The following is a 284,419-nucleotide window of genomic DNA, read 5'->3' as shown; positions in this document are numbered from 1 at the left end:
GAGACCAGGGTTTCTCTCTGTTGCCTTGACTGTCCTGAACTTGCTTTGTAAACCAGGCTGGCCTTGAACTCACAGAGATCCGCCTGCCTCTGCCTCCCAAGTGCTGCGATTAAAGGCATGCGCCACCACTGCCCGGCTTTATATCATTTTTAAAAAACCTCTTTTTTTTTTTTAAAAAAAGTCACAAAACTAAACTGTGATGGCAAAAGACATGTCTCAAAAATCGTAGAATCATTTTTTCCCTTTTCTCCTCCCACCATCTGTCTTTTCCCTCTGCTGCTTCTTCAAACAGGGCCTCACTGTACAACCTAGGCTGGCCTCAGCATCCCTGTTGCTGGTTTTACCAATGGCAGGAACAGTGATTTAATTGAAAATGTTTCATTCTTCTTCCATTGTTAGTTGTTGGGTCTTGCATTATCACTTTGTTAGCGTCATTCTTTTGGCATACTAATGAATAGCCCCTGTCACTGGTGCTGTCAGATGCTCTGCTTATGACATAAATTTGCTTCCAACGCAGATTGGCTACTGAGTCTACTCAGATACATACATACATACATACATACATACATGTGTGCATGTGTGCGTGCGTGCATGTGTGTGCACGCGCGTGCGTGCGTGCATGTGTGTGTCACAGCCTACACTACAACAGCCATTACGCCTTGATTGTTAAATGGAGCTATGTGATTACCTTCTTCCCTGGACTCTTCCACTCTTTGCAAGATTTTTAATAAACTATTTATTAGCAGTAATAGCATTTTGTTTAGCTTTATTTTTAAGCAAATATTTCTTTTCATTTGATAGATCTTTACTGTGATGTCCTTAGTCATCCACACCTCTCCTAACTTAATGAAGAAAGCTCAAGCTCTCAAAACTCCCTGTTTGAACACCTACCTTAGGACTATCAAAATTATGTTTTAAACATACAGCAAGTAATTTTAGCCCCAACTTGATAGAATTTAAATGGAAACAGGGTGTTTCTGCATGAAGCAGTAATTCATTAGTCTTTATTTAGGGTAGATTTCACAGGTCTCATAAGGTCTCCACTTAATCGGATATAGCTCTGAATACTTTGAAAGAACAATATATATATATATATTAATATTGGTCCGAATGAAAAGGATAATTCCAAGGGTTTGGGGCTTCTAACCACCCAAGAGACAAAAGAGTAAAGGATGTGATAATATTCCATTACAATGCAGGAAAAACCCACGAATACTGCAATAGACCTCCTTACCTCCTTTTGTTAAGTGCTGCATTTTCATGGAAGCTAATGAAAATAAAGATGAAATCTTTTTAAAATCTAAGTTCACTGTCCAGCCCCCTAGAATTGTAAACACCAACAAATGGAAGAGACATAAACGCTTTCTCTTCTACATCCAGAAGTACTTTGGTAAGAGTGAATGAGAGCTCAGTGGAGAATAATGAAAGGTGAAATAAACAAGAAATAAAAAGCAACCCCGTTGATACTTTGGTTTCTTCCTAAAAGCCATCGTGATGAAAGATCAAATGATTTTTTCCTTTGCTTATATTTTATAATAATCTTCATTCATCCCCTTAATCACCCACACCTCTCCTAAGTTAATGAAAAAAGCTCTAGCTCTCAAAATGCCCTTTCTGAACACCTACTTTGATATCAAATTTATTTTAAAAACACAGAGCTCCTTTATAGGCGTTCCAAAAGGACATTAAGTTAGGAGAGGTGTAGATGATTAAGGAGATGAGTAAAGATTTATGAAATGAAGGTAAGAATTTGCTTAAAAATAAAGCTAAACAAAATGCTATTACTACCAACTTTAAAAGCTCTATTTTCCCTTATGCTAAAAGAATTTTGATCAAAATAAAAAAGATTTTGGTCAATGCTCAATGAAGCAAATGATGCAAGAGGCAGACTGACCAAGCAAATAGAAACAAGTTAACAGATGAGTGTTTAGCTTAACTCTCCCTGTCTGGGGAAAGAAAGAATTGTTAGCATGTTGAAATTCTTGCCAAAGTGGTTGCTGGGTGAAAACAAGCCTGTGTCCTAAGGCTCATTCACCTCTTAAAAAACTAAAGAGAACAGACAAGAAAAGTCCTGGGGACTTGCAGAATGTACTTGGTACTAAGCACCTAGCCTTGCTGGCTCCTCACTAAATTGTACATAATAACATTTATCCATCATACAAGAATCACATATGAGCTAACTACATACTATTAAATGGCATGAGGAAAACAGAAAGTTTTGCTTGATTAAGTATTTTGACTGCTTTTAAGCTAATATAAGCAAAAATTTTGGCCCAGTGACACATTATAAATTCTTTATAATATTATAAATACAGAAACAATAGTGATACTTTAATCCAAGTCAAAGGTTGAGCCAGTAAATTGGTAATAATAGGCCCTTAACAAATATAATGTGACTACCCATCTTCTTTGACCATGTAGATTTTTCCTTTTAGGCCTTAAGCAATAGGAATTAATTTTGTTTTTAAATGTCTTAACATAAAACTTTCCCCCCTTAAACATATTCTAATTACATGGAAGAATGGGTTTCAAATTGGATCCATTAGAACTGGGTTCTAAAGGCAGTTCTTTCAAAATAAATTTTAAGTAATCAATTACAAGAAAATGTGGGCAGGATTAATTTATATCAGACCTCATGCTTACCCCAAAAGAATCTCAGCCCCAGACCCCTGAAATAGTTCTGGATGGTTTAAATTTTTCAATTTTTGTTAAGAGAAGGCTTAAAAACCAATTAACTGAGTTTATTTTTTTTAAACATAGTTTTTTTCTTAATTAATACATTTTCTTCCCTCCTGTAATCAACCCTTCATTAATTTGACTAACATTCATTTAAAAAAAAAAAAAACAAAACTGTTGGTCAGAAGTAGGACAGCAACTGTATGTAGAACAATGGAACAATAGAAGAAGGAGGGGAAAAAACCTGCCCACTGGTAATTAAAGTCAGGTGAGATTCAGACATTAAACAGATAACCATTTCAGCCCATGGGTAAAATTTAGCACTGAGGTAAGTGTCACTGTGGAAAGGATTAAAGAGGTCTTCTGTCTGGAAATGTCACTTCCATAGACAGCTAATGGAAAGGCAACTGTGGGGCAGAGAAGATACAAAGGTCTGGGGGCAATATTTAGCTGAGAAATACTTCCTCATGAAACATCTGTTACAGTAAATACATACTGCCCCAGCTTGGATTTTCTAGGAAGATGCTGCTGAAACAGGATTGCTTCCAAGGGAAGCAGAAGAATACAGTTTATTACACAGGTAGAAGGTGGGTATGTGAGGTGTTGTTGTTGATGGTGGTGTGTGTGTTGGTGTTGGTAGTAGTGGTGTCGGTGTTGGTGGATGTGGTGTTGGTGTTGGTGGTGTTGGTGTGTATGTTGGTGGTGTTGGTGTTGGTGTTCTTGGTAGTGGAGGTGGTGGTGGTGGGTGTGTTGCTGTTGGTGTTGTTGTTGTTGTTGTTGTTGTTGTAGGTGGTGTTGGTGTTGGTGGTGGTGGTGGTATATAATAGCAACACAGGCCCAAAGCAGCCTTTATTGTCTACAGTGAGCATTAGGGGTAGCATTGCTTGCTAGAATTGTCTCCCACTGGACCATAAGGGTGAGACCTTAAGTTCTCTTCCCATCACTTGAAGACATAAACACTTTGGAAGATGTTTCCAGACTAATGGTTGCAGGCATACCCTGAGGCTGAGAAAATAAACCCTTCCTTGAATTGACCAAGTGGCACATCTCTATGCCCACTGCACTATCCAATTTCATAGAAAACTTTTACAAATAGGCACTAAATAAACCAAGCATACAATAGAAGACAGAATTAGGGAATCCACACTTTTTTTTAAAATCACAAATCATCAAAGAATACTAAATATGTTCAAACATTATTGGCAATAAGGAAAATAAAGGTTGGGAAAAAAATCTTTTGCGGTGTAGTTTCATCTTCTGTGGATCCTTGGCAACAGCACATCTGTTCATTGTGGAATCCTGGATGATGGGCTCTTTGGATGTAGCACACTTCTTCACTGAAGAGGCACCTCCCAAAGATGGCTCATTAGAGTTTACTCTAACCAGAGGGAATTTTACACTGCAGGGGGAAAATATAATATGCACTGATAAAGTCAGGTGACTATAAGTCAATTGGAAAGCAAACAAAAAAAAAATCTCTTTATGTGTTAATCATAAAGCATCTCAGATTCTAGCCTTCTATTCTGAGAGGCAGCCATTCTTAGAACACTTACGATGTTTTTGTTCATCTAAAAAGGAACTTATCTGATTATACATATAGTTCATAAATGCAAAGAAATATCTAAAAACATTAAGGAAGCGTAAGTTGGTCACTTGGCATTGCCAGACATGAATGCATCATTTTAGCCCTTTTTTGAGCCTCCAGCGATGATGTCTTCAGTATACATAAGTTTTTATTAAGCCATCCATCAGCTGACCATTTGCAAAGGTTCAGCCAACCCCCATGTGGACAATTTGTATTGTCAGCCCATGACACTCATTAAGAAGTACCTGCCCCATGACCCTGCAGTACCTGAAAAAAAAAAAAAATTAGGTACAAAAGAAAATGAAGGAAGAAGAGAGCATTACAATGCATGCGTGTGTGTGTGTGCGTGTGTGCGTGTGTGTGTGTGTGTGTGTGTGGGAGTGCACACGCGCATATTCACAGTGTGACCTTTCAAGTTCCATGAGAAATCACCAGGACTGCCAATGGTCTTTAGTGATTTTAGAACATTATGGAATCAGCTAGAACAATGGGACAGCAAACACAAACAAAAGCTCTGTCCTAATTCTAGCTAGCATGCTTGTAAAATACGACTGCGATAATATAAGCTTTGTGAAATATTTATTGTATATTTTAGGTTTTCACTTTCTCCTTAAAACTTTTCTCCTAAGCTTTAGTCCAATTGTAAATTACATTAATTTTACATAGCTCGTCACTCCTCAGACTAGATTTAATGTCACTGTGTAGTCGACTTCGTCAGTCGATACAAAAACTTGCTGCCATACGCTTTAACATGAAAGCAGGCTGGTAACTGCTTTAGCCTCCTGTGGTGAAAGCATTTTTTTCTTCTTCTGTAAACAAATAGTTTCTGTAAGTAAAAGAAAACTTCATAATCACTTCCTAGTCCCCATTTCTAAAATTCCAAAGCAATAATGACAGTAAAATCTCACAGAAACGCAATTTTAGGGAGATGAAGAGGGGGTGACTGAGCTAAAGTGTTTTTCTTGTAATTTTTAGAAATCTATCATTGGCCCTTGGCTGTAATTATTCCACTTTTCTAATCACCACCGTTGACTAATCCCTATAAAATTTCAGCTTTCCCTACACTGTAAATGAAGCGTGACTCTCCCTCCTCCCCCAGACACTGGATAACAGAGAGGATAAGTCAGGCTTACTTTGAAACAAATATCACCTAAGCATTTGTGCCTTTGTTGAAAATAGTGACAAAGCTACTTAAGTCGTCTTCATTTTGCTCAAAACAGTTTTGGGTAGTCTTTTTCTGGAAATGTCTTCCAGCCAGGTTATCAGTTACATCAAGATATCTCTACCAGGAGGCAGAAGAGATGGCTCAGCAGCAAGAATACTTGGTTCTCAGTCACAGGGTCAAGGTCAGTTCCCAGCACCCATGTCAGGCCGCTCATAACTGCATGTAGCTCCAGCTCCAGGAAATCCAATGGCCACTCTTGGCTGCCATAGGCATCGCATTCATGTGCACAGCCCATTTACAGACACACACCAAAAAACAAAAATAAAATCTTAAAATATATATATATTCATGGATGACTACAGTTTCAAAATTCAAAGATTTTTTTTAAGCTTCCTGACTCATTTATTCTTTATGTGCTATTATTATGTGCCTTATTTGTTCATGTAACATACACTTCTGTGATGCTTACTAGGAGTTCATATGGACACCACGATATGTCTGAAGTTACCTGTAACACGAAATGGGCCTAATTTTCTGCTGGTAGCTCACACCTTGAACCCCAGCACCTGGGAAGCACTTGCAAGCTAATCTCTGAGGTCTAGGCAAGCCTGGTCTCCAGAGTTCCAGGACAGGCAGGATTACACAGAGAAACCCTGTCTCAAATAAACAAACAGCAGCAAAAACAACAACAAAAAACCTTTAAAGTGTTTTTTTTTAATATTATTTATATTTGTTAATTCTTTGAGGATTTTATACAATATACTTTTTCATATTTACCCTAGTATGTTTCCTAACACCTCCCAAACTCACCTCTATATTCATGAGTCCCCCAAACTTAGTGTTCTTTTTTTAAAAATAACCCATCAACTCCAGTTTGTGAGACCCGTTAATTCTAGGTGTGAGGCTGTCCACTGGGGCACTGTTGACCTATCAGGGGCTATTCCCTTAAGGAAAACTGACTCCTCCCGAAGAGCTATCAATTGTTCATTGCTCCTCAGTTAGGAGTTGGGGGGCACATGAACCCCTTCCTACTCTGTGGTGGAGTGTCATAGGCTTGATCATGCCCAGGAACCACAGCTGCTGTGGGCTCCTGAGTATAGTGGTCTCATCCCAGGAGACACTGCTTTCTTCCTCGACAGCCTCTGGCTCTTACCATCTGTCTGCCATCTCTTCCACAAGGGCCCCTGAGGTCCAGATGTCCCATTCGTGGTTGAACACTCCACTGACACTGTATTTACTCTAAGTAGCCCTGGCTGTCCTAGAACTCACTATGAAGATGAGGCTGGCATTGAACTCTCAGAGATACGCCTGCCTCCAGCTCCTGAGTGCAGGAATCAAAGGTCTGTGCCATTATGTGCATCCAGCAATAGCCTCTGACCACCAAGTTCCTGTGGGCAAGCAAGGACAATGGCAGTAGCCTGTGTTGTTTGGGGAGGGGGTATCTGGGACACCCTTGATCAACAATCCAGAGAGTATCCCACACCTGGCACTGGGATTTTTATTTGGCAGCCTGTGTAAAGCCTTGTTCTTAATGTAAGCTCTAGGCTTGGCGAGGGGGGGGGGAGAGCGAGGCGGGGCTATTTTATTGGGCTCTTATATCACCACCCTTCTCCACCCTAATCTTTCCCTATACTAGGTAGGCGAGAAAGAAAGAGGAGAAATGAGGCCATAGATACTTTTAGAACATTTCCTGCTGATCAAGGGTATCAGGTTCCTTGAAGCAAGTTTGGATATCAATCTATTTTCCTCATCTCTTTGCACAAACCACTGCAGCAACAGCAGCAGCACCAAGAACCAGCAACAGCAAGGGCAGCACCAGGAGGAGCACCAGCCCCCACAAGGCCCTCCTGGGGGCTCTCCCATTTATACCCTCTCCAGAGTCTCCAGAATTCCAAACGTAAATTGTCTGCAGCTGGCAAAAATCTCGCCCCTCCTAGAGCACAAAACAATCACAGTTAGCAGCTGTAGTCAAACGGAAGCAGCCCCATATCCCACACCTGGGACTAATAAAACAAAAACACAGTCACATAAGATAACTGGGTTTTTTTTGTTTTTGTTTTTGTTTTTTGTTTTTTTGTTTTGTTTTGTTTTGTTTTTTGAGACCAAAATTCTCACTGTCGTAAGCAGTGCATGCTCTGTTTTTGTTTGTTTGTTTGTTTGTTTTTGTTTTTTTTAGGTTTCCATTCTGTGAGGACCCTCACCCTCAGCCACAGAGAAATACCACATTGGAGGCTCATGAGACCAAGATCCCTGAGAAGTCCCTATTGCTTCTGTGCTGTTCTCTGTCCAACCTCAGCCATCACCTGACTTCCACAAACCCTGAGCTTGAACCCTGCAGATCAGCCTTTCAACATTCTTGCCAAACCAGGACCCGATGGCTAAGAAAATTCCAAAATGTATTTGTAGATTGTATCCACTTGTAAAATTTTCCTTTTTTTTTTTGTATCTTTGACTTCTTCCACTTTTCTTTGCAGTTCTCTGTGGCTGCATGCTTGGCCGTTCCTCCACTCTGTGTTCAGCAATGTGACATACAAATGTGATGTAGACAAAAGGATACATAAGGGGAGGAGTAAAATGAGCTGGTGCATCTGTGCTTGCTCTCTGTAGCACTCTCGTTTCCACAGGAGGAGTGCGCCTTAGCTATGATCAGTCTACCAATCCAAGGAAGCCATGAGTGACAATGAACTATGTGTAACCCCAACTACAGGTGACAATACTTGGCTAACCTCCACATGCTTAAGAGGTAATGCTATTGTTAGGGATGGGTTTGGAGTGATTTGGTTTTCAGTAATGGTTAACTGATATACTAAACATCTTTTTTTTTTTAAAGGCATATATCCAAGGCATGTACCAGGCACACATGTGATATAGACATATATGCAGGTAAAATGCTCTTTTTAAAAATATTTATTTATTTATTTATTATGTATATAGTGCTCTGCCTGTGTGTACATCTGGGGGTATCAGATCACATTATAGATGGGTGTGAGCCACAATGTGGTTGCTGGGAATTGAACTCAGGACCTCTGGAAGAGCAGTCAGTGCTCTTAACCTCTGAGCCATCTCTCCAGCCCTGGAAAAATGCTCTTAAACATAAACTAAAATAATAAATGTGAAAGAGCCCACTAAATATAAGCAACAAACACCGTGTATTAATATATGGAGGCTGTAATTTATTTCTTGAAAGATCAGGCTTCTTATAGTCATAATTAATTAGTCAGTGAATTCGTACTTTGGAAAGTATGGCTGGATTTGACTAGGGTATAACGCCTACCTTTATTCATTTGGATGGGCTTTGAATCTAGTTCATTTAGTTTCTTTACTTGTAAAAAGGGAATATGAACACTTAGAGAAAATTAAGAAAGGTAGTCCGCAAAGGTAGTAAGATGCTTTTTCTGTCACAAGCAACAGAAATACAAAACAAACTAACATAAGCAAAACCAGAAATTAGTTGAAAACACAATCAAATATAACTGAGGGAAATATTGAAAAAGTGAGCTATGAAGATACTGCTGGTCCTTAAAAATATTTGAAACCCGATCAATAAATAACTCTAGGACTCTTTTCCTCTTGTTCTTTCTCTAGAGTTATCTATACGCCCCTGCCCGTACTTGTTTTTAAGTGTATGTGTTCCTGTGCCTGTGTGTGTACCTGTGTGTGTGCATATGAGTGTGTATACCTATGTGTGTATGTGAGTGTGTGTGCGTGCGTGCGTGTATGTGCATGTGTGTGTGCACGTGTGTGTGTGCGTGCGTGCGTGTGTGTGTGTGTGTGTGTGTGTGTGTGTGTGTGTAGGCTATAGGTTGATTGCTCTCCGCCTTATATTTTGAGACAGGGTCCCTTATTGAACCTGAAGCACATTGGTTCCACTAGACTAGCTGGTGACGCACTCCACTGCTTCATCTGTCTCTCCTCTCCTCTTCTCCCAGAGCTAGCATTACAGATCACTCACAGCCCCTGGCTTCTACACAGGGGCCAAGGATGTGAACTTGTCCTCACGCTCGCAGGGCAAGCAATCTACCAACTGAGCCATTTCCCAAGGCTCTTCTCTCCAACTCTGTTTTAAAAATGGATTTCTCCCAAACCAGCAGTTTTCTTCTCTGGCAACTTCCTCAGTGAGGCAGAACTTAGTTTCTCACTGTTCCCAACGTTGACATGTGTACTTGTTACTGTCATAGTCAGTTTTCAGTGATGGACTGGAGGTGGCTGTTTGTGCTGGGCAGCTTCCCTCGAACCAATCATGTCCAAAGAGAATCCTCTGAAAAGTAGCAGCACGTGGTGGTGGTGCTGGCGCTGCTGGTGGTGCTGCTGCTGGTGGTGGTGCTGGTATTATGGTCAATCTTTTTTTATGTTATAGAGGAGTTTATTAAATGAGCGTGGGGAGAGAAGGAAAGGAGGGGAGGAGTACCCTAAAGAGAGACAAAGACAGAGACAGGAAGAGTAAGAAGAAGAGAGAGAGTAGAGAGAGGGAGAGAAAGAGAGCAGAGATTATGGTCAATCTTATTGGGAAGAGGCACCAAACTGCAAAACGTAAGCATAACGTTATAGTGGCATAATAGATGGCTAGTATATGTGCGTGCTATATAGCACAGTGGCTAATTTGTGGTAAATGTGCAGTGTGTACTAGCACTTATTACAATGATTACTGAGCACATCATCATCTAGCTATGACTAAGTCATAAACCCATGATGGCAGAGCCGTCCACTAGCATAATCTGCTAACATTCCTTTTGAACCCAAGAATTATACAACACACTAACAGATCTTTCTTAGAAGCCAATAAAACTTCGGGACTTTTGGTTTTCTGAGAACTTCTGGTTAAAATCCCCCTTGTAATCTTAAGCCTCCTTATCATGCAATGGATAAAATCAGTGAACAGTGTCTATTGCATGTAAGTAAATAACACCAATATCTCCATGTTTGCATCTCAGAAGGCAAATTATGTATTTGAAATAAATAGGCCAACCATGTAAGATACATCTCATGTACATATAAACTTTAGAAAGAAATTTCCCTTAACTAAAAGAAGTTTTTCTTTTAGTTAACAGTTGTGGGGTAGGGCCAGTGAGATGGCTTAGTGGGTAATATCACTTGCTGACAAATGTGATACCCTGAGTTTGGTCCCTGAAACCCATCTGGAGGAAGGAAAGAGTGAACTCTGGCAAGTTGATCTTTCACCTCCTTGTGAACAGTTGTCCATGAGAAATAGGGAGACATGTTTAAGTTATAAGCTCCTATATGCCCAACCCTCAAAGCAGGGAGTAATTAAAAAGCCTTCAAGCTACCAGACTGGACTCAAGCTCCATTTATCTCTTAGGACAGTAGTGGGTGTTCTAAATCACAAGCACCTTCTATATTGCATCATGTCCTGAGAAAACATTTGTCATTCTGGCTGTCCTTTCAAGGTGAAGAAAGAAAATCTAATTCAGCCGGGCGTGGTGGTGCACCCCTTTAATCCCAGCACTGGGGAGGCAGAGGCAGGTGGATCGCTGTGAATTCGAGGCCAGCCTGGTCTACAAAGTGAGTCCAGGACAGCCAAGGCTACATAGAGAACCCCTGTCTTGAAAAACCAACCAACCAAACAAACAAACAAAAATCTAATTCTCTGGGCAGGACGCTAGTGACCCAAGAGCCAATCTCCTGTCCTTGCATTCTCACTGTGAATTGGATAGGGCTTTCTTCTGAATGTGGGGTTGCCATAGATACAGCTCTGTTTATTTATATCCCCCTAGCAGGTTCCTTTAAGTAGTTAAGACTGTGTGCTATCAATTTCTGTATTTAAAATCATCCCAGTCCTAAAGGACTGGACAGTATGCCAGTCTCAGTCGCTCCCCGGGCATCTCACTCAAACAGCAATGGCCATAATAAAGGCTTGAGTCCAGGACTATGTGAAGCCATGTTCCACCCATCACAGGAGGAAGAAACCTGAGAAAATCTTGAGGCTCACCAAGTGATTGTTTTTAGTTATTAAAAATCTCAGAATCAGGATCAGATGTGGTGGTGCACACCTTTCATCTCAGCACTTTGGAGACAGAGGTAGGGAAACCCTGCCTCAAATTAACAAAATTTAAATTAAAATGGAAGAACCCGGGGGATCAGTCCTAGCCCTGCCTTCCCGCCAGGAAATCTTGCCTTTGCTCTGGGATTTCTACTTATCCTCTGAACACACACATTTTATGCCTTAACTTTACCTGTATTTCTGTCACTTGCAGTGAAGACTTGTTTCCAAGGAAACAAATCATTTCTGTTGATTCAAAGCCCCTTGCCTGTTCAGAAGAGTGAGCCCCAGCCTTTGACACCTGGCTGTGCTGAGTACCAGGAGTCACCCCACACCTGACTGCTCAGGAATGAACCACAACCATCCTTCATTCCAGAGCTGTCTGCTGAGCTCTGGCGTTTTGTTGTCATTTGTTTAGTGTCCTAACAGCACTGGCCCCATCCTTCATTTCCTTTCCTTCTCGAGCCTTTCCAGGGACAAACTGAGCAAGGACAGAGCAACTTTCTGTGTTGAAGTGTCACTTTGTCTATTGTAGGAAGGTGACGGAGATGGGGATACAGTGGCATCTCTGGCCATTGCTGTTCCAGATGCCAATGGATGCCTCCCTCCCCTCATTTTGCTCTTATAATCTGGAAGCTGTGATGTCATCTCCTTTCTTGACTTCTGTACTATTAGCCTGAACTTTAGAAGTGAGAAGAAAGTGCGATGGGCTAAGTGTAGGAATGCACATAAAAATCAGGCCTGTTCATGCTGGCTCTCGCACGGCTGTGCACAGGAATGATTGCAACTATACTCCATGAAGGATTGTCTTACGTTCCCTGACAGGAATCTCTGAGTGCTATACATTTGTAAGCCATTTCCTCTTTTCTGCTGCCATGCAATCTTCACATGCAACTTGCCGTCTTTCCAACACAGCTGGGAGCCAGGATGGAGTTCTATCCAGAGATAGTCACTTATGCACCAGCTCATTAAGCAGTACTTAGAACCAAACAGACCCTTGGTCATAACTTAGCAGTGAATTCATTTAATCTTTTGAGATCACATATATCTTTCCTGCTATAAATATGCCCCAGGAGATGACAGTATAACTTCAGGATAATCACGGACAGCATGGTCCCTTGTGGGCTTCAGATCCATCTCAGATTTGATGGAAATTTCCAGAACCTTTTCCTCAGAAAGTGCATAACACTGCAGAGTTTACAGAGAAGTCTCTGACTCTGTCGGCTTTAGGTACCGAGCTCTGCTAAGGGGTATATTAAGTACGTGAAAAAAAGTTCCCAGCCAATGGGAAATGACCTAAAGGCTAATTTGTGTTCAGTTGTCTCATGAATTCTCCCAAGCCTACTCTCAAGATTCAACTAAATTGTTTCTTAAATCAATTTATTAAAAAAGGAAAGGAGTGCATTATAAAAATATCAATTCTAACTTCTCATATCTTGACCAAGTTTAGAAGATTGCTGTCATATTTCTATTTTTTAAAATTTATTTTATCTACATTGATAGTTTGCCTGAACGTATGTCTGCATGAGGATGTTGAATCCTGGAGTTATATACAGTTGTGAGCTGCCTTGTGGGTGTTGGGAACTGAACCCAGGCCCTCTGAAAGAGCAGTCAGTGCTCTTAACTGCTAAACCATCTCTCTAGCCCCATATTTTTATTTTTACACTAGATGTCTATCAAGACATTTGGCATTAATGACTCTATTATAAGAAAGTTTATCATCTGACTATGAGCATTAATATGGGCTGTCTTGCTTGCTGGTTTTGTTTTTGAAGACAAAGTAAGGTCTCTATAACAAACCATTTTGCAGAAGAAAATCCCTTAGAAATCCACAAGACTGCCGTTCCCCTTCCTCCTCAATTACAGCTAATAGCCTTAATTAGCACTTTCAGATCTCTGTCTAAAGTTACAGTTGATAGCTTTGCTTCCTGATGATTACAAAAACCATACAGAGTTACTGGGATATAAACTCAATGCTAAAAGTTCAGGATATTAACCAGACACTGTAGTTTCACAAATTAAAACAGAACAACTCCTTGAGACAGAGAAATTAATATCACTTTACCAAGACCTCCATAACCCACTCAATCATTTTCATGACAGTTTCTCTCTTCTCAGGTAGAGGAATGGCTTTGCAGCACATTGCTAGATCCAGGACTTGGTAGTCCTAGGGTTCCAGTACCAAGCATGATCACCCTGTTATTGAGCAGAGCTTAAATCCAATTTAAGAACAGTTGGTTTCTGCCAAGGTATGCGTGCCACTATAGCACACTTAGTGCCATGGTGCGATGCTGGTCATTGACGGCATTCATAGGCGTCATAGCTGGATAGGACTGTCGGTCGCTTCCCTTCCTTGGAATATTACATGGCATCTTTTAGTACCATAAAAGCTAGTCCTCCGGGATGAGGCATTCATGTTAGTTCCAGCCCAGGGGGTCCCTGGGCCCTGTGTCTGAACTTGTATCTATTTCTGGGGACAACTGAGTGCAATGCTTTGCAAATTTCTTAGACATCCCTGACCAACAACTAAAAAGAGGCTTCTAGTGCCTGGTGATGAGGTTGTTCTTAGGTGGTCACTGGCTCTTGGAGGGAGTATTGTCAGCCTAGAAGAGAAAATTTTTTTTTAAAGATTTATTTATTTATTATGTATACAGTGTTCTGCCTACATGTACACCTGCAGGCCAGAAGACAGCATTGGATCACATTATAGATGATTGTGAGCCACCATGTGGTTGCTGGGAATTGAACTCAGGACCTCTGGAAGAGCAGCCAGTGCTCCTAACCACTGAGCCATCTCTCCAGCCCACTAGAAGAGAAATTTTTATTTAAACTATTCATGCATATTTATACACAGACTTAATGTATTATAGCTTTAAAAAAGATAAATCGTTAATAGTATAAGTCCTTTTCATATATCCTTAGTGTTACTTACCCTGAAAAGTCTTCTTAAAATATTCTTTGGTCGGGCTGGAGAGATGGCTCAGCGGTTAACAGCACTGACTGCTCTTCCAGAGGTCATGAGTTCAATTCCCAGCAACCACATGGTGGCTCACAACCATCTATGATGTGATCTGATATTCTTCTGGCCTGCAAGTGTACATGCAGGTAGAGCATTGTATACACAATAATAAATAAATAAATAAATCTTTAAAAAAATTTCTTTGGTCTTCAGGTTAAAAAAATAATTGAAGTGCATGAAAGTCATTGTATAAAACTGTACCAGAAAGAGCTAAATTCTATTAGCTTAAATAAATACAGATTATTATTGTACAGACATTTGTCTGTTCAAAATATAAAGTTACAAATGAGAAACTGGTCCCAGATTTGTCAGCCTATACAAAGAACATTGAAAAATTGAATAAATGTAAGAAACAGGTATTTGCCAACATGAAATAACAACAGGAACAAAACTATCAGCTCCCAAAGGAAGAAAAGCAAATGAGTCAAGCTCTGCACATTCTTTCTTTTTTCTTTTGTTGTTATTTTATGTTTTGCTTATTTGTTTGTTTGTTTTCAAGACAGGGTTTCTCTGTGTAGTCTTGGCTGTCCTGAAACTCACTTTGTAGATCAGGCTGGTCTCAAACTCACAGAGATCCACCTGCCTCTGCCTCCTGGATGCTGGTATAAAAGGCTTATGCCTTTAATGTCAGCTTTCTCTGTTTTATGCAAATTTTGGTAGACAGTGTACTAAGCAGGAAAAAGGAAATAGAAAACTATAGAAATTGAAAGTAAAGAAAAAGTTAGAATGTTATTTACAGACAAATTGACTGTAAACAGGAAGTCCTAAAGAAACTCTGTAGTTTTATGTACTTTCTGAGTAAAAGGTTCTGGAATTTTTCATCAAGTCTGAAATGGGTCTGAAGCCTCCAAAGGAGCAGGTTGCTTATTATAAGCCCAATGTTACACTGTTCTCTATTTGGGCTTATTTATAGCACAAGTAAATACATTTAAACATAAAATAAATAAATAAGTAATACTTTAATAAGGTGCCTAAATCAAAACTGGTGTAGAAAATCAATTATATTTCTATATAACAACAAAACATTGTAAATATATATTTAAATTATAATAATGTCCATAGTGGCACATTTAGAGATAAAAATAAAAGAAGAGATTCAATATCTGTTTACTGAATAGCACATAACACTGCAGAGACACATATTTTAAAATAACTTCTTATTGATTCTTTGTGAGTTTCACATCATGCACCCTAGTTCTGTTCACCTCCCCACCCAGTCATATCTGCCTCCATCCTTGCAACCTCCCACCAAAAGAAAACAAAAAAACACAAACAAAACCAAAAATAAACAAAACAAAACAAAGGATAGAAAACATCTTGCCTTGGAAGCTGTAATGTGTCAGAGTGTGTCCCACAGTATACCCCTCTGCCCACACATCTTCACTTGCAAATGTTCATTTCAATGAGTCATTGGTCTGGTTTGAGATCTCTGGCTTCTGTGACACCATCAATATTGGATTCTCATTGGGGTTCTTTCGGGTTATCCTGTTGTTGCCCCATGTCATGGATTTGGATCAGCAGGAATGGCCCTTTCACATGCTCCAACATTTCACAGATGATGTAGATTTTGGGGTGGCCAACTCAAAGGCCTCAATCTGGACCTGACCTGGGTGGTAGTTGAGCTGGTCAGCTGGCAGGCTTTGCCGCATCTGTGACACAGGGCTAACTCTCTAGCACTGCTCTGGCTAGGCCACCCAATGTCACCATCGGCAGGAGGGAAGGCCAGCTTTCCTGCTCAGAGACATATTTTTTCATTTGCCTTTATTTTTTATAATATTTTTTATTTTTTTAAATTTTTTTATTAATTTATTCTTGTTACATCTCAATGTTTATCCCATCCCTTGTATCCTCCCATTCTTCCCTCCCTCCCATTTTCCCATTATTCCCCTCCCCTGTGACTGTTCCTGAGGGGGATTACCTCCCCCTGTATATGCTCATAGGGTATCAAGTCTCTTTTTGGTAACCTGCTGTCCTTCCTCTGAGTGCCACCAGTTCTCCCCCTCCAGGGGACATGGTCAAATATATTTTTTATTTTTACATATACATTAATACTATTATACATATATAAATAAACTATATTCATCAAAAAGAACCACAAAACACTCAGAAATTATATTAATGTTACATTCATAGTGTTTTAGCTATTTGTATTTGGCAGCTTTGAAGAAAACATTTTCCTATCTTGGTGAGTCTAAAATTCTGAATGTAAATCAATATCTATCATATCTCATCCCTATCAACTTATAGCATCTATCTATACCTAAAATCATCTTAACCCCTAAACAACTGAGAGACACATTTTTAAAAGCTGTGAATGAGTAAGAAAACTTACATGTTCGTGGATTAGAAGAGCCAACACTTGGACATCATTAACTCTCCTAAAACTGTTCTATAGATTAGATTAATACAAATCCAATTCCTAAATAACTTTTGGTAGCAATGGACAAGATTATTAGAAATTTATAGAGACATTCAAAGTACTTAAAATAGTTCTGGGAAGAAAACAAAACAAAGTTAGAGAAACTACCTCACTAGGGTCTGAGTCAGTTTGTTGGGGGTGGGGGGGGAAGAGGCTTATAAGACCAACAGATTGGAGTGGAGCATTTAGAAATGGCTCAAATATCCATGCATAGTTGGTTTTCAACAAATGTCCAGGGAAATTCAGTGGGAGGAGGTACAGTCTTTTTTCTTTTAGATGGCACCCAGAGCCAACAGACACACATATGAAAAATAAAACCAAATTGGAAACATGTAAAAAAGCAAAATCCAAACTTGAGAGACAAGGTTGAAGGACAACAAAAATCATAAACCACTAAAGGAAATGATTAACAAATGAATATTTATTAGATAAAAGACAACGCTGCATTCTCAGAGAAGCAAGGCAGGGACTGGAGACTATACGCATTTTACATGGATTTGCCAAAGAACCGAATTTAAACAAGTGATTTTACAAGTTATCAACCAAGAGTGATTACCGTCTCCAGAAATAGTAAGATAATGTCACTAAAACTTGAATAAAATATCAAACTAAGAATATAGTAAGACATGGGGCTGGAGAGATGGCTCAGTGGTTAAGAGCACTGACTGCTCTTCCAGAGGTCCTGAGTTCAATTCCCAGCAACCACATGGTGGCTCACAACCATCTATAATGTGATCTGATGCATACTGTATACATAATGAATAAATCTTAAAAAAAAAAAGAATAGTAAGACAATGTAGCAATAGGATAAATATTGAGGGTACAAAGCAAACCCCTAATGTTCATATTTAAGAATTAATATGATCAGATTAATTAAGAATTAATAAACAGCTATTAAAGATGTTTGATAACAGTAATTTTGAAATTGCATCTATCTATCTTTTTATCTATCTATCTAGCTACAGAGTCTAGTTATATAACCCAGGCTGGCCTTGAACTCACAGAGTTCCTCCAGTCTTTGCCACCCAAGTACTGGGATTAAAAGCATGAGCCGCTATACCCTCCTTGCTAGAATTGTTTTAAATACATTTAGTTATTCAAGTTTACTCTTGATGCAAAAGCATGAGTTTAGGAAGTTCAGTATATGAATGTACTAAGGTTAAAAAAATCACAGATACTTTTAATTATTTTAATTATAGTGATACAAAGAAACACACTTCATAATAAAAGACATTCTATAAACTGCAACCATAGAAACCTAACCCGTCTCACAGCTCAAGGCTGAACACACAGGTCCTAGCACAAAGCCGTAGGGAGTTCACAAACACTTTTCACATGGATACGGCAAGGTCAGTTGTGGTAAGGGAAATGAATGACAAAGTTTAGGGTATAGAAGAGATGACATGATTTACAGAAGTGTTATTTTGAACAGCAACACACAGTTTGATGGATGGTAAGGGAAGCCAAGCTAGAATGTTCATTAAAAATGATAAATACATAATTAAAGCACAAAGTGGCTAGATTATATGGATTCAGTCACACATTATTTCTAACAAAATATTTAGGGATGGTTATTTTTTTCATGGGAAAACTAGATTTAAATTCCTAATAACCAAACCCAACACTTGCTAAGCTATAGAATGTGGACTTACTGAACTGATCAAAAGCAGGAACCAGGAGGCTTTAAAAATATTGTCATTGAGAACACAAACTAACTTCATTTTTCTACACAGTTGTAAAGTTGTCTCTTATTTTAGAAGCCAGGATTAACAATAAATTAAAGTGTGTTTAAAGTTGAGGGTTATTTTTCTTACACAGCGGTAAGCATAGCAAGTTACTCAGTTTTGACTTTGAGAGGTATGCACTTTTCTGAGATACTTCTATAACTCAAGAAATAAAAATGTCATAAAAATACAGTATTTGCTCAAAACGCATTTTGAAGAAATAAAGCATAAGATCTTGGTCAATGTGGTGCATTCACCAAAGTCTAAAACACTAAGTCTTAGTTTTTCCTGATGTTTGGCTCTCTGAGAAAGCTTCCTGCTCACAAGGTCAGGCCTTGAGTATGAAATGCTGTTAATGTTTATCAGTAGTGCTGAACTTTGCCTCCGTGGAAGCTGGGAAGCTTTGCTAATGGGGCTGGGTGTGACACCACAATTCAACAGTCAAGCAGGCCAGGTTTTGGGGGTTTAGTTAGGTCAATAGAACAATCGGTTTCACCATTTCGTATGGCTCCAGAATTAACCAGTGTTCCCAAGTTGCTGGAATTCCAGGTTTTTATACTTTTGTGTATTTGGCCTCTTCTCTCTTATTTAAGTGAATCTCTCTTTCTGCTGGTTATCCTTTCTGGAGTTATTTCAGCAAGTACTTTTAGGGAAAGCTTTATGTTTAAATGAGTACATTTTAAAAAATCCAAACAGACTTACTATAGACAGGTTTCAGTAAATGGTGTGTCTAAGGATGCCTGTGTTACCAGGCAGGGCCAGCCTATACAGCTCTCGCATTTTCTCAGGGTCTTCTTATTTAGTCCATTGCTCTGATTTATTATTATTATTATTATTATTATTATTATTATTATTATTATTATTATTATTATTAATTATTGCTGATATGGAGAGATTTATTATAGAAGCATGGGGAGAGGAAGGAGAGGGGAGTGCCCCAGAGAGACAGAAAAACAGAGATACAGAGAATGGGGAGAGAGAGAGAGAATAAGAGCTATTGCATCATCATCATCAATTATTATTGTGTTTGTTTTTGAGACAGGATCTCTGTCGCCCCAGCTGTCCTGGAACTCACTATGTAGACCAGGCTGGCCTTAAACTCACAGAGATCCACCTGCCTCTGCCTCTGCCTCTCAAGTGCTGGGATTACGGGCATGTTTCACCATGAACAGCTTATTTTATTACTTTTGTGTGTGTGTGTGTTTGTGTATGTGTGTGTATTTGTACACTTAAGTGGAGATGCCTTTGAAGATTATCTTCATTGTTGTCTTCAGAGGGAGAGTAGTGACTGGTGTGCCCATGGCTACCTTAGAGGCCTGTTCTGGTGTGGTGAAATTCTGATTGGAAGTTTTTCTCTATGGTGCACACAGTTATGGCTTCAGTGGCAAATGAATAACAATCTTAAGGTCACTGACACTCATTTAATAAAGAGACACTTTACAAAGGCAGGCACGAGGCCATACCACATGTGTGCCTGGTGCCTATGAAAGTCAGAGAGGGCGTCAGATACTCCAGAACTGGAGTTATAGATAGTTACGAGCTGCTGGGTATCAAACCTGGGTCTTCTGAAAGAACAGCTTGTGCTCTTAACCTTTGAGCCAGCTCTCTAGCCTCTTCACATTACTTTTCTCTTACTTTGTCTTTACAGTAGAAATATAACACTAGGTATATATGTAATGTAAATTATCTTGAGTTATATTTTCTTTCTTTTCTCTTTTCTTTGTTTCTTTCTTTTTTTGTTTTTTGAGACAGGGTTTCTGTTGTAGTCCTGGCTGTCCTTGACTCACTCTGTAAACTAGGCTGTCCTCGAACTCATGGAGATCCACCTGCCTCTGCCTCCTGAGTGCTGGGATTAAAGGTTTGTGCCACTATGCTTGGCAAGTTATATTTTCAAACTAAAAGGAAGGCAAAATTTATTTTAATAATGTAGTTATTTAATGTAGCCAAGCTGTCATTTCAGTGTGACATCTATATATTGTTAATGCTGTTTTTACATTTCTTCATGATTGTTCAAAATATGGATGTTTTACACACATAAAAAATTTCAGTTCAAAATAGTCTCATTTGAGGTGATTAATAGCCACAACCTGCAAGTGGCTTGGGTATTAGAGAGTTCAAAGAATAAATATAGTGATGGAAAATTGCAATGATGGGAAGAAAAATGTATAACACTTTACCAGGTTCTGGGGCAGGTGGCAAATAGAATAATAAGCATCATTCAATTGCAATAATAATAATAATAATTAATTATTATTATTATTATTAAATGAAAAAAACCAAAACATATGAAAGGAATTAACAAAATGGCCAGGATCAGCAACAGGCAGTGGAATTGCTTTGTAACACATGTAGAGTTGTTGACATGAAACATGTGTGTACATGGAGATGGAAGTTCCAGGGACGCACTTCGAAAGACCATCTATCAGAGACAGAAATTCAGGAGAAGGTGCAGTGCATGGTGGCTGAAGGTGTGATTGTTGGGGGGCTACCTGCCTTAGTTTCTAAGTAAGACCCTAGTGAAACCACTTTTGGTTTTGACTTGTAATAAGCATGCCTGTGAGGGATTTTCTTGATTAGGCTAGTTGAGGTATAAGACACACCCACTGTGGATGGCACCATTCCCTGGGCTATGATCCTGAAGTATGTAAAAAGAGATAGCTAAGCATGGACATTCATTACTCTCTGCTTCCTGACCAGATGCAATGTGATGGTCAGCCAGCCACCCTTGGATCCTTCCTTGAATTCCCCATCATGACTGGTACACTTGAACTGCAAGCCAAATTAACCCTTTCTCCCTTAAATTATTTTTGTCAGAGTATTTTATCACAGCAACAGAAAAGTAACTAAGACACTTTGTGAGCAAGATTAGAAAGAAAACAAAGAAGAGACCACCACCACGCCTTCAAGGACACTCCCCAACGATTTAAGCATCTTACCAACCCTCACTCCCTAAAGGTTTTCACTGCCTTCTAATAGGACCAAGCTTGGGGCAGTGGCTTTAAAAGCACAGGGGCATTTGGAGGAGGCATCTGTCTCTTCCTACAGCTTATGGTGTCATCACTGAAGACTGTCAATTTGACATATTCTGAAAGAAAGTCCTTGGGTCAGTTTGATGGCCAGACTCCATAGTTTACCCACATTCCAATGTTTTTGTTTTGGGTTCAGATATTCTTTCTCCAGGCCCACCTATGTGCCAGGACAGCACATGGAATAGTCCATTGACATGCATGGTAGCCTAGTGCTGTCCCTGGGAGACTTACAGACTCTCCTCACTGCCCCTATATTTGGTCTAATTATAGTGCTATGTACTATGTTACCCATTTTACTCTTCCATGAAAAGTCTCAAGTTTTAATTTCCAAAGTATTTTCATTCTCATTTATATAGCTGGGGTAATTATATTTAGCTATCTCATCATAGAACAAAAATCTAACTAAAAGTGACATGTAATCTCTACCATTATGGAAATAATATGCTATAAGTATAATATAAAATAATATAAAAATAGCTTTATATTTAAGCACTATGATCACACAGAGTTGCATTTAAATTCTGACTCCACTCCCATCTTATTTCCACACATCATAATCTATTTAGTTTCTTTCCTACTTAAGTCATTTGGCTTCTCAACTAGAACACAAGTTCCTTGAAGGCATGTTCCCTAACATTTATCACTAGGTTTCCAGACTTGCAAGTTACATTTTTTTTAAAGGAAAGGAAAATCAGAAGGAAGAATTTTTTTTGTGTGTCCAACTAATTTAGGCTATCTGCTAAATCTACCATTAAACAGAACTTTTTGTTTGATACAGAAATGGGAACACTGTTAGTGCTCCCAGAGAGTTGCAAATGCTGACTGGCTCTGTCCTCTTGGACATTTTGAGGTTCATTAGTAATCATCATCAAAGCTGCAAAGCAACATGTGCCACATCTATGCCCATGTCCATGTTACTGTCCATATTAAGGAAGGTCAGAGCAGGAACTGAAGGCAGGAACCTGGAGGCAGAACTGAAACAGAGGCCGTGGAGGAGAGCTGTTTACTGGTTTGCTTTCCATGGATTGCTCACCCTGATTTCTTAGAGAATCCAGGTACCACCCACAGTAAGCTGGACCTTCCCTGTCAATCATCAATGAAGAAAATGCCCCCACAGGCTTTCCTACAGACCAATCTGATGGGGGTATGTTCTCAATCAAGGTTTCCTCTTTTCAGATGACTCTAGCTTGTGTCAAGTTGGTTAAAAAAAAAAAAAACCCAAGAAAACAAAACAAACAAAGAAAAAAAAACAAAACCATGACACCAAATCACAATCTTCAGTATGCTGCAGTTGGTCCCTGCAAATAGATGTTTCTACAGTTGTTTAGCAATGCGCCACATATTGTCAGCTAAACACTCTGCCTGGCTGATGATACAAATCAACTGTTAAGTAGTTTGAAGTTGTTCTGTTAGTTGTAAATATAATCCAATAAGCTGCATAAGTGATAAGAATTACTCACATTCATTGACTATGTTTAAATAAATAAATAAATAAAGTGATATACTTTCTGGTAAGGAAAGTATTACATGGTCACTGAAAATTTTGAGTGACACAGAATGTTAAAAGTAAAACAATTTCACATTCACACCTATGAGATAATCAAATTTTACTTGATTTACTCTTTAGTGAATACTCAACACCCTAGAAAATACATTCTATAGGAGTACATCATGGTTCTTCCTTTAATAATTATTGCACGGGAATCCTTCCTGGTCAGTAATGTACACACATAGGCCATTCTTTAAACAATCTTGTAATACACTCTACACATAGATGCACCGTGCTTTTAATTAGCTCTCTACCCATGGACAATGGACAATGAAGTAGTCTCCAAATTTGTTTTTACTAGAAAAACAAACATGCAATAAATCCTTCTTTATATATCTTTCTATTTTTTTGCAATGATTTCTTCATGGAAAATCTTATGAATAAAATTTCTCTTAAGATGGTCTATTTTTTTTTAGTACACTCATTTGTTTTAATTGTTTCCAAGCAAAATATCTTACTTGAACATTTCCTGTAAGTTGCTCTTTATAACATCTGTCCCTTTTAATTCCAAAGTAATTCTTATAATAGTTCTTATAATTGCAACAATGAACCTACCAATCATAAGTGTTATAGGAAATACAAATTTACTGGTCCTCCATATATCTTCTATGTATTTTCATGGATTCTATTTTAATTTCTAGTTAGTTGTGCTTTTCTCAATAGTTTGCAGAGTCTATACAAGGTCTAGATAGAATTTTACCAACTATAACACAAGTTATTTTATATGTATCTGCCAGAATTTTATTCTTTTATTTTTCATCTGTTATATATTTATTTTCAATTAAATAATTATTTAATTTTCAAGTACTTCAATACTTTCAAGAATGTATTATTTGTCATTTTGGATGTCAGAATAGAGAAATACTTAAAATCTACTAAACCTAACCAAAGAAAATACTTCCAGAAGAAAAAAATGGTACAAATTTCAAAACTGAATTAGTATGTGCTTCTTAGTATTTAGGAAAATACAGCTATTTTGTTCCTACAGACACTGATCTCCTGTGCATTCTGCTGAACAGCATGTGAGTTTATCACTGGAGACACGGATCAGTCAATGGTTCCCACACTGACGACTTCTGGGAATTTAAGAATTGAAAAAGCCTCATGGAAGGCAGATTGGCAGGGTTCTTTTGAAGCAAGAAGTGTTATCATTTCTTCAAGAAACTTATTCATGCCCTCTTTTCTGCTCATAATAGCAAAAACACTTGAGCATTTTGTAACGATCTCAACACTAGGGGGCGCCAACAACAGATGGAAACTGAGCTGTCTCGGGTGGCAGAATTGAGAAAGGTTTTTTTATTTGATTGATATTGTTGTTTCTTTTTTCTTTTTCTTTTTAAGAGGGAAAAACGTGAACGAAACATAATCTGACCTATCTAAAGTTATAACTATTATTTAGATGAATAAATCTTTGTATTATTTTTAGCTAGCATCTTTTCTGACACTCACCTGAGTCCACACAATGGTCTTAGATAACGGTGACATATTTCTCTATATTTGTGCCCTTTTCATATATTTGAACCATTTACTTGTCTGTGCCCTCCTCTGGCTTTAGAAGCGGCTGGATCTATGTGTGCCACCCTGTCTCCATCCGTGCAGTGCCCTGGAAACTAGGCACCTGAGGTATTTGCTGAATGTATGAGAAGAAACTATACCTACTATCAAAGACCCTTACATTATTCTTTGTAAATCTATTCTCTTTTTATAATAAAAACATACAAAAATCACATAGAGCCACACAATGAAGAGATGTTTACAGTGAACAACCAGTTAATAACCTCAATTATAGTTTCTTCTTCTTCTTCTTTCTTCTTCTTCTTCTTCTTCTTCTTCTTCTTCTTCTTCTTCTTCTTCTTCTTTCTTCTTCTTCCTTCTTTCTTCTTCCTTATCTGATAATGAATAACATTTACCTAGTAGGCAGGCCGAGATTTTACAGTAGTACTGTTTTGAGTGGCTTTCAAACTGTGGGTCAAACAGATTACAACATATTTTATAGTTGGTAATCTATTTTATACACTCAAGGTCTTCATGACATTTACTAATTTTAACTCATTAAATAGTGTTTTCTCTGCTACAAGCAATGCTTCCTTTATGTGTATTCATTTGGTTGTTCTCCTATAATAACAGGATATCTTAATCCATTTTCTATTGCTCTATCAAGATAAAGGAAACTTTGTAAGAAAAGAAGCTAGTCTAGGTTAGGGTCGCAATGTGAAAGCCCAGCATCACGTGGCCCCTGACTACTTGTTTGGCTGCATCTTAATGTTGAAGGTGACATCACAGTAGGAGTGCATGTGGAATGGAGATATCACATCCAGGTATCCAGAGAAGGACAGAGGGGACTTCCTCTGTAGAGCACTATCCTACTCTGGGTGCCCCACACCAATCCCTACCAAGCACAGCAACCCAGTGGCTCCTCTTAGCTCCTCTGTCCCTTTTGATAAGGTCTATTACCTTTTGATAAGGTCACACTGGGAGCCAAGATGTCAACAGAGGAACACATTAGGACAACATACTCAGGCCATAGTGTAGGGCTAAGCAAAAGGGTGACAGCTGGTTAGGGTATTGGCAAGCTTCCTTCCCTGCCTAGCACGGAACTTGCTTTGTAGACCAGCTGGTCTCAAACTTGAGCAATCCTCTGGTTTCTATCTCAAACTCCAAGATCAAACCCAAACCTGTTCCACATTTTCTTTAACCAGCCATCTAGGCTGGTTACATTTTTGTTGGCGTTATTTTTAGTTTAGTAGTTTTGGTTTGGTTTATTTGACATTGTGACTATTGCAGCAATAAACATAGAAAGAGAAGTCTCTCTCATATAACTGACTTAGGGGTTGGGGTACCTATCCAAGGAATAGTATAGCTAGCCTATGCATTAATTGTAGTTCTAGGTTTCGAAGACCTTCCTCACTGACTTTTATAGTGGCTTTGGAGTTCATATTCCAGTCAGCAGTGACTAATGGTTCCTCCACACCCCTCCCCATACCCTTCCTAGCATTGGCTCATTATTTTCTTTAGTTATAATCTCAAAGCAGTTTTAGTTTGCTTTTTCCTTAGGGCTGAGGATTTCTAACACTTTTCCAAATACTTACTGGCCATGTGTGGGTCTTCTTTTGGGAATTCGTGATTCAATTCATTTGCTCATTCACTGACTGGATGATTTGGGGTGGAGTTTAATTTTTGTGTGTGTATGTATACGCAGGTGTAGATGAATACGTACATAATCCTCTCTAATGTACATGGGGCAGTTTCCCCCATTCTGTAGGCAGTTTTCACTTTGGTGATTATTTCCTTTGCTTTACAGAATATTTTAAGTTTCTGTAAAGCCTATTTATCAACTCTAGGGATTATTTCTGTGCTATTGGAATCCTTTTTCAGAAAGACCTTGTCTGTACCTATATATTGAAGTGTTTTACCTGCTTTTCCTTCTAGAGATTTCAACGTTTCATGTCTTATTTTAAGGTCTTTGATTCATTTTGAATTGATTTTTGTGCATCGTGAGAGAAATGAATCAAGTTTCATTCTTTACCACATGGACATCTGGCCATTTCACAATATCGAAAGACATCATGGGAGGTCTTTCTGTCTTGTATGGCCTCCTTCAATTTCCTCAGTGTTTTAATGTTTTCATTGTGAAGATCTTTTATCTCTTTTGCTAGTCTTATTCCTTGTGAGTTTTGTTATTTTTTTGAAGCTATTGAAAATTGAAAATTAAAAAAAATTCTTTCTTTAAAGCTACTTCACTACTGGTACATAGAAAGGCTATTGACTTTTGCAAGTTGCACGAGGCTGTGCATTTTTTTATCTGTCTACATATGTATTTATATGCATGTATGTGGAGGTGTGCATGCATGGTGGGTATGGATAAGTGTGTGAGGTATAGGGGTGTGCATGCGTTGGGGTGTGGACTTGTATATGTGATGTGTACAGGTGTGCATGTGTAGGGGTGTCATGTGTATGCGTATGAAGGCAAGAATGTGTGTATGTATGTGTGATGTGCATGTGTGTAGAGGCATGCATGCATGTGGGTATGAAGGGCTGCATGTATATGGTTATTGTGCAATTAATATGCTGATTTCTGTACCCCCCCCTACCATCTGGTTGCATCCTTGTTCTAAGCATCTCCTGTCTCAATGTTGTATAAATACTGCTTCCCAATTGTCCCCTGGTAGGCCAATAAAGCACAGCTAGTCACTGCGCAGGGGAGAGAACAGGGGTGAATCTCCTGCCAGCCATAGGAGGAGGAGGTAAAGGATTTTAACTATGGGAGAGGTGGAAGTGACATTAGGAAGGGAGCTGGAACAGAGAAAGCTACAAAGTGCAAGTATCTCTGGGATGTCCACTGGGAGGAAGACAAATTAGCTTAGAGGGCTAAGAATATAGTAATAACTGCTCAATTCTTGTGCTGTGAAGCTTGTTAAAATAGCATAGTAGAGCCTCAATTATTTGTGTGTAACTGGGTTAAGAGAGAAACTGAAAAACAGACACAGGATTATAAAAATATCTTTAACAGATGTGTGTGATGTGTGGTGGTGTGCGTGTGTGGGGTGTGGATTGGTGTGTGTGATGTGTAGCCACGGCTGAAGCACTCTTGTGCATGCATATGTAGGTGTGCGTATGATTATGAGGGCACACATTTATGTGTGTGTGTGTGGTATGCACGTGCATGGTGGAAGGCGGGAGTGATAGGAGGACATTTTCTACCCAAGGTGAAGCAGATCTTTTTAAAAAGTTAGGAGGGAGAAGTGTCCAGTTTGTAATTACAAAGATCAATAAGGCTTTAAAGAGACAGAACTCATCTACAGCAGCAAAGCAAGCCCAGGATCTCGTGACTGTGAGTTGACAGAAAGACAGATGTTTATGAAAAAGCTTTTTCTAACTGTTGCCACTCGCAGAGAAGTAGGAAGTGAGGCTTCTGTCTGAGGGGATGGGAGGAAGGTGCCAAGGGTCCGAGGAAAGAGGTTCAGAATGCTATACAGGAGGCTGGACTGAAATGTACCACCTGACTCCTTGCCAGTACTTTGGGGCTATTTGAAGTTCAAGGTCACAAATCCAAGATGGGAACATTGTTTTTGTTTGTTTGTTTGTTTTTTAACCCATATTCAGCCACAGCATGCAAAGGCAGAGAATTGAGCACATAGATTAAACCAGAGCTGCTGGGTTTGTCCAGAGAATGTCACCAAGGCAAACAGAGGTAGCAGCGTCAACGGCATAGCCCAGTTGTAACATCTAACAGTGGGGCTGGTGAGGCCAGGCCAAGCACGAGGCTCTCCTGGGCATGCAGAATGGTAAAAAGGCATGAGAGTCAGTGGTGTGACCCTAGTGGAGCTGAAGCAAGTGTTGGATTCGAGTTACAAGAGAGAGTTAGACCAGAAAAACCTGCAGACAGATTCAGTTTATCTTACATAGGACATTCTCTGTGACAAATCTCAGTGGCGAGCCCTAGAGTTCTGGAGTTTCACCAAGCATCTCATTTCCTCCTGTTTCCTGAGTCTTGCCTCTCAGACCTGGCCTCCAATGTTATTTTCCAGAACTGGCACAAATTCTAAGCCTAAATCAGCACGAAAGCTGCTAAAGCTTCAATTTCTCAAAAATGTGTTTTAAAAACTCGAATTTAGGATGCAAACATTACGCATTTCAGTCTGTCAATATGTTAGTGTGTTTTTAAAATTAATAACTATTTCAGTACTACTGAAAAAAAATTAACAACAATTTATTGAATTTCAGCAAATATTTAGAGAATATTCAAATTTTCAGATATCTCATATATGTTATAATTTTCATTTGGAGTTGTACGTGTGTCTGTGTGTATATGTACATACTCTTGAACTTGTTCTTGTGTGTGTACAAGAATACACACACACACACACACACACACACACACACACACACACACACACACCTGGTGAGAGCTTTTCCCACTAAGGTTTCTCCCACGCCTGCCTGGCTCTCCTGGACCAGGTGTAATACCATTATCCCCGCCACATCAGTTCCCACAGCTCCTGAATCGCGTTGAGTCCTAATGAGTGTCCCAGTGCCCTCCAACTATGTTTTCTTGTTCTAAATAAATCAAGTTCTTATCATCCTGACTGCTGCTATATAGTGTTATATGTTTCTCTGTCATCTATATTTGATTTAGTATTATTTTAAGATGTTTTGCATGTAAAAATATTTGCAACTGAAATCTGCTAGGAGAGGGGGAAAATCAGTTTTCTCTGATGGAATGACACTGGGTGCATCAACCACACTCCAGGGCAAGCCACATGCTCAGGAGTAGCTGGACACACAAACTGTACTCTATTGGGGTTCTGTGTGCTTCTTTTCATTTGATAGGTTTTGCCTGTTGTGGCTATTTGTGATGGGGTGGTTATTCTGTTTGGTTGGTTTCTACAGAGAGAAAGAACATGAAGTGGCGTGGGTAATATGAGCATTAAAATAGTTGTTTTTCAACTAAGAAGATATAATTTTGTTTACCTTTTGTGCCATTATCAGTCATTGATACTCTGTTCTTAAGTCTATTATAAAAGTTTTATAATTTTTATTGCATTTTATTTATTTATTTGTGTGTGGGCACACATGCCATGGTGCAAGGGTGGAGGTCAGAGGACAACCTGGTGGAGTCGGTTCTGTCTGCCATGTGGGTCCCAAGGACTGAATTCAGGTGGTCATGCTTGGCAGCAGTCACCTTTACCCACTGAGCTGTCTTGCCTGCCCTTAATATGCTCTTTGAATCAACAAGTTTGATGCACAGAAAGACATGTATAGAGAGCCGTTGCCTTATCATACTTCACCCAGGAATCCATCTCTTCTCTTATCCATAACCAAAGCAAACTTGCTGCTGTGAATTCTGATTTTAGTCCCTGGCATTCTTGCAGGTTAGACACAAAAATGCCCGAGCTATTATGTACTGTATCTTTGAGGTTCGGCCTAAAGAACTCCTGATGACATAATGTATCACGGATTTATTAATAATTGACTGTGTTAGGCAATTTATAGAACTCTCAGATCTATGCAAAATTAACAATACATGTACAGAAGAGCTGGGCAATGCTTGCTGTGGACACACAAAGACCCATGTCTCATCATCTGGAGCCCTTATAAGAAAACTAGGCACACTGACGCACACACACACACACACACACACTGGCACACTCACACTCTGGCAACCCACACATTGGCACACCCAGTTACACACTGGCACACTCACACACTGGCACACTCACACTCTGGCACACTCACAAACTGGCACACTCACAGTCTGGCAACCCACACATTGGCACACCCAGTTACACACTGGCACACTTATTATTGGCACACTCACATACTGGCAACAGTGACACTCTGGCACACCCACACATTGGCACACCCAGTCACACACTGGCACACTTACATACTGGCACACTCACATACTGGCACACACATAATCCCACATAATTACTGAAGCAGGAGAGACGGGAGAAGCCTGGGGTTCACAAGGCAGGCAGTTCAGTTGAATCAGTGAGGTGCAGATCTAATGAGAGATCATGTCTCAAAAAATAAGGTGAGGTCAGTTGAGAAAGGGACCTAACATCAGCCTCTGGCCTTCACACACACATGCTTACACATGTGCACATGTACCTGCACATAGATGTGCACACATAGGAAAACACACACCAACGAAATTCACAGAGAACTAAAAGCAAAACAAAATGAAAGCCTGTAGCATCCATGGAAAAAAGGACCACTGTGTTCTGATTAAAGCCTGAAATGGAACATTTTCAGTGGGGTGAGTTTATGAGCACATATTATGGCACACTGAGGGTGACCCATCTTATTTAAAAAAAAAAATGTTTAAGCGATTCCTAAACAGAAGACAACATGAAAAGAAGAAAAAGGAGGGTGGAAGAGATGGCTCAGCAGCTAAAAGTGCTTCCTGCTCTCTCAGAGGAAATGAATTAAGTTCCTAGCACCCTCTTTGGGACACACTTCCTGAAACTCCAGCTCCCAGGGATCCAGTGTCTTTTCTGACCCCTAAGGGTACCTGCACACATATGACACACACACTCATGTAGACACACACACACACACACACACACACACACACTGAAAATCATTTAATAGGTAACGCATATTCTACATTAGAGGAAATAGGAGAGGATATTGGCTTCCTCATAGTATGCATATATTGGAACCAAGAAACTGGTGATTGAATGTTTAATTAGAAATACGGCAACACAGCATGAAGACTAACAAAAAGCTGAAAGTAGGAAGATTATGGGAGAGAAAACGAGATAAGTATGAAGCCTAAAGTAAGAAAGATAGCAAGGTGAAAAATGATCCAACCTCCCGAGAAGCCGCTTTGTAATATTTATAAAGCAATTAAAATATTAATATCCTTTGACCCAGTTATTTTACATCTCAGAAGATAACCCAAGGGGGAAACGCTGAAATCTGACCATGCTTGACTCACTCAGTATGATGTGGTTTAAAAAAAAAAAAAAAAAAAAACCCGGAAACAGCTGCCTCAATGTATAATCTTGAAAACGATAAAAACAGCAGCTTATAGGATGAAAGCAGCTATTTAAAGGTTTTTGTAAAATATATGAAGGCATGAGGACCTAGCTATGCTGTAAGGCTAGTTATCCACATAACCAGAGAAAGATGTGTGTGATCTGGGATCAGCGGATGCTTCTGATGATATGCGATGGTGGGGAAAATACAAAGCTAAAATTAAGAATCTGTTTCTGAGAAAACATTACTCAGATTTTACCGAGTAAACTACGCTCTGAGGACAAAGCTGAGGGTGACTGCAAAGGTGGCAGATGACACTAGGGAAATGCCCCGTTAGCTAGCTTTTCTCAAACACCCTCATTAGGACCATAGGGATCAAAGGTGTTTTGTTTTAAACCTGCCTATGCGTTTTGTGTAATGAGGCAAACTCCAATAAGGTTTTACAAGACAAAACAATTTCAAGAGAATTCTACTGCAGAGCCATTAGCAGTTTGGATTAGAAACCTTACAAATGGCACAAAATACGTACAGAGAAATATAACACCTCATGATATAAAAATGTGTCCCATAACAGGAACAGGCAGAGAATTCTCTAAAATGTCACCTGTTTCTGGTGAACTTAGAGTGGTATTGCCCTCCCCGTCCATTTTCCTTACACATTTCTGTAGGGTGAATTTGTTTCCCCTGTGAACCTGGAGATCATTCTGTTAAATGAGATAAGCCAGACACAGAAAAGCAAATTTTATACGATATCACAGATGTGCTCTTAAAACAGATAGAAATTAAAGGTAAATGGTGGTTACCCGAGGTCAGGAGAAACAGAGGGAAAGCCAGGTGTGCTGGCACAAACCTTTAATTCCAGCATGTCAGGTGCAGAGGCAGGAGGATCTCTGTGAGCTGAGGCCAGCCTTGTCTACATAGTGAGTTCCAGGACAGCCAGTGCTATGTAGAGAGACCAGAGAGACCCTGTCTCAAAAAGCAAAACAAAAACAGAAGCCAAACAAACCAACCAAGATACACACAGAAGAAGAAGAAGAAGAAGGAGGAGGAGGAGGAGGAGGAGGAGGAGGAGGAGGAGGAGGAGGAGGAGGAGGAGGAGGAGGAGGATATCTGATATGCCAGGGGCAAGAAGTTCCACTGTGCTGCTGTTCAGTGGGATGACCATGGGTACCATGGTGAAGCCATTTTCAATGTTTGCTCTTAATGTGCAATGTTTTGTACATGTATATCCTTTATTTGAACATATTTTCTCTCACACCCTGCCACTCTTCCTTTCCTAGCCCCTCCCTCCTTTGGTTAGCCTCCTTTATGATAGGTGAGCTTGTAGGTATTGGAAGAGAGAGCTACACACAGCCTGATTTAAACATTATACACAGATGTGCTATTAAAACTGATGGAAATTAAAGGTAAGTGGCGGTTACCGGGAAGGCCATTATACATGCCCTCAGTACATAGCACTCCATCCATGTGCACACTTTTTCTACACGTATGAATAAATTGATATTTATTTTAAGTTTTAAATTTTCCACAAATGGTAATTACAATGATGAATAAATTGATGAATAAAATAAAGATGTCAGGAAAATAAGAAATGAAATCAAAACCTACACTGTTATGTGTTAGACACACATTTTCCCTTCTAGCTACGGTGAGGTCTTGCTCTCCTTTACTGCGGCTTCTCAGCTCTACAATCTGATGTAAACATTCCTGATCCTACAACGTCTCTTCAATCTCCAGAAGTATGACTATTGAGAATTACTCTTCAACAACAACAACAACAACAACAAAAAGAGAGATTCTGTTGTCCTCTAATTATAGCCTACCAGTTCTGAGCCCAGCTTCCTTCTTAACCTCACAGAAACAGAGCAAACAGCCATTTTCAGGGAGGCACAACTATGGCTCTATTGTCCTAGAGTGCATAATTATAGCAGGAAAGCCATCGTCATTTTCTTTTTTGTAAAATGGCTATTCATGACCTTTGCCTGGATTCTGTTATCGAGCTATTCATATCTTTCTCATCTTTCCACCAAGGCAACGCCAAAAGTCCACCTTTCCATAGTTATGATGAACTTCCTCCATGTACTGCTTGTCTGCAATTTTGTTTTCCTATCTTTGCATCTTTTGTTTGTATTTTTCATTGTGACTATAATGCATATTGCTCGTAGTAAACTCAACAGCAGTGCAGATGTTCATAAAGCACAAAGAGTAGGCTAATCTGGTTTTAAAAGACAGGTAAATTGATTTTTAAGTCACTCCGAAACATAGAAACAAAACACCTCACTATTTTACTATACACATGTGTGTTCTAAAAAGTTGACCTCACAGAAGTTCAGAGTAGAGCGATGTCTGTCAGAAGCTGACAGTGCAGGCAGGAAGGAGGGAGGGGAAAGGTTGGATATGGGTGTGAGCTACAGTTAGATAGAAGCAAGCAGCTCTGGTGTGCTATTGCCCGGTAGGCCGAGCACAGCCCGCAATTATGCACTGCACTCTGAAAGAAAGTACTGCGAGCTGAAAGAAAGACTGAACATCTTTGCTGTGAAGAAATAATGAGTGATTGAGGAGATGGGCAGATTAAAGCCAATTTGAACATCTCCAATTCATCCATCTATCCATCTATCTATCTATCTATCTATCTATCCATCTACACATAAACATATACATACATATATACATACATTTATGTGTATATACACATGTGCATATATAAACATAAATATTAATCTAAGTACATAAATATATAATAAGGTCATATATTAACAAAATCCCAAGATATATATTTGTCTGTATATATATGTCTGTGATATATATATATATATATATATATATATGTATATATAAACATGTATTATGGGGCTTTCTTAATATGTATGGCCTTTATGTTTCTTTATGTCACCTAAGAATACATTTACTTTAAAATTGCAGTATAATCCATTAAATAAGTGAAACTGGAATGCAGATTATGACCATTTCTGCTTTCCCTCAAAATTTCAAGTATTTTTCACTCTCAAGTGTAAGTAAACGTTTTCTTTAAAGTAACACACATTGCAGATTTAAAATGTTCACTTTTGGATGAACTTGAAGAGATTCCTGTGATGGTTAATTTAGATGAATTATTACAGGCTTAAAGATTACTTCTGAACTGCAGCTTAGCCGCTAGGCACAGGTAAGCACTAATCAATAAAGAGACGCTCGCCCTGCCAATCACACTGTTTTGGGGTGGAGTCTTCAGTCTTTCTTTGTTAGTATCACTGCCAAGATCTTCTGAGTCTTGGTGTTGGGTTTAGGCATTTAACAATTCTTCTTTTCCTTCACTGTCAGAAATATGTACTCAGTTGCATAAGTCAGTGACTTAATTGTCTTTGAAAAGGCACAGTAAACATACTCTATTTACTCAATGTTTAGCTACAGATGGCTTCACAAAGTGAAGAAGATGCCATAATTATGAAGACCTAATGAAGCCAATACAGCAAGGAAGAAAAAGTATTTAGTAATGATGACACATGCATGTCGCATAACAAATTGAAAGCGTACTAAAGCTTAAATTGTGACTCTACTATCTAGGGATTATGTTGTTTGGCAGCTTTTTAAAATCCATAACTATAAAGATTTTTAAAAATTTAAATTATGTGTTCTCTGCCCCCCCCATGTGTATGTCTGTGTTGCGCGTGCGCACAGAGGACAGAAGAGATCATCTGATCCCCTGGAGCTAGAGTTCTAGAAACTTGTGAACTACCCTACTGGGTCTTGTGGACTGAAGTCCGCAGCTCAGCACGAGGCACATGACATACGTGTGGAGGTCAGTGAATAAGGCTATGAAGATGGTTCTCTCCTTCCCCCATTACAGGATTCAGAGGTTCAAACCCAAGTCAGCAGGCTTGCATGACAAGTGCCTTTACCCACTGACACATCTTGCCAGCCCTTATAGGAGGTGGTTCTCAACCTTCCTAATGCGGCGACCCTTTAATACAGTTTCTCATTTTGTGGTGACCCACCAACCAAAAATTATTTCATTGCTACTTTATAATTGTAATTTAGTTACTTTTATAAGCCATAATGTAAACATCTGTTGTTTCCTGATGGTCTTAGGTGACCCCTATGGAAAGGTCATTTGACCACCCCACCCTCTCCCACAAAGGGGTTACGGCTCACAAGGTGAGAACCACTGCCTTATGCTTTTTTTCCCCCCTGGGGGTGGAGAATGTTGCATAAAAAGATTTGGGGAAATAAGCACTAAACTGAGAGTCCCTGCATTCTATAAGGACTTCCAAACTTCGGATAATAGAAAAAATTGAAATGAAAATTTAAAAAGCAAACTTAAAGCCATTATTAAAACTATGTTAAAAGGACTCAAAACACAGAAAAGAGGCACGATGCATCATAGTTTGGTTTCTGTTGCTGTGATAAATAGCATGACCAGGGGCTGGAGAGATGGCTCAGAGGTTAAGAGCACTGACTGCTCTTCCAGAGGTCCTGAGTTCAATTCCCAGCAACCACATGGTGGCTCACAACCATCTATAATGAGATCTGATGCCCTCTTCTGGCCTGCAGGTGCCCGTGTGTACCACTGTATAAATAGCACGACCAAAAACACCTTGGGAAAGAAAGAGGTTACCTTAACTTACAGGTTACAAAAAGTGCATCACTGAAGAAATCCATGGCAGGAACTCAAGGCAGAACCGCGGTGGCAGAAAGTGAAGCCGAGACCACAGAAGAGGAGCCGGCTAACTAGCTGGCTTAGCTACCTTTGTTACTTTTAGCCCTCCTGCCTAGGGATGGCACCGCCCACAGTGGGCTGAGCTCTCCTACATAAATTAGCAATTAAGTAAATACCCACAGACCTGAGCACAGGCACATCCAATGCAGGCAATTCTTAATCGAAGGTCCCTCTTCCAGAGTATGTTAAGGTGGCAGAATCAGCCACCATACTATGTTGATTAAAAGACCAACATACTCAAAAGGGTAAAATTATTATTATTTTTTTTTTAGAAATAAAAATCATCACTGAAAGTTTAAGGGATAGACCTAATAGCAAATTAAACTAGCCCAAAGACGAATTTGTGATCTGGAAGCCAGGGTGGTAGAAATTAGCGGTGGGACCACTCAACTAGAAATTGAGATGAGATATTGGAGTTAGAAAAGGAGAAAATAGAGGATGAAGCACGTTCTAAAAAAATAACACTGGAGAGCTTTGCGCAATGGATGAAAGATGTGGCTCTTCAAACACAGGAAGCACACGTTGTAAACAGGATGGAGTCAAAGTCTATTTCTACCCAGGTGCTTCAAACTGAACTCCATCTGGGAGGAGGATGGCATGTGATTCCACAGGTGTCCACAGGAGTCAGGTACCACAAGGCGGGGTTTTTTGTTTGTTTATTTTTTCAAGACAGGGTTTTTCTGTGTTAGCCTTGCCTGTTCTGGGCTTGCTTTATAGACCAGGCTTGCCTCAAGGCTGAGATTTTAATTAGGGGTTTGATCCTGCCCCTTCTTGGGGTGTAATTTGAGATTTGAGACAGGGTCTCCGTGTCGCCCTGACTTTCCTGGAACTCTCTTTGTAAATATGGCTGGCCTTGAACTCACAGAGCTCCATCTGCCCCTGCCTCTTAAATGCTGGAATTAAAAGCATGCATCACTGTACCCTTCTTGATTTACGTTTTTGATATACTATCTGGGATACAAATTTTGATACAAATCTGGGAGAAATGAATTGAAAAGAAACTTTTTTCCTTTATTAGTAATTATCTCGGGCGTTATATTACAGCAATGTAAAGATGCCTACTATATTGTCTAACATAAACGTGAGAACTCCATATGAAATGGGTAAAATTAGATATGAAAGTAAATTTTTTTTTCATAAACATCCAATAAATGGTTTGGTTGCTATTTAGAAACACTGAAAATGTGAATCAAAAATATAAACCATAGCATAAGGTAGTAGACAAATATAATATAATATTATTAAAGTCATTTACAGAACGTTTTATAGAGCAAATGGCATTTTTAGGAAGCCTTCCGCTTCTCTTGGACATAGGCCAGAGGGATCCAGAAGAAGAACATTTAGCATGGGCACCACAAATCACCTTGGACAGCTCCTGAGCAAGTCTGGGCCCTTTAAATAATGACGTGAAAGCGATGGTGTCCCCTTCATCAGCTCTGTTGCATTTTTGTGGGAATTAATGCTTGTCAGTGGAGGAAGCACCCGATCTGCAGGCGAGGCTCTCAGCTGTCTGCCTCCCGATGCATGAAGGACAGCTAGCGACGAGAGGGGACATTAGAGTGGTAAATTGCATATTTTCAATGCACACTGTTCAGGAGCAATGCTGGAACCCTTGTGTGAGGCTTAATTTATGGAAAATGATGAAAAGCCAAGCATTGTTATGGTCTGGACCTAATTTGCTTTTGACAGATTATACATTCTTCTTTGAAAAACAATGTGCACAGTGCCGGTCAGGTCACAACACTTACCACATGTCACCAAGGTCAGCATAAATCCTGATTATTCTGCCATTGGCATCTGCTGAAGAGAGACTGTTTATTCCATCCCTGGGAGAGGGCACAACCATTAACAGAATGCACCAGGCGGTGGGTAAGTGTTTTAACGGACTGGCGCCAGCTCTCTTCGCCTTGGCATACCTTCTGAGTGAATTGCTTAGATGGCAGATATCACCTCCCCCTACCTCTCTACTTTTCTCTTTTGGCTTCTCAAGTTAGGGTTTCTCTGTGTACTGCCCTTGAATTCAGAGATCCGCCTGCCTCTGCCTCCCCAAGTGCCGGGATTAGGTGTGTGTGCTACCACTGCCTGGCAAATCATCTATAGACGCTAAGATCCAAATGAGCTTCAGGAAAAGTGATACTTCAAGTGTGTCGCTACTTTGTGGGTTCTTTCTTCTACCCTTTCTCACCCGCTTCCTCTTTTCTTTCAAACCCCTAACACTAGATATGAGAGAAAGAAAGGAGAGGAAGGAAAGAGATCTCTGAATAAAGTCAGGGTAGAAAAGGGGCCATCATTATTGTTAGACTACTTCCTGTTCCTTGGGGCAAAATTGACCTTTGTTGTCAAGATAGCTAATTTCTTCTTCTTGTTTCTTTGTCATGCATAACTACTTAACAAACACAACAAACAGTGACCAACAGCGACCCACAGAGGCCCACAGAGACCAACAATCAACCAACAACTCACTCTAGCACGCATATACCCTTTGAAAAGCTCTTAGAATTCCAAGGGTCACAGAAATCACAGAAACTATCTGCAGCTGGCCAAACCACTACTAGACCATGAGGTAAATCATCGTCAGCTGTGGCAAAGCAGCGCCGTATCCCCACACCTTGGATTAAAACAACACTGTATTCTTATAATATTCCTGTGTGTTTAGAGAAACCAAAATTCCATAATTCACACTACACGGAGTTCTCAGCTCACAGGGAATAAGAGAAGAGTTCATGCTGGAACCGGAACATAACGAGTGACTGCAGCCCAGGAGCACACAGATTTAGATTGCCCTAACTCCATGTTTTCCAATGTGGAAGCGATTTCACAGAGTTTCATAGTAACAGAACAAAGAGAGTTATAAGTCAAGGTATTTCTAAAACACACTGGTGGAAACCGTAAGTAGCTGGTTACGGCAAAGTGGCAGGATCTCAACTGTAGGCCTAAGATGCTGCTGTCTCATGGTTCTCTTAGCGCTTTGCTTGGTGGAGAATAGAGTTCCACAGGTTGTTAACTGTTGTCAGGATTCTGGGCCTGGGTAGTAGCAGCATGTTAGGTCTGACACATAGGCAGGCAAGGGATGTCTATTTCCAGGCTAAAGACCGCCCAGAATAAATTGTGGTAGGGCTCTGAAACGTAACGTAACAAACTCGGCCATCACTGAAGTTTAGCCCTCAGCTTCTTTTCAGGATGTCTAGTTCACACTTTGCAGACCACGTTGCTACCCCTTTCTCTCTGCCCTTGAATAGCCACACACCTCATCTCTTCTCATAGATTCACCCACAGCCTCGTGTCTCCCAAACTTACATAATGAGTGTTTCTCTCGTTTTGCCTCCAAGGAGTTGGTTATTACAAAGGCACCTAATGGTCCCATTTGAGTCCATCTTCTTTTCTTAGTTGCTGCCTCAAGCTGCTGCCCTAACATCTGCTCAAGGCTTGGCTCAGCACAGCCCTGGGAGCAGTCTGCTCATGGCTTGTGTCTGTATAAACTCCTCTTTGAAGTTGGACGTAGCCTCAGTACCAGAACTCTGAGCTGTTTCTCTTCTCTTGCCTTCTACAGACTCACCTGACCACTCTTATTATTTCCAGCTTCGAAATCTCATTGTATTTTCTCTTTTCTTATTTTATTTATTGTTATGATTATTGAAGGTTTTTTGTTTGCTTGTTTGTTTGTTTGTATGAGACAGCATTTCTCTGTGTAAGAGCCCTGGCTGTCCTGGAACTCACTCTGTAAACCAGGCTGGCCTCAAACTCAGAGATCTGCCCACCTCTTCCTCCCAAGTGCTGGGATTAAAGGGCTACACCACCACAACCTGGCTCTCTCCTCTTATTTTAAAAACAAGCAAACAAGCAATATTTTCGTTTCTTTTAAGTTTTTATTGGTAAAATTCTATAAGCCTACTCCAAATGCTGTGCATATTTTGTTAATGCATTATTTTAGCCAATTAGTACATGGATAAAATTTAGCACATTTAAAGTTTAGCACCTATCTCTGCTTACTCTGAGTGTCTGTCTCTCTCTCTCTCTCTCTCTCTCTCTCTCTCTCTCTCTCTCTCTCTCTCCCCCCTCCCCCCCTTGTTTTTTTTTTGAGACAGAGTTTCACTGTGGAGCCTGGCTGTCCTGAAACTCACTCTGTAGACCAGGCTGGCCTCGAACTCAGAGATCTGCCCACCTCTTCCTCCCAAGTGCTGGAATTAAAGGCATGCACCACTACCACCAGGCAAGTTTTAATCCACATTCATATTACCATGAGGAAAGGAACAAGAAAGTGGCTGCACAAAGAATGCCTCCAAAGGGAGCTAGTTCAAGATCTGAACAAATGATGTCACATCTGGAAGCCATAAGTTAAATGAGAAACTGTTCTCTGGGCCCACAGTGTACTGCAGTGAGGGGAGGAGAATCATTTAAGCATCAAGGGATGCATTTCCATCCTTGACTGGCACCTAATCCCTGGGTAACCCTCACCGTCACTTACACTTTCTGAACTTCAGTTCCTAAAATGCCAACAGTTGTAGCTGAAAATCTAGTCCTCCAGCTGTTTGGTGATGTCAGGCATTATTTTCTTCCTCAATCAACCATTAAGATGTTACAGAAAGGCATCTGTATCACTGCTCATAAGGAAAACGTTCTTTGGTGGGAAGCGCACAGCTTTTAGAGCTTGGCTTCTCTGGGCTCAGAGCTCATGAACTCCTGTACTAGATGATGTAGAGTGAAGTGCCCCTTTCAACTTGCCTCTGGGACTGCCCTATTCTCGAACTATGTCAGTGTCAGCCAGATACAGGGACTCATCACACTTCTAGTCCCCGCACTCAGGAAGGCTGAGGCTAAGTCGAGTCTGGGTTACAGAGTTAGATCTGTCTGAAAAACAAACACTACCCCCTGAAAACACCCTCAAAGCAATAAAAGAATATGCAAATATATGCATGTCATAGCACACACAGTTAACGCTCAATAAATCATGACCAATCCCAATGCGAGATCCTGCTATTTGATTCGTTGACTTAAAGAAGGGGTAGTAGTAATAGGGTGACTTGAAGAGTTTAGTGCTATAAAGAATGTAAAGAGGCAGGGGAGATGACTTAGTAGATAAGAGCACTTACAACACTAGCATGAGTGCCCGAGTTCAGTTCCCAAAACATCTGGGTATGGCCATATGCACAGCTGTTACCCTAGTGCTGGGAGAGTGGAGACAGGGAATTCCTGAGGCTTGATGGCTACTGAATCAGACACAGTGCGAGTGAGAGATCCTGACTCAAGGGGACTAGGTGGAGTGATAGAACAGGACCCCTGGTATCCCTCCTGTGGCCTCCATACATGTCAGGGACCCCTCAAGCCTCACAGCTGACAGAGAACAGTCCATATGAGGTGAAAAATGAAATGCAGGCCAGCACTGCAGCATCAGCAGGCACTGGGTCGAAAGTTCCAGAGCTTGACTTCAGGGTTTATTTTTCTTACACATTTAAACACAGTAAAACTTTGAGAAAAGGTTTCCACATGACAGCTATCACAACAAAGCTTTATGCGTAGCCACATAGAAACTCCCCAGCAAAGCAGCAACACACCCCTGACCTTTACAATAAGAATGAGTCCTATTGGCTGATAAACAGATTAGGGAGGAGGGACTTGCAATAAGCATAAAGACAGATTCTATTGATGGAGGTTGCAAAGTACATGGTTCATAAGGATGGGTTCTCTTTGTAGAGGAATTTTTAATCCAGCAATATGGCTGCTCTGGAAAGGGATCATATCCACAAACCTTCTAGATCTGTGTGATCCAGCTAGAATGACATATCTTTAATCCCTCTCGCTGGAATACAGGCATGCCCTCAGTACATACTTTTCATCCTAAACAATGAAGGTACAATTAATTTGTATAAGGAAGCAGCCAAGTTTGAAAGTACCATCTGACTGAGGGGCAGACAAAGCAATGAATCAGAAACAGATTTGACAGAATGAGTCAGAGACAGGATATGCCCAATTCTCACAAGAACAGACAGGAAAGAGAGGTGACTTAAGAGAGCAGCAAAGAGAGAGGGATATGTTAAAGGATTATTAATATTTACTGTTAAGTTATTATTTTAGTGAAATCAGTGGTTACTCCTTAACTAGCTTTATGCCCAAATAACCACACAGAGGCCAGGATCTATTTAACTAGCCCATAGCACAATGCTGTGCAATATTTACTCCATCCTAACCCTCCATGCCAATATAGTTTCCTTCCATTCAGATTTCCCACATTATGCTTGCTTTTAAATCATCTACTAGGCCTGGTTCATTTCTCTTGATGTTTCTCAGTCTCTCCTCCTGGTTCCATCCTCTCCTTTCTCTTTCTCCCCCCCTCCCCTTCACCGCATCAGGATGTCCCACCCTATTCTCTGTTATTGCTCAGCATTGGCTAGTTTGGTTTTGTTGACAACACAGAAAACAAATGGTGACACATTTCCACAAACTTGAAACTGGAGAATAAACATCACAATTCAATGTGCAGATTGATCCAGAGAGTGGGGTGGAGAAGTCAGAACTTGAATGAACAAGGGTAAACTGTTCACAGAACATCATGCCAACATGTAGAGTTGAAACAGTTCAGTCAGTTTCAGCAGTTGAGCTGAACAGTCATTTGGGAGTGAGTACAGTGGAGTACAGTTTATCGCGTTCAGGGGCAGTTTTCCAAGCAGAGCACCCCAGTGAAAAGCTGAGAGAATCAGCCAGCTTGGGGAGGGGTTTGAGCCATGACAGATATTTTTGATCACCAGCTTGTTAGACAACATTTATTCCAACTTTCCGGGTGACCAGATTCAGTCATTTTTATTCCTTTGAAGAAAATATGCCCACATGTTTAACAATTCTGGTTCCTCCAATGCTTTCTTTAAGTTCTCTCTCTCTCTCTCTCTCTCTCTCTCTCTCTCTCTCTCTCTCTCTCTCTCTCTCTCTCTCTCTCTCACACACACACACACACACACACACACACAGGCATATACCCCATTTGTATACCATATTCATACATGGCACATACATTCACTCACAAGACTATATACACAGAAAAGAACTTAGTAACTGCAAAGTTATATAAAAACATCAAATATAGAAATGTTGGAATTAAAGAGTAAATTTCCCACATCTTTTCTGTGGTTTCACTGGTTCATATTTGCTCCATGGTAGTTTGACATTTGTGGCAGGGGTGGAGAGTAGGTGAGATAGGTCTCAGTATGCAGTCTTAGCTGACTTGGAATGGGCTATGTAGACCAGGTTGGTCTTAGGTTCATAGAAATCTGCCTGCCTCTTCCTCCCAAGTGTTGGAATTGAAGGTGTGCACCATCAGACTCATCAATTTATAATAGTTTGTGATAAATTATGTATATGAAGTTATAGGTACATGAATATAATTGATTTCTATAAAAAGTAGGTCATGAAGCATACACCATTAGATAAATACATTCGATAGAACAGAACTAGGAATACTTTTGGTGTAACAAGACAATAGTATTTTGGCTAGGGAAAAAAGAATAAGTGCCACCAAAATGAAAGGATGTCTCAAAGCCACTATGCTTGTTTGTTTTGTTTTGTTTTCATAGAATCCTTGGATTTTAGTTTTTCTAAGCACTAATCATACTATTTTAAAAGACATAACTGCACCTTCAATATTAAAGGCTGTTATTCAAATTCACTGTCGGGGGGAAGTAAAATTACATATGCATTATCTCATTTGCATGAAGGTTTATGAATGTGTGGGTCACAAATGAATAAGAATATAAGTCCTCTGGATGTTGCTGGGCCCCTTTCTTGCAAAGCCACTTTCAGCAGCATAACAAGGTTTGCAGGCACAGAGGATAGTTGGGAAAAAGGATGCAAGATTTTTCAGTGTTGTTCCTCTAAGTGCAAACTGACCTAGTTACGGTTGCCATGGAGATGGTAATTTCAAATTTAATAGTATTCTCTAAAGGAGTAGCAACACCGCTGCACGAAACACTGAGATCAATCTGAAACTCAGCTTTGAAAGGTGAAGAAACTGAGTCAAGGGGCTTTGTGTTTTCATCCTGCACCGACAGGGATGATGGGAGAGTCATAGGGAAATCTCAGAAGTAATGAAGTCTACGTCGATGTGTCTTTCAAAGTCAGTCAAGCTGTTAAAAAAGAAAGAAAGAAATGAAAAAAAAAAAAAGCTTCTTGGAGTAAGTGACTTACAGGAGTCTTTGCTGCACTTATTAAAAGTACCCCGTTTCCCCCTGTTATCCCTAACTATGGCTTTTCACCTGCCAGCTAAACAGGTACACACATCTACTAGGCATCACTCTACTGAGTCCCCACAGCAAGCAGTTTTCAGCACTAAAGAAAGATGAAAAAGAAGATGCCTGTGAAGTAGAAGAATGCTTGCTTGCTTTCTCTTGAGTTCCTGGGTCATTTGATGACCATGTTTTATGGGTCTGCAGCATCTAATCTTGCATATAAAGGTGGTGCTGCGATTTGCACAGTTAATATTCCACTGTAATATTAAGATGTTCTTCTATAATAAATATTTCTGAATTATTCATACTTGCAATAAAAAGAAGTTGGCTATTTACAGCAAGAATAAAAGTACCTATGTTTCTATCTCATATCTAGAAGCCAGATAGTATCAATGAGGTATAGAGTTCAGAATGAAGATTGGAGAAAGTGGAGTGAGGGCAAATGACAGCAACAAAAATCTCTTAAATGCTCCCTGGAAATGAGACTAGTTCATCTCCTGTTTTATTTGCTTTGGCCTAAGTCGCTGTTGTGTGGAGCAACTCTTATTAGCAAATGAATTCTGCAAGACCATCTATAACAGGAAATTGAATCCAGTGATCTGTCTGAGACCCTAGCAATTACTAACTAGTTTTCAGAAATTCCAGGGGCATATTTTTTTCTTGCTGGTTTGGCTCAAAGACCATCCCCTGCACTTGCAAAGATGTGCCCTCCCCCCCCCCCCCCCCCCCCCCCGATCCATGATAAATCTCCCCCACCCTTTTCAAGCCAACCTTGAAAATCTTGGAATGGATGATTCATTACAGCTGAGACAAAGGCCCAAGTCTGCTCATATGTCATTGCTAAGATTACTTCAGTCAGGAGGATGAAAACATTAGTTTTCCCTCCTTCCTGTTCTCAGCACCATCCATTGCACTGACAGGGTCATTATGCTGCCCCCTGGTCAGAGCATAAACTGGAGGATATGAAAACACATCCACAAGACAGCAGGGCCGCAGTGAACAATTGATACTTGAATAGGGAGCTCTCGAGCTGGCTTCATACCTCCTTACAGATGCATTAATGACCTCATCTTTGAAGCAATAATATCCTCCATATTTTTTGCTTTTCAGATCTATAACCTCCCTTTCTGGGAAAGAAAGTATTGATGTGAAGAGGATGCAGTGAAGATGCTGTCTGTAATGGCTAGGCCGTGCATGGTCTTAAGCTGTAAGACCTGATTCCCAACCTTATATTGTTAGGCAGGAGTCGGGCGAGGCCAAATCACCGTGACAACTCCAACACAGGCTGGACTGACAGGATATAAAGAATGGCATCCTCTGTGAAGGAAGTGGCTAATGAGTGACTTCAGAGAAAGGAGGAAGTGATCGTTTTCAGATGTCAGGAGGGAACCACCATACACCAAGGCCTCTTGAAGCTGGTTTTGAAGGCTCTATAGGACTTCATCAGAAGGTGGAAGGCCATTCTATGTCTAAGAAGTGGCACGAACAAAATCAATGACCAAAGTGAATAGAATTCGGGCCACATCTGGGTCTGTAGCTGATTGTGTTTCTCAAAGACAGTCAGAGAAACTTCTCGACTAGGTAGGGTTTGCATTTGAAGTCTTGATGTAAGTGACGCTAGGTGACTTTCAAAGAAAGGTCACTTCCTTTGGGATCCCTGAGCCTCTGGAGAAGCATCTTGGCCCCTCAAAATTCTGTGCCAGAAAGAAGTCTAAATGAGGTTCCACTGCAAGGTCAAAGGGAGGGACCAACAAGAAAAGAAAGCTAGCTATCTGGTCAACCCAAGCCTTCTTCAGCTCCAGCCTACGTTTGCCACCAAGCACAGGGGAAGTGTAAGTTAGACCTGTTTAGCTGAGTGAGCCTTCCCCAAGCTCCCGGGCCCTCAAACTGTGAACCCTAATACACTGATAATCATTATTTCAAGCAGCCAAGGTTTAGGGAGTGGCTTATTATTCGGCAATCAATAATTAGCCAGGAAATTAAACTGGAGGATCATTCCTAGACTGTAAAGAATTAGCCCTGGATGTTTGGCATGGAGAATAGGAAGGGACGCTGTTGAACAGTCATACAATCAGTAGTTTGCTGGGCGCTTTTTATGTGGCTGAATGCCAAAGGCCACAGCCTTCCCTGTAAGGTGGAGATGACTTTGAGTCTCTAACTCCATTCCTTATCGGCACCGTGATCATTTTTCAGATTTTCCAAATCTCTTCCCATGTCTTGAGAAACACGAAGGACCGGTTGTCGAGCCTGACGATCTGCGTGTGATACCACAGACTCACATGGCAGAAGAAGAGAATGCCATTTAGAAGTTTAAAAAGCAAAACATATTATTTTGGTTTCCTATTTTACATATGGTACATGATCAATAATAGGAAATTACTGAGCACTGTTTTCAGCCCATCCCCTTAGCCTTTTGCCAGGACTACCTGAGCTCACTTTTCCCCCCAGCAGTGTCATTGTCACAGTTTTTAATTCTTTTTTTCTTTTTCTTTCTTGAGACAGTGTTGTGTATCCCTGGTTACCCTCAAATGGCTTTAAATTCCTAATTCTTCTGGATCCATCTCCCAAGGGCTGAGGTCAAAGGTTTGAGTCATCACACCAGCTTCAACTGTTAAAAATCCTATGCTTTTGGCTTCCACACCTGCCACTTTATTCGATTCAATTTGAAAATCTTACAGATGCTCAAAACTATGTGAAATGAAAGGAATTGGGTGATTTCCATTTCATTTTGTCATTGGAGAACTAAGTACTCTCTTGAGTCTGGAGAAAATTTGCTTCTGAGCTGTTTCAAAGTGACATTTTATTGCTTTTCTCTCACCTTAAATGGCTCTGTCTTCTATTTGTTTTAAACCTACCTCTAGACTATTAAGATATTAAGGATGCAATTTTGATCTTTCTCTTCTGGATATATTTTCTTCCTAACTGATTGCCTCATTCCACGCCTTTTAGTAATATGTACATTCTAATGACTCACAATTTTTAAAATCTAAATGTTACCCCCAAACTTGTCAATCCATAGCTTGTCTGTCACAGCCATTATTTCTTCATGCATCTGAGCCTGTGACTGCTCTAAACAAAACCCTTTTAAAAATATATATATATTATTAATTTATTCATATTACAGCTCAATTGTTAGCCCATCCCTTGTATCCTCCCATTCCTCCCTCCCTCCCATTTTTCCCTTACTCCCCTCCCCTACGAATGTGACTGAGGGGTTCCTCCTCCCCCTGTATATGCTCATAGGGTATCAAGTCTCTTCTTGGTAGCCTGCTATCTTTCCTCTGAGTGCCACCAGGCCTCCCCATCCAGGGAATATGGTCAAATATGGGGCACCAGAGTTTGTGTGAAAGTCAGACCCCTCTCTCCACTCAGCTGTGGAGAATGTCCTGTTCATTGGCTAGATGTGTGTAGGGGTTCGAAGTTTACTGCACATATTGTCCTTGGCTGGTGCCATAGTTTGAGCGGGACCCCTGGGCCCAGATCTGCCCATCATAATGTCTAAACAGAACTCTTGGTACACCACCAAACTTCCTTTGTTCCTCTCTCTTGTTATATTCCATATAGAACTAATATCCACCAAATTATTTGGTCTTCATATGTGAATTCATTCTTCCCTCTGTTTCCCCATTCATCTCAAAGCCACTGGAAATTTGGTAATTTTAGCTTTCATAATGTACTTGATTTCCCCAGCCATTCTTTTTTTATAGTTCACTACCCCAGCCCAAGACTTTTTGCCTTGCTTTCTGTAATATGTTTTCCCCTTTGGCCAAATTAATTCATAACAACATTCAAGAAATTTTATTTCCATTTTGGAGTTAGGATGTGTCTCTCTAATTGTACCCCGAGTTAGAACCCTGAGTCCGCATGATGCTTGACCTAAAAAGACCTGTACCATTTGGCCGACACTCTCCACTCATGTATAGTTTAGGTCATGCTACAGTGATAAGAACTCTTTTAAAGGCTCTTCAGGGTATGGTAGTGTATATCAGTAATTTCAGCACTGGGAAACTGAGGCAGGAGAATCACAAGTTCAAGGTCTTTGTGGGCTAGATAGTGAGTTGCAGGACAATCTGAGGTAAATAGTGAGGGCCCATCTCAAAGCAACAGCACAAGCCCAAAATTTTAGCAGCTTAAGGCAACAAAAATGATTTCATGCTCACATATATGACATTATGAGATAGCCAGGGCTTCCCCCATGAGTTATCTGTATTCTCGGACTAACACTGAAGGAGAAACCATTGTCCCAGAAATGACAGAAAGAAACCCGTAGCAAGCTAGAATGCTTTAGCCACTGACCCAGGTGTCACACAAAGAATTAGATTTTTTTTTTTTTAAACCAAAGTGACTTACATTCAAAGGGGACAGGGTGGGGTAGTACTCCATGTGCCTCAGTGAACAACCAAAGCTGTTTGGTGCATAGCACCAATGGCTAACTCAGTATTCTATATTTCAAATGAAGGAACTGAGACCCAGAGCAGCTATGAGGACAGTGAACTTTGAAGCCATGATGGAGAGAGAGTCTTGGGTCTATTGCCTAATACTGCTTCTAATAGCGAGCCAGAATTTATTTTGTACTGAATGAAAAACAATTAGACATCTGGTTATCATCCTCTTATCTAAATAATACAAACTCCTTGTGTTGGAATTCCTTCTCTGGGTAGATGGATCAGAGGTCCTGTTCTTGCCTGGTTGATGATCGATGCAATAAGATTCCTGCTCAAAATTTCTCCGACCTGGCCATTTTCATTTCTGGAAAAACTAAATTATGTTTTAGGCTGAAGATTCTAAATACACCAGTGAATATCCAAGGAGATGAGCAAGAGGAATACGGTTTGCTTGTATACTGTGTGCTAAATACATTTGAAATGTGCTCACAAGAATCTCAACAACGACTTGGAGAAAATAAGTGTTTATTTTACCGAAATAGCAAAAGTCTAAGGCGAGTGTAAGAATTTATCAGTCTCTTTGGCTGTCGGATACAGGGTAGCTGTGATTGTTTCACACATTACTGCAGGATTGAGTCAGGAGGAAGACAGTTGGAGGCAGCTGCGCATGCTCCTTTTGTTGGGCCAAGGAAAAGCTTCCTCGAAATCAATCCCTTGCCTTTCATTCTGGATTAGCCCTGAGATGTCAGGCTCTGGGACCAGAGCGAGACAGCAACTTTTTCTTAAAAAATAAAATAAAATAAAATAAAATAAAATAAAGGAAAACATTACCATTAATTGGCCAAGCCTGGTGCTAGCTTGAATAAAATGATGGTTCTGGTCCCAAGAATGGCAACTGGAAGAGAGTGTGAAAATAAAAACTGGGTGAAACGCTGACAATGTCTGCCTCAGTCATCGATGGAACAAACTATGGTTAGGTTTCTGCCACTGTGACAAAATTCTGAGAAAAGGTGACTCACGGGAGGAAGCGTCCCTTTTGTCTTGTCCCTCAAAGGTTTTAGCCCACGTGGGCTGCCCCCAGTACTTCTGGGTCTGTGGGAGGCAGAGGATCCTGGGAAAAGGCTGCGGTGGAGAGGAAGTCCAGAGTCAAGTAGACAGAGAAGAGTGAGAGGAAAAAGGTGATCTTAACAAAGCATGTGTGCCTCGGTGGGGGCTACTGCCCAGCTGTGCCCAGATCCTACCTCCCACTAGCCGAAGGCAATGCCATTGTGTTATGACATCAAGAAGTGGATCCATGGGTTGAGTCAGACTCCTCAAGATCCAATCACTCTCCAAATGTCATCATGTGGCAGCTGATTTCCCCCAAACCCAAATATGTGGTCTGGAGACGATCTAAGACTTAAACCACAGCAGTAGTTTTGATTATTTTTAAGTTTGCATAGGAAATACTTCATGGCTCAGTGGGTAAAAATGCCTGCTGTCGAGCCTGACTTCTTCCCCTGGTCTCATCCAAGGAGAGACCAGAGTCCTCCAAATTGTCTTCTGACCTCCACTTGTGAGCTAACACACACACACACAATTAGTGAGATATAACTTTAAAAAGTTTAAATAAACCATCATGAATAAATGAAACATATTTGCCACAGAATCAATAGTAGCCACGGTAATATAACACAAATTATATATACATATACATATATGTATATAAATAGTCCAACATTAAAAGTAAAAAACAATAAGAACTAGAATACAAATGCAAATATGTTTGTTTTAGAAATGCAAATCTGAGGGCTGGTGAGAGGGTTCAGTGGTTAAGAGCACTAGCTGTTTTTCTCAGCAACCAAAGTTGCTGAGTTCAATTTCCAGCAACCAACTGGTGTCTCACAAGCACGTGTAGTGGGATCTGATGCCCTCTTCTGGCCTGCAGGCATTCCTGCAGACAAAGCCCTCATATACATCGAATAAACAAATAAAATAAAAATTAAAAAAAGAAAGAAACATTGACAAAGTAAGGAACTGTTTGAACATAGCACAGACTCACATTTGTATGTGTGTATGAATGTATCCACTTGAAAAATTTAGGTTAATGCAAAAAAAAAATCATGTCTAGATGTAATGATGACTGAGGAGAAGTTCACATAGAATATACTTCTAAGCCATCTGGATAGCCTTAAAACATTCCCAGGAACCTCAGCCCCTGACTGTGTCATGGGCCACATCTCACCATCAAGTGTCGTATTTCTTTGTGATTTCAAATGCTTCTGCCATTTCTAACTCACACATTTCAGTCTTCCTGAGGTGCACGGCCATAACCACATGCCAGAACCTTTTTCAAGATTGAGGGCTACATTTACTGTAGCATTTGCACATTTTCTACATGTTTAACCTGGGTGCCCCAGTACCCCACCCCTGTAATCCCAGGATTCAATAGAGGCAGGAAGATCACAAATGAAATGCTACTTTTAGGCTACATAGTGAATTCCAGGGAAGCCTATATAAAAAAGCAAAGACCTTATATCAGAAACAAAAAAACCAAAGCAATGCCAGGCAAGCAGATCTCCATGAGTTCAAGGCCAGTGTCCTCTGCATAGTGAGTGCCAGGCCTTCCAAGCCTATGCAATGAGACTGACTAAACAAACCAACCCCTAAGCAGTGTGGGATGAGGAGGGGACTCAAGGGGTAAAGCTTGCTGCTCAAGCCGGAATCAGACTTTGGGTCCCCAGTATCATGCAAATGTCCGGAAGGTGTGGCTGGCTAGCAAGACGTGTTTCCCTGAGAGGCTCGCCTCAGTGAATAGGCTAGAATGATTCCGGAAACAGACAACCTTGTTCTCCAAGCACGTGTACATGCACACACACGGGCATGCCATACGAATGCAAATATGCACGCACATTGCACACACATTGAAACTAAAGCATTAAAGCAAGCACATAAAAACATCTATCATGTGTAAAAATACATAAAATGTTTTACCTGTTTTAATTCGCTTTCTGGTCTCTCTCTCTCTCTCTCTCTCTCTCTCTCTCTCTCTCTCTCTCTCATGCACCACTGACAGGAATTCTAAGTGTTTGATGTCTAAATCTCCTATTTCCCAAAAGTCTTATAATTTTAATTGCACAAATTTTTAGTTATAACATTATACTGAAGGGTATACCTCTGATAGTCACTAAGTGAACATGTATGCTTTACATATATGCATATATATACATATGTATATATGCTAAAACAAGTGGGATATTTTAATAAATAACAAACCTCATTTTACATCTTTAAAAGTTGCTTTAAAAGTATTTATTCAATATACACAGGAGAGTTATAAAAAAATACAACAAAACTCTCAGTTATCTCAAATGAAGGCCATTCAGTATGCCAAGCTATATATAGACATCTCTATAGTGAGTGAAAATTCATCATTTACCTCTTAAGGTAATTATGCAAATTACAGCCAGCCTCCACATCCTGAGCTAGGAAAATGGTTTTTGTCTTTCTTCTCGTTTATAATCTTGTCCAGGTGGAGTTGAACAAGATTCATAACGGGCAGGTGGAAGCTGGCGGTCTGCTTATAGTAGAGGAAACTTTTATTTTTTCTCCTTAGGGTCTCTTTCCCTTAACAAAGGTGTGCGCAAAACACGCAGCCCGGTCCCAGAGCTTCTGAGAGCTCTCCCCCAGGAGAGCTCAGTAAATACAAGGAAAAACAACTTCAAACAATGAGAGGCCGGTCTCTTGCTGTTCTCACTCTCAGACCTTGCTTCTGCCCTCTGTGCCTTCTTCAGGCATCCTCGTTTTTCAAACCTGCCTTCTAGGCTCACTTTCCCAAAGTAAACTGTCCTTCCCTCGAGTTCCGTTTGTGAAGCCACACCAGGAAGAACTTAAAGGAATTAACCTTGCTTGAATCATGGGAGGCCATGGCTGGGACCAGGAAAGGGTGGATCCCAGCCAAAGGAATCATGTGGAGAGTAAGCCACAGAGAAGTGTCTGGGTTCTGGGGACACCCATTTTATTTTCCTCCAAGGTCAATCTTTACTTCTTAGGTTTAGCCAGTCAGATTGTAGCAAGTAATCGCCAAATGCCAGCACTTAAAATTAGATGCAACGCTTTGACGGCACCCACTTCAAATAAAAACAACCCTGCCTTCATTGTTGTGCAAATGTAAATTGTCATAGCTGCACACTGCCTTCAGAGCCACAGGTGGAAGACCAGAGGAAAGCCGCCCAGGGCTCCCAGCCGCCCTGGTCACAACCCTGCTCTCTGAGTGCACCTGCGCACGCCCACGGGGCACGCATTCAAGCCACAGGCTGTGGGTTCGGCTAATGTGTCCTTTCCTTCCCTCGGCTCCGCCTCACCTTGCTCACTTTCCCTTTCCCCACCCCCCATCCCTTGGCCCCACACAATGAGATTTTTGTTTGCTTCAGTAGCATGTGACAACAGTCGCTGCTGCTTTGCCTAACGCAGTGCTGCAGGTCTCTCAGGTAACAGGTGGCAACTTCCCCTGTTGGATTGTAGGTGTATTAAAAAAAAAATTACCTCATAGGGGTGGAGCTCTGGGACTCCAGGTAGCAGTCCGCAGTCAGGTAACCCTGCCGTGAAGCTGGGTAGGTAGTTAGAAGACGGGAGTTAAATGCCAAGGTTCACCCTGAGGCCTTTGAGCAACCAGACGTTGCCTGCAAAGCTCAGATGGAGGCCAAGGAAACCTTTGGGAAGGAGAACATGGCAAGCAAGAGAAAGAACCTGCCCTTCTTGAGACCCAGGCTATATATGCTGGAGAGGAGGAAGACGGATACCGTGGTGGACAGCTGTGTGTCTGGGGACCACTCTGGCACCTTGAGGAGGAGTCAGTCTGACAGAACCGAATACAACCAGAAACTACAAGGTAACTTAAGGAGAAAGCGCTTGCCCGAGGTGGCTTCATTCCAGCTCCGCATTGGCTGGCTCCCACTCGCGGAGGAGACACTTGAGGCAGAGGGGGAAATCAAATCCAACTTCCCCTTCTTAAAAAACCAAGCAAACGACACTGGAAGGGACTCAAGGTAGAGAGAAAAGTTTTTACGAAGTTGTACGAATCGATGGTTAAAGAGCTGCCTCTGAATTTTTCTTAATACCATTCAATTTTCTCTGGTGACAGTAATTTTTCCCCCTTTACCTTCCTTGTTCCTCCTCCTTCCTTTACCCAACTTAAACAAACAAACAAACAAACAAAACAAAAAACGGGGAAGGACTGGTACAAATGTGATTTAAAACCTACAAAAGGCAGTTTATCCCAATAGGTGGCTCTGAGAAGTTACACCATGAGACCTGGCTAGGAGACCATACTAAACTGTGGTTGGGTTACACGGGGGTGTGAAATTATAATCATGTCTGGGAAAAAAAATAAGTAACGCGGCAGTCAATGGGGCGCTCTGAAAGAGTTCCTGAAAATCACTTAATGATCGTGCCCTTGGAGTGGACTGAATAGCGTCCGAATGGGGCCGAGCAGCTCCACACACTTATGCCCAGTGACTATTGAGGAAATAACCACTTACTTGGTGATGGTGGTAAGGTAATTTGGCACAGTTATTATAACACACCTTCCATTTCTGGCCCTGGGTTTCCATCTCCCCCTGCCTTCTCTTCCCCCTAAGGGTCGTTTGCTCCAGCGAGGCTTCACTGTAGTGTGATAGCGGGCAAGGTTTGATCGTCCCAGCCGCACCTGTCATGTGAACATCCATCCAGATCCTGTCAGTCCTGTTCCGTGCACAATGCCTCCGTGAACTCCCCTCATCCCACGGCGACTTGTCCTTTTAGACTTTAAAACTGCAGTGGCATGAAAAGACCACTTATAACCAGAGCACTTTCCTCAGAAACGAGCTTAAAAGTGGTTATGCAAATGATTCAACTTAAATGCGTTTAGATTAAATGTTTTGAAACTATAACTAGGGCGTGATAGTTTCTAAAAACCCTTCAAGGTTCGGCATTAAGTGGCAGTGGCAGTCTTTATCCTTAAAGAAGTTACTTCTAATGAGGAAGGCACAGTATTTGATCTTTGAATTTAACTGCCTTCGAGGCAAAGTGAGAAAAAATGCAAATTTTAGTCATACTCACTGGGTTTCCAATTTTGATTTAAAAAAAAAATTTACTGTGTACAAGACTTTGGAGAAAATAACTTAAAATTTCTGAGACCCAATTTTCCTACTTTTGAGTGGGAGACTAATGATATTTACCATATAGTGGTTAATTAAATTAGATAAATGACACAAACTTCTACTACCTTGGCTGACAGATATTATATGCTTAATAAATAATAATAGCAGCTATTTTCAATTTTAACAATAATGGGTACCATACTAACTGATAGCCTAAGCTGGATATTCATCCAAATTTGTATCTTATATTTTTCTTTTTCTTTTTCTTTTTTTTGTATCTTATATTTTTCAACTTCGTTTTGTTCCTTGATAAAGATACGACACACACAGGAATTCAGAAGTCGGCCACATTATTTCCAAAAATGTTTCTCCCCTCAGTTTCATATTTTTCACCAGCAAAATAAATTAGATGTAATGTTGAAACTTACGAGTTTTGCCACAAAACAAGGTGGTCAGTTCTTGGTTACTTTGCAAACGCTCTCGGGCAGCCTGCTCATTTCATTTGTAAGTTTTCTCTTCTGCCAGATGTTGTCTTTGAAAATAGAAGGGAGACTCAGAGCTCACCTGTGTTCCTAAAAGTACTTGAAAAACATGACCAGAGAGAGTGTGTGTAGACAGTCACATTGGAGTTATGACTTAGCTGGACTTCGGAGAAGAATCATTTAGATGTTAACCCAGAAAAAACAAAACAAAACAAACAAACAAACAAACAAAAAAACGCACTCTGAATTCTAATGGCCAAGGGAGCCTTTAGGATGAGTTTACAACAGATGCTTTGGCAGCGATGGGAGGTGTTTCTCCCGACAATGTTCAAGGCAGTCAGCTCTGTGGGTTTGCTGTCTGGTGTGTTCAGTGCCTGTAATGGACTCTGGTCAGATGACTCTGACATCTCTTTCTTATTGAAATGTCAAAGGTCTCACCTCCGTCTTTGTTGGAATTGGTAGCCTCCAGGAGGCATTAAAAAATGATTACCTTGATAACAATTGAGATGTAATCTGAATAAATTACTTAAAAAAAAAAATGACCTAGACTGGCTGGAGCTCCAGAAAAGAAAAGCATTTTGAGGCCAGAATGCTTTCAAAGGCTGGAATTTCCAGTACTGCTTCCGTTCTTGGCTCCCTCAGTCAGTTGGGTTTAGTAGTGTGTGTGTAGGCCAGCTCTTTGGTTCTGAAAACCAGATCTTTCTTCAGTGTCTGTAAGCTTATCTTTTAATTCACACTAGACAGTCATCTACCTGTTGGTGTTTTTATTCTTTGATTCATATATATATATATATATATATATATATATATATATATATATATATATATATATAACATTTTAGTAGAGTGAATTTTAAATTGCAATAATAATTAAAAAAATATGAGCCTTATGGGGTCAGCACACTAGAAAACATTTCTGAAGGTAATATTCTAATGACCGTAGGGGAGGCTGACTTCCCACCAGCAGTTACTCCTGATAAACTCTCCACTGTGCGGTGGTAGTTGGCTACTAACCTAGCAATTGGTAGCTTTACTCCTGCAGCGGATTATTCAGTGAATTGACAGTGACTGTATATGTTACATGCCATGTCTTAAGGGTTAATGCTGAGCAAAATCAGCTCATGTGCCCGAAGTCACAAGTCATTACAAAACAGACCCATTTCACTCCACAAAGCCTTATGGTCTTCTTGGGAACAGTAAAATGTGGCTTGATGGAAGTAGGGGCTGGCTCAAGGGTTCCAAACAGTCACTGTGTCATTAAGACCTGATAAACAGGAGACAGGAAGAAAACACAGATGGGAGACGGGTATTTTAGCTCCTTCACTGCGTTCCATCTGAAATATATTTTCTTCCTTATTGCTGGTAATTGACTCTCATTCTCCCTTTAATCTCTCACCCCACCCATACTTCATGAAAAAGACTTCTTTGTGAATTGTTCCATGTCTGCATATGGGGTCAGGGCCGGCACACTGTAAACAGGCACTTGGTAACCCATGCTTTGAATGATCCGGCCTACATAGGAAAAGGATGGGGACAGACACCAATGACTGAAATAAAGCTTCTGTGTGGGTGTGCCTTCATGGGGGGGGGGGCGAGGGAGAGGTTCACACATTCAGCAATAAATATGATTGCTCATTAAAACAAAACAAGAAATATGAATGTACAGTAGGGCACACATCGTGACTGCATGTTAGTGGGGGCCTAACTCATTCCTCACTCTGCCTGCTAGAGTACGGAGACCACACTTCGGTTCAGTCTTCTCCCGTTCCTTACAATCACAACACCACACCAGCCTTCAAGTCAGCTCAGCACCTTACTGCCATTCTACGAGGCCCTTAGAGATAAAGCAAACAGGGAAAACTTAAAGGCTGGGTTGTAAGAATGTAGGGTCTCGTATATGATTACATGTGTAACCCCATTTCAATTACGCATGACTTGGTTATACACATACACGCATACATATATATGTCTGCATATGCAGCTATCTACTTATAGAATACAAAGGTGTCCTTCTTATTCTTATAGAGTACAAAGATGTTTCTTCTCTTCTCTTTCTTTTTTTTTTTTTTTTTCCTTTGCTTTTTTGTCTTTTGGGTTTTTTGTTTGTTTGTTTTTTTGTTTTTGTTTTTTTCAACACAGGGTTTCTCTGTGTAGCCTTGGCTGTCCTGGACTCACTTTGTAGACCAGGCTGGCCTCAACTCACAGCAATACACCTGCCTCTGTCTCCCTGAGTGCTGGGATCAAAGGCGAGTGCTACCACACTCAGCTTACTTGAGATATTTATGTTGCCGCGTTTTAATGAAAATGTTAGTGACTTAGATTCAGGGGTCTTGTCTGAAACCATAATGACGGAGGTTACTGATGCAGTTCCCACCTCTCAGACCACACATTTTTACACACACACACACACACACACACACACACACACACACACACACACAATTTTACACAGCAATACCGCAAGGCCTATGGGAAGTAATTAGATTCTGGACAAGAACCCTTGTGGATGGAATGTATGGCTTTGGAAGACACTCAAGAGCTTGCTTCTCATTGTGCTGCCATTGGTAGAGATGCCTGTGAGGCAGGAAGTAGGTTCTCATCCTTGACCTTGGCTTTCCCAGATGGTGGGATGGTGAGGAACAAAAGCTTGTTATGCATGCTACACAGTAATTTCATACATTTTATAGACGCTAGAGCTGACCAACAGGGGGTCAGCTTGTCTTCATCCTCTGGTTAGTTTCTTAGTTGGTAAATATTTTTGCTAATGAAATACCCGCTAAGAATGGGAGTAAGTAAACAAAATGCCAGTATCACTAATAACAGGAGTCAAAACTAATTTTAGCAGGTCGATGGCATCTTATTCCCCATCTTTTATTACATTTTGTTTCTTTTGCAGAAGAGACAGTTTTCTCACCACTGAGAAAGAACTGGTTAGGTTGTTTTATAAATCCTAAAGTGTTGGTACGCTGGTGTTAAAAACAAATTGCCCTTAGGTACACATTTCAAACAGAATGACAGATTGCAAAATACAAGGACACATGACTCAACTGAAAAGTTGGACTTGGAAAAATCTTGAGCCCATGTAGTGTATCACGTTTTTAAGAATATAGATAACATATGAGCGAATGGGAGTTGTTCACACTGGGAGACTGAATGTTTGTTTGGCTCAGGCCTAATGAAGGACGCGATAAGGGTGAAGGTTCGACTTGCCATGCGTTTCTAACCTGGAGCCTTTCCTGTTCCTTTCTGGTCCTTTTTCCTGCCTCCTAACACCTTTTGCTGAAGAGAAAAGTACAGAACCGGTAACCCGACACCTGCAGAAAATAGGTGTGGAATTGTTTGAAGGGCAAACTTTAAAAACCCTCTAAGCGCTTCTGTAGTTTCTGTCTCAGTCATGCATAACACCAAAGTGGAGCAGAGCACACAGTCTCCCCACCCCACCTCTAGTAAAGAGTAAAGGTGTCTTTCTAAATAGGTGTGTTTTTAGAAAATCTATTCGTATCAAATTGTGAGCCACAGAAATCAGTAACTCCTAAGTAACCACAGTGATATGGGCAGAACCACCCCTTCTGTGTTGACCAGGAGGCTTTTGGGTAACTTTTCTAAAGATAGAAGATATCATTTCTAGTTGTGTGGTTTTTCTTATCCATAAAATGTACAATTTTATCAGTGAGTGAAATGTGTAATTAAATGGGGAGGTCAAATGAAAGAAAGGAAAGAGAGACATTTGGAGCTAGATAGATAGATAGGTAGATAGAGAGATAGATAGATAGATAGATAGAGAGAGAGATAGGTAGATAGAGATAGATAGAGAGATAGATAGATAGGTAGATAGGTAGATAGATACATAGATATAGAGAGAGAGATAGATAGGTAGATAGATAGAGAGATAGAGAGATAGATTATAGAGTCATGAGTCATGTTTCCTAGTTGGCACCATCATATCAACATTAGTAGGCGTTGGTTTCCTGGGGAAAGTGGGATTATCATAATGATGCTGAACTTGGATGGATTCTTGGCTAAAACCAGGCAAGGGTTGGCCTCTGGTGAAGCTTTGGACTGTCCCTGGCTGTGGAGAGGCCTTGGAATCAAGGTCACCATCTGTTGGGCTGCCTTATCCTTCCATGTAGTTTATATTTAGAACCTTGGAATTTTCTACTACATGGTCTTCAGTATTGGCTGTAGGTTTTCTTTAGATCATTCCTATCCATTCTCCTAAGGATGGACTTTGGCTGAGAGGTAACTGGTTATGGAAATGTTTCTTGAATTTATCAAACTGGGATATTTATACCACGCATAGGATTCCCTTTGTACCTGGGAGACTTAATGGTGAAGATTACAAGCCTTGAGGCTAAGCCTTCTAGGTTAGCTGAAACAAAGATGAACATGAATTGAGTTCATCTCTTACTGGTCATTCCCAGCTCTGTTACTATTTTAAGATACACTTGCTTTCCTGACTGACATGCACTCGTTGTCTTTATGGGTAAGGGTGCCCCAGCACTGAGCCAAATTTTGCCTTGACACTCTCAGGGGTCTAAGAAAACCAAGCTTGGACTTGGCTTTCAGATTGTTATGAAGTGAGCTTTGCCAAAAAGGGATACATTACTTTTCACTGAATGGCTGGCCCGTTCTGTTTATAACTTCTAGATATGCCAGAAGTACGTGTATTATTGGACCAGGTAGCTAGAGAAAGGCAGGCATAGCTGTGGGATGCCATCTACCATCATGGACATGGTCCTCCTTCTGTGCTGGGTCCTACAAAGTAAGAAGGGAGTGAAATGGAGGGAAGGCAGAGCCCTTACCCTCCAGGCTTCGTGCCAGCAAGGGACTTCCACACACCACGACATAATTCCAAGTCACTGCAGTTCTAGCTTTGTAGTGAAGCACTGTAGATGATAAAGCTTGGGTTTGCATTAGGTGCTTTCAATATTGAAAGTCAGAACACATCAGTAAGTAATTCAGCCAATATTTTCCTATAACGAGTTACAGCAATTAAGTGTTACTTCCTGCTTTTCATAATGCATAACATCCTTGTGCTACTGTGACAAAGCTTGTCTGGCTAGTTTTTGCTTTGAACACACACTCTTTCTTTCATGTTGTGTCCTTGCCAGTGTTGCTGTCTTAAAAATAATTTTTTTGTTGTTGATGCTCTTCAGGGACTAAAATTGCAAAAGTTAGGCCAGGCAAATCTTATACTAACAGCAGCTTAATGGTCTCCATTTTCTGCCTCATTGAGCACTTTAAGGCTCCTCTTCACTTTCTATGCCTGTTGTCCTTTATTTTCATCTCGATGTAATTGCAACCAACATCTGACAAGCAGAAAGCCCTACTCTAGAGCAAAGGTGGAGAATATAACACAAGCACAATTGAAAAGTGTACAGTTAGCTGGCCATGGTGGCACAGCTTTAATCCCAGAGGCAGGCAAATTTCTGAGTTCACGCCCAGCCTGGTCTATATAACTGTTCTACAACAGCCATGACTACACAGAGAGACCCCATCTCACAAAACAAAGCAAAATAAACGAGGCAAACAGAAACATGGACTGGTAGCTCAGAAATGAGCAGCTCTGCCTAGTTCTGTGTAGTTGTGCAATGTAGTTCTACAGCCTGAACCCTGAGTTGTACACGTCGGTGCAGCAGGAAAGTAGAATGTTGTGATTAAAGGCCTTTGTCCAAAGGTATCTGGAGCAATTTCTGTCTTAATTAGTGAATCAGAAAAGACCAATTTTAGGATAGCTGCACTGAGGCCGTGGCAGAGAATGCCTGTCTGGCCTCCCCTGGGACTTGAGGAAAAGCCTCCCATCTATCTAGTTGCTGGTCTAAGTATCTGAGTGTGAAATTGTTTTCCCCGATGTTAGGTCTCTAATGTCAGTTAAAAAAAAAAAAAAAAAAAAAGCTAGCTGTCACAGATTTCTGCTTCTGTGTTTGTGAGATGGTTGATTGAAGACATGTTTACCTCTCGGAGCTGGCCTGATTTTACTCAGGGAAAGGCAGTGAGTCCCTTGAAGAATTAGAACTAGAACGTGTCTCCTCCCACACAAGTGCAAGCAATTTACTACGCTCAGCACTCAGAAATTTAGAGGTAAATATACACCTGCTTCCTGGCTGAAAATTAGTCCTTTGCTCAAGCTCAAAATTCCTTCTGATCAAATCCCTGGTGGTCCGGACCGTCCTCACTGAGGTCTCTGTCCACCCTCAGCACCCACCCACGGAGGACCCTGCCCAAAGGGGCACAGACAGGAAGTGCCTTTCTTCTGTTCTCTTGGAATCTATGTATGGGGAACGTGACATGAATTGACAAAATACGGATTAACTGGGGGGAAAAGTTACAGATGTCGCTTGAAATCTACTTGTTTTGTGTAACTCAAAGCCCTTTGTGGGGAAAAAAAAATTCCCAAAGAAACAATTGGACCTAGAGTTCTGTACAAAAGCCGGGCTGTGGGCTGGGCCTCCAGAAATAAATTGAGGAAGTAAAGTGGGAAGTAAAATACAGGAGAAGCTAAGGGCGTCTACGTGCTACTTCAAGAAGGCTTGTTCTGCAGATTCATCTGGATGTCACCTGTCCATCTCCAGTGGCGAGGAGCTCCTCTCCTCCTCCTCCAGCCGGGGCCTCTCCTCCTGAGAATTCATGCTTTTTCTCCTCGTGGGAATTTATGCTTTACTTGCAGAGTGAAAAGAAGGAAGGGAGGGAGCCCTTCCTGCATCTGCTGTTCTCACTCATCTTCAGCTCAGAATAATCAATACAGAGAATCGTGTGTGTGTGTGTGTGTGTGTGTAGGTTCTGCTCCTTTCATGGTCTTTCTTTTGTATTGTATTTTCCACTCTTTTCCCCATTTAGATATCATTCCTCTTGAGAGTAGATGCTTAGACCGGTTTCAGCATCTAAGGGATGCCTGAGGTTTGGTGCACAGTCAACCCCATTGTTGCCCATTTAATTATTTTAAAATATCCAATGATTAACTGCAACTGTATTGATTCTTATGGTTGGCATATTTCTGTAATCCCAATTTTTCTAACATTCAATAGTAGTCAACTTTTGACAATTACTTTTTTGTTTGTTTGTTTGTTTGTAGCAACAAGAAGATACTAGATATCAACATAAAATTGAAGAATAAAATAAAATATATTGATACCGTAACATCCATGTCATGCTAAGTCACTATGACATTAGAGGTACACATAAGGTGATACAGAAGCTGTGATGGGAAAAGATTAATTGCACCCCTAAAGTGTAGGTGGTGGTGGGAGAAGAACAAAACAGTGAAATATGACGCTATTTTGAAATTTTAGGGGTGGGGTATTCCAGACTGATTAAATATGTCCCGTGCTTTGAAACAAGGCGACCATACAGTATCGACTTTCTTGTTTGAGGGTTGATAGATGAAAGGTGCCCAGAGACCAGAACACTAGGTTCGTCATGTTGCTTCACAGTCTTTGCAGCTTTGCAAAGAAGTTGATGCCGTCGTGTGCTCACAGATGATGAAACCAAGGTTCAGAGAGGGGAACGTGCCTTCCCAGTGGCCACACAACCACTAAGCGGTGAAGTGGGGTCCTCCAAGGGAGTCCCAAAGTGTGTGTGTGTGTGTGTGTGTGTGTGTACAGACAAACTGCGTTCTTCACTGTTCTTACCTTAGTCTTTAGTAATTGTATCTGTTTTCTGTGTTTTTTTTCCTGAAAGTATTGACCAATCTTGACAATGTTTTAAAAAATAATATTCAAAGCCCTCAGACCCTGTTTTGCAAGGGCACTTACTGCCCTTTTAGCAAACCATAAGCAAGTATTTTCAAGGACAGCATCATATTACGCTTTCAAAAAATGTTTTAGAAATATAAATTAGAATATAAATTAAAAAGGTCTTTCTAGAGTAACTAGACTAGCCTACTCTAAAAATATAATATGATTTATCTGAGCTGGTCTTAACTGCTGATCTACACTCACCCTATGGTACACTGCTGAATAAGGACTCTTGGTGGAAAATTGGGCCAGAATGTCAAGGCACGTTGCTCCTCTCCGCAGATTCCTTGTTGTTTTCCCGTTTCCTATAGCAGTTGATAATAAGATCCAAAGAGGGACAAAAAGACTTCTGGGGTTTTTCAGGACCATCCATGGTGAGAAAGAAAAACAAAGTGAACCTTTTTAGTCTTATACCTTGAAAATATTTATTTTCAGAAATGTTCTAGAACCGCATGGTGTATTACTGGTATGCGTACACTGGGGGCGCACACTTAGAACAGATTTGAATGCAGTTATTATATAGATTACATTTACGTATTGAAGCTTGATGCTGAGTAAAAAGAAGCACACGTTGAATGATGTGTCCTGTCTGGAAGGACCCAAATCCAGAAAATTTATACAGACAGAAAGGAAAAGGCCAGTTTTGAGGAACTTAGGACAGCCGTTGATTAATAGGCAGACCATTTTAGCTTGGGCAGGAAAGAAGTCTCTAAAGGCAGATGTTGTATGGTTGGACGTAAGGCACTGTGAGTACACTCAGCGACGCTGTGCTGTGCACACCTAACAGTAGTCCATAGGGTACTTTGCCACGATGAAAATAAAAGTGTGTGGAGACCTGTGGGTTTCGACATTAAGATGTCTGAGGCCTCCTTTGACCTGACTCTATCTACCCGTTCCCTTCTCTGACCCTCAGGATGTTTAGCTTTGACTGGCAGGCCTCACCAGCCTCCCCTGGCTGCTTGTTTTATATTTCTCTACTCATCTGTTCGAGTCTGTCTTTCCTGAATCTTCACGCTCACATCATATTCATGTGTCACAAGGGTGGTATATTTCTTACGTCGCATTGTGGCCCATCTCTTTTACGTGGCCGGACAAAGCTAGGGACATTTTGATCTTCAGAGCCTGGCAGGGGTTGGCATGAGTTCAGTAACTGAGTTGAACGTTGAGTTAATGAGTCAGTGCATGGTGAATCAACGGTGGTGTGGCCGTTGCACAGTGAAAATCCTACTGGATACAGGACTTCTCCTCTGTGGTTGGTCCAGGTCAGCCGGCTCATGGTCCTTTGCTCAGAAGCTTCAGAGTCACACAGCTCCTAGTGTGGATTATAACTGAGAGGAAGAAATCATTTCTTCTTCTTTTTGTGCTAGGTCACCTTTAAAATTCTGCCCTTATTAGCAAGGAGGAGAACTGTATCTGTAACATGCTGAAGGACAGGAATAGGCATCTCTCAGCTAAAATCACATTTGCAACCAGATACGGATTAAGTATCTAATATCTTAAGTATCTAATATATTAAGTAACTAATATCTTATGAATTGATCAAAGAGTCTAAGTAGAATAAATGTCTCCTTTTCTTTCTTCTTGTATTAAACAAATATTTCCATCCAAAAATAAGAATACCGTATTTGAAAACACCTTCCAAGAGCTATGATTGCTCAAAAATGCCACACATATAAGGCTGTCATTATTTTACAATGACATTACTCTTTAAAAAAAAATTATTGCAAATTTTCAGATTACACCCCAATGGTTATCCCCTGGTTTGTATCTTTCTGTTCCTACTCTTCCTCCTTCCCTCTTCTGCCCTCTTCCCCTCCGCTAGACTTCTGACAGAAGGGGACCTCCTCCTCCACTGTATGACCACAGCCTAGCCAGGGCTCATTTGGATAGCCTGCTTCCCCTTCCTCCATGAACTCTGGTATCCCCGATTTGATCGCTTCCCCTTGGCGTTACTCTTTTTAAAATATTAAAAACTTGTGTTGGGGATTTCTCTTGCCTACCAAATGCAAGGCCCTAGATTCAGCCCTCAGCTCAGAAAAGATAAAAACATTACTTTCAAAATTTAATATTTCTAAATTTGTAAGTTCACAATATGCTTTAGACTTTTGATTTTTAATATTTCTTCATAGACATGTTAAGTAAGGATGTAAATCTGGATTTCTTTTGATGAAGGAATACTTGGGGGAAAATCAGTATTCTCTGAGAAAAGGAATGTTTTATCACCATACAGTAACAAGGATACTTTTTCCACATTTTATTTTTTATGGCCTGGGTATTGAACCTAGGTACACCAGGCAAATGCTCTACTTTGAGCTTATCCACAGTCCAGATTTGCTTCCTAGTGTGCAGAATATAACTTGCACATCACTATATAAGCTTTCATTAGCATTTGATTAGTAAACGTTTCTGAATGAGGAAAGACTAATAACAAAAGCCCAGTCCTACACAGCTTTTCCTGTATGCTCTAATATGTTTAAATTGAAAACAATAAACACTTTTTAAAAGATACACAAACTATAGTTTGACTTTTCTGTATTTTTATATTGTAGTCAAACCTTCATGACATCTGAGAACCTCATCCAAGTCATGTTAGAGAATATGATTATGATATGTACACAGTTATGTACATGTGTAATGTATACTTATGGACTGATGTTTGGATCACTGTAGATTGTGCCGAGAATCCACAGCCTACAATAAGTGATTAAATGGAACTTTTAAAAAAAGAGTTCACTTCAATTAGTTGAGAGAAAATCAAATTCTGTTTTTTATTTGTCTAAAATCTATTAAAATGATAATTAAATTGATAATGAAAGACTTAGGATCTAGCTCAGTGATAAAATGTTTGTTTCACATATGTCTAGCCCTGGGTTCAATCCCAAGTACAACACAAGGAGAGAGAGAGAGAGAGAGAGAGAGAGAGAGAGAGAGAGAGAGAGAGAGAGAGAGAGAGAGAGAGAGAATGAAAAGGAAAAATGACATACCTCTATGTCTAAGGCTTTGACAATTAAAAAAAAAAAAAAAAAGAGAGGGGGGGCTATTGAAATGCTGTCTTCTTGGCATGACATAGTCATTGCAATTATAAAAACACAGCCACTGTAGTTGCCTACACTGGGCCTGTACAGGACAGGGCTTGCCATCAGCTGAACATGGACTGGGAAGACACTTATAGATCCTGCCTCTCCAACCTGAACTTTTAGCTACCAGTGGAACCTTGGGGCGGGGCAGTCATTGTCTTCAGTTGGGTACCACAGATGAACCCAGCAGGCTTCAGTGGGCAGTTCCAAATCCATTGTAAGACAGACAGTCCTGGTTAAACTCAGCGGTTCCTAAAACAAACCAAAGGGACATGAATGCAAAAATAGGCCTTATGTGGAAGTGAGAGTAAACAGAAGTGGAAGGAGACAGGAGAGGAAGCGGGGAGCGGGGGTGGGGGGGAACCAAAATACATTGTAAATACGTATGAAGTTGTCTAAAATTAATTTAACAAAGGTTATAACTTTAAAAAAAGAAATAAGCAATGATCTTTAGCTTATTTTCTCACACTTAATGCAAAGAATTTTACAGTGAATTATAGGTAACAAGCATTATAATGAAGAAGGAGGAAAGTGAGGGAGGGAAGGAAAAGAAAAAGAGGGAAAGATGAGAGAGACAGAGAGAGAGAGAAAGAGACACACACACACAGAGACAGAGAGAGAGAGAGACACACACACACACAAAGAGAGAGAGAGAGAGAGAGAGAGAGAGAGAGAGAGAGAGAGAGAGAGAGAGAGAGAGAGAGAGAGAGAAAGAGAAAGGCTGGTATCAGTCTCTATGACCTTTACTGAAACCTTGATTTGCTTCTCTGGAAGTTTCTACTCAAACCCTGCCTCCAAGAGGCCCTTCCATGACCTCTCTGCAGTGGCAGCTGTGACCAACATCTGTTTACTTTCCTTCACAGTGCTCCTCTGTGCTGTGTTTCTCTCCAGCAATTGTCCTACTGTTTCTCTTTCATAACTAAAAGGTGTTTCAGAAGACCAACGTTTGCCCTTTGTGCTTCGCTGCTGTGCTGCTACAAAATCCCAACAAAGTTCTCAGAAAAGCCACTGCTAACATTTTGGGCTGGATCATTCTCAGTTGCAGGGTGGGGTGAGGTCCCATGCACCGTGGGACAGCAGCACTGTCCTCTCTCCCTATGCATTAGCTGCTAGAAGTTCTCCTTCACACCTCTTAGTTATGACAAGCAAAGCAGACACTGAATGTTCCCAAATACTTCCTGAGAGGAGATGTAAAACTGTCAGGTTAAGAACCACTCACACACTCACACTGACACAATGAATGCTCAATAAATATTTGTTAAATACATGAATGTGTAGATTAAAAATCAGTGTCCCATCCAGCCAAAACTATGTACTCTCAACAATAAGATATTTTAGAGCAGGAAAACTGAATACAGACAAGATTTGCCAACCTGAACTCCCACTCTATTCAGGTCTTAAAGCTTCCCGTTTCATTTATCTGTCAGCATTAAGGACTTCTCATAAAGACATTTCTGGAGCCGGGCGTGGTGGCACACGCCTTTAATCCCAGCACTCGGGAGGCAGAGGCAGGCGGATCGCTGTGAGTTCTAGGCCAGCCTGGTCTACAAAGTGAGTCCAGGATGGCCAAGGCTATACCCAGAGAAACCCTGTCTCGAAAAACCAAAAAAAAAAAAAAAAAAAAAAAAAAAAAGACATTTCTGGAACGTGCCCACCCATTTAGCTCCTAATTGTCCAGGCTGTGCTATGCATCTCACCGTTAGAGCCTCTCAATTCAAACCAATGTTACTTCAGTATTTTTCAAGCCTGGTAAATGTGGCTGATGCCTGTTAGAAGCCCACAGTGCTAACTTCTGCAGCAATTGGCAGCCAGAGCGAATAAATCAGAGGCCTTGTGGGTGAAGATAAAGTCTTTCCCTGCCCCAATCCTCGAGCTTTCAAACTTGGAGCAGTGGAGGTTCAGTTCCTCCATATTTTCACTGGATACCTCTCTGGCTTTTCTCCAAAACCTGCCTGACATGTAATCTTTCTCAACCTGTTTCACAGAAGGCTCACTCCATTCATCTTTCTGTGGGTCAGATTTCCATTAGCTGATAAAAAGATTTTGCCATGTGAAACTCACGTCCACAGGGTTCAATGCAATCCTAAGCATTTTGGTTTGTGGGGGCCTGGCAAGCATGGGGGAAAGGTATAAAAATAGAACCTGTGTTAAAGATTTCTAATCATATCTGGGGAGGTGGCAAGGATCTAATAGGAATAAAGCTGATTCTGGTGGGGACGGGAGAAAGTGATGGTGTGACCTCAGTTATATGGAAAGAGAATTGGGTTGGTGCTGGAGGGTTTGGGAGAAGGTAATGGTGTGACCTCAGTTTCTGCCTCTGTTGCTTTCATAAAAAATTTATTTTTGTTTTATGTGCATATGTGAATGTCTGCATATACATGTACCATGTATGTGTCCGATGTCCAAGGTGGCCAGACAAAGCACTGGAGTCTCTGGAATGGGAGTTGCAGGTGGCTCTCAGGCACCTGGTGTGTTTGCTGGGAACCAAACCCTGGCCCTGTGCTGGAGCAGCAAACGCTCTTAACCGCTGGGCCCTCTCTCAAGCCCGGCCTTACATTTTCTAGAAATTAGTTTTCTCTAAATAAAGCACAAACTAGGTACAGCTGTCATCTTATCTCCTCATCCTTTATCTCTTTTCCTTATTTGGTTTTATGGTCATGCTACCTAGCCAACCAACCCAGAAATCTGAGCTTTGGCTTTGCCTTTTCTTTACCCTGCATTGATTAACAGCCCATGCCAATTTCTTTCGGAGTTCCTCCTGGTTCATCCAGTTCTTCACTAAGCAGATTGTCTTTCTTCTCTCCTTTGGCAGCTGCACAGCTAGCCTCTGCTGCCTAGCCTTAGTGCTTGCTTGTCACCTCCCCTCTCAACTATGCTCCTACACAGACCATAGTGGCCTGGCTAAGAGAGCCTACTCACACCACTGCTTTCCCCAATGATCTCCTATTGCTATGGTTTGGATATGAAGTGTCTATCAAAAAGACTAAAAGGCTTGCTCTCCAGCTGGTTGAGCCAGTCACTAAGAGGTTTCTGGATCCTGGGGGCTCTGGCTTTACTGGGGAATTCACCCACTAATTGAGTCACAATCTGATACCTAATCTGGTAACAGGAGGTGAGGTGCACCCGATTGCTGGTATGTGGGCCACAGAGTGTGTGCCTCTAAAGAGTATCTTGTCCTTGGCACTTTCTAGTCCTTCTCTCTGCTTCCTGGCTGCCCTGAGGTGAGCATCCGTGCCCTTCTAGGCTCTTCTGCTGTTGCACTCAGCCTCCCTGAAAACCCAGAAACAAGCGTCTGCTAATGAAAAGCCGGGATAGGACCATAGCCATAGTAAGTCTTTCTTCTTTAGGTTGTATAGTTTGTCAGAGAAACCAAATTCTAGCTAGCTAGCACTCTCTGTTCGTAAAAGGTCAAGATTCCTTAAGGGTGACTTTAAGGTATGTCCCATGACAGTCCCTGTAAACTTAGTCCCTTCTCATGCCCCTCACATTTATACTTCTCTCACATGAAGCTGTTTTCCCATCTAGATTTGCAGTCAAGCCCTGTATATGATAATGCTGCAGCTAATGGCATTTCCTCTCCTTGCCACCTCTGAAGAGCCTAGCCTCTGGGCTGCACTAGGCTTTTTTTTGACCAGGCCACAGTGTGTGGTAATTATAATCTGTATGCTGTTCCCCCTGGCCTCCAATATTGGCTGATATTTTTAAATTTCAAAGTGGTTGGTTTGCAGGATCATTCTAGAATCATTTTCTTCCTAATCCTTTTTATTTGTCTCATCCAAATTCTAATATAGCAGTAACGGCTTGGCAACTTGACTTTATAAAGTTGTCTCAAAGCATTCAATCAGTTTTTATAGAAACACACATGTTCTATCACTCTCGTATTTTGCCAATTTATGTGTGTTTAGTTAAGTTGATGTAATTACAATAAAACGCAGCCAACAGTCAGGTTTGCTGATGTACACAAGCAATTTGTGGAAAATGTAGAAATTGATTATTAAGAGAAGTGCCTAGATATCCCTGTATATTTTGGCGAGAAAAGGGAAAATGCTCACTTCTCTGGTGACTTTAATAGCCCATCATTACCCCTAGATTACCCATTTCCTGACAGCAAGGGCTGTTGCGTAGTTTGTTAATACATACAAACAGAACCTACTCAAGTGCAATAGGTAATTTTGAATTGATACTGAGTGAGATGCAAATTTTCTTTAACTCCCCAAACTAAGAAACTTATAAAACTATTAACTTCAATTTCTGATACTTACTGATTTTATTTAATTATGAATGTATTTGTGGTTATGATAAAATTAGACATTAGTTTGGGGATAGGTCCTTTTGGTATATTACCCTTCTGTCCTGCAATCAAGGGAATGTATAAGTTGCCTGATAAATAACTATTGAGAGATATACATGTACTTGCAGTCTCTGGTAGCAGGGGACCAGAGGTGACATGAAGAGCAGGTGTGATCACATGAGGTGTTAAGCAAATCCTTAAGGTCTGAATATAGTTACTAGTTACAATTCTTTTTTATTAAGGGACAAAGAAAAACCTCATTGGCAATCATTCATAAATAATACCAGCAAGAGACCTTGATCTAAATGAATCACCACCTAGAAGTCTAGGCATGATAGTAAATATAACCTCATCAGCGGCAGCTGTGTTCCTCATCATGCTTGTTAAACATTTTTTTGTTGTTGTTGTTGGTGGTGGTGTTTTTTTGGTTTTTGTTTTGTTTTTTGTTTTTGTTTTTTGAGACATAGGACATTCTTAGTGAAGTCTCAGAAACTTCTTAACACCACAATTCGGCCTTGAGATAAATGAGAGATAATTGGGGCTTTAGAAGTCAGTCATTATTACACTACAGCAAATGACACGTCAAGGCAAACTCCCATCTCATCTGAATTCAGTCAGAGTGATGATGTGCATGTTAGGCCTGCTGGTGAACTGGCATTGTAGCAACCCTTGCTAGCTCTGCTTTTTCCAGCTGACAGGGCAATGTCCTGATGGATGACTAATCAGTGCCTTCTGTCCCTGGGACATCTCCCAGGTGCAGGTAGCGGGAAGGGCCACCTAGGCCATTCTGAATCAATGGCAAGTCACTCTTGGTGTTACAAAGAACAAATGGCTCTTAGGCGCTGGCGATATCTCTGTGTCAGACATGAACAGTGTGATTTCCGTGTTTTTTTTTTCTCACCTCCCACAAGTCCCAGGCAGTGCATAATGGCTAAAATGAAGGATTCGAAGCCAGGTGAAATGGCTCAGATTTGAATCCTGGCCCCACTATGTAAAGAAACAAGACTTTGGGCAAATTACTTAAGCTCTGTGTGTTTCCATTCCTTCATGTTAAAAGGGAAGGAGTAAGTGTGTCCCCTCTGTGAGGCAGAGCTGGCACTTAAAGGCAACACCTCATTACTGTTGCTCTTGCTAGTTTTTTCTCATTTCCCTTCTAGAGATGAAACAATTGAGTGACACCTCACGGATCAGTCCGTGTCATATACCAGTGAGTGGCACTGCCAGCACTGGCCTGTGTACATCTGTCCAACAGAGTTCTGTTGCATAGGCACAGTGTGCCGTGACAGCAGCATTGCCAGTTAGGGGTTGGGGTGAGAGAGCTCCAGCTGCACAGCCCAGCACATCTGGATAAACCCCAGTTCTTCTGTGTGATCTGTGAATCACTGGAGAAATTCTACTTATGTTTACATGCTGTTTATTCATCATAAAATTTGCATAATATTCCATCCTTAGGTTGTAAGGGAGTATTAGCGCTAATGAGTATTTACAAAGTTGGTCCTTAACCATGCTTGAAAATGCATGTGTGCATTACAGGCTGGCACAGTATATTATGACAAGTAAATTGGGAATTACAAAGTGTAATGAATTAGTATAATAAAAGTGATTTTAGTTTGTTTTCACAAATGAAATTTGGTGTGTGTGTGTGCACGCGTGTGCGCGCGTGCATGCACGCAATGGAATATTACTAAACCTTAAAAAGTAAAGCTTTTGAGTAAGGCTTTTGGTAAACACTATGGTATAGATGAGCCTTCAGGACATTATGCTCAGTGAAATAAGCCAGACACCAAAGGACAAACTCTGTATAATTTCTTTACAATGAAGTAACCAGAGCAGTCAGATTTGTTTAGACAAAAAGCAGCACGGCAGAGGAGAGAGAGAACGGAGCACTGTGATTTTCACTTTGGGAAGATGGACACGTTCTGCACACATACACACAGTACTAATGATTGCACAATAATGGGATGCACTTAATGCTGCCAAGCTTTTGAGACAGTCGACACAGGGACCTGTATGTTTTTCGTATTTTTCTGCAATGAAAGAGATGGGCGAAAAGAAATGCAACCTATTGGAGCAACCACTGAAAGTGTTAAATTTCTATCACTCTTGGGTCTAACTCACCCTTCCTTAGCAATTTGTTGACATTTTGTGTTGAATTTTGCCCAGAAATCATACTCATCTTTACGTTTTGTAAGAATGAGATGGTGAGCGCCAGCCTTCTTATCCAGGAAGGCTGCCTCTGAGCTGGCAGGTGCGTATTAATCAGTGTGGCCATCATCCTGACAGCACCATCACACATAATGCTGCTGGGACAGAAAGAGAATGTTTTTATTATACACATTACCTTGAAATAACATTTTTTTGCCAGGAAATTTGACACAGCACACACAGTGTACGATAGAAGGAAGTCAAGCTCAAGGCTGTCAGGCAAGGGCATCACACACAAGATGCATCAGAACAGCAAGATGCAAGAACGTAATTAACTATGAAGGTCATTCTTCACCAGGGTGATTTCTGGAACAAAGCTGCCTTCCGCTATATGGCTTACTCTATTTATACCTCACATCTCCACTTTTATAAGCCTCCCTCTCTCTGTGGTGTTTAGAAATCCTATAAGATGTTATTTTTAAGACACAGTCTATTATGTTTAAATTGCTTTACTCCAAACTCAACTCAGAATCATTTTGAATTTTGAAACACAGCTTCTGATATTGAAACCTCTTTCTTCCTCTCCCTTTTCAATTACTATGGTAAATGTAAAATTGTGGGGGAATCTTAATATATCCAGAAAGTCTTGGATGCCTCCATTCTCCTTCTATTTTATGATCTCATTATGTGGTATTTACCTCAATTAAAAATAGTTCTGGCATGGTCTATAAAAATTAACATCATCACCATTTTAAATGCGTGGTTCGATAATATTCAATATATCCATAATGTGCATACCACCACCACCCTCCACTTCCAAAACCATTTTTAGCTTGTGGAAGTGGAACTCTCTTTGGCAGGGTAGTGTGACAAGATGACTGAGGGGTTAAGGGCACTTGCTGCTCTTCAGAGGACCTAACTTTGGTTTCCAGCGCTCATATCCAGGAGTGTGGAACCATGGGTAGCTTCAGCTCCAGGGCACCCATTGTCCTCTTCTGTCCTCCAGAGGCACCCACAGACACACTGACACACACACACACATACACACACACACACACACACACACACACACACACACACACCAAGAATAAATATTTTGAAAAAGTGCAAAGAGAACTCTTCACTGATCCTGGCTACTATTATTCTCTTTTCTCTCACTGTGATTTTCAGTTGGTTGGATTTTTGTGTGTGTGTGTGTGTAACAGTGTCTCACCATACAGCTGAAGGTGCCCCCAAAGTCTTGCCTCTGCTTTCTGGGGTTACAGTTATGATGATGTACCACCACACTGTCTGTCTTTAGGATTTTTGACTGCTTTGGGAACCTCAACTAAGTGACGTCTTATGTAGTCGACCTTTTGTGCCTGGTTTGTTTCTCTTTGCATAGTGATCGCAATAGAAACACGTGTTGCAATGCATGACAGCATTTCCTTCCATTTGAAGGCTCAGCAATGCTCCATTTGGTGTGTTTATTGCAGTCTGCTTACACATCCATCCATTGCTGAGCACTAAGTGAGCAATGCTGTTCTAAACATGTGTACAGAGACCTTTTGCACAGTCTACTTTCCATTCATGTAGAGCCACACTAACAAGTGGGGTTACTGCACTGTATAGTGATCTATTGTGGTACTTTGAGCAAGTATCACACTGTATCTCTGTGTCTGTATCATTGTTTGTGTTCCCACTAGTGCTGTGCAAGAGTTCTGGATTCTCCAGATCATTGCAGGAAGTTCTTGTGTTTTGTCATTATTAGCAACCCAGGATCCTAATGAGTGGTGCCTTATTGTGTTTGATTTGCATTCTTTTTCACAAATTAGTAATGTTGGGTGTCTTTTTCGGCACACATCAGCTGTTTGTATATTTTTGGAGAAATGTCTGTACAAGGCTTTACCCATTTTGAATAAATATTAATTTGTAAAATTTGTCTCATGCCTTATGGGTAACAATTTTAGTGCACTGATGTTCTTTTTGCACAAAATTTAAAACTGTTCATGAACTTCAGCAAATGGAGTTATCTAATTGTTGTGGTGGTTTGAACTTTTGGTGTCATATCCAAGCAATAACTGCCAAATACATCATGAAATTTTTACACTATATTTTCTTCTGAGAGTTTTACAGCTATAGGGTTAGCTCAGAGGACTCAGGACTAAAACTTTATACATAGTTTTAAGTAAAGATTTGATGTAACGTCTGCTTCTTCCAGCACCGTTTACTGAAAAATGGTCCTCTTCCCTTGTCTCTGGTTTTATGTTGAGGTCTTTAATCCACTTGGACTTGAGTTTTGTGCATGGTGACAAATATGGGTCTAATTGCATTTTTTTACATGTAGACAACCAGTTAGACCAACACCATTTGTTGAAGATGCTTTTCCATTGAATAGATTTGGCTTCTTTGTCAAAAATCAAGTGACCATATGTGTATGGATTCATTCTGGGTCTTTGATTCGATTCCACTGATCAATCAGCCTGTTGCTGTGCTAGTACCATGCTGTTTAATTACTGTTGCTTTATAGTACAGCTTGAGATCAGGTATGGAAATTTCTCCGGAGGATCTTTTATTGTACAAGATTGTTTTAGCTATTCTGGGTTTTTTGTTTTTCCATATGAAGTTAAGAATTGAACTTTGAATCTTTAAAAAATTGTGTAGGTATTTTGAAAGGGATTGCATTGAATCTGTAAATAGCTTTTGGTAAGATGGCCATTTTTACTATGTTAATTCTCTCGATCCACACACAAGGGAGATCATTCCATCTTCTCATGTCATCTTCAATCTCTCTCTTCAGAGTTTTGAAATTTTTTTCAAACAAGTCCTTCACTTACTTGGTTAGAGTAACTCCTAGATATTTTATATTGCTTGTGGCTAACGTGAATGGTGTAGTTTTCCTAATTTCTTCCTCTGCATGATTGTCATTTGTATATAGGAAGGCTACTGACTTTTTTGAGTTAATTTGCTGAAGGTGTTTATTAGCTGTAGGAGTTCTCTGGTGGAATTTTGGGGGTCACTTATATACACTATCATATCATCTGCAAATAGAGATAATTTGACTTCCTCCTTTCCCATTTGGATCCCCTTGATCTCCTTTTGCTGCCTTATTGCTCTGGCTAGAACTTTCAGTACTATATTGAAGAGATATGGAGAGATTGGGCAGCCTTTCCTTGTTCTCAATTTTAGAGAAATTTCCTTGAGTATCTCTCCATTTAATTTGATTTTGGCTATTGGTTTACTGGATATAGCCTTTATTATGTTGAAGTTTGTGCCTTGTATCCCTGATGTCACCAAAACTTTACACATAAATGGGTGTTGGATTTTATCAAATGTTCTTTCTGCATCTAAGGAGATGATCATGTGGTTTTTTTAATTTTCAGTTTGTTTACATGGTGGATTATGTTGATGGATTTTCATATAATAAACCATCCCTGCATGCCTGGAATGAAGCCTACCTGGTCATGGTGAATGATATCTTTGATGTGTTCTTGTATTTGTTTTATGAGTATTTTATTGAGTATTTTTGCATCAATGTTCATAAGAGAAATTGGTCTGAAATTCTCTTTCTTTGTTAGGTCTTTGTGACGTTTAGGTATCAATGTGACTATGGCGTTATAAAATGAATTTGGTAATGTTCCATCCATTTCTATCTTTTGGAGTAGCTTGAAGAGTATCAGTATTAGTGCATCCTTGAAGGTCTGGTAGAATTCTGCACTAAAACCACTTGGCCCTGGGATTTTTTTTTTTGGTTGGGAGACTATCAATGATTGCTTCTATTTCTATAGGGGAAATGGGACTATTTAGCTTGTTTATCTGTTCTTCATTCAATTTTGGCGAGTGGAATTGATCAAGAAAATTGTCCATTTCCCTTAGATTTCCTTAGTCTCAGAGCTCTGATGCTCCACTGGTCTTTGGTTCCCAGTAGCGTCTTGGGACCCAGACTGCTCGCCTAGTCCAGGTTAGTGTCTTGGGGCCCAAACAACACACACACTGAGTTCATTTAGTATTTATGGACCCAACCTGAGCATTCAGTCTAGTTTGCATCTCTGGACCCAAACAGGTCTCGGGGCTCAATCCCCACGCTTAGTCTAGTTAGCTGAGTCCAGCCAGGGTCTCGGGCCCAAACTGCACGCAGAACTCAGGGTCCCAGGGCCCAAACCCCACACCAAGTTCAGCTAGGGTCTCTGGACCCAAACCGCGCACCCAGCTCAGCTAGGGACTCTGGAACCAAGCCTTGGGCCAAATTCAGCTAGGGTCTCAGCGCCTGAACTGCACGCTGAGCTCAGCTAGAGTCTCAGGAGCCGAACTGCGCACCGAGTCCAATTTGGGTCTCTGGGCCCAACCCATGCACCGAGCTCAGTCAGGGTCCTGGGGCCCAAACCCCACGCCAAGTTGAGCTAGGGTCTCTGGCCCCAAACCATGAGCTGAGTTCAGCTAGGGTCTCTGGGCCCAAATCGTATGCTGAACTCAGCTAGAGTCTCCAGAGCCGATCCGCACACTGAGTCCAGTATGCAGAGTTGAGCTTGGGTCATGGGGACCAAACCCCGCACTGAGTTCAGGTAGGGTTTCGGGGCCCAAATCTTGCACTGAGTCCCCTCTCCCGCAGGAATTCCCACCAGTCACCACGCCAGTCGCCTCTGCCAGAGGGTTCCCAGCTGTAAACCTCAGCTCCTGCTGCTGCCACTACCACTATGGTCCGAGAGCATCCACGCTTCTCCCATGTGCAGGGGTACACAGGTTTTCTGTATTTTGTCCTTTTGAACTATGGAATATTCCCACTGTAGTGGGGTGGGGAGCTTGGTGTTCCCGGTTAAGAATTTTGTGCAACTCCCTGATTCATTTACTGGAGCTTCTAAACATGGCCCACACTGCTCGCAGCCATCTTGGAGTCCCCTTGCAAGCTGGGATTTTGTCTGGCCTGAGGTTAGATAGGTCTTGTGTATGCTGTCTTAACACTGTGAATTCACATGTGCAACTACCCTGTTAAATCTAGAAAATATTATATTGTAGTCCTCCACTACCTCTGACTCCTACACTCTTTCCTCTTTCTTTTCCATAATGATCCCAGAACATTGGGAAGAGAGGGTGTGATTTAAAAGTCCCACTTAGGGCTGAACAGTCTACAGTCACTGAACTTTGACCAGTTGTTCATCTCTGTGTGAATCACCATTTACTTTGAAAAGAAGTTTCTATGATTGGGGTTGAAATATTTACTAATCTGTGGGTAAAATAATGTTACTACACCCAGGCATAGTGGTGCATGTCTTTAATCCCAACACTTGGGAGGTAGAGACCAGTGGATCTGTGAGTTCCTGGACAATTTGATCTACATAGTGAGTTCCCAGACAGCTAGAGTTCCATAGTGAGATCCTGTCTTGAAAAAACATAATAGTAATAAATAATAATAATAATAATAATAATAATAATAATAATAATAATAAAAAACAATAGTCATTAGGAGTCAGCTTAATTCTATGTCTATTTAGCAGAGCTTATAAGCTTATAACCTGTCTACAGGTTCTTGGCCATGATAACAGTGTCAGTTTATGGGTTTCATCTTACGGAACTAGCATTAAATCGAATCAGAAACTGGTAGGTTATTCCCGTGACTTTCATGCTATTACTGCACTAGTGGGCACATCTTGACAGGCTGGTCATTATTGTAGCTCCCATAGTTAACGGATGGATAAGATTGATGATTGCTCATAGAGATAAGGAAATCAGTAAGGGACCATGGGGGTGTCTTTCAAGGGAGGGAAGATAGAATACAATGACATAGAGGGCAAAGGGGACCTGATGGAATAGGATGCATTAAGTGGGGCAGTGGGGGAGGGTGAAGTTAAGATAGAAGAGGGAATATCAGGAGCTATAACTAAGACTAAAGATCTTTTGAATGTATAATTACCGTTTAAGTGGAGTCACTTTATCATGGAACAGTAGTGCTCCTACTAAACCCCACAGGCCAAGAAATAAAAAGCCTGGTGGCACTCAAAGAAAGAATAAGCAGGTTACCAAGATGAGACTTGGTAGCCTATGACCATATAGTGGGGGAGGAGGTCCCCCTCAGTTATAGACCTAGGGGAGGGGAATAGGGTGAAAGTAGGAGGGAGGGAGGAACAGGGGAATACAAGTGATGGGATAACAATTAAATTGTAATCTGGATAAATTAATTAAATAAAAAAGAAAGAAAATAAATGAATTAATGAATGAAAACAAAACAAAACAAAAAGCCTGGGGCCAGGAATGGGTTGCATCGTTTGGCTCTTTGGTGTTGTTGTCCAGTGAGTTCTCAATGATCCCCAAATGTCTAGACTGTTGCCATTGCTCTTGGTAACCCTTTAGACCTTGATAAGACCATATTGATGATGAAACCACATACTGGAGCGATAGAACTGGAGAAGCATGGAGGCCATCCCTCCTGCCTGGAGTTGATAGTACTGGAAGGTGCCGTGCACATCACCAGAGAAAAGTGATCATGCTATCTCTTAGACTAGTATGTGCATGTCTTTTTGTGTGTAGTATATTAAGTATATGCCCATGTGTGTGTGGTTACCTGTGATGTTCATGTCAAGGCCACAGACTGATGCCATGGAGCTTCTCCATCCCAAAGATGTTTTAGTTTTGAGTCTGGCCTCAAGCACTGAGGTCAATGCCTCTGCCTCCAGAAGGCTGGGGTGAAAGGTGCACCATCAAACTCAGTTCTCCAATTGTTTCATTTAAAACAAAATGTATGTATTTGTTTGGTTTTGTTTATTTATGCATAGGAGTGATGCTTTTGCATGTTTGCGTATGTACCACATGCATGGCTGGTGCCTATCGGAAACTAGAAGAAGGCATTAGAGTTCCTGGTCCTGGAGTTACAGATTGTTGCGAGCCACCATGTGGGGGTGGGAGCTGGGAATTGAATGTGTGTCTAAGAGCAATCACTGCCTCTCTAGCCTCTAGATTGCACTTTGAAATGCATTTCTCTTACTGTTTCTTATTTTATACGGTGCTGCCACTTCAGGGTTTATTTTCATTTAAGTGGAATTCTTATTGTTGGAATCTACCCAGAGAGATTACAAAGGTAGCTACTGTCCAGCTTCTTTTATATTTGAAAAAAAGTGGTCTTATTCCCTAAAATATGAACTTCAGATCAGGTCTTTCCCCCTCAGAATTATTTATCTAAGATGATCCTATGAGCACACCTTTATCATTAGAGTTTCAGCAGTTTCTCCATAATATGTCTCATATGTCACATTCTTGCAAAGGGTTGTGTTACAGATAAAATAAATACTTTAAGATGAGAAAATGTCAATTTATTTATTATTTCCCTAGCTGCGTCTTGCTTTTGAGAGCTCACAACGTAACCTCTGCTGGCCTTGAATTTATAGACATGTGCCTGCCTATGCCTCCAAAGTACTGGGATTAGAGACATGTGTACACCATATTTGGCCTTTCCTTAACCCCCTGTACTGGTTAGTTTTATGTCAACTTGACACAGGTTAGATTCATTAAAGAGAATGGAGTTTCAGTTCCGTAAATGTCTTCATAAGATCAGGCTATAGACAAGCCTGTAAGGCATTTTCTTAGTGATCCATTGGGGAGGGCCCATTCCATTGTGGATGGTATCACCCCTGGCCTGGTTGTCCTTGGTTCTATATGAAAGCAGGCTGAACAAGCCATAGAGCAAGCCAGTCAGCAGCACTCTTTCATGGCCTCTGCATCAGTTCCTACTTCCAGGTTCCTGCCCTGCTTGAGTTCTTGTCCTGATTCCCTTTGATGATGAACTCTGATGTGGACACATAAGCCGAATAAACCCTTTCCTCCCCAACTTGCTTTGGTCGTGGTGTTTCATCACAGTGATGTAACCCTGACTAACAGCCTCTTAGCTCTCCCCTCCTATTCACCTTTTTTCTCCCTTCGGATTCTTTCCTTCCTGATTCCTTTCTCATTTCGATATTCCCTGTGACAGAATTTGCTCTGTGAGAGTTAGCCTCCCAGATTTCCTCTCATGAGGATATTTATTAATAAAGTGAATGTTTATTGGATACTCGAGATTGAGAGAATTCTGCTAAGTACAATTCTAGGACAGTAATTATTTTCTCATAACCTCAGAAGGTGTTTTCCTCTTTACTATCAGTAATTCATGGACCCAATTGTTATTTCTTTGCAGGTCTTTTCTCCTTGAGAACTGTTAAGATTCTCTATTCATTTTTATATTATTGGAGATCAACGTTTTATTCCTAAGTATAGACTATTGATCTTGTTCATAATTCATTTATAGTATCTGGCACTGAGAAATAGTGTCCTTTGGGGAATAATGCTAACGTTCCCTCCCTCCCTGGTCATCAGTTGCCAGTAGCTACTCAGGTAGGGTGAGACTTCATGATCCCCTCACCATTCACACTGGGATTTTTGTCTGGCTTGAATTTGAGCTGGTCTTGGGCACACAGTCACAGCCACTGTGAGGTCATTCGTGCAGCAGCCTCGTCATGTCCTGAAAATAGGGTCTCACTCCAGGTGTCCACTCCCTCTTACAGTCTTTCCATGCTCTCTTCTGTGATGACCCTAGAGTCTCTGGGGGCAAGCACTATGGCATAGATGCCAAGTTTAGTCTGAGCTCTCTACGGTTTCTTACTCTCTGCATGCTGACCAGTGCGGGCCATTGTATAAGTCCTCATTTACTGCAAAAGAACGTTTTCTGATGACAGTTTAGAGATACATTACTCTACTTGTGTGGTGAAGGGAGGCAGGCCCCTTTGCTTCATTTCCCATACATGAGTTTTAAGTCTGTTAATTTTCAGTATGCAATTCTTTAAATATATTCTACATGTTTTGGTGTGTACAAGTAACATATATTTACTTTTAAAATAACATTTTCTTGCCCATAGTTAATTACATTTTATATATTATTAGTGTGTGATATGTATGTGATGTGTGTGTGTGTGTGTGTGTGTGTGTGTGCAAATGTCATGTAGTATATGATGCAAGTATAGGTATGTGCACCAAGGAGAGGATTTAAAGGCCAGAGGATATCTTTGTGGAGTAGGTTCTCTCTTCCCCATCTCCACAGTTTCTGAGGATGAAACTCAAGTCATCAAACCAGCAAGCCAGCCTTTTTACCCACTGAGCCACCTCTCTGACCCATATTTTAATGTTTTTTTTCTACCGTGATTAATACCTAGGAATTTTTCATATTAATTCAAAAGCAAATGAGCCATTAACTTGGGTTAATTTCTACCTTAACTTCACTGTAGTCATGGGTCTTATTTAGTGATTCTTTGAAACTTTATGACCTAGAGTATGGCACATTTTAAGAAAGGTTATGCGAGGCCTTGAAAAGGACCTATAGCTCTCTGAGAACATGTCTTTTTCCTAGCAGTCCTATTGGGTACATTTACTATGTTGTGAATGCTATAGATGACGCCTGGGGTGGGTTGTCAAATCCTGCACACGGCTTTCAGATGCCTTTGCTTTATGTGTTTTGATGTCATGCTGTTCAGTCCGCACGGAGCCTGGAGTTTCCTGTCTTTCTGATGAACAGAACACTTTAACGCTGTGCAGCACCCATTCTCACTTTTACCCTGGTGCCCATTTTGTCCAGTACAAAAATGGCTGCATTGCTGCTCTTCTCCCTGCGCTTCGCTCATCAGTTAGGAAATCAGTTCACTCCTTATCTCCCCATGTGCTTGGGCTCTCCTCTTTGAACATCATGTGGACTTTTAAACATGTGGTTGGTTGCTGGCTACTGATTTCTCAGGATTGGCGTGACTACCTAGCACTTGTTCCTGTCTGCCTGTTTTGTTTTGTTTTTTGTTTTTTCTTTCCTTCAGATTGCTTGTTTCCCCCTCTTCATTCCATTTGATCTCTACGGGTTATGAAATGCCACATATTTGAATGGCTGGCCTCAGCATTTTAATGCATGTGCATAACTTCAGAACATTGAAAATGTACCCATGCCTGTATCTTATATCATGAAGATGTGTGCATTTTTAAAGCCCTTTCAAGGCGCCACAGTGTCCCTCATGCTATTCTGTCCGGCAATCTTGTTATCTCCCTTCCTTCTTGGCCGCTGATTCTCCTCACCTTAAGTGAAGTTTTCCCATTTGGGCCCCAAGCTTTCTGCTAACCGGTTTCTCCACTGAAAAGCGCATTTTACCTGTGTTTCCAGCCCTTCAAGGTCTTGCTCAATATTAGACCTTTTTGGTCTCTTGTTTAAAATCAGTATGTCATTTGGGCTCTTACTAGAAGTCCTCATTGCTTTACTTACCCCATACCACTTACCACCTTTGAGAACCTTAAATAACATATAGCAGTTACGCATGCTCCCCCCCCCCCCCCGGGCCTGCCCCACCGAGAACACCATGAGAAATGAAGTTGTTATCTGATGTTTTAAAATAGCTGTATCTCAGTTCCCCAGGACAGGCTTAGAGCTTAATACTCACCTGTTAAACATTCAGTGAACTCAGATCCAAAACTCACAGAAGAGCAGTCAGAAACCTTTTCAGAGGAAATCTTTTCTCACCTCTCACCCAGAGCCAGGGCTGGGAGAGGATAGTAATATTAATATGCTTCTTTTGAGGTGGTTTTGACAGTTTAATTTCTTTTCTTCTTTCTGAGTGTGCTCTTTTTATTTCCTCAGAAGAAATGAAAGCCATTCCCAAGTCTTTCTAGCTCTTTTTGAATTCTCATCGGCTGGTTCAATTCAACTGTTCTGGCCTAAACTCCTCTTCAAGCTGACTGATTCAAACTGGCTTCTCTTGGCTTCTGACTGAATTCCCTGCCTGGCCTCAAGCTATTTCTGGCAAATATTTTTTCATCTTCTGGCTCCTTCTCATTCTCTGGTTCATTCTGTCTTCACCTGTGTCTAGCTTATTCTCTCTGCAACCTGTCTCTGTAAAACTGTCCTGTTAAGTAGCTCTCTGTTAAAAAAAAAAAAACTCTCCTCTATCTCCCTGTGCTGCTCCTAAGTTGCCCCTCTTTCCTGTCATGTTCCCATGAGAGTTGAGTGCATCCTGTCCCTGACTCATTCTATTAAATCTTTCTCTGATTCACTACTTTGTCTGTCCCTCAATTAGACGTCACATTCAAACATAGCTGCTCCCTTCCATAAACTAACCTTACCTCCATTTTGGGGGATTAAAAGTGAGTACTGATGGCATGTCTATATTTCAGCTGGATCATACTGTAATCCAGAGTGTGTCTGCATTCCAACCAGATCACATAGACGGAGAAGGTGTTTAGATGTGAGCCCTTGCCAGAGCAGCCATGTTGCTGGATTAAAATTCCTCTACATTTGTACCCTCTTTCTGGTCTTGATTTAAAACGTGTACTAGATCTGATTATTTTAATCTAGTTAGACTTTAGTTCACACACACACACACATGCACACACATGCGCACACACGCACACACACACACGTTTGAGAATAGAGATTGGATAGAACCACCATCTCACTGTGAAGCAGCGTGCATATACTTCAAAAGAGGCTTTCCATATAGGCTGCATAGGGCACAAAAGGAGCCCACAGCATGGCTCAGCAGGTGAAAGACTTGTTACACAAGTGTGGTGACCTGAGGTTCATCCCTGAAAGCCATGTAGAGGAAAGAACCAATTTCACAAAGTTGTCTGCTAATCTCCATAAGTGCATCTCCCCTCCCCTTTGCCTCCCTCTGTCCCTCTCTCCCTCCCTCCTTCCCTCCCTCCCTCCCTCCCTCCTTCTTTCTTCCTTCCTCCCCCCTCCTCCCCCTCCCTCCCGCCCTCCCTCTCTTCCTCCTTCCCTCTCTCCTTCTCTCTTACTCCCTCCGTCCCTCACTCTCTTCCTCTCTCCCTCCCTCCCTCTCTCATTTCCCCTTCTCTCTCTCACACACACACTAATTATGAAAATACAGCTTAAAACTCCTTTTTTAAAGAAAATTGTTCTTAAAAATAAAGCTCATTTTAAAAGTGAAAAAGGTAGTTGCAGAATCCGTGTATGAGCCTACTAGTGCTGGAATTGAACTAAGTAAAATATTATAATCATATCCCTGTCTGTGCATGAAAACATTTTAGGAGAGATTATACACTGAACTATACAATAGCTATTAATACAGTAAACACCATATTACAATTACAAAAGAATAGCTAATTACAATAACCATTTACCTGACGTGTGCTGTATATATGTTACACTTTCCAATATAAACATCAATCATTTCATTCTCAAAACTGTTTTATAAGGTTTGCTATCATTATCATTAATTTATAGATGAGAAATTTTACATATAAAATGTTAAAGAGTTTGCTGAAGAGAACAGCTTTAATAAGTGTTAGAGGCAAAGTTTAACATATTCTGGCTCTTAGGTCTAGGTACTTATCTTTGATACTAATTATGATAAATATACATTATTTTACAGTTTGAAAAAAATAACTTCTTACATCAGCCCCCAAATAGCAGGAGCATCAGTAATATTAGCAGCAGGAAATGCATAGCTAATTCTGTGTAGACCCTGGCTATCAGTGAAGAGAACCTTCCGTCTCCCATCCCCCAGTCTCCCTTACTATTGGACATATTTTCATATCCTTTGTATCCATAAAGGACCAGGGCCGTCCTCATGCATGCCCCCGACCCTAGCAGGTTCTCAGGATTCTAAAGCTCATCTCCATCTTGTCCATCTATCTGTCCACACTAGGAACAAGCATTTTTCTCTTTATTGGCTGTCAATTATAAAACAGCGCAATAAGTATTTGCCTTCAGTGGTGAAAAGTTGTATCAGATGTGTCTGGATATAGGATGGACTATATCCCAATAAACCCATCACAAACTGAAGGTATGTAAAAGGAGAATTCAAATAATAAGCATGACGTACCGAACATTACAGCATAACATGTTATTTACATGCATCCCAGACTCCCATGTTGTCTTATATTTGGGCAAAATAACCCAATGAAAGTGTATTGTATGTACACTAAAATGTACGTGACTATCTCCTGCCATGTGCTGAATACTGTACGGAAGTGAAACACCGAACAGAGTATGCTTTTGCTTTCACATGTTAGAAACAGCAGCGATTTAAATGAGAGCCCAGGATGAACACTATACAATAAAGAATCCCATGGCTTTCTTGCCAATGGGGATGCTTGACATCTGCATTTCTTTAAAGATCTCAGATCTCTGTGGCTGCACTGCCTACGGGGAGGCTTAACACTTGTGTTGTTTTAAAGATCCCTGGGAGTGTCCACATAAGCTGTTCACTGAATCCTGTATCCTCTAAAACACTGTGGCAGCTGTAATCCATCCTCGACTATGAATTCTCACAAAATTAACAATTAAATTTGATTTTTAAAAAATAGCTCAAATTCATCATCCAAGAGTAATGTTTGTACATGACAGAAGTGGAGAGCGGCAGAGAGAATCGGACATGTTACTCCTTAACACCCAGAGGTAGATTTTTGGTTATGAGAATTTAAATGTGTTTTTAGTCTCAGCCGCATGTTGGTTTTATGGCTGCTCGCTGACTATGATGGTGGCTGCTGGCTGCACTGTGCCACACATACGTTTCTACGTAAAAAACTTGGTGTAAATCAAATACACACAAAAAAGGTTTAAATGCGAGAAGGAGCTTGTTAAAATAAAACTTGGTGTCCGCGGTGCATTGTGGAGAGGTTGTTAAGTTTAAGAATGCAAACAAACATGAAAATGTTTGGAGACCTAACCATAAAATGATGCAAGCCGAGTCTTTGTTCCTGTAATGAGCCTGAGTCAGAAGAACAAACAAGGATATCTAGAAGGTTGCTCAATTCTGAATTCTGTGAGAAGGGTTTTGCTCCTGAAAAACACTTCTGAAATTGAATATTTTCACCAACATCCTATGTCAACCGAAAGGGCCCCCAGGGTCCACAGTTATGGTCAAGTTGCTAAGTAGCACTAGGGAAGGTTGTTTTTAATTAAAAAAAAAAAATCTGTTGTGGTACATTTTAAAGTGCAGCCCTTGGAACACATAGGGAAGAAGCCGACATGGAATTAAAATTTAAACCTGGAAGGAATCTGGGGACATGTTTGTGTTAGGGGCATCTCTGTGACAGACACAAAGGTCCTTGTTCGGTTCTTAGGCCATGTTTGTTAGGCACATTTGCTTATTTTTCAAGATAACGCATTAAGGAGTTTGACGCCATCTGGACTGGTCTGTCAGCTCTCAGCTATGGCATCATTCCCTGTGCTATATTTCATGCATCCCTGGAGTAAAGCTCCCTACATGTTGTCAGTTTTCCCCCTGCCCTGTTTCCCAGCCCCATCGTTTCCCACGTAGTTGGGTTTTTTCAACATTTTAAAAATTAAACATTTTTATTTTTTACATATACATTTATATTATTACACATGTATATAATAAACTACCTATAGCAAGAAGAACCAAGACACAATCAGGGATCATATAAATGTTACATTCTTAGTGTTTTGGCTATTTGTATTTGACAGCCTTGAAGAAAACGTCTTTCCTATTTTGGTGCAGCTAAAATTCTGAATATAAATCAGTCTCCATAACTTCTTGTCATTACCAATTTAAAACATCTATCTAGACCTAAAAACATCTTAAGCCCTAAACAACTAAGTTTCATTGTAAAACTAAACTATCTGGTCTTCAACTCAACCAGAGACATGAGAAGGGATAAAATTGATTAACTGAGTATGCTGGGAGTGCAGGTTAGTAGCTTTCCAAATGAGAAGATGACAGGGACAGTTTGCTACCTGAGCAGTCACCCAAAACTCTCTATAACACTGGAGCATCATTTTCCCCCTTCTGACCCAATATGACAGACATATTTGTGAGGCAGGAACTATTGAGGACTTGCTTACCCTGTCCTAGCAGAGTTTAGCTGTGGACTCAGCCTGCATCCAAGGTTGCCCTTTTTTAGGCAAAATTCTGTCTGTGGTAGAAACAAAGCCATTTTTCCCAGTGACTTTTTTGTCACATTTGAAGCCATCCTTATAAGGAGGTTCTTTGATGCTCATCATCCTCTTTGAGGTAGGCTGGGTGTTACTAGGAGTTAACCTGTCTCATTGTCAGTGAATCTTTAAAATAATAAAAACATTTTAAATGCCATATTCTGTATGTCTCTGAGGTTTTTGAAGACCTGATCTAACTATTTTACCTTATCTTTCTATAGAATCGTATCTATCTGTTGTTCCTAAGATGTATATTCTTGTGATAAAAATAGACTAGTAATTGATATGACCATGATTTGATGAACTAACAATTACCTTGTATAACATTTATTCTAAACAGCCTGCAATAGCACTTTCAAAGTATTGGAAGTAAACCTTGTATTATAACTGAGTTATATGGGCACAATACCTCATGTTAGAGTAGAAATGTATTTAATGTGTGTGAAAAAATCTTGCATTTGAATTCTATACCACTGTATCTAAAATTAAACTTATTTTGCATCTATATACCAAAATTCTACACCAGTGAATTAAAAATAACCTTGTGAGTGACAGTTGAGGCATTAAGTTGAGGAGTAGACTCACTAATCTGCTTTTTGTTCTATCTTCCCTGTATATTTCTATATTCTCTCTTCTTTCTTTTCAACTCCTATCTCCAAACCTAAGAATGGGAGATAAAGGAAAAGAGAGACACCCCTGAGTACTACCTTATTTTCTCTCTAAATAAGACCAATAATAAGTTATAACTAACTCCCCATTGAAAATATCCCTCTCTAGCCCAAGAAAGCAACCGAAGACCAACCGACCCCTTTAAAGGAAATGAAGCGTCATTCTCTTAAGGTTTCTTCTGGCTGATTTGGCACAAATAATTCCTTTATAGGGGCCCAAATAAGATTGGGGAAATGGTTAAACAAGCTAGGAATAGCATTTGTGGTCCAGTCCTAAATGCGGAGAAATTCCAGGCTGAATTAGAGTGCTGTGTGGGACAGTCTGAAATGCTGGACCAATCAGGATTGGAAGCTTTCTTTGAAGGTATCCTGGGAGCTGTCTTGTTCTGGTGGGGAACAGCAATGGAAGCACTTGGTGCTGGAACATGAAGGATGCAGGATGTCCGTATCCAGCATGCTGAGAGAAGTGACTCCTGTCAGGTCTGATCCAGTGTCTGTGTCCAGTTCTTTTGTTCTGTGTAGATGTTTTAAATGTTGTATCCCTTTATAAATAGTTTTTAAAAACTTAAAGTCTACTCCCCTGTTTTTGTTGTTTCTGTTATTGTGATCAGAATGTTTGTTTAGCATGTAAAACCCCTGGATTTGGTCCCTAGCACTTCAAAAATATGGAAATTGAGCATGGTGCCATATACCTGTAATCCCAGCACATGGGAGGCAGAGGCAGGAGGACCAAATGTTTAAAGTCATCCTCAGCTGCATAGAGACTTCAAGATCAAACTAGCCTCAAAACAAAATTGCAACAGTAAAACCCTTAAAGGTTTCCAATAGCTGTGTGCATGGTCTGCTCACTACTGTATCTCCTCTCACAAAAGGCCCTTCCTCCTTTCAGACCACACATAACTAATAGTAACTGCACTGCATGTAACTTGTCCTTTAGTTTAAGGGCTCTAAAATACAGGATTATTCCACTGTCTGTTAAGAACTGTACTGGTCCACAAGCATACCAGAACTCCCAATAACAGAGATAAAAATAAGAAAAGCTGCAGGACGGTCCCACCCCAACAGTCATTCTCCATCTTCTGAAACAGCTCACGGAGAGATTTTCTTTAACATGGACTGTCCTAAGCTTGTAAAGCCACGTGCATTCACATGTCATTTGTCAAGGTCTGGTCTTCCCTAACGAAAGAAGATTGGTACCAGTTCTAGCACAATTTGATGTTGGAGGTTCGATTATGACATTCTCCACAAATGTTTGGTTATGCACTTTCCCAAATTCCTGGAGTTAGTCATGAGGAAGAGAAGGCTGGTTAAAATGTCTACGCACAATCTTGGGCCAGCCTTTTTATAGCAGACTATTGATTGATTCCTCTCTTGAGTCCTCCTCCACTTCTCGATTAGCTTTGTTTCCAGGGCCACTAAGGTGAATGGCTCTTTATTTCCATGGGTATATATTGTGGTTTGTACATTTTTATTTTTATTTTATATAGAGAGTTTTCAAGAACTTTTTGCAAACTTTGTTTTATTAACATTGAAGATTTTTTATATATCAGTTACAAGAATAGTATTAACCTTAAATGAAGTAAAATTATGTCTTCAAATGCAGAGCGCAATATGAATGTTAGCCTTCAATATTGAAACACACACACACACACACACACACACACACACACACACACACACACACATACATGCAGCCCTGATGTCTATGACTAATTTGACTTCAAGTCCTGGTCTGAACTTCCAGTGGATAGTTAGGTTGCAGCTTCCAGAGTTTTCTATTGATGTGAGCAGTTTTTCCTGGATGATTTTTACTTTCTTACCTTAATATCTCATTCAAACACTTGTCTCATGTGAGACATAGTTTTTTGTATTGTTTTTGTTGTTGTTGTTTTTCGAGACAGGTCTCTATGTTATCTTGGCTATCCTGGGCTCACTTTGTAGATTAGGCTGGCCTCGAACTCACAGCGATCCACCTGCCTCTGCCTCCTGAGTGCTGGGATTAAAGGCGTGCGCCACCATGCCCAACTAAGACATGGCTTTTTATCTCAACCTCTTAGTCCTGTGACTTATATAAGAAAATTTGTCAGGTTGGCTCAGTAATTACGAAATAACTAGATTTACAGAATGTTAGCGATAACCCATGAGAAATCATAGCTGAAATAGATTTAATCCCCCCATTGTCTCACTCCTCATGGAATCTGATTATGACTGAAAAGAGAAAACCCAACAGTATGCCATTCCTTTTCATCCCACTGTCTACTGGGCGATTGTTTTCAGTAATAGGAACAAACAGAATTAATTGCGAGGTGTTTCATGTCCTAATTAAATTTTTCCTTCGTTTCAAAAGCAGACGTATTCACAAGTTCTGAATTGAGTTTTTATGTGTTCTGACTCCAAACGGAAGGTCAGCTTCGTACACTGAGATTGCCGCAACAGGATGCGTCAGAAGCCGTGGCACTTGACTATCATTTCAAGACATTGCAGAAGTAGTTCTCTGGCGTCTTCATCTCGCTAATGATTTTATAGGATCCCTATGTAGTTGGGGAACTAGCGTAGGACTTCCCAGGACCCACTGGGAAGATCCCTAAGCCTTTCGCCTGGTCAACCACTACCCTGCATTGTATGTTTTGAAGGAAAAAGAAAACCTCAGCAAAGCATCTCACCTGAACCTGTTGTTGTTTTAACAGAAAGGATGACTCCACAGGCCGAGTGCTCCTCCGCTGAGACCTCAACCCACGAGGAAGAGCAACAGGTGGGAAGGATGATGGCAAAGCGGGCGAAGATCATCCGGGAGCTGATACAGACAGAGAAGGATTACGTCACGGATCTGGAGCTATGCGTGCAAGAAGTGGTGCAGCCGCTGAGAAGCAAGCAGGTGAACGCATGTTTGAGATAGCTCATTATTCTAATGAAGTTCTTTAGAGCTTGATGGTTTGTTGTTGTTGTTTTTTTAAACACAGTTCCCTTTGCTTCGGTATCACAAGATTATTCACCCTCCTCACCGCAAAGTTCAGTTTCTGTACTAGTCATCTAAATGTCATCCCTGACTATGTTGTAATTGAAATTCTTTTTGCCTGTCCTCTACTCCCTAAAGTTTTAATTTTTGATTGAGTAATAATCACTCCAGAATGTACATAACTCTTATAAACATGTACAAGAATGTAGAATTAGCTGATGCTACTGGTTCATTAACTGATCAACTCTTCACTGTTCTTCAATAACTCCTTCATGTCTTCCTTCTTAACTGTTGGGGCACACACACCACCCACCACCTGTCATAGCTTATTGCCAAAGTATCTAAATGGACACATGACTTTCAGGTCACCATGAAAACAACTGTAGTTAAGTCTGAGGCCAACCATGCTTTGTTAAACCTGACACAATGTGTGTGTGTGTGTGTGTGTGTGTGTAGCGTTGGCTGTCCTGGACTCGATTTTTACACCAGGCTGGCCTTAAACTCACAGAGATCCACCTGCCTTTGCCTCTCGAATGCTGGGATTAAAAGTGTGTGCCACCATGCCCGGCACACTGATCAATCATCTTTTCTCTGTGTAAACTCATCCCACTGCCAGTATAAACAAGGCATTCTATGTAAGTGAAGGTTGGAAGAAGAAAATGGCAAAGCCAGGGAAGCAGCAGCAATATCTAGTTCAGCTCAGTGAACAGTGCACACATGAGTGAGCTTACCTAGCCCCTGGCTGGCAGTTATTCTCTGACAGCCACAGTGGCAAATTTTACCTTAACTTTAGGACTTTCTGTCCCAGGTCTTCACTGACATGAAAGCAGGCCACATTTCCCTTAATGGTATTACCATACGCTGTCGAGAAGGCAAAAGTACCCACAACATTCAGTGTTGAAATATTTAGTGGGAAAACAAGGTCTAGTTATTCTAGCAACAAGGGAAGAGTCTCTATGGTTTTTGGCAGTAAATCAAACTAAATCAAACTGGCTCAAGCTGGCTAACAATGTACTTGTATTTTCTATGTGTGAGGAAAGGAAAAAAGACATTCAAATATAATAAGAGGTATTTTTTGTTTATATTTATCTTCCTTTTTTCCTTCCTTCCTTTCTTCCTTCCTTCCTTTCTTTCTTTTTTTCTTCTTTCTCCTAATAGCTCTGGCTGTCCTGGAACTCTCTTTGTAGAACAGGCTGGCCTCAAACACAATAAAACCTGCCTGCCTCTGCCTGGATTAAATGCGTGGACTGCCATGCCTAGCCTTATCTTTACTTTTCAAAGACTTTAAGGGGGTCTATGCCAGCCCTCAGCTATTCAGTGCCTTCCCTAGAGCAGTGGTTCTCAGCCTGTGGATCATGACCCCTTTGGGGTCAAATGACCCTTTCACAGGAGCTGCCTAAGACCATCTGAAAACACAGATATTTACATTGATTCAAAACAGTAGGAAAATTACAGTTATAAGGTAGCAATAAAGTAACTTTGTGCTTGGTGGTCACCATAACATGAGGAATTGTAGGAAAAGGTTGCAGCATTAGGAAAGTTGAGGACAAAGCAGGTACACTTTTTTTTTTTCAGACTTCAATGGTAGTCTAATTGTGTGCCTTACACTTGAAATAGTGTGTTTCCTGGGAAATGGCAAGAGAAATAATCTGTAATTTCATGTTGCCAGAGCTTGGGAGATAACTCAGATGGTAAAGTGCTTGCCATGAGAACATGAAGACCCTAGTACCCCATAAACTGAGCTCATCTATAACCCCAGCTGTGGTGGGAACAGCAAGAAAAATACTTAGAGGGATAAGTGGCCAGCCACTGCAGCCAATCTGTGGCTTCCAGATTCAAAACTCACGTGGAAAGCAATAGAGAAAGATGCCCAATATTGACCTCTGGTCTTCATACCTGCTCACACAGGTGAATACATATGCACACGCTCATGCCCACGTCTACATAAACATATACATGTGCACATACCACATACACATACATACATACATATGCACACACAAAGTAAAAAAAAAAAGAAAAGTGGTATACACTAAGTTGTCTATATGCCCACATAAACAAATACATGTGCAAACACCATGTACACATACATACATACACACACATACAAAGTAAAAAAAGAAAAGTGGTATAAGTCATCTATCGTCCTGTTGTTCTGAAAGAAGCATGATAAATATAGGTTTCTATTTATATATAAAAATAAGCAGGATAAATAAGCACAAACATGCTCAAATATTTTTTGAAGTTTGGATACACGTTGGAACCCTTTCGCCGTGGAGAATATATTCATAATAGTTTCTATTGTAAACAACAAAATATTGAGTGGGAAAAATAGATCTCTGTAATTTAGGAAGGGATTGTGAGGAAAAACATGTTCATGGTCTCTAAACTCAGGTCCTAATTTACAGTGCTGGGGACACACAGGTTGGCAGTTTGCTGTTTCAGGTCCCCATGGCAGGGACTGGGTCAAGCCATTGTTCTATTTGAATGTAACACACTACATCCATGTCCTGCCATGCCTGTCCCTCAGGGTCCATACTGAGTGGCCCCCAGTCTGTGACAGGGGGATGTGGAGGAGGGTGTCAGATGGGCAGTTGTATTTGGTCCTATGGCTAGGAGCAATGTAGGAAGGGCCTATAGGTCCTGGAACACTCAGCTTCCTGTTTCTGCCCCCAAGTGGTTACATATGGGAAGAGCTCATCAGCTCTGTGAAAACAGTGCAGAACAAATTATCTCTGAAAGGAAAAAAAAAAACAAAACAAAAAACAGGAGGGAAATGCATATGCACCATAGTAATGAAAACACACTTAAATGCAGGATAACGGAAGTTTGTACAGGAAAGGGATGGACATGGCCCAGTTGATTTCCTACGAATTCTAATCTATATTGCTATGTTTTAGCTCAGTGAAAGGCTTTTATTTTCCCTTTGAGAGGGCTGTGGCTTTTAATGGCTCCTTCCTCACCACAGTAAACCGTTTGTGTTCATATGAAGGATAGTAAGCATTTTGATGCTCGTTCTGGAAATCTCCAAGCATTCTACTTCCTGCTGTCTCTTCCAGGCTGGACATCTCCAGTGCCGTCATATCCCCAGAATGCTAGGTTGTGGCTCTGTGTTCGGCTCCTGGCTGTCTTTCTGCATGAATAACAGATGCACCAGCAGAGCTGGTGGACTGCTGGCCTGGCATGCAGTTCCAGTGTTCCTGCTTGGCATCATGCCGGAAATAACTTGCTTTTTTCTGGTCCCTTCTCCACCTCTCTCCCTCATCCAGACACTCAGCCCACTGGTCCTAACAAAAATTCAGAGTTTGGACCATAATGCAGTCTTGCCCCTGTTGTGGAACAAAAGACAAAATTACTGTTATGAGAGTTTGCTGAAATATAGGATTAAAGAACAAGCAGAAATGTTTTATCTAGAAATGATCAAAACAGGTTCAGCTTTTTCAATTAGATGGGAGACACAAAGAAGCAGGCATACAACCAGGCTTCCCAGAGCTGTTCGCTAAGATTTTGTCTTATAATCAATAGAAGAGCTATACATAAGGCAATGTTTGGTCATGAACTTTTGTTTCACAGAAAAAAAAGTTTCCTGTCCAAATTGTCTTCTCCAGTTGTTGTCTCCATGAAAAGAACACTGTGTTTATTTTGTTTAACAAGCAGCCATGGGATATTTTCTTTTTTTCTCTTATCTAATGTCCAATTATAACACACGACACTTCATTTGCAAAAATTTCAAGTTGTGTAGACCAAAAATAGTCCTTTTCAGCTGAACAACCACAACTTTAACCTTAAAGTGAGTTACTGTCCAACGTCCCATTTCTTCCATGGCTCTGAACTAAGTGGAATGATTCAGTTGAGTATTTTAGATGCGTCTTAATTGTACAATCACTGCCCTTCACTCGTAAACCATCCTGTCCCACCTTATGAAAACCCAGTGTTCTGAGCTTTAATTTTGATAGCCAGTGCCATTAAGGAAACCAAGAAAGGGCATATGAGATCCCGTTGTATTATTTCTTACAATTACATGTAAATCAACACGTATTTCTAAGTGAAAAGCTTAATTAAAATCTAATGCTCTTATTTTCTCTGTCCCCTCCCTTTCATTCTAGGTCATCCTTTCAAATGTGTGTATGATTTTATATGAAAAATAATTTTTTTCTATCCTTTACCTTGTTCATCCTCTCAAGTTTTCTGTTTCTTTTTCATTGTGATTTTAGTGACGTTGAAAGAGCCATTTAGCCATACAGAGACATATTAGATAATACAGAAGAAACATTATAGTGTATAATAATCTCTCAATGTGTCTTTCTCCATGTATCCCATGTATCTCTTGGGCTATGATTAGAAATTCCAGAAATCCTTCTGCATTGTGAAAAGGTCCACTCATTTTTTTACCCATCTCTTTCTCCTTCTATTCAGTCTTCTGCCTTGTAAAGTCCAGCCATTCCTGAGGCCAAACTCCTCCATCGCAAAACCCCATCAACTTTAGTCAACACAGAGATCAAAGGCAGGATGGTTACACAAAAACAAAGGAGCCCAGGAGGCATGGGAGCAGAACAAATACAAATCTGGGTATGGAGAAAAAAAATGCCAGCTATCTGTAACTAAGTTATTGAAGCAATGGTTCAAAAGAAATACACGTGAGTTTCTGACTCTGCTTTATATCAGATCTTTGCGCTACTATGCTGACTTAAAATATCATATTCTTGCTGGACATTTCCTTTAAACATTGGTACAGATATTCTTCACTTTTTATGAATACTGACATTTTCATGTTAGTAATATGATATCCCAGTGACAGTTGCTGTGATTTATATGGCTAGGTTAGAGCGTCAGCTTTTTGCCTGTTTGTTTGTTTTTGTTTGTTAAGCAAAGACTTAACTACCTCTCTGTGTGAAATCCAATACTTATCACGTAATCTAGGCCATTACCCTCTGTGGTAAGGCCAGATTCTTGAAGTCCTGTTGTGCAATCCAAACAGTGAGCAAACAAAACCACCAGTGGAAAGCCGGGCGTGGTGGCACACCCCCTTTACTCTAGCACTCAGAATGTAGAGACAGGAAGATCTGGAGTTTAAGGTCCTCCTTGGCTACATGGGCAGACAGTTCACAGTCATCGTGGGTTACCCAAGATGCTGTCAGAAAGAGAGAGGCACACACACAGAGAAGAGGGAGACAGGCAGGGTGACAGAATAAGAGGGAGCCAGAGAAATGACTTACTGGAGAACTTTCTTTCTTTTCTAAAGTTTTGTTTTATTTTTAAAATTGTATTGTATGTTTTATGGTTTTGGGTTGTCTACCTCCATGTATGTTTGTGCGCTACATACATGCCGGATGCTCTTGGAGACCAGAAGAAGGCACCAGATGCCCCTGGGACTGGAGTTACAGATAATTGTGAACCACCACATAGGTTCTGGGAATCAAACCTAGGCTACCTGAAAGAGCAGCTAGTGCTCTTAATTGCTGAGCCATATTTCCATCCCTAAAGCCTTATAAATAGGAGAAATTACTGTTTGTTGATGGACAGGAAAGTTAACTCAATAGGCAAAACCACAAGATAAAACAAGCAAACAAACAAGTCCCACTTGCCATGCGAGTGAGGTCTTGAGTTTGGATTCACAAAGCTGTACACAGTAGGATGCACATGAAATCCCAGCCCCCCTAAGAGAGACAAAATGCAGAGACAGGTGGATGCTGGGAGGTTCAAGGAACAGCTGTCCTGATGTGTACAGTGTGGAACAACTCAAGACCCTGTCTCACACAACATGGAAAGTGAGGATGGACACCAGAAGTTGTCCTCTGACCTCCACACATGCCTGTGCAAGCATGTGCCTGGACACATACACACATACACATACACACACACACATACACACCCCACATGTGTATACACACACATTTAAAATAAAAAACACAAGCAGAAAAGAGTTTTTAAAGAAAGCCATAGTTATAAGATATTAAAATTAAAAATTATACAAAGTATTAGTATTCATATCCAACCTGCCTCTCTCAAGCACTGACATGAAGCCACAGACTTCCCTTCCTTTCCTGTCTCCCCACGAGGGACATTTCAGTGTCGCCATCCTGGAAGACACATACATAGCTTGCTGTCATATTGGATTCAGAATCAGTTGAAGATGAAGTGATATACAGTTTTCTACTGAGCAGAACCTCTCTTTTTGGAGTGGAGTCCCTTCTTTGCTTGTCTGGGCAGCCTCTCAGAAATGAAAGGATCTTTTTTTGATCCCAGTATTGCAAGGATTTTTGCTTTTTGTTTTTGGGGTTTTTTTTTTTTTTTTTTTTTTTTTTTTTTTTTTTTTTTTTTTTTTTTTGTTGTTGTTGTTGTTTGGTTTTTCCAGACAGGGTTTCTCTGTGTAGCTTTGGCTGTCCTGGACTCATTTTGTAGACCAGGCTGGCCTTGAATATTGCAGGGTTTTGACAGAGATGGTTCTCCTACAGTTATATTTATAAATATCTTCTAAGCTCTATTCAGGGTGACTGTGGTTTTCTCTAATTTTTCAAATCTACAGTCCGGTCAGAACCTGCTGGGGCAATGAAGAGATAAATAAACAAAATTCTCAATTCAGGGCAGACATTGTCATTCTCAGAACTGAAAAATCAGAGCTGTGATGTACAGGTTTTTTTTAAAACCCAGGAACATCCCAGTCAGCCAGGAAGATGGTTGATCCTGTACTCATTCCTTCTCTTCTTAGAGCTGAGATGCAGATACAACCATTTCAGTTGCTCGTATTGATGAAGAGTGAGCAATGGCATGCCATGGTTATGCTAATGAGCACACAAACATCCCGAATGGAAAGCTTGTGCACTTGTGGCAGGCCTACTTTGATGTAGATCATTGTAGGCATGTGTATCGGTACAAGAGCCATAAATCTCAAATTCCAAAGAGTAACACTGGGACTAGGAACAAGGAAACTGTAAATGTTCCATTGGGAAGAAGAACAAGGACCTAGGCAAGATGGCACACATCTGTAAGGACCTAGGCAAGATGGCACGCATCTGTAAGGACCTAGGCAAGACGGCACACATCTGTAAGGACCTAGGCAAGATGGCACACATCTGTAAGGACCTAGGCAAGATGGCACACATCTGTAACCCACTGAGTCAGGAGAATGACAAGGTTGAGACTTGCCTAGGCCACAAAATGGGTTTTAGTACAGCACTGGTAAAATAGTGAGATCCTGTCTCAAAATAGAAATAATAAGGGATAAACCTCAATGGTAGAACATTTGCCAGGCATAAATAAAGCCCCAAGGTCAATCTCCAGTAGAAGAGAGAGTGGGGGGACACACACACACACACACAGAGGATCAGAAAGGAAATACATGCTGGAAAAATAAATTTTTATTAATAATGACCTTTAAATCAGTGTTTTAGGCACAGACAGGGTTGATGACTTGATGCATCAGTGAATTGACTAATTTTAGGTCATTGGAGTATATAATATATGAAATTCAGTTTCTAGTATAAAAAAAATCCCTTAGAGCCAGTAGTTAGAGGTGATGGGTTTTTTACAGTTATGAGAATTTGTAAAACAAGAAAATGATTGACAGGAACAGTTGGAGTTCAGAGAAGGGACAGATCCCTTCCAGACTGGGCAGTGTTTCATGGAGAATGTGACACTTTAGCTGAATACACAAACTAGATGGTTAATGTTTGTCAAGATCCTACTGTGCCTAATGTCTGGTATTGCACTCTTCATGGATATCGTGTAAATGTGTGCCATGATCCCTCCCTACGAGAGTGTAGGAGAGGTCAAGAAAATGCCTCCCAAGCACATAGCCGCACAAACAGCAATCGCCAACATATTTCAAGACGACATTAGAAACGATCAGGACAGAAGGCAGCTACTGCTTAGTTATGCTAATTAGTTATGCAGCAAACAATTGCTTTAGACATTAGCAGAGGAAGTTGCTTACTTCCCTGACCTATCTGCTTCACTCGACAGAAACCACAGACTGCTGCTGCCCCCATCTCTGTGACTGCCTCAGAGCCATTCCTTTACAGCTTGACCTGGTCTCTATACACTAGTGTAGTTCAGGGCTCAGAGGGGCTCTTCGTAGTCCACAGCTTTCCATGCAGTACATGATCTGGGCTATGAACCCCAGCTGTGTTACGATGGCTGGCAAACCTCAGCCCTGATGTTGACCTGAAGTCCTGTTCTGTTTATTTGACCTCTTGCTCAACTCACTGTTTGGTGACTACAAGGTATCTCAAAGTCAGCATGTTCAGAACTCATTTCCTGGTTCCCTTGAACATTCCCTTCTCCAGCTACATATGTCCCCTGAAGCTCATGTGTTAGGCAACACAACAGTGTTGGGAGAGGGAATTCTGGTGGGATTAATGCTCTTATGGAAGGGAGATTATTTTTAAAAGTAGTTTATACCTCTATTTCATACATTTTCTTATTCCCTTCCACTTTCTTTTACAGGATGAGACAGAATTGATGTCCTCACCAGTTTTAAGCCCCTTGGTTATGGATCCCCTACACTCCAGACTAAAATACATACATCTCTGTTCTTTAAAAATTACCCATTTTTCCAGTATTCACTTACAGCAGTCCACACTGGCCTTGAAGTCTCTTTCATCTCAGTAAATGGCATCTCCATCTTTCCAGTTTCTCAGGCATACACCCACCGATATCACTGCAAGCCCTTTCATGTGGCACTCCTCGAGTTTGACCGGTCTTTCTTCACCTGCTTGGTTCTGTCCCCCAGTTTCCTGTGCTATGTCAGTGTGTCCAATTCTGAACTTCTGTCCCAGAGCACTTCTGGTGGTCCCTGGGCAGCTTGGCTGCTTAGCTGCAAGACCCGTTAGAGGACTTGCTGTCTAGCTGTGACACGGACTCAGCTCGTAGGATGGCTTCATTAGCCACTGAGACTCTAGTTTTTTCCACATATACAGATCAGCAGTTTTGAGAAACCTGATGACATAATGGCTAGTTTAGCCTCAGAAGGCTTTGCAATCTAGGAGGCAACTGTCTAAGTAAATGCCACAGTGATTAGAGAGTCATCCAAGCACGGTGCTTGCCAGGGCTTCATGCCAACATCCTCTTTTCCACTCACTGTGATTTCAGTTCTCTAAGCATCCCCCTCCCCTGTTTTCCCCTTCTAACTAAGAGGCAGTTCTTTCTGTTCAGAACGTCCCCTGGGGGCTCTAGTTCTCAAGTCTGGATTTTATGCATTTCCTGCTCTGTTCTCCCTCCTACTCTAACTATTTCAGCTGAAACATCACTGGGCTTTAAGAGGTTCCGAGTTAATGATGGAAGGCGCTAGTGTGTGCCAACCCTCACTATGAGTCAGTACATGGGAGTTCTCTAGGGAAGGATATGGGACCAAAGACCTGTTAGATCAAGTTAGATGGCGCCCATTTGAATTGTCATGGTCATGGTTAGAATAAGTCAAACCAGCCCAAATTTGACTCAAGTCAACTCTACATTTATTGCCCAAGTGCTTCAAGAAATAGAAGCTTCGATGTTTCCCTGCATCAGATTCCGGAAGCATCTGAAAAATCACCACCACATTTTTCATAAGCAACATTATTTGCTTTCTTTTGTATTCTACAGGCTCTGTCTGTGCATCATGTGTGTGTACCTGGGACTCTGAAGCGACATGAATTTGATAATAAAACTAGAAGCCTAAAAAAACATCGACATCAGAGTTGTAATATGTAAACATTAAGAAAATCAATATTGATGATTTCGTAAAAACTTGTTTTTTAAGAAAGATTTATTTATGTGTTTATGTCTGCGTATGAAAGTGTATGTGCACATATGTGTGGTGTGTGTGCTCATATGGTGATGCAGAGTCCAGAGAGGGTGTTTAGTGCCCTTCTCTCTCACTCTCTGACTGTTCCTTTCAGTCAGTGTCTTTCCCTGACCTAGGCTTATGTTGTTATTGCTGTTGTTGTTTGTTGTTGCTGAGCTAGGGTAGAAGCCAGAAAGCCCTCTGCTCTCACTGGAACTGGAGTATCAGGCCTCTGGGGGACACTCAGATTAGCATGTGTGTGTTGAGATCTGAATGCCACATCTCATGATTGTACAGCAAGGGCTCCTGTGTGCTGAGCCACCTCTCCAGCCCTCCCAGGACTCATTAGAGACGTTAGGAACCTAAACTCAGTCATTGTGCTTACGAGCTGCATCATAAAGAACTAATATGCAGATGGACAAGCTTGATCCAGGAGATCTACTCACGAGAGGAACAATGGTAACTGGACAAAGAAGACCATGCATGGTGTTGCCACACAATCTCTCCACCGAACAGTGCAAATGAGGTAACTGATGGCAGGAAACAATGTTTATCTGAAGTTCAAAGATTCCTAAAGCTCTAATTGTGTGTGTGTGTGTGTGTGTGTGTGTGTGTGTGTGTGTGTGTGTGTGTGTGTATATATATATATATATATATATATATATATATATATATATATTTCCTTTGAACAGATATATACATGCAGCCATATGCCCCACATGAAGTTCTGAAGAATATACCTAAAATATCAGTGTTTACTGGTTGGTGAATGATGAGTTATTTTATTTTCTCTCTTTTATCTATCCGTCCTTAACTTTTTTCTGCAAGGCCTATGAACCTCTTCTATGTGAATAGTGTATTTCTTCAGGAGCCTGTCCTCACACTCTTTTCGAGCCTTCAGGAAGGTTGCATGACACCTGAGAATGCCTAACTGCTATTCCTCATGACTTCTTTGATTTAAACTGAGTCACCCATCTCAAGTGTTTGTTATTAAACAGAAAAGAATAAACAGACACTTGCCAAGTGTAAACTAAGGAGGAGGCTTGGTTCTGCCAGTAAACTTCCCACATAAATCAGAGAGCAGAACTAAGTGCCACAGTTGCCTTTGTAGCTAGATCTAAGTAGGATATTATCAAATAGTCACTTCATCCAGTATCTTGAAGAATCAAGTTAGGTTTCTTTTCTTTAGCTACTTTTGATATTTGCCTATTTGCTACTCCAAGCCCAGTGTAATTATAAAAGAATATTTACAGGCTTCCACAAAAGGAAATTTTAATTGTAGAAATTCAACTTAATTTAAATGACCAATTTTTTAGTGGAATAACTGTGTGTGCGCACAATACTATATTAGACACAGTGGGACATTAGAATAACTCAGAAAGGCAAATATATTGGGAAATCTCAGTTTTGTCAACAAAAAATCTAATAATTACACCCTCTAACATTTATAATGTATGTAATGAGCTTCAGTATAAATGTAATTTGTATTATAGCACCTACATATAATATCTATGTATCTTTACATGGGCTCCAATATAAACAGAGAGTAATATAACTGAGAGTTACAGACAAAGGAAACAACTAAAGTAATTAAGATAAACCTATAAGATGAGAGCAATCACTACAACTTATCAGACAAAAGATTCAGATACAGAGTACGTAAGGAACTTTAAAGACACAACTAAAAAATATAATTCAGTTAAAATTGGGTAAAGGTTCTTCTCGAAAGAAGAAATCAGTTAGCCAACAATTTTATGGGGAAAAAAAAAAAGCTCAATTTCATCAATGAAAGCAAATGTAAGTAAAAACAAAAACAAAAATTTGATATCACCTCATGCCAAATAGAAGGCTATCATCGAAAAGAAAATAAAAGTCAAGTTGGGGAAAGGGGGAAGCCTCATATACTGTTGGTGGCATTGTGAGTTAGGACAGGCACCATAAGAACAGCAGTGAGTTACTCAAGAAACTAAGCTAGATCTACCACATGATCCGTCATTTTTCTTCTGGGCATATGTTCAGAGAAAATGGTATCAATAGCACTTGCATACCTACATTTGTTGCTGTACTCTATGTGATAGCTTAGATTTATAATCATCCTGGATGCCCATAAATGGACCAATAGTGTATAAGTTAACTTTTCTCATTGCTGCAGCCGAGTCTGTGACAAGGAACAACTTGAGGGAGTATATTCTGGTTTGTAGTCTAAGAAGGGATACAGGACATCACGTCTAAGAAGGCATCATGGCAGGGGTGTGAATCTGTAGTACTGAAGCAGGAAGTGTACAGGAAGTGGTCCCATGCTCTATAGCATCAGATCCCACTTCCTCTAACAAGGCTCCACCTCCTGATCAGTACTAGCAGCTGAGGGCCAAGTGTTCAGGCACATGAGCCACGTGGGCCATTCACGTTTAAGCCACAGCAAGTGGAAATAGGTGGTTTATACATGCCCTCTGTCTCTGTTCAACCGTACAAAAGAATGGTAACCTCTTACTTGCAGGAAAGGCAATAGGATTGAGGATGTAATGTTGAGAGAAATAAGTCAGATACAGAAAGAAAAGTTCTGTCTGTTCTCCCTCTCACACACATGGCTCTCATACGTGGACATTGCATGTAGAACGATGCTTACTAGAAGCTGGAAAGTTGGGAGCAAGCTTCCTTAGACGATTAGATGAATAGATAAGCAGTCAGAACTAAAACATTCAAAATTTTGAGGAACAGCAGTGAGGAGGGAGCTGGGTTCACAGTAATGTAGTATATATTTTGAGTGACCAGAAGAGAGTAACTGAAGTCTCGAAACACAAGGAGTAAGAGATGGCAATGTTGGGGCTGGAGAGATGGCTCAGTGGTTAAGAGTTCTGCCTGCTCTTCCAGAGGTCCTGAGTTCAAATCCCAGCAACCACATGGTGCCTCACAACTATCTATAATGTGATCTGATGTCCTCTTCTGTAGATAATGCACTTGCTTACAATAAATAAATAAATTTAAAAAAAAGAGAGAGATGGCAATGTTATGCCCTGGGATAATTTGTACATATTCATTCCATGTGTTTGAGTATCATATTGTGTCCCAAAGGGTAAGGAAGTATAATCATTACCTGTTAGTCAGAATTTTTAAAAAAATTTTTTTAAATGGAGAGAGGCATTTATTTATTTATTTATTTTTATTAATTAAACACTTTATTTTTACATATACATTTATATTATTATACATATATACAATAAGTTATCTATAGCAAGAAGAACCGTGACACAATCAGGAATTATATAAATGTTACATTCTTAGTGTTTTGGCTATTTGTATTTGACAGCCTTGAAGAAGACATCTTTCCTATCTTGGTGCATCTAAAATTCTAAATGTAAATCAATCTCCATCACATCTTGTCATTATCAATTTAAAACATCTATCTAGACCTAAAAACATCTTAAGCCCTAAACAACTAAGCTTCATTGTAAAATTGAGCTACCTGATCTTCAACCCCATCAGAGACTTGAGAAGAAATAAAAATGATTACCTGAGTATACTGGGAGTGCTGATTAGTAGCTTTCCAAATGAGAAGGTGACAGAGACAGTTTGCTCCCTGAACAGTCACCCAAAACTCTCTATAATGTTGGAGCATCATCTTCCCCTTTCTGGCCCAACATATCTGACAGACACATTTTGTGAGGCAGGAACTATTGAGAACTTGCTTACCCGGGCTTGGTAGAGTTTGGCTGTGGACTCTGCCTGCATCCAAGGTTGCCCTTTCTGAGGTAGAATTCTGTCTGTGATAGAAACAAGGCCATTTTTCTCAGTGGCTTTTTTGCTACATTTGAAGCCATTTCCATGAGGAGGTTCTTTGATGCTTATCATCCTCTTTGAGGTAGGCTGAGTGTTACCAGGAGTTAACCTGTCTCATTGTCAGTGAATCTTTAAAATAATAAAAACATTTTAAATGCCATATTCTGTATGTCTCTGAGGTTTTTGAAGACCTTATCTAACTATTTTACCTTTTCTTTCTATAGAATCGTATCTATCTGTTGTGCCTAAGATGTATATTCTTGTGATAAAAACAGACTAGTAATTGATATGACCATGATTTGATCAACAAACAATTAACTTGCATAACTTATTTATCCTAAACAACCTGCAATAGCACTTTCAAAGTATTGGAAGTAAACCTTGTATTATAATTGAGTTATATGGGCACAATACCTCATGTTAGAGTAGAAATATATATATATATATATATATATATATATATATATATACTGTGTGTGAAGAATAAGCATACGTTTGAATTCTATACCACTGTAAATAAAATTAAACTTATTTTGCATCTACATACAAAATTTTATACCAATGAATTAAAAATGACCTTGTGAGTGACAGTTGAGGCATTAAGTTTTTTCTATCTTCCCTATATATTTCTGTATTCCCTCTTCTTTCTTTTCAACCCCTATCTTCAAACCCACAAATGTAAGATAAAGGAAAAGCGAGACATTGCTGAATCTAACTTTGTTTTTTCTCTAAATAAGACCAATCATAACTTGTAACCAACTCCCATTGAAAATAACCCTCTATAGCTCAAGAAAGCAACCAAAAACCTAACTGAACCCCTTTAAAGGAAGTGGGGCATTGTTCTCTTAAGGTTTCTTCTGGCTGATTTGGGATAATACCTTTGTAGGGGCCCAAATAAAATTGGGGAAATGGTTAAACAAGCTAGGAATAGCATTTGTGGCCCAGTTTTATGTCTGTACTACACTGGCTTGTTTACTAAACTGTTATGGCATATTTAAAAATCATGAAATCTCTAAAACATTGACAAGAGTCTGAAGGTGGCATAGATAGCTGAAAGGACAGATAGTATGGCTGTGATAGAAAATACTGCCTTAACTGTCCATACAGCACAAAGCAATACTTATTAACACTCCAAATATATTTTTCTCAGAAGTAGAAAAAACAATGCTACAATTTTCATGAAACTATAAAATATGAGAGGCAGCTAAAGTACCCTTGAACAAAACATAGCAAATAAGAGTTCTCATCGTACCTGGTTTTAAATCCTAGCAATGATTTGCATGTGATGGGTGTGTTCTATTTAAAATGTATCCCATCGTGAACGTGGCTGCAAAACAATACATTAAATTGTCAGCATGAACATTGACCTTTAATTTCTGTGTTTCCTAGCTCTGAATTGCTATTTATTGATTGGTCTTAGAATAGTGTTTACTTAAACTTTTTTCAAAAGTAAATTTTAATCCATTTAAAGTAGAATTTGATTTTAAGCTCTTAGAACATTGCCTGTTTTGAGTAAATGATTAATAAATATATGTGGATGTTTCCACGAATTTATAACAGTAATCGTAAAACCATCTATTACTTTAAAAAACCGGCTTCGACCAGATGTTTGTTTGTTTCTTGGCACAGCCATGCCTGGATGTGAATTCATTTTATGATTCACAGACTCCCCAAGGGCCCGTGGTGATAGGATTGAAGCCAGGCCAATTGATGTTTTAATCCTTTCTGTCCTTCAGGAAGAAATGGAATTAAAAACTAAGTTTCTGTTGTTCAGAATTTGTTGCACTGAGCTAAGATTATAGATAGAATGTAGTATTAGGTTTTTGCTAATGGATTTATAATCTAAATTAGATATACAGGATAGTGACCTTGGCAAACACAGGTAGAAGTGACAACTTGGTGAAAAGTCAGCAGTTCAGAGACAGTGACGTACTCATGGGTGACATTTGCTGATCTTTACAGAACTGCAGGACCCAAAGGTCAAGGTACTGGATCTCTCTTAATCTCCATGTATAACTTCACACATAGGACCTTGCTTTACTCTGTATGTCTTCAAGGTGGCGCTTACTTCAGAGAGAAGATGGAGGGGTCTTTGAAAGAGGAAAAAAAAAAAATCAAGGCACTTCAAACTGCCAAAATCGAGATTGCACGGCACAATAAAATAATGTGAGCACAGTGTATGAACTGCATCTAAACACTATCTAATAAAGCAGGTAAATGAGGAAATTAAAGTGTCAACCTCACAAAGATATATTTCAAAGAAACAACACCCAGTACATTTTATTTCTACCTGACATAGAAGGCAAATCCTTAAGATAAGTAATGTAATAAGTCAATATGGTTTTGCCTGGTTGATAGTAAATTATTAAGTAACAATTTCATACATGTTAACTAACAAAAGAGCCAACAGCTGTTATGTGCTTCCACACATTTTGGGTAGTATAAATATACTCCACAATACAGAAAACAGAAGCCCCAAAGGTTCCTAGATTTTATGTGAAAGAGCCACACAAATCCCTTCCTCCTAAGTGAATGCTTAATTGGAGCATATTCTTGGATACCCTGGGCTAAAGACCCTAAAAGCCAGTAGTGATTGAAATTGCAAGTAGTAATTAGTGCAGAGATGCAGATAATTTCTGCAAGATGTTTCTCAATGCTAAGAACCAAATGCAGGGGGTTCACATACCCTGATGTTAGCACCTTACCACTGAAGTGCACCCCTACTCCTAATAAGTTCAGAATATATAAAAGTAGATGGGAAAGATGGGTGTTGTGTCTTTAATCCCAACACTCTGGAGGCAGAGTCCAGCAGATCTCTGTGAGTTCAAGGCCATCCTGGTCTACAGAGTGAGTTCCAGGAAATCCAGGGCTATGCATTAGAGAGACTTTGTTTAAAAAACAAAACAAAACAAGTTTCTAATCTTAGATTGAGATCAGCAATTGTATGACTTTGATGACAAGGGAGTCTGGAAGTTATCTTGAGGACAGTGCTGATGACACAGAGTGAGGAATTTTCCAGGGCTAGTTGAAAGAAAGGTATAAAGTATAGCTGTGAAAGAACCAGCACAGTCACAGTGTTTGACAAGGTATAAAATTATTCATTCTTCAAACCTCAGTGAGAGAATGTGCTTGCTTACCAAACTAACACATGTGTACAGTATGGAGAACATACTGACCGAGCTCCAAAAGGAATAGCATGGAGACTAATGCACTGCGTCCTTCCTCTTTGCTCCAATAGACTCTGATGACAAAAATTTCAGTCTTCACCTGGAGAATCCCATCAGCACTCCTCCTTTCCCTCCCCCACTCCCCAATCTGTGTGTGTGTGTGTGTGTGTGTGTGTGTGTGTGTGTGTGTGTGTGTGTGATGTATATTGTGCAGGTGTGAATGGAAGTCAGAGGTAGAAGATGGGAGATGGCTGTCTTCCTTGATGGCTGTGCACCATTTTTTTTTGAGACAAACTTCCTAGTACACTGTTCTAGACATGTTGGTTACGACCCTTTTAAGAGTATAATGGCCCTTTCACAAGGGTCATATAAGGCCATCAGAAAACACAGATATTTATAGTATGATTCATAACAGTAGCAACATTACAATTATGAAGTGACAACAAAAGCAGTTTTATGGTTGGGGGCCACCACAACGTGAGGCACTATATTAAAGGGTTGCAGCATTAGGAAGGCTGAGGACCACTGGCGGAATACAATCTGGAGTTCACGGATCCTATGAAGCTACACACTGGCTGGTTGGTGAGCCCCAGGGATTCTCCTGTCTTTGACACATTGGAGCTGGGATTATAAGCACATAGCATCACACCTTGCTGTGCAAGTGGATTGACGCAAACACAGGTCTTCTTGCTTGCAGAGCAGGTGCCTTGCCTTCTGAGCCATCACCTGTGCCCCAGGTGTAGCTTCTGCCTATGCCCATTGTTACTTACTTACTCATTGGCCATCTTCCTTTACCTGGATGTGGGTGTCTGTCTTGTCTGGTTTTGAAGAGCTCTTTCAACAGCTCTGCTCATCACCATTGAAGCTCCTTCAAGGCAAGCTTACTGATCATCTGGCTACCCATTCATTGCCTCCATCACAATAAATACAGGACAGATGGCACCAAGCCTTGTTCATTGTTTTATATTAGCCTCAGCTGATCCTACATCAATGTAACTGTATCCTGAATAAACACAGCTTGATTGTAAAAGGTGAATTTTTTTTTTTTTAAACTAAGACCAAATCTGAGTGCGTTTCTCACCACACTCAGATAGTTATCACTCTCTCTACCATCTGTCTTCTGTTCCATTTCTGAGGATGTAGAAGGTACTCAGGAAATATTTGATGAAAGAAAAATAAATAATGTTTTATGAGCAATGTAATATGCAAGAATGAGCACACTGGGTTTTGAGAATATGCGTGAAATTATAACGTGTGACAAATTAACTAGTATATTAAGTTCAAAGAAAAAGAGGAAGAAGTGCCCAGCACATTTATTTGCCATCACTTTTAGAACATCTGTTGTTTAAAACAGCTTTGAAATATTTGAAAAAGATATGGTCTGATTTCTGCTGTGAAAGCAGTAAAATATTCTATTTTTAATTTACTGTGTAATGTGCATGTTATGACACATTATTCAGATATCCACGGAGGCCAGAAGATGATGTCAGGTCCCCTGGAACTAGAGTTACAGGAAGTTATGAGCAGTCTGATGTGAGTGCTTGGATTTGAACTCAGGTCTTCTGGAAGCAGCAAGTGTTCTTAACCACTGAGCCACCTCTCCATCCCAACAGTAAAATATTCTAAACTCAGTGGCACATGCCTTCATAGAGGGCAGTTAATACAGATACCATTAGTTCTAAATCTTCCCATTCTTGTTTGTATTGAGAAATACAGCTATATAACCCAAGCCAAATGTTTTTGTTGCTGTTTAAGACAGAGCTATAAACACACCAATGCAATTTCCATGATGAAAATCTATACATTTATGCTCTATACATTCACATTTAGAAATCCTTGATGAGCATGTCCACAGAGTAGTGTGAGGGCGGCGGCATGGGCTGGCAGGGAAAATACTAGCTGTTTAGCCAGAAGAAGCCCGGTGCACATAGTAGTTCACTTCTCATCAGCTGGCTCTCTGTGTTTCTGCTTCTTCAGAATGACAGGCTGGACGTGGACGCTTTGTTTAGCAACATTGAATCCGTGCATCAGATATCAGCCAAGCTACTGTCCTTGTTGGAAGAGGCCACAACAGACGTGGAACCGGCCAGGCAAGTAATCGGTATGTTTATTCTCTCCTTGGGTTCTACAATACAACAGGAAATAGTATTTTAATAACCCCCTGGTACTTTGGTTTTATGTTCTTGACTCACAAAGCTTCCCAAGAGATATATAAATGCTGAATCCATCTTCAGGCTCATTGTAATTACACAAACTCTATGTTTATTTCCAAATGGGTTTACAGCCATTTGCTGAGGTCCCTCAGTTGCACTGAGCACAGACAGAATTTGCTTTCTCTCTCCTTTCCAGATGGTCTTTCGTTTTGTTTTATGACTAGTACTTCCTCAGTCCTTAAAGAATAAAATATTTTGATAGCTATTCTGATTTCAGGAAGAATGGATTTCTTTTTATCTTAAATCTATTAATTGACTGATTTTTTTACATTGTAAATATTTTAAATGAGAAGTGCATGATATCCGGAGAACTAGCACATCTATCTTCCCAATGTTTTCCACTTTGCTTTTAAGTAGCCATGTGTTTGTGTGTGTGTGTTTGACAGGGTTTTTAAAAAATGACTACAGAGAATATCATGTGAAAAATATTCTGCCTAAAGTCTATTCTCTGCATGTCTTGAACACCGCAGATAACTTCTCGAAGGAGGTTTATATATCTACACATAGTGCTGTGTAGTCTAAGAGATTACTTTGCAATTATATATATACACATATATATTACATGTTATAAAAATATTAAAACAACTGAGTATCTATAGGGTAAGGATGAAGGATTGTTTATATATTTCTCTAAACCCACTGTCTCTCCTGCCAGTGACTACTGTGGTTAATCTATGTGAAACATCTCTTTGAGGCACATCCACATGTGTCTGCACACACACACACACACACACACACACACACACACACACACACACACTCACTTTCTGTCTTTAGTGAATCTTTTTTTTTAGTGGAAATTAGCTATAGAAAAGAATAAAAATGTGCTTAATTAGCATCCACTCAGGTCCAAAATTTAGACAGCAAGCTAAGCTTATGGAAAGGTAAATGAAAGGATTCAGTCAGGCTTAAATCTCATCTTTCCTTGTGATTCAACATCACAATAAACTGTGATAGTGTTTTCCTTCTGCGTTTTCACTTTAGTAGAGATCGCCCGCTATTTATCCATCCATTTCATGAAGAGTTATGAATAGCAGCATGCTTAGTGAGGAAGTTGCTGTGTGTCTTTGTTGGACACAGTGGAATGGAAAGATCACCACTGACCTTCCAAAGTTCTCGGTAAAATTGCTCCTTGAAGCAAAGGTGTGTCTGATACAACATCAGAGTGCTTTCATGCTACTACAAACCATCAGTAAGGAATGTTTTGGATAGAGATCAAGGAAGGACTACAGGATATTGTGTAGGTCTAATGGCACTGCTACTATTTTGACAAGCATGGCCCAGGTTGAGCAAAAGATATTCTTCGGAATTTGCTTTCCATTTAGTTTTTAACAGAGAGTAGAAGGCATGTTTAGAAAGTGGTGATTAAGCTGGTGTGAAGGGCCATGTAAAGGACGATGGGGAATACATCTGGGGGGAGGGGTACAGCAAAGGATAGAGGATACTGAAAATAAGATGGAAATTCATGGTGATTCAACCTCTACATCCGTCTCTTTCATGGGAAGCTGTGAGAGGCGGGGCCCTTCACTGAGTAAAGCAGTTGACTACAGTATGCTGGCATGCAGCCCCCTCCTTCCCTTACCCATTGGAAGGCCACATGCAGGGCACTGACTGATATAACAAGGACTCTTGGCCAGAGCAGCTAGAAGTGCCCCTCGGGAGGTGTATTTGATGCTGCAAACCATTCCATCATCATGGGGTGCAGCAGCTAGGTGTGCCATGGCCTATGCTGAGTGGCACACATTATGGCCAACAAGAAGCATGGGGCCACCAGGATGTCATTCAGTGGAGCTGGTGGGATGTGCAGGAATTCCCATCTTAGATGTAAGGGAAACGTGTGTGGACAGAAGAGGCCGGCAGCTTTGCACGGGAGCTTCCACAGGTTCCTGTAGCAGTAGGCAGGCCACTTGTATGCTGTACATCCACCACTCCTGTTCTATTTTGCAATGAACCCTTCAGGAATAAAGGCTTAGTGTATTTATATAACATAAGTACTGGGTTTCTGCTTCTCAAAAAAGTTGATGAGGAAGATATGAAAATCAGAATACTTACCCCACATATAGGAACCTTATGTTGCCATCACTGAGCACAAACCAACCAACCAGGAGACAGAAATCTGCTGAAGAAGCAGCAACATTCTCATGGGAAAACATTAGTCATTGTCTTTACAAGATTGCTCAAAACAGGTGATTGGACACAGACACACATAACTGCTTCGAGTGTGTTTATGAACTGCTCCAAACGGCAAGATTGTTCATGTGCGTCAGATAGTAGTTGGCCAGCATTAATTTCACTCAACTTTATATTCACGGTTCCTGAAATCTATAAAGCATATAAAAGTGATGGCTATTAATGAGGTGACACCACTAATAGAGGCTTTGCAGTGAACTGATGGGTATATCTGTCAGCTAGTGAAGCAAATGGAATACCTGTTCACTCTAATAATGGCTCAATTTTTAAACCAAAATTGCAGAGCCAGAAACTAATTCAGGGAAATTTATTATTCAAAATTGATTGTCTGGTCTTATAGTAAATGTTACTGTCACCAAGACTTAAAACTCAATATCATAGAGGCTTAGTGGTTAAGAGCACATATAGTTCTTACAGATGACTTAAGTTCCACTTCTGTTCAGTGGCTTCAACTTTAGGATCCCAACACACTCTTCTGGCCTCTATGGGCACCTACACTCAAGTGCACGCACACACACACACACACACACACACACATGATTATGATATTGTGAATGCAAATGACAATCTGAACACACATAGGTAAAGCAATGGATCACAGAAAAACAGTATTTTTACTAAAATGGAATCTATAGTGAAGAAACCAATTGTGGTGTGCAGATAATGAAGCTGCTATTTTATTCTCATAAAAACCTCTCAAAATTTATGCAGATTTTTCTATTCATAAAAATCACATGCATGTATGTGGCAGGCACTATTTGAAGATAAAATTTGCTGTTAAACTACCAAACTATCTTATGTATGGAAGTCAACACCTTCTTTGTTGCTGTTCACTTAATCAGACTTTGGAAATGCAAAGGTGCCCACAGTGGCTGTGAGCTGGTTGGTGGAGAGGCCTATGAAATGGCATTGTAGTGTCCAGCCTGAGGAATGGCATTGCAGTGTCACCTATGGAATGGCATTGCAATGTCACCTGTGGAATGGCATTGCAGTGTCACCTAAGGAATGGCATTGCAGTGTCACCTGTGGAATGGCAGGTGTCTTTAGAAGCAAGAAAGGGTTTTTAAAAAAAAGATTTATTTATTTTATTTATTGCATATGAGTGCTTTCTCTGCAGAAAAGGGTATCAGATTACATTATAGATGGTTGTGAGCCACCATGTGGTTGCTGGGAATTGAACTCAGGGCCTCTGGAAGAGCAGGTGGCGCTCTTAACCACTGAGCCATCTCTCCAGCCCAAAAAGGGGTTTTTAATTAATCTAGTCAGCAAACAAAAATTAACTTCAGATTTTTGAGGTTCACAGGTTGCAATTATGGAGCATAGATTGTAACCAAGAAGACACTGGACTTTATCCTTACCAAACAACAAATGAGCTTACAAATTAAACAACACGAGCTCATGTTGCATGAAATATTCCTGAAATTCTGAAATTGAACTTCCATACATTTGGCTTTTAGAAAGACACTTTTGATAAAAAACAATTCTAATTTATTTTATTTTATTTCATTTTTTGAGATTCTGTCTCACTCTCTATCTCAGGCTGCCATCTAAATCATTGTGTTCCCACTGCCTCATCACTTGAGTGGTAGGATCAGAGACAGGAATTTCCATGCTTGGTTTGATGCTCTTCTTTACCAAGATAAAATTATATTTTGTACTAGATTTTATGTCACATTTTGAAAAATATTAAAAACCATGATAAAAATAATTGGTAAGTTTTTCTACTTGTATAAAGAAAGAAAAGAAAAGAAAATAGAGAAAAATTGAAAGTATTTTTGCTCAAATAAATATATCTTTTAATGCTAATATGTATAATTAGAATTTTAATATTTTCCATTTATCTGAATAGTCTGAGCTTGTTGGAGGTATTTACAGATAATTTTCCAACTTAAAATATGGTTCATAAATTTGACAAGTTGATGAGAAGGCTCCCTGGGTGAGCTCACTTGCTGCACAGCACAGGAAAGGAAGAGCGTTGGGAATCTCCAGTTCCCATGTAAAAAGCTAGGCGCAACAAAGCACACTAGTGCTGTGTGCTGAACAGCAGCGACAGGGGCATTGCTGAAGCTGGCTGGTGGCCTGTCTAGCTGAAAAGTAGGCAGTGCCAGATTCAGTGAAAGACTCTATCTCAAAGGAGTAAGGCAGAGAGCAAGAGAGGACATCCTGTGTCCTCCTCCTGACCTCCACACACACATGGACAGGCTCACAACCTGCAGACACACTTGTAAACGTGCATATTTGAGACACACACACATACAAACAAACAAACATACAGACATAAATCTAGTACTGAATTATAAATAATATAACACAGTGAGTAGCAACAAACATATTGACCCCAAATGGGCCCACAGAGACTGAACCACCAACCAAAGAGCATGCGTGGGTTGGGACAAGGCCCTCTGCCCATATGTAACAGTTGTGCATTTTGGTCCTCGTGTGGGACTCTTAACAGCAGGAGCAGGGGCTGTCTCTGAGTCTACCACCTGCCTTTGGATCCCTTTGTCCTAACTGGGCTGCCTTGTCCAGCCAGAATAGGAGAAGTCCTACTGCAGCTTGATATGTCAGTGTGCTTGATATCCATGGGAGACCTCCCCTTTTCGGAGGAGAAAGGGAGGACAAGAGGATTCTGGGAGGGGAGAAGGAGGAACTGGGAGAAGAGGAGGGAGGGAAGCTATGATCAAGATGTAAAGTTAATTAATCAGTTAACTAATTAATCAATTAATTAAAAATCTCTCCAGTAGATGTCAATTTATAAAGACAGAAGTAGAGGAAAAAGAAAAATCCACCAGTAGGCAATCATCATAATAACTGTTTCATATAGAAGCCTCTAATAAATGTAATATATACTGAGTGAAAGTTAGAAAACATAGATTTCAAAGTTTCAATGTTTCTCCACAAGTAATTTCAGACATCAAAAGGAAACATGGTAACTTTATAGTAAGAAACCTGCTTAAACCAACTGATCAAGGTCAAACTGCAGGAAATATCAGCCTCATATCATGCTTATACTTTCAAATTTACTAGTCATGAACCTGTAACTGGAAAGATTACAAAAATATTTCAGAAAATTAAAACAATAAAGGCTATCATCTTAAAAGCGTCTGCTTGAGCTTTGTTTTTCTAGCCTCACGGCTGGTTTCAAGCTGGCCGTGTGACTCTAATGAATGGAGGCAGTGAGGTTTCATAACTGCATGACGAGTTCTTCTCTGTGGTCATAAAGAGAGAAGCCCTAGCAACCCAGCCATTCCTAGAGACACAGAAATGGCCTTGGAAGGCAACTGCCGTTCTCTTCAGCCAGCTGACCAGACACTGTTGACCCAGATGACTGTAGCCATGCAGCTAAGTCTGTCAGCACCACAGGGAGACAAGCCATCCTGCTGAAACCGTGCCCAACCATCAACCCAAGGATGCTGAGTACACTGATGCTTTTAGTCTTTTTAGTTTGGGGATGATGTTTTTGCATAACAATAGTCCACTCATATAGAATCACAGGGGAAAAATATTTCAACTCAAAATGCTGAGGGAAATTTCTTTTCTAATGTGGCGTTGGATTTGGACTTGACTTGTTCAGAAGGGTTGCAATTGCATGCAGAAGACACCCTTGAGGAGAGAAGGGTAAAGGCTCTGTGTCAGGTCTGTGTGGGAAATTCTTGTAAAGTTCTTCAGGATTTCAGTGTGCCTTAGACACAGCGCCATGAAGCCTCCATGATCCCCCGCCATGGCACATACATCAGTGCAGAGTTCAAGGGCAGTCCCATCTCTAAATCTTTTAGCACTTAGATTCCATAAGATAAATTGATTGGATGCGTTGTTTCCAAAATCATGTCACCACAAAATGAAAAGCACAGGTGTCCCATCGCTGTGTCTTCAGACAGCAAGAATAAGAGCGTGTGACTCACAACTATAGTGCCAGATCCACTAGATGCCGCGATAAAATGAGGAGGAGAAATTTACTCAACAAACCTTGGTGTTTGGATGGGGTTCAAGTTTATAAATAGATGCATGTTGCTTACATATATGAGAGCTTTGAGGGAACAGTATGGATTCCAGTGCCAAAATAGAAAGTAGGTTTTAAAATCTCTTCCGATAAGCTAGATCTTAGGGAAGTTATGAAACCTCACTGAAGTGCAGCTTCATATCTGGAAATTGAAGGCTGTGTTATTTGCTTCATATGAGTTTTATGAGGATTCAATAAACTCAGTATTGGAGCAGGCATGATGGCTCAGAGGTTAAGAGCACTGTCTGCTCTTCCAAAGGTCTTGAGTCCATTCCCAGCAACCACATGCTGGCTCACAACCATCTATAATGAGATCTGATGCCTTCTTCTGGCATGCAGGCCTACATGCAGGCAAAACACTGTATACATAATAAACAAATATTTAAGATAATAATAAAATCAAGTGTAAAGAATACACAGTGTTTGTTCTTAATACACATGATGCAACTAATTTGCTATTATTCTAGCCATGTTAAGTGTACACATCTATCTTTTATATAAGAATTAAGTATAATGCAAATTCTTTTTGAAAGTTTTAGTCATGTTTTACAAGCAAATAAGATGTGGATTATGTAGTTTTTCTGTGCCTCATGATACCTATGCATCTCTATAACTCATATACATAATGATACATTTTACTTTAAGAAGAGAGATTTAGCCCACCATGTGCCATGTCTATGGCATAGTGAGTGGTAATTTCAGATGCTGGTTTCCCAAAGACTGCCCTCAATGAACCATGGCTTCCAGCTTTCATACTGCAAAGTAGTCTAGACTCACACTGACCCTGACTCATACAAGCAATGGAAATGACACTATATCATAACTGGGATACACCCCAAAAATGTAGACCAATGTCTGCTTTTCTAATTGTTGAATGGCTATTAAGTTTTAATATTGATTTATTATTTTAATAAATCAGCGGTTACTCCTTAACCAGCATTATACTCAAATGTCCACACAGAGAGACTATGATATATTTAATTTGCCTAGAGCACAATAGTAAGCAATAATTACTCCATCCTAAAACTTCAAGCTAGTATAGTTTCTTCCCATTCAGACTTCCCACACTATACTTGCTTTTAACTCATCTCCTATGTCCGGTGCATTTCTCCTGGTGTTTCCTGGTCCTCTCCATCTGTATCTCTCCTGTCTTTCCTGTTTTTTCTCCTCCCTTCACTAGACTAGGATGTCCCACCCTATTCTCTGTATTGCTCAGCACTGGCTAGTTGGCTTTTATTGGCAATACAGAGAACAAATGGTGGCATATTTACACAAACTCGAGACAGGAGATACTTAGAATGAGCATCACAATGCAATGTCCAATTGAAACCAGATAGTGGGGTAGAGAAATCAGCATTTGAATGAACAAGGGTAGACTGTACACTGTCCATAAGAACATTAGGCCAGTAGTAATGATGTCAATTAAGAAGTTTTTCTACCTTGATGCAAAGATGATGTAGGGAAACTCCGTGGAGAGAGGGAGAGAAATGGGCTAGGCCATCCTAGTATTATTCCAGCAAAGCCAAATGTCCACTTTTTTGTCAAGGGACCAGACTTGTGAATGGGCCATCTTGGCCATCACTGTTCAGTTATGTCTTCTGACAACTGCATCCCTAGAGAACAGGAGTTCAAAGAACCACTCAGCTGAGCCCAGTAAGCACATAAAATGATAACTGAAAATCAGAATGATTATTTTAATCCAATATTTTAATCCAATGTAACAAACCACTTTGGAACAATGGTTGGTTGCATAGCACTAGAGAACCCACCTAGTGATTGTTTTTTGTTTTTTATTTTTTATTTTAATTTTATTAATTTATTCAGATTACAACTCAATTGTTATCCCATCACTTGTATCCTCCTATTCCTCCCTCCCTCCTGCTTTCACCCTATTCCCCTCCCCTAGGTCTATGACTGAGGGGGACCTCCTCCCTCACTGTATGGTCATAGGCTATCAAGTCTCATCTTGGTAGCCTGCTTATTCTTTCTTTGAGTGCCACCAGGCCTCCCCACGAAGGGGAGGTGGTCAAATATGGAGCACCAGAGCTCATGTCAACATCCGTCCCTGCTCTCCACATAACTGTGGAGAATGTCCTGTCCATTGGGAAAATCAGAGTAGGGGTTCAATGTTTACTATTGTATTGTCCTTGGTTAGTGCAATAGTTTGAGCAGAACCCCCTGGGCCCCAATCCACCCATTACGATGTTCTTCTTGTAGGTTTCTAGGACCCTCTGTATCCTTCTATTTCCCCATCTCCTATATTTCTCTTACCTAGAGTCTCAGTAGGATGTCCTCACATCTCCTGGGAAGTGAAGACTTTCATGGGATGTGCCTTTTGGGCTAGTGCCCAATTATAAGTGAGTATATACCATGTGAGTCTTTCTGCTTCTGGGTTAACTCATTCATATCCTTTCTAGTTCCATCTATTTGTCCATAAATTTCAGAATTTCCTTGTTTTTAATAGCTGAGTAGTATTCCATAGTGTAAATGTTCCACAGTTTCTTTATCCATTCTTCAATTGAGGGACATTTAGGCGGTGTCCAGGTTCTGGCTATTATGAATAAGGCTGCTATGAACATGCTTGAGCATATCTCCTTGTTGTGTGCTGGAGCATCTTCTGGGTATATTCCAAGGAGTGGAATAGCTGGATCTTGAGGAAGCCCTATTCCCAGTTTTCTGAGATAGCGCCAGATAGATTTCCAAAGTCCACCTAGTGATTGTTGTTGTCTTAAATATGTTTTCACATTGTGATGCTTTAAAATACTTTAAAGAAAAAAAGTAAAAAAAAAAAAATTTAAAGAAGACTGTCAAGAATATGCTGCAGTCTGCTTTCCATACTCACCTCAATCCCAGTGTGTAGAGAAAAGGACTGGAGGAAGCTTGTGAAAAGGAAACTGCAATTTCTGATATGCTTTTTCCTGAGGGCCAGTCTGTGCTAAGAAGAAGAAGATAGAGTTTCCCATATCTGAGGTTCATAGGTTAGCCACTGTTGTTCTACAGCAGTTCTGCATCCTCTGAAAGCTCTGTCTCTTGTGACATGTCAGAATCTGCCTCGGGGCAGTGAGAGATTCCTTTGTTAGATGAACTGTTGTTGAGAATTCATGCGTGGCTCATCAGAATAAGTTCCCCAAGAGAAAGAGGGAGAGAGAAGGGAAGAGAGGTGGAGAGCAGAGGGGAGGGGAGGTAGAAGAAGGAGGGGAATGCACACACACACGTATGTATAGAAGGCCAGCAACTTACTGGAGTATACACAGCCAGTGTTGAGAGAGACACAGATGAAGAGCTGAAAAATCATAGAAATTTTCTCATACATAAGCAGTGACAGGAAAGCTGTCAGTTCCAGAGAAAATGCTGAAAATATGGGGTTTTCGTGGTCAAGGACTCAAAAGTCCATACCAAAAAATAAGACTTGTGAGGGAGAGGTTGCTAGGCTGGATTATTGGGGTTAGGCCCCCAATCACCTAGATGAGGTCCTCAGGATAGGTTTGGGGGATTCTCAGAGTTATTTCTTGCAGTAATAATAAAACAAAGTTGGCTGAGTAGGAAAAAAAAAAAGACATTGGGTTCTAGTCTCTGGGAAGAGTAAGTTCTAGGATGCTGTGCTAGTGGGCTAAGTGGAGAAACAGCTGAGCTGTGACAGGGGCACTGGAAGGCTGAAGGCGGATTTGAGTAAACGTGAAGAAATCAGACACTGCGTGGGATGTGCACAGAAACACTATCCTTCCGGGATCTGGGCAGCATCAGCATCTATCCATCCTATAGGAAGCTAAAAGCTGATGAGCACAGTGGAGGCCCATCCTGGTGGTGCACAAAGGTCAGGAAATAGCACAGCCTTTGGAGGAGACAGATAACGGCCTTAACTGTGGCTGCGTCGCTGCAGCTCAAGCTGTGGCAAGACCACTTGTATTGGTGATGATTCCATTTGCCTGTTCTGGGTGGGAAACTAAATAGATGGAACTAAATTAGACTCATTTTTCTTCCACAACCACAGTCTCCTATTGCTGTGATCCAGGATCTGTGTAGCTCTTTGCAGCTTTTTCCTACAAACTCTATGGCTCGTAGCTTTAAATTTGAGGCCCCATGGTAGCTGTTCCAATTTCAGGCACTACTTCCTTTAAGAAGTAGAAAAACTACTTCCTTGGTGAAGCCTTTTTGAGCCATTTCCTGTCTGTTCCCACTCCCCATGAATGCTCACCAGTTTGTCCTGCCCAGCTGCTAGACTGCCTCCCGTGGTTGGAAATTCTAGGAACATGCCACCTCAGTTGCAGAAAGGCTCTTTTTTTGAGAGCCTAGCCCTACCACACACATGACAGTTTGCCACAGCTTTGACATGGTGGTGTCACACAAAGGACACCCACCTCCCATCTCCTTGGAACCTGTTTTCCTCAGGGCCCAGTTTCCATCACTGGTCCCAACTCCATACCCATCTATGACTCCTAAAATCATTCACCTGAAAATGTGGTTCCTTCCCCACCAGGACTTCAGAATTACAAACAAAATGGCTACAGTTTTCTGAATGTCTCTTATGCTATTGCTTTTACTGAAATATATTTGAAACCAGAAGCAAATTATCCTGAGCCCCAGGAAATAACCTGAACTCATAGCTCCAGGCAGGAAAACACACTGAAGTATCACTTTATTTTAAGAATTCACGTAAGTTTCCAGCCTGCTCCTCTGAAAACATCATTTTTCTTAAAATACCGTAACAGAACCGATCTCAAGGGATACACCTATTTTAATCTCATGGAAGCACATCTCACTTGCCACCTGTATTTGCTTTGAACTGTACACTCTGTCTGGGTCCCCTGGATGCCCTCAGCAGTACCCAAGAGAGGGAAAGGTAAAGCCGAGGACTGTGGCTTCCTTAAATAGCATCCACTCTTTTGGCTTCCTCTCACTTTCCCTCCTCACTCTCCTGTCTTAGAGAAGAGAGTACATCCAGGAAGGGGGCAGGGAAGACACTTGGTTGGCTAACCTGCCTTTAGTCCATGCAGCTGAGCTCCCACCTGGAGGAGGATATAACCAGGCTATAGGAAGCACACCTTGGATCTTCTGCGTGCCACAGGCAAGGCTCTTTCTGTTGGCAACAACATGTCTGAGCTTTGTCGTCCAGGAAAGTGACACCTAAAAGCTGATAACATCATACCCAGATCTCCAATCTTCTTTCCAGACACAGGCCACATAGATCCTTTCTTTGGGAGCCATCCTAGTCCCTCCTCTGTGTTCCGTATACTCTGTCTTGACAAACAAGCTTTACTTAAAACCACAGAAAACTTTTGAGCCATAACTCAGACCTTTAATTTTTTTTCTCTAAAAATAATAGAATTGAATACAATAAATCAATGATAACAACATTTTTTACATATATGTAAAGATACTTTTACCAAAAATGTATTGAAATATATACTTCATGACAGCTATTTTAATTCAGTTTTTAAAATATAGTCCAAATCTATCAGGGATCTTGCCCCTGTAGAAGACTGCTTCTCTCTGGCTCAGCAACCAATTAATTGCCTGTAGCTCTTCTTCTAGGGCTGGGGTCAGACCTTTAATTTTTAACTGAAGTTCTTGTAAAATGTCATCTAAAGCTTGTTTTTAGAATTGAACTTGTAATGTTTATGGCTATATACAATTCACTTTTTTTTTCTCTTTGAGACAGGGTTTCCTCTGTGTAGCCTTGGTTATCCTGGACTCGCTTTGTAGACCAGATTGGCCTTGAACTCTCAGCAGTCTACCTGCCTCTGCCTGGCAAGTGCTGGGGTTACAAGCATGTGCCACCATGCCCAGCCTCACTTCTTACTTTAAACTTTTCATAGGTAAATTTCACATTTTACACATTTTAAAAACAAAATGTTATGGATCAATATTTCTCCTGAAATATTTCCTTCAAAAAGAAGGAAAGAAATACAGTGTATTGGTTAGAGTTCAGTTCACCTGGGAGAAAGGATAAAACAAAAATAAAACATCTGTGGTGTAAAAAGAGATGCTTATTTCTCTGATACAAATGCCTGGAGTCTATGTTCTCACGTCCAGTCAGTGGCAGCTTTGCTTTGTCTTCAGGTTTTTGCATCACAGAGAAATAAGTGCATTATTTCCCCAAAAGTATTTGGAGCAACAAAACTTTCTATTGCTTTAGGAAAACAATGACCTGCAGCCAGGTGAGGGGAGGTGATGAGGACACAGCAATCCCAAATTTTAATCTCTTCCCTCTTAAGCCATTCAAAGGTTCCACATGCACCCCCCCCCACCACCACCACCACTATCTCCTAGCCTTTATACTCACAGCTCCCTAGAGACTGGACATGTCCCCTCTGTGCTGCCCAGCTCCAATAGTGCACTTTCACATGGCCCAGTGGATGCAAGCTGAACCCTTCTTTCTCACCCTTAGTGGCTTAGATAAGCCATTTGAACGAAATGGTGGTTCTTTGTGTCCACAACACAAGCTATTGTGCTCAGTGCAAAACAGTCTAGTAAAAATCTTTGTTAAAGAAAGATGATCTAAAAAGAAAAAGAACATTGGCTCCGCTTTGAGCCAACATTTTACTACAAAGCCTAGAATAAGCAGCTTCCTTGAAGATCATAGCTTTAGCCGAAGTTTGCATATGGACAGAGGAAATTTAGTGTGATCTAGTATGTATGACCCATCATGTGGGGAGGCATGGGCTTATAAAAGAAAAGAGGTGAGTCAGCAAGAACATGAAAACAGAATCTCACTGGTGAGAGGCAACTGCCATACAGGAACGTACCAGGACACAGACTGTGTTGCAGAAGTTGCTTTTTTTTTTTTTTTTTTTTTTTTTTTTTCTTTTCTTTTCTTTCAATTTATTCAGATTACATCCTGAATGTTATCCCCTCACTCTTATCTTCTGCTTCCCACCCTCCCTCCCTCTTCCACCCTCTTCCCCTCTCCTATACCTCTGATGGTGGGGGTGGGGGTTGGGGGGTAGGGGGGCAGTTCTTCTCCTTCATAGTCTGACCACAGCCTATCAGGTTTCATCTGTATAACCTGCATTTCTGCCCCCTACCCCCACGCCCCCACTGCTGTGTTCCCACAGGACCTCTCCGCCAAGGGACAGTGATCACCAGAGCTCCTGTCTGAGGCAGTCCCCTGCTCCCTGCCACACACACACACATGGAGAATGAGCTGTCCATTGGCCTCATCTGAACAAAGGGTCTAGGTTCTCTGCTTGCAATGTCTTTGGTTGGTGCATCAGTTTGTGCAGGCCCCCCTGAGTCCAGATCCACCAGCCTTGGTAATCTCCTTGGGGAGCTCCTGATAACTCCCCCTTGCCCTGTCCTTCCGTCCCCCATCTCTTCCATACAACTTTGCCCAAGTCCAGCTGCCAGTCCTAGTATCTATCCCAATCCTCGGGGGGTTGAGACTCTCAGAGGACATCCATGTTGGGCTAATATCCACTTATAAGTGAGTATATACCATATGTGTCTTTCTGGGTCTGAGTTACCTCACTCTGCATGATTATCTCTAGTTCCATCCATTTGCCTGCACACTTCAAGATTTTTTTGCTTTTAATAACTAAGTGTATTCCATTGTGTAAATGTACCACAATTTCTTTTATCCATTCTTCAGGTGAGGGGCATCTAGGTTGTTTCTAGATTGTTGCTATTACAAATAAGGCTGCTATGAACATAGATGAGCAAATGTCCTTGTTGTATGGTGGAGCATCATTAGGGCATATGCCCAGGAGTGGTATGGCTGGGTCTTGAGGTATCACTATTCCCAATTTTCTGAGAAAGCACTAGATTGATTTCCAAAGTGGTTGTACAAGTTTGCACTCCCACCAGCAATGGAGGAGTGTTCTCCTTTGTCCACATCCTTGCCAGCATGTGCTGTCACTTGAATTTTTGATCTTATGCATTCTGATAGGTGTAAGATGGAATTTTAAAAGTATGACTAAAAAAATTTAAAACAGTTGGTTCTTGGTTGGGCTTTTGTTTTGTTTTGTTTTGTTTTCCTCTGATGCAGGATAGTTACTTTTGGGGAATGTCACTGAAAAAAAGTCTTTGGTTGTAGAATTTTTAAAAAGAAGATGATAAATTTTGTTTTATAAGATTCTGGCTCCTTTGTGTCAGGCAGCCAGAGTGAAATTACCTTCCCCGGTCTTGGTTCCCTCCTTTCTCCACTCCTAATCACCCTTCCAGAGCACACACATTAGACTGAGCAGTTGTCCTTCACTGTTGCAGAAACGATGCCAAGACTTACGTTACCGTGGAAACAGAATCACTTTTGGCCGCGAGACACCTTGCTTCATCAGCACTATTATGAAGCAGAATGGGCTGGGAGGGAAATCAAATATTCTGCCCACCAGCGTTACAGCTGGCCTCTGGGTGAATAAATGACTTTCAATTAGAGTACTTAAATATATATTTTAGTTTCAATAATTATTATTAGAGCCCCAACAGAATTTTACTCAGAGAGTTAAAAAAAAAAAGGTGGGGTGAGGGGGACTTTTGCTATTAAGGGGAAACGGGGAAATACTGGGACACGTCTGTTAAAGAACATACAAGGGGATGTGCAAGTGATGGTTTACCTACATGTAAAGCAACGATTATCTTTGTTTTCTAACTTTATGATTTGATCATATGATTTGTCAGGTTGTCCTTTCTTCCTCCTCCTCAGCCTTCTCCTCCTCCTTTTCTTCTTCCTCTGCCTCCTCCTCTTTTTTCATCTCTACTCTTTGTCATATGAATATACATATTTGTAGCTTCAGCTTGTGTGAAGATGTGTGGGTTCAGGTGCCACGGAGCCTCTCTCCGAGCCTGCCACTGATCTCACTTCTAGGTCTTAGATCTGTCCCAAACATCCCACTTGCTACCTGGTTGTACTACTTGGAGTCTCTCTTTAAAACCAAGCTCAAATTCACTTGCCTTCCTGTCTTATTTTCCGATGTTAACTGTTTCCTTCTGTGTGTACCTGCTGTCTTAAAGGGCAGATCTTCAGGACTTATTCTAGGAGAAAGATTCACCCAGTTAAATCCCAGAAACAGCAAGAATCCCTCATCCCTTCAGCTTTAAAGATATGCAATTCATTGGGTTAATTCAAGGTGAATTGCAAATCACCCAAATGCCTTCCCCCACCCCTCCACAATCTAGCTACAGGTACAGAAAAATCCCATATAATGAGGAGGAAATGAAAGTCTTTTATTGGCTGAATATGCACTATAGATAAGTAAGATTCTCTAGAAATATCCCAAATAATGTGAAGGAACATAGATGCAAAAAATTAAAACAACAAAATCATTGCCAAAATCAAAATACAAGCCCTGGCTTCTGATTCTGACTTTAACAGTGTTCCCATCTCAGCCAGTGTTCCAGGAGAGTTCTCGTGGGTGAGGACTGAAACTCAGGAACACTATCTGGCCTGGCTTTGTCACCTCCTGGCAGGACTTGAGAAAATTCATCTATTTGCTTCCAATTCAGAATTATTCATCCTAATTCATATGGGTAAATGACCTCTTATCGCTTTATGCATGTAGAGAAAGAAGCAGTTATGAGTATAAGACATCGTTAAAGTGCTCAAAGCAATCCAGTTTCTGTTAGAAGATTGGTTTCCTCCTACATTATATATAGCAGGTCTACTGATCTACATCACTGATGATCAATCCAGCGATTGCAGTCAATTCAGATTTCCAATTAGTACCGATCTCACATTTACAAAGCTTTTGAGAACAGGTCCTGTCTGTCTCACGTTTCCTGTGTGTTGGAGTGAGTGATTAAATCAGACCATCATCTGGCCTCCGTGAGGCCCACTATTTACATCTCTAATTTCACCACAATACCAAAGAGGACTCACTAAATGTCTGGACACAGTGAGTCCAAGCTGTTTCATGACGTTGCTCTCCTAACATAGCCTCACAGTACTAACCAACTGAGCTTGACTAGGGACAGCGAACCATCCTTTCTTGTTATTGTATAGAGGGACATGCTCTCTTTGTCTAAACTCACTTTAAAATCTATTTTTATGTTTATGTCACATGTATGCAAGTGCCCACAAAAGCCAGCAGAGGGGGCTGGATCCTTTTGAGCTGGAGTTAGAGGTAATTCGCAGACACCTGCTGTGGGTGTTGGGAACCAAATTAGGGCCTTCCAGAAGAGCAACAATCGCTCCTAACTATTGAACCATTTCTCCACCCACTCCCCTATTCTGTTTTATCTAAATTCTACTGTTTACCATCCAGAGAATCTTAGGAAATGTTGTTAGTAGACTAAACATCAATAAAACCACATACCTTTTATCTGGTCTTATCTCCCATTGTTTTGCTAAGTCAACAAAATCTTTTCTTCCCCCATTTTGAGCCTTTATTATTCATGCACTCTACCCTGAGTTTTGCATACACTACCTCTCCTAGCTGTAATGCTATGTCCATGAGACTGAATCTCTTCTGGCTGGTAATGTATACACGAGGAAGCAGTCAGAGAATTAAAATCATCGTCTTAAGTCTCAAAGCCCTTCGGTGGCACAGCTTGATGTGAGCATAGGCAGACCACTCTAATGCAGTCGGCTCTTAACTGCGATTCTGCACAGCAGCCTGTTATGCTTAACAGTCATTTGCTTTATACAAGGAAGAAAAGAAGAAAGGGGAGGAAGGGAGGCATTGTGAGAAAGAGGAGAAAAGGAGGGGAAGGAAAGGGGGGGGGGAACTATCCACTACTCTCTGTCTAGCACACTTTCCAAATAATCTGGGCATCAGGTAGGACAGACCTAACTTGCCACACTACTCAACACGGAGTAACAGTGCATGAAGTGTGACTTTGGTCTAATGAGGTCATTTTGTCTCTGTTTTGCATTGCTCAGGAGAGGTATTCTTGCAGATTAAAGGACCACTGGAGGATGTTTACAAAATCTATTGCTATCACCATGATGAAGCGTACAGTGTTCTGGAGTCCTATGAAAAGGAAGAAGAGCTGAAGCGACATTTGAGCCACTGTATCCAGTCCTTAAAGTAAGGTCTTTTCAGACAGGGATTTCCAGCCATTCTGGTTGCTTAGCAGGAGCCGTTTGAAATCGACAGAGATGAAAGGTCACATACAGCCAGCATTTTACAGGGCTTGCTTAGATGGTTGTTTTATTAGTTGATTCCCCCAATCAATTAATAATCACACATATCATCTTCTGTGAATAGGAGACTGTGAGCCTATGTTTGATCTGACGTTTTAGATGAAATTGACATCACATTGCACATATTGCTTTCTAATGCCCGCAGTTTAAAGCTAAATGCACTCTCCTTTTTCTCATTTTCTCAAGTTTTCCTGTGAACTTTCACTCTTAGGGACTGTATCCTGTCAAACAGGCTGGAAACTGTATACCGGGCTGCATTTGGTCAGGGGTTAACAAACTTAAGGGAGCTGAGGCATGCAAGTCAGGATGCCACCACTCAGAAACTCCAGTCCAACTCTGGAGGGTTCCATGTGTGGGTGGAGAGTTTGTAGCATTGTGGCAGCATGGAGGTGCAACGGGGATTCTAAGTGAGGCTGCAGTGGTGGAGACTTTCCAGGCCTTAGAACAGAAAAGGAGTTTTAATTTGCTTCCTATGGCTTCAAAAACAAACAACAAAAATCTTCAATAAAATTTCGACTTTATTGCCCTCTATTGACCAAAACATGCAGATCTTCAACATTTTTTTCCCATACCTTGAGGTGGGAAAATGTGAACGTTTATTGAAGGCCGCTGTTTGGTGTGTCTACATCTAGGTCCCAAATAAATAACAAACAAGCAAACAAATAAATAAATCAAATTTTATACTCTCCAAGGAGACTGACATGCTCAGATAACTGGTGTGTGTACAGTGAGCGGTGCTGGCTAATTGTGACTATTTCCGTGTAGGTCAGTGTTACCATATCAGCTTGAAGAAAAATTAAAGTGTGAAACTGTATTTGCCTAAATAAGTTCATATATGAAGAACAGATCCTCTCTATGGACAGGTAGTTTCATCCTCACGTAAGGATAATGATATCCTGCATACAAAAAACCTTCTCATCTGGGGTACGATGTATGCCTAACCCAATAGATATGTATTTTGAGTAACTTTCCTTCAGCGTCTAGAAATGGTAGGGGAAAAAAAACCCAAAAGATCACATAACACATGACAAACGGGCTCCTTCCATTACATTTGATCTAACCTCAGGGCCCAAGGGACCTGGACAGGAAGCTGTTCAGCTGAGGCCCACAGTCCTACTGACCACCTCTCAGCAGGGCTGTGATGACCATAAGCAATGAGGTTTTGATTCCAAAGAAAAGACCAGAGCCTGCTACAGAAGTCTCTATGCAGCACAGCTCAATACCATTTTCTTTAAAAGCAGTTAAAGATAGAGGTAATTTTGGATTGTCAAATTTACTTTCAGACCTAATAACTTGTTTGGCTTCTTTTTTTTAAGTTTCAAAATTGTTACCGCGCCACGATGTGTCCAATTTTGTGTACTCAAAACCATTTGAACTTTTAAAAATAATTTCACCCGCCAGAAGGTGTTAAGGTGTAGAATGCACAAAATCCAAATGAAACAGTACTGGCAGAGCTATCTCTTAAGGGAAAGAAAAATCAAAATAAAACAGTTTGAGTTAGAGCTATTTTTCCCATAGTCGCCTTCCCATGAAAATAAAGTTAATGGTGAGCTGTGCGGGTCTGCCTGGAGGCTGAGAGCGGCGGCGTTATTGACGTCGCTGTAATGCTGACCTCAGCTGAGATAAAGCTTTAAATTCTGAGAAACAGGTTTCCAAACAGGTTTATAGGCCAAAGAGTCCGGAACACCCTCAGGGCTTGGAACCCCCTGCCAAGTAATCAGTCAGAGCTGTTACTGTCGCCCTGCCTTTTTCTAGTGGCTGAATAAAGGAGCGGCCGCCATTTCTGAGGAGCAGAGCCACAGCCTCCTCCGTTTTGGACAGTAGTAGAGATACTGGAATGAGGTGGTTTGAAGCAAAATACCCACGTGAGAGGCAGCTCCATCCCTCTCAAGCTAAAGTGGATTTTTAAAGCGACTTAGGTTACATTTTAAGCAAAATTTAAATATGTTTATTGAGGGCCTCATAAATATTTATTGAGTACTAGATAATGTTGAAAATAGTTTTTAATATATAATAAGCCCCTCAGGAACATAAACTCCAGTCAGAGATAAAACCGGCTGGAAAGCTTACCCAGTAATGCAAAGTTTATTTACTTAATACACCATACAGTATTGAGGAGGTTCAGTTCAAGACTAACCTCCAACAGGGTGGCAGCGATACTGCCTTGCCCTGTAGTGAGCTTAGGAACCTTGATTATTGTTTGAAGCCCGTTTTCATTCAAAAAAGCAAATTATATTTGTATCCAGAAATTTAGTTTTCAAGAGTTATGGTGGTATTTCTCGGTGCATGAGTTCCACAGTGCCAGATACACCAAGAATGTGTATTAACAGCAAGTCACATTTTCAGAAGGGCAGAGAAAGATGGCTTCGTCATTAAGAATACTGGCTGCTTTTACAGAGGACCTCGGTGTGCATCCCAGCAGCCACACGGTGCCACACAGCCATCTGTACTCCAGCTCCAGGGAATCTGGTGCCCTCTTCTGACTTTTCTTGGGCACCTGACATCCATAGTCACATGGAACATACGCATACACTAGGCAAGACACTTATGCACATAAAATAAACCTTTTTTAAAAAAAATTGAAATTATCTAGCAATTTAGTGTGTACCTGCACCTATAACCTAGAAACTGGACCCTTGCAAGTTCTTTTTATTCAGTAAGGAGTGTTTAGCTGAGCAGCACAAATGATTGCTTAGGATTGCGGGCAATGCTGTATTAAGAGAGTAGAGTCTCTAAGGGTGCAGGAATTGTCAACTGAGGGCCTTGTTACCTCGCCTCTTTGGAGGTATTTATGATTTCTGATCTAGGGGAAGAAGCAAAAAACTAGATAGCTATGTGCAGGTATACTTAGGACAGCCTGTCTGCTGCCTTCTTTTTTAGGTTTTCCAGTTAGAAATGTTACTAAATTCACTCTTACATGTCAGTGGCCTCAACAGGTCTGTCTATTTTGTAATTAAAATAATAACAAAGAGACTTTTCTAAGGGTTTGTGTGTGTGTGTGTGTGTGTGTGTGTGTGGTTGGAGTCTAGCCTCATGTCTTAGTGTTATAAATTAATCTGTACTTATATAACGATATGCTAACAAAGGTCCCATCCTCAGGAGAAGGAAAACCACTTGTTTTCTGGTCATCTAGACATTCTGCTCACGTTGCTCTTACAGCTTTCCCACTTGGAGAAGCAACAAAACGCTCCAGCCGTACAGAGGCTATGGGGCTGCATTCTTACGTATTCACCACCTTGTGTTTTTATTCTAAACCGAGGATGCTGGGTAAAAATCAATACCACTTTTGGAAATTCTTTCAGTACCTTTTGGTATGACACTGTTTAAAAACAGACTATACTCTTTAAGGAATAGCTACATAAAACCTTTAATTCGTGAGTCAAATTATAATTGAGCTCAGCAAGAGAGGGAGGTAATGCCTTTATCCCATAAAAAAGCTAAATGAATACTGCCAAACTTCTCCCAGAATTGTCTGTGGCTGGAGTCACCTGGAAAGCTTCACAATCTGTTATAGAAAAGAATGGTTCCTCTGTAGTAGTGAGACATCTGGGCGAAGTTATAATGCGGTGCTCCTCCTTGCAGGGCGCAGTTCCCTCTATTAGAAAAACGCCAGGGCCCTTGATATAGAGTGGTATGTTACATCAAACACATGCTTAGTTTTTATTACAATTTTAAGTTGTTTTGGCGAAAGAGAAAGAGAAAGAAGATTCCCCTTAAAAAACAAGTGGTTTCTTTCTATTTCAGTGTATTTACTTCCTAAGTACCATTTGTCCAATTGTTTCTTTAAATGAAAAATTGTAGTTTTATTGTTATCATTTCTTACTAATTTTATACTATATGATCTACAAAAAAAAAAAAAAAAAACAACAAAAAAAAACCCAAAAACAAAAACCAAAAAAACAAAAACCCACCACCAACAAACAAACAAAAAACCAAATCCTAGAACAAATGCAATTCTTCACTGGGGAAGATACAAACTAGTGGAGGAATGTAAACATGAAGGAATGTACGGAAGAGTGGTGATTTCTTTCAATAAAAATTTCTTTAACTATCAGTTGATAATTTTCTAAAATTATAACAGGTGCTAATAGACAGTGTAATTTTGTCTTTGGTTGCCATTTGGACGTTTTTTGACTCAGAACCCAGTTACTCCAAGATGTCTAGGAATCCTGTTTACACACACAGGTGTGGGGATTGGGAAAGCAGCCGCTGCATACACGGGCAACTGTCTTCCACATGTATGAAGAACTGGGACTTTTCAAACTTATAAAAACCAGTTCAGCGTAGGTATTTATCATTCCATTTTTATCTTAGTCACAGAATACAAAAACAAGCCAGGCATGGTAGCGTATACCTTTAATTCCAGCTCTCAGGAACCGGAGACAAAAGAATCTCTGTGAGTTCAAGGCCAACCTGGTCTACAAGAGCAAGTTACAGGGCAGACAGGAATACACCGCCACAAACAGATTGTCTATTAATGAAGAATGTAGCATTTTTTTTTAATATTAGAAATATCCACTAGATACCAAAAGATTAAAAGGCACAGGGAGGCCATGGGGCTCATATGATAAACAGAATTTAAGTTATTTTGTAATAGCTAGATGCCACATTTAGGGGAAGACTTACATCTTTTTTATTTCTTAAATTGTGGTGACTAATTTCCATTGTTTTTTATAACTAATTAGTTTGACACATACTTTGAGACCCTAACACACACTTGTTTCTTCTTAGACTGGTACCACAGAACTAAACAAATCATACATAAATCCTTGCCCACGCTGAAGATATAGACAATAAACTAAAGAAGTGTGCTGTATAGTAGGAACCGTTAACAACTCTTATGGAGAGAGGAAAAAAAGCAGAGACTAGGGACAAGCAGGGTGACATGAAGTCTGTTGACCTTTGGAAAGGTTCAGAGAAGGCTTCTCAGGGAAGGGACATCGAGCAAAGCCCTGAAAAGAATTGAGAGTGAGGTTTTTAGAGAACCAAATAGCCAGCTCAAGGTCCTGGAGACTGCGCATGCGCCAGCCTTTACTAGGATGACAGCTGTGATTGCCAAAGTGCCTAACATGTACTAAGAAAAGGGGTAGAGAGAGAGAGAGAGAGTAAAAGGAGACACAGATTGTGTGTTTTTCCATGGAAGGACTTGTTTTACAGAAGCAAAGGGACAGCCACCAAAGCTCTCCAGGCCTTCATGAAGACTATCTTTGATAACTCTGTTTGAATTAATACTATGTGTCAGGCAAGCGTAGGGTACACACTTGTAAACCCATCACTAGGGAGGCTTAGGCTATGGGATTGACAGTTTGCGGTCAACTTTGTTTACATGGGAAGTTCAAGGTCAGCTGAGGATACATGGTGACATTCTTGTAAAGGAATTATCTTCCTAAGACTACAGAGTATAGAGTATTTGATAACATTATTCTACCGGTCAGTTTAAGTGTTAATTTTCAATTTTTATAATTATGCTTCCCTGTCATGATTGCATATGATGACTTTTTCAAAATGTAAACACAAACAAATTTGAATACAATTTAAAATTATTAAATTTATTTACTGAATCACTAGTTTGAATGTTGTATATGGTATCAAGCAAGAGTGGTATGTATACTACAGCATAATTTTAGAACATGTTACTGAGCAAAGACAGTTGATTCAATGAGGGCGTCCATGAAACTCAGTCTCTACTTAATTTAATATAGTAAAATTTGAAAGCATTTGTAATGTTGCATGCTATTCCTATATGTGAATTTTTATTGATTTACTTTCTCCCCTTCTCTTACAGGAATATATATATGCAAGAGTAAGTACTTCCTTTTTAAAAGACTTTTCTTTTCAATTGTTAGTTTTACTAGTTCCTTGAGAATTTCATACAATATGTGTTGATCATATTCACCCCTCCCCCAGATCCTCCTAGCCACTCCCCTTTCCCATCCAACAGTGCGCCTTCCCATTAAGTCCAATTTGTGCTGCACATATACTCGCGGGTGTGTGGCTTTCCACCGTAGCATGCTTGACTTAGCGGAATGCTGACTCTTCCTCTCCAATAGCAATCAACTGCACTATCTCCTTGGCTAGGGGTGAGACTTCATATCTACCTCCCCTCTCCATTCTAAGATTTAGTCTGGCTTGAACTAGCACGGGGCTTCAGTGTGCTGTCACAGTGGCTGTGAGCTCATATGTACAGCTGCCCTGCTGTGTCTGTACCTCTTAGATGTGTTATGCCTCCTTTTCTACAATGATTCTTGAGCCTTTGGAGGAAGAACATGGTATAGATGTCCCATTTAGTGTTGATCATGCCACAGTCTCATTCTCTGAACCTTGACCAGTTGTGGGTATCTGTGTCCATCTCTGTGTTAGTTTGAATTAGATGTTCCCCCCCATATGGCATTTGAATAGTTGGTTCCGGTCAGTGGTTCTGTCTGGAGAGCTTTAGAAGGTGTGACTTGCAGGAGGAAATATGTCCCTGAGGGGTAGGCTTTGAGAGTTAAAAGACTTGAGTTACTTCTAGTTTCATCTCTCTACTTCATACCTGTGATTACTTAAGATGTGTACTCTTCATTTGCTGTTCCGTTTGTCGTGCCTGCCACTTGCTGCCATGCTTCCCAGCCATCGCGGACTCTAATCCCCACTGTGATGGTGATAGACCCTATCCCTTTGGAACCATAAGCCCAAACAAATCCTTCCTTCTATCAGTTGCCTTGGTGTGGTAGTTTAAATAAGAATGGCCCCCATTGGGCTCAAAGATTTGAATGGTTGGTCACCAGGAGGTGTGGACTTGTGGGAGGAAGTGTGTAACTGGCAGTGAGCTTCAAGGTTTCAAAATCCCATGCCAGGCCCAGTGGCTTTCTCTCTTCCTGCTACCTGTAGATCCAGATATAAAACTCTCAACTTCTTCTCCAACGCCAGGTCTGCCCATGTGCTGTCATGCTTCCTGCCATACTGATAATGGACTAAACCTCTGAAACTGTATGCAAGCACCAATTTTTGAATGTCCTCTTTATAAGATTTGCCATGGTCAGTCATGGTGTCTCTTCACAGCAATAGCACTTTGACTAAGACAGAATTTGGTACCAGGAGTTGGGTACTGCTGTGGCAGGCCTGACCATGTGTTTTGTTGGAGGAATGTGGACTTTGGGACTTTGGATTAGGAAAGCAGTTGGATGTTTTAAGTGGGGCTTAATGGGGCATACTAATAGTAACAAAGAAGATAGTAGTGCTGAGAGCAGAATAGAAATGATGGGCTAACGCAGCAGGTTACAGAGGGGAAGAATATCAGTAAGTGGATTAGAGACAATTCTTGTCATATTTTGGCAAAGAATGTGGCTACTTTTGGTCCTTGTCCACAAATCTGCTTGAGGTTCAATTGAAGAGGTTTGGATTAATGGTGGTGGCAGAGGAGACTTCAAGACAGCCTAGTATTGATTGTGCCATGAGGTTATTAGTGGCCACTCTTATGCAATCAACAATGAAAAAGAGCAAGCTGAGCAAAGAAAAATACAAAATGTGCAGTTTGAGGAGACAAGGAGCACCAGGGAGTGTATTGGAGCTAAGTCCAGTGCTCAAAGAGATAAGAAGTTTAAAGAGAAGCCTAATCCTAAGTAGAATAAAGGAAGTGGTGACCTCATGGCAGTACACCATGCAGCTAAGCTTCCAACTTGTGAGAAAGAATTAAAGAAAAGCTTACGGAGTGAAGGAAATGACCAACAACAGAAAAGTGATACAAATGTAATCGAACAAAGGGTCCATGCTCCAGCCTCAGAAAACAACAGAATTTGGCAGCTTCTACCATGTGGTTCTGGCTTTAGAGTCAAGGATACGAGAGAGAGAGAGAGAGAGAGAGAGAGAGAGAGAGAGAGAGAGAGAGAGAGAGAGAGAGAGGGAGAGAGATTGTGGAATCTTACTTTGTGACTAAGAAAAGCTGCTGAGGCCAGGCATGTGTTAGGGTATCCCTGTATAAAAGCCCACAGGGGCTATTACATTAAGCTATGAAGGTGAAGGATGGATTGATTGCCTTGGAGACCAAGATACTGGAGATGCTAGAATCATGGGATACCCACCGAGGAATGCTGCAGACTGGGTGTGGAGCCAGCCCAAGAGAAAGAAGTATGTTTCAGTCAACAAAGTTGAAAGGAGTTGGAAATCTGAAGAATGCTTTGACATCAGATATGGAGATAGAGACCTTGGAGTTTGCCCTGCTGGTTTAAGTCTTGCTTTGGTCCAGTATTTCCTCACTGTGTTCCTTTCTTCCCTTTTGGAATGGTCATGTATTTCCTGTGTCATTGTGTGTTGAAAGCATGTGATGTGCTTTTTTATTTTTATTTTATAGATTACAGTTAAGACATTGCCTTGAGTCTCAGAAGAGACTTTGAACTTTGGGCTTTTAAACACTGTTGAACTGTTATAGACTACGGGGACTTTTTGAAGTTGAACTGAATGCATTTTTGGCAGTGTGATATGGCTACAGACCTATGTGGGGGGTAGGCAGGGAGTGAAATGTGATGGTTTGAGTAACATTGCCCCCCATAAGCTAATATATTTGAATGCTCAGTCACCAGGGAGTGGCCCTATTGGTGAAGTTAAGTGTGTCACTGGAAGTTGGCTTTGCAGTTTCAAAAGCCCAATCTAGATTTCTCTCTTCCTGCTGCCTGTGGATCTGGATGTTAAATTCTCAGCTCCCTTAGCACCATGTCTGCCTGTGTGTCGCCAGGCTTCCCACCATATGTCCCAGCATACCGATAATGGACTAAATCTTTGAAACTGTAAACCATCCCCGCTGAAATGTTTTCCGTTTTAAGAGCTGTCATGTTCTTAGTGTGTCTTCATAGCAATAGAACAGTGACTAAGATGCTTGGTCATGGTATTTTTATTACAGCAATGAAAATTTGACTAGTACAATCACTGTCCACTGCAGATGGAAACTTCTCTGATGAGGGCTGATCTATGGGCATTAATCTATGGGCATAAAGATGTCATTACAGATCAGTTTAATACTATATCCTGTTAGCGGAATAATAGTACCCCTTAGAACCTATGACCTATCTAGCAGGTAATATAATCCAAAGGTAAATAAGCCTACACAAACTCTTACAACTGAAAAAAAAAACCATACAGCACAGCAGCAAGATACAAAGTTAACATACAAAAATCAGTATTCTTCCTATATGTGAATATTGAATGAGGACACACGGAGAAAGAAATCATGGGAAAACACCATTCACAAGAGCCCCACAAAAAGAAAACTCTTGGGATGAGTCAGTCTTACCGAGTAAGTGAGCACCTTATGCAATGAGGCGAGACTGTGAGAAAAGAGACTGAAGAAGAACAGAGAATGGAAACACCCCCCCCCCATGCTTATGGATTAGTTGGATTAATGTTGCAAAAATGACTATGCTACCAAAATCTTATAGATTCAATGCAATCCCAATCAAAATCCCAGCATAATTCTCCAAAGAAAAAATTTAAAAGCCATACATTTTCCATGGAAAGACAAACACTCCTGGACGGCCAAAAACCACCACCACCAACAACAAAAAAATATGGTGGGAAGTGAGACCCCGTCTCAAACCACACTGTGGAGGTATCATCAACTCAGAGTTCAAGTTACACATAGAACTATAGCAAATTTAAACGTTAACTACGTGTAAATATGTGTGTGGTGGTGGGGAGGTGCTGATAGAGGCCAAAAGAGGATGTTGGATCCCCTGGTGCTGGAGTTACAGGGGTTGTACACCCCATGGCCTGAAGACTGGGGACTGCACCTCACCTGGGTCCTCTGCAAGCAGAGGGCCAGTCTCACCCCTGAGCAGCCTCTCCAGGCTTGTACTTCTTTCTAACTTGAAGCTTTATGATTGTACATGTTTATGAAATATAATTTACTGTTTTGATGCAATCTAGGCTACATTTTGATCAAATCAGGCTATCTAGAAGCAACACTTGCACTGGTTGTTGTTTTTTATGAAAATCAAATACAAAAAGCATAGGGAAAGTTACTGAATATTTCTGAACAAATCATAATTTTTAATTTTTGCAATCAAGTGTGTTAGTCATAATAAGTAAGTCTAAGATTACAAATTCATTTATTGCAGGCCACATTGTTAGATGTGATTTCAATATTACTTTATTTCCAATTTTTCAGAGATGATCTTATGTATTACATTGCTACATATGCTTTACCAAACACATGGCAAATCCTAATATAATTTTAATTAACTTTCAGGTACCTTGCAATTCCACTCTCAGAAATTTATATCAAAGAAGAGATCACATTATTGTAACAAATTTAATGTCTAAGAGCTAACATACAGTTTCGGTGCCCAACAGATAGGGCACAAGTCAGTTGTCAGTGTTTCAGGTGCTGAATTAGCATACATATGCATTAGCTAGAGTATTGTGCAGTTGCCAAAACTATGGGTTTGTATTCAGTGAGGATGAACCTCGTATGCATCGACGAGAGGAAGAGATGGAGGCAAAGAGGCAAAGATGGAGTGGGGTAGGGAGAGACAGAGTCACAGAGGCACAGACAGAGAAAGAGAGACAGAGACAGACACAGAGAGACAAGCAGAGAGGCAGATTAAAAAGATGAGCAAACACCTCCTTTAAAAAACTTTCCTGCTTCTGCCGCTAACCTGCAGTAGTGGCCAGCTTGGCTATGCACCCATTAGCCTGCTAAAGGAAAGGAGGCACAGCCATATGGCGCCGAGCATTAAGTTTTCCCCTGGCACCCTTTCCTGGAGTCAGAAGTGGCATGCTGCTCCAGGAAATGGGAAAGGCAATATGTGTGTGGGGTGGTGGTGGGGGGTGCCGGTTGTGCAATCCAGGGGGCTCTCCCTAGCAGCCAAGGGCAGGCTTTTCCAGCAGAGTGCATTTAAGAGCTGTAGAGTTTTAAATGCCGTCCCCAAAATTGTCTTTATTTATATAGCAAGGGAAAATGGTTTATTTTCCTGTAAACTGTTTTAAAAATAGGAAGTCAAAGACATTTATAACTTCTAAAATGTGTGTGTGTTCCTTGAATTGTCACCTTTCACAAACATCAAAGAAGAGTATTAAAGTGGTCAGAGTCACAGGATCACCCACTGAAGAGTTCTCAAGGATGCTGCTGCCCACATGCTCTCATTCTCAGACAAGGGAAATGCCTGGTCTGCTTTCCACTCTCTCCACAAAGGCTGCGCTCTGTTGCCTTCTTTGGTTTGACCTTCCCGTGCGTGCGCCCTATCTGACCAGTTAGTCCCACGTTCTTGCATTTCACAGCTCACTAAGAATGATATGTCACTTTCTCTCGTATCTTTGAAATTATTGAGGAAACACTGCAAAACGATGAGAGAAAAAGTAGGGCACAGCAAGCCTGTGGAGTAGAATACAACCATAGTCTCCTGCCTGCACATCTGCCTGCTGCCTCATCCATTACCACAGCAGCGACATCTTTCCACGTCACTGAATATAAACCCATAGTTTTGACAACTGCACAATACTCTTATCTAATGCATGTGTACTACAATTCAGCATAGGAAATACTGACAACTGATTTGAGCACTGAAACTCTAGGTTAGTTCCTAGACATTAAATTTGTTACAATATTGTGATTGTTTCTTTAATATAAATTTTTGAGGGTGGAAATGCCAGGTCACAGGCCATTTGATAACTGGTCATAAAAGTTTCAAAGAGTTCAGCTAATTTATACTCCCAATGTCCATATGTGAAGAATCATCGGTACATCTACTGTCAGCACTAGAAAAAATTAATATCTGTATTCTTGTGCTATGGCAATGTGGCAGGCCAGCAGTGATTATCTGTGGTTTAACTTGTATTATTTATTATCTCTGCATTTTTCGTGTGTATTTCACCATTTTGACTCATTGCTGGTAAACGATCTTTTTAAATGATTATTCACTTTATTGCAATGCTCATATTTTCCTAATGAATTTATAATTTCTTTTATTAACAAACATATTAACCCCTGTGCAGTTTTTGTAGAATTTTCCAGCTAATTATTTTCATTAGCATAGTATATGGCTGTTTTAAAATTTTTATTTTTTATCGGCACAGTGTTACAAACTAACTTTTAAATTGATATGCTATTTTTTATTATGTTTTTATAGATTGTGTGCCTTGTTTAGTTTTAAGTGCTTTCTTATATGGTTTCTTTCTTTCTTTTCTTTCTTTTTTGCTGGGGACTGAGCCCATTCTGGACATATACTCTCAGTACTGAACTAAACTCCTTCTGGGTTTATCTTTGAAAAGCAAATATATGGAAAGTATTTTATGCGAAGTATGATGAAGGAGTCTAATCTTGCTATTTTATTTCACATGGCTGGTCACACACCACAGTGCCTGATGCCGAGTCACGTGTCTTCCCACTGAGTGCGGACATCTTAGTTGCATGTATCATGCTTGAAGACTCCTTGGTTTTCTGTTGCTCTTCTGTCCATATATGTCCATATGTGTATGCATCTATGAATGTATGTACACACACACATAGGGCTGCACTATATATATGTACTGTATGTGTATGTGTATGTTACATGGCAGTACTGAGTGTTATGTATGCATACCATATATGTGTGTATGTATGTATGCACACACACATATACACATATATACACACATATGTGTATATGGCTGCACCATATGGGTATATATGGCAGTACTGTATGTTATCTATATGTACCATATATGCATATGTGTGTGTGAGTGTGTGTGTATACTCCTGTGGCTGTACTAGCTTTATAATACATTTTAATTAGTTTCTGTTTAGTACATTTCATTTTTCAGAATTCTCCTGTGTACTTGAATGTTTTCTCATGTTTAAGCTTTTTTCCATTGATATTTACTCACAATGTTAAGAGGCGAGTCCTTGTACAAGATGAGGCATGGCAGATAGTAATCCCTTCTCCTACGCCCTTTACGTGCTCTGCTCCCCACTGGAGCATGTCAGGTGTTTTAGGTGATTATCATGGCAGTTTTCATATCTTTAAAATCATAGTGGACATTTTCGAGGTTTTTTTTTTAAGGATATATCAAATTTCTACGGACAAGATTCTTTCTCTGGTTTTCTCTCTCCCTCTCCTTCTCCTTTCTCCCTCTCTCTCTTCCTGTCTTCCCTTTCCATTTCTTCATTGTCCTTACATGGACACACAGTAGCTTACATAAGTGATAATCAGCAGCTGACTTACTATATCGTATCTGATGAAACATAATCTAAATTCTGAAATTATATCTTGCAGTAATTGCTACTAATTATGTTCTTGGAGTCAGCTTTCTTTCCCTCTTCTCTTCATTTTTCAGGTTTTTTTGTTTTTGTTTTTGTCTGAATCACAGCAAACGTACTTCTTATGAAACCAAGTCGTGTTTCAAGACAAATAGACATGGGTCTGCTACACTATTTATATCCCCAGGAGCCTCTCCCGGAGCCCTTGAAAACTGAATTTGGGGTGTTGACATGGGCGCAACCACCCAAATGGCCTCCCCGTGGCTGTACTAGTGATTTTATTGGCCTTCTCTGGTACTTGCTGCCCCCTTTTTGACAATTACCATTGAGTAATTTTCTTTGTTCTTTGAGACTGCATGGGAAGTAGGAATAAGAACTTTTAATACCTTAATATCTTAATTTTATCCTCACACGATTAATATTTTGGCCGGCTCTAGAACTGTGGGTTGACTGTAACTCACTGTCGGCATTTAGACGTAACTCTTAGTGCTTTCTACTTTTCAGTGTTGCCTGAGCATCTGCAGCTGACTTGGGTACCTAGGCGTTTCTCTCATTATCATAAGAGTCTCCTCTGTCCCCAGTGGTTGCCATTTTATGAGTGGCAAAGCATGATAGTTTAGTCTCTCTTTCTGGGCAGTGGGTGTTGTCACCTCCTGGCTTTTCTGCTCTCTCTTCATGATGCCTTCCTCCTCCAGCTGTGTGCTGATGTCTCACTGACTTCTAGATTCCTAATGTGCTCAGTTTTTATTTCTGCTTTTACTCTTTTAATTTCCAACAGTCCTTACTTCTTCAGGTGTCCTCCCCTAATTTTGGTTTTTTAGCACCCCACAAATTAAAGTTTCTGAAATGGCGTTTTCAACTCATTATTTTGATACCCAGCCCCCTCCACTTCCTACTCCCTTAGGCACTTAGAAACTGTTAATGATAAATTTTCTGGAATGATTAAGTATGGCTTTTCCATCGTTCCTGCTTCTCTATACTCTGCTACGTGAGCTATAGTTCAGTCTCCTCCTTTATTCTTCTAAACCTTAATAGTTTTCTATTTATTGAGTTCTCATTTTTTTTATTGCAAATGCTATTTCTTATGTGGCCCTCTACAGTTTTCTTTATTATTGACTTAAAAGTTCCATAAGGAGATTAAAAATTTAAAAGCTTTCTTTACGGTTACTATAAAATAAATATAAAATTAGAATATTTGTGGACATCAAGTAGAAGAAATTAAAAAAAAAAAACCTACAGCCATTCATCAGGTTATATATTTCCTCCTATTCTCCTTCCACTTAAAACATACAGGCAACTTTCATATGGAATATTTTTTTGGTTTTCCACCATAATTTTTACATTGCCCAAATATTATTTTTTCCTACATTTAATCAGAACCATTTTACAGCTGAAAAAAAGTTAACTGTGTCTGTGTAACCTGGTTAATCCCCAATACTAATGTGTAAAGAGATTGGTGTAGCCGCTCTGTCTGGCACTACATACTTGCCAAAAGATTCATGACACAATAGGAAGCTGAAACATATCATGGGTTAATGACTGCTTTCAGTCTCAGCATAACACTATGGAGCATTGTCACACATTCGGTTCCTACTATGAAACAGGCAGGTGACAATTGGCTGATGTGGGGACAGCATACACGGGACTCATCTGCCCTCACCATTATCGAAACGTAATCTCCCTAGGAGGGATTAATTAGAAATGGCAGTGAGCTTCGCGACATCAGGCGCCCGGAGTGCTGTTATCTTACAACGCATCCTGTATCTTCTCTTCCGTAGTGTAGTCTGTCCGAGGCAGATACCAGAATATTATCGATCATCATTTCGACAACTGAAAAAAAAAAAAAAAAAAAAAAAAAAAAAAAGTCTGAAGACAGCAGCACCTGGGAAATCTCTCATTCTGTCAGTCATTTCTCAGATTTGCATTTGCGATACTTTAAAGCAACAACAATCATCTCTAATTATCATTTGAAGCATAAAACAAAGGTGCTAGAAATTGGATGCCGAAACCTGGTAGAAACGGGGTAGTGGTAACACGTGGCCTCAGTTGCGGGCCCAGGTTGGTGTGTGACGGATCTAGATATAGAAGGAAGAGGAGCGGCTCACAGAACAACGTTACCAGTAAAAATGCCTGCGTTGTTTGCTGCCAGCTTGCTGGTTTGTTTCTTCTGATTTTTAAAATGTCCATATATGCATGTACGCAGAGATGACTCTAATAAAGGCTCTATTAACATTTTTCAAAGGTTTGTACTTATTTTGGGTGGTACTTTCATTACTCTTTGAATGATTAAATAAATTAATGTTTGGAGGTCTTTAGAGAACATACTCACTAGACATTCTGACTATAATCACATAGACACTGTTCCTGACTTGTTTCTTGTTTCGTTAAATTATCTCCCCAGGAGTATAAACTACTGTGAAGGAATAATATTTCCACTTTGATATTTTTTTTTTTTAAATGTTGCCTACTACTGACATCCCATCATTAAAATGCTTTTAGTTGGGTTTTCAGTGTAATTGATTGTTTCATCTACGTCACTCAGTTCTTTTTTCTCCTACCCTGATCTCCTTTTCTGTCTCCTGCCCTCTCTCTCTCTGTTACTGCCTCTCCTTGCCTTTATCTTTCTGTTTCTTAACAGATTTCAAGTGCGAGTAAAAGTCTATTAAAGAAACTCTATTTTTTTACAAACCTATAGTATTTATTCTGGTTTTCCTTTCAAAATGTTACCTTTCTGTTTGTTATAACACTTATATCTAGTAAGCTAGTATAATTTATTTCAAGATATAAGTAAATGCCTCTTTTTGTTATTTATTTATCCATTTTAAAATTTAGGAGGAAAATTTTCAAAAGAAAATTAAATATCATGACAGAAAGCTTTAAAACTCATTAATTTCTTGGTCTAAATATGAGCATTAGTAAAATGTAATTACGATGGAGATTTAGTGGTGACAGAGAAATTTGTCATAAATTGGAAAATAAAATGATTACAGACAGTGGTAAGAGAGATAATGAACATAAAACACGGTGATATAATAGAGATCTGTGTGTGTGTGTGTGTGTGTGTTCGTGTGTGTGCATTCATGTGTATGTGCATGCACACATGGCAATTAGTTTCCCTTTTCAAATGAAGAGTTGAATAAAATGGTTTCTAAGATGCCTTCAGACCATTTTATAGTATTAAATATTTTATATTCACTTTATTTTTCAAATCACATAACTATTATATATCCCACTAGTATATTTTTAAGTATAAATAGAATAAAATACAAATATTTAAGTACAAATATTTTTTAAATACAAATACCTGTTGGGATTTTTTTTTTTTTTTTTTTTTTTTTGCCGTTATTTTCTGTCATCATTACTTGTCTGTTGCCTAAGCCAATTTTTGGAAGTCACTGATGGCTGAAGCTCAGGGGCAGTGGTTTAGATAGTGACTTGACTGGGCTGGTGACTCTTTCTCCTGCACAACCCAGGCTAGTGGGAGAGCTCCCACCCTGTCTCCGAAGCACCTGTGGAAGTGCCAGGCGTGAGTGCTGGCTGTCTCTTGCAAGGAGCTGTGAGGAAGTGATGAGGAGGCATCACATGTGTGGCGCCAGGGAAGCAATGGTAGCGAGAATCCGAGGGCTGTTCTATTTGTTACAAATCTTCTGGAGTCGATGGTACGATCCCTGAATGCAGAGCCATTCAGCTTGGTGGAAAACAGAGGACAGTGTTTAGTTTTGACCATGTTTTTTTCAGGTCACCTGTTTGGATTTTTTCAATACTGAGTTTATTTTGCTCACTAGTAGCAACAAAAATAGAGTGAGAATTTTGCTTTTCTTGGGTGTTATGGGAAAACGCATTCTCAAGCAGGTATAAAGCATGGTGGACACACTGCCCTGTAAGCAAAGCATACATGGGAGCTTTGGGATAGGTGGGGATAACTTCTTTGTTTTCTTTTAAGGTTTTGTTTGGTTAGTAGGATCTTTCAGCCTTGCTTTCTTTTGTCATTTCTTAGCTCTTTTCATTTGGAAATTTTTATATAATTCAAAGAAAGAAAAAAAACTGTTTTAGGACCAATCTTATTTTAATCACAAAGTGAAATAAAAAAAAATCAGTCAATGGACATGTGGATATCATTACTGTTGTAGAGGCAAGCCAAACCTGCTGGACATGGGCTCTTTGATGATCAAACCCATTCAGCGTGTGATGAAATACCCACTGCTGCTGTGTGAACTTCGGAACTCAACCCCTCCCTCCCACCCAGACTACCGAGCGCTGGAGGAGGCCTTCACTGCTGTGAAGGACATCAATGTTAATATCAATGAGCTAAAAAGAAGGAAAGACCTAGGTAGGTGGGAACATGTAACTGTTTACCATGATGGGAGTGTTCCGTGTGTGTGTGTGTGTGTGTGAGAGAGAGAGAGAGAGAGAGAGAGAGAGAGAGAGAGAGAGAGAGAGAGAGAGAGAGAGAAGAGGGGGACAGGAGGAGGATGGAAGGAGAGAGGGAGAGGGAGGAATGAGGGAGGAAGAAGAGAGGGAAGGAGGGAATGGGAGGGAGGGAGGGAGGGAGGGCAAGAGGGAGAGACCTGACCACTGTGTTCTCAGTGGTATACTGTGGGCATATCATCCCCCTGCCACTAAGTATCTGTAGAGAAAGGAGTAGATATGGCCCAGGACCTGCAGCCTGGGGAAGCCAGTGCAGAAAGGGGCCAACCCAGGGCCAGGGCCAGGGCCAGGTGATGGGCTCCAGCTGGTACATTTGACCCCTTTGACCCTGACACACAGAATGATGATTGTAGGAGAGGGATGTGTTTAATTGTTTCTACAATTGACAAATGATTCTTAACTATTTCAAGCTAAGCTCTTACAATTAATGTCTAGTTAAGTGTAGGTTTCAATATTGGAGCACTAATTTCATGGACCCCATGTGTCCCTGGGGTAATAGACCTGCGTCCTGTCAGTGGGACTAGTGCTCACAAAGCTCTTTTTTAATTTTTTTTTACTTTGACATATACATTTATATTATTACACATATATACAATAAATTACACACAGCAAGAAGGACCACATTATGCAGGCGTGTGTTTTCAATATGAAATGTCAGCTGAATGTCTGAATAATGACAGGTGGTTAGAAAAAATAGTGCAATGACTTCATTTTCTTTGATTGGTTTTGTTTTCGCAAATAAGTAAAAAGCAATATATTTGTTCTAACAAATTAAAACCATAAAAAAATAGAATAAAATAGTAAGTAATAGAGTAAGAGATACAATAGGCAAAATGAAAAGACTGCATACATAGGATGTCTGCCTAGAATGTATTATTATTATTATTATTTCAGCAATAAGAACATTCTAATAAAAAGTCAATAAAAAAAGAACAACTCACAGAAAGCTTTGCCAGTAATTTGGGGAGTGAAAATTAAAATTCGCAGTGGCATCTTAATCTCTTAAGCCAGAGAATGCATGCCAATAGCCAGTACTATTCAAAAACATTTCTATATTTGATCTCAGACAAAAGGTTGGAAAGTGTTCAAAAGATTTACATAATAATCCAGTAATGGATAATAAACTACATTATGCACTATGATATGATAAGAAGATGAAAAATCAATTACATAAAATACTTGTATTAACTGGTTAAATCACAAAAAGTTTTTTGAAAGGTGTTTTATTTTATTTTTTATATAGCCCCAGGCTATATAGCCCAGGCTGGCCTTGAAAGTCTGATCCTCCTCCTACCTGCTGGGCTTATAGGCTTGGCTGAGTCTTGAGTCTTATATGGTCAGTATATCACCATTGTTACAAAGCTCAAAGATGGCAAACAGTAAGTACATCGCCATGAACTCTTGCATAACCCAATCAGCAGTGCTTATGGTTGCACTCTTACCAGCACTGAATGTATCAAACATTTAGAACAAGGTAAGAGGTGGTGATCAATTTAATGGCAAGTAAAAATGCTAAAACATACTCACCTGGCTCCAAACCATAGACCTTATGAAAAGCCAGCCTAGGCTGATTCCCTATTTCCGAAATCTCTAGATAATATGGGTATTTCTTATTTTCTAGTACAAGCAATTTTTTTTTTCTTGCCTCTGGGGTACTGAGGGTAAAATCCATCCTCTTCCCTAGTCTAGGGATTTCTTTTAACAAGAGAGGTAAGTTAACCTTGACCTTGAATAGCTTTGAGTAGCCATGTCTTTGAAGAACTGAGTTTCTGAAGGTTGGTGGGGGTTTGGGCGGGTACTATCAACACACTAGGCAACAGGGTAATGGGGTAATGGCCCCTGCAGAAGAGGCTTAGAATCCCTATAAATCCTGTCCTCGAGATAAATATTGGCCTCCAAAATTCTAGCATGGTGTGCACCCTGGCTGCACACAATCAGATACATCGCTGCGTTCTTCCTTTTCAGTTCTAAAATATAAGAAGAATGACGAGGATGAATCACTTAAAGACAAACTATCTAAACTAAATATTCATTCAATCAGCAAGAAGTCCAAAAGAGTCACAAATCATCTAAAGATCCTGACCAGAGGAGAGTCACAGGTAACTCTTCTTCTTGGACCACCTGCATGCCCTTTGGAAGCATTAACTCTGCCATTCTTTTGGTGGCAGGGAAGCTTGGCTTTGATCTTTCTGTGAATATATCTAGAACACAAAATTAAGGCAGTGCCCCCCGGGATCTTCATTTTGGGGACCTGGGGGTTTTAGCACTTTCTCAGTGTCCACTGGGAATGCAGGACCTGTGGAGACAAAGCCTCTCCAAAGCCACACACTTCTTTCTCCATCTCACTTTCATTTCTGCTTTCAAGTTGTCCTGTTACCCTGAGATTCTCTTTATTTCATCTAAAAACAAAATAGTGTTTAGACATATAACTCAGTGATGGTTTCGGTGCTCTTACCACCATCTGTCCCCCAAGATTGCCTGGATGAACATTATATTCCTGGGTGACTGTCCTTAGTCAGCTGTCTAATGTAGCTTACACTTTAGTCTCGACCTCTTATAATTAACAGACAGATTCTTCAAAGACTTCTACACTTTTAATCTGCTTAAGGAGAATCAAATGACGTATTTTCAAAGGACAGGTGCTGGCGTTCCACTTAGTTCAAGGGCACAACCTAGAACTCTGTGTTTATACAGACATCCCAAGAGTTGGGAAGTTAATGAGCCTGAAATAAGTGATTAGTGGTACGTGTATTGAGAGTGAAAGATAGAAAGTTCATGGCTTGGGGATGCAATGGGCTTCTCCTTGAAATTAGGGAGGACAGGGCTACGTTGTCATCTTTTTCTTTTCATTTCCCTTGTGACCACGCTGACTTTACCACTTGTGGAGCTCATAGTCAGCACCATCCTTGTATTGACTTCTTTATAACTTTCTAGGGAGTCACTAGGTCCACCACAAAATGAGGCTTAAAAAGGAGGAATGATCTGGGAAGTTTGGAACATTAGTGCTGCATGGTGACTGATCATGAAATGTGATAATTGGGACATTTCGTCTAAAGACAACAGTAATAAAATCAAATTGAAAATGAGCTTAAGGAGACAGTAGCCCCCTGTAGGCATTTATAAATGTAGTGCAGAAATTCTCTGCCATGCTTTGTCATTTTGCTTCTGACTCAAGACAGTTCTGTTGAATAGAGCAGACAGCTTCTAATCTGGGGCAGGCTTTTTGTGGGGGCCATTCTATTCTTTCCCATATTTATCATTAGCTTTTTTTTTTTTAGACTGTGAACTAAAAGTGAATTGTAGCTAAAATAGCCTGAAGGAATATTAATTAGATTTTTCCTCTTAATCTTTATAGAGGATGGCCTGTCAGCAATGAAGCATTTCACTGTTAATCAGAAAATCAGCTGCATAGGCTGGACTGGCGAAGAGATAAATCTCAAATCAATCAATTTTGTACTTGTCAGCAGCTCAGGTGAAATATTAGTAGAGTTAGGGTGTAAAGCTATTACCCAGGAGGAAGATTCTATTCAATCCATCACATACGTATTGAACTCTCGTGTACCAGGCACTGTGTGAGAGATTGAGAATTAGAGATGAACAGGTATGGATTTGGAATCCAGGCTGCTTGGTTTTAATCCCAACCATATATATAAATATAAGTTTCTTTAACTTGCTACTTTAAGGCAAAGACTATATACCTGTCACAAAGAGATTCTCAGGCCAGCCCAGCCCAGCATAGCATAGTATAACATACCAAACAGAACATAGTACAGCAAATGGAATATAGGATATCAGTCAAGCAACTACCTATTCTATCTCTAATAATAATCCTGAGATGTGAGCAGATGGATAAAATCTTCCAGGAACCCAGCTTGCCAAATTCTGTGCAGTGTTTTCCTGAAACATATTGTCTTCAGCTGCTTGAATGAAACTGGGTCAGTATTGTGACTTCATTCAAGTCCCACAGACAGTTTCACAAGGCTAAGACTTAGAACTGAATCACACTTCCTTCACACTCTATTTGCCTAAATCCAGCTGCAGGGGCATGGCTAGCTGCAATGGAGTCTGGGAAATGTGGTCCCTGGCAGGGCAGCCATATCCCCAACTTAACCCAGTGCTGCCAGCTCTGCTAGTGGAAGGGTAGCAGGGGACTGTTAGCATCCCACAGAGCATCTATTCCTTTATCTCTACAGTGGCATTAATCATAGTGCTTGCTCCATAGATCTGTGCAAGAATTCAAATGATAAGGTGAGTGAAAGGCTTTTGCACAGTGTCTGAATATAACTAATGCTTAATAAATGTCAGCTATTGTTATTATTAAGACAAACTTCTTAATCTTAAATACTTAGGATGTATCAGTGGAGAAAATTGCTTAAATAATTAACTAAAGTTATAAGAGCACATAGGAACAAGAAATTAATTTCCTTCAATGTGAAAAATAGTAATGAAAGTGGGATTCACAAAAGGGCTGACTCTTGAGCACAATCCCTAAAAATAAACAGAATCCAAGGCAAGAGGAGGCATGGCACATTCCAGCAAAATAGCATGAAAATCAATTAGTTATAGGGAGGCAGGCTTGGGCAACGTTTCTCACAGTAATCCTGAGCACCTACTCCAAAATCATCTGGGTTCTAGCTAGTTACACAGAATAAAATACCCAGGGGTGGGATCCTTAAAATCTTCATTTACAAAAGCCTGTCCAAGCATGTCAGCATTGCACACAACGTTGGAGCAGAGCCATAAGGCCAAGGGTAATGTGTTATATGTATTTTGCAGAGAATTCTGCTGCCTATTTAATTAAGGCTTTCCTATACGTGTAGAACTAAGGGATTCAAAATAAGTAAAATATTACACACAGACACACACCACAACACACAGGCACATCACGCATCACCCACAAAAACACAGAAGAAGATGTAGGGAAACGTTTTACGGTCCTGTGGCTACTATGGCATCAGGGAGCTGGTACAAAATAAACAGCAAATTAAACTTCACGATATGACTTGTAACACTGCCTGGACATTAGTTTGTGCTATGTGCAGCTCCAGAAAGTTCTAAATGTCAGCATATCACAGAGTATTTTCATACTGAAAAGGATCTTTACATAATGTGCTGGGCCAATGTGGTCATGCCATTTTTGATTTTTTAAAAATTTATTTTGTACCATTTAAAAAATGTTAGATTCACGTGAGTTATGAAACTAAGTAATGCTGTGTGTGTTTTAGGTGAAAGACAATGCTTTTAACAGAGAAGAAAAGCTTTTTAGATCACTAGAAAAGACTGTGAGACTTTGCGTGAAGAGCATTCCATCCTGCCTTCAGCAAATAGAGGTGGGTGAGAGGTAAATGCTTCTGAGAGCTTGTACTAGTCCCCATGGGTGCTGTGAGGAAATGTGACTCCTCATTTGCATGGTGATACTCTGTGTCAAACTTGGAGGGCTGAAAAATTCTGATAAGACAAGCCATCTAAGGGCTTTGTCTTTGACCAGTGTCCTGCCCCAGTTGGCCTCACCACAAACCACCATACTGTTGGGATTTTGCTCAGTTGCATGTCACATGGACCCCCCATCCTGTCTTCTTTATAATAAAGATGGGTTCCTGAGCACTAGATCATATGTGAGGCAGAAACTGTGTTTGCCTGATTTTACCAACACAATTCTTCGAAGTGCCTAAAGTAAGTATAAAATCCAGAATGAAGGAAAATAAATAAATTGAGCTATAAAGCGCATAAACTGCAATAAGCCAATGCTCTCATCTAATTAGACTAGGACACAAAAGCACCCTGCACATTTCTAGCATCTTGGGAGGTTGTCCTGACCCTCTTGAGAATATCTGCTTTTAAAAGCCTTGGGTGGGATGCTGCACAATTACGCTGGGTGGAAAGCTGGCCTAGAGATTCTTGTAATGGCTCTTACAGAGGACACAGTGTCCTTGAAAGCAGCTCAACAGCAGCGATGACATGAAGAAGAGTAAGTTAGCAGTTATATGTAAATCAGGTAGTAAGTGGACTCTTCTTTCCCAGAAGTTTTTCTCTTGGGTATCTGTTTTTGAAGCCAAGTGCTTACACAGTTAGATAGATATCCTACCAGCCGAGCATGACCGTGACCAGGGCACTGCTTTGGAGACAAGGTTCCATATTCCAGAGGGGTGAGCATCTCCATCCATGCTTACTGTCTGACACAGGACCCCTTTTCACAATCAGGTTACCGAACCTGCCTTGTGTGAAACAAGTCCCAAATCCAGTTGAATTGGGGCATGGCAATATGGGCCTGGCACTTCAGACACTGCTCAGCAACTACTGAGTGCCTCTCGGGAACATTCACTGGTATTTTCACTGATTGGATCCACACAAATGTGAGCACTCCCCCCCCCCCACCCCCCGAAAGATAACATCAAATTCACCAAGAAAAGCTGCTGATTAAATCAAAGGGGAATGCTTTTTAAAATAAGGGGTCTGGTAGAATTGAAGCGACTAAGGGAAATTAAAGTGGGCTCCTCTTACTCAAAGAGAACCAGAATCTGTCAGAAAGGATGTGAGGGAAAAGAAGAAAACAGGTTGCTGCAAGTAGCCTGACTGTAGTGTATCCATGGCGTTTTGGTAGTTCATTTTCTATCTCTGAGGGAAATACAGTGTTGTGGTGATGAAGTTCACACAGGGGAACTTAATTGTGCTGATGTTACTGAGGACTTACCCGTTTGATAACTCTGTTTCAGGAAGCCATCCCCTCCACTCTGCAGAGTGTGGCTGAGCTCCGTGAGATTTCATACAAGGAGGGAGAGAAGAACTGCGGTGAACCCCAGAGTCACACCTCAAATCCCTGTCAGGATTTTGTAAGTTACACATATATAGGGACAAATACAGCTTTTTTAAAAAGTATTTTTAATAAGTATGATAAAATAAATAAATTATACAGCAGCTTTTGAAAAACTGCCCTCATGCTCTGGAGTTAGGTGTAAAATATAAACCAAATGCTAATGTCAAAATTAGGCTTTCTGAGACAAGTGTTTTTAAATGATTAACTATGTTTAGAGTGGGTTGGTAAAGGCTGTACTATGACGGAAATTTAATACAATCTCACACTCTGTTTCTGGGATAGTCAGTACCTGATTTAAAAAAAAAACAGCATTCCATTTGAGTCTGTGTATGAGTTATTCAGACTATATTCATTTATAAAGCTGTGATTTTCTTAAAGGTGGTCATGGAAAGGCCTTGAGCCCTTCCTGAAGGAGAACAGACTCTCTGTGTCTGTGAGTTTTTAGCACAATGTGCACCAGACAGCAAAGCCTTCACATGGAAAAAAGACACTCAGCAGTCAGATAGTCTTCTTACCCATGATAGATTCTGGGTTTTGTTTTTGTTTTTTGTTTTTGTAAGTTCTGAGAATTGAACCAAAGAAGGTGTGAATGCCAGGCAAGCACTCTGCCAGTGTGCCATATCCCCAGCCCAAACTATTTGTTTTTAGAGTTCTAAATAATATATGTTAGGAAGCATAAAAAAATTCTTGACTAATAAAATGTTTGGATGATAAACTTTCTTGGGTACTACTAATTTTTGTTTAGTGTCTTGTGTTATTATTTCATAGCAGTATTTAACCTATTGTGCAGAAGGTATAATAGGCCACATTTCTGTGTTGGCTATGTTGGCATTTGGGCCAGATTGTCTTCACCAAGTGATCCTTGTGTTGGATGATTCTAGCAAACCAGCCCACGAGGTTCAAGATCTCAACAATACCCTCACCTCAAATAATCTACAAACAATGAGCTCCCAAATAGTTCCAAACCTTAAGAAGTGACAAAGCCCATATCCTTGGCAAAACTACTCCAAATATACGGCTGGTTTGGGCATTAACATGGAAAGTTAGGATCACATTCTTTTGGTAAACAAGATCTAACCTTGTTATGCAGACAAGGCTGGCCTTAAACTCACAGAGCATAGCTTTCTTTTGTCTCCCAAGTACTGCGATTAAAGATGTGTGCCAAATCCTCACATACGTGCCCAGAAGTTTGTCTCCTGGACAATTGTAAATTCAGTCAAGTTAACAATCAAAATTCACCATTATCATGCATCCAAAATAAAAAAAATTAATGTAATATTTTCAAGGGCCTGCAAGATGCCTTGGTGGATACTTGCTACGAAGCCTGATACCTAAGTTTGATTCCCTAGGATCCACATGATGGGGAAAAAAGAACCATCCCTACAAGTTGTCTTCTGACCTCCACATGCACTCTGTGACAAGAATGCCCTCTAACTGAAACACAAAAATAAATATAAAATTAAAATGTAAGAAGATTAACTATCACATTATCCAGGAGAAAGTGATGGAGACATGTCATTCATGAATGGACAGATGACTGGATAGGTAGATAAGTACATAGACAGATCAATAGACAAACGTTTTTTACACTCGTGGGTTTAATAGGAAAACACAAGTAGGTCTTTGTGGGATTTTTTTCCCAAGGTTGAATTACAGGAGAGGCATTTTAGAAAAGCCATTAAGAGTGTGGTCTTGACATCAGTTTAAATTCACTAAGTTGATAAATATTTGTCAAAGCCATCTGATCACACACTACATAGCTTCTCCCTAGCAAGCAGGCACCACAGTTTGACAGAAAGAAGGAAGAAATTGTCCTGCTTGGAAAAGCAATATTATATCTGCCAAGTTAGAAGGGTCACTAGAAAGTGTGATATAAAAGTAGAATTTTACTGGGTAACACATTGAACGCTTTGAAATTGAAATATTAACTCAAAACTATACCCTAAGGCAGAGAAGTTCTTATCTTGCCACAAATAATACTTTTCTACAAATATTGTATAGGACATAATTTAAAAATACAATCTGTTTATCTGTTCCAATTTCTGTCCCCCTGGCAAATAAAGTTCATATCTATGGGGTACTGGACATACAGTACAATTTTAGCCTAATCTTAAAATTAGTAACCTGTGGATCCAAGGCAAGTCATAAACACAGTGACATCCCAGACACGGTGAATGCATTCTTTGCTTAGTCCAGGGGCTCAATTAATGGTGGGATGATATCTATTGATTATTTCATAAACTGGAGATCAGGTCTAATATGTGTTGGTTATCACTGGTGCCACTAACAGATGGGGTTCCCTCCCTTTTAAATTTCCCATGAGTTCAGCAAAAGTTACCGGGAACAATTTACATTAACTACTACAGGCTGTTGCTCGCGATGTCCTGGAATATCACTGAGGTAACCTAAGATAAAACCACTTCCTGATTACTATAACATGTGTGATGATGTGTAAATCGTGTGATGGGACAGTCATCAGACACAGGATAACAGTGCAGTTCAGAATACAGGGAAAAGATACAAGAAAAGAAAAAATGAAATCCATGATTCTGGAGCACTGGCATGGGGTTGGGCACTAGTGCAGAATTTTTCTTTGATGTTTCAGACCTGAAATAAAAGCCATGTCTGATTCCAAGTAGCAGCCCTCAGTCATTCAGTGTATTTACCTACATTTAATTCTGGCCGTTTCTGCCACAGGGTAAGATATACGTTTAAAGAGTCAATGCTTCCATAGAGAATACAATTCCACCCAACACACACATCTCAGAGATTAAAAAGCAAGGTTGAAACCAATGTGAAGGAATAAAACAGTGTCTATTGTTAGAGTGGTTGTGTCCACTTTCCTGACAGCAAGAGGTGAGGTAGTGAGTTGGCCAATCATAGCTACACACTGATGTTACCCCCGCCGCCCCCCCCCCTGCCTCATCTTCATGTGGTGTGAGGGCTCAGCTTGGCTCTGGGGTTAGAAGGGGCAGGGGTGTCTTGAAGGAAGTACCCACAGCACAGACTCAGCAGCAGTAGATCGGAGTGAGCAGGCTCTCTCTTCTCCCTCATCTTCAAGCTCCATATTGCTGCTTTAAGCCTGAATAAATATGCTTAGGCAGACCCCGCTAAAAGTGAGATCCTCTTCCCAAATGACTGACTGGGTGCTGTCCTGTTCCCTATGAACTTCAGAAGAGAGAGGGTAGGCCTACTGAGAACAGCGCTGGCCACAGAGTGGGCCACCCTTCTCTTGGTAATGGGGCTGTATTGTTTTTCTTTTGCAGGTAGCTCGCTCCCAAAGACTCATCCTGGGCCCCCTGTCAGCCTTGCTGTCCTTATTCCCAGGGCCTCAGAAGCTCATCCAAAAACGCTATGACAAACTACTGGACTATAATAGTTCCCTGCCACGGTCAGCGACTGACGAATCAGACTTGGCCAAAAGGGAGTATGAGGCTCTCAATGCCCAGCTTGTGGAAGAGCTCCAGGCATTCAACCAGGCTGCGAGGAAGATCCTGTTAAACTGCTTGCGTAGTTTCATCACCCTCCTCCGGGACCTGATGCTGGTGGCTCTGCAGGCTTATTCCACAGTCAAGCTGGTGAGCAAAGCGCTACCTGCTGGCTACCCACTTCAGTCATGTGTGTGCATGTGTGTGGCCCTTGTGTGTTGTCGTTTAAGTCTAATGTCAGACGTCCTTATGCATAGAGTTTTAAAGGTGCCTTGTGTTTCTTTAAAATAACTCTAAAACATTTCACCGTGCAGTTTGCAGTAGAACAAGAGAAAGTAGAGTCTTCGGTTTTGAGAAATTACTAAACTGGTAAAGTAAACGCAGCCTGGGGAAGATTATCTTTGATAAAATCATTCCATTCTGCAGTGTGCACACACGCACTGTGTGCTCCCACTGTTGTGTTCTGATACAACTAATGGTCACATGCAGTCATTGTAGGAAGTAAGAGAGCCACTATGCATCCTTCACAGTCCCTCATAGCATCTTGCATGACTATGAGGCTCTTAAAAGAACCCAATGCTGATTATAGAAGACCCTGGCATGGAGATGGCCTTGTCCCAGTACCTACTCATTACATATTACTGGGGGCACATTGCTTTATCCCTGTCTGTCTACATTTCCTCTTGTGAATACAATAAGAAGTGTGTCTCTTGTCTGGAACAGTTCCAAAGTGTAGGTATGCTCACAACTTGCATTGTTGTACTGCAGGTTGCCAGAGAAGTCTGTCATCTTACAAAAGGGAAAGTATGCCAGTATAACAAATGCCCTATCGCTCCTCCAGGTCCCTTCAACTGCTATTCTACTTTCTGTTCCTATTTAATTACTTTAATTCCTTCATATGAGAGAAACCAGAGATGTAATCATGTGACTGGCATACATTACTTAGTATAGTTCTATCCTTTCACCATGTACCATGTGACAAGATTTTTCCTCTAAGTGTTAATAGTATTCCAGTGCGCCCTGAATGTGTAGAACACACTTCGTTTAGTCACTCATCTTGCTCGATGGCTATTCTGATTATTTTTATCTCTAGGCTACTGAGAATGATTTTTTTAATGATGTCAATATGTCCCCCGAGATCCTGACTTCAGTAACTTTGGACAAACACCCAGAAGTGAGATCGCTGGATCTTACAATGATTCTATTCTTAATGTTTAAAAGAATTAAAGTTCTCTTATACTTTTTTTTTCCAGTAGCATTGTGTAGACATGTGATTTAAAGATCCAAGTACGCTTGGCCAAGAGCATAGCTGTCCTTCAATCCTACCTCTTCTTCAACAAGGACTCCTTCTCAGTATTCTTACAGGGTATCCCATGGTGTTAAACTTCATATGCTGAATAGCATCCTTGTGCTATCATTTGACTGATTTTCAACTTTAGGCACAGTACGTTTCATGATGAAAGTGAAATTCCACTTTCTGTCTTTATGCCTGTGCAGCGTGTTTATTCAAACCCTGTCACTCTGAGTAGAGTTATGCCATACAGATACAACTCTTTGGAAGTATGCAGAGTATAAACTACTTGACTCATTCATGAGTCATGATACACATTGAAGTTGAACATTTGAAACAACTAGAAACAAAGTGACTGCTTACAAAAATGCAGGTATGATCATGGAGCTTAAGGGTAGACACTCTGCCTTACAGGTGGCCGAAGAAGAGGGCATGCGCCGGGCAAGTTGGAGGGATGGGGTTAGGGTAGTGACAAGAACACATCTGAGAGGACCTGTGGAGAGGGCAATGTGATTAAAAAAAAAAAAAAAGGTTCAGTCTACCTTGCAGAAAGAAAGTTCATGAAATAGACACCATCATCTCATTCTTCTCTCCTGATTCCATACAGAAGCCAAGGAGCAAACGCTGTCACAAACTAGCGGGGTTTTACAAGGTTTCTAAGCTTTGGTTAATCCATTCCTTACTCCCCCTGCCCCATCTACCTGCCCCTATTCGTGCTTAAACTTTTAGCTTCCACTATTCTCTCCCTCTTGTCCAAATCACACGTGTTCCATGTTTTCTTACTTGGGTTGCAAGAACATAGGTCCAAGTAGCTTCTTCATTATGTTTAAGCCTTTGCGTGGTTTGCTTCTGCCTTGATCCCCAGCTTTCCTCTCCCTACTTTGGTGTCACTTATATTCTGCTGTTCCCCTCCTTCCGTGCAGCCCCCGCCCCCTGCCAACAACTGCTCATTCCTGGTTTCCAGCTTCCATGTGGAGTTCGTGTTAAACATACAAGACAAACACTTGCTCGCTCTTAACCATGCTTGTGCTGCCTCATTCCCTGTCCTGACCGCTGTCTCGCTGTCCCACCTGGGGGCACGGCTAACACCACAGCTTCTCGAACTTTACTCCTGGGTCTTTCTTGCTTCTTTTCTGTTTTATTCTCTGATGTAGTGTTGAACCTTAGAAAAGAATGGTACCCCTATCATTTTGTGGGATTTCAGTAATGTCAGATTGCCCATCTTTACAGAAGCTCTTGAGTTTTTCTCTGTTTTGGAGTTTTGCCCCGGTTTTTCTTTGTGCTCTGTCTTTCATTTTCCCCATAATCACCACAACCTGGCAGAGTCAATACCCATGGTGACTGGTTTCCGGAAAATGCCTTTGTTTCTCCCACAGGTACCATTGCCAATCTTGAGCATCTCTGAGATTCAGCATCGAGTTCTGGAAGAGGTCCAGAACTTGAACTTTGTAAAGGACAACAGTGCCACTTTTATTGAGCGGAAGCTCAGCTTTGAAAAGAAGAAGCCTGCGCAGGTTCTGGTGAGTTTAGCATTGTCCGTGTCAGTGAAGACATCATTTCCTTACCTCGTTGAAACTGTAGCACAGTGATTCCTATTCTGTCCACACCATCCAAATAACGTGTCATTTGCTATTTTGTTAAGCTTTATTGTTTCTACCTTTTATAGTAATAACTCCATAGGAGAGTGATGTTTGTTTCTGTTTTTATTCATGATAGTTCCCTAACACACCAAAGCATGTGCATGATGCACAGTGGATACTCAAATTTGTTGGCTAGGGTTTTTACATTTAAAAAAAAATTTTTTTTACATATACATTTATATTATTACACACATATACAATAAACTACCTATAGCAAGAAGAACCATGACACAGTCAGTAATGATATAAATGTTACATTCTTAGTGTTTTGGCTATTTGTATTTGACAGCCTTGAAGAAAACATCTTTTCTATCTTGATGCATCTAAAATTCTGAATAAATTGTACAGCGTGTAGCCCTCGTTTCTATCCCATTTCATTTCTAGCCTCCGGAGATACAGTAGTTTCCTCACAATCATTTAGTGTCAGAGTTTGGAAAGTATCTCTTTGTAACTCCTGCCTTGTTTGCCCAGAAAAAAAAAGATGCACATAGACAATTTACTGAATTAAAATGACAAAGTCCTTAGTGTGCAAGAGTTAAATACAAAATAGGAAATTATCAGTCAGCAGTCAGGGGTTGTTAGAACCTCTGACTTTTTAAACCTGTTTTAAAAATTACAGCGTTATTTATTTGTTTTTCATGAATGTATCTGTCTTTCTGTGTGTTCACACACAGACATTAGAGAGAGGGCGGGGCTGGGAAGGATAACTTGTGGGAATCAGCTCTCTCCTTGCACTCTGCGGGTTCTGGTGATTGCACTCAGGTCATCAGGCTTTGGGACAGGTGCCTTTATCCTCTGAGCCACCGTGCCAGCCTTTGATCTTCTGCCTTCTTAATCCTGGTTGAATTTTCTTTCTTTTCTACAACACTGCCCTCATGTGCTTACTCGAGATTTTTAAACTGAAAATCTCTTAACAGCCAGAGCCAAGCAGCCACCTTGTAATATATCCAGATTGGTTTATAACTTGTATAGTGAAATAATCCTCTAGAGGAAAATCTTTATGAGCTCAATGAAGATTTCACTGTGCGTCCATCTGAATCAGGACTTCTTACATTTCTCAGCCGGAAGTGCCGCATCAAACTGACATTCACCGCTCCAAACTTGTGTCGACGTATGGAGCAGAGGAACTCTACCGAGCTAAGCGAAAGTGTAACGCTACCCAGGAGCATGACATCAACCTTCTAGAAGGAGAGTTGGTAGCCGTCCTGGAACAGAAGGATCCCCTGGGGAGTACGAGCAGGTGGTTTGTTGACACAGGATGTAAGTTTCTTTTCCCACAGATGGACCACTCTTCAGATTGAGATTTTCCCAGGAGTCTCTGTGTGTTTGGGGAAGGTCCTCACATAAATCTGGCACTTTCTTTCTCTTTCTACTAGTTGTAAAAGGCTACGTGTACTCCTCCTTCCTGAAGCCCTACAACCCAGCGAAGGGGCAGAAGACGCACACCGAGAACAGATTCTGTGATGACGATTTCGAGAACATCAGCCTCTTTGTGTCTTGCCGGCCAGCTGGTGACAGTGGCACCGGCACCCCTGAAGGTAGCATAAGCGACAGCAGCTCATCTCTGAGTGGCACTTGTGGGAAGTTTGAAACAAATGGTGCTGACGTTGATAATTTTCAAGAGGTAGATGAACAGGTAAGACTTTATTTTCTATTTTTTAAAAATATTTTTTATTGAAAAATAAAATCATTCATATTACATCTCAATTGCTATCCCATCTCATGCATCCTCCCATTCTTCCCTCCCTCCCGCTTTCACCCCATCCCCCTTCCCTATGACTACGACTGATGGGGACCTCTTCCCCTTGAATATGATGCTATGGCACTCGGAGGAAGGATAGCAGACTATCAAGAAGAAGACTTTAAACCTTGATGTAAAAGTACTTGGCCAGTCAAGTGAAAGAATCCTTGAGTGCTCACATTGAGCTGGGACACTGACTGGGAAACTGCCAGCTTTGACACTGAAAAGATGGAGGCCAATTAGCTCATACCATCTGTGGACTGTTAAGCAAAGAATTTAATTGTCTAAACCCATTTCCTCCAAAAAAAAAATCTCTATACTCCAGAGTCAGTGTTTTGACTAGAGATGGTGTGCATGCTGAACTCTTGGCACAGAATAGACATCCAAATCATAACAGTCACTACTCCACTGGTAACTACTCAGGGTGGTCATGAGTTTCTTTTTAAACACTCCACCATTGGAGAAAGGCGGCCGGGTTGGTCTCAATAATAGGTAGAAACATCTCTGAATCTTCGAGAACCGTGGTTCTCAACTTGTGAGATTTTTGGTAGTTCTCACAACTCTTTGGTGGTGGAATGATTCTTTCCCAGGGGTTGCCCAAGACCATCAGAAAACACAAATACTTATGTTCTGAGTCATAACAGCAGTAAAATGACAGTCATGAAGTCACAACAAAAATAGTTGTATGGTTGGGGGTGACCACAACTGTACTAAAGGGTCACAGTGTTAGGAAGGTTGAGAATCACTGCTTTAGAAGTAAAGGACTTAAGACACTCAGTCTCTTATTAATGCCATGTGCTAACCACGAAAGCATTGCTACATGCTTGTCATTTCACCAGAGCAAAGATCACTGACATAACCCCTTTACAAATTGGGAAGCTAATTATAATGTAAGGTTCATTTTTGCTACCTCATAAAGTTTCAGTATATTCAACTATTAATCTCCAAGTAGTGACCACCTAATTTTCTGCCCTTTTAACTTAGTAATTTTCATTATCCTAAATTTCTTTTCTGTTGGAATAATACACTTTCTGAAAGTGAAAATGGAATGGTATACATAAATCAAATTAAGTTCCTTATTCCTTTTACCCTTAGTACTGCTCTTCAAAGACATCATTCTGTGTGTCTTGCAGACATTTTATGCATACATAAATATGTACATATATACACAAATAAAACATATCATATGTGTTTGTTACTTTTCAACACTTATACACAACTCTACTTATTAGCTAATTCATTCCTTAAAACAATTCTACAAAGTATCTATACATGTTTATATTTTTGTAGAGGCAGAAAGTCATAATACGGCCCAGTCTTCTGGGTGGTATAATTATAAACATATGCTGTCACACCCATTTTATAGAATAAGTCATACATAAAATTACTAATCCAGTTAAAAATATTTAAAATATTTTGGTTTTGTTTTTAAAAGTGTAAGACACTTCCAGGAGTATTCTTCATCTCTTTTTGTGTGCTTTTATAAATACATTTGTAAGGAAAATTAGTAAATATATTGAGGTGTCACAGAGTATACAGAAAATCTTTACAGAGCCTGCCATACTGCCCTTCATAAATAGCATTATTTAGGTCTTATTTATATGTCACAGAATTCACTTATTTTAAATGTAAAACTCAGTGACTTTTAGTGTATCTACGGAATTCTGCAATCCATTATTAGAGCACTTCTTTTATTCCCAAAGATCCTTTGGATTCATCTTCAGTCCTTGCTTTTTCCCACCTGCTCTGAAAGTCACTAATCTATTTTTCATCTCTGTATTACATCTTTTGGGTATACTTCACATAGATGGGTTATATATGATTATTTGTAGGTGTCGTTTTCTCTCAGCGTGAGTTTAATATTCATCTCTGCTATCACACACACACACACACACACACACACACACACACACACACACACACATCCTTTTTTTAAAACTATATTCCATGATGTAGATACAGCATTTTGTACCTGTTTGCCAGTTACTACATTTGGGCCACGTCTCCTTTGATGCTGTGTGTATAATGTCATTATAGACATTAATGTGAGTCTGTGTGACTTTCACTTCTCTTAAATAGACATCTAGGAATGGATTTGCACCCTGGCACGGTAAATATATGTTTCCGTTGTAAAGGAAATTCAAACCATTTTTTCAAGTGAATTAGATGTTACATGTTTCCTTTAATAAGAGGGGGAAGAAGGGAGAAAATGTTCCCTTTCTCAAAATAAACACTTATTGGAGGTACCTCTCCAAAAATCCTGTACGTTGTCTGTTTCCTCTGAGTTTGGAAACAAGTTAACATGGATAAATGGCCTTGGGTAAATATTAGCATTATTGCTAGTAAATTGGACTGGAAAGAATATCTTGGATCAGTGGTCACATGGGATCTCTGATAAGTTCCCTCAGATTAAAATGGTTTTGTTCACATTGAAGGTCTCCACACGGCAAGCATAGAGTCTGCTCCAGTTCAGTCACTGCACAGAGAAGTGACCCCTGTGGGGACTCCAGTAGGAGAGAGAAAAAAGAAGGGTCAGGAAAGAGCAGCTCCTTCCAGGCTTTAGCCCTGACAACAGAGGCATGTGGGCTGCTGGTGCTCAGACTCCTAATGCAGCTGCTGTTCATCCCTGGAAATAAAGAGAAAGGGTTATAGTTCTATGTTTGCCACAGGCTGTGTTTCCACTCCATCAGCTCTCAGGCAGTGTGTGAATACTTACATTTATGGATGACAGTTTAAGAGAATGATTTAGCATGGAGGTCCAGGTAAGTGACTGAAAATGCTTGTAAATTGTATCTTTGTCAAATCTTATATTTTATTTACCTTAATAGCAATTTTTTTTTGCATAGCTATTTTAACTTTTTAAAATCAGCTGTAGCGTATACAACTTAGCTGGGCATTGCTTGGCACCACTGTTTCTTTGTTTCTTGCTCTGCTCTTTCTCGCAGTGGCAGTACTTTCTGTTATCCTCCAGACTTGCAGAATCATAGGCTAGTGGGAGTTTTAAGCTGCCCTGTTGCCTTGCTGAGGATTCAAGCGAACCCTGACAGGAACAGGTAGATGGGCAGGCCTGGCACCCACCTGATATTCAGGGGCATTGGCGAGGCTTCAGGATCACTGGAACATAGACGGGTGGAGACTGTTTGATGCTGTATCTGCTCTGTGACTTCCATATTTTATCCGAGTCTTTAACACAGACCTGGAGGACCTAAGGGGTCTGTGAATGGCATTGGAGAATGTCTTCATTACTTCTCTATTGCTGTGTGTGATAGGATACCACAACCAAGGAAACTTACGGAAGAAAGAGTTTACTGTAGCTTACAGTTTCAGAAGGCTGGAGTCCATGACCATCCTAACTGGGAATTGCATGAGCTTTTGTGATGTGCCTCCTCCAACAGGGCCACACCTCCTGGTCCTTTCTAAACAGTTCTACTAACTGGAGACCTAGTATCCAAATAGATGAGCCTATAGGGGTCATTTTTATTAACACTATCACAGGGTATTTCTTCAACTATTTTGTAAGTGTACTTTTTTAACATGTACCCTTTTCTATGGAGGTAAAATTGAAACCACATGTTAGACAAGTTTGTTTGTTTGTTTGTTTCAAGCTTGTTATATGGTCTTTGTTTTTACATTTTGTAATTACTTATGATAATGATTCCACATACCAAATATGCCATTTATTTGAAAGTTCACCAATAATTTGACAGGCCAATCCTGTTATTTAAGTAACTCATTAGAATGAGGATTAAAAGAGTATTTGATATGGAAAGATGTTTTGCAATATTCTGAAGGGCAAAATAGTTTGCAAAAGTATATGATTCCATTTTTTCCTGGTTTTTCAAGATAGATCTCTCTGTGTAGCCCTGGCTGTCCTGGACACACTTTGTAGACCAGGCTGTCCTCGAACTCACAGCGATCCGTCTGCCTCTATCTCCCGAGTGCTGGGAATGATTCCATTTTTATTACCATTTCAGGTTATGATGGAGAGTGAACAGGATGGAGACAGGAAAGGAATAAAAGATTTTTATAGCACTTCAGTGGCTGTTTTGTTTACTTTTGAAACTTTTCCATTAAAACTACTTGTTTACATTGGAGATATCTTACCTCCCAACATACCTGTGATCTACTTTTGTTTTTATGCATTATAACCATGTTAGAAGCCCCTCAGCAGCCACCCTGTGGTGTGATTCAGTTCCTTAATCATCCTTTTATGGTAATAACTTCAAAGTCACCCAAATCCTATTTATGAATTCTCTAATGTCAACAAAGGGAGATTGTCTTAGGGAAGTCCACCCACAGCATCTCAGCTGTGCCTTACTCTGTGAGAAGCGCTCTTTCCTTAACCTCATGTTTAAATCTCTAGCACTTTTTAAAAATTAAATCCTGGCTTACTTCATAAAAACCTATTGTTAATAAAATATATAATCATTGAATAAAGAAAATCAAAGTTTCCTTCTATAGGGTGAGAGAAATGAATGAGTATTTTTCATGCAATGTGATGATTTGGGCTTTGAAACTAATATGGTAAATGTTGGTTTTAAAGCTTTTTAGATTGGAAAAGGAAAATTAAAATACATAATAAGTTTTATTGTTCAGAATTGGAAAATTGGGATAAAAATCAATGAAATGAAATTGCACAATGCAGTGCAGTTAAGAAATAAAAATTAAACGCACAAATATATAGAATAAGAGACTGCAGATGTGGCACTGGTGCCTCAGGGAACAGTATGGTGCTTATAGTAATAATCTGGGGGGAGTCACGCTATAGGTGATTTTAAATCAAATGCTGCGGAAAGCTGGGCTGCTATCCAGGTTATCGTATATAAAATGAAATGCAGCTTTACAAAGTGCAAAGGAGAAAACAGTAAAACGTAAAACAAGAAAAAAAGAGTGCCTGATTATGGTTCATATTAATAACATTTTAATTAATGTTTCTGGAAAAAGCATGTGCACATTTAAAGTTAGAAAACTGTAGACTGAGATTTGAAGATGAGAAACCTCTCAGCTCTTAAAATCATGACAAATTGAAAACTTCCAATTTTTCTTCTAACAATAAAGGAAATAAAAAGAATTACAGAAACTATTCTTGTTCAAAGCAGACTTAAACCTACTTTGAGTGTACATGGTACAGCTCTAGTTAGTGTGCTATATGAGAATTAGAAAATGCCAATTGGAAATGAATTTGGACAATGATAATCTAAACGTGTCACATATTAATTCTGAACTTTATGTTTTATGATTTAATGAGAATTTGTATTTGTTTAAAACATTTATTTTAAACCAGGCGTGGTGGCATACAATTTTAATTTCAACACTGCAGCAACAGAAACAAGCAGATCCCTATACATCCTGCTCTACATAGTGAGTTCCAGGCTGGCCAGCCAATGGCTGCATAGTGAGACTTTGTCAAAAGAATCAACAAAATACATATTATGACGATAAATATGCCTAACAGATTTTATTTTCCCTTTGAGGAAATTTGTGCCAAAGTGAAAGACTACACAGGTGTTGAGGAATAGGGCAGTAGGTAACCTATCCTTCTGAAAAATCCATGCCTGTTGTGGGAAAGCATATTTATTATTGATTCAAATTACAAAGATTATGACAGCTGCTGATTCCAGCTCTTATAGATTATTTTGGGACTATAATTTAGCACATCACACTCCTGGATGCTTTTGCAAACCAAATTAACCACACTAATCTTGTGGATCTACTCAATATCATCACTTTCAAAACTGCAGAACAGTAGTGGCCTATAAGAGACTCCAGACCCTTTCTCCAAGAATACAATGTAACCCCTTCTTAAAACAAGAGTTTGACTCCTAAAACCCTAAAAGAATTGGGTCAAACACAGGATTGGGAGCCAGAGGACATAGGTCCTAGCAGCCCTGGGTAATGCTGTGATTTAGAATGTTTCTAAGTGTTAGCTTGAAAGAGTTGTTGAGGATACAGCCATGTGACATAAACTGTCACAGGCTCTATAAAAGGTATTTATTACTGCTGAATTTTCATTAAGAATTTATAGCTCCTCCATTCTGTTCTCTTCTTCTTTTTTTTTTTTTAAAGATTTATTTATTTATTATTATGTATACAGTACTCTGCCTGCATGTACACCTGCAGGCTAGAAGAGGGCACCAGGTCACATTATAGATGGTTGTGAGCCACCATGTGGTTGCTGGGAATTGAACTCAGGACCTCTGGAGCAGCAGTCAGTGCCCTTAACCTCTGAGCCATCTCTCCAGCCCCCTCTGTTCTCTTCTTTACTTTCAAACATTGTTTGAAATTGGTTCTATTTCTATTTCTAATCATCTGGGTTCGTGTATGTTCCATTGTCTCCTGTATGATCTCCAAACCCCTTAGATAAAGTAAACATTTTAACGCTACCGTGTAGCATGGCACACATGACCCAGTGGAGAGGCTTTGTAAGGCATGCCTTGATCCACTCAGTTGCCATTAACAAAGTACCAAATATTAGGTTCCTTACAAACAGTAAAATCCTCACAGTTGTAGAGACTGGAAGTCTGAGATCAAGGCACCATTTTTGGTGTCTGATGAAGTCAACTTTGTAGATTTCATGGATGACACCTTTTTGGGTAGATTTTCACTTAGAAGAGATGAGGGTTTTGTGCTGCTTTTTATAAAAATCAATCCCACTCATGAAGGCTCTGTCTTTAAGACTTAGTTACTTCTTCCTATTTTTTTCCTCATTGTTATCAGCTTAGAATTAAGGGGGAAGCATTCAGACCCTAGAAATATTTTTCCTCTTCTTGAATAATGCCTCAGGCTCCTTGTTAAGGTACAAATAATGGAATCAGAGTTTTGTTGAAGTACGTTGTGGTTTAAGGTTTATATAGCAACAGTCGAGGTCCTGTCTAGTCTCTTTTCCTGCTCTGTGACATCAACTTGTGTCTCATAAAACCATGATCTACTTGCCCTCAATTTCCCACTCCTCTTTATATCTTCTTTTCATGTATCTACCTCTGTGGATGTGACATATTATTCTTGTTTGTCAACTTGTCCCTCATGAAAGACCAAAGACCAGTTCCTTCCTGTGTACCACATCATTTATGTGTAGCTTGTCGTTGTTGTTGGTTCTTTGGTTTTTTTTTTGTTTGTTTGTTTGTTTGTCTTACTGATTTAGCTGACTTGTAAGGCTTCTGATAAAAATGCGTTCTGCAAACTTTGATTAAATGAATGTACAAATGGTTAATTATTTAATTTTTTTAAATAAGGAAACATTTTTTATTACTGGAAGATGAATTAAACACCAGTTTGAGATCATCCACCTTATTTAATAACTATGAAGTATTTTTCTAAGATCACAGAAAATTTTAATTGAAATATATTTTATTTTTTCTTCAAGGCCAGTTAATTTTGTAAAGTTATAAATTTTATTCAATGTGCTTATAAAGGTTTAGCAAATTAAAGAACTTAGAGAGAGCAGTGAAAATTACTTATAATCCTACCAATCAAAGAAATTATTCAAAGCATATATTATTCATCTAATTTTATATGCATGTGTGTGGGTTGGTATGTGTATGTGTGAGTGCAGTTACCTATGAAGCCAGAAGAAGGCACTGGGTACCCTGGTGCAGGAGTTCTAACAGCTGGTTATAACACCTCTGAGTGGGTACTGAAATCGGAATTGTGTCCTTTGCAAAAAGCTTGTTCTCCTAACTATTGAGTCTGTAATTTTACATTTTAAAAAATATTTAATATGAATATTTCATATGTTGTTATTCTCATAAAATACCATTTAAATGTCTAAAAACCTGCTTAATAAGAGTGTTTATATTTGATTTTCTTTAGCCCTCTGCTCATTCCCATATCCCTCCCAGTTTTCACTGTACATATAGAAATATTGTCGTACAGAAATTATCTGTCAGTATTTCTGTCTCTGTGGAAGAGAATCACAAGAGAGTGATTCAAAGAATTAACAATCAAAGCATTTTACAGAAACTGCCACATTGCCTTCAAGCATGGACAATCTAGACTCCTTCCAGTAGACAAAGAATGCCTTTTTTCCATTCTCACCTAGATAATATCCTATCAAATCCACCAGGAAGATGGACTGCGTGACCACTAAAAGGTTGAATTTTGTTAAATTTCTTCCAAGTTTTAGGTTCTGGAACCAATACTATCTATTTTGGTTTTCATCTAGATTTTCTACGCAGTTCACGCTTTCCAAGCACGGAGTGACCATGAACTCAGCCTTCAAGAGTACCAGAGAGTCCACATACTGAGATTCTGTGATCTAAGTGGCAATGAAGAGTGGTGGTTAGCTGAAGCGCAGGGTCAGAAAGGGTACGTGCCAGCTAACTACCTTGGGAAGATGACATATGCTTAAGAAAATAAGCACAGGGCACTCATTTCCTGGCAAGTTGCTTATTGACTACCTCATAAAACTGACACTGGGACTTCAAACCAGAAAGGAAGAACTCCACATCCTGTATGAACTGACAATGCATCACATTTTAAGGACAATCTTGCTTCCTAACAGGAAATTTTTATTGATGTATAAAGAATAATTGTTGACAAAAATTACCACCACTAGGAAAGCAGAGTAAACAGCTTAGGCTCTGGCTACATATTTAAAGGTAGAGATCTTTTGAAAAGATGCACTTTTGTTTGTCATCACCCAAGAGTGGATTGAAGAATAAGGCTTTTCTCTTTATTATAGTGTTTTTACTGTACTCTGCCTTAAACATATTTTTCAAATTTCTTTTTAGCACTTACACCTGTTTATGTACTCACGTAATATATTCTACAGTTTACACATGAGTATACAACAGATTATATATGTAAAAATCACAGAATAAACTAACTGCACATAAACATAATGAACAGTCTTTAATATGGGGCTCCATTTTAAATACGTTTTTAATAAAAAAAGAAAACATAGTCTACTGCTAATATCCAAAACGTACTAAATGGGTACTACATAATAGACATTGCATTAAGTGATTTATATGTAATGATTTAATGCAACATAATGCTCGCAAGTGGTAGAGGTGGGTCAAACACAGGTAGCGTGGCTCCAGGGTCCCTGTAGTCTCCTTGAGTGCAAAATAATGACATAAATAGTGGACCTGGAGGAAATCATTCTCTCAGAGCCACATTTCAATATTTAGCAGCTTTTTAAAATTAAGAGCTTAAGAAGACTTCCGCATGAGCCTGGGAAAGGAAAATGAAGTTTCTAAATTTATTATCTGTACTTTTTATTGTTGTGATTAAGCATGTATAAAAGTATAATTGTTTTAAAGCTGCCATACATGATTGCTGATGAAGCTTTAATGGGGAAACATTTTTTGGGCCACTTGGTGATGTAGAGATGCATGAGGAGTGTGTACTCTACTTCAGAGCCAAGACGGAAATACTTTTCCTGGCCAGTTTGCGCTCAGACAAGGCGCTGGGGATTGCATCAGCTGTAGCACCATGTCAGGGCTTTGTGCTTTCATTGGGGTACTGCTCTGAGAACTGCCCTCCAAACTTTCCGGCATATTCACTCAGGACATGTTATTAGATTAAAATAGATAAAGCGGGACAGACACAGGGAGAAACTGAGCCAGGGAGAGGGTTCAGAAATAGAGGAGGAAAGCTAAAATAGTTGGAGGTATAAAATTCTATAGAGAACGTTTTATGGAGACCAAAATGTCGGTTACATGTTTGCTTGGTCAGCATTACAAAATATGTGTTGTTTATCAGGAATCTGGCAAATTGAAGGGTTTTTAGCACAGTGCAAATCAATGCAGTTCCTGGCCACATAAGGTTTTCAGTCTAATGTGGACAACAGTGGCATTACAGAACTAAATCCCTGGTGACGGCTACTGATAACAACGTGTGTTTAAGACCATGTCACACAAGATGGCTAATTTTTTTTGTACGATTTCAGTGGTTACTCTGATAATTTTGGTAGATTTTAATTGCCAATAAAAACCCTAATGCCATGTTTTAAGATTTTTTACTTTGAAAGATTTGATCTTTTTGATGTACATATATTATATTACATTTATTACTGAGCAATAGCTGTAACAAAATAGTTCTATTTCTTCCAGGGTAGCCAGCTGAATATTAAACCTGCCTCCCAAAGCAGAAGTGAGAAACAGTTTATACTACTACTGAATTCACTAAAGTAACTTTATAATGTTTTTCTGACATTGCATTTGTATAAAATGTTTTGTTTTTTAACTAAGGTAACAAAAGACTTTCTGAAAGGTATTAAAGACTTAAACATTTTTAAATTGCTCTTTGAATTCAATTTTAAAACATAAACTCCGTTTGCCTAAGGTCAAGCAAAAAGAAATTAATAATTGCTACTGAAGGACACTATGAAAAAGTCCGAAGAGGCCTGATTTTTATATGGCTTTGTGTGTCTACACACCTGTATGTAACGCCAAGCTTCAGTGTTTTTCACAAAAATGAAGAATTAAATAAATAGCACAGATGTGCTTTTTGTTTTTCTGGCTGAAAGAAGTGATTAGGTGCAGGAGCAGCTTTGTCTGCTGGTGTGGGCCTCGGAATGATGCTTCCTGTCTGACCTTTGAAAAATCTGCACCAGGAAAATCAATACTTCAGCTAGCTCCCGAGAAAGAACTCTTAATGAAGCCAGAGACTGCGCCTTTCCTATGGTGAGCACAGTGCTAGAAATGAGCTCTGAAAAAGCAGATAATACCTTCATTTTCTACTTCTTCTACTTAAAATCAAGTAAACTGTAATTTTGAAATTAGACATTATTTTATTAGAGCTCAGGAAAATACATTACCAAGATAGTTTATAGAATGTATATATGTAAGCAGCTCAAGGATCAAACCATCAGTTGTATGAGAATAATTACAACTAGGCATGCTAATGCATTTTGTTATATTTCTTTTCAAATTAATATTACACAGAATAGGATCCTCTGATGTGGGCATTTTTTTTTTTTTTTTTTTTTTTTAACCAAAATGAAGAGGAAGCTTTTGTGGCTATTTTTCTTTTTAAAACAAATAAAAACATATGCATCTTATTTACATTTTATTTTGAAATGCACTTGTTAAAATTACTAGTATATATAATAAAGTGTAGAGAGTATAGAATATTAATCTAATAACATAAAATTATTATTCGTGCAGAATCATGAAAAGGCACAAATGTGAACATTCCTTATACTTCAGAAAAATATCTTGACTGTGAAGGATGGGTAGAGGGATAGATGCACATGCTTAGACACAGCAATGAAGCAATGGGTAACAGACTTTAAATGCTGGAACATTCCAAATCATTCCAAAATAGAACTCAGATATTTGAAAATTTTCTTTTTAAATGCCTGATGCTATCTGGGATGAACATAGTTTGGTTGGTTTACAAAACTGAGTGTTTCAACTACTAAGACATGGAATTATTGCCTCTTGGATTTTTGTCTGCCACATTAACCTCACAAAGGTGCGTGAATACAAGGAGAAAAATCTAAAGATGTAAAAGACCCTCTTGCTTCAAGCTGTTGGTAGGAAGTATAGTTTCCTAATATACCCACTGCACTGCTAACTAGAAGCAGTCAAACCTCACAGAATGCAGACCAAGTGAGCTTACATATTTACATCATGATCAGTGAGGTTGGGATTGCAGTTCACTGGCCAGACACCGGACTTCCAATTCTCTAGGATCAGATCCAATTGAAAGATCTTAAAAGTCTAACTTTGTAGTTGCCTTTTCTATACACATGTACCTACATTATTTCAGGGCTACCGGATCTCAAGGTGAGATGCCTTAATGCAGCTACTGTTTTCACAACTATCTACTCTAGTTAGATGCAGGTAGCATTTGTATATTTTGAAAAATTAAACCTTAGGAAAGAATTGGGATGGAATGAAGAATTGGAATTGAGATGTTCTTGGTTGGAAATCCTGGGGATATACTCTTACTAAATTAAATTTGTTTTCTTTTGCTTAAAATTCTAGAGGCATCTGAATGTATTCATCACATTTCTAATTTCTTATGCTTTTTGTACTAATAAAATGTCATTTTGTTAAAAGTGATGTATTTGCTGTGAAACCTGTGGTCATAACATTTATAATTTGTAACTAATAAAGCAACTATCACACCCTGTTTAAAAACTGGACTCATCTAACTTTTAAATCCAGATATGCCCTGATTTACAGTGGATTTACATCCTGACACACTTACCATGGCTTTAAAACATCCTGAACTGCTGAGCATCAATCACTCAGCAAGCCAGTGCTACATGCAGAGTACCAGTTGCTCGCTGGCATGATCATCGGAATTACTGGGAGCTGCAATCTGTTGCCTCTGCCTGGAAACGGGAGTGGTACACAGTGTATGACTAGGTCAGAAAGACAACTTGAAATGCAGATTCTACTAAGCATATATTTCTTTCACAGTACTCCAAAACAAAACAAAACCTAGTGAAAGTATTATAAACCAGGGGCCATTTATATTGGGTATCTTTCATTTTATCTCTTAGGAACTGTTTTAAAAAATAGGAAACTGACACTAGCCCAAGGGGTACGTCCCCATGGAAAACTTTACCTATCAGGAAAGTGGGTCAGAGGGGAAGACATCCTATTGAGACTTTAGGTGTGAGAAGCCTGGGAGAATGAGGAAATAGAAGGATCCAGAGGGTCCTGGAAAACTACAGGCGGGTCTGGGCCCTGGGGTCCTCCTCAAACTATGACACCAGTCAAGGAAAATATAGGCAGTAAACTTCGAACCCCTACCCAGACTAGCTGATGGACAGGACATTCTCCACCGTTAAGTGGAGAAGGAGATCTGACTTTCACACAAACTCTGGTGCCCCATATTTGACCATGCCCCTTGGATGGAGATGCCTGGTGGCACTCAGAGGAAGGATAATAGGTCATCAAGGAGAGACTCGATACCCTATGAGCATATACAGGGGGAGGAGGTCTCCCTCAGTCACAGACATAGGGGAGGGGGATGGGGGGGGGAAGCGGGAGCGAGGGAGGAATGGGAGAATACAAGGGATGGGCTAACAACTGAGATGTAATTTGAAGAAATTAATAATAAAAAAAGGGAAAAAAAAAAAAAAGAAAAAAAAATAGGAAACTGACACAAAAGGGTTAAAGACCAGGGCATTGTATCTTAAGACCAGTTAGTATTCTTTCTGTGCCATTTTTTTTTTTTTTAAATCTTTCTTAAGTCACTAAATCCAATGGTTAACCTCATAAATTATAATATGAAAAAGAGAAAAAGGCTCGTGACCAAAATGGGGTTTGAATAGTCAGTCCTAAAACTTTACAAGAACACGTGCTGTTGTGGTTTGAATGTGCAATGCTCCCATTGGCTCATGTGCTTCATCATTTTGTTGTCATGGTGGTGCTTTATGGAAAGTTATGGGATCCACAGGAGGTGAAGACTTACTGGGGGCAACAGGCTGAGGGGGGCGAGCTTTGAAATTTTGTAGCCTGGCTTTACTTCCTGTTTCTTTTCTGTTTCCTGTCCACTCAGACTGTCTGATCAACTGCCCTCTCCCAAGACTTCACTAACATGATGGATTCTATCCCTTGGAAACTGTAAGCCATTTCCCCTTAAGTCGTTTTTGTCAGAGTATTTTTTGCCACAGCCAAAGTGAAAACTAAGACACTTGCACACTCATACACTGAGCCAACAGAGAGCTACAGATTTCAGTGCTATTCAAGAAAAAAGCAAAGGTCTCTATCCATCACATAACTTGATTGCAATAAATACTTGTTATACATAGCCAAAACATAAACATAATATTGATACCTTTATAACTACTCCTTGATGAGGAAAAATAAAGGCCTAAGAGCTATTTGAGATAAATTCTAATGTCAAATATGTTCTCTTAAAAATACCAAATTGAGTTAGGTCCCTTCTGCTCTCGCTCTCTCTCTCTCGCTCTCTCTCTCTCTTTCTCTCTCTCTCACCACTACTATACAAAGACTCATATTCACTGAAAGATAAATTACTTCCTAAACTCATTACAATTTCTAAGAAGTGGCACAAAAATTAAAACAATTGCTTCTCTCAACTCTAGCACACTTTCTGTGATAAGGTAAAAAAATTTTTTTTACTTTAAATGCTAATGTGTAAACTGAATTAAGCATTATTTCTCTAATGTCTTCAAGATAATGAATTAAAGTAACTGTAATAACTGTACAGTTAATAGAAGTAATACAGTAACTTGATATAAGCTTGTGGCAGGCCGTTTTTTTAAGTCAAAATTGCATTTGAACTATAAACAAACTTTTTGAACTCTTTATAAAGGGGATTTGGAGTTTATACTAAACCATTGTTTATCAACAGAAAGGTGTTTCTCAAAACAAAAACATCTGTAGGCAGATTTATAAGTGTATAAATAGATATTTATTCCATCTCTAAATGATGAGCTCATTTCAATACTGTTTTCTAGTTTATTATGAATCATTTAATGCAACTAATTAACAGAGCAGTTTAAAATCTTCCTATAGAAAAAGACCAAGCTTAAAAGTTTTATCTTTATAAATTCATAAATTTATTTCAGAATGGTATTTTTAAAACCTAGGGATAAAGGAAGACATGTTAAAATTAGACTTCGTATTATACATCAAGAGTGATAAAACAACTCTACTTAGTGGATGAATATACAGAATTACAAGATTCAGTTTCAGGAAAAACTGAGGTATTCCTTGATTGTTAAAAAAGGATGCTGCATTTTGGTATATTTATTGGTCTGATACAGAAAACACTCCATTCTGTATTGGAATATGTAAACTGATGGCTAATTCACTAGCTTGCCAGGCAATGACTTGGGCTGCCTCATGTGGGATGGAGAGACATCTCCCCATAAGACAGAGACCCAAGGGTCAATTCTGGGGCTTTTTATAATACCTCACTCTTGCCAGAATCAATCAGTGGACACATGAGGGGCATACTGATCCCCTAAGAGTCTCTACCTATCACTGGCCAAGGACACTGCCATACTGGGGACCAAACTTCTAAGACATGAAACCTTAGGGCACAAACCACATCCTAACCATATTCAAGTCATATGAACACTGGCTCAACAGAAATCTCAAGAACTCATCATTAGGGAGGAGCTTCTTTTACACAAAGAACTATGTTAAAATGTTACAACATTCTTGAGGCATTGAAAAAGCATGTCTTTTACTATAAGAAGCTGTTTGTAAACTAATTCTCATCTGCTAATCCTCTTGGAAATTGATACTCAGTAATTCTCAGAATGTGCCACCAGGATGAGTCAAAACTCAGCGTTTATTAAATATACACATGTGCACATATCCTTTGTCAGATAGGGAAAGTGGGAAATGTGAGAAAAGCACATTGGAGCAGGATATAAGCATTCATAATCTACTGGAAGATGTAATTCTCTAAGAAACTGGTAAGAGGTGATGGAGAGCTAAAGACATGATGGAGAGGTAAGGGAAATCACTTATCAAAATTAATTTTGATGAGAGAGGAAGTGATTGGAGAGTTGAGAACATCCTTGAAATGAGGATGATGACTGACACTGCACATGCACAGTATTATAAAACACTAGAACACACTATAGTGAGTCATGCCTATCACCCTTAAGGTATTTTATTTCAGGAGGTTTAAATCTTGGGGTATTTTGCCAGTTGAACCACTTAATTAGTTATTATAGTCATTATTTTCACCCACTATAGAAATTAAAAATGCTAAACAGACTGAAATAAATAGATCCAAATTTAGCTAAATATTAGCATTTTAATATAACAAACAGGGAGGTTTGATCAAGATTTTTATTAAGTTACAATGGTACATCTTTTGTTCCAGTAATGATTTTTTAAATCTTTGAGTGATATGATATAAAAACCTATATGGTCCTACTACTTCTTGAGTTTCTTCTGAGCAGCTTTCTTCTTGACCATCTGTAATCGCTTCATAGCGTTGAGCTGCGATTCTTGTGACGTTGGACCTTTAAGTGACGCTGAGGGACTGCTGCTGGCCTCGGGTGTGGTTTTGCTGGGGGTACTGCCACTGGGTCCTGGTGTAGCACTGTTTCCATTCCCACTCAACTGGCTGCTGCCTCCGGGAACTAAACTACTCGGACTGGGAAGACCCACTTTGCTGACGTTATCACAGCTAACTGAGCGACTTAGTCCAGCCTTGCCCAAGGTTAGAGGTGGAAGTGGCTTCAATGGGACAGACGGGTTAGTGTTGTTACCAGAACCTATTTTGGAACCTATTCCACCTTTGGATGATGTTGCCAGACCAGTCAAACCCACAGGTTTCTGGTTAGTTGATGAGGCGGCAGGTTTTCCACTATTGTTTTGTGCTGTTGAACTCAACTTTGTTGTTGATGGACCAGCTGAAGAAGTTTTGGCTGCAAAAGCTGCCCATCCAGTTAGGCCACTGGTTACTGAAGAGGACACGTTGTTACTAGAAGAATTTCCTGAAATAACTGTGGATGGCTAAAAGATTAAAAAGATAAATCTTACATTAGAGCAAAGTATAATCAACACCCGTATAATATATTTGAATATAAGTTTACTTGTGTATAAAGAAGCGACAATGTGGACAATCTGGACAACACAGCAAGATTATGTTCTTATGGAGCTATACATGGGAGCACATGGGAGTTCTGTAGTCACGGAGGATGCTACACAATTTGCAGTCCCTGAACAGCACATTGTTTTAGTGACTCCAGGGAAAATCCATGGCATTCTATTTGGGAGCTCCCTTTAGATTCAGTCACAACCCACAGCAGAGAGTCAGATTTAGCTATTTAAGTAGCTTTTATTAGCCCCCAAAGTATCACCTAGCTCATGGTCCATCCAAATGGAGTTTACTTTTAATGATTAAAACTTTGCATGCAAGATATTCAGGAGAAAATACCTAAGACAAAGATTCAATCAATAGTCATTTACAGTGGACGTGTTAAAGGGAATTTCTCTATATAAAGTTCTAAGGACACTTAAAATAACCAAGTTGCCATAAAATTTTCAACATCTATTACACCACAAAACATACTCAGGTGAGTAAGCTCTGAGGATATGTTAAACAGAGTTCACAAATGCAGTTCACAATGTGTGCCTCCACTGAACTATAGTAGCGGACCCCACTTTCACATAGACTACTCTAACAGCTGTCTCTGGGGCTGCGCTGTGGCATTGTGGTGAGGTGATCTGTAATGCGGTAACATTTCAGCTTCTCTGATCAACTTCCTCCCTGGACTGATGAGACGCTTCAAGTGACACTGTTTTAAGCACACAGGATGATTTTTCTTCACTCTCACATTCTGTGTCCACCTTCATATTGAGAGGACCTCACAAAAGCACTCAAAGGTGAAATCAGATACAGGACTACCCTATATTTAAAATGATAACACATAAAGTATAAAAACGGTAGTAAAATATCTAGAATATCTATTTATATTTTAGAATTGAACTCTTATAAAATAGTTGTCAAACATCTTTAGCTCTTACAGTACTGTCTGTATACAATAAGCACTTTTAACAACGAAAATCACTCAAAGTGAGAGTGCTGTGGGGCCTTTGATAACAGAAGTTAAAATGGTTGTTCTCATATTCTGAAAAACCACACATTTTCAGTAGCACCATATAATTATCTCATGATATCCTGATTAGGAAACCATTTTATAAAACACAAATTCCTGGAACACACTGCTGGTGACAGAAAAAGAAAGCAAAAGGACACAGAGTGGCAAACTTAATTTTCTGTTTTGAAAAGTCCATTTTTTTCCTTTTCCTTTTTATAAAACATGAAACCCTCTACTATATGGTTATATGACCCTTCATCACATTTCACCACAGGACACTTATTTAAAGCAACTAAAAGGATCGATGCACAATAAAGGATCAATAAGGAAGCAAGGTCTCTGTGTTGAACACTTTATTTTAATAACTGCTGTGGCCCTCGCAGCTTCACAGAGTGACAGATCATCTGGAACACAACTGGGACTCACAGATGCACAACAGCACAAACTTGGGAAACCTACTAATGTCTCATATTTCAATGTATAAAGTAAATTTCTGATATAAATGCTCCCTTCCTATCTAACTAATGGTAAGCAGTCCTGAATTGCAACAGCAGTCATTCAAATAATAAAGTTTCTTACCAAAATTTTACCAAGCAGCTACCTTCCGTCAGCTAGACTGAGATTTAATGTAGGTGAAAACAAGTACACTTTACCTTAACTTCTGTTCTCTTGAATGCTAGGAAGGTTGTCTCTTGTTTAACTTTGGTTTCTGGTTTCTTAACTAGTGGATCCTTGACAGCTGGAGCCACAGAAACAACAGTGGGTGCTGGTTTCTGTGGTGGCTTCTGTGTTTTCTGAGCCTATGAAAAATCAGTGGAAAAAATTATATATAAAAATTTTTGATAACATAAATTAAGAATGTATTAAAGAATTATAAACATTGAATGGTAGCAATAGTTCTTTAAAACATATTGTGATGATATTGAAAGTAGGACTATAAAAATAATTATCCATATCCAAACGGTATTATAGATTTTAATAGTTTCTGAACAGTAATCAATTCTGAACACTATCAATCATGCAAATTAGGGTTGGTTAGATACTATTTTAACAGGATAACCCTTCCACTTTCAATAAAGGAAAATCACAAACTGTGGTAAGCTGCTCTTTGTTATTCATGCAGGACTGGTTCCAGAATCTCTGACGGGTACCAGACTCTGTGGGTGTTCACCTTTAACTAGCATAGTACTTGGGCCTAGCATCATCTGCCTGCAATCTTAGCACTCAGGAGGCTGATGCAAGAAGACTAGGAGTTTAGAGGCAGCCTGGGCTATAAAACAAATTCAAGGTCAGCTTGGTTATACGTTAAGACCCTGTCTTAAACACTTATGGTTTGACTAGGCTTGGTGGCACAAGCCTTTAATCCCAGCCCTTGGGAGGTAGAAGCATGTGGATCTTTGGAAGTTCAAGGCCAGCCTGGTCTAAGTTCTAAAACAGCTGGGTACATATAGAGATCTTCTCTCATAAAGCAAGCAAACAAAAGAAACTCTAAGGGTTGGGGGCTCATTGGGTAAAGAAGCGTGTCATGCAAGCATGGTGTCCTAAGTTCAATCATCGAAACCCATGTAAAGGTGGAGGGACAGAACCTTTTCTCTCTCTCTCTCAAACCAAAACTCTCCCAAAAGTTGTCTGTCTCTCCTTCCCACCCACAACCCCACGTCCCTCCCTCCCCTCCCACAAAAACAAACAAAATAGCCCTAAAGGTTAGAGGATATAACTCAAGCCCTAGTGTTCCACCTACAGCACTAGGGAAAAATACTGTATTTATTACAGATAATCTGTTAAAGACCTGAGTGGACAGTTAATCATCTCTAGGTTACTATATGTAAATGCCATATAAACAGTTATATTGAATTGTTTTAGAAATAATAGCAGGAAAACAAGCCTGTACATGCTTTGTACTGGTGCATTCATGTTCCTATCCCATCCACAGGATGGGTGGAAAGCATAGATGCTGTGTTCCTGGAAACTGGGGACAATCATGGTTGCATACAGTTAGCATTATTAAATAGCGCACTTTCTTTTTGTGCTTAACCAAAGACTTACATATTTTCTTCTTGGGGCTCAGGTGTAAGTTTTTAAGTTACTGAGGATGAGTTAAAAACAACTCAGGTAATTTACACGGTTTTAGACACTGAATGAGATGGGAAGAATTATTCATGGATAAATAATAAATCTTTGAGGGTTTTCCTTAGAGAAAGCTTATAAATACAAATTTTCATGTTATCTAGGGAGAATTTTATTTATTTTTTTCTTAAGCATAAGTTTTATTTTGACCAATAACTGACTTTATCTTATGACAAAGCATGTTACTACCTTCTCTTATAAATTTTGGCCATTTTTCAGGTTCTTGGTGTCTAGTGAGCAACCCTGGCTATGTACACAGTATAGAGTAATGATTGAAACAGTATTTAAGTATCAAACAGAACAAGGGCTGGGAACCCTGCTCCTTCCTTCCCCGGCTGTGTACCTAAGGTAAACCACGAATGTCTAGGAGCCGCATTCCTTTCCCATCTGTGGCTGCTGAAGGGGCAGCCTAAGATCTCACTGTGCTAAGTGCTGATAATGACAGTTACTGTAACCTAGCGTAGCAAGGACCTGGCTTTATTCCCCAGCACCTCGATAATAACAAAATAAAGCATAATTAGTGTGCGGGGTATTGTCAGTTTGACACAACCTGCAGTCACCTGGGGAAGAAGGGACTGCAATTGAGAGCTTCCTGCATCAGAACTGCCTGTGGCTGTGGCTGTGAGAGACTGCCTTGATTAATAATTGATGTGGGAGGGCCCTGCCCAGGGTGGACAGCACATCCCTCAGCAGGAGGGCCTGGGCTGGGTAAGAAAGCCAGCTGCACATGAACTGGAAAGGAAGGCAGTAAGCAGCACTGCTTCCTGCATGGTGAAGCAGAAAAAGATGATTTACAAGGCAGACACGTGTGAAGGCAGAGGGACCACGTGCATGCCTTTTATGTGGCATGCGTCTCGTCATACATATGTACTACAACTTTGCTTTGGAAGGAGCTGAAGGCCACTGGGACACACACACAGATAAAGTGAGGTAGCTATTCTGGACGAATAGGCCTAAGCATCATAGAGAGCGGACAGGTGAAGGGAATTAAAGGGACCTCTTACAAGGCTAATGCAATAGACAGATAATAAGCAGGGACCTGTAGAGCAGGGCACGAAGAGTGAAGTGAACAGACGTGAGGGATGTATGGTGTGAACACATTAAGTTTAGCAAAGGAACAGGAACTATGAAAGACAGCAAGCACAGCATGTAGCTGAGGCAACTGTGGGGGAACCTAGAGGAGAAAAGAATTTTAACTTAAGAATATTAAACTTAAAGACCAGTAAGAGCCAGTCAGTTATAAAAGATGACATACAAAGGAGATTAAAATCATGTACTAGACTGATATATGCTAACTTAAAAAAAAAGGGAAGAAAAACTTGGGGAAATAGTATTCAACTTTGATTAACAGAATCATGGTGAAACAATTATTTAAATCTTTTGGAAATTTACGCCTTTGAGAAATTATTTCCTTTGAACTGCAACACTCCCTCCATAGCAGCAGGAAGAGGGCAGGTCATGAGCCTCAGGAGGTACACATGGTCACGTGTTGGGCAGATGTCTAACTCTGAGAGCCCACCCCAGCAAGTACAAAGCAAGCAAATCATTGCTAGGGATGGAGGAGATTCTGATGAGTCAAACTGTGCAAAGAGATGTTTGGACTATGAGCTGCCTTGAAGCTGCGCAGAGAGCACCAGGAGTCGTCAGCCATGACGGGGTGGAGTTTCTGGTGATGTAGCTGCTTTTGCGACATCCCTCCTCCTCACAGTAACCTCACCAATATTCCTGCTGGGAACCCCAATAAAAACTCGTTTGTTCTCCAAATTGGACATTGGTGCAATCATTACTTTGGTCTGTCATGGATGCTCTTTCTCGAGTGAATAGTCATGTGAGTTCAAGCATGTGTGTGCTGTGCTGTGGTGTGTGTGTGTGTGTGTGTTGCATCTACTGAGAAAAAGCCTCTCACATAAAATCTGCTCATCTCAAATAATTTTGTATGTAGTCATGGAAAGCTAATTTCAGTAAGAAACTAAAAATTTAAATACAGAGATTTCTTGTTACAAAGAAAAAACATATACTAATAAACTTTTACTATTTTTAACAGAATATAGATATTCCTTTTTCTATTTTATTGATTAAACATAAAATGGATATCTTGACTTTTACTTTACTTGAGAAATTTACGTCTTAAAAAATATATGGTCAAGCACACAGAAATTCATTTGATACAAAGACATGAAATACTTGTATTGAGACTTCTTAATCTAAGGCACAGCAGGGACACTCAGGGAAGAGGTGACAAACCATTAAAGTAGATAGCCACTTTTTGATGTTTTTAAAATAAAACTTATGAAGTAAAATTTATCTACTTTTTAAATTAATAAATTATAAAGGCAGTTAATGTGAGTACACCAGGGATAGTACATTATGAGAACAAAATAAAAGCCGCTTGATGCCAGTGAAAAGGAAAGACTAAAAACCAGGAGCACAGAAGTGGGGAAGACACAGACAGACAGCCACAGCCTCTGAACATCTGCGGCCTCTGCACATCTGTGAGTTCCATGGTTTCTACTCAGGAATAGATTTTTCTTATGTTTTCCTAGCAGACTTGACAAGGACCGAGGCTTTGTATCTCACCACTTGTGCTTCATGATATTATAAAATGTTTGTAATTACAGTGTCACGCTTGTAGGAAATATTCTGTGTGTCTTCAATGCCATTTCTTTAAGCCAGGGTAGGCTAAAAGGTGAATAGAGGAGAGCATGCATAACATGCTCTGATGTTTGGACATAGCAACATAAATCCATATAAACAGTATATATGCAAACACTTAAAAGTTAGTTTATTTTTCAGTATTATTTTCAGTATGCCAAATGTCCCAATTTTCAATCTGAAATCACATACTGACAAAGGAGCATCAGGCGCTGTCAGAATGTAAAGTGTGACTCTTACCATTCTCTTCATCTGCCTGGTGCATCGGGCACAGTACCACACCAGGCGAGGGTCAGTCACTTCTTTGTCTGTCACTTGGGGTTTATGGCAGTCTTGGTGGTAGAGGTTATGGCACTCTTGACATTCTACTAATTGGTTTCCAGACGCCACCGTCATTTGTCTAAGAAAAACAGTACATGAAACACTGGCTTCTTCAACATATTTACATAGTCTTCAACAATTTACAGTTATTTCCATGTTCTTCTGGTAAAGTTTGCTATGTTAAAGGAAAGAACCCTAGAAAAATAATCATTTAAATCACTAATAAGGAAAATAACAAACACTACTACAAAGCCTACATAAGACCTTCATTTCTGAAAGGTTATGCTTAGTCAGTAATTACAGCACTTCAATTAAGTTTAACTATAGTTTTAGTCACTTATCACTGCAGATGTTTTCTATTTTTAAAAGGCAGTGGGCACTGACTGTCCTAAGGACAGCACTTCCTTAGTATCTGTACTAAATCCCACTGGAAGAGAGCCTCACACTGTTCTGTCTACATCACTAATAAGAGAGGTAAGCTGAGCTTCGAGACTTACACTTGTAACTCCACCACACATGACTGAGAGAAGGGCGTGACTGTGAGTTTCAGTACAGCCTGGGCTACCCAGTGTGTTCCAGGCCAGTCTGGACTAGAGTGAGAGCCTGTCTCATAAAACTTATTAAAGAAAGAGAAAAAGAAAGAAAGGAAGGAAGGAAGGAAGAAAACTGTATGGCTCATAAAGCTTGTATTTCCTTAGTTTCTATATGCTAGAAGTTACATTCTTATTAGAAGAGCCACATAAATTATTTATGAAAAACAAACACCAAACCAAACAACAACAGAGTCTCTTCTAAGTAGTGTTATTGTTTCTGTAACTCTGCATTCTAGCTTGAAAAGCTTACTCAGGGCAGTCTACAGTCGTCTCCACGATTCTTAAAAAAGATGCAATGGTGTTTCGAGAAAGGCCATGTGCCAGTTTATTTTTTTAAGTGCCATCAGCAATTCAGAGAAAAAAAAGAAAAAGCAATAAAGACGGCTTATAAAGAAAGACGGAACTGAAGTTCCTAATGGATTCTTTCTCACTTTAAAAAATGCATAATTACTTTCCCCTCAAACTCAAGAACGCAGACAGTGTTACTACAACACCACAGACTGAAACAATGGTCTGAAAGATATAATATCTGACAGTTTTCAGGGTGGTAAAGTACTATATGTGCTGTTTATAAGATGCCTTCTATTTATTTGTTCTTCATCCCAAATAATAAAAACAAAACCAGAAAATTCTCAAGAAACTGTTTGATTTTGGCAGTTGGGGAGCAGAAATAAACAGAGTAGGTTGTTTGCTCCTTCTAAAAAACCAAATCAGTCTGTGGTAGGGCATAACTTACCTACAGACAACACAGGCCAATCCCATCTCCATGGCAAAATCATCAGCACTAGTCTCTTCAAAGCTGGAGAGGTCGGCCATAGCTAAGTCCTTGCTGGTCTGGACAGTGATGGGAGAGGAGCGCGTCTCTGGTTTCTCCAATTTAGGCTTCTTCGGAATATCAACTCCTTCAGTGACATCTTTCAGCTATAAGAAGAACCGGATGATGAGCGATCATGAAAGAACATGGCATAAATTCTAAATTGCTGAGAGAAAAGAGCAGCAATATATGACAAAGTTCATTCCATAGACATTTTGCACAGACAGGAGAGCTACACACGCTCGCGATCAAGAGAAGAATCTTAGCTGTAGTTTGAGTCAGAGTCATGGGAGGAATAAAGGGGAGAAAGGGGAAGAAATTATGTAACTCACATATAACATTCTCAAAGAATTAAATTTAAAAAGGAAGTTAATTTACAATTAGTATGTTAAAATAAGCTAACAAGATATAGATAGATAAGAGCAGTATCATAGTATTTATGTAGATAGTAAGTGTCTCTATTCACCTTTATTATGCATACTAAACAATTTTGGAAACTCAATGAGTATATTAACTTTTTTCTCTTATTCAGATTTTGGACTAATATGGCTACTGAAAATAACAACAATCAAAAACTTTAGGGCTGGGCTAGGGAGATGGCTCCCTGAATAAGGTGAGGGCCGGGCAAGCACGAAGAACCAGCTTAAAAAAATAAAAATAAATTAAATAAATAAGTAAAAAACCAGAAACAAAACAAAACAAAAACCCTAAGGCCTACACAAAGCAACATAAATTTAAACATAAATACCCACGGAGGCTGTTCAGTGGGTAAGCGCACTGGCTACCTAACTGATGGCCTGAGTTAACCAGGACGCACTTGCTGGAAAGGGAGAACTGACTCCTCCTACTTGTTCTCTGCCTTCCAGACACATCTGCCTCACATTGCTATAAATATATTAATGTAAAAAAGTCTTAAAAACAAAACATTATTGAGAGAAGAAAAGTAGCTAAATGACACATATAACAGTGTAACAGTTGTATCAATATAAAAGCACAAAAAATACAATGTTCATGAATATCTATTATTCAGTAATAGTATGAAAACAATGGGATAATATGCCTCACCCTAGGCCAACGGCTACTGAACATATTTTTAGTGAATTTTTTGTTAGTTGCTAAGCTTTAGTTACCATTTACAAATATTAACTAAAATATCCAGTGAAGAACCCCTTGTAGCTTGGTAACGTGGTTCCAGTTGAGCTGCACCTGGATCCATCACTTTTACGTCTCAACAACCACTGCAGCCACAGGTACGGAGTAAAGTCGGCCTTACTTTCTTTGCCTGGGCTGCAAATGCTTGAGGACAACTATCTCAAGTCAATGGTTAGATACGTTTCTAGATTTTATTCATTTTTTAAAAGTTCATATCTCCAGCTATTAAAATAAATGTACAGAGTGCTCACTCTGTAGCTAGACCCACTGCTACATAAGGAAGTAGGCACAGACACTCTTTCTGCCTCCGGAAGTGGTCTAATCCAAGCTAACCAGGCCTTACTTTATCAGCAGGCCTCTTCTCAGCTTCCTTCTTTATCTTTTCGGTGGTGAGGACTTTGCCATTACTGCTGCCAGAAGGGAGACTAGATGATGTTTTGGGCTCTTGCTTGATAGAAAGAGATTTTGTACTTGAAATTTTGGGTGGTTCCACATCCTAAAGGGTAAAATAAAAAGATTAGAGACCTTCATTTTATTCAAAATAGAAGGGCTGAGACTGTTGCTTAGTGGTAGGGCACTTGCCTAGCATATACAAAGACGGAGGTTCAATTCAATCCCCAGTACTGAAAAAGAAACAAACAAACAAAAAAAGTAATAACCTAAACAACTTTCAGTTAAAACCCAAGACAGCACATTATAGTCGATGTAACACTTTCCTACCATGGCCTCACTAAGAAACACTGACACCCAACCAGCACCTAGTTGATGTTTTGATGATGTGTACGTCCACAAGGCAACCCAGCAGCCACGTATCCACCACCACCTAGATTCTGCTCTATTTCTTTGTAATCACACTGTTGCAGGTTTATACCCTAGACAGCCTTGGGCACTGAACTTAGTTTGTGGACACCTCTTATGCTTCGGATTCTAATTAGACTCAAGCTAGACATACACTCTGTCTCCCCTCTTAGTTGGGCAGCTGTGTCCCACATCTGGGTGATTGCAGTTTCAGAACTAGAACAGGAAAAGACTTCTTGTTGAGAGCCCGTATGTGCTTGGTGGAGACTACTCCAGCTCGCTAACTTCCTACAGTTCTTTGAGATAGCTCTTAGCGTCCTCATTTCACCACAGCTGGGTGAAATAAAGTTATCAGGTACCTCAGTTTCCTTACTGTAAACTACGAAAAATAAGTAATACGAATTTCAAGGTATCATTATTCCAACAAAAATTCATTATACCCACAAGCCACTTAGAAAAGGGCCTAATTAGATACTGTAAAATGTCAAGGTGTGTAATTTGATACCACATAACTACAAGAGGCAAACTGGACTTTCAAAAGGTTTTCCTGACATTAAGACACACTCATGTCACATATGCTGCCATTCACTACCAATAATGGACCTATGTAGCTTTGACATCTACAGCCTTTACCCTTCTATTATCCTGCCCAAATTTAATTCGCTTCAATGAAAAATTCCTGTGTTGTTTATATTTTTATCCTTAAAGCATTAGAGAATAATTAGAAATGAGTTTAGATACCTTTAACAACTTAAAAAATTATTATAAAGAACTAGAAATTAAATTGCAAATAAGTGGCTTTTTATACACCAGCTAGTAAAAACAGCATAACCTCCAGACCTTCCTAATGCTACAACCCTTTAATACAGTTCCTTGTGTCGTGGTGACCCCAACCATAAAATTATTTTCATTGCTACGTCATAACTGTACCTTTGCTACTGTTCTGAGTCATAATGTAAGTATCTGTGTTTTGAGATGGTCTCAGGCCACTCGGTGAAGGGGTCACAAACCACAGGCTGAGAACCACTGTTCTAGACCTAAATGCTATTTACGAGTGACACTTTGAAAGCTTGAGGTAGGAGAACAAAGTTAAAGAGCATAGTTTCTTTGTGACATATAGAGTGGCTACTATGATAGAGGATGTTTCAGGAAGATCTAAACGTCGTCACTGGAACCTCTCAAAACTCTCTCCAAGCTTTGCGCTCAGGTAGGTACCTTTTGAGTTGGACGATAACTTGAGTCAATGCCCCGGGCCAAAGATTCATCAAGCAACGCTTTTAGCTTTTCGGCAGAATCTTTACTCTTTGAGTGTAAGAAGCCTAGGGCTTTCAGAAAAATGGGATCAAGTTCCAAATTCACAGTAGCAGCCATTGCAAACACCTGAAGGAAAACAAAAAAGAGGGAGAAATTTAGACAGTGCATAATTACATATCCTAACTTTAACATATCCGAAGGCTTATGAGAGACAAAGTACCGACTGGCATTATCTGGTTTCCCTCTCCCTTCTGGAACAACAGACGCTACCATCTTCCTATAGATCTACGTGCGGCACGTTTTTGAGACAGGGTCTCCCTACATGCTCAGGAGGGACAGCTTGTAATCCTCCTGCTACCACTGCTCACGGTGAGGCTGGAGGTGTGTGACACCACATCTGACAAGGGCGAAGTTAACACGGACAAGGTCTTCCTCACCGAGCACCTTCCTAGGTATCTCTAACAACATGTCTGTAACTTATGACACACACGACCAGCCTGCTTTTAAGTCAAGTTTACTACACCCCAAAATGTCTTTTTTCCAAGTCTTATTTTTAACCACAAAAATAGAGATTTGGTGTTCACAGGGGTGGGGGAGGTGGGAGGTGGAGGGTGCGGTGTGATGGGCAAGGACAGGCTCAGAGAAAGAAAATCATCCATGGTAAAAGTCACTCCTGTAGCTTTTACAACCATTTCTTGTTTTGTTTCTGTGTACTTTACCTTCTCCTCAGTCCCCTGCTATTTTTAATATCCCAGAAAGCATATTAGTGGTAATCTTATTAAATCACATTTAGAATGAGGAATCTCTTACATTAAGCTATTTCTTAAAAGCAAGGCCTCTGAATGAGGCTCCTTACCTACTGCATGAATCCCTTGGGTCTTATATTGCTTGCTGTCCTAAAGAGCTTAGACAATGGGCCAGACAGCAGAGCCACACATCAAACGGCTGCAAAATTCTCAACAGTCAAGTTTTGTTTTCAGGTAATACCGATGTTATCAAGTGGTTCTACTTCTGGCTGTCATTTTTCCAAATCCCTTCCAGGCAAGGAATTATTAAAATAAAAATGTACTCTTGGTGTCCAATCCTTTGATCAATATAGTAAGGTTTTGAATTCTCTTCTGTCCTTAAGCTTAATGGCATAGTGATGCAACACAGTTACAGTTAAAGATCTCTTACCAATTTCAGTATAATCTCCCATTTTCAAGGGTTTATAATACCATTAAAACTTGCTGTAAGGTGAAAATTGACATATGAAAGCACAGGTTGAAAATAAGATTTCATTTATTTATTCCCATCTCCTTCTACTTTTCTCTTTATTCCCTGCCAAGTTCGACAGGATGCAGAACAAAGAAACAGACGGGCAGGCAGATGGACAGACAGAGAGACAGCCAGACAGGCAGACAGGCAGGCAGGCAGACATGACACAGACACACACACAGACAGCTCTTGATAAGTACCTAAAAAGGTATTATCTATTTGCTAATCAAAAATTATTGCTAATTCTCTGCTCTATTAAAATATCACCTGTCTGAATTATCTAGGTAATGGAGTTTGAAGGCTATTACTACAATGAAAAAGTAACCATACCTTAAATAGTTATATTAGTAAGAATTTAACAAAACGGAAGAGGCTTTATTGCTGTTTTAAATGATATTACATACATCATCCAAAGAATGATAGGTTCAGGAGGATTATTTTAAACTGTTCTTAAGAGGAAAAATAATTTAATATAATTTCCATGACTAAAGAGGTATTTTTTCAAGATTCTACAAGACAAACACAGTCTAATCGTGTAGTTACAGACAAACTAGTTTATTTAATCCGGGACAGTGTTTTACAGGATACTGAGCAAAGAGCTGATGCCTACGCAATCCTTACAATATGACAGAAGCATTACCTTAATTTCTTTTCTGAAAAACGGAAGCAAAGTATTGTTTTTCTGTCATCACAAATGAAATACCTATAGACTAGGTGACCTATGGTGCTTGACTACAGAAACTGTCAACAGCAATATTCTAATAGAATAAAAGACTTGACATGCTTTGCACCCCTGCCATAAATTTCTGGCATCCTTCAAACCCAGTGGTGCACACGGTGGGATGGGGTGTGTGTGTGTGTGTGTGTGTGTGTGTGTGTGTGTGTGTGTGTGTGTGTGTGTGTGTGTGTGTGTGTGTGTGTGTAAGTGTGTGTGTAAGTGTGCCCATTTTTTAAACTCATGGAATAAGAAAAGTTTAGAGACAACTGCTCTAAACTAGCAATTTTCAGGTTCTTTTCGTCTTACACATCATGGGTTCCTTAGAGCACCAATGTCCTTCTGCAATCCACGCCGTGTTCTCATTCAGGCAGCCCTTCTCCCTCCCCCACTCATTAACAATACCTTCCCCTCTGTTTTCTACTTTTACCTCGATCATTTTCTGTCTTTGCTACTCTCACTAATGACCTCTCTTTTATAGCCTCCTACAAGGCAGTGCTCCTTGGACTTGTTCCATCTGAGAGGCATTGCTGCTTTTAGACATTCTGTGACCCCAATTTATTAACTTCTCACCTGTTCTAATTACAGAACACTAACCCCAGGCTCTTCTCTCCCCCTCCCTCTCTCTCTCTCTCTCTCAGTCATTACTTTTACTTTAGCATATATTATGATCTTCTAAAATATGTTATAATTTTATTTAGTTTTTTAACAGGTAGAACTTCATCTTCACCCGTGAAATGTTGTCTGCCACACGTAGGCCCTTTGTCCACAGCCACAACCTACTCCCTTTCAAATTACACCTCCCTTTCTCTTCTCCACTGTCTTAAGAATGTATTTGAGGTACAAAGCCAATCTTTTTTTCTTACTTAACTTCCCCTCCTCCCTTCATTCCCACATCATGTGTTCTCTGAATTTAGAGGTGCTCCAATTGTCCCCTGTGCTCCTGCTTTATTGACACCTTCTACTCCAGCTTCTTTCTCAAACCAAACAAAAGCAGTAGATGGCACACGATAAAAGTCATGTGCAAGTCAATACAGAACAGGAAGACAAATGAAAGGGTATGTTAGTGTTGTTTAAAACAAAGAAATGCAAAACAACGAATAGTTATTACTTTACAACTATCAGCGATGTACTGATGGTAGAGACGGTGCTGCTAAGAGCTATCTGCACAAATGGACTTCACACTGGGACATCCATTACTACACCGTGCGCGTTCCCCACAGCGCTTAGCTTTGTCTTTGTAGTGTGCTATCTTCCTCCAGTTCAGTTTCTACTCTAGTACAAGACTTTCAACGACCCTCTCCCAGTTCTCTAAGCATCCTCATCCCACGGCTCTATGATGTCATCTACTTTGTAGACATGTGTACAGTTGCTATCTTCTCCCATTTACACCCAAACTAAATGTAGCTGAAATCCCATACTCACTTCCAAGTTATTAATCCCATCCTGGCATGCATCAGATTTAGTACTCTTATCATGTTTGGTCAATTCACTTCTGTTTTTTTCTGGAAATAACAACTACATTTTCCCTTTAAAACTGCCATGCACAGTCTTCAAAAATCTCAGAGACCTACAGAATATGGCATTTAAAGAGGTTTTTATTATTCTAAAGATTCTTTGACAACAAGACAAGTTAACTCCTGGCAACACCTCCAAGAAAATAATGAGCATCAAAGAATCTCCTTATGGAGTTGGCTTCAAATGTGGCAAACCATCCACTGAGCAAAATGTCCTCATTTCTGCCACAGATAGAATTCTGCCTAAAACTGGGCAAGCTTGACGCAGGCAGAGTCGACAGCCAAACTCTGCCAAGACAGGGTAAGCAAGTCCTCAATAGTTCCTTCCTCACAAATATGTCTGTTAGATACACTGGATTTGAAGACTGAAGATGATGCTCCAACATTATAGTTTTGGGTGACTGTTCAGGCAGCAAACTGTCTCTGTCATTTTTTTTGTTTGGGAAGCTGCTAACATGCACTCACAGCATACTCAGATAATTAATTTTATTCCTTCTCAAGTCTCTGATAGGGCTGAAGACCAGATAGTTTAGTTTTACAATTAAGCCTAGTTGTTTAGGGGCGAAGGTGTTTTAGGTCTAAATAGATGTTTTTAGGTTGATAGAGATGAGATATGATAGATATGGATTAACATTCAGAATTATAAATTCACCAAGATAGGAAAGATGTTTCATCCTAGGTTGCCAAATACAAATAGGGAAAACACTATGAATGTAACATTTATATAATTCCTAATTGTTTCGCTGTCCTTCTTGCTGTATGTAGTTTATAGTATATATGTGTAATAATATAAATGTATATATAAAAGTAAAAAATAAAATAAAATAAAAAATCTGCCATACACTTATCCTTTCTCCTTTTCCACATGATTAAAGAAATAAGAAGAAATGGCTTTTATGTGATGCCAGTTGGATACAGATCCTATTTCTTCCTGTGCTCTCTGGAACCTTATACTTTGGGTTATTTGATATGTCTTATTCTTCAAGCCTCCTCCCACCCTTGGCATCTCTTACTGACATTTATTCCTTTCTTATTCTGTCTTATAGCAAAACTTTCCTCAATTATCACCTATTTTTGGTATTTTCTCTATTCTTTCTAATTAATGTGGCAATTCATACAATAGGGTCTTCTCACAATTCTATGAAAATACTATTACCATGGTAATTTATTTATACAGAAATCTAACATGTACTATTTTCTCTTCTACTCATTTCTCAGGTCTTTGTAGACTTCACCTACACAGGTTAAAAATGAAATATATAGGGCTATTTTTGGGTGTCTTCTGATTGCACGTTACATTCTCTTTCAGATTTCTTTAGGATCAACAGCACAATTGCATAGGTGCCCCCTGCATATACATTAGAAGTACAAACTCTTGGTTTCCACTGCCCAACTTACAGAAAACCCTAGGTGCAGCCCACCAATCTAGATTTAATTTGCAGTTTGAGAAGAGCTGCCCTGGAGATCTTACTTTTTGCCAGTGATCATAAACTGCTCCTTCAAGCCCATCCCTTTCCAGAAGAGCTAACAAGTTTAACCTGGCTTTCCTCTGAAAGCATCCTATTGAATATGACCCCAGTGGGGCCACCTGTACCCACATTTCTCTTAGCCAGTTTTAAGACTAGCTTTCCTTTTATAACTCACCCTCCATCTCTGCCATTACCACTTTGCTGGAGTTACATTTCTTATTTTATGACCAAGTATAAAACTTCCTTTGCATTGCTATATTTTAACTTTTAGTCCCCCCATTTCTGACCAATCTTTCCCTAGCTCATTTCATTCCTGCTATCCTTACTATTTTTCCAACTATCTGTCTTGGGATCCCCACTTCCTACCAATTTGTTCTTCAGCAATCATATACATTTTATTGTCAACTACCACCCCTAGGCAGATGATTCTATACAGTTTTCTCTAAGTTTCTTAAGCATGACCTGCTTGTTTCTCTTACTTCTGTGTATCTCTGTAAAACAATGGGTAGATTGTTATCTCCTTAACTCACCAAAGTCTAGTGGTCTTGTCTTTTACTCAACACAACGCTACCCACTTGAACAGAAGGCATTAATGAAATTTGACTGTATTTCCCTGCCACCAAAACCAAAACTTAAAAAGCAAAACAATCACCTACTTTATGGGTAGAAACATGCGTAGTGCTCTGATCTGCAGCACTCACTTTCTATTCTTTCATCTGTCTTTAATTCATTAATCTCACTAGGGTATAGCTTCTATGAGAGCAGAGGTTTGTGCCTGTGTGTGTTGGGGGGGGCGGGGGGCAGAGTGCAGTTATTTCCCTAGCAGTTAGAATTTAACCGGCGCTTTTAAATATTTATTGAATGAACTGGATATTTGCTAAAATGTCACTTTGCAAGGATTCTGTGATGTCCTCAAACAAAATTGAGCATCCCTAACTAAATATAATTTTTCTCTTGGATCTCTTTCATCCTGCCTGCTAGTTTCAAACAAAGTTCAAAGTTGATTACTTGCATGAGATAAAGGAAACTGGCTATTTATGGGGGTGCGATACTAGGATTACTATCCCATTACAGCACTGGAAAAAAAAAAAAAATCTCATTCCGGACTCTGCAAGATTTTGTAATCCTTCCCAATAAACTTTTTTTTTTTTCTCCTTCCCATTGGGCACTGTGTCCTCAGGTACGTCTGAAAGCTCAGAACAGGAGATTAAAAAAAAAAAAAAATCCAATTCCAAACCAATCCAAGCGCTAGAGAAACTAGGGGGAGACAGGGGACAAAATGCGAATCCTTTGATGGAATTAAACACTTAGGCGGCCTCTTTAGGGGAAAGTCCTTGACAAGGGAGCCAGAAAAGGAGGTGTAAAAGGGGAGCTATCTTAGATGTCTCCGGAACCCTTTAACAAAGGTCTGAGGCAGTTCCACGGACCGGTCCCCGGGGCCGCGCGTCCTTAAATCCACAGCCGCCCCCGGGGTCCAGTCCTTACAGAAAAGGCGGAGCGCTCGGGCGGAGGCACGCAACTGCCCGCAAAGGAAGAGGCTTAACCCTCCGGTAGGGAGGGGACAACACCCCACGGAGCCCCACTCCGGCCGTCCCTCGCGGGGTCGCGAGCCTCCCCCCCCCCCCCGAGGCGCGCCAGGAAGCGGGGACCCTCGTCACAACTCACCGCTCCGCCCCGCCGCTCAGTCCGTTCCCCGCAGCTCGCTCCGAACCCGTCCCCGCCCTAACCAGCCTCGGCCGAGAGACACAAAGGTTCCCGCAACAGGTCGAGAGACCGGGGCGGGGGGACGTTTCCTAGTGAGACAACAGGAAGTGACGCGAACCCTTATCCGGTCCGCCGGATTATGAATGACGGTGGGCGGGGGACTTTCCAGACACATTGCCTCTAGTTTATTTTATTTTATTATTTTTTTAACCCTCCCACCCAGGTTTTTCACTGGAGGCGAGCGAGTGCTTCTCCTCAGCCCGCAGCTTCCAGAACTAGCCTCGGAATCCCGGCTCGGGCTGGGCGGGAAGTCGCGGCGGCCCGCGTCGCCCGCACGCTCTCGCGCCCTCCCTGCCTGGCCGCGCCCCTGCGACCAGGTAAAGAGGGCGCTGGGGCGGCTCGCCCTGTCACCCCGGGAGGACCGCGCTGCCCCTCAGGGGTCGGCAGGGCTGGGCGTGGGGGCGAAGGTGGGACAGGTCTTTCTTTCCAGCCCTGCGTTCAGCGCAGACTTTTAGCGTCGGTGTAGATGGAGGGCTTCGCGCCGTTCCGCTGAGTGACACGTGGGTCGCTCGGCTGCGGGTCATCCCTTCAGTGTTCTTCCCGTGTAAGGTAGAGCAGCGGGGCAGCCTGGCGTCGTAATTTGTGTGGCCCTTTGCAGTTAGGTGCGGAGAAAAGAGCTCGTAGAACACACTAACTTTCCCCAAAGACATAGCTTTCCGTTGCAGCCGTTTCTGATTGGACGCTGTACTTGGATACTTTTTTTTTGGGGGGGGGGTACAGTTACTCCAACGGATTTGCCACATGTGGGGACATTTGCTTATATTATCATCATTGAAATTTTAAGATAAGCTTGCATGGAAAACTGCTTTGGCTTCAAAAATGGATATTCAAACACATAGGGCCCCAACATGGGTTTTGGAATTACATGATACCCCAATCCCCATCCCCCCCCTCCCCACATGTTCGCCACCATATTCCTTGTCATAAGTTCCGTAAGGTAGGAAAAGATAGACTAACATATCTCAGTCTCTGTTATTGCTAAAGAATGTGGTGGTTGTCAAATTTCTCTTGTGCTGTTCTACAGAAAGGGGGTTTAGAAACACACTCACAGGTAGCAAGAAGTAGTGATGGTATTAAACTCATAAATATGGTCTTGAGAGCCTAGCGTGGTGGCGCAGGCCTTTAATCCCAGGACTCGAGAGGCAAAGGCAGGTGGATCTTTGTAAGTTCGAGGCTAGCCTGGTCTACAGAGTTGAGTCCAGGACAGCCAAGGCTACACAGAGAGACCCTGTCTCAAAAAACCAAAAATACAAAATAAAAATATGGTCTTGAAATGCCACGAGAATAAACTCTTATAATACACCAAGTGATTTGCTGTCATATTTAATGGAGCAAACAGTAAGCTATGGCTTTTTAAAAACTGCATTGTGAGGAGCATACAGTACGCAGAGATGATTGCCCATCTGCTCGTCACTTGGAATCGTGTTTCAGTGGTATCATCGTAAGAGGCCTCAAAAATAAGATTGAGGTTTGAACACTGTTTTGTGATATTAGTAAAAAGAAAACAAAACCCAAAGAACAGTAAACATGGAAGGGACCATGGAGGAGTGGGCTTTAAGGAAGGAGAGGTAGGATACAGCTGTATAAACACGGAAGAGTGGAGAGATGACTATATATTTGCCCACTTCAAACAAAAGTAAAAGCTTTGTGGTTGTGGACCTGTGGAGTTTTGTTTTAAAGCTGTTATACTTTCTAGCTTTTGTCTCAACAACACATGGTTTGAAATAAGCACAAACAATAATCCCATCGGCCTTACTAATAACAACAATATAGCAATCATTAAAACATCTGGGACTAATCGGTTGTCACATCCATAGTATAGTCAGTTAGCTGGCGTATGTTGTTTTTATCCTTAAATGCAAAGTAGCTTCCTGGATTCTTCTGTAATCATTTATTGTGACTCAGGAGTTTAAGCTTTGTATCACTAAATAAGTATTGCTTGCTGAGGTAATTAAGTATTTTTGTTTTTCAGGCTTCCTGATATTTTCGGCATGTTTACATTTCATGCTGTCCATCTGAGTTAACCACGAGGTCAGATTTAGCTACAAGCATTATGGCTCCATAGCAACAGACAATTCTCTGACTCTCCAGAGAGATTATATACTTCTTCTATGACTAAGGTTTCAGTAAGCTTTTCACTTCCAAACATTTCTTATTGAAAAAAACAAAATTACCTGCCCTGGTAAGAAAATAGCTAATTATAATCATGGGCTAATTGCCGCTGAACTGTAATCCTACTTTATATAATATAAACTCTAAAAGCTGTATTTCTTTCTTTGTCTTTTAATTAGAGGTAATTAGCTACTTCATCTATGAAGGAACATTTTTTAAAATTTGTACTGTAATAAAGTACCGTGGGGTTTGTAACCAATGTGCTGCTTTCTTAGATGTCTAAAACATGAGCTAAGTTGTATATTGAAATATTGAACATGGACTGATGGCGAGAATTTAAACAGGTCTAAGCGTAGATTTCAATATTTGAGAGAAATATGTAAAGGTTAATATTTGTTAACTTTTTATTTTGTGGAATATAACCTGCTAATATACTAGCTTAAGAATTTCCCATTTATATTCTAATATTTTGTGGTTCCCTGGTTTTTCAATCTCAATATCAATTTTTTCAATGTTTGTGGAAAACCACTCTTTAGTCCAACATAGTCACACATTTCTTGAGAAGTAATTTTGAAATAAAAAGCACAAGTTGGATTTTTCCTACTAAAGCTTATGCATTTTTTATAGTGTCACTAAGTAAAGAATTTGTAGAGAAACCCTGTCTCGAAACCGCCCCCCCCCCCACACACACAGAGACAAAGAGAGAGAGAGAGAGAGAAGGGGGGGGGGCAGCTAGAGAGAATTTGTGACTACATTATAATGAATAGTAGAGCCTGAGGTGTAACTCAGTGACAGAGTGCTCACCTAGCACAGTGAGGCCAGGGTTTGGTCTGTAGCACTGCCCATAACAAAGTAAAGTAGCTGGGGCTTTCCTATGTTCCATCATGTCCACTACCAAGCTCACAGTGGGCGGGGCTGCTGTCGCTGTCCTCATTGCACAACAAGACTAAGATGAAGAAAAGCATCATAAGCTCCTAAGAATCAGAACCAGTGTGCAAGCCCAGTTACTTTGTTCAAGAGTCTGGGCTCTTACCCATCACTTTATAATTCTTGAGCAAATAAATACTCTGCTTGATAGCATGTATGCAGACTCTAGTAGTTAAGTTCCCAGATTGTGTGCTAGAGAAATCAGGGGAATGGAGTTGGGATAGTGAATAGCTAAACAAGAATTCCCAGGAACAAGGCTCTGGACGCCTTGAAGAACAGGAAGAAGTACAGGTGGGCGGAATGAAAAAGCATATTAAATGAGTCAGAAAATGCAGAGGACATCACATTGGATTCACACGGTTTCTATTCTTAGAGCGCTCCTGGGTAACGTTGTGCAGGAGGCGTGTTTCTAAAGACTGTTGTTACAGAATAGACTTGTGTGCAAAGTGGGGTGAATAAGATGCAGGGCACCTGTAAGAGCTGGTGATGGCCTCCGTTAAAGTGCTGCTGTGCGGTGCTGGGGAGCTAGATTTGGGTTCCATTTCAAAGGAGGAAATAGCAAGATATGTGAGATAATGGAGCTGAGTGGGGCTCCAGCCACTGCGGGACGTGAATGCTGTTGCTGATTGCTCAGTAATGGGGATGGTAAGGAAAAAAGAACACATTTAGAAACATATCCAGTGGAAATGTCAAGGAGCCTGGAGTTCAGGCAAGATGTGCCTGACATAAATGTAGGAGTCAGATAATATTTAAAGCCATTGGACTGCAGAGCACATAGAATGTTGCTGTTGAAATGTGCCTTGTATACTGGTGATGGGCCATGAAGTCAGTCAACAGTCATAATTTAAAAGGGAAAAAGCAGCATAAAACAATCAGGTTTATTCAGTGTAATAGAATAAGTATTCACGACATTATATGAGGCTTTGCTGTTGCATTTTCTGACAGTAGAATTTATATGTATTAGGCCAGTTGGTCTCCCATGGAACTACATCTTAGCCCTGTCTGATTTTGAAATAGGGCCTTCCTAAATATCCCAAGCTAGCTTTGAATTCCCCATATAGTCCAAGCTGGCTCCAAACTTGTGATCCTCCTGTGTAACTAGACTTTGAGCCACGAATCGTTGAGAGATCTGAAGAATACACAGCAAATGGAATCAGGAAGCAGTGACAAAGAATTGTATCCAGTGTTAAAACTGTCAAATAGCTAACCTTGGGAGTGGAGATTTTTATTAAGGATTATGGGCTGGTGTCCTTCATGAAAAGTTTAATAACATAATTTCTGACTATTTTCACTTTGGTAAGATTAAAGCAATAAAACATGCTTTAATTTATACTATACTTATAATATTAATATTTTGTAAAATTTTGGGGTATTGAACCAGATTCTCATTAACAGAGGATGGCCCCAAACTGGCTATGTATTTTAGGATGGCTTTGAACTCCTGATTCTCCTGCCTCCTATTTTATAAGTACAAAATAGAACTATTTATTCCAGAAAAATTTCTGAATGTTTTCTAAGTAGATCCCTTTAGATTCAGTTAATATTTTGTTTGAGTTTTTTGTTTTTTTTCTTTTTCGTTTTATTTTTGAAGCAGGTTCCCTCTGTAGTCTTTTGTGTCCTGGAACTCACTATGTTGACCAGACTGATCTTGAACTCACAGAAATCTACCTGCCTCTACCTCCTGAATGTTGGGATTAAAGCTGTGAGCCACCATGCCTGGATAGGATTTTTTAAAAAATGGAAACAAACAAACGAACAAAACTGACTAATATTTTGCTACATAACATAATTTTTGGTCTCTATCTAATAGAATGTAGTTTATTGTGTAATACTGAGTTGCCAACGATCCTGACTTGAACTTTAAATACAAAACATTTAAATTGCGTTTTAAAAGTATGTTTATTTAATTTGTAAAAATCCCACCCCCTCTTGGATTATGGGATTAAAGGCATGTACCACCAAGCCCAGTAGCTTTCTTTCTTTTCTTTTCTTTTCTTTTTTTTTTTTTAAAGAGCTGATTTCCCTTTTCATATGTGAAATGTTTTGTCAAAGCCAAGATACATTTGATGCAGTCATTTAAGCATATCCTTTAAGATTCTCTAAGTAATGAAACGGAAGCTTCAAAATTTTCTTTTTATCTATTCCTCCTGCATATTTCCAATCTTGCTGGCACAGAAGAATAGGTGCATATTCAACTCCTGAAGTGTTATGCTTTTGTCTGCTTCTTTGTCATTTTCTCTCAGTGACTGCAGTATAGCATCTGCCAGCGTTGAGAAGGAGCAAGCGAAAGGTCTATACTTGACAGGAATCTAATGAGGGGCAATGCAAGCTGTGTCTGGGAGACCTGGAGACCCTGAACTCCTCAGTGTTTGCCTTAAAGTTCATGATGTAACTAGGGAGATGTCAAGGCAGAAAAAAGAGGGGTGGAAAAAGAATTTCTTTTTGCCTATGGTATTTGTAAACTTTCAGCCAAAACTCTGTTTTAACTCCTGAAAACACAGGGTAAGCCCAAACACCAAAGTTTTACAGGCTTATTAAATGTTTCATCTTTATTTAATTAAATTAATGTGTAGTCAGAAGAAATTGCTCAGGGAAAGTAAAATTTTTTTTTAAATCCACAGTTATTAACCAATCTTCTTGATCTCTAAAGTAAAATCACTAATACCTCTATCTTTAAAAATTGCTAAAATCAGATATACTTTTCATTTTTCTCTTGGACAGCTCATTAATTTCTCAGGTTTCACCATGGGCAGGTATTTCTAATTGATTTTGTTGGCATTTAACATTTGTGAGAACTCACAGTGAGTGAAGTTTATAGCTTGTATGCAAAATTTCTTTTTAATTATTCTTTTGTACTTTTCTGTACACACTTTTATTCTCCACCACACCCTCTTCCTATTACATACTTTTAAATGTTTTTAAATAGTGCCATCTAGTGTCAGTTTTAGATTGGTGGTTTGTGAATTAGAATGTGGGTAACTCTGGACCAGGGACTCAAAAGTAAGAAATCCTAGTTGAGAAAAGCCTTAAGGAAATAATTTGACCTCAAGACAGCCTGTGTGTATCTAAAACAACCAGTGTGTGTGCTCATCCATACATTCACTTGACAAATACTTTTTACATACAAATATTTAGTAGACTCTATTTTAAGCATAACAGTTAACAAAATACTCTTCTTACAGAATATTCTAGTAGTTGCTGGAGACAAATAACTTTAAATACATAGTGTATTGTAATGGTCCTAAGTGCTATTGCGTCAAAGCAGAGAAGACAAAGTAAAGGGAGTGTGCGGACTGGGGTTTGGAACGTACAAAGTAGCCAAAGAAGAGCTCAGGAAAATCCTACCTACTAAATCCCTGGAGGCAATGTTCTATCTTCTGGAAACACCTAGTATAAGGGTCTGGAAATTGGAATGTAGATAGAGTTCTAGAGAATTTTAATTCACTTTTGTAGAAGCAGTAAGCAATGAGAAAAATTAGGATGAACTCAAGAGACATAAAATGATTACTTTGAGATCTGTGTAGGGCACTGTAGAAAGCCGCACTGTTACTTCAGGAGGATGGAAAGATGCCACAGGACTTGAGCTGAAAGGCAGAATTCAATTTTAACAGAATCAGTTGCAGGATAGGAGGGACGGGGGAGGGGGAGGCTGTTGATATAATTTAGAAGTGAGAGTGACTCAGAAGCGGTGGAAATTATGTGAAATGGGTTCTGTATTTATACTTCAGATAGACCCAGAGAAGATTGGCTGGGGAATGGGTTATAAAAGAGTACTACTTTTTATTCCAAAGTGCCAAGGTTATTCATCTTAAAATCATCCCTAAAATGTTTAGTCATGCAGAGGGGGGAAAGTTTTCAAAGTCCTTATTCAGTCTTTAAGTAATAATTTTTAGATATAAATTCTTATTATTTTCTTTTTACATCATCTTTTAGCTTCTAAATGGTTACATTTGAAGGCCTGGAATGACATCGATTTTTGTTATAGGTGACCCGATGACAAAAGAAAATGAAAGGCATTAAGAAGAGCCCCACAGAAGAATGCCTTTATCTGGAATACTCTCACCAGACAGAAGGCTGCACCTTTCCTCTGCATACATCTGTAACTTTGTTTTTACTGTCGTACTGTGACTGCAAGGTCTTTAACGTTTGCTTAGTCCTTACCGAAGAAACTACAGACACCTCGCTCCTAAGAGAGACGCTGTCACAGGACATGGAAATACAGGTTATTTCAAAGCAGGAACTCCCACCGATTGTCCAGAATTGCTCTTTGCCTGCGGTGGTAGAACAACCAGACATTTTCTGTAGAGCAGGACTTGCTGTTGTCCTAAGACACATAATCCAGAAATCCTATGAAGCTGAGCCCTCAAGAAAAGAAATTTTGGAACTTCTGGGTTTTAAAAAGACTTGTTTGAAAGCCTGTGCTGAAGTAAGTATAAGATCTATTCTGCTATTTAAAGCAACAAGTCACCACATTTACCCTAAAATGATTTTCACTTGCTGTTGGTAACTGTTGGGTAGTTCAGTCCTTTACATGACATCATTATAGGGTAATACTAAAAAATAAGAATTTAAGATGTATTTCATTGAGTTTAGTTTATGAAGTTGTTTTGAAATAATGTTTTCCCCCTTAGTCATACTGAGGATTTTTCCTCCTGTATTTAGTTATTTAATCACTTTGCAGCCCGATCTCTGCCCCCTCCCTCCCCTCCTCCCAGCCCCAACCCAACACCTCTCAGAGAAGGGGAGGCCCCTAAGGTGTACCAATCCACACTGGCACCTCAAGTAACAGGAAGATAAAGTGCATCCTCTCCCACTGAGCCCAGACAAGGCAGGGGAAAGGGATCCAAGGGCATGCAACAGTCAGAGACAGCCCCTACTCCTATTGATAGGGCGCCCATAGATGACCAAGTTGTATAAGTGCTACCTATGTGAAGGGGTCTAGGCTCAGCCCATGCTCTTCGGTTGGTGGTTCAGTCTCTGTAGCCCAGGTTAGTTGACTTTGTAGGTCTTCTTCTGGTGTCCTTGACCCCTCAGGCTCCTTCTGTCCTTCCTCTCACTTTTCCACAGCACTCCCTGAGCTCATCCCATAGCTGGGCTGTGGTCTTGCATCTGTCTCTATCAGCTGTTGGATGCAGCCTCCATATTGAGGACTTTTAAAAGAAATGTTCATATAGAGATAAGAGCTCAAGTAATAGTGCCTTGTAAGCCCTGAGGAGTTTTAAAGGCTTTGGGGGCATCTTAGTTACTTCTGTTATGTGGAGATTACAGTTTCCAGAGGATTAGAGTCCATGACCATCATGACAGAGAGCAAGGCAGCAGCAGCCTTCGTAAAGCGTTTCTCTCTAGGAGTGACTTCTTTTTCTCTGGGTTCCTATTTATACCCTCTCAGAGTCTGCACAAGGATGTTTTCTAGCTGGCGAAGACTACTCCCCCCACACGGGGCAGTTCTCAGCTGACAAAGATCACTTGCCCTCTCACGAGGCTATCATCAGCTACAGATAAGCTAAAGGCAATTTCACATCCCACTCTTGGGATCATAATAAAAACATGTTTAAACTTCTACTGATGACTTACTCAGTAAGAAGATGCAGGAACACAGAAGCTACATCATGTAAGGTTTTTATTTTTGCAGCATTGTTGTATGTTTTCTGATGTAGCATAGAAGACAAGCCCAAGGATGCTTTAGCTCATCCCTTAAGTTATTTAAACCAGTTTTATTCCAGCTTATTTTCTTCAGGATGTGTTGAGAGAAGAGAATTGCTCACATCTTGTTTGTTTGTAGGTTAGTCAGTGGACCAGGCTATGTGAACTCACCATCCCTTTGGCTGTTGAGAAATTTCTTCAAGAGTCTTCTGACCAGCCCCCAACTATCCCTGAAGAAATACTACAGCTTGAGAGAAAACTCAGCGAGCCTGTCAGAGTACACAACGACGACAAACTCCGCAGACAGAAGCTGAAGCAGCAGAAGGCTGCTGGAGTTGAGCCTCTGTCTGGTAAGGGAAAAGCGAAGAGCAAGGCCAGTGCAGAGCAGGCCCCCAAGGAGTTGGCTGGCTCATCCAAGAGTCTAGAGCTGAAGGTGGCATTCTCAAAGCTCACTGTGCAAGAAGACCCAGCTGCTACCAGCAGGGAGCCTTCCCACATCAGGAAAGCCAAAGCCTCCGACCTTCCACCCCTGGAGCACGTGTTTGCAGAAGGCCTGTACTTCACTTTGACAGACATCGTGCTTTTGCCCTGTGTTCACCACTTTTTGGTAAGGATTTGTCTGCAGTCTGTATGTTACTGTGAGCTTCAGTTTGTTAAGGTGTCTTTATTAGCTCAGTAATTTCCTCATAGTGATGAACAGCTAATTAACATGCTCTATAGTGATCAGTGTAAGGAATGACTAACATTATGGTTAATTTTGAATTACTAAAATGTTAGTGATTGATATTATTGTTAATTTTAAGGTGCTATTATAATTATCTACGTAATATAAATTCTAGTATGAAAACAACAAAAAGCCTAAAAGTTAAAAAAACTTCTCAGCTGTACAATAAAATAATAAAATTAAAATACCAACCGTTATCCTGGGTATTTTCAAGTCAAAATTTCCCCCCTCTTTAAGATTGCATGTTTTTCAATGATGTGGGAAAACTCACATGTAAAGTTTTCTTTCCTAGTAGAGTTTATTTGCCTGTCTGTCTGTCTGTCTGTCTGTCTATCATATATCTTATCCTCTGTGGAAAAAAGAACCAGATGGAATACCAGAAACAAACATGTTAGGCTAGCTTTTATAGCCTTCCAGTTGGTTCTTAGTACCTGTATTTTTCCTAATTTGACCCATATTCCCTTTTCCCTAATAAGGACTCAGAAGCCAGACTTTACTGTGTTTATATATCATCCCTCTGTAGGTGTCTCCAGTGGAAGGTGATAAGACTACTACTGAAAATCTGTAAATTTGGCATTGGTATAATATGCAGAAATTGTTATTTTCTTAAGGAACCTTTTGTTATTTTTGTTGTCAGATGTAGTCAAATGTAGTGAAATGATGTTTAGTTTAATTTATCTCTGACTCTTCCCTTTTATGACTATTACCATCAGTCTGTAGAGTCATCATCTGAGAGACTTGATATTCATAATTTCTAATTTCTCAACAGTTCATAGTGGTACACTCATTATTGTAGACAGTACTAAAGGTGTGTGTGTCAGGAGCTGTTATAAGTATCAGGAATACAGTGCTGAGCAAGGCAGTTAAAATCCCAGACTTCATTGGAGTTAATTTTCTAGTTAGGGGAACGAAGAAATGAACAAGTAAACAAACAAATAATATTTATATACAATAATGGTAAGTGCGACAGAGAAAATAAGAGTATTTGATTTTTAATTCAAGAAAGCAAAAGACAAATTGGATTCACCTGCATGAAGGTGACGCTAGGTCGTCCAGATGGCCCCATTCATCTCTGATGATTTGCATTTCATTTTAGATGAATCTAAATGTTACTTACCTGATTGGGATTAATCACAGCCAACATATTTCTAATTGGCTGGATTTTCCCCATCTCTAATCAGGTAGCATATCAACCTGACTCTTCCTGAGTAAGTCTGATGTTGCAAAGAGCACTGGGTTTAAAGTAGAGCAAAACTGGCTAGAGATGGCTTAGCAGATAAATTCATGTCCCTTGTCCAAGGCAAACAGAGTTCCACCCCTGGCACCCACAGGGGAAAGAAGGAACAGACTTCTGAAAGCCATCATCTAACCTCCACAAACGTGCCTTTGCTGAAACACACACCCAGCACTCAACAATGACCTGTTACTCTGTAGGAGCACATGGTACAGCCCCAAGGTTACAGATGGTCAGTCACGTGAGCTTGTCTCCTGTTATCTTTTCCTCCTGCAAATATATAGCATTGCCAACATCCTAGTCCCAGCCAATGACACACGTCCATCCTCAAAACCCCTCCCACTGTCCAAGGTTTATAAGTCCCTGTTTCACATGAAATAAATAGGATAGCATCATGTACTTCACGAAAGATTGTCTGAGACTTACCATTTATCCTAGGGAAAGAAGGGAAACTGCTGGGACTGCGTCCACTGCAGTGCCCCGCGGTGAGCAGCTGGCTTTTCTCAAAGCAGACATTCTAACTCTTCAGGGCTCTGAGCCTGCCTCCTTTATCGACTGTTCCTGAAGCAGCCACTGACTTGCCCAACTCAGGCTTGGCCCTTGTTGCTTCCTGGCTTGGGTCTCCTCTCTGCCACCTGGCTGGGTTGCTGGCAGCCCAGGTAACACTTATTGCAGAGAATTCTCCTGCACCTCTGGCTAAACCAAACATCTTCTGGTTCTGAGTTCTACCCTTCTTGGGCCCTGAGACAGGTGTTCCTAGGAAAGGTGGAACCTTTGACCCTGTGCTTTACCCTTTTCCGCCAGGAAACCAAAGGTGCTTGAACCATCTGGTGTTGGTGGTGTTGGTGGATATCATACCATCTCTGGCCACCATGTAGGCATTTTATATCAGACTGATAATAGCAACATCTGTTGGAAATGATTTATCTTCTAGCTGTTCTCAAGGATAAAGTGTGTTTCACTCATGGGCAGTTTTGATTTTCTTTCCTCCCTGTCACAGAAGTAGGGGCACCCAGACTAAGAGCTTTGGATGATACTTCGAGGCAAACATGCTTGAGTCCCAAATGTGGTGGTGTGCTCTCAGTGAGCTCAGATAGCACATGACAGTTTACTAACATAGGTGTATATTATGCCCCTTTCACATATATAAAAATAAAATCTAGGAACCATATATGAAAGAGAACATGCAGTATGTGCTTTTCTGAGTCTAATTTATTTCACTTAATGCAATAATTTCCAGATGTGTGTATTTTCCTGTTAGTTTCTTCTTACAGCTAAATAAGATCCATTCTGCATTTATACTATATTATCTTTTGATGGACAGCTATACTGATTCTACTTTCTGGCTTTGTAAGTGTACCAATACATGAATGTGTAAGTCTCCTTATAACAGGACTTAGAGTCATGTAACAGCATGCCCAGGATCGGTGCGGCTGGGTTGTATGGTAGTTCTGTGTTTAAGTTTTTAGGTTTGGGGAGAACTGTCACACAGGACAGGGAGAGAGAGGGAGGTGTTTTACATGGGTGTTGAGGAACTGAACTTGGGACCTCACTTTACCCACTTATCCATCATCTCTCCAGGCCCTGGTGAAGCTTTCCACTGTTTTTGTTTGCTTGTTTTAGGAATTGACCCTTTCAAGAATTTGTCTGGCTCTTGTTCAGAGTCTCAATTTCCTTGCTACCCCTACCAATTTTTTCCCCCAAATTACAACTGCCTTCTTGTCTGGGTCCTAAATTGACTTTTCTTGCCTTGTTCACCTGCTTACTTGAGTTCTCTGCATGGTCATTGGCCCCTTTTAAATGTGGGGTTATGCCATCCTTTCACTTTTCAGTGATCTTGTTATCTTCAGTTTTCATTTGGGAGGTATGCGTTTATGAAAGACTGGTAGTATTTTTCTGTGTTTTAAGCTCAGTTCTCTTAACACCTAATTAATTTCCTGGCAGCTAAGGATTTTGTAAAGAACTATAAATTTTTTGGCTCCTGCAGTGCCTGATAGATAGCATTTTTTTTATATTTTAATCTCACTCAAAATGAATAATACATTTTACAAGGTACTCATAAATGCTCACATTTTCCTCCTTAAATCTCATGAATTATTTATTTTTGGAAATTTCCATTTGATAGATTCAGATTATGATTGACAAGGAAACCTTGGAAAACAAAATTGTATTATGGATAGAATATAGGTGAAGAGGCTACTATAGTTACCTTTTAAAATTCTAAATATGTATAACTATTTATTTTTACTTCAGTGAAATATGCTCCTCATCAAGCACCTCTTTTGTTAAAAAAGGTTATGAAGTATATGCACTTACACTATTTCCTAGTATTATCATATACATTATAATAGGTACTTTAAGGATGATAACTTTACTTAAAAAAAAAAAAAAAAGGAAGTTTAGATAGCTATCAATCAAAATGGAAATGTAACTCTTCCATAGTTCTCCAGTGCGCTGAAAAATTTCCCTCACTACTAAAAGTACAATGAGTGTGGACACTTTATAGGCATAAAATATTATAGCAACGACAAGATGAGTGAGAACTGGAGGCCAGCACAGTGGCTCAGGAGGAAAAAGCTTTTGCCATGAAGTAAAAAGGAATAGGCATGCAAACCTGATGACCTGCATTAAATCTTTAGATTTCAGAATAGAAGGGAAAAACTTGTAAAGGCTGCCCTCTGACCTTCACATAGTTACCATTGATAACAAGCCAATACCTCTACCTAATCACATGTATCATGCAGATACTATACACAAAGAATAATAATAAAAATAAAATTTAAAAATATATGTGGAGGAATTGGAGTCTCCACAGTGGTAAAATGGTATGGCCGCCATAGAGGGTAACTTAGTAGTTTCAGCCTACCAGTTCTATTCATGGTAGCCGATACTTAGAAACATGCCAGTGTCCATCAGCTACTGAATCACCAGATAAGTACAGCAGAGTGGTTCTTCACAGTAACTGTTGCTATTAGTAAGGAAAGTGAGTGCCAAGGAACATTACTATATGAGTGAATGCTGAAGACATGTTGCTACATGAAAAAGACAAAGACTTTTTAGGATTCTATTAAGATGTATGAAAAGCAACATTATAAACTTAGAAAACAGATCACTGGCTACCTGCACTGGTTATGAGCACGGATGTTTACTGCAAATTGTCACAGTGTTATGGTGTCCTAAAACTGAATTGTGGTAGTTGCACAGTTATGAATTTCCTAAAGTTCATTTGAATTATACCTTTGGGATGTGTGAGTTTTATGATATGTGACTCTTCATTACTACTGTCATGAAAATCAAATATATGTTTTAAAACATCCTCTTTTTTTTCCAGGTAATTATCTGCAAGAAATTTTCTGAGAAGCTACAAGAGTTTCCACTGCTAGCCTCTTGGTATCAGAGGATTCAGGAAGTGCCCAAAGTCAAGACAGCAGCTTCTAAGTGTGGGATCCACTTTCTGTATTTACCAGAGCTGCTGAACTCTGCAAGCCAACAGCACCTGAACTCTAATGAAGTAACAGCTGCAGAGGAGCCAAATGATCCTTTGTTTACAGGAGGACCAAGACCAACTATGACCAAGTTAATGGTATTTAGCTTGTTTTATTACAACTAAAAAAAAAAAATCCCTTTGAGCAATCTTTCCCAACTAATAATCCTTTTCTGGTATCATCTATTATGCATTTTACTTACAGCTATTCAGGTCTTTATTTACCAAACAATGTCTCTGCTATTTTTAAAGGACCTAGGTTTGTTCCCAAGTTCCCGCACGGCAGCTCACAGCCATTTGTAACTGCAGTTCCAGGGTGTCTGGGGCCCTCTTGTGCCCCCTCAGGCACCAGACTATGCCTGGGACACACTTACAGGCAGCACCCAATATACATAAGCTAAAATATTTTAACAAAAGCTATAAGACTGGGGTTGTAGCTTAGTATTAAAAGATACCTTAAATTTCTTTCCAAAGTGTGTATAATTAAACAAGGTACAATTTGCTGTAGTATCTCAATACAGTTTTATTTTTCAAAAGACTCTAAGGAAGAAACGAGTTTGGCAATGAGTAATAGAAAGTAAGAGTTAAGGCGATAGAAATGAGACAGGTGATTTCAGAGAGAAATACTGTTTATTTTTCTAGAAACAAATGAGTACTTGATTTCTAGATCTATAGTTATATCTGTATCTGTAGTAAAATGATTGTTCTTTCTTTTGGGAACCAAATTCAGTCTTCATAGTGGAAAGTAATCTCATGAGTAACTGTTATAGTTAAAGGTGAATTATCAGCAATTTTTACTATATTTTACTTCCTTTGATATATTTTGCTTTCTCTTGAGATATATGGAAGTTCTCAGTTTTTTATACTCCGGCCTTACTTGTGGGCTCAAGTGATCCTCCTGCCTCAGACATTGTCACACTGAGACTTATAGATGCATACATCATCCCTGGCTATACATTTGCCTTCAAATAGGCTTCCTAGAGATGATAATATCTGAGCAATGCTCGTCTATGTTGTAGGGTGTGGACCCACATTTTGTGATTGGAAGAATATATAAATCCATGTTTGCCGTGCCACTGTCTATAGATCAAATGGACTTACAGCTTTTGGTTGGTTGTTGGGCTCTTGGTTGGTTTGAGATAGAGCACTTGTAGCCTGGCTGGCCGTCAGCTCCTGCTTCTCTCGCTCTCTCTTCCCAAGTGCTAGATTAAAGCAGCATCTCACCATGTCTGGCTTGAGATGCATAAATCTAACATAGGAAAGAACCCTGGAAAACAATTTCATAACTTAAAAAACAGTTCTTTAAACTTTTAGATTCCATTAGAGACACTACCATCAGATAAACTGATAGGGTGCTCTTCTGGGATGTGGCTTATGTTGGCAGTTCTTAGGTACAGTAAATGTAGCTTGCAGTTTAAATAGGTGGTTTGTATGTACAAAGACAGACAGTTGATGGACAATGGAAGGTCAGGCTTCTAATAGTCTCTAAGAATTTATTTTGATAAGGTTTTGTTTTCAATGACTTCTCTATTACACCATTTATTTTGTGTGTATGGTGTTTTGCCTACATGTATGGTATTAGAGGGGTCAGAAGAAAACCCTGGGTCCTACAGATGGTTGTTAGCCACCGTGTGGCTGCTCAGAGCCAAACCCAGGTCCTCTGCAAACGCCACAAATGCTCTTAACTCCCGAGCCACCTAGTATATTTATGGACTCATTACTTTTAAGTGTTTTCAGTATTTCTTTTTTATTACCACAACTGAAAATATTAGCAATGTACTGGTTTTAAAATAACATTTTGAACAAACATTTTATATGTTATACAACATTTTGTATTTTTTATGTAACTAAATACTTGGGTGCATATGTGATTGCTTTTAATTGCCTTTGTTAGTGTAGAAAAGAGAAATGTGGCTTTTGAAAACAGGTTTTCCTTAATTCACTAACTTGGAAACATCCTTTTCTAGGAAAAAGGCATTGAAGCCATGTTTTCTCCTCACCCTTGCCCTGCCTGGACCCTGGACTGGAGCAGCCTTCCTGCTGCCGTCAGCCCGAAGGAAGGTGAGCTTGCTTTGCTTGTTGGTTCGTCTGGATGCTCACTTCAGAGCTGCCTGCCCATATGTCTTTGGTTGTATTTAATACTTTAGTAATGTAGCTAATATCCACTGATTTTTCATTTTATTTTTAGAATTTCATATCACTCAGATTTAACATTTTCTATGTTGACTTCATTAAATTCTTTCCTCCCTTTTGGTGGCATATTTTAAAACAAATGTTAAGTATTATACTTTAGAATGTAGAAATGGTATCGTAATAACTACAATTCTATTTATCACACTTATAAAAATTAAGAACATTCATTATCATTTAGTTATTTATAATCCTTTCTTCAACCATTTGAAGTCTTGTTTTTAAAAAAATCTCTTTACTGCTTGGTGTTTATTTGAACAACTATATATTTTGTTATCCTAAATTTTACTTGGTTTGTCTTAAATCCTTTCATGGTCACATTTCAGTTTCCTCAATTTATAGTTTTTATGTTGGATTTTATTTCTAGTAGATGATATTCATTGAGTTCTAATTCTGCTATTTACTTCTTCTGATGAGTACACTCCTAACTTCTTTCCTGTGGATTGTAATGGTACAGTGCAGTTTGTGTTACTTTAATCTGTAGTTCTTGACAGTTTGAAGGGAAGGGTACATCTCACAGAAAGAGTTTGTGTTTAATTACTTAAAGCATCTCCAAATGAGAACTTACGGCTTTTATCATTAGCTTTTCAGCTTACAGTTCTTTCTGTCTGTTCCGCGTATCTGAGATCACTGTCTTTTGTTGTTGTTTGGGACTTTTCTATGAGTTTTCTCAGGGTCACAGCTTTCAAAGTGTTTTGCTGTTATGTAGTTGTGGTTGTCCGAGCTCTGCAGAGAGTCAAGAACGAGCTCCTCTTCTCTCTGCTGCTATTCTAGTGCAGGTCTCTACTAGGCAGACGTACCCTCAGGGCAGCCTTGCTGCCAACTCAAGGTTATTCCACCAGTTTTCAACCCTTTAGCCTTTTACAAGACATTATGGATTTTTCTTCCTTTCAGAAATTCTTTTAAACATGTAAAGGGAACTTGGTGATTTTTAAATACCACTTACAGTGCTTTTTTAGGTGGAAGAGTTTTAGCAAAGATCAAAGATTTATTTCTTCAATTACTTTCTTGTTCTTTAGTTATATTTTTGCTGCAAATTAGTTTTAAAAAACACTTTATTAGTTCTCTGAGAATTCCATTCAAGGCATTTGGATCATATTCATCGTCTAACTTTTCCCAGATTCCCTCCCCCATGTCCTGCTCACTCAACATTGTATTTTTTTTTTAAACCCCTCAAAACCAATTTGTGCTTCCCAAATTTTGTCAGTTGTATGGCCTTGTCTGGAGCATGTCTACTTACTGAGGGCACAGACTTAGAGAAAACTCACTGTCCCTTGCTCGGCAGCTAGCAGTCACCACACAGTTAAATACACACATACACATACCTACACCTTGGCTGGGGTGGGGCGCCTTCATGCCCAGCTCTTCTCTCAGTACTGGAAGTTGGTTTTGTTGGGCTTGTCCAAGTCTTGTGCATCCTGTCACAGCTGCTGTGAGTTAGATGTGTAGCTGCCCCTCTGTGTCCAGGAGGAACTGTCTGGTCGCAGTCATGTACTGCACCTGGCTCTTCCATTCTTTCCATCCCTTCTCTGCAATGTTCTTAGTCTTAAGAGGAGGAGTTGAAGAGTTTATGTTCCATGGGGCTGAGCATTCAGCATTCTCATTCTCTGCACCTTGGTCAGTGTGGATCACTATTTAATCATCTAGCTAGAAGAGACGATGTACTTTTTATAAAAGACCAAAAGGGAATAATGGAACAAGAACAGTTAAATTGGGGTGGAGGACGGGGAGAGCAGAGTAGAGGAGAAAAACCTGAGAGGAATAAATAACCTTAAATACCTTTCAAAAAATTGCATGAAAAGCTACTACTGAGAAGCGTCTTAAAATATATTTATATACACATACATAAAAAGTCACAGTAGTCCTATAATGGGGCGACCATGCCCTTACTAGATACCTCAGTGACTGGCTGCAGAGAGATGGCTGACTCAGCTAAGAGCACTTGCTGCTCTTACAGAGGACCTGGGTTCAGAGCCCAGCACACAGGGTAGTTCACAGCTGTGCAAAGGCTCTGATAGCCTCTTCTAATCTCATGGGTATCAGGGACACCTGAGGTGCACATACATACATGCAGACAAACACATAAAATAAATCTGTAAAATTAAAAAGGCCAAAGCCAAGATCGTGTTTTTCCTTGTGGGGTATTGTCCAGTGAGATCCCAGGGGTCCAAACCATTACAACCTATTGCCAGTAGTCCTGCTTACCCTCCCGCACTTGACAGTAAATCCTGCTCCTGAAGACAACACAGAACATGGAGAAATCAAGCAAGTACCAACCTAGAAACCTCATGCCTCATCCCTACTTACATCCCTTTGATTGGATCACCTGGTTTTTATCAATAGTGTGAAAAATAAGAAGATTGAACAGCAAATCACCATGGTTTATTTACATATCAGTCATTAACTGTTACCTAAAAAGTTTTCAGTCTTGGATAAACTGAGGCAAAATTGTCTGACATTTTAGATTTGATGTTTTCTACTATATTCCTTGAACTATATATAAACAATTTGATAGCTACTGTAAGAACCATTTTAGTTTTATGTTTTATTAACAGCAGCTGTGTGTGTTCATTCTCATGCCAGAATCAGTTTTAAGTCTCTCTAGTCTACCACTCTCTACTTTAACCTATTTTTCTCCTTATATCTTGTACTATGTATCACCTTTGGTTTCACATTTAAGTCTACACTATCTCCATGTCCAGTTTTATTTTTCTACCAGTCCAAATACCATATTTTCCATCATTTCCTGCCTATTCAAATTATACTCATCATTTAAGAGTCAGTTCAAATGCTGCTTTGTTTATTAAGCCGTAGTCTCTGGATTCACCTGCCTGGATTCAAGACCTAGTTGGGCAACCACATGCATAGCATGTGGCCAGATGCTCAACTTTGTTGTACTTTGGTTGCCTCAGTTGCGTCTGTAAAGGAATGATGATACAGTCTTTTAGGATTATTTCTGCATTCAGTGAATTAGTAAGTGAAGTATTTGATTAGAAATGTTAGATGTTAGCTAATACAGTAGTTGGAATGAATCAGTCTCCAACATGCTATTGGTTGATTATTTTATTTAATTATTATATGTGTATTGTGTGTAAGTGTGTGTGTGATGTTTGTGTGTCAGTGTGGATACCACAGTGTGTGTGGTCACAGGACAGATATCTCAAGTTGCTTAACTCAGGCTTTCACACAAACACCTGTACTTGCTGAGTTACATTGCTAGTCCCACCATTAGTACTCTGTGTGTGTGTGTGTGTGTGTGTGTGTGTGTGTGTGTGTGTGTGTGTGTATTGCTCTCCACAATTGTTTCTTTATATAGATTTCTCACTGAACCTGGAATTCATCAATCTGTTTAGGATGACTGGCCAGGGATCTCTCTGTTTTCACTTCCTACTGTGCTGGAGTTACAAGTATGTGCCTACATACCTGGCGTTACATGTAAGGTGCTAGAAATCTGAATTTAGTGCCCATGTGTGCTTGGCAAGTACTTCATGGACTGAACTATTTACCCAGCCCCTTCCCTGAGTACTTCCTTATACTGTAATTTTGGGTTTGTATCATGCTTCTTGTCCAATATAGTTGCTCACATGCATGCTTTTTCTTCTCAAACACTGAGTTTTTGTGAATAGGAGTCCTTTGGATAGGCATGCAACAATTTTATTAAACCAAATAAATTTTTATTTATTTATTCATTCATTCATATTACATCTCAATTGTTATCCCATCCCTTCTATACTCCCATTTTCCCCTTACTCCCCTCCCCTATGACTGTGACTGAGGGGGACCTTCTCCCCCTGTATATGCTCATAGGGTATAAAGTCTCTTCTTGGTAGTCTGCTATTGTTCCCCTGAGTACCACTGGGCCTCCCCATCCAGGGGATGTGGTCAAATATGGGGCACCAGAGTTCGTGTGAAAGTCAGTCACCACTCTCCACTCATCTGTGGAGAATGACCTGTCCCTTGCCTAGATCTGGGTAGGGGTTCAAAGTTTACTGCATGAATTGTCCTTGGCTGGTGCCATAGTTTGTGCAGAACCCCTGGGCCCAGATCTGCCCATCATAATGTTCTTCTTGTAGGTTTCTAGGACCTTCTGGATCCACCTTCTATTTTCCCATTCTCCCATACTTCTCTCACCTAGAGTCCCAAAAGGATGTCCTCACGTCTATCCCACTTTCCTGGTAGGTGAAGACTTTCATGGAACATGTCCCTTGGGCTAGTGCCTAGTTATAAGTGAATATATACCATTTGAGTCTTTCTGCTTCTGGGTTAACTCACTCATTATGATCATTTCTAGTTCAATCCATTTGTCCACAAATTTCGGGAATTCCTTGTTTTTAATAGCTGCATAGTATTCCATAGTGTAAATGTACCACAGTTTCTTTATCCATTCTTCTACTAAGGGACACTTAGACTGTTTCCATGTTCTGGTGATTATGAGTAAGGCCGCTATGAACATGGTTGAGCATATGTCCTTGTTGTGTGCTGATGAAACCAAATAAATTTAAATACAGTTTTTTTTCTGTTAATCCCAATTCTCCCTAAACATAGGAGAATGATTGAGATTATTTAGTTTTTTTCTCTAAATTAATTTTATTGATTTATTCATATTACATCTCGATTGTTAGCCCTTCCTCTGTTTCCTCCCATTCTTCCCTCCCTCCCATATCCCCCCTTCTCCCCTCCCCTATGTCTGTGATTGAGGGAGACCTCCTCCCCCTATACATGCTCTTAGAATATCGAGTCTCTTCTTGGTAACTTGCTATCCTTCCTCTGAGTGCCGCCAGGCCTCCCCATCCAGGGGATGTGGTCAGAAAAGGGGCACCAGAGTTCGTGTGAGAGTCAGGAGATTATTTAGTTTTAAAAAGACAGAGCTAAAGATTTGATTGCTTTATTATTCTTATAGCCTAGGAATAAATTTTGAATCATTCCATACCCAAATATGTAACTATCCCAGGAATATTCTGATACACAGCCATACTAAAATTATCAAAATAAGACATTTAACTCGGTGTATATTATTATCTAACCTATAGTCTACTGGAAGTGTCTTTTAAATTTTATATCTCTTTATTCTAAGAATAAATAATTTCTAGATTGTTTTTCATAAGAATATGGTTTCTTGTAGTTAAGGCTTTTTTTTCCATTTTTTCCTTGACTCTCTGAATTTGGATTAATTTGCTGTTTCTTCAGACTTACCAGCTCCCAATGTTGTCACTGTATTTGTTCATTTGCTCAGTCCTATGATATAAAACATACTTTCAGAATCACTTTAACCACATCTGTATGAAGCTTTTACCCAAGTTGATTTCCATATGGTTCATAGTCTATATGAACTTAAGCTGTGTCATCAAGGTTCTCATGAAGATAATTATAATCTTTACAATATAAATTCTGCTTTAAAAAAGGAATGAAGGGCTTAAGTTATTTTCAATCATGTCTACTGCTAATACAAGACTTGATGAAAATTTCAGTAGTCAACTAACAATCACTATAACAGAATGCTAATACAATTACATGCTCACTGTAATAGAGTAATACTATGCAGCTGTCTGTTCTTTAGTACAAACTAGAATAAGTATTGTTTGAGCCTGAGAATGTAAGACCAGATTCACCTGCTGTTCTTTCCTTATGAATTTTCATCCTCTGGGTTCAAAAGCAGGAGTGGATATAGTCTTTTTCTTAAAACTTAGAACAAAGGTATCCTGTACTACGCCTTCCATGAACTCATTGCCTTTGTAGCTTTCTCTAGTCTCCAGTAGTTCCTAGGTGGGTCAGTGTTGTCTTATAAGGAGATACTAATGCAAGGAAACTCTGTCCAGTCATTGGAAGAAGAGACCCAAATGTATTACTTGAAAGATGATAAGGTTGACAAATTGATCCGTTTCATCCCTTCCCTACCCACGTCCTCTCACATCTACTCCCCACCCATTGCAAATGCTAGGCAAGTGCCTTGTGCTTCAAGCTATGACTGGCTCCTCCTTGTGACTGATTTCCATCTCTTCATAGTATGCTAATTATAGATGACTAAAGTTTTTCATTTAAAACTTATTATGAGGACCACTTAAGTAAATACTCAGTACTCCTCCACTTGTTTTCTGTAGTTAGGGTATACAGAAGGACTTGATATATAAACTAGTTAAGATAGGCCTCAATATACCATCCTTGCTGTGGTCTGTGCCTCTACAGACCAACTGGACCACTCACCACCAGGACTCTACTATAGAGCAGCACTGCCATACTGCTTCTTTCATATAACACAGGGATTTGGCTAATCAGGGAGAAAACTGTGGGCAAGCCCGTGGGAAGAGACAGAACTAAAGTGGGATTGGAGGCCTAAGAGGAGTCCCTGTGTAGATGAGTCTTTCCGGTATAGAAATACACAAGGAGCAACACTTTGGCTGTTCTTGTCCGAAAGTTGGGAGTTCCAAAAGTTTATGTTAATAAAAGATTCTAACCACACATGTCAGTGGTGCCCTTCCTCAGAGACTCCCAATCATAAAAACCTGCTCTAAGGCCTGTGTGTAGAGAACACTGGTGCTTCTTAGTGGCTAAAACAGTGCTTCTCACTCTAGGGCATCTCTCTGTTTGGAAGATTGTTTAAAACAGATTGCTACTTCATTGTTCCTTGTGCAGACCATGGGTAGAGCGCTTACCCTGGCTCTCTGAGAAATATATAGCTGCTGCTACTTCTGTTGCCTGTTACTCAGTGTGTGCAGTGATAGCTTATAGGAAATTGAAACAATACAAGACTGCTTCAGTCTTTGCTACCAAAGGTCATGAACTGCATCAAAACTTTCTAAAAATTCTCTTACAACATGGTCCTTTTTCCATTTTGATCATGGGGTAGCCAAATGTAAAAGCAATGCATGCCTCTTGGCATTTGCCAACTTTGCAAACTTACAGTAGAGCAGTTCCACCAGAAAATACAAGTGGGAATAGAAGTCCCCTAATAATGTAATGAAAACAACTTTTTCTGAAATACTAGTGTATTTTTTCTACCTTACCACACTAGATATGACTCAAAATTAGCACACACACACACAGAGTAACATCAGTGTTACAAGGTTAAAAAAATACTCTCCTTGACATTTTTGTTTATAATTTAATATCTTTAAATTATAATGCTGTCATACTTTGAACTTTCTTGTATTTAAAAACTAAAAACACACAAAGAAAATTAGATCAAGGTTGTTTTCTTTTTTTTGCTTTTATTGGGAAAAAGTTCGCTAACATAAATGGATTTTTTTCCTAAGTTATACTTAACTCTGCAGTAAAAATCTCGGCATATTTAACTCAAATCTCTCCAAATTTGTTATTATTTTCTCTTTTGTTTAGAGAAAAGTTCTGAATAAACACCTAACTTTATTTGTCTTATTATCTGAAGTTAAGTGCCTCAAAAATAGTATATATAAACACAAAACTATCATGAAGTCACTTAGACATAAGATTGTAATGAAGAGGTTTTTATTTTTTGACTCAATGCCAGAACCCTAATAAACATTGCTAATTGGAATATAAAATGTTATAGTCACCCCGGAAAATCCTTTGATAATTTCTATTTTTAAAGTTACTTAATTAGTTAATTTTATTTCTGAAGTTTTATGTAATATATTTTGATTCTATTTTTCCATTTGATATCTCATCCCCGATCCGTCCCATCTCCTTATTCATATAACTTCATGTTTTTCCTCTCTCAAAAAGAAAAATCAAAAAAATCAGTAAGAAAAAAATTCCAAGGCAAACTGAAGGAAAATATAAAGCACACAAAACTAAAGTTGATTTGGCCAATTACTCTTGGTCAAAGGCCTGCCCTGGAGTCTGGTTGATTTACGCAGTGTAACTGCTTTGGCGAACACTGATGTTTTTCTCTTGGCATGTAGCAGTTGTACATAGCTTCTGGATAAGGGATGGGACTGCTCGCTTTAACTTCTCTGTGCTGGCATTTTGGCTTGCTTAAATTTGTGCAGACTTTACGTAGTATGCCAAAGTCTCTTTGTTCCCTGAGTTTATATGTCTGTCAGCCCTTTAGTCTGGAGCCATCCGTCATTTCTTTCTACTGCCATCCTTCTACCTCCTGTTCTACATAGATTGCTGAACTTTGGGGTGGGGATGATAAAGACACCCCAATTAGCTCTGAGTGGTCCAAAGTCTCTTACTCTCTGAACATTTTCCAGTGTATGTTTTTTCCTAGGATCCATAATTTACCTAGTTTCAGGGGTTTGGCCACATTAGCAATGCCAGGTATAGGTTCTATCCATGAAATGGACCCTAAATCCAAGCAAAAAGTGGCTGGTGGTTATGCCACTGTTACATCAATATATCTGTCAGGCAGGTCGCTGTTGTAAGTCATAGGGTTTGTAGCTAAGTGAAATTATTTTTCTCTCCAGTATCATTAGGCGTATCTTCCAGCACTGTACTTCCAGGAATCCGAGCCAATACAGTTGAAGCTTCTAGGTTGGGTAACAAACAGCTCAGTGACATAACTAAGTGTTGTCTTGAGCAATAGGGCCTTACTGTCTGATTGTGGTGGCAACCAATAGCTTGGCCATAGCCTGTCATGGGGAGGGCTTATGGGACCCCTTTGATCAGTGACTTAACAAGATGTAACATGGAACAGAGGTTTTACTTGGTGACATAGTTATCTAGTTGGAGCACTTGTCTCTTCCATTATTATATGGTGACTCCATTTAAATATATTTCATATATGTATCTATTTCAGGAAGCTTCTATAGTAGTGTGTTTTCTATATGTCTTTTCAGAAGGCCTTTAGTATGGATTACCAAGTATGGAGTAGGATGTAGAGTCCTGTAGGTATGTGCCCAAGAGAGTTGTAGCTGGATCTTGTGGTAGATCGATTTTTAGCTTTCTGAGGATCATCCACATGGATTTCCATAGTAGATTTACAAGTTTACACTCCCACTGGCAATGAGTAAGTGTTCTCTTTTCCCTTCATTCTTACTAGCATCTGTTGTCATATATTTTGTTAATGTTGGTCATTCTAACTAGGGTAAGATGAAATCTAAAAGTAGTTTTAATTTGAATTCCCATGATTGTTGGGGTACTGAACATTTTAAAAGTGTTTCTAGCCATTCGTCTTTCATCTTTTGAGAACCCTCCATTTAGTTATCTACCTCAGTTTAATTGGGTTATTTATATTCTTGGTGGTTTTTTTTTTTTTTTAAGTTCTTTGTGTATTTTCATTCAGTAGTGAGTTGTTCCATTTCTCCAACACTTTACATAGCTTAAAGTCTTAAAACCCCATAGTATATGGCTAATTTATTTGATTTAACTTTATTTTATTTTAGGTTTGAAACAAGATCTCACTGTGTAGCTCTGGCTGGCTTGGAACTCACAGAGATTCATCTCCCTCTGCCTCGTGAGTGCTGGCATTAAAGGGATGGGCCACCACGCCCTGCTATGGCTCATAGTTGTATGTTTTTCTTTTTGTTTGTAAATTATGAGACTAGATTTTCTTATTTTCCTTTTTAAAGTGTATTACCATGGTGTGTGATCAAAGGGTAAAAGTGTATGTTTTTTCTCCTCTGTAGACAGATGTGATTCTTTCTGTTGTTATGTGTTCTTCTATCCTCTAGGAATAGCCTCCGAGAACCATTTTTATAAATCTTCACAGGTGGAGTCAATGGTGGCTTATTTTTCAGAAGTTTTTAACAGCCAGTGTTTAGAATTGATGACATTAAATGTTCCAAGAGAACTTTTGAAATATTGTATTTGAATAAGAAAATATCTACATGATTATAGAAGTTTATCTAAAGTTTATTTTCATTAAGATAACTGTACAATTAAATGTTGAGTACTACTCAGCAATAAAGGTGATTGCGATTTGCTTCTAGACCTAAGGGTTCCTTTGTTACTGCACTAGGCAGAAGTGAGAGTCTATGTTATGAACTTGTTGATAAGGAACTTCAGATTACAAATTCAAAGATGAATACTGTTAGTAGTATTTTACAGAGATTGTGTTGCATCAAAAAGTTAAAGTAGTATTTACATGAGTGAGGGAATTCTTGTTTCTGAAACACAGCACTAGGCAAGGCTCTGGTCCTTCCTCAGTTACTGCTCAAGTACAGTTGTACAGGGACACTCATCCAGAGACCGTCCTGGGACACCTGAGCATCTTGTCTGACTGTGTCGTAATAGCATGTGCCTTTTCTGAGGGCCAGGGATACACTTGCACTTCAGGAAAATGGCTTTTACTAAAAATGTTTCACTTTTGTTATTAGTTTCCTATCATCATGGATAATTGGGTAACATAGTTAACAGGCTTTGATGTTTTATAATGAAGCAGTTTTTTTTTCTGGAAGTTCATAAATATTTAAATTATTAGGGGATAAAATTTTGTTTCAAGTGGTGTCTAAGTTATTATGTTGGCATAATGAGAAATGGGGAAAACTTTTTGCTCTAAACCAAAGATACTTGTAATAAAGTGTGCATTTGCAGCTGTCAGCATCACTCCCATTGAAAAAAAATTGGCTGCAAAAAATATTGGCAAATGTATATATCAACTGTACAAAATTTTCAGAAAGATCCGAAAGACAACTTTGGGTTCTAATTAACAAAACTAACTCTATTTTAAATATTTCACATAATCTAACTCTTAAATCCCTTTGCATACTTTTCTAAACATTTCACAGTATATAACATAATTTTTAAACTTAAAGCCTCTTGATATGGTTAAATGTTCAAGAATTATTTTGTATACCTAAGTGGTTATAATTATATTTGGAGACGAGACCATTAATAATGACTGTTCTTATTTTTCTGTATATAAAAAGTAGTGAGCTCTTTAATCCACTTGGACTTGAGTTTTGTGCATAGTGATAAATATGGATCTACTTGCATTTTTCTACATGTAGACATCCAGTTAGACCAGCACCATTTGTTGAAGATGCTATCCTTTTTCCATTGTGTACCAACAAAGAACAATGCATGAAGTAAACCTAGACCCCCCATTCAGATCTAGGCAATGGACATTCTCCACAGTTATGTAGAGAGCAGGTGACTACCTCTGACATGAACTCTGGTACCCCTATTGTACCACTTACCCTTGGTAGGGAGGCCTGGTGGCACTCAGAGGAAGGGGAAGCAGGCTATCTGGAGGAGACTGATAGCCTGTGGTCATATGGTGGGGAGGAGGTCCCCGTCTGTCACAGGCCTAGGGGAAGGGAATAGGGTAAAAGAGGGAGGGAGGGGGAACGGGAAGATAAAAGTGAGGGGATAACACTCAGCATGTAATCTGAATAAATTATTTAAAATTTAAAAAGTAATGAGCATTAGGTCTTTCACTTAAATTGACATGCTCTGTACTATTCCAGACCGTTATAAAATCAACCCAACTGCACAATCAACTATTACCTTCTGTGCTTCAAAGCAACTCCTCTCAGTACCCAAACTCCTGCATTTTTTTTTTAAATTTAATTAGGCCAACTTCCGTTGTAGAGAAACCCAAAACAATGAAATTTCACTAAGAGCTATGCAAACACAATGTCTCACAAGCACTGAAGCAATGTGATTATTTAAGATTGATTCCTCAGAGAGAAGAATAGTATCTTTAAGCATAGGGTAAAAGCTGTAGTTACAATTAAAAAAGCTGTATTTAATAGAACAGGACTAATAGTGAGCAGAATAGTATGTGTAGATTTGGATTTTATAGATTTATTTGTAGAGAAATTGTTTTTATGTATAAACCTGTACTCACATTTGTAATTTGGCCATATTCTTTATACATAAATACAATTTTTTATGTTTTCTAAGCAAAAGTAGATATATTACATATGATCACATGGACTGCATTACAGTCCTAATTCCTAGGACACTTATTCATCTTAAAGATCAGTTTTTCTTTAAGACTTTACTCTGGCATATTGCTAAGAAAAAAATGGAAGTATTTTTGTGGCAGTATGCACATTTAACAAACCAGACATTAAAAGTATTTACTGATTGGAAGTTCCATGGGAATATATTCATATTTTTCATGTCTCCCCCCCCCCCCCTCTCTCTCTCTCTCTCTCTCTCTCACACACACACACACACACACACACACACACACACACACACACACACACACCACACACACCACACCTCCTTATGGACAAATAATACCACCATTTAACATTTCACAAAGATCTTCTAGGACCTCCTACAGTGGGCAGAGACCATAGCTTGTCACTCCCAATCCATTTGATGTCAGAGGACAAAGAAGCCTGTCCAGGAGCTCGCAAGATGACCCTTCAAAGCAAAGTGTAGCTTGAATTGCAGGAGCAAATTGAAGACAGCTGGCAGGGGAACTGTGGAAATTTAGAGCCAAGGAAGATGCTAGACATCACCTGCAATGAGAAAGTCAGAGATCATGTGACACACAAAAAGTCACATGTCTGTCAGTCAGCTGAATTAAGACTCAAGGTCTCCACCACTGGACTTCATAACAAGTCATCACTTGCCGTGTTTATGCAGCTCTCCGCCTGTGAACCTCCTGCACTAATAAACTAAAGCTTGCAACTTAGGGAAAGGAGGGCCAATGTGCTAGAGGGCTTTGGGAGAATAATGCCTCTGCTGTCAGCTACTTGAATGTACACAGAATGTCCTCAGTAAGTTAGTTTTAGCCATCACTCCTGTTCTGGACAATTGTTGCTAAGTAACACTCTTCATGAAGTACTAACGGTATGAGGAGGAAGGTTTGGCAAGAGAAATTGGATTAACTCTCCAATTACTGAAGACTTTGCCTGAAAAGCTTGAAAATTGAAATTATTTGATTAAAAGCATGTAAAATGAATATATTAAAAATTTCTTATTTCCAAACATTAGATCTTTGTTGCTAGAATATGGTTAGTTCAAATAATTGACTCTTTCCCAGCGCTGTTTCTCCTATTCTGTGGATACTAGCAGATCATATTATACCAAAAAAAGACCAATTTGATGACTGTACCTGTGCTATGTCTATAGTAAGCACTGGAGATTTTGGAGTATCCTTTGACACTGCTCCCATTCTGGAAATACTAAGTATAATGCTTGCTCTGCAATTGAAGACCATGAGCATAAAGAGTAAATTTGTGCAGTTTTTAAATAAATGGGCTCCTTTCATTCTAGGTCTCTCCTTCCTTCTGTACAGCTTATATTGTTAGCAATAACAAATAAGCCGTTAAACCAAAACAGCTCTGTTTGTGTTGGTTCCGTGTGGGATGGTTGGTTGGTTGGCTGGTTCTTTGGTTTTTAGGATGGAGTCTCACTCTGTAGCCCTGGCTAGCCTGAACTCAGTATGTAGACCAGGCTGGCCTTAAACTTGTAGTGCCCCTGGCTCCTGAGTGCTGGGATTAATAGACCTTTATATACAAGCTTTTGCAGAGTTAGTTGGGTTTTGTTTATGTGTGTGTTTGCCTGTATGTGAATGTGTGTGTTTCTGTTCCAAGGAATAGAAATGATCACTACTACCTGAGCTTTTATGTGTTCTGTGAACACTTTGTTTACTTGTAAAGACTTCATTGCACCCACAAGGATATAGATGTGTCCTCTTGATCTTCTTGAGAGAGAAGCCCTTGTTAGAAGTGAATGCGTGTAGAATTTAAGATTCTCGCAAGGCAATGGTGGCGCACACCTTTAATCACAGCACTCGGGAGGCAGAGACACGTGGACCGTTGTGAGTTCGAGGCCAACCTGGTCTACAAAGTGAGTCCAGGGCAGCCAAAGCTACACAGAGAAACCCTGTCTCAAACAACAACAACAAAAATTCTCAGTTATAAATGCAGCATTTCCTGTTTAAAAACTAATAGTAAAAGCTCTAATTGTAAAAACATATTCTGACTTTACAGAAGGTTTTACCAGAACCTTACATTTTCTTTCATACCTTTTTTATTAAGCATATGTAAGAGCCTGCCATTTAAAGTCATACTATATTAGACAACTTAGTTTCTTTATACAGTTATGTTGTATTTGCTCTTGAAAAAAGTAATTGAATTTTGAAAATACAGTCACATAATAATTTTTAATGGTTCCATAGTGTTCCACGAGTAGATTTAATGTATTTTGCCTAATTACCAGCAATTAAGTATACAGTCACTCTGCACCTCTCAGTACCAAGCACATTACCACAATGAAAGCATCCTATATGTAGCGTTTTGTTTTGTTTTTGGTAATTTTTCAGTAGGCTCAAAAATATGAATATGTTTGCTGTTCATGATACATACTGATTTACTTACCATTTGTTATTGTAAAATAAACCATAACAAATGTGCACAGGCTCTTGCTTCATTCTGCTTTCACTGGCATTAGCTTACAGAATTGGGAAAAAGTGCAAACAGCTTATAAAGACAATTCTCTTTTTAAAAAAGATTTATTTATTTATTATTATGTATATAGTGCTGAAGAGGGCATCAGATCACATTCTAGATGGTTGTGAGCCACCATGTGGTGGCTGGGAATTGAACTCATGACCTCTGGAAGAGCAGTCATTGCTCTTAACCGCTGAGCCATCTCTCCAGCGACAATTTTTTTTTTAAATCATAGCAAGGTTGAGTATGTTCAGGAATTATGTTTTGCTTAATAACTGTGTTGTGTCAATTTAAATGGATTCTTCAACAAATAAATGTACTGATCTTATCTTTATTTACTAAAGACATTTTCTCAGAATGCTGTTGGATATTTTAGTCTAAGTTAACTTATTTTTCTCAAAGTAAATCAATCTATAAACTTTGTATTTTAATTCCACCTATGTAGAGGAAACCATAGAAATAGCAGGTAGATTCTGGTCGTTCTTGGAACTGACAGCCTGAGATAGGTACAGCAGCATGCAGCTTGATCTGCTCATGTCGGCTGGTTTACAGTCAGGACAGAAGTCTAAGATTTGGAGGGATGGGATGCATGCTGCTTCTTGAAAGGTCCTGGATGAGGGCTCAGGGGACACTGAGATAGGTGGTTGCAGGGAAGGGATTTTTTGTTTTTGTTTTTTCAAGATAGGGTTTCTCTGTGTAGCCTTGGCTGTCCTGCACTCGCTTTATGGACTAGACTGGCCTCGAACTCACAGAAATCCGTCTGTCTCTGCCTCTCAAGTGCTGGATTATAGGTGTGTGCCATTGTGCCCACCTAGGGAAGGGATTTATTAGAAGAGTTATAGATGCAATAGATGTGCAAGCCTGATGGGGAGCTTGAAAGAGAAAGGAGAGAGCATGCATGGTAGGGGCTGTGGAGAAAGGAGATCAGAGCACGATGGCCAAAGAAAGGTTCTTATAAACCTTTCTGAGGCTGGGGGCAGTTTGTCGGGTCCCAGCCCGTGGGGAAAAATTGAATCAGGGTTCACCTGAAAGAGGGAGTGGGGATTGAAAGTAGGATACAGAGACGCGAGAAATAACGAATCAAGTCAGGACATTTCTGATCAAGATTCACTTTATTGCTGACTAGCAGGAACATATATAGGGCAAGGTCAATAGGATCTTTTCTTATCTCACTCACCCTAGCCCCCCGGGGAAAGAATGCAATAGCCTAAATCGCTCCCTGTAGAACTTCCTAGTTCTCTGAGTAGTTCCTTGTAAGAACTTCTAGATCCTCTGGGTGGTTCCAAGTTGAGACTTCTCTACTTATTTCAAAGGTAAATAATCCAAGGATGGCCTAGAACACAAGACCTCCTGGTCAGGTAAAGGTCAGCAACTTGAAGGTCACAGCATACAGCGCAAGTACAGGATTTTTGACATGGCAGAATTTGTCATGGGTCCCCACAGCAGTTTCACAGTACAAGCCTGTTCCTTCCATCAGGACCAGTAATTACGGGGTCGCAAGGGGAGCCATACCTGAGGGATGGGACAGGAAAGAAAGAGGCGAGCCCAAGTAGCGTTCCTAGCAAGGTCCGTTTATTGAATCAAAAGCAAAAGCTTATATGGGGTGGAGGCAGGAACTAAGCAGTGGGGGGGGGGGGGGGGGCGAGAATGTCTCCAGATGATACCATCAGGGGAACATCCTGTGGTTTATCTCGGAGCAATTTCTATCTTATCTTAGCTAACTATCTCTCGGGAAGTCCCGAGCTAACCAGCTAAACAACATCTGCAGAGGCTGAAAGGAGGAAGTTAGCTTTTGAACGGGGCATCAGAATCTTTCCATAGACCAGTAGACTCTTTTAGCCTTGAATGACTCCGGTCTGGCTCCGAACACAAGCCTATAGCTAAGCTCTCTGGTTCGCAGGCAGGGCCAGAGGACAGTAGAGAACAGGGAGTGTGGCCATCAATATAGTATAAACTCACTTTCCTGGATAAGAAAAACTGACCTGACACTGGAAGTCTGTTAGCTTGAGAGCCAGACGTTGTCTTAGTGAGGTCTTGGCTGATGTCTGCTGGGGTGGAAGGGCTGCTGTGATATGTCGGCCCGGGCAACAGCCGGAGGCCAACTTTATATTATATCCCCGCCAAGTTTCCTTGGTTTTGTTTTAGTTTTTATTGTGTTTTGTTTTGAGGCAGGGTCTTTCTATGTATCTCTGGATGTTCCTGGAACTCACTGTGTAGACTAGGCTGGCCTTGAACTCATAGAGATCTACTAAGTAGTTTATATGTTCCTATTTAGTGGAGCCATTGAAATGCCAGTGTGTTTTCATCTTACTGTAGGAGCTAAAGAAAATTCTTTTAATTGTTGAAGGAAAATAGCATGCCTGTTTAAAAAGACAGTCCGAGGGCTGGAGAGATGGCTCAGCCGTTCAAGCCAAGGCTCACAACCCAAAAGACAGCCTGAAAGGTGGTATTGGTGATTCAGGTGGACCTCATTGAAAAAGCGATGCTCATGGGCAGATTGGAGGGTACTTGGCCCAGTTGCTCTTACTCCTGCATGGTTTATCTCTAGTAATTGTGTTTACTTTAAATAAAAAAGATTATTCCCTTCAAGTTGCTTTCTCCCCAAAACAGAGTGAGCTATGCAGGGGCTCAGAAGGAAATTCCATGTTTGTTAATCTAATGCCTATTGATAGTGACTAACAGAAACAGTGGCTGCATGTGGGTGGATGGATGGGTGATGTAAGAGTTAACTGGAGTTGTGAAGCAATATTGCATCTGACCACTCTCAGCACTCCTAGGAAGAAAACAGTAAAGATATGAAGGTTATCTGTGAAATGTGATGTTAAAAACGTGCTCAGAGTAGTAGCAACTCACTGTCTGTGGGGACTCAACAAAAATAGTGCAACCTATGTTTTTTTAAAGCAAGAGCCACAAATACAATACATGAAGCACTCAAAACCAATCTTTAAACAATTCTTTGTTGTTTACCAGAATAGTGAGATAGCAGAGCATGTCTGCTATTGCTTGAGTGGGCATAAATAAAACAAACTACATACAACAGGAAGAACCACAAAACAATCAGGAATTATAGTAACGTTACATTCATAGTGACTTGACTATTTGTGTTTGGCAAACTTGAAGTAAACATCTTTCCTATCTTGCTGAGTCTAAAATTCTGAAGGAAAATCATATCTATCTAATCTATCATATCTCAACTCTATAACTTAAACCATCTATCTAGATATAAAATCATCTTAACCCCTAGCCAACTAAGCTTAATTGTAAGACAAAACTATCTGGTCTTCAACCCCATCAGAGATTTGAGAAGGAATACAACTTAATTACCTGAGTGAACCACAAGTGCAGGTTAGCAGCTTCCAAAATGAAAGAAAAAAAAAAAAATGACAAAGACAGTTTGCTGCCTGAACAATCACCCAACACTCTGTAATGTTGGAGCATCATTTTCAGACTTCTAGCCCAATATATCTGACAGACATATTTGTGAGGCAGGAACTATTGAGGACTTGCTTAGCCTGTCTTGGCAGAGTTTGGCTTTCAACTCTGCCCACATCCAAGCTTGTCCATTTTCAGGCAGAATTCTGTCTGTGGCAGAAACAAAGACATTTTTCCCAGTGGCTGGTTTGTCACACTTGAAGCCAACTTCATAAGGGGGTTCTTTGATGCTCATCTTTTTAAATAAGCACTAAAAGGTGTGTGTGTGTGTGTGTGTGTGTGTGTGTGTGTGTGTGTGTGTGTGTGTGTGTGAGAGAGAGAGAGAGAGAGAGAGAGAGAGAGAGAGAGAGAGAGAGAGAGAGAGAGAGAGATACTCTTTTGAGACTGATCTTAAACAGCTTTTGCCAGCTCTGTCCCATTTAAGAATCAACTAACCTGGGCCCATAGGGGCCTGTAGAGACTGAACCACCAACTAGAGAGCAGGCATGGGATAGACCTAGGCCCCATACACATATGTAACAGTGGTGCAGCTCATTCTTCTTGTGGAGACCCTAACAGGAGCAGGAGCTGTCTCTGACTCTGTTGCCTGCCTCTGGATCCCTTTGCTCTAGCTCGGCTGCCTTGTCTTGCCTTAATAGAAGATGCACTTAGCCCTACTGCATCTTCATATGTCAAGGAGGGCTGATATCCATGAGAAGTTTCCCCTTCTCTGAGGAGAAAGGAGAAAGGGGGGAATGAGATGAGAGGGAGGGACTCAGAGGAGACAAAGGAGGGGAAGCTCCAATGGGGGTGTAATATATAGTAAATTAATTAATTAATGAACAACAAGATTATAATCCCCTTGTTTCTTTAGAGATTACAGTGTCAAAAAGGTAGAGGCAGCAGGCGCCAGGAAAGGCCAGAAAGAAGGGGACTTGGTCTGTGTATTGGGAAGTTTCCAAGCAGGTCTAGAGGGTCATGGCTTTGGCCATAGAACATAGTAAGCCCTGGTTTATCACTGGTTATCATTCTCTAGGAGAGGGCTCTGAGTCACTTTACTAAACTTGCTTTGTTTACTGAGCATAGAGCAGTGTCTTCTGGCTTCTCCACTCTATAAACTATTATTTGACTGATATTTCATCTGAAGATTTCTTTTCCTTACTGAGTCCATTGAACACCATTGTGTTTGTAGTATAAAAGTGTGGCTTTTCCATGAAGTTGGCAGGCTTGCTCTGTCATTTGCTTCCTGGAGTAATACAATGTAGGAATATACCCTGGGAAGAAATTTGGTCAGAAGCAGTGAGAGGCTCACTTGTGACTGGGCTGTTGCTTGGTAGCTTGCTTTCGTGCCTTTGTTACCTTATGAAGAATGTGTGAATTGAGCATTCTATTCCTAGGGATGCTCTTTACTTGGACATTGCCAGCTCAAGACCTAGGGTCTGGGCAAGGGTGAGGCTCCCCACCTCAACCCCCAAGGAAGACAATTAATTCCCCAGAAGTCTTGAGTAAGACAGTAATACTTTTTTTCCCCCCTTGTTGTCTGACTGGAAGTGTCTGCATTTTCGTTCCCTGAGGTCAGATTTCAAGTGTTTTCCCAAAGGAATCTGTTATATGGAAAACAGTCAGTCTTCTGCATAATTTCTATCACGTAATAAAGGATTGTCGTTGGAGCTGTCAGCTCTACCGTGGGTACCTGACTGGGGTCGGGGCATATGAGTGACAGATTGTAGCAATAGATTAGCCTGAAATCTTAGTTGAATGTATTCTGAAACTGACTAAGATGTTCCTTGATGCTTTTTCAGGACACTGCAGTTTATTGAGAGATACTCCTGGTTCTGAGTCAGTCAGCATCTAATTTAAAGGTGATACACACTGAAGCAGGAAAAATGAGTCCTGGGTGGGTAGGTCCAAGTGGACATAGCTTTGTACGTGATCTGCTGACATGTCTGCCCTATTACTTCAAAGAAAACAGAAGCAGGTGTTGATATTCTTTCCAAATAATGATTTGGTCATGTTTGGTGGACTCTGTTTATTATAGCATGAAATTGACATTTCCGAGCCTGTTGCCATTTAACAGCAACCGGTTTCTACTGATAAACTTTTTTTTCTTGTACTACCAGGCCCACATACGCTTTTAAAGTATATTCATGGTTTTAAGTTGATTCATACTTTTGTCTAAGTATAGATTCTCCTGTATACTTTTGTTTTTGTGTGTGATAATTTTAGGAGATGATGTATATTTCAATCCTGTAAAAATAGGTAAAATGTGTTAGATTGAAAGATTAGTCAGTCTGTTTGCTTTAAATTTGGATAATAGCAAACCACTCACACAGTGGTTCTTCCTCAGATTATTAGTTTGCAAAGTACACTTATTGTTACAAAAAGGTAAATATACAGGCTGTTTGGTAAGACATATTATAGCCTACTATCTCATTTAATAGGGACATGGGTTTGATATAAAAGAGCATTGTGCAAGAACTATTTTAAATTTTATGTGTTTATTTTATGTGTGTGTTTTTGCCTTCATAGGTGTTTGTGCGCTGTGTGCATGCCTGGTATCTATGGAGGCCAGAGTATTCTCTGGTACTGGGGTTACATATAGTTGTGAGCCTCTGTGGGTGCTAGGAATTGAATACAGGTCATCTGGAGGAACAGTGAGTGCTCCTCTTAACTGCTGTGTCATCTCGCTAGCCCTCGGTAACCATTTCTTGGCAAATGCAAACAAAGAGCTTGAAGTTAATGCATTAGAGCAATCTATTTTTGACAAATATTTTCTGTCTAGTGACAGTCAAATGATTTAGATATGTCCTATTTATGTCCATGTAATATTGGTTAATATTTAAGGCATTTCAGGGAAGATATTTGTTAGGTCAGAACTATTTTTAAATTAACAGCATTCTTTACAAAGATAAATACCTAATACTTAGTCTACAGACCTTATCTTTCATTTTTCTTTATTTTCTCCTGTGGAGAGAAACAAAGCCTGCCATGCAGATGTTGAATCTAATTGTATACTCCATAGTGCTCCTTGCCAACAGATATATAATATCTGTTAATAATAATGGTCCACTTTGCTTAGCCAGAGCACACAAAAGGTGTTTCCCGTGATTTATACGTGTTTCAAAGGATGCTTCAAACAAGATATCCTCCCTCCATTGGTCACCCATGGCTTATTAGCGAAAACAAAACAACAACGACAAAAAACTGCTGTAGATGATCAAGTATGAGACTGGGGAGGTCTGCCGGGAGATTGCTCTCAGTTCTCCAGGTTGGGCAAGAGTCGCCTGCCCTGCTCACTGCACAGGACCTTCCCTTAGGGCTTGTGTTTATGGTGTTCTGGAAGAATTCTTCTTGCCAAGATAACATATGTCACTGTGTCTGGCTAGAAAACTACTAGAATAAAGTGTCTAGGAAATTTTATTGTATCTTGTACCTCAGTTGATAGCAAGATATCTGAGCCACATAAAAATGACTGGGCAGAGAAGGAATGTGAGAAATCTTTGAGTGGGTCATTTTGAGGGAACACACTTTTCACCAAGGATTGTAGAAATCAAAGGAGGAAATGCACTCTCATAACCTTTTCTTTTAAGCTTTAGTTCTGAGGTGATTCCTTCAGTGTGAACATGCTCTCAGTTGCAAATGATTAATTTGCAGAGTCTGAAAGTACAGTTTGGGTGAACCTTAGTTTTCAAGTATGCCTGAACTTAAAACCATGTCCTATGCCTGTGTAGACAGGTTGCCTAAAGTATTTAATCCTTATATTTCTTGAAAAGTGAATCATAAAAAATCACATACTTGTTTCAAGTTAAGATAATATGTACTGTGATTTTCATTCAGTACTTTTGTGTTTTCCTTGAGACACAAAGATTAGGATATAATTGCTAGCATTGGCTCGTATTTTATTTTGTAATTTTTTTCAGTCAAAAAGTGCATTCATGATCTACTAGCATTCTTAGGGAGTATTGTGCTGCAAAGCAGAAGAAGGAAATGTGAGAATTCTTCTAAATGTAGGTTGTCATTTTTTTTAAGATTTATTTATTTATTATTTTGTATACAGGGCTCTGCCTGCGTGTACACCTGCAGGCCAGAGGAGTGCATCCAATCACATTATAGATGGTTGTGAGCCACCATGTGGTTGCTGGGAATTGAACTCATGACCTCTGGAAGAGCAATCAATGCTCTTAACCTCTGAGCCATCTCTCCAGCCCCTAGGTTGTCATTTCTAACCCTGTCTGTTGGCTTCTTAAACTCTGGGATAATACAGACATGGGCCAAACAGCTGTAAATAAAGGAAGCCTTTCCACAGCCGTCCTGGTGCCTCTAAGGTGTGCATGTGGCATCATCTCGCTGTGACTCAGAATCCCCATGGCCTCACGTACTCGGGAGCTGTCCTTGTTTCCAGACGCTTTAGTCACACCAATCGTGTATTTAAAAAAATTCAGACAGTTTCAGGTTTTTTTCATTTCTGTGAAAGGACTACTATGTTTTATGTGTATGTTGTCTATAAAATCTAACTATCCCAATTCGGGCTACTCGCAAGTAATATTTTGCCTGTAATGCCAAAGCTGTGACCCCTAAATAGCAATTGTGCAGGAGCCCAAGTTCGTGCATTTATATGGAGTGCTGTTCACCGTTCTTTCTTTCTGTTGAGATGGGCGGTTTGCTTGAATTCTGACTTTTCTTAACGCTTCTGGAGGCAAATATTTGGATTAATTTATTTGCATAAGATTGGATGACACATTCAATGTGGATAGTACTAGATCATATCTTCAGGAAATTTAAGTTTACTGCTTATCCTTTAGAATAAACAACTGTCCAAAATGGGTATTAAATGTTAGCATTTTTAAAAACAATGTTTTCTTGTTTTGTTTTGCTCTGCTCCTGGTGGTGGTGATGGGCCCCCACCCCCATCTAGACCCTTTCAATTTTTGTTGTTGTTGTTGTTGTTTGGGTTTTTTGTTTGTTTGTTTGTTTTTGGTGAAACACCAAATCTATATTTACATCCACATATAATAACATTATTTTGCTGAAATTTATCATAAATAAAGCATGTCTAGTGTCTAACAACTTAACTATGAACAATTAAAATAAATTGGAACCTTTCTATTTTACAAAAACAGGATTTGTATTTTAATGTGCTTTTAAAAACTACATTTCCTACTATGTTTTTCAGGGAAAATTCAGTTTATTTTACAGCTAGTGGTGACATGCATTCCTTAAAAAAATTTATTATCTTAATGTGATCTCTACTCAAATTTTTGAAAATGTACAAAAATATTCAGATACACAGTTACTTACACTTTTTACTTTGCTTTGATTTCTTATGCTCTGCAGCCCTGCTTCGGTGTCCATATGTACGTGTGTGTGTGTGTGTGTGTGTGTGTGTGTGTGTGTGTGTGTGTGTGTGTGTGTCTTTTCCTTGAAGTGGCTGAAGTGAGTTGTAAGCACCTTCCCCTTACAGTCTTTTTGCAACCACAGTATAGTGCTCAGAAGCAGGCCTTTTCGTACTGGAACAGTACTGTTCTCTCCATAGCCTGTATTCACATGGCATTAGTTAGCCCAATCATGTCTCATTTGTTTTTATTTGATATACATCCTGTTCCAGATCATAGATCATGTTTAGTTTTCATGTTTCTTTTATTTCTTTTCTTTTTTTTTTTTTTTTTTTTTTTTTTTTTTCTTTTGGGGGGTATTTTCTGAAGTTCTTTAAATTTTTTTTATTTATTTTTTACTTTTTTTTCTTTCATTTCTTTAATATGAAAATTAGCTCTCTCTCTCTGTCATTTATAGTCTTGACATTTTTGGAAGAATACAGGGATTATTTAAGGGGTGTGGCCATCACTTTGGGTTTATCTGTTGTTTCCATCAATTTGGATTTCTTTTAAAATGGTGGGGTTTTTTGGTTTTTTTTGGTTTTTTTGCTTTAGCATCTATAATCCTTTCTATATTCAGGCCTTGGTGAGCTAAGGAAAAGATTTACCGTTTCCACTAATTGATGTATTTGTTCTCTATAGTATTAGATTAATTAATACTTATTTCCAATGATTTGTCTGTCACCAATTTTAACGCTGAAATTGTTCAGGATTGGCCAATAAGTGCCCTTTCAAACTGAGTTTTGCATAGTTTTGAAAGGCTGTATCATATTTTGAGGGCTTGCTTAATTTCTTGTGTCATAAAAATTGTCTAACTGGATACATCCTTTATCTCAATCTGTATACAATGTGCAATCACAGCCCTTGGGGTGCTTCTGCTTTTAAGCCATCTCAGTGGACACAGTCTGTGTGTGTGTGTGCGCGCGCATGCGTGCGCTCGCTTCTGTGTGTGCTTGTGTGTGTGTGTGTGTGTGTGTGTGTGTATCCAGGTCAGACACTTCTACTCCAGCAGCAGAGATATCCCAGTCCTCCCAGGTTGCTCTCCTTCCCTATTTTTTCATTTCTTACTCCAATAATTAAAGATATAAAATTTCCATTACAATTAATATATTCAGTCATTTGAAGATTGGTACCATAATTAAATATATGGTACCCATAATGCTTTTTTAAATAAACCTACTCAAATCATCATACTAAAAAGCAAGCAGACCAATATCCCTTGAAGTGTAGGTATAGTTTTTTTTTAAACAAAATAATTACCTAACCAAGCCCAACAAACAGATTTATAAAAGAATTGTCCACCATAACAAAATGAGATTTACTCCAGAAAGGGATGGTTTGTTTAGCGTTAATTAATTAGTAAAGATTGGCAAGAAGGATCAGCAGGTAGACTTTTGGCACCAAGCCGCGGGACCTAAGTTCAACCCCTGTTATCCACATAGTATAGGAGGAAAACAGCGTCTTCCAGGACGTCCCCTCACCTCTACATGCAAGCTGTGCCATGCACTTGCCCATACACACATAACTATAAAATACATATTCTTAAGGGTAAATATAATATGCTGTCAATAGAGCACAAAGCAGTATATTTATGATATAGATTCTTTCCAACTTTCTCAACATTTTAAAAGATAGCCACAAAAACAACCACAGTTACCAGGATGTGGTATAAACTTAATTATGTATATGCACCACATTTTCTTTTTCCATTTGTTGATGGGCATCTAGGCTGATTGTGTTTCCTCAAGGTTGTCAATAGAGAAGTTATGAACACAGATTGCAAGCTTCTCTCTCGTATGTTGTCTTTAGAGTCTTTGGGGTATATTCCCAAGAGTGGCATAGCAAGATCATATGTTCTTCCTGTTTGCAGTTTTGAGGGGATCCTCCATTTCATTCTTCACGTGAAACCCCAGTTTTTGTAATACCATTTGTTAGAGACAGTGTCTTTTTTACAATGTATAATTTTGAAAGCTTTATAAAAATTAGGTAAACGCTGAGCATTTTCTTTTGGGTTGTCTACTCTATTCTACTAAAACATTGACCTACATTTCTAGTTCTATACCAGCACCACCCTAGTGTTTATTAATTTTGAGTTTTTTCTTGGAATGTGTCCTCCATTTTCATTGAATATTATTAATAAAATTACTAATACAAATTATTTAAAAATTCAAATTACATTCTTCACAGACCTAGGGAAAATTCTCAAGTGAAAGCACAAAAGACCCACTTGATCCTAAGCAGAAATAGCAGTGCTGGGGGCATCATAATGCCCAATTTGAAATTATATTACAAAACAGTCATGTTAAAAACAGAATTGGAACTGGAAAGATGGCTCAGTCGGTAAAATACTTACTACACAAGCATGTAGACCTAAGTTCAGATCACCAGTAGCATGAAAAGAGCTGGCACAGGCCCTGCACCTGTAATCACAGAGCTGGGAAGCCAGAGACACAGGAGCCCAGGACTTCCAGCCAGTCCTACCTTTTGCTGTCTTGGACATGTCCTTATTCAGTTTTGACTCATGAATTTTACCCTTTCCTGTGTTTTCACGGTTGTGACTATCTTCCCATCCTCTGTGGACAGGACTGCTCTAGGTGTTTTCTGCAGGGCTGGCTTTGTAGTCGTGAACTGCTTTGATTTATACTCATCTTGAAGTATCTTTATTTATCCATCAATTTTTTAAAGATATCATTGCTGGAAGTATCCTTTTATAGCAGTTCTGATTATATTTAATAAAAAGGGAACCAAACATTTAATACTACTTAGCTCAAATAGGCCAAGTTCTTAAAGCAAATAAATGAGATTTTAGAACACTTGTTAGGCTTTCTGGGCATTCCTGTTAACAACACATACTCATTTATTACAAAGGGATTTTCTCAGATTTTCTTCTTATTGCAGTGTTGCTAGTAAAGTAGACTTGGGGCTGTTATATATCCAGAGGCAAATGTCCAAAACCAGAAACCTTACTTCAAAATATATATACATTATAACTGAATTTTCTTATAAGAGCATGAAATTGGAATCCATGTTATATCTTTCCTGTCAACAAAAAGAGACTCAAAAGCTCATGTAATCCAGTCTTTGTTGAACAAGGGTGGAAGTGCAGGCTTTGCTAAACTTCTGTTGCTGCATATAAACTGACTTTACTTTCTGAGGTTCAGAACCCTGGCTTGCCAGAGGGAGGGAGGCTCTGCCAGTGGTAGAGTCAGTGTGTCCATAGTGCTGTGGTCTCCTCACAGACCTAGACTGCTCCCAGGTCCTGTGTCTGTTGTGAGGACCCTGTTCCTCAAGAGCTGTTGGAATGAGTCTCAGATCCTCTGCGGATGTTTGCTGAGAACCTCAGTGCTATAGGCCTCTCATAGGACAGTTCGCAGCACGGCAGCTAGCTTCTGCAAGCCAGAGGGAAGGTTGTCTCTTTTTAAGGTAAAACTGAGAGGTAGCATAGCATCATCATCTTTACTGTGTCCTTTTCAGTGTAAGTTAGTCACTACATTTGATGCCAAGTCCAGGGGAGGAGATTTTACAAGGTATACATGCAATAGAAAAGATCTGGGGGAGCCATCTTGATGCCCAAAGTCATAGTCTGTTTGTAGCAAAGTAGAAGTCTCTCAATTTCCAATCTACTTTTCTGGTTTCCTCAAATAAGTGAGCTGATGAGATGATGACCTTCTTCTTGAATAGCCTTACAACCTCAGAAATTACTTATAATATTACTGTTGGAGAAAGATGCAGAGAAGGCAGATCGGCATAGTGTTTTAGTTTGCTTTTCTGTTGCAGTGATAAAACACCATGACCAAGGCAACAAATGGTTTTGGTTTTGGTTTGGGGGTGGTTTTGATTTGGTTTTGGCTTACAGTTCCAAGGGGTTAGAACTGATAATGGCATAGTAGGCAGCTGGCAGACAAGATGGCTTAGATACTCAACTACAGGCATGAAGCAGCAGAGAGACTGGCCCCGTAGGCTGATCTATTTGAAGTTTGATTCCCATCTAGGAAGGATTGGGAGGCATGGCCTGTCAGAGGAGGTGGGTCACTGCAGGGTGGGCTTTGGGGTTTCAAAACTCTGTGCCAGTCTCAGTCTCTCTCTTTCTCTTGCTCCCTTTCCCTTTTTCTTCCTTCAAAAGACTGTGCTAGGCTCAGTATCTCTGTCTTTCTTGCTTCCCTTCCCTCACTCTTTTCTGCCTCTTGCTTGTGTATCAGATGTAAACTCACAGCTACTGCTCTGGCACCATGGCCACCTACCACCACCCTATCTACCATGATGTCATAAACAAACCTCGGAAACTGTAAGCAAGTCCTCAATTAAATGCTGTATTTTATAAGTTGGTTATAATGGGTCTTTACAGCAACAGAACAGTTACTCAGACACAAATGTAGTATGTTCTACTATTCAACTGTAAACTGTTGCTTTTGTATTGTGTATGGTATGGTGCAGATGCTGATCAAAGCTACTTCCTGCACAAATATAAACTATCCCTCAATGTCATGGGGATGTGACAATTTAAGTTATTTAAATTCACCTCACTTTTCTATAAAGGAAATTGAAAGCCTACATGTCCAGGGAACGGGCTAGGAAAATAAACAAACCACAGGTACAGGGGACAATCTAGATGTCAGGACCATGCTGTCATATTACAGTCCGTGAAATCATTTACAGGTAGTAATTAAAAGATAACTAAACGCTGTGCAGAAGTAGTAGGGCAGAGTCAAACTGTTCCATGTATCAAGACCTAAGCTATAACACACTACCCTTCCATGACTTGATTTTAGTTCAAAACCATATTGTTAAGCTGTAAGTGTTACATTAAACATGTTTCTCTGCTCTGAAAATGAGTCTGGGTGTCATGACCTATATAATCCCTTATGGTTCTTCTGTAGAATAATGTACAAGAAGTAGTAGTTTGGGGGCTGGAGAGATCGCTCAGAGGTTAAGAGCACCATCTGCTCTTCCAGAGGCCCCGAGTTCAATTCCCAGCAACCACATGGTGGCTCACAACCATCTGTAATGAGATCCAGTGCCTTCTTGTGGCGGGAAGGTGCACGTGCGGGCAGAACACTATATAAATACTAAATAAATCTTAAAAAAAAAAAAAAAAAGTAGTAGTTTTCAGACCTGTGAAAACTTGGTGCTGAAAGGTAAAGCTACCTCCTTAAATAGTGCTAGCTATAGTGGAAGCTGGCGAAGGTGAGACAATCATACAGGAACTCAGTGAGCTTGCTTTTAATGAACATGAAAAGTTCGTGGTGTCCATACCATAACACTTTGCAGTGTGTTACAGTAGTAGACACAAGTCAGCCCTGTTAATTTGTGCATTAACAAAATTAGGATTTGTGAAAATAGGCTTATGGTGAATTTTTTAAAAGCATGAGAGTATAACTTGGTATACTACATTTTGCCATAGTCTAGCCTTTGTAACTATCACCTAATTCCTAGCCCTCCTCTAATCAACCAGTTCCCGGTAAGTGGCGTTGAACATCCCTAACCTAAACAATTTTTAACAGCATGTACTTGCAGATGTCTGCATCTTTAACAAAAAGTCATGTGAGGGTTTCTTATATTCTTTCAGTTTGTTTATAAAACCCTATCTCTGGTCACAGTGGTTTTGGTCAGACTAATAAAAGAATCATTGTTACCTTTGTTGGATGGATACCATGCATTATGATGTTAGAAAAAAGGCCTCATACATTAGGAACACATGCTAAAATATTTACAGATGAGGTATTGTAAGTATTTGGGATTTTCTTTAAGACTAAAACAAAATTCATTCTAACATTTTTATATGAACTCAAATCAACTGTATTACAAATAAGCTTTACTTTGATTCTATATTTAACTTTTTGTTTCATATTTACATTTTCTACCAGCTTACCGTTGTTATCCCATATACAATTAATGGGCTTCCCTTCACAGGGCCAGCTTATGCTTCAACACTCTAGGCACCACAGAGGCTGCTGCAAGGCCTGTCTTATGTCAGCCAAAGTCCAGCCTCTCTGTCCACAGCTGATAGGGGGCATTGCTAGGTTTCTGGATGTTTTTCATCTGCATAAATCATGTGAGGACAGCATGAGCCCACCCTGACGGAGCTATGCTGGGCTCCTTTGAAGCGGGATTAAGCAGGGCGCCCATTAATTATAAGGTTTTAAACTTGACTCCTGGAAATACATAGCTGGGATATTTTTAGTAATGGATTAGGCCCGCTACAAAAGAATTTGAGAGTATATGTTGTATTCCTGTCCAAGTATGTTTGTGAGTTAACTTGGTACAAAATGAGATGACCTGCTTTTCCCTCTGTGTCAGAAAAAAAGTGTTTGTTGATATGGTAGAGATTTTGAGAAATAAGAACAAAAGTGGTATCTCATGAAGTATTTCAATGCCTGTCGATCTGTACAGTAATTTTTTTCTTAACCACATCTTTGAAACACCACATTGTAAATGAGTCCTTGCTGTATGACATTATGGTAGAAACAGTGAGAAGACCAGTTGCTTCCTGGTTAGTGGGGAAAGATGAGACAAATAGAGCTGGGGAGATTTAAGATGGAAAAGCATTCAGTATGATACTGTAACTGGGTGTCCAGTCCACAGAATGTGCACCACAAAGCGTGAACCTTCCTATGAACTGGACTGGGTGGTTAATGCACCTCTGTGGTTTAGAGTGCTATTCACGGGAAAGACTGGGATGAGCATTAAATTAATTAATTGACAAAGCTTTACATATTTTGCTCCATTCTCTGAAGTTAAAATTGTTATAAATCATAAAGTCTGTAAACATACACACGTCTTTATGTGTGCATGCATACACACACACACACAGAGGTGGGGGGAAATGGGGAGAAAGAGAGAGTTTCCCAGATATTTAACAACTCTATAAAACATCAATGTCTAAAAACATACATTTACCATTGAAGTATACTTACATTCAAATTTATGGGGTCTTTACATTTCCAAAATTAGAGTTGGGTTTTTCTGATTTTTTTTCTACTGTGTTCGCCTTTTCTGTGTCTTATTTCTGGTCTCATGCTGTTTTCTTTCATGTATATTGTCGTTATTCATTTGTTTGAATGTTTAAAGTATTTACTTTTCTATCTTGACTGCTTTTCAATGAGTATATTTCTAGTAACGGCTCCAGGCTTTCTGAGACATACTTTGTCTGTATCTCAGACCTATTGCTCTTCTTCCTATTTATTTAACAGTATGTAGCTAGGTATTGATTATTCATCTAAAAGTTACTTATGAACTGTTTTTAATTCTCAGGTGTGTGTGTGTGTGTGTGTGTGTGTGTGTGTGTGTGTGTGTGTGTGTGTGTGTTTGCGCGCGCGCAGGAATACTCACCAATTCAGGTATGTGTAAAGGCCAGAGGTTGACATTGGGTTTTCCTCTTCAGTCATGTTTCTATTTTACATTTTGAGATAATTTCTTTCATTGATTCTGGCGAAAACAAAACAAAACAACAACAACAACAATAAAAACCTAGGATCTTCTTGTCTCTTCCCACTAGCACTAAGGTTACAGGCATAAGCCACTGTGCCCAGCTTTGATAAGGGTTCTGGGTATTTGAATTTATACACAGAAAATCTGTGCCTAGGCAAGGAAATTGATTCTCATAATAAAAGCACCCCACAGGCAGCCACAGTGTTCAGTTGGGCTCTGTGTGGAGAGTGTGTTAGTTCACACTCCTATTCCACCCATGTTCTTTCTTGTGGGTCTGTGAGACTGGCATCATTTCTTTACACGAGTACTGGCTTCTCACAAGCAAACTGCCTTCTTGGCTTCGTGAAGAGGAAAGGTGGAAGATGTATTAAATTACAAAATTTGCTCTGTCTTCATAACATGTAGTTCCTGTCACCTTGTGGTAAGCACTTCTGATATGCACACCATAGTTCTCAGGAAAAACTCCAACAGCAGAAAAGAGCTAGAATACATTATTCTAATTTTCATACTCAACTGGAAACTCCATGATTATGCAGCTCATCTTCAAACAGGAGAACTTTTCTCTGGCTTTCAGTTTCTCTGTATCTATATGATCTGTTGCCATCCCTTTGTAATCTGTTTACAGATCCAGTCATGTGATACAAGTGTCCTTGCAGTGTTCACCCTCCGTTTTTCTTCCTTGCCACTCTTCAGCACAAGCTGCCTGAAGCATTCCTTGGTAGTTGCTTACCCATCTTAGTGTATCAGCATCACTGAACTCAGTTCTATGGCTCAAAGCTAGAGCCATGCTAGATCATCAAAATGTTGTCTCCATACGTCATCTTGGTGAAAGATGGCATGTGCAGTTCATCGCCTGACTTCTCCCACTTCACACTTGACAGTGTGAGTCTTAGCTGCTATCAGCTTCCAGAGTCCAAAGGAGAAGTGCTGATGGCTGCACTGGAGCTGTGATCATCGTGGCCAGAGCCAAGAAGTTTCTCCACACTGCTCTGATGTCATTTTTTAGGACGCAAGCTCTACTTCCTCAGCTTTAGGAAGGTTGATTTGGATCGAGGAGGGACTTGAGAGAAGGGTGTGTGTGCTGCTGGTGAGTGGAGTGGGAGGAGCCTGGATCATCCGTGAGGTTCACAGACCTCAGCGTGCCACGCTCTAGCACCACACGTACTGCCTATGAGTCGCTTGCTGCTCTTGTGTTCCTTCCCACGGTGTCAGCATTTTCTTGACTTTTACTTTTCAGCCTTTTCCTGTTTTCCCCTTGGGGAATGAATAAGTAACTAACTGAAGTGAAGTTCAGAGAGTTTCAGGGGAATTCTAAATAAAGTTTTCTCTAAGTGTGGAGAATAATGTGCTAAGTAGAAAGTGCCTCGGCTTCATTCCTTTCTTATCTAAAAACAAATTCTCCTGCCTCAAATCAGTTCATAAAGTAAGCTCACAGTCCCACCCCCATGACCAGTCTTAGAACTAGCCTAAACCTCGTCCTTCCAACATCTGCCCTTTCTGCTCAGCCTCAAAACTTTGTATGTTCAAAGTAGAGCCTGTCTTTGTGTTAACTTCTACCCCACCTGCTAAAACTAAGGCTTCCCTGGGTCTCCCTCTCCCCTCCACAAGCTCCTCTGCCCCACATCCCAGTCAAGACCTTGGGACCCTTTTCAGTCCTTTCCTTCCTCTACCTCTCTGCAGCATGCACCACTGTTCTGCAGCCCGTTTGACTACACTCCATCTTTACATCTGTTGCCATGTTCTCGTGGTTCTGACTTGCCTCCACCATGGTGTCGTGATGCCCAAGTATTTCCTTGCTCTTTAAAAGCTAATATAAAAACCATGAATAAGAAAAAAAAAAAAGCATGCTGTATGTGGAAGGGTGTGAAGGAAGGAAAAGGGAGGAAATGATGTGATTATATGATAATCTCAAAAAATACAGAAAAAGTAAAGTTAATATTTCCTAAGATCTGTTATAGTTTTTTCTTTTCAAAATCTCATGCTCTGTATTTCCGTGGCTTAAGGAGCTGCATGTGTAGTTGACATCTCCAGAATTCATTTCCTCCTTGAGTTCTGAACCTGTAATTTAGAGTGTTTTTCTCTTTCTAGTTAGAGGTCTCATTGTTGTACAAGGTCAACACACTCAAAGCGGAGTGCACTCTTTGCTCTCATGCACCCATGTCCATGCCTCTGCCCTTCTTAGACACGCTCCCATTTTCTTCACTGGTTATCCAGTTTGGGCATGGTTTTCATTTCCCAAGTTAAAACAGGGGAACACTATGGTATTTTGTATACTTTTGTTTTGTTTTGGTATTTTTTCTCTTATCAATTTTCTTTTTATGTTGCTATTGTTTTGTTTTCTGTTTGCTTGGATTTTTATGTTTTTTGTTTGGGTTTTCTTGTTATTTTTGTTGACTTTACTGGTTTCCTTTTTCTTTTCTTGGGGGAAGAACATGAAGTTGGGTGGGTAGGGAGGTGGGGAGAATCTGAGAGGAGTTGAGGAAGTGGAAAGAATAGTATGATCAGATATATTGCATGGAAAAAACTTTTAATAAGTTTTTTAAAAGGAAATATAGGTCAGCATCAGTTCTTAGGACTCTATTATATGTCCTAAATGGGTTTTTTTTATTGTTATTATTCTTTTTCTCTCACTATTTGGTCTGGCCATTGCTACTGCCTGTTTATAACCCTACTAGCTATTCTTGGATTCCACCCTCTCCTCTCACCCCTGCTCTCTCTGCAATAACCTCTGTACTGCCAGAAGACAGCAGGCCCTTGTGTGGTTTCATGGGGTCGGGGTTACTCTTTCTAGGGTGTACTTCTTACTGCTCTCTGCACTTTAAGATCCTAACTATCCCACATCATTGTGACCCAGAGGCATCAGTCCCTTGCTAAGCAAAGGGAGCAAGAAACTGCAAGCAAGAGGAACTAACCACTGAAACGAGTTTCACTTGCAAACTCCCATTTTTTTGTCTATACAGAAACTTAAGTATCATTGTATAATTTTACTTGAATTCATTAGTTCTTAAGTTCTTAGTTTTTACATTTTCTTTATTCCCTTTTATTGGAAGTAACATTTTTCTCGCACAATGTGTCCTGATGACATTTTCCTTTACCTTTATTTCTCCCAATTCCTCCCCAAATCTCCTCCCATCTAGATCCACACCCTTTCTGTCTCTTATTAGAAAACAAGCAGACTTCTAAGGGATGATGATAAATTATTTTTGTTTTTATTTTTCAAGACAGGGTATCTCTGTGTAGCCTTGGTTGTCTTAGACTTGCTTTACAGACTAGGCTGGCCTCAAACTTACAGCGATCCACCTGCCCCTGCATCCCAAGTGCACCACACGCCCAGCTAATAATAAAATGTAATGCAATATAATAAGATAAGATAAAAACTAATACATCAGGATAGGACAAAACAAAACAGAAGGAAAAGAGCCCAAGTCAAGGGACAAGAAATAGATGTAGATGCAGAAACCTATTCATTTACATACTAAGGAATCCCATAAAAACATTAAACTGGAAGCCATGCTGTATATGGAAAGAACTCTGTCTGCCTCATCCACTTTAGAGTTCCTTGAGTCCGGAGGGGAGGGATTTGATAGAGACATCTCATTTATGGCTGTGTTTCAAGGTCTATCCTCTCTGCATAATGTTTGGCTTTGGGTCTCTGTATTTGTTCTCCCTGCTGCAGGCCCTGATTAGTATAGCAGAATGTCATTAAGAGTCATTTTATTGCTGCTTTTTTTTTTTTTTAAGACCAGTAGTATTTGGTTTTACCTAGGTCCCTGGCCTATATGGTTTCAGGTTCTTAGTCACCAATCTGTGTCAGGTATGGGTTCTATCTCATAGAGTGGGCCTTAAGTCAAATTAGATACTGCTTGGTTACTCCCACAGGCTTTGTGCCACCATTGCACTAGGATATCTTGCAGACAGAACAGCCTTGTAGATCAAAGGATTTGTGGCTGAGTTGGTGTTACATTTTTCCCTTGGTAGCATATAGAGGATCCTCATGTACAAAGAAACTAGCACAGAGGGGTGAAGGGTCTCTGAAAATACCTGGTCAAAGTCCCCATGTTCAGTGAGCTGTATAAGTGTGGGGACATGCAATCACTTTTTGGAAGGCAATCTGTACTCTCGGCAACAGCCTGGATTTTTGGAGGATTCCCATGGGATCCCTTTACTAACAACCTAATTAGAGTTATAACTCAATCTCAGTACTAGAGGTTTCATTTGATGTTAATAAATGGCCAGTTGGGGCTCCATCTTTTCATTGTTTGGTGATTTCATTTAGATAGCTTTCAAATACGTATATATTTTACAAAGTTTTACTGCATTTCATACTATACCTCAAATGGCCCTACATTTTATCTGTGTTTCCCTGTATTCCCTCCCTGGTCTTCCTCTTCCCTCCTCTCCTCACTTGACCCTTCTATTCCAGTCCTCTCTCCCCCATGCCCTCCCTGCCACCCAGCCATATCTATTCTATTTCCCTTTCCTAGAGAGAGCTATCTGTCCCTAGTCCCTTAACCTGTACCTAACATCATTGACTTAGCAGCCAATATCCACATATAAGCTAATACATACCATATTTATCTTTCTGGGTCTGGGTTAGCTTATTTAGGATGATTTTCCTACTTCTGTTCATTTACCTGCAAATTGTATGGTTTCATTCTTTTAAATGGGCGAGTAATACTCCATTGTGTAAATGTGCCATGTTTTCTTTATCCATTAATCTGTTGAGGGCATTTTGGTTGTTTCCCATTTCTTTCTAGTATGAATAGAGAAGCAATGAATATGGTTGAGTAAGTGTCCCTGTGGTAGGATGAGGTGTCCTTGGGTATATGCCCAAGATGGTAAAGCTGGATCTTGAGGTAGATCAATTCTCATCTTGATTTTGAAAGTAAACTTCAGTTCTAAGTTTTTGCCACATGAGGGCATGAAGAAAAGGGAAAATGTCAATTTAATTTTCATAAGGTAAAATACGGAATTTTATAATTTGTTGGATAAGGTGGTTTTTTTTCTGTACATAGGCAAAGAAGGAAAGAAATAGTCAGTATTGTGTGGTGGTCATGTGGTGTTCAGGAAAGTTGATAAGCCGACCTGTCTATCTGTTGTAGAAAACTTATTATCATGCCTAGGTGCCTTAGTGCTTATGAGTGTCCATCTAATAAAACTTCTGCTTAAGCTTAGTTTGTGGAGTGGTGTGACACAGAAGGGTGTTACTATCTTTTCAATCACTGTGCCATAGAAGGTAAATGTTCCACCTCTTCCAATATTTTTTTTCCATTTTATTATTTTATTCATATTACATCTCGATTGTTAGCCCTTCCCCTGTTTCCTTCCATTCTTCCCTCCCTTCCACTTCCCCCCTTCTCCCCTCCCCTATGTCTGTGATTGAGGGAGACCTCCTCCCCCTATATATGCTCTTAGAATATCAAGTCTCTTCTTGGTAACTTGCTATCCTTCCTCTGAGTGCCGCCAGGCCTCCCTATCCAGGGGACGTGGTCAGAAAAGGGGCACCAGAGTTTGTGTGAGAGTCAGATCTCACTCTCCACTCAACGGTGGAGAATATCATGTTCGTCGGCTAGGTTTTGGTAGGGGTTCGAAGTTTAATGCCTATATTCTCCTTGGCTGGTGCCTTAGTTTGAGGAGGACCCCAGGACCCAGATCTGCCTGCCATAAAGTTCTTCTTGTAGGTTTCCAGGACCCTGTGGGTCCTACTATTTCCTTATTCTTCCATGCTACTCTTGCCTAAAGTCTCAATAGGATGTCCTCTCCTCTGACCCACTTTCTTGGTAAGTAAAGTTTTTCATGGTACGTATCCCTTGGACTGGTGTTTTGATATAAGTGAGTATATACTGTTTGTCTCTTTTTGCTTCTGGGTGAACTCACTTATTATGATAATTTCTAGATCAATCCATTTGTCCACAAATAAATGACACCACATGTTGGCGAGGATGTGGAGAGAGAGGAACACTCCTTCATTGCTGGTGGGAATGCAAACTACTACAACCACTTTGGAAAGCTATCTGGCGCTTTCTCAGAAAAATGGGAATAGGGCTTCCTCAAGACCCAGCTATCCTACTCCTTGGAATATACCCAGAAAATGCCCTACCACACAACAGGGACATATGCTCAGCCATGTTCATAGCTGATTTATACATAATAGCCAGAACATGGAAACAGCCTAAGTGTCCCTCAGTAGAAGAATGGACTAAGAAACTGTGGTACATTTACACTATGGAATACTACTCAGCTATTAAAAACAAGGAATTCCTGAAATTTGTGGACCTCCTCCAATATTTAAGACACCAGTTTTTCTATCTAAGAGTGTTCCTTGCGTGAAACTACTGCTATCTTTGAATGCAGTTTTCCCTCCATTCTACATGTATACTATTGCTCATTGGCCACATTTGCATTGTCTTTCTACCACATTCCTCATATTTCACTGTTCTTCACTGGTGTTTGTTTGCTCTCCACCTGCTACGTTTAGATTTCTTAATTCATTACCTAGGTTGTATGTTATAGCATCCCTGTTTTATAATGCTTATAAGTAAGTGTTTTCTATAATGTTTAAAGCTACAGTAAGATCTGTGCTATGATTTTGTTTATTTCTAACAATTCTCCTATGAAAGGGCTTTTTATTTACATTACAGAGGGAAAGCAAATACTCTGAAAATTAGTAACATGAGAAGGTCAAGTAGCTAATGAATGCTTGAACCAGACATGAGATGCCAAGCTGTTGTTCAATAATAGTGTATTATCTTATACAGTAGTCTACATCTCTACAAGAAACGGTCCCTTTCCATCTTTCAGTTACAGTCTGTTTTTCATTTCTTGGTATTACTCTTAAATTTCATTGGCTGTCCTCCAGGCCTACAAAAAGAAAATTAAAGGAGAGATTTTTAGAATAAATATGGAAAGCACTTGTTTTTAAACTTAGTATGAGAGTGGACACAGAAAACTATATAAAGCAGTCTAAATATACCCAGGTAGCCACTTTATTATAATACATTGTATTGTATATGAACAATATGTATAGCTATGGCCAGAGTTATTAAAGAAAGCCTAACTTATGGGCTAGAGAGAGGCCTCAGGGGGCAAAGTACTTACCATAAAAGCATTAAAACCTGAGTTTGAATCCTTAGTACCACATAAATGCCAGTCACAGTGTCACACACTTAGGACTCCAGTGATGAGAGGGTCACAGACACAAGCAAGTTCCTGGGACTTGCTGACAAGCAAGTCTCCTTAAGCTACAGGTTAGGTCAGAGATCATTTCTCAAAATAATCAAGTAGAGAAGCAATTGAGGGTGACATCCCAATGTTAGCCATTGGCCTCCACACATCGACACACAGGTAAGCTACACAGAAAAGCACAAACACGCAAAGAAAGGCAGATCATAGTCAGGTGACCTCCACAATGTCTAAGAAACATATGACTGAATTTAAACTTTTCAATTTGTAAAAAATACTTGTTGAGTTTTTTGCAATAGCAGAAAAAGAAACATTCCAAATTACTGTCACAAAGGGTGGGTAAATTATAGTCCTACAATAAAACAGAGTAGTGAAATAAAATTTTCACTTACTCAATCAACATAGATAGAACTTAATATTGAGTGAGAAATTCAAGCTGCAAAAAGTGTCCTTATAATTGCATTAAGACTTATAAATAACCAAAGCTAAATAATATTATTAGAAATGTGTAACTATACAGGAAAAATTAACAAGAAGTCAGTGTATTGTAAACACAAACTCAGGATGATGGTTCTTCAAAGACAGGAAAGTGAAAGAGAAACTTTTGCTTAGGGACACACTCAGGACTACAAAAGGATTAGTAATATTCTATATCTTAAGCTGATTACTAGATACCTCTATTTTCATTTCATCATCATCACTGTGTACTACCTACATATACTGAAGATGTATGTTTCTATATAAAAATGTTTAGCAGCACTTTGGGTCCTATTTGGTATGTTTTAATACCTATTTGGTGTAAATAATCCAGAAATATTTAGAGAAGCTTTTCAAAGATCATAGACAGATGACCAATCATTGTTATTACCAAATAAGATATAAAAATAGCAGAATAGCTATATTAGGACATGTATTTGAAACAATAGTCAGTTAGCTAAATAAACTTTTATATTAAAGTTTTTGTAGTGTGTACAGTATAATGAAATAGAAGTCTAATTCCCTAAATTATGATATGCTCTTTGTAACACGTTATCTGAAATTCAGGATTCTTAAGACCAGTGAAAGACATAATTACAATAACAATACTGCATTACATTTTAGAGAAAACATTAATTTTAAGTCCTGAGAAAGTTTTAGTAAGGTGGGGGGCATTTTTGTTTCCTAGTCATCATAAATGAGATTCTTTGGGCAATAGAATTATTCTGTTGCAAAACGTGATTTATCCCTTATGACTGAATAATTATATTTATTCTTACTTACATGGGTAGATAGATAAACTTTGAATTTCATTTTAGTATAGCTACAGAGAATTTAACCCAATTTTTGTTATTAAAAAAGGAGTATTAAAACTTGCAAGGCTGAGAAAAGACTAATTTGTACCTCTGTGAAGTTTATAGAAGATTTTTCTTAAGGGTTAACATAAGTCAAATCTCTAAGAAAAACTATGTGAACGTTTAGGAAGTTTTATGTGTTTCCTATTGTGTTTGCATTCCCATTGCATTATAATTCACAAATAATGATTTAATGCTGATTTATATCCAATATTATAAGGGAACTATATTAATTTTCATTTCTTGCATATTACAAGTGAATGCAAGGGCTTAGCTTCCCGTTGGTTAAATCTTTAAGGCACATAGATATTTATAAAAGTTTTCAAGTATTTTTTACTAAGAAGTGTTTTTTTTCACACAATAATTCTCATTCTATTTATAATTCTGAGAAGAAGCAATATTGGATTGTGAGATGTGGATATCTTTTGAAACAGGTGGTTTGGGAACAGAGTACAATCTAATGCCTTGTATCAGGGTTACTATATGCATTTTTTTTTAACTTTTCCTGGAACTAATCTCCTTAAAAGCTAATGCTCCCATCACACAATGCCCCCTTTTTAGTGATGACTAAAAGTGGGTCAGGAGGGGATTAAGGACTGGCACTGCACTGAAATGCAGCAGTGGGTTTTACTTTTACACTCCTCTGGTTATTTGAGAATTCACAAATTGCTGGTTAATTCTGACCCCTTCCCGGTGCTTCCTGTTCCTTGCCTTAGTGTGTGAGCTCTTATTGTTCATCTGTGTATACAATATTTCCTTAGATTTTTTCCATTGCGTTTGCTAGAAGTTTTGAGTGTCAGTCAGCACTGATTCCCATTTGCTTCATCAGTGTCCCAGTTTCTGCATGTGTTCCTGCTGTCCTTTTCTCACTCAGTTCTTTTCTCAATGTCTGGTACTCTCAGCAGTGTGCCCTTACGGGCCTTCTATTAGGCTTTAGTCTAACTGAAGTGTTTGAGTTAATAAATATACCAGAAAATCTACTAGATAAACCAGTACATATTTAATATAGTATTGGATAAGATACCATCATTTTCAATCTCACTGAGATTCTTTTAAAATAAGACTGACTCAGATAACTTCATTCCCAGCATCCAGTTTACCCATTTATGGAAAGAACTGTGCTACTGTGAGGACAGCAAATAGACTTTTGAATTCTCTTCTATACAGTGCATACTTTTATGTGATTTTATATAGGGAATTGTGGGTACTGAAGAAACAGTGGACAATGTACCTATATAAAGTGGACCTTTGTTTAAGGAAATGAATTCTTAGAACACATAGATTGTCCGTGTCAGTTCAGTAGTATAACTTTTATATTATCACTCTTCAAACTTTGAATACTTCCTCTCCTCCCTTACTTCACAGAAATAGAAACAATTAGAGTTTCTGTCTTTTTCTATCAGAAACCAACATACCTGCCTCAGTCTCTATACACAATGGGCCCCCTGGTCATATTCCTGTAAGCACGAGTCTTTCACAGTACACTATGTCATCTCTCGCACTTTCAGTATCTCAACCATGAACATCAAGTAACAAAAACACCAGTGGACCTTGCAGCTTAATTACTTCACTTATCCATGGACCTACCACCACCCCATGAACACACTCCTCTTTAATACTCATTCTTATAAAATAATAAAAACTAAGTAAACTACATATTTAAGACCTTTAAGTCATCCTTATAAAATAATAAAAACTGAATAAACTACATACTTAAAACTTCTATGTTATCCTTATAAAATAATAAAAACTAAGCTACATACTTAAAACTTTTAATATCATGGACACACGTGCAGTGTGTGTGTGTGTGTGTGTGTGTGTGTGTGTGTGTGTGTGTGTGTGTGTGTCCATGCCAAAAGGAAGGAGAAGGGCTATGAGGAAAGTGAATCAAAGCAAGACTGAAACTCAGCAGACCAAACATCTCATTTGTGGTTCCTGTCCAGTATCTGGGGCTTGAGTTTCAAGGACTTAGATATGTCTACCCTCCAGCTTTGCTGTCTCTCTCTTAGGCTAATTACACCTTTTTTTTATAGCTCTTGTTGGTAGATGTCTCAGGGTTCTAGTGTCTCCAACATCTTGAGCTTTCTACCACAGCCCATGCTTCATCTTTACAACTCCAGGCTTCGTAGTGACTCTTTGCAGGAGACCCCAGCCTTGCCACACATTGCCTGGCCCCGGTACCTCTCTGAAACCATGAAGGAAAAGTCCATGGCACGCTAAATCTTGCATCTTTCTTTTCTCTAAAACCATTACACATGACTGATGGTGTCAAGTTCTGCTAGCAGCTTGGGATGAACCTCTGCCTCTTTGGACCATGGTTATAGCAGCTTTTAGATGCAGTTGCTTCCTAGGAGCAGGGAGTGCACTCTTTAGGCTCTTACCTCTCATCAGTTACCTGCCTGAGGTCTTGTCCTATCTTTGTAGTGCAAGCAAGCACTTCTCTAGCAAACAAATGAGTACATTACTTTGTTTTTCAAAGATGTGTTTTTATTTTATATGTATGAGTGTTTTGTTTTGCCTTTGTGTATGTACGTTTGTGTGGGTGGGTCTCCCCACCTCCTCTCTCTCTCTCTCTCTCTCTCTCTCTCTCTCTCTCTCTCTCTCTCTCTCTCTCTCTCTCTCTGTGTGTGTGTGTGTGTGTGTGTGTGTGTGTGTGTGTGTGTGTTATGTGCATGCCTGGTACCTGAGGAGGCCAGAAAAGGTCATGCGGTATTCTGAAGCTGAGGTGGGTTATGGATGATTATGATCCATCATGTGGGAGCTAGGAATTAAACCTGAGTCCTCCACAAGAGCAGCCAGTGCTCTGAACCACTAAGCCGTTTCTCCAGACTCCAAGACATTACTTTTCAAATTAGCCTATATAAAGCTTGGAAAAATACAGACAAAATTTTTTATTTTTTATTTTTATTTTGCCAGACTCTCTCTTGAATGGCCTCTAGCCTGGTTACTGATAGAGTCCTTGTTCCTCTCTAAAGCGCCATGAGCTGGCCCCTCCTCTGTCCACATGACTCTCGGCACTCCTGTCTTGCAGGCCCTTGCTGGAAAAACCTGGAAGCCCTGCTTCATAGTATTCAACACCGCTTCTAGTTCTTCTCTTGCTTGCTTATAGAACTCTTTAAAATCTCCTTCAGACATACCCCCAAATGCATCTAATCAAAGTAAAATCCAAAGCTTCCCTGTAGATTCTGAACTCCTGTAGATTTCTGTACTCCATACCAGATACTTCTTAGCCTTCTTTTCTGTCAGCCTCCTCTTTACTAACTGTATTTCCCCTGGGTAATTCATTTCTCCCATTTCCTTCATTCAAATGCCATATGTCATAAGACAGGTTCTTTCAGATCACCGTATATATGGCAAGTATCCTCCTTACTTACCCTTTGTCCTTTCGTTTTTCTCCATGATGTATATGTGTGGTTTTGTATAGCTAGTAGACTCACTGAATGTGTGACCTCTGTCAGCAGGAACCACTATACCAACCTTTACAACAGTGCTAGCTTAGAAAATGTCTGTTGAATTAGTGGTTTGAATTCCTCTTGGTCCTAGCAGTAGTATTTGTAGTGCTGTGATACAAATACCATGACCAAAGCAATGTGGCAGGAAAGAGCTTGGCTTACACTTTCATAATACTATTCATCATTGAGGGAAGTCAGGACAGGAACTCAAACAGGGCAGGAATGTGGAGGCATGTGCTGATGCAGAGACTATGGAGGGGTGCTGCATATTTGTTTATTATGGCCTGATCAGCCTGCTTTCTAATAGAACCCATGACCATCAGCCCAGGGATGTCTCCACTCACAGTGAGCTGCCTCCCCCACATGTCAGTCACTAGTTAAGAAAATGCCCCACAGGCTTGTGTATAGACGAGTTTTATGGAGGCCTTTTTCTCTCAGATGACTTTAGCTTATGTCAAGGTGACATAAAATGTCCAGAACAATGATGTAAAGAAATGAGCCTTTCCCCTCTTCCACCAAGTCTCTTAACTTTATAATTGGTGGTTTCCTCATAAAACTTTTGCTTGCAATTTTTCAAATTATACAAGTTAGCAAAGAAATTGTGCTTTTATGGGTTGTATAAATGGGTAAGTTATTTATAGTTTCAGTTCTCACTATTAATCTAATCTGTTTTTTCTCACTGCATGGTTAAGAGACCGTAAAAGGCAATCTTGATTCCTAACTTACAGTTTTTGCTTTTTTATTATAAACCAAAATGCAATCTTTCACAAAAGTCATTAATTTATTCATTTTAAAAGTGTTGTCATCTAACACCCAGCCGACCTCAAAGAAGATGATGAGCATCAAAGAACCTCCTTATGGAGATGGTTTCAAATGTGGCAAACAAGCCACTGGGCAAAATGTCCTCTTTCCTGCCACAGACAGAATTCTGCCTAAAAATGTGCAGCTTAGATGCAGGCAGAGTTAACAGCCGAACTCTTCCAAGACAGGGTAAGCAAGTCTTCAATAGTTCTTGCCTTGTGAATAAGTCTGGCCTAGATATTGGGCCAGAAGGCCGAAGATGAGGCTCCAGCATTATAGAGTGTGTTGGGTGATATTCAGGCAGTAAACTGTCTCAGTCATTTTGTTCATTTTGGAAGCTGCTAACCTGCACTACTGGTTCACTCAGGAACTTAAGTCTTATTCCTTCTCAAGTCTCTGAGGGAGGGTTGAAGAACAGATAGTTTAGTTCTACATTCATGTTTAGTTGGTTAGGAGATAAGATCTTTTTAGATGAAGATAAAGGAGTTAAGGTAATAGAGATGAGATAGGACAGATACTGAATTTCATTCAGAAATTTAGACCCAACAAGACAGGAAAGACGTTTACTTCGAGTTTGACAAATACAATTAGCCAAATCACTATGAGTGTAACATTTATAGAACTCATGATTGTCACATGATTCTCCCTGCTGTATGTAATTTGTTTTAGTCGTGTGTAATAAAGTAACTGTTTATGAAAAAAAGTGTTGTCATAACAATCTGGAGACCTAAGTCAGAATAGGCTTCTGGGAGGATATGAGGGGGACTCTAGCTGAGACTCCTAGTAGCAGGGGTCATGAAGACTAAAGAGGACACCCTCTAACTGGACATCCTAGTGAAGGGAGGAGAACACCAACCTACCCACTAAAACTTAAAACTTATTCTGCCTATAAGCCATGCAGGCATAAAAATAGAGCAGATAGAGCAGAGATTGAGGGAATGTACAACCAATGCCTGGCCCACCCCTATGGAAGAGATCCAATTCCTGACACTATTAACAATACTCTGCTATTCTTGCAGACAAGATCCTTGCAGAGTTGTCCTTTGAGAGGCTCCACCCAGCAGTAGTTCGAAACAGATGCTGAGACTCACAGCCAAACATTGGGCTAAGCATAGGGAGTCTAGTGGAAAAGTCGGGGGAAGGATAAAAAAAAAAAGGCTAGAGGTGACAAGGGCACCACAAGAAGACCAACAGAGCCAATTAACCAGGGCTCAGAGGGCCCTGTAGAGTCTAAAGCACCAACCAAGGACCATGCATGGACTAGACCTAGGACTTCTACATAGATGTAGTCGATGGGCAGCTCAAACTCCATGTGCATCCACTAGTAAGGAGAGCAGGCACTGACTCTGACATAGACTCTGTTGCCTGATTTTTGATCACTTCCGCCTGACAGGACTTCTTGCTAGGCCACAGGAAAACAGCACACTCGGTCCTGATGCAGCTTGATGAGCAGGAGTGGTCCTCTTTTCTGAGGAATAGGGGGGGGGGAGGGAGGGTGGGACTGCATGGAGAGGGGGGGAGCAGGCTATGACCAGCATGGTAAATAAATAAATGAATTAATTAAAAATATTGTAAGAAAAAGTGGCATAACATTTATCTTGCTTTCCTACGTACTGTTTATTTTGTACTGGCTATGAAAGAAGGACATTCTGCCTTTTCTTTCACTTGAAATTCAACACTAATCACAAGTTCTTAAGATTGAGATACTGGAAGCTGACGAAAAATTTTGACTAACTGCCATGTTTCTGGTGTTTTATCTTCTGTTTATCTGGCTTCAGCGTGAAAATAAAGAACCAGAAGTATATAAGACCTCAGTTCTCATTCTAGAATTTCTCGGCAGTCACCATAATATTATCCTGTGTTTAAGACCAAAGAGATTCCTGTGGCCATTCCGTGGCTTGTAGATTTGTGGGTGTGCATGCAAATGTCTTCATGCTTTCATTCTCCATCTATAATATCAGGTGACAGCTTTTAAAGGTTTTAAGGTATTGTATTTTTCACTGGTTATCCAGAATTATTAAATATTAAGCTTTGTTATCATAAATATTTCTCATGAGCAACCTATTTTATGGTGAACACTAAAATTTTATATTCAGACCAATTAAAATTGTATTAAGTATATAATGTCTTAGTCGCTAAGGAAACATTGAAATTAGTAATATATTTGACTTTTTTTACTTTGCTTTTTATTGAAAATAAAATTACCTTCATAGAATATACTCTAATCAAAGTTTCCACTCCCTCATCTCCTAGATCCTCTCTACTTGCTTCTTTTGTTAGAAAACAAATAAGCAAATATAAAAGACAAACAAGCAAAGATAAAACAAATCAAACAAAAAGAAGAAAAAGAAACTGAGAAAGAGCATGAGAAACTCAGACACACACTCTGATAAATAAAACCCACAAAAACTCAATTGGAAACCATAATATACACACAAAAGACCACTAAGGTTTTTTAAAATGACAAAATAAAGCAATATAGGGAAAAAACTTAAAAATCTTTGAGTTCACTTTGTGTTGGCCATCTACTGCTGCTCATAGGGCCTAACCTTGTCGTGTGTATACCCAGTGAGACTCCCCTGGAGAAACTAATTTTTCCTTTGATAATGGTTGCTCATTAGAGGTAGCACGTGGTTGGGGATGGGAGCTTGTATCTACTGCCTCATCTCAGGGCTGGGATCTCTGCAGCCTTGTGCATGCTGCTTCTATCTTTGTGAGATCAGATATACATTGGTCCTGTTGTGTCTGTAATACACTGTTTCCTTGATATCATCATCCCTGGCTCTTACAATCTTTCCACTTCCTATTCTGCTAAGTTCCCTGAGCCTTAAAGGATTTCATGACAACATTCCATTTATGACTGAGTGTTCTCCACATCTCTCATTCTCAGCACCCTGTCCAGTTGTGAATTTCTGTGCTAGTTCCCATCTTCTTCAGGAGAAAGCTAATGGCTGAGTGAGATCTATAGGTATAGCAGTCATATTGCTATGTTCCTTTAGAAGAACAAGAGTATTTGGTTTTTCCCTAGGTCCATGGCATCTCTATTCTCAAATTCTTGGCCATCTGAGCAGTGTCAGGCACAGGTTCCAGCTCGTGAAGTGGGCCTTAAATCCAATTATTGTTTGGTTATTCCCATAACTTTTGTGCCACTGTTGCACCAGCATATCATGCAGGCAGGACTACATGGTAGATCAAAGTTTATAGCAGGGTTGGGTTTATCTTTGTCCTCTAGTTACATGGAGTACTTCGCAGTACTATGAAGACTAGTCAGTATGGGTGAAGGCTCTAGTAAGATACCAGCTCCGCTTCTTCATGTCCAGTGAAACATACACAGTTGTCGCATTTAGCGGTAGAGCCTTGCCATCAGGAAGCAACCAATAGTAACCCTTTATGGTCATTGCTAAGTAATGTAAGCTCTGACCTTAGGGATGAAACCCTGACAGGCTCGCTGAAAAGAGAGATGACTACTAAAGGACAGGCAGAGAGTTGGCCTATACACTTTGGATACTTTGAAGAAAACAATAATTCCTGTCCTAAGTACATCACACCAGTGTGGCATGATATTTTTTTTTCATATTCCTGCAAACAGCATATAATTTAACCCTTAGGAATTGCTTCCTTTTGGAAGTTTTCATTTGATGTTTTGAACTGCAGTTTACTGAGTGAGTGATAACTCAGCAAATGAGGTAGATGAGACTACATGCCTTTCTTAAATCAGCCCCAGGGTGAAATGTATTACTTTTTTCTTTTGGATTCCTTTTAAAATGTTTCCATTTCATGTATAGTGTTTTCCTGCACACATATATTTATACTCTGTTCACATCTAGTGCCCAAGGAGGCTAGAAAGTTACCATGTCTCCTGGAACTATAGTTAAGGATAGTTGTTAGCCACTGCTTGGGTGTTAGGACCTTGGGTCTTCTACAAGAGCAGCAAGTGCTCTTAACATGAGACATCTCCTAGCCACTGTCTCTTAATATCTTCAGCTGCTAATGTTCCATAAGTGATTTATAATACCTGAAATATTGATATTCATGGCAAAACAAATATGTGTTTAAAACTTTAGAAACAGGGTAAATGTGCTATGTTTAGAAAATCATTCCATTTCATCAAAAAGTAATAAGTAAGTGAGAGTAAAGAAATGGCAGGGAATGAGATAGACCAGATAATGGTACCACAGTGACCCGAAAGTATAGAAAACCGTAGGCATGGAAGGACAAAAATATAGAGCAGATTATACTTAGAAGACTGCTGCAGGCCAGTCATGGTGATGAATGCCTATAATCTCAGCCCTCTGGAGGCCAAGATAGGATTTCCAGTGCTGGCACACAGTGTGACCCTGTGTCAAAAAACAAAAACCAGAAGACTATTGCAGTGACATAAGTGATAAATAATAAAGATGTAAACTGAAATAGACATCATTATTCATTAACAATCCAATCCTGTAAGCATATAAAGAGACTTCCAGAAAGGAAACAGATTTCATAATGTAAGAAATGGTTTTAGTTTTTGTTCATTTTCTATTTGCGATCACCAAATAGACAGAGAGGTGTTGACTCTGTTTCTTAGCAATTAAACTTTATTATGCAACCCAACTAGCTTATACAAGAAGGAAAAAGGTTAAAGGGACAAAAGAGTGAACCTTCCGGTAGCTGTTCCACGGGACAGGTCCTTCAGGGTCTCTCTGGCCTGCGTGCTGGTCCAGCTCGTCCGCTGCCCCCGCACGCTCTCCCTGCAGCCGACTTTGTTATTCTCTCTTTCCCAACTCCTTCAGTCACGTGGGAAGGACCGGCTCCTTCTCCCGGTGAGGGTCCATTAGAAAGACAATAGTCCAGGTGGGGTTCCCAGGTCTGCTTCCTGAATTCCAGACCCAGGATGGCTCCACTCAGTCTGTCACAAGGTATTCATGGGGTGCCCCAAGGGTAAAGCCTGCCAAGACTGCTCCCACCTGTGACAAAGCTTAATCCTTCCCACAGAGAGGAGTAAGAAGAATATGGTTATAAAATGTGATTTCTGGAGCTGGAAAGATAGTTCTGTGGTTAAGAGCACTCTATAGGACCAGCATTGATTGCCCACATCTACATTAGGTTTACAACTTCCAGCTCCAGGAGATCTGATGCCTTCTTCTGGACTCCAGGGTGACAGCACACACATGTATACACACACACACACACACACACACACTCACACACAGCATATACTCAGCCAGGCACACATACATACACAAAACTTTTGAAAATGCTAATCAGTAAAGACATAGAAGTAGTATTTATTTAACTGTGGTCCAAACAGAATGCTTCTCGTTACATACAGTAAAGCCAAGGTAACTCTGACTAATCTCTCTGCTTCTAACTACACTGATGCCACTTATGCACATTTCAGTTTCTACCACACGACAATTCCTAGAAAAAAGATAGACTGTAGCATGGGTTTCCTGCTAATTGTGTTATTAAATTATGAAAATACCAAAGAATTAGACTTGATAATTAAACGTACCCATTGTTAGAAATACAGATTAAACATAGTAGCAATACATAGGAGAGGCAGTATAGAATAAAAAAGGAGAAAAAAGTTTTTAAGGAGAATGAACCTACTCCATAACAGTAAGTAACATATTAATAGCTCTGTGTATATCTGAGCCTTACTCAAAATATTTTACTGATAGGGGTTTATGATTCCACATGTGTTACATAAGAGCACAGGTCCTGGACTATGAGGATCAGTATAACTATGAGTAATGCTACCTATTTTCATTACACTCATTCCTCTCGCAGTAAAATAGTAGAGCCAGCTTTGTGAGCTGTTGTGAAAGGAGGATGCGGTAGATGGTACAGCATGCTCAGCACGGTGTAATCATTCCTATTACCAATACCAGCAGATAAGAGTGCCACTCTGTGGGGGTATAGTATGTTCATTAATGGTATATGTCATGCAGATCACTATGATGACCACCAACATCATCCGCAGATCACTTCCATGCAAGGACTTGTATCTATACCTCCCCATGCAGTTAGTTCACTCATCTTTCTTATTTCCTGTTTCTGGCTGCTTCTCAGTACTCAGAATTCAGTTTGATTGCTTGTTCGTTGAGAGCTTCCCCATCTACCTAATCTAAATTACTCCACCAGTCAGTTTAATTACTTTTTCAAACAAACTAACAACAACAACAACAAAAATAGAGTCCCTTGACTCTCAGAAAGTTAACACTTCCCATTTGGGGTCACCAGAAAACCATTTAATCTAGTTATTTCTAAGAACAAGTTGGAAGCTAGGAAAGATTTATTTGGTTGGCCCCAAAAGATTAATTAAAATACCTTCCTGTTGTTAACTTGAGTTTCTAAAATGAAAAATGAGCAACTGTTTTCCAAAGTTAACTTTTTAGTCCTAAAATTTTTGGCCTTGTGAACAACTTGGAAAATATTATAATTTTAATAAATAAAAATACTACAGGTAGATGATATTTATTTTGCTATAAGTACATTAGAATGAAATGAAAATGTGTGTGTTCAATTAACTCTGGGTGTAGTAGTCTGCAATCAAAGTGCTTTATTCATCTCAGAGTAATAATGGTAGCAATAAGCTTTAAATTTTCCATTAGTCATGTTAAGCTCTTCTATAAACAAAGTGAATCTTTGATTTGACAAATAATATGACTAGACTTTGCTCAGCGTTTTCCCTGTCTCCCCTAGTATGCCTAAACATTCTTACTATGAGCTTTTAAAAAGACATCGTAGAGTTGGATCAGGAAAGGTGAGGGGTGCATGCTATTTTTAGTCTGCATCCACAGTACTGTTCCATTCAAGATCTTCTTGATGTATTTTCTTTCTTCCTAAATAATCCGATTTTGCCACAAATTGATTGTTCAACCTCTTGAGTCATTTTCTATAAAATCCAAAAGGTTACTAAAGTCCCAAGATGGAAAAATAGCTCTTTTGGAAAGGGTGACACTGCAAGGTCAATTTATTAAATGGGGTGATTTATGAGACCTCTAATGCCTTATTCCAAAACTGACTTTCACAACATAAACTGAGCCGTTTTACTGGTAAGCCTGCTGGATAGAGTTTTATGTAGAAGAAAAACTGAAATAAAATACATTTTATGACTGATTCTGAAGAATTAAGTTTCTCCCTAATATGTAATTTCTAGAGAAATTACCTACTTTCTCTGAGAAGCCTACCTCATTTTCTTGAGCTCCTCCACATAAGAAAAGGTAGTGATGGCACTGAGCTCTAACAGTCCTTCATCCATTTAAGAAATAACATGTCACGTTGGGAAGAAGATTGAAACTGATGTGTGAAGTGGATCCTTGGGTGCCACATCCAGCCTGTGACTTTAAGCAAGCGCTAATTGTCCTGTAGATTGTGCATTGTCCTCATTCGTAAAATACAGAAAATGTCATCCACACCAGCAACCTAGAGACTTTCAAAGGGATGGCGTATTAAATGTGCAAGTGCTCCCTAGAGTGCAGAGTCCTGGCAGCAGGAAGGGTTGCAAATCATTTTAGACACTTAGGAGATGCATGCATTGTTTGCCATTGTTAAGTGTACTTTAAATATATGTTATGTACCATGGTTAACAAAATACATTTCATAAGCTCTCTTGGGGTATCCTGTAGTAAGTAAAGAACGTTTACGTCCCTTAAGGTAGAAACCATGTATTAAACATGCTTGTATCCACAGCATTTTCTGGAACAGTTTTGGGCAGGCTATGTTGGTTACCTGGCCTGTGTGTTGAGTGGTCTTTATAAAGGTGTTATTCATTTAGAATGTATAAAGTGGCCTCTTTTGAAATTATGAATTTCCATATCTGTCTTTTGTTCTGTCTCTTGTGGTAATAATTGTCGAATGTTCTAACCTTGTGTGCAGTAAAATCTCACTAGTGAAGATACCATGACACTGTTATGTTAATGATTTCATAGAGTAAACCATAGGTGTGTGAGTGAGCATAGAGGTATAAGGCGATTAATGAGTACCCACTCCTGCAGAATACAGTCACTGGGATCTGTGTGTCTGGGAGGATTAGTGATGCTAGCCTGAAAATGACTTTTTAACCCAAAGGACCATTTAAAGTCTTAGCAACTCTGGCATGTTGTCATAACATGAAAGTGTGACTTTTCTTATTCTCTCAGTTTTCCAATTCTTTTCTACTTAAGACACTTCCATAATTGATTTTACTATTTCAACAAATACAATCAGAGCTTTGGTATCTAACATTTTCATACACAGAGCCTCCAAAATTTAGCATACTGAATTGAAGTGCAATTTAAAGCATTTAATCATTCATTTTAAAAAAGTATTATCAAGTACCTATTACATGCCCATCGATCTCCCAATAGTCTTTCCATTCAACTGAGATTAAGTCTATACAGCTGTCAGAAAGACAGAAGCAGTTTTGATTAATGTCTCTTTGGGGGGGGAATTATTAAACTAAGTTAGGACTAGATATAATTTTATACTTCTTTTCACTTGTTAATGTTGTGAACGGCAATAAGCTTTATAGTAGAAAATATACTAGTTATTTTGAATACTAGCAAAATTTTTTTTTAATAACCTTTCTCATTATTGCCTTTTAAATGTTTATTATTACACATTCTCAATGTAGTCTGGAATGAGGGGTGAGTGAGGTTCCTGTAGTCCTAAAGGAAGCACATAGGCTCAAAACAAAAGGAAATAGCGTCCCAATAGGATGCCTTCCCCTCTGTCCCAGTTTCCTGGTAAGTGAAGGCTTTCGTGGGACATGCCCCTTGGGCTAGTATGCAGATATAAGTGAGTATATACCATTTGATTCTTTCTGCTTCTGGGTTAATGAGAGACGCATGGGAGAACAGCAAAATAAAAGGATCCAGAGGGTCCTAGAAATCTACAAGTAGAACAATATGATAGGCAGATTTGGGCCCAGGGGTCCCGCTCAAACTAAGGCACCAGCCAAGGACAATACAGGAGGTAAACTTTAAACCCCTTCCCAGATCTAGCCAATGGTCAGAATATTCTCCACAGTTGAGTGGAGAATGTGATACGACTTTCTCACATACTCTGGTGCCTCACATTTGACCATGTCCCCTGGAGGGGGAGACCTGGTGGCACTCAGAGGAAGGACAGCAAGTAGCCAAGAAGAGACTTGATACCCTATGAGAATATATAGGGGGACGTAATCCCCCGCAGGAACAGTCATAGGGGAGGGGAATAATGGGAGAATGGGGGGGGGGAGGAATGGGAGGATACAAGGGATGGGATAAACATTGAGATGTAACAAGAATAAATTAATAAAAAAAAAAAAAAAAAATTCAACATTCAAAAAAAAAAAAAAAAAAAAAAAAAAAAAAAAAGGAAATAGCACAAAGGGACTGATGTGGCTAGTGAAATGTGATGAGGCTAAAACTTGAGGATGCAGAGGTGTAGTTGGCTAGCTTTTGAGGACCCCAGTCAGTAAAGGCTTTGTTTTCTTACCAAGAGGTAAGGTTTTGGTTGCTTGGTCTTTGTTTTGCCTTAAGGCAGAGGGAAGCCTTGAAGGTATTTAAACAAAGGAGAGCGCTTTCTGGATAGCTATGAAAAGGGTTAAGTCAGCGGCACATCCTGGTGGATCATGCTCTGATTGACTACTATGTGTGGCCAGGATGTAACACCTCAGGGCACACGTAGGGAAGTAGGAAAGACCAACAGGGAGTCCAGGAGGTTATGGTTTCCAACTCCACAGTTCAGAATGACTCAGTGTGTTCACACGATCAGTTCTGTTTTCTTAATTCTGCCACTTAATGGCAATGAGCGTCAATCAAGGCCCAATCAATTGAGAATGTTTTATGAATAGTCTCACATATTTAATACAAATTATTCTGACTAGCATTATCAAAGAACATCTTCAGCGTGTAACTGGAAGAATAATAAATAGTATGTCTACTAAGATAGAAATAGGCCTTAAGAAGGTCTAAGCACATGACATATTAAAGGCTGGCCATATTTGTCTAGGATGCAGAAGGACAAAATCAACATTAGTGCCCTTACCCACCTGACCTGTTCATGGTTTCAGACCTGCCAGAATCCCCTCCCTCCCCACTCTACTCATGTTAGCTTTAACATGAGTTTTCTACCAAACAAGCCTGGTTGTTCTTAGCAGGCGCCCCCGCCAGTCATCAAGTCAGAACGTTTTGTTCTTCTAGGTCTCTGGGAAGGCTTCTTTTAATTCACAAAGCATCAATGTTGCATCTTCAGTACATATACCTTCTTCCTAGGTCCCGTGGTTGCACCTCAGTCTTACACATTTGAGAAGACCTGGCCTCAGCATATAGCAAATACTGGGTATGCAGTAGGTTACTGCTGCATGCAAGGCAACCACAACTACCCTAGGAAGTAACATGGGCTTCGCTCACTTGTCCTATTCAGCATAGTAAAAGACTTTAACACTCTTGGGCTTTTTTTGTTGAAAAAATTGTTAAAACCCATGATTGTCCTTCTTCCTCTTACCATAATCATGTGCTCCGCCCTTCAGCCCTTTCACTGGCTCTCTAGAAGAGCCCCATGCACTGATGCATTCTCTGTTAAGTAAATTTGCTTTTGCTCTCCTGATTTTATAGTTTCTCAAGTAGAAGGTGTGCTTTTAAAGCCACTAACCCATTAGTTTTCAGTCTTTTTCTTCAGCTTACTTTTATTTTTAAATTCATACAATATGATTATGCTGTAGCTTAGAGAAATGCTTTGAAAACAAAACAACAAAAGAATCTTTTGTCCCTGCCCAGATTGAGCCAACGGTCAGAACATTCTCCACAGTTGAGTGGAGAGTGGGATATGACTTTCTCACGTAGTCTGGTGCCTCACATTTGACCATGTCCCCTGGAGGGGGAGACCTGGTGGCTCTCAGAGGAAGGAGAGCAGGTTGCCAAGAAGAGACTTGATACCCTATGAGCATATACAGGGGGAGGTAATCCCCCTCGGGAACAGTCATAGGGAGGGGAATAAGGGGAAAATGGGGCGGGGAGGGAAGAATGGGAGGATACAAGGGATGGGATAAACATTGAGATGTAACAAGAATAAATTAATAAAAAAGTTAAAAAAAAAAAAAGAATCTTTTGTGAAGTTTCATGTGTGTTCAACCCAACCATTTTCTGGACATTTTTATATAAGCAAGTGTAACATGTAGGGTACATTGTTGCTTCATGCTACATTGAGAGCTGCCCAAACTCAAATGAGCATCCAGGCCCAGAACCAGCCTTTTACTTTCTTTCTTTCTTTTTTAACTAGTCTTTTCCTTGACTAAAAACCTTGTCTTCCTCACTCTGCATCAAAGCAGAAAGCAATTATATTGTCTAAGCAATCAAACACACCCTAATGTGAGTTAGACAAAGATCCCATTGCAGAAGAGTCATGACATCATGTGTATTCAGATATCCTCTGCTTGGATTTCTTTTTTCACTGCACTTATGGAACTCTCATTTGTAATGAGGCTAAAAGTAGATTACAATTTTATATATTTTAGACACAAGGACACTGAATAAAAATATAAAGTAGGGTTTGATTTTTTAAAATTAGTACCTTTGTTGATATACTTGAGATCCTGTTCATGTTTCCAAGAGCTTCATAATATTTATAAATCTGGAATAGAAAGAGAGAATGTTCTATTGTATCTAGGCATCTGGCCTCTGTATTTTTAGCTCAACCTTTGTGACTACCGTGTGTACCTAGTAGTCCCTCCACTTAAACACAAATCTGAAAAGCCTTCATTTTGGCATAGACATGTTTACTTGCAAAGACAGTCTTAGGACAACAAGTCTTTTTTTTTTTTTTTTTTTTTTTTTTTCACTTTACATCCCAAATGTAGCCCCTTCCCTCTTCTCCTCCCATTCCCACCCTCCCTCTCCCATCCCTCTCTCCTATTCCTCCGAAAAGGGAAGCCTCCTTACCCACCCCACCCTATCAGGATTGAGTTCATCCTCTTCCCCAGTGGCCTGGCAAGGCTGTCCCACCAGGGGGAAGTGATCAAAAAGCAGGCAACAGAGTCCATGTCAGAGACAGACCCCACTCCCCTGACTAGGAGACCCATATAAGGACTAAGCTGTCCCTTGGCTCATATGTGTAGGGGGCATAAATCCAGTCCATGCAAGGTTCTTGGTTGGTGCTTCAGACTCCACAGGCCCCCCTGGGCCCTGGTTAGTTGGTTCTTTTGGTCTTCTGGAACTCTTGTCACCTCTAGGTCCTTTCATCTTTCTCCCCCACTTTTCCACTAGACTTCCAATGCTTTGCCCAATGTTTAGCTGTGAGCCTTACATCTTTTTCCAGCCACTGCTGGGTGGAGCCTCTCAGAGGACAACTCCTCTAGGCTCCTGTCTGCAAGCATAGCAGAGTCCTGCTAATACTGTCAAGGCTTGGTTCTCTCCCATGGGGTGGGTCTTGATTGGGCCAGGCACTGGTTGAAACTTCCCTCAATCTCAGCTATATCTCCTCTATCTTTATCCTGTACATCTTGTAGGCATGGTGAATTTTAGGTTGAAGTTTTTGTGGGTGGGTTCGTGTTCCCTTCCCTCTACTAGGAGACATGTCTAGTTAGAGGGTGCCCTCTTCAGTCTCTATGACCACTGTTACTAGGCATCTCTGCTAGAGTCACCCTCATATCCTCCCAGGAGCCTGTCATGACTTAGGTCTCCAGCTTGTCACAGACATGCCATTCTCACTCAGAAGGGGAAATAGAATAGACAGAGGTAGTGGTTGAAAAGAGGGAACAAAGTAGGAGAGGGAGCACAGAGATATGAGGGGCGAGATCAGACCTGGGGAGAGTCGGGGTAGGGTGGGAAGGACAGAAGGCCCATAGAGAAAGGAAGACAAGCCTTTATCATAAGAGTTTGCTTTTGAAACACATGTATAGAGGGTTAGACATTCTAAGTTTCTGATAGAAGCACTTTATAAGATTCACAGCTAGATGCTCCATTTAATGATTTCCTTTTCTGCCTGAGCCTAGGCCAACAAGATGGTAAGGCCAGGAAAGGTCCTTGCTGCCAAACCTGGTGACATAAGTTCTATCGCTAAGACCCACATGATAAATAAAGTGAGAGAACTGACTGACCTCTTCACACATTTCGTGGCATACAGACTCATAGAGTAAAATGAACCAGTTTTGTTGTTGTTGTGTTAGAAGTCAGCCCAACCCTGATATCTGAACCTGGACCATCCTGCCTGTCTATTTTTTTCCCCCTGTCATCTGCTGTGGTCCCTCACAACAGCTAGTACTATCATGGTTGGACTTAGAGCCTCTGAAATGAGAAATGAACTAGTGTTTCTTCATAAGTAACCTGCCCTGGGTATTTTGTTGCAAAAATAAAAACTAATGAAAAAAAGTGTTCACTGTTAAATTGCTTCAGTTGTGCTGTGTGTTTGAAAATTGTCATGATAAAAGCTTTGGTACTTTTCAAAGGGGGTAATACTATAGGGATGTTTGCTTATTGTTTATAATTACATTAATAGACAGAAATTATTATTTTAGAATAAAAAGCCACATTAAACTATCTTCACAAATGAGGTCACAAGATTGATTTTCAAACCCTTAATGTTTGAAACTCAGGTTATGGATGGTAAATAACTGGGAATGTATAAAAATTCAGGCTTGTGATAATGATTGTATTATTAAAATAGGACACAGGTAATTGAAACCATGGTGCATACATAACCAGTACAATACTATGTCTCATTAAACTATATGCTTAGAGAGAATGGATGTTTGTAATATAATATTTTATAGATGGCTAGAAAGTGAGGACCCATGATATGGTATATGCATGTAAATGTTACTTTTGAAATTGAAGATTATAATTTTTTCCCAGTAAAGTTCTTCTAATTTTTAAATTCAATTTAGTAGCACAAGAAAGAAGTAAAACATGAAAAGGAAGAAAAGAAAAATCTATTTTTTCTGTTAAAATAGAGCAAGAAAATCTTAATATTCCTATATATTTTTTTATCAGACTGAAGGAATGTGTTTTATACATAAAACAAACAACAATGCTATTCACCTTTCTAAGGATATTTTGGGAATGCCACAAGTGGGCTTTGAAAGAAGTTACAATGTTCTCATACTGCTGGCTCCATGGCATTTCATACTTGGAAATGCCCATCTTTAGTCCCTAATTGCATTAACTTTTGATGTCTGACTCATGAGGAAAGGAAGCTTTGATGTGGGAAAAGGAAAATTCATGTTCCTTCTGAATACAGTAACCATGGATACAGTTCAGACTGTGTGACACCTATGTTCCCTGCTTTCTCAAGGTCCCACCAAAAGAGATCAAGGTTCAAGGATAGGCCAAAAATTAAAATATTCTTATTATAATGCTATATGGAGATTTAAGCAATGTGGAAGTTGGTAGTGTTTACAGTATAACTTTGAGAGCAATGGAGGACCAAAATTTCTTCATGTGTTCAAATTAACTAAACCCTTTATGATTTTGAATTTTATGTCTCAGATATTACTTGTACTCTTTGGAAGAATCGGTCCTCATTGAAAGAAAAGTTGAATAGCATTAGTTACTTTTCTGTGGCAGCAATAAAGTTCCAGGACCAAAAACAACGTCATAGAAGAAATAGTGTTTTGCTTTTGGTTCCAGAGGGAATGCCCTCCATGGTTCAGAAGGCATATATCAGGAATAGGAAACAGATTGGTCACATTGTCATCAGCATACAGGAAGCAAAGAGAGAAATTGGGAAGTGATGTGCATCATTCAGCAAGACTCCTCCTGAGCATTCCACAACCTCTCCAAACAGCTCCCCCAACTGGAGTCAAGCATTCACGTACATACTAATTAAAACAATAGCATCAAATTAGAGCGAATCTCTGAATTTTCCTTTCCTAGTTCTCGAACAGTAATTACATGAAGTTTGTAGTTCCTGTTTTGATGTGTGTGTATACCTGAGCACATATGTATGCACACACGACGCTCCTCTCTATCCTAACACCCAATCCATGCTGTCTAATTGTTCCCTCACAATGTTAAGTGTTTTCTTCATCTCTTATCCTCCCCAGGTAAAATGTCCACTGATCGAGCTTTGAGGAAGCAGCAACAGTTAAACAACCTCGTTTATGTGGTGCTAAATCAAGCCAAACCTGGTGACAGAATAGTGGATTTCTGCAGTGGCGGGGTATCGTATGTCCCTCTCATCCTTTAGCCTTTCCAAGATCCTGAGACCTTGCTGCATTCCATTCAGGGTCATGATTTTAATTGGGAAGATCATTGTCTAACAGTGAGCTAAAGCTGTGGGGACCAAAGTTAACTTTTTGTCTTACTTTCAGGGCCATGTTGGAATTGTTCTTGCGCATATGCTGCCCTCTTGCCAGGTGAGGTTAAATAATAGACAGTTATTCAGGGCCATGTCTGACCTAATCTTTGGTCTTTGTACTGCTATTTCTTTACTCACCAAGTCAACTATCTGGCACATACTTACTTTGGAACTCCTAAGATCAGAATCTTACCTGGGACAAAAGGAAAGTAAGACCACAGTAGAGTTAATCAGTATTTTTCAAAGTATATATGTTTAAGTAAAGTAGATACATATTCCACTATTAAATGAATATGCTTTAACTAACTTAATCACATTTTAACATAAACTCTCTGGTGATAAATGTCATTTAAATAAATTTTGTATCAACTGGTCAGAGTCGGAGTCCTCCAGTCACTGTGACTGCTGTGAAAAGAAAATCTGGAGCTGACAGATAGTCAGGTGCCTGGTGGAAAATGACTGAGGTGCATTTGTTGTCATTCCTTAGAGCGACAGTCCTCAACCTGTGGGTTGTAACCCCTTTGGAAAGCCTCTGTCTCCAAGAATGTTTACATATGATTCATAACAGTTGCAAAATTACAGTTATGAAATAACAACAAAATAATTGTATGGTTGGGGGTCACCACAATATAAGTAACTGTAGTAAAGGGTTGAGGCATTAGGAACGTTGAGAACCACTGTCTTATCAAATAAAAAGCAAAATAAATAAAAGTCCCAGGAGAGGAGGCAAGCCTCTGTTGTATTGTTGAGGAAACAGTGTTATGACTGGCTGAGAGGACGAGCTCACAGAGCAGAGTCCCAAGAAGCAGTGTGGGGCGGAACATCTTTCCCTCCCTAATAGTTCTCCTGGGAACTCAGGGAGGCTGGCCTGGGAGGGGCTTCAGCTAGATAAGCTGGAAGGGTTATCCGCACAGCAAGGGTTTTATGTAAAGAGATAAAAGTATTTTTCTATCAAGTGTGCATAAGGAATATTAGAAGTGAGAATGATAGTAATACGTGCCTTAGTAGACCTGCGATTCCTGTTGCAGGCTCCCGCTCTGCCTTCAGCCGCACCCCACCAATCTCACTGTTGGCTGATGGAACCTTATTGCATGATAAACACACCACACCGCCTCCTGTTCGTTCTTCCCCCTCATCTCCATCCTCTGCATCCTCCTCCTCTTCCTCATTCTCGTTTTTACATGGACTGTGCCAAATGCTCTTAGTTTTCTCAGTTCTCTAAATACTGATATACCATAATCTTCCTTAAGCTGAGCCATTCCTTATCTAATTTCTGTTCACTTTTGAGGTATCCACTGCTATATTATTTGTCCATGGAAGTCTGCCTTAGTCATCAAGGCTGGGCTCCCACTACACGTGTCTGTCGTAACTGAACACCTAGCACACTGTTATTGCTCTTCCTTTCATTTATATCATCACTTTGCTAAGCTTTAAGAGCTCAAGACATTGTTCATTTTTATACCAGGTGAACTGTCATACAGAATAGAGCATTAGTAAATACATTCTACTTTGTTAAGATGTGAAATATAGTAATAATTCGTATTGCTAATGTCTGAATTGTTACTGAATATACTGGATTTTTTTCTGCATAAAATCTAGGTTACATTAATAGAAAACAAGGAATTATCATTAATACGTGCCAAGAAGAGAAGTGACGAACTAGGTTTAAGCAATATTTGGTTCATTCAAGCAAATATGGAGTATTTTACAGGAATATTTAACATTGGGGTAAGTAGTCCATAATTCCACTTTCTCTAATTCACTAACTAATAACTCATTAGATTAACTAAAGAAAACAATATTGTATTCTTTCCTAAACAAAGAAATGTGTAGCTTCATATACTTTCCCTATTGGGTGTAGCATAACATGATTCCACTCATAGCCCTTTCCCATTGTGTGGCAGATAACATCTGTCCCTCCTTGGGACAAGAACTTTATCTGCTGCCCTGGAAGGTGATCAGCGCCAAAACTGCGTTAGCACAAAGAAAATGCTAAGCTGTGGCTATTAGCGGAATGAGTGGCTTAAAGTGGCTCACCTTGCCTTAGTCTGCATTTTTCTTAAACCAGCAGAATAGCACAAAACAAAGTAAAAAAAATATAAGGGAAAAATAACTTGATAATAACCCATACACACCGTGTCTCTTTAACAGAGTTTTGATATCTACATGTTATTTTGAACTTCCAAGTGTTGGGGTCTTAGTTTTGAATCCTTAGACCAAGTTATGTTAGGGATATTACGAGGCAGCTCATAGCTGACTGCAGGTTCTGGACTCTTGTGGAATTTGTGCTTCATTAAGGTCTAGTATCTTGCTAATACTTCTATTTATTTAAAAAAATCTTATTTAATACAAATACATGCTCAAAGCAAATGAATACCTTGTAATATGAAAAACCCATCTCTTGTATACTAGATAAATAAGTATTATAAATACCTTTTGGTCTTTACTTCGTATTCATGCACAAATACAAATGCTGGCTTATGCAGAAGTGAACCTTGCAGAGCCACAACCTGGGTCCCTCCTTGACTGAACGTTGTCATAAATGCTTCCCTAGCTATTTGGCATATTCTTCTTACTTTCTTAATGTATGTAACTATGATAGATCTTGGCGTTTTCACAGCAACTTTGATGTGTTGCTGGGTCACTGCCTCATCCCTACTGTGTGTTCACAACTTACCGGGTAGAACGGGTCTGGAGCTCAGAACTTTGTAGTACCTGTTACTTTTATGTACTAAAATTCATATCTTAAACACTGAAAATGTTGAAGGTCTGCTTTGCTTTTTTTTTTTTTTTTTTTTTTTTTTTAACCTAAAAGGCATCCAATTTATGTCCTGTTTAGATACAATAAAATGTTAAAATACAGGGATTGCTCTCCTGTACTTGCCTCTTAAACATGGCATTTTTACCTCATTGGCCCTAGTTCTGTTTGTCCTTTGTGGCTATAAGTGTGCAGTCATTCTGATATTCTTATAACTTCCAAGTATATAATTCAGCAACATCAATTAAAATACGTGTGTCCTTTTGGAGTCAGTATTTTTTTATATTTCATTATTATAGATTGATCATGGATTTTCCCTTCCATATTTACTTTGGCTGCCCCGTGTGCTTTATAATGATTTCTTTGTTTATTATTTTTACTGTTGTAAGAGAGTACACTCAATATACTATTTTTATATTCACAGACATCTTTGCAGTCCATATAAAAATAAATATGTGCAATACATGTTAAAGGATTATATGTGACATGGATGTGTGCTCCTTGACTTTTATGGACTTAACTAATAAGCCAATAATAAAGACTGCCAAAAGTAAAAGTGTGTAGATTGTTAACACTCAACACTGTAAGGCACTGCTCATGTGTCCTGTAATCATGTGGCTGGTTGATGACTGAGCTGTGCTGCGGCCCAGCACTACAGTGAGCCTTATCCTATGTACTGTTAGCGCAGGAAGGCTCGTGTTTCAAACGTGGTGGTGTTCACTGAATGCATGTTACTTTTGCATCACCATAAAGTAAACAAGTGTAACCTTTGTTAGTCATGAATTATTTGTATTTTTCCTTCAAAACAATATTTAAGTATTATAAGGATACTGTTTTATTAATCCTGGTTTTAGTTTTAAGGACTAATATATGTCATAGAGAAAATATATTTTTTTCCAAAATAAGAAGCATCTAAAAAACTGTTTTTAGAATTTTTTTTATCATTTTTAATGTATGACCCCTGATTTAAGTAAGTATTGATTACTTTAAATTTAAAGGATGCTTTTAATAAAAGATTAGTTATAAAAGTATAGCATTAATGCAATTTTAAATGTATTAATATTTTTTAGTATTTATATCATTTCCACACTACCCTCTAACCCCTCAGCTTTCTTCCAGGTCCCTTCAGTCCCTTTCAACTTTATGACTCCTTCCTTTTTAATTATTGTGACATATATACATATGTATATGTGTATGTACATATGAATACAGCCTGCCGAGTCATTTAGTGTTACTTGTACGTCTGTGTGTTTAGGGTGGCCTCTTGGGATTGTATAACCTATGCAGGGGCTGCTCCTTGGAGAAGACTGATTCTTCCCCTCTTAGCAGCCATTAAATACCTGTAGCTCCTAATCTAGGAAAAGGGATTTGTGACGCTTCCCCCACCTGTGTTGGCATATGACTGATGCTCTCATTGACTAGCTCTTGTCTAGGAGACCACATTATTAAGATTTCAAGGGTGCAACATGGCCGTCATAATTAAAAGACATTATCTCGCAGTAGCTGGCCTACTCCTATGGCTCTTACAATATTTTCACCCCGTCTTTCACAATGTTTGCCTCAGATTGTGTTGTAGATATAGAATTGGCTTTGGAGACTCAGTTGTTCTTAGCTTTGTGACCAGTAGTGGTAGGTTTCTGTGATAGTCCCCATCTTCTCTCTTTCGTCCTGTCTGTCCTACAAGGCCCTCTTTAAATGCCACCTCCTCCAGAGGACTTCATGATTTACTCCACCTTTCCTCCTTTTAATGTTTCTATCTGTATTTCTTTTACATTTGTTTGTTTTTTCTTTTTTGAGCCAGATCTCAGATAGCCCAGGCTATTGCCTGACACGGTGAGCTGCATGTCAGTTATTACCAGAATTATGGATTTGTTCAAACATATGTAATTAAATTGATTGATATACTCAGTACTTTGGATCCCATTGGTACTGCAACGGAGCACAGACTAGGAAGCACAGCTTTGATGGTTTATTCTTCACAACTAGCATCATATGGATAAATAAGAAGACTTAGAGCCTTTTTGATGACTGAAATAGTGAATTAATAAATTATTTCATTTCTGGAACTGTGAGCCTTTAATGATCAAACTAAAAGGCAAACTGCTCAACACAATCATTCACATTCATGCTGCTGCAGAAGCTCTCTGCACTAGTGTTGCATGTGAGAAGACCCCTGTGCACTGACTGGAAAGACAAGGCTGTGCCCTGGCACGTAAGCCAGTGGCTCCTGTCAAGGTGACCCAGTTCGGAACCAAAAGAGGATATAAAGATTGGCATGTGTAGGCTGTGGGTCTGAAGGACTTCAGAGTGTGACTATTTTTTATTGCAATATTTTATATTCAAGTCTTTTTAACTTTTAAAAACTCAAGTAGTTAATCTGAAAGGCTTTTCTTTTCTATTTGTGCCCTGGTAAGTTACCACAAACTAGGCATCTCAAAGTAACTATTATTATCTAACAGAAATCTAGACCACAAGAAAAGTCAGTCAAGAGTGGACTCCTGTCTGGAGGCTCTGAGGCAGTGCTGGGGGCACACTGATGCTTAAAACTTAGTTTCATGAAGTTATATAACTAAGATCCATGTTTCCCTCCTGGCTATGGGCCAAGAGTCCTCAGCTTCTGGAGGCCACCCACGTTTCCTGGTCCTCTCCCTATGGAAGCCTGTGTGGTGGCTTTCTGCACTTTGATTTATATCTTTCTGACCTGTACTGTCTCCCAGAGTTCCTCTCTTATAAAATTCTCTGCTTTTAAGAAATCATGTAACTAGATTGAATCCACCCATATTGTTGAGGATAATCCTTGAACTATAACCACAGTCACATCTGCCAGTCTGACTTAGATGCAGTGGCTTTAGGAGACAGTCCCTGGCTCATTTGTTTTCCCCTGCAATATGTTTGCAAAGCCTTGTTAATTGTCCTTTACAGTTTTCACATATGCATTTTACTTATCACATGCTTCTGTTTCACTTGTTGCCCTGGCCCCTGTATTGTCTAAGCTTTAACAAATAAGATCTAGGCTGCAGAAGCATAATTAGATTCTGCCTCAGTCTGGGGTTAGACTGCCGTGGGTGCTAGTGTATGTCTGGTTGCCTCTACATTAGCAGCATTTGTAATTACTGGCCCTCCCTCCCTGATGTAGGTTAAAAACTGCAGAATGGCATTAATCTAATTTATCATTCTGTCCTCGTTTACATTCCATTATCAACAAGTGGTTACCCAGTGGTACGGTGCACATAGCAAAACAATTAGTTCTTCTTCAGTATTTCCCATTTATCAAAATGAGCCGCCTATCTACCACAAATAACCAATTAGGTTTTTTTTCATCTGGGATTTTTAAAGTATCACTATTGGGTCATAAATTTGATATTTGATCAAATTTACTTGATTTGTACTTGATCCATTGGCTTTTTTTTTTCTATGAATGCTCAAATATCCCCATTTTTGCTCTGTGATACCCTCCTTGGGTTGCTCTGATTCCTTCTGACAAATATTCAGTTGTGATTAGGTGTGTTGTGTGTTGCTTTCTCCTGAAAGATTTTATGACTTGTCTTGCTCCTCTCTTGCTTCATACTTTGTCAGCTAGGTCTCCTGAGTTCAACTCAGGTTCCTTTTAATTTAGTTAAGAGCAAGCCTAATGCTAAGGTCTGGTTTTGTCTTCCAGGTAGCTTTGCATGCTTGTGGAGTGGCAACAGACATGGTGATAGAGCACTGCATCCAAACACGAGCATCTTTCATCACCTGCCCGTGCTGTTATGGGTTCATTCAGAACACGTCAAAGTTTAATTTTCCAAAAAGGTGAAGTTTAGTGTTTTACCTAAGACACCACTATGGGGGTCAGTTGGTACACAAGACTTGTTTAGATAAAGGTCCAGTGAAAACCAGGTGGTAGTGGTGCACGCCTTTATTCCTAGCACTCAGAAGACAGATGCAGGCAGATCTCTGTGAGTTCAAGGCCCCATTGATCCCCAGAACCCCTGGACCTACACACATGTGCCATGGCATTCACACTCACCCTCATACACACATATTCACAAACAGCAAGTAAATAAAAATTTTTAATTTAAAAATAGTTTTAACAGTTGTTGATTAGATTTGATAGGCACTTTTATGATCCTTCTTATCCCACATAGAGGACAAAGAAACTTTAATTCTCATCACTTTTATTGGAAGACAATCCTATGTGACATTTCACTCTCATAGTTTATAGTTATTGAGAATCAGAAGCTAAATACATCAGTCCTGTGTCAAAACAGTTTCATAGGACACAAAATCAATTGCATAATTATTTTTAGAAACCATAGAAAATTTTTATTAGAATTTACTTAAAATCTCTAATGTAAGCAACAATATGAAACAAATCTTTTCTTCTTTCATTATTTTGTTCTTGCCACAATTCACAAGGTGAAAGAAAACCAAAGAAGGCGTTGAAAAATGGGAGATAGAGTGTATTTATGTATATAATTTACCTATATATGTATATTTTGAGGCCTATTGAACAGTTTAAATCTGATCAAATGTGTGTTTTTACAGTGCTTTATGAAATATGCAAGTCTAACAGATACATACGGGTGTTAATTTGACCTATTCAGATTTATGTTCTAGTTTTACTGATTCAAAAATCTCAATTTCATGTCACCTTTTTTATAGCCTTGTAGATTTACTGTCATTTTGCTCCATGCCCTTGGAGCTGACTATTCAGGACATCTATTTCTTTGTGTATGAAAACTAGGTAATTCACCAAAAGTAGAGCTGTGACTTATAGTCTTTTGTTTCTAAAATATGTAAAACCACAAATGATTTTTAATGGATACTAATGGAGTTAGTATTACATTCAGGCCTATTTTTAATGAGTTAATAGAGTGAGGGCTAAGCACTCTAAGGGACTGTATGAAACACACATTACCTTTAACAATTGTGGTTGCTTTAATTTCTGGTTAATTTTTTTTCTGATGTTTGACATCTAAATAAACAACTTGTCTAAAGCTTACATATCCAAACCAATTACACAGGCAATAACATTCTTTGTCAAGCTTTATACTTCCAGACAGCTTGTCCTGTGCCCTAATACCCAAGCTCAGTTCCAGCAGCTAGGGACAGCTCTACATCCCTGAGCCCAGTCAAGTTAGTCTGTGTCTGTTTACCACTGATGCCTGCTCCTTCCCACTCAGGAGAATTAAAGGCTCCTCTCTGTGTTACTGTCCTCCCTCTGCCTCGTAACTGACATGGCACTTCCCCACAGCACCGTGCATGGCAAGTCACTCCTTCCTGGGGAGTTGTGAGGAATACAGTATCTTTTCAATGCTGGCTGCTTCCTGAGCCATTGCCTTGCCTGCCACACCTGAATCATAACAGCCACACAGCACAGCACTAGAATCTGGGCATGTTCTGAAAAAAGCCAAAAGTGGTTGTGCTCTTTTAACAGTATTAGCTGTCTGGGAAGTACATCCTTTGAACTCATGACTCTTGATGTTCTGCTTTTATCTTTTGTATAAACACATTTCAAGTTGAAGTAGTTCTTCATTTGGGATAACCTTTTATACTCTTCAGCTACCATCCATATTTTTATTTATTTATAATCTGATTATTTGATATTCTTTACATTAAAATAATAACTAATTCTTTTTTGTTTCCTATTCTAGTGAAAAATTCAAGGAAACTTTGTCATACAAGGTAACCTTTTTAAAAAGACCTAGTTGTCCTCTGAATAACTTTGTGCATTTAGGATTTTGTTGTTTGTTTGAGACAAGCTCTCACCCTGTATCCTAGAACTCACTATTAGCCCAAGGTGGTCTCAAGCTCCTTTCAACTCTCTTGCCTCAGTCTCCTGAGTGCTGGGATTACAGACATGAACCACCATGATGCCATCCTATCGAACTTTAAATCCTTCATATTTTTCTATCCCAAATTTTGTCTTATAAATCTACCCATATATTGAATTACTCAAAAATATCTAGTAAAGCCTTTAAAATTTTTCAAATTTACATTGACTCTGCGATTCATATTTTCTCCTGCTTATACACAAGCTAACAAGTTAGCTGGCAAATTCCAACAGAGTTAAGAAGTTCCTGACAGGGACCAGACAGCAGTGCTTATAAGAGTAACAGTAGCCGGAGTTCCATCCTCTTCGTGCTGACTTCCTAGAAGGGAGGCAGCTCATTGGCAAGACCAAGCTATAGTATATAAAAAGCAGGGTTATTGGATGCAGGGGGAGGGGGGAAGAGGGAAGGGGGAGAGATACAGAGAGAGGAGAGCAGAGGAGAGAGGCACACACACAGAGAAAAGGAGAGATGAAACACAGAAAGAAGGAAGAGAGTAAGCAAGAGAAGGGGTGGGGGGAACCAAATGTCTGGATTATATAGTGAAAGGGGAAGGGAACTTCAGGATAAGGATGCCGGGTATGCCAGCCACACCCAGCAAAAGGTAAGAGCCCAAGGATGTCTGAAACCAAACACTCGTGTCCAACTTTTTCTGTAGAGGGAAACTATTTTCAAGGCTGTTCACTCCAATGGCGTGCTTGAAAAAATAATCTGGAGCAAAGGAATATTTTCTATAAAAAGTCAGGTATTTTTGGCTCTGTTGGCCACATCCAAATCTCCCACATATTTTCCATTGTCCTTGTCATTTATCTTGTTCTTGGGTTATAAGCCTTTGAGAGGGTGTACAAGCGTTATTTGATGGTGAGCTACCCACAAGTAGTTCCCCGGCTATTGCTCCTAACGTTTGTCAGTCCCTGGCCAGAAACAAAGGCAGTCAGTACTTGTTTACAGAAACCCAAGAAACACTTGGAGATCTGTCCTGTAAAAGTAGTGGTAGGTTCGAGTCACTCACCTGAGCAGAGCAGTTTCCATCTTTCTGAACATCACCATTAGTATCTGTTCAATAACATGGCATATTACAATCTAAGAAACAATGTTTGAGCTAAATGCAAAGATAATTCAATTAAAGCTTGATAATTTTAATTCAGCTAATTCCACTTTTTACATAGACCTAGAATGCATCATTTTATGGACCAGCCCTACCTTTCAGTTCTTTTATTTCTTCCATATACTAATGAAGTACAGTCTCTTTAAACACTCATTTCTACCACCTTGACAGCTTTATCTCTTTAAACATGTCTTTGTGCTTCCTAAATGCACACTTCCAGCCCTGTCTCCCACCCTATCTACCCCCGTCTCCTCCCCTCCTCCCTACCCCATCCATTCAAGCAGTTCCAGATACTTTAGGGAGGGTTCTTGTCTCATGCTTTCACCCAGGACCAGAACATTGCTGCCCTTGGCTGGCTAGACTAGAAGTCTGTCCTAGGGAACTGCTAGACTTAGAGGCAAATGTTAAGACGCCCCATCTTTCACCCACAAGGTTCTACCAGTGAGAATGGGGAAAACTGGGCTGACAGTGGGAAAAGGTACCTTGAGTCTTACTGGCAGGAAAGAATTTACACAGCTGTAAAAGGAGAGATGGTGGACTCTGACCCCCAAAGAGCAGAAGCCTGCCCATCCCCACCGCCCAGTTAATAGTGTTTATGTGCTGTAATCCTGCACTCAGGATCTGCTGGAGTCACAGTAGCCAGCCTGCGGAAGGCTTCAGGTATAAATGCCGTAGAGATACTACGGTAAATGTTTCTCTGCTACTTCCTAGAGCCTCGTTACTTAGTGTTCAGTATTTCTCCATAGATGAATTAGCCAGCAGGCACTCAGCATGTCTTCATGTGCCTTGCTCTTTCAGAACCCTTTACTAAAGAGAACAACAGAAATAATTCTGGAAAGGGGTGCTAAAACTTAGGAGCACAAAGCATTGGACCCAACCTGAAGTTCTGATTGCCTCAACATTACCTTACCACTACATAGTGGATCTGTTTAGAAACTCCATGAGGACAAAGGGAATACTTTTTCTTGCTTCTTCAGATCATAAGATTCTAAATTCTACTGTCTCATTTTGATGCCAGCCAGTTTGTAGAGGCTTTATAAAACATACTTATTGAAACCACTTCATTAATTTCCTGCCTTTTTCCATTAAACTTTGTAGTGGCTCTTAAAACATGTTTTAATACACAAAAGTTGAAATAAAGATACCCTTGTTATTTTTTTTTTTTAATGCCACAAACATTTCACTTACCTTACCGAAAAATAGAGGTGTCACACTCAGGGGCTGAGTGAAGTCTGAGGCCGACCTACTAGGAAGACTGTCTGGAAACCCCTTTAATTTAATGTGCTGAGTACTAAGAATACAGATGATGTGTCGGAGTTTCTCCTCTTTACTGAACCTCCATGTCAGACCATTTCCCACTTTGGATCTACAGCTGCTGAAGGTGTCGAAGGAGCACTGTATGCACAGTTGCCAGTGACTTAGCTTCAGCTGCTTGCAGATTAAAGGGTGCTATACAAACTTACTGCCTCTGTCACTTTGAAGGCATCTTCCCCGTTAGTACAGCCTTTCCTAAAGTTGTTGTACAACAGTACCTAGCTCCCCCCAGTTCCTCAGTCTTAGAGTTACAAGGATGTCCCTGAAGAGTAGCCAGTGCTCAGCTAGGAGCTATGGAGAAAAACTGGTGTCTTAGCGTTTTGTAGCTATAAAGAGACATCATGACCAAGTGAAAGTCAACTCTTATAAAGGAAATTTAATTGGGCCTGCCTTACAATTTGAGAGGCTTAGTCCATTGGCATCATGGTAGGAAGCACGGCAGCACGCAGGCCGGCATGATGCTGGAGACAAAACTGAGCCTTCTACATCTTGATGCACATGGCAGCAGCAGGAGACTGAGTGTGGCTTGAGCATACATAAGACCTCAGAGCCTGCCTCAGCAGTGGCACACTTCCTCCAACAAGGCTGCACCTCCTAATAGTGCTGCTCCCTCCAGGCCTATGGGGGCGGGCAATGACACTCAAACTACCACAACTGGCTTCTTTCTCTTGATGTCATATGAGAAACCACATCATGTATCTTCTTACAGTCCCATGGAAGAGATCCAGATTACCTGAAAAAAGGAAAAAAAAAAAAAAAAGAAGAAGAAGAAAATTGATCCTTTCACATAACATGCTATAATTGCAAAATGTAACTGCCTTGTCCTGTTCATAGGATGAGAACAGCTAGGTAAAATGGCCGAGGGGTTTTCTCTCTATCGGTTCTCAAGAAGCACATAAGAAGAGCAGTCAACTTGAAGGGAAGATGTCACTGAGTACAGTGTTCTTAAGGTTGCTCTTTTCAGCTGTGTGATCCTATACAGCACTTTTTATTAAATTAAGCACTACTGAGCTTTGGAATCATTGAAGTTTGTTTTTGCTTTTGTTTTCTGTTTTTACAACTCTGAAGCACTAAGATAGAGTAAACCCACATTCTGTTGATGCTCCTTTTAGGAACACATGATTCTGTGCAGATTTGCAGATCAGACAGCTGTCCAGCTTCCACCCCAGCGAAGACTCATAGGTATGTGTTTTCATCAAACAGCTGTTCAGGGGAGTATGCCCAGTGTGCCTGCAAATGATGGATAGGGTCTATTTGGGGGAAACACTGGCCCATTTATCAGTAAGGAAGTGTGCTCTGCCTAGGAGCCATAATGCACATTAACAGGGCTTTATAACTATGACAGCTGTCACAACTTGGTTAGCATCTGTGTCTTTAAATCCTCTTCAGTGTCATACACTGAGTATGTTTCACATTAAATCTTTCTTACTGTTATGAATGTCGGGAATCTACCAAAGTGACAAAGAAAATAATAAAAATGTAAATGTAAGTCCTTATGCCGAAGTTGATTCACTAAAGATGCATAAAGAATGACAGTGTGTTGTTTCTTAGACAAAAGTATGCCTACACATTATTCATCACTGATGCATACATTCAACACTTGCACTATTGCACGTTACCCAGGCTAGAAGACCTCAGACTGTCTCAAGTAATAGATACATCAAAGACTTCATTTTGAAAAGTCAACTTTGTTTAGAAGAAGAATAGCAACTCTTATCACACTGGTCAACACTGAGAATAAGTGAAGTAGCCACAGTCATCACGCCGTGCTGATGGCCCACTGTCAAAACCCACCTCACAACAATGAACCCATTCCTACAGCGACAACACACACCCACTTTGTGCCAGTCGCCTAATTGTGTCTCAGCATTAGGGATTACATTTCCAGCATGTGCTTTTGGGGGAACACATTCAAACCATAGAGATCAATCGAGTCAGGATTGGTGTCATGGACAGATGTGATCATGGTCAATGTGAGGTTTAAGTGTCATGTGAGAGCAGTGACTAGAAGGGAAATTGCTAGGCTTGGAGCAGAAGCACATGTGGCAGGATTGCTGAAGGGAGGGGCCAGACAAAGTCACAGATCCTGGTGCTTCCATGCTTGATAAACATGATGAACCCACAAAAGGTAGGTTGCCAACAAGTGACTTTCAGTTGTATTGACACTTAACATGGGGAGATATGAGATTCTTCTACAAGATGAAAAAGGAAAACTTCACTGCACTGGGATCAAAGCCAAGAGTCCGTGAGCTCCTTGTAAGCCCAGGGTGGGTCTCTAAGGAATGCAGAGCGTCCCGTTCTGACATGGGATGTTTCATTTTAACTGAAAAGTAGATGGGGAAGCATTCACACAAATCTTAAAGGAAAAAAGTATTTAAGGGCCAAAAGAAACCAGCCATATAGCTCTTGGTGGGGAGATGATTTTTCTCTAAATGGATAACTCTCTTTGTATCCGCTTCTAACACAGCTTTATCTTCATGATCTGAGTCTCTTTAAGGAAATGTGTAACACCAGCCTTGTGAATCAGAGTCTCTGATTTATTCTTGTGTAACACCAGCCTTGTGAATCAGAGTCTCTGATTTATTCTTTTTTCAAGTTTCATATTTCCCTGTTTTTACTTTGTCTATAAGAGTCCCATATTTTACATAGGAGATTTTTGTTTCAGTGGTGTGCCCTCACTGTTAATGCCACTTCACTTCAGCAGACTCCAGATCAGCTCCTGCATCATAAAATCATGTTTAAGCATTACTATAATTACCAAAGAAAAATGGAAGGAGTGAGATTCTGCAGCCAGTAACCTCTTTCAAGAAAATGAAAAACCTAGATATTAAATGTAGGAAAGTTCAGATTATAAAAGCTAGCACTGGATTTAATATAGAAAGTCTCAAATCAGTTTTTTTTCCTTCACATTTAGTTTTTTAAAACTGTACTTCCAAGAGAAAACAAATAAGATGCTTGCTTGCTAATCAGGTTTCAACTCCCCTCCCCTGCCAAAACTTTTCAAAAGAAATAGAAACCCAGTACACTAATGAGGTGAGCTCCGAAAATAAGGGTTATTATACTCAGCATTACATATCTGCCTGAAATAACTGGCACGTGGTTAAGAATTTTCCCAGATACTTTGCATTTCTTAATTTCTCATAGTCCTATAAAACTCCAGGTAGAAATGTGGTGTCTTTCAGATGGCCCTTTATCAGTATATTACTTTAGATTTCCTCAGAGACAGATTTTTTTCTTTTAGGATATTACTAAAATGTGACTTTATAGGAATACAGAACAGTAGTCTTAAAATGGATTTTTGACCAAAGTATAAAGTAGAATCTGCAGTTGCAACTTGAGATATACTTATCAATACATTTTTAAAAGTTAGCCTTCTGGAAATTACTAGTCAAGATAAATCTGTGAAGTGTGTCCACATACTGATCAAAAGTTAAGCTTAAAGTAAACAGTACTCAGGAGAACATGGCCTTTACCATATACGGTGGATATAGTCACTGTGAAAATCCCTATGTGTGCGTGAAAATTACAAGGTGCATTTGTTGTGTTTCAGGGAAGCAGTGCATGTGCCTGGTGGATCTGGACCGTGCAAGCGCAGCAGAAGAGCACGGCTACACTGTTCATGTGATATCTATGGAGCCAGAGAGCTGCTCTCCCAAAAACAACATGATTGTGGGTGTCCCCATGTAGAAGGGGGCACTCACACTTGGTATTTTTGCCATTGGCTTCATGACGAAAGCCCAGGGGCATTCATGAGCTGTTGGTGTGTTACTGGAAGCAGCATTGAGCATTTTGAGCCTGTTGAAAGCTTCAGGAAGATCTTGGAAGAGGGACACTCTTGCTCTGTGTAAAGAAGGATGACTGGCTTCCTAGAGGGAATCCCTGAAGCCTTAGCTGCCAAAAGAACCATTTTCTCTGGACAAGTTTCCATCAGCAGAACCATTTTCTCACACGTTTTCTTGATTGTGTCAGTGGGATATGCAATCCAAGCTGTGTCCTCACAGTCTTCATTTTATAATCTTTAGATATCCATACTTGGTGATCAAAACTAAACTAAAAGGTGGTTGTGATTTTTATAGTTTTAATAAGTACCTTTTCTGTGTTTTTGTTGTTTTTAATCTAGAATGGTAAATTTGGGGTGTGTGTGTGTGTGTGTGTGTGTGTGTAATCTGAGGTTGATTGAATCTGCATGCCATGTACTAAAGTCTGGCTAAATATATGTCCCATAAATTAACAATTGCAGATACCTTCTGGGTTTGGAGTAAGAGCCTGTGTCCACTTCCCTCTTACCAGTTTTAAGACCCTCTTCTGGCTTGTTTTTGTCAATGCTGCCACCATCTCTTTGGGTGCCTCAGTCATGTTGGGTCTAGAAGATACTGTTTTGTTGAAGCTACCCATCCCCTCTGGCTCTTCTAATCTTTCCACCTCCTCTTTCCATAGCTTCCTGAGTCCTGATGGCTTCTTGTTAAGGATGTGAGTGTTCCAAAATCTCTCAGTCAGCACATTGGCTAATTGTGGGTCTCCATATTGGTTTTCCCCTAGGCCTATCGAGGCTAAGGTTCATGGCCACCCAAGCAGTGTCAGGCAAGGGTTCTGTTTTTGTGTAGTAGGCCTCAAATCCAATGAGAGAGT

At 39.8% G+C, this 284,419-nt stretch overlaps 3 protein-coding genes and 1 pseudogene across 4 annotated transcripts; 2 read left to right on the top strand and 2 right to left on the bottom strand.

Moving 5' to 3' along the window:
• The first annotated feature begins 53,411 nt into the window (after positions 1-53,411).
• Arhgef38 (Rho guanine nucleotide exchange factor 38) lies at positions 53,412-168,816 on the top strand. Its single transcript, XM_051165511.1, has 14 exons — positions 53,412-53,833; positions 91,053-91,240; positions 110,003-110,126; positions 127,242-127,389; positions 133,291-133,308; positions 144,843-145,042; positions 147,106-147,239; positions 150,366-150,470; positions 151,854-151,970; positions 155,221-155,532; positions 158,050-158,193; positions 159,375-159,573; positions 159,690-159,949; positions 168,216-168,816. The coding sequence occupies exons 1-14, from the start codon at positions 53,638-53,640 to the stop codon at positions 168,399-168,401; spliced, it is 2,331 nt and encodes a 776-aa protein (XP_051021468.1). The 5' UTR covers positions 53,412-53,637; the 3' UTR covers positions 168,402-168,816.
• Positions 168,817-175,437: 6,621 nt separating this feature from the next.
• On the bottom strand, positions 175,438-194,021 carry Ints12 (integrator complex subunit 12). Its single transcript, XM_051165507.1, has 7 exons — positions 193,889-194,021; positions 187,227-187,391; positions 185,557-185,709; positions 183,984-184,168; positions 182,574-182,733; positions 178,208-178,354; positions 175,438-176,466 (listed from the first exon to the last, which is right to left on the bottom strand). Exons 2-7 carry the CDS (start codon positions 187,380-187,382, stop codon positions 175,882-175,884), a joined length of 1,386 nt encoding a protein of 461 aa, XP_051021464.1. The 5' UTR covers positions 187,383-187,391; positions 193,889-194,021; the 3' UTR covers positions 175,438-175,881.
• A 6,930-nt stretch (positions 194,022-200,951) lies between these two features.
• Positions 200,952-283,985, top strand: Gstcd (glutathione S-transferase C-terminal domain containing). Of its 2 annotated transcripts, XM_051165505.1 has the most exons (11): positions 200,953-201,452; positions 202,809-203,276; positions 207,959-208,210; positions 210,079-210,172; positions 268,544-268,659; positions 268,811-268,855; positions 270,397-270,525; positions 275,214-275,347; positions 277,192-277,222; positions 280,903-280,972; positions 283,341-283,985. In XM_051165505.1, exons 1-11 carry the CDS (start codon positions 201,033-201,035, stop codon positions 283,475-283,477), a joined length of 1,896 nt encoding a protein of 631 aa, XP_051021462.1. In that variant the 5' UTR covers positions 200,953-201,032; the 3' UTR covers positions 283,478-283,985. The 2 variants fall into 2 exon arrangements, with proteins under 2 accessions (XP_051021463.1, XP_051021462.1); XM_051165506.1 differs by lacking the exon at positions 268,811-268,855 and having other exon boundaries at positions 200,952-201,452.
• LOC127206111 (TIP41-like protein) lies at positions 241,200-242,556 on the bottom strand (annotated as a pseudogene).
• Positions 283,986-284,419: the final 434 nt, after the last annotated feature.

This window comes from Acomys russatus, chromosome 23, assembly GCF_903995435.1.
Source record: "Acomys russatus chromosome 23, mAcoRus1.1, whole genome shotgun sequence".
Classification (NCBI taxonomy): Eukaryota; Metazoa; Chordata; class Mammalia; order Rodentia; family Muridae; genus Acomys; species Acomys russatus.
The sequence above is the reverse complement of the archived record's forward strand: the minus strand, read 5'-3'. Positions and strand labels throughout refer to the sequence as shown.

What these genes read in the sequence shown, in the direction of transcription:
- Gstcd (XM_051165505.1), top strand. Translation starts at nt 201,033, where the DNA reads ATGAAAGGCATTAAGAAGAGCCCCACAGAAGAATGCCTTTATCTGGAA. An exon ending in CCTGTGTTCACCACTTTTTG is followed by an intron (nt 203,277 to 207,958) that starts GTAAGGATTTGT and finishes TTTTTTTTCCAG; the next exon opens with GTAATTATCTGCAAGAAATT. An exon ending in CAACTATGACCAAGTTAATG is followed by an intron (nt 208,211 to 210,078) that starts GTATTTAGCTTG and finishes ATCCTTTTCTAG; the next exon opens with GAAAAAGGCATTGAAGCCAT.
- Ints12 (XM_051165507.1), bottom strand. Translation starts at nt 187,382, where the DNA reads ATGGCTGCTACTGTGAATTTGGAACTTGATCCCATTTTTCTGAAAGCC. An exon ending in TTGGCCTGTGTTGTCTGTAG is followed by an intron (nt 182,734 to 183,983) that starts GTAAGTTATGCC and finishes TGTTTTTCTTAG; the next exon opens with ACAAATGACGGTGGCGTCTG. An exon ending in TCAAGAGAACAGAAGTTAAG is followed by an intron (nt 176,467 to 178,207) that starts GTAAAGTGTACT and finishes TTAATCTTTTAG; the next exon opens with CCATCCACAGTTATTTCAGG.
- Arhgef38 (XM_051165511.1), top strand. Translation starts at nt 53,638, where the DNA reads ATGGAGGCCAAGGAAACCTTTGGGAAGGAGAACATGGCAAGCAAGAGA. An exon ending in AGCCGCTGAGAAGCAAGCAG is followed by an intron (nt 91,241 to 110,002) that starts GTGAACGCATGT and finishes CTGCTTCTTCAG; the next exon opens with AATGACAGGCTGGACGTGGA. An exon ending in ACCGGCCAGGCAAGTAATCG is followed by an intron (nt 110,127 to 127,241) that starts GTATGTTTATTC and finishes TGCATTGCTCAG; the next exon opens with GAGAGGTATTCTTGCAGATT.